At 41.2% G+C, this 239,993-nt stretch overlaps 1 protein-coding gene across 1 annotated transcript; it reads left to right on the top strand.

Annotated features, from left to right (window-relative positions):
• The first annotated feature begins 15,384 nt into the window (after positions 1 to 15,384).
• LOC132824543 (anoctamin-9-like) lies at positions 15,385 to 214,702 on the top strand. Its single transcript, XM_060839176.1, has 20 exons — positions 15,385 to 15,600; positions 33,287 to 33,358; positions 39,054 to 39,167; positions 55,788 to 55,924; positions 105,813 to 105,947; positions 111,841 to 111,937; positions 117,666 to 117,726; positions 118,977 to 119,059; positions 126,590 to 126,694; positions 137,768 to 137,932; positions 151,408 to 151,444; positions 152,316 to 152,427; positions 157,973 to 158,030; positions 167,748 to 167,845; positions 177,929 to 178,065; positions 181,745 to 181,897; positions 183,047 to 183,194; positions 192,693 to 192,809; positions 213,989 to 214,082; positions 214,586 to 214,702. Exons 1-20 carry the CDS (start codon positions 15,385 to 15,387, stop codon positions 214,700 to 214,702), a joined length of 2,256 nt encoding a protein of 751 aa, XP_060695159.1.
• Positions 214,703 to 239,993: the final 25,291 nt, after the last annotated feature.

Below are 239,993 nucleotides of genomic sequence, written 5' to 3' on the forward strand. Positions count from 1 at the left end.
AACTCCTCCTGAAGTTCAATCTACACAGAGTGTACCTTGTTAAACATCTAGAAAACTGCAACTAGCTCTGGTCATAATATATTAGGAAGGATGTGAAAATTCATGAGAGGATGCAGTGGAGCTTTATCAGAATGGTTCTAGGAATGAGGAATTTTAATAAAGAGTAGGTTGGAAAAGCTAATGTTATCCTTTCTGGAGAAAAACGATACTCTGAGATTTGATAGAGGTATACAATATTACAACAGGTTAGATTCAGATATAAAAGATGAGGGCATTTGGAAAATCATTGGGAGCCAACTGTCATCTGTCAAGAGATAACAACTTTCAACTCTCAGAGAAAGCATCATCTAACTACTAAAGGTACCAAGGTACTCTTAACTAATGTTTCAAACACCAGAATTCACAAAGAGAACATTCCTGACACAAGAGTTTGAAGGAGGAGGTGTTTCTCAAAGAAGATCGGGGACAGGATGAGGAGCATTCCGGAAGATGTATTATTGCTGTAATTTTGGGAGACTAATTCTTTTGTTTTTGTGTATAAGTGCGACTTCTAATTTGTTGGAACAGCATAACATTAGGATTTTGTTTTATTAGAGAATAGCTAGTAGATAGAGTGAAGTTGTTCAGTTTGTTAGTGATTCTGTTAATTTGTTCACTGCTGGAATTAGATAAATACATTGTTGCTTGTTGTTATAGATTGAGTGAAAGGATTTCATTTCATTTAACCATTCCTTTATAACAGATTTGACGGGTAAGAGATAGGCTATACCACTTGGCACACTTCTTTTAACAGATTATAAAATGAGGTGAGCCTCTTTGGGTGTTTCAGTTTTGGTTATTAGAAGGGGAAGTCGACCTTCGCTTTATAACAGCAATATTACTTTATCCAATTATACTCTTCCATACCAATACTCCCACAAATATAGTTTGTAATGGGACATATAATGTTTAGAAAAGTAGATTTGATTTGGAATTGTACAGGAAATTCTTAATTTAACGATAGTGAAAATAATATTCATTTTTATTTAGGTACTTCTTAGTTTGATGTTCAAAATTGTTTTAAGAAGCTCACATGATTGTTTTTAAATTTTTAAAAAAGTAAAGTTCATTGTCCACATATTAATAACCAGTTGACTAAGTGGATCCTTACTGTGAAATAAAATGCTTATAAACAGTTACTACATCAGCTGGAAATCTTTGCATTAACTAATATTTCAGATACCCTGGTAATAATCTTAGTTAAGCACTGCTAGCTTGGCATACTGTGGCATGTCTGATTGTCCTAGAATATGAACATTATTACAACAGCCAAATTATAGCCTTTTGAGCAACTGAAAAGAATGATTTGATTGTTTCTAAGTACAGAGTACTAAGCCTAGTCAAATTGTTCCAGGCACAGAAGGAAGTAGAAACAAAAAACTTCAGATGCTGGAATCCAAAGTAGACAAACAGGAGGCTGGAATCTCCTTCTTTACCTCCTTCGATATCCTAGGATAGATCCCATCAGGCCTGGGAAATTATCTACCTTAATGTTTTTCAAGACACCCAACAACATCTCCTTAATACCGACATGCTCCAGAATATCAACATATCCCTCCCTAATCTTACCATTATCCATATAGTTTTTTGGTGAATACCAATGCAAAATACTCATTAAGGACCTTACCCTTTTTCTCTGGCTCCATACATAAATTCCCACCTTTGTCCTTGAGTGCACCTTTACCTAGCTACCCTCTTGCACCCAACAAACATATAAAATGCTTTGGGATTCTCTTTAAACCTGCCAAGGACATTTCATGGCCCCTTCTAGCCCTCCTAATTTCTTGTTTAAGTTCTTTTCTACTTCTTTTATACCCTTCAAGAGCCTCGTTTGAGTTCAATTCCCTAAATTTCACATCTGGTTCCTTTATCTGTTTTACTAATATGTCAATGTCTTTTGTCATCCAAGATTCCTGAATCTTGCTATCCTTTCATATACACAAGAACACACTGGTTCTGAACTCTGATCAACTGGCCTTTAAAAGAGTGATCCTAAGTTCAGATGAAGATTTATCCCTAAGCAAATTCCCCCAATCTAATTTCTCCAGTTCCTGTTTAATATAGTCATAACTAGCTTTCTTTGTTGCAAGGTCCAGTTTTATCCTTATCTGTAACTGTCTTAAATCATATGGAATTATGATCACTATTCTGCAAAATGCTCATCCACTGAAACTTTGATCATCTGACCAGGCTCATTCCACAATACAAGATCTAATATGGCCCCTTACCTGGTTTGACTATCTACTTATTGTTTCAAGAAACTCTCCAAGATGCAACCTAACAAATTCTGCCCCATTTAAGTCCATGGTACTAAGGGAGTCCCAGTCAATATTGGGCAAGTTAAAACACAACAACCCTGATGTTTTTTCACCTTCCCATGATCTGCTTACATATCTGTTCCTCCATCTCCTGCTGGAGTTTGGGAGACCTATATTATAACTCTTCATAATGATAACACCTTTTTTTTTCGTAAGTTCTACCATATGGCCTCGCTGGATGAGCCATCCAAGATACCTTAGAACATTTATGAGGTTCTCCTTAGTCAGTAATGCAACAAAGCACTGCACTTTGGATGCTGCCTGAACTGCTGTACTCTTCCAGCACCACTGATCCAGAGGTTTCCGTTATGTCTACCACATCGTACTGCCCATGTACTAATCCAGCCTCTAAGGTCATCTTACCTGTATTACTTCTTGCATTGTTAGCTATTCTCTATTCAGGTTTCGCAACTAGATCGCCAGATATTGCATTATTCCATTCAACCAGTTGAAGGCCTCCACACAATTTCACTCAGAATGGCCAATTTGACTCAGCTTACTATAATGAATTATCAATAAAAAAGCAATACATTACAGATGCTGGAAATCTGAAACAATAAAATGTGAAAATACATAGTAGATCAAACAGAATCTGTGTTAAATGTTTCAGGTCAAGCTGACCTTACATCAGTGAATTGGTAATCTCTGAAATTGAAAGAATTGACTTTCTCACTTCAGAAATATGTTAGAGAACCCCAACAATTAGTAACAAACCAACTATCTTGAAAGTAGATCTATATGTAGAGATATTTTCCCCTCCCTTCCACTGTTAGCATTCCGTAGAGACTAATTCTTCAATGATATCCTGGCTCACTCCTCCATCATTCCTAACACATCCTCACTTCCCATGCCATCGCAGAAGTTACAATTGCCCATTCACCTTCTCCCTCCTCACTGTCCAGGAGTTAAACACACCTTTCAAGTAAAGCAACATTTTACTTGTACTTTGTTCAATCTAGTCTATTGCATTCGCTGCTCACAGTGCAATCTCCTTTTCATTGGCAAGATCAAACTCAGACTGACTTGTTTGCTAACAACTCCACTCAGTCCGTATGCATGATCCTGACCACACGCCCCCCCCCCCCCCCACCAACCCAGTTGCTTGCCATTTCAATAAACAACCTTGCTCTTAAGCTAATGTTTTTGCCCTGTCTTTGCTCCAATGAAACACAACTCAAGCTTGAGAAACAATACCTCAATTTCTACTCAGGCGCTCTATATCCTCAAGCTTGCAATATTGAATTCTGTAATTTCAGAAACTGACCACATTTTGTCTGTTCTCCATTTTTCTTACATTCTTTCCCCAAACACTTCCAGAGATTTGTTTGTGTCATATTTTACTCTTACTGGAGAGGACCCATTCTCTCTCTTTCACATCATAATTTGTATTCATTTTACATCCTTTTTCTCTTAATGAATCTTTTATCTTTTGCACTGGACTACCGTGCTTCTCTTTTTCCTCTGTCAAAAGTACATATAAAATAAATGCCAGCACCTTTCAGTTTTGTAGAAGTCATACTGGACTCAAAGCTAACTGTTTCTCTCATCTGACAAGATATTGTACTGTCAGACCTGCTGTGTTTCTCCAGCATTGTTTGTGTCTGCTTGATATGTTAAGGTCGTTATTATTGTTTGAATAACCAAGGATTACAGAAACTGGCTGTTTACACTGAAAGCTAGATACTGTTTTGTCATGTCTTATATATAAAGAAAACAATTTAGTCATTTTAAATAATGCCTCATTGGTATAGATTGTTTTTCAGTTTACTCTCCATAACAAAGAAGAATGCATACAGACACACATGCAATATTTAATTGTAAGGTACATAAGTAAAGGGTTCTCTGTTACACTCATTGAATCAAATTATTTCAACTAGGCAGCAAAAAGGCAAACATATAGGGAACAAAAAAGAATGATTATCATCTTGCATATCTGACATATAAACTTGAACATTTTTTATACTTTCTGTACTTGAGCAATCTGGATTGATGGTACATCTTACTGACACTGGGCAACCATGATATTTTTCTTCTAGGTAACTACACCCTTTATAGAGGCTTGGGGAAAGCTCTGGTTAGCAATGAGGTCTGTGCCTGTGCACATAACAGTTACCTCAAGAAAGCTGATAAATGTGGTTACGTCTACCCAAATTGTTGTTTCTAGGAGTCTTTTGTCTCATTAAACAATAGTTTGCACTGTGGTGGACAACTCTGCATTGAACATCGCTTGCAGAGTGGCTCAGGAACTCGAGTGTGACTTTGCAGTCTCCGTTGCACTTGCTGCAGATGAAGACTGTGGGCTAAGAAGGTACGTGGTTTGCTGGACCCTGTTTTCCCTGGACCCTCTTTTAGACAACATATTTCTTCTGATACCACCTGAACAAGAAGCTTCCAGAGATCCTGGCAGTCATCTGCTGTCTGTCAGTTGTCACTGTATTTGTCTGTCAAGTTCACTCAAAGATGCTCTTGTACTAGAGGTAGCAGGTCCAGCAGTTTCTGACCCAGTGACTATTTCACCATTAAGAGATTGTTAAGAATATGGATGTCATCCATCTGATGAATATATGGCTAAGCCATCATAGATGCTGATGGTTCAGGAGCAAATGTATATTGATCAAAATAGCAAACTCTAAAACCTATGAGTTAGCAATATTGTCCTATCAAGAGATCCAAGGAAAGATTTGAAACAGCTATCCAAATTATAAACCTTTTTTATGCCTTGCACATATTGTACAAATCTCAGTACTATACAGGAGTGTATTGAGGACACAGGTTTGGTGAACTCACAGTTTGATGTTTGCCATCAGGTTATTGTTCCAAACTTAGTTGAGGTGGGCATAACAGTGGCAGCTTTTGCAATCTGAATATTCATTACAGCATTGTATGACAGGTTATGGAGCTTGGCTAATGTGATATTATCAATAATCTCCACCATCCCAATATTACTGATTTATGGTGATATGTTCAAATCTTGAATGATGACATTCATCACTTTGATGCCCATGTTCAAATCAAACTGTACAGGTGTGAAAGGTGTTCCTTTTCCTCTGACAGTGACCTTTGGATTTTAGTGCTAACTTCCTCATCAGTATAGAGCAACTCTCAGATAAGGACTTTGTATGCTTTCATCTTGGATCTCAGATGACCAAGGCTCAGCAGGTTTCTGTTGTTTCTGGTATATATTAATAGACAACATTGTAAATAAACTATAGGCAGTAGCAAATAGTGTTGGTACTAGAATGAAACCTAATTTGATTCCACTGTAGACGGCTTCCGATGTTGCCTACCATAACTGATTTAACGCCTCTTTTTTTCGGATGAGGAGATCAGACCTACCAGCCTTGGGAGCCAGCTAATTTTCTTCAGAAACTGAAATTGACTCCGTCTGCTCACATGATTGAGATCAAAGAAGGCAATATATATTTGTCTCCTTCAATCATGATGTTTCACGTACAGTTAACAGGTTGGGAGGATTGAGTCAATTGTGATCTTTCAGTTCTGAAATTCTACAGGAAATCTGAAGTTTGACAAAGGTAAAACTGGCAAATAATCTTCTGTGATGTTCATCCAGGCAATGAAAGTTGTGATTGCTTTGTGTGCTCTTGTTCTATTTTAAAGTCAAACTTTATATCATGCAAATGCAGATGCTGCGTCTAGAGCCTTTCTAAGCTCCTTCACTTTGATTTGATATCTATGTCTCTATGCTATCTGCAGTTTCTGCACTGACTCTATTTTCCCTGGAGTATGATTCAAGATAGATGGCCCACTCATTTATCTGTATATTGTGTAAAGACTGTGTATATTTATTTTAAAATCATTGAACGCAGCGAGAAAGAATTGTTTAAAACCATTGTTTTGCCGGCATCTCCAAATCATTGTTTTGCCAGATTACTGCATGTTTTGAAAAGCAAGTAATGCAACACTCATGGTAAGCATTCTTTCAACAGTAATTGAAGTATGAGTTGCAGATGAACTGGAGCTGAGGAGATTTATTCAGATGGAGCTTTGTTTGGCAACAAGAAGTTGATTAATCTATGGACTAATGACCAGTTAATGACAAAGGTCTTTTGCTTTCCAATGACTGTGTGAATGGATTATCAGGTAATTGATTAGCTCGAGGCTGGGACAAGATACAATGAAGTGATCAGATCAAACCGGCACCTCCAAATCATCATCAGATCTCACCAGTTAGGGAGCTGTCTATGGTTGCTCTGTTTCCGAAAGTCCAATGATAACTTATGTGCAGTTTGAGAGATTTGTCTCTTGTTAATCTGTGGAGAAAGCACATATGATTTCGTTTCAGGACACTTATTGGCATCTTACCAAATTACTAGTCATGATTTTGTGCAGATACAATTGCAAATGTTACATATCATTATTTCTGCAAACTTGAAGGAGCCCATCAATATTCATCTAATTTTTCCCAAGTCCTATTCCCTGATCTCTCCTAGCACCCAAGTGCCTCTCTTTTCTCAGTCCCAACCCTCAGACTCAGTACCACCTTCTTGACCTGCAATCTTTTTCCCGACCTATCCGCCCCCACCCCTTCTCTGGCCTATCATCCGCATCTTAACCTCCTTCCACCTATCGTATTCCCAACGTCCCTCCCCCAAGTCCCTCCTCCCTACCTTTTATCTTAGCCTGCTTGGCACACCCTCCTCATTCCTGATGAAGGGCTTATGCCCAAATCGTCGATTCTCCTGTTCCTTTGATGCTGCCTGACCTGCTGCACTTTTCCAGCAACACATTTTTAAGCTCTGATCTCCAGCATCTGCAGTCCTCAAGTTTTCCCAAGTCCCTCTCTCTCAACTTGGCCTCAAAATTTTCTTGGAGAGAGTCTTCTGTGGATGTATCACAATTGCTTGCTATACTCAGCCTTTTCACTCCGAACTAGCAATTATTTCTAAAATTTCATCTTTTACCCTCTCATGTAATCCTCTCCATATTCAATGGTGACTGTTTTTTGCCTTCTCACAGACCTCCTTCCAAGTCTATTCAAATCAGATTTGTTCAAGTATTTCTAAAATGTTTATCTTAAAATAAATAATTGATACAAGCACATTCAGTTTTGCCTTAGATTATAAAAGTTCATTGCCTACTCACAGGCCTCTCCAAATACTTCACACCTGATCTGTGTGACAGCTAACAAGTCCAAAGTCTCAAGTGTTATACTATCTTATAAATGAGTTATATTTTAATTTTTATTATTCCTTTAATTTGTTTTGACTGCCTGATTATTTTCTTTGTCAATTTCACTTCCCTCCTTCACAATGATATTGCATTTGGATTGTACTAGTTTATATTGTTATTAATTACTCTACTGACTTATTTGAATGGGAATATCTATAGATGGCATTTATATAGGCTGCAAACGTTCTTTAACAACACAAGATTATTACAATAAAATATGAAAAATCAAACAAAGCTATAAATATGTAGAAGACAATTACAAAAGGCCTGAACACAAATATCAAAGTTTCAACTTTGGTCTCAACACTTTCTGTAAGAGACTAAATCTCAGCGATATGAGCCTGGGTTCTCAACAGCCTGATAATCAATTCTGAAGTAAACACGGGAGTTGTGCAGATTTTAGAATACTCATTCATCTAAACAAGGTGTTTCTGAATCTTTTGTTAAAAGCACTTAAGTTAATAAATAACACTTCCTAATATAATTTCAAATAATGTGATTGCATTGTTTAAGTAAAGTTCTTGAGTTTTGTTGTGATTTCTTTTTGCAATGCCCCAGTATTGAGACATCTTAAATTTTGAAACTAATTACACTATAACACCTCACTGAATTAGGAATAAAGAAATGGATGTTTTGTTTTTATTCATTCATGGGATGTGGATATTGCTGGCTGGGCCAACTTTTGTTGCCCATCCCTAATTGCTCTTAAGTAGACAGTGAGCTACGCTTGAACCACTGCAGGTCGGTAGGTAGATCCACAATGCCATTAGGGAAGAACTTCCAGGATTTTGATCCAGCAAATCTAAAGGAATGGCAATATATTTCCAAGTCAAGATGGTAAGCAGCTTGAAGGCGAACTAGAAGGTGGTAGTATCCCTGTGCATCTGCTTCCTTATCTTTCTATATGGAATTGGTCATGTGTTTAGAAAGTACTGTCAAAAAAGCCTTTGAGAATTTTTGCTGTGCTATTGTAGATGGTACAACTGTTGCTACTGAGCATTAGTAGTGGAGCAAGCGAATCAAATAGGATAATTTGCCCTGGATAGTGTCAAGCTTCTTGAGTGTAGCTGGAGCTGCACTCATCCAGTCAAGTGGGGAGTATTCATCACACATTTGACTTGTCTGTTGCAGATAGTTGACATACTGTAGGGTGTCAGGAAGTGAGTTAGTGACTGCAGGATTCCTAGCCTCTGACCTGCTCTTGTAGCCACAGTCCAGTTCAGTTTCTGGTCAATATTAATCCCCAGGATGTTGATAGTGTCAGATTCAAATGGTAAGAATATTCAATGTAAAAGGGCAATGGTTACATTCTTTTTCATTGGAGATGGTTATTGCCTGGCACTTGTGTGGGGCGAATCATACTTGCCCACTTGTCAATCCAAACCTAGATGTTGTCTAGGTCTTGCTGCATTTGGATATGTTTCAGTATGTGAGAAGTCACGAATGATTCTGAACATGTGCGATCATCAGTGAAAGTATCCATTTCTGACCTTAAGATGGAGGAAAGGCCATTATTGAAGCAATTGAAGAGGGTTGGGCCAAGGACACTACCCCAAGAAATCCTGTAGAGATGTCCTGGAGCTGAAATGCCTGACATCCCTCAACCACAACCATCTTCCTTTGTGCCAAATATGTCTTCAACCAGCAAAAGCTTTCCCATGATTCCAGATTTTGTCTACGGCTCTTTCTTGCCATACTTGGTCAAATGCAGTCTTGATGTCAAGAGCTGTCATTCTCACCTCAATTCTGAAATTCAGTTCCTTTTTCCATATTTGGACCAAGACTATAATGAGATCAGGAGCTGAGTGACCCTGGCAGAACCAAACTGAGATAGCATGTCACTGCTAAACAAGTGCTACTTGATAGCACCATTGATGACACCTTCCATCACTCGAGAATAAATTGACAGGGCAGCAATTTCCCAGGTTTGATTTTCCCTGATGTGTGTGTCCAGGACAAAGCTGGGCCATTATTCACAATGCACTGGGGCTCGTCAGGATTGCAGGTTTGTACCTGGACTGGGCTTGAATTGAGAATATACAGCTGGGAGGGACAGAAGTGTATTCTAGGCTCACTTGGAGTGGTGGCATATAGCAAGACTATGCTAAAATTGACTTTTGCATGAGCGCATGGCTGTGGTAAGGTTCTGTAATGAGACAACTGCAGAAGGCTCTCTGTATGACAAGATTGGGAACCCAGCCTGAGACAGTTTAGGCAACACTTTGGGACGCTTCTTTCAGTTTAAGAGGATCCCATGCTGTTTTTTTAAGCACTAGATTGATCAGTCCAAGTCTCCACAGATTTCAAAATCTGGCAGTGTTGAGCACAGTGAGAGAGCAATGGAATCTATATCATTGCAAGATATGCCAAGCTGAGTGTTTGGGACAGGGGCTGGGTAGGTGATGAATAGCAAAGCCTGAGCCTCATGCAGAAATCATTTTTTCCTCTGGAAGGCTTGGAAAAAGTGGTTGTAGAGGACATAAATGAAGATCCCAAAGTTTGTGAAGTGAATTTTACACTATGTATTATTTATTGATTTGTCAATTCAAAGAGAGTGACACGGTTAAACTGGAGGGTGAAGTGTGGAAGCTGGCTAATTCTTCACTGCATCACTGCCTCTGTGCACACCTACTCTGGCGCATGCCTTGACTCCAGCCCTATCCTAGTACCCATGTCCAGTTCAGCTGCACCCCTGGTACCCATTTCCAGCTTCAGCCCAGTCCCAGTACTTCCACTCTAACCTAAGATTGTTAAACATCTCTAGCTCTTCTCTGGGTTTCAGGCATCCTTTTTCTTGCAATTCAGTTTCAGTTCCTTGGCCTCCTAAGAGATACTGACATTTTACAGTTAGAGTCATAGAGATGTGCTGAGTCAAAAAAGGTGGTGCTGGAAAGCACAGGAATTCCTGATAAAGGGCTTATGCTTGAAACGTCAAATCTCCTGTACTTTGGATACTGCCTGACCTGCTGTGCCTTTGCAGTGCCAGCCTTTTCAACTCTGACTTCTCAGCATCTACAGTCCTCACTTTCTCCAGAGTGATGTGCAGCACAGAAACAGACCCTTCGGTCCAACCTATACATGTCAAACAGATATTCTAAACTAATCTAGTCACATTTGCCAGGACTTGGCTCATATCCCTCTCAACCCTTCCTATTCATATATCCATCCAGATGCCTTTTAAATGTTGCAATTGTACCATCCTCCACCACCTCCTCTAGCAGTTCATTCCATATACGCACCACCCTCTGTGTGAAAAGGTGGCCCTTAGGTTCCTTTTATATTATTCCTCTCTCACCCTAAACCTATGCCCTCTAGTTCTGGACTCCCCCACCCCAGGGAAAAGACTTTGTCTATTTATCCTATCCATGCCTCTCATGATTTTATAAACCTCTATAATGTCACTCCTTAGCATTTGATGCTCCACGGAAAAAGCCCCAGCCTATTCAGCCACCCTGTGTAGCTTAAATTCTCCAAGCCTGACAACATTCTTGTAAATCTTTTCTGAATCCTTTCAAGTTTCACAACATCCTTCTGATAGGAAGAGACTAGATTTCCATGCAATATTCCAAAAGTGACCTAACCAACGTTCTGTACAGCCACAACATGACTCCCAACTGCTACACTCAATGCTCTGACCAATAAAGGAAAGCATACAAAATGCCTTCTTCACTGTCCTATCTACTTGCGACTCCACTTTTGAGGAGCTGTGAACCTGCACTCCAAGGTCTCTTTGTTCAGCAACGCACCTTAGGACCTTACTATTAAGTGAATAAGTCAAGCTAAGATTTACCTTCCAAAATGCAGCACCTCGCATTTATCTAAATTAATCTCCATCTGCCACTTCTCAGCCCATTGGCCCATCTGATCAAGATCCTGTTGTTATTTAAGGTAACCTTCTTCACTGCTCACCATACTTTCAATTTTGGTGTCATCTGCAAACTTATTGAGTATACCTCTTAAGTTCATATCCAAATGATTTATATAAATGACGAAAAGTAGTGGTCTCAGCACCAATCCTTGTGGCACTCCACTGGTCACAGGCCTCCAGTCTGAAAAACAGCCCTTCACCACCACCCTCTGTCTTCTACCTTCCAGCTAGTTCTGTATCCAAATGGCTAGTCTCCCACGCGGAACCTTGTCAAATGCCTTACTGAAGTCCATGTAGATCACATCCACCGTTCTGCCCTCATCAATCCTCTTTGTTACTTTTTTAAAAAACTCAATCAAGTTCGTGAGACATGATTTCCGAGCACAAAGCCATGTTGACTATCCCTAATCAGTCCTTGCCTTTTCAAATATGTGTAAATCCTGTCCCTCAGGATTCTCTCCAACAACTTGCCTACCACTGATGCCAGGCTCACCGTTCTTTGGTTCTCTAGCTTGTCCTTACTACTTTTCTTAAATAGTGGCACCACATTAGCCAACCTCCAGTCTTCTGGCACCTCATCTGTGACTATTGATGATACAATTATCTCAGCAAGTGGCCCAGCAATCACCTTCCTAGCTCCCCACAGACCTCCAGGTTACACCTGATCAGGTCCTGGGGACTTATCCATCTTTATGTATTTCAAGACATCCAGCACTTCTTCCTCTGTAATATGGACATTTTTCAAGATGTCACCATCTACTTCCCCTCATTCTATAGCTTTCATGTCCTTCTGCACAGTAAACGCTGATGCAAAATATTCATTTAGTATCTCCCCCATCTCCTACAGCTCCGCACAAAGGTTGCCTTGCTGATCTTCTGAGGGGCCCTATTTGCTCCTTAGTTATCCTTTGGTCCTTAACTTATTTGTAAAAACCCTTTGGATTCTCCTTAACCCTAGTTACCAAAGCTATCTCATGTCTCATTTTTGCCCTCCTGATTTCTCTCTGAAGTATACACCTCCTGCCTTTATACTCTTCTAAGGAAACAAACTTATTGCCAAGGTAGTGCACATCAAAACTATCCTATCTGCTAATGGCTTCCCTGAGCAAATCACCACTTGCTGTATATCTCACAATATCCTGTATATTGTGGAATGGCCGAAGACTCCTTCTTTTATGCTTTTGTAAATTTCCCAGGCATTACGTCAGGTTGCAGTGAAAGGGGAAGTGTCTCAAAATTTTGAGCATCAAGTGAAGCCACTGGTCTCACGTTGGTACTAACAGTAATATGAGTGGCATTCTCCATTACCAGGATGGTGTCATCAAACCAAAAAGGCACACTACTTATCACACAAATACGTAACATGACATTTGAGCTTCAGAACAGGTGTGATGGCAGGCATGTAGAGCTGTACTTCCTAACGACTAGTGGACCATGTCAAACAATGTGTTACTTTGACTATCTGCAGCAGGCAACGTGCCAACCTTATTTGCAAAACTCAGAACATATCAGCTTTGACTATCATATTGAACAACATTTACTAAATAATCCTGACTTAACTAAGAATTACACCATCAATTAATTTAAAATTATAAGTCAAGCTCAGCATATTTGTGTGCCATAAGCTACATTTAATCACACACAGCACCCTCGTGTGGGCAAAAAGAATGGTTACATGTTACATCTTTTTCAAAGGAAAGGAAAATGGAGACAGCCAATCCTTGCTGTTTATTCATGGAAATGCCCTAACCAACTAGAATTAAATAACATAAAACACTCATTCATATGTACTGACTTGATGTCAACAGCAAAGAAATATAATAATGTGCATAACGGTCATTTTACTCATTCTCAGTTTTAATTCACATTCTTAATTTTTCATACAGCCTTCAATTGTCCTATAGGAGGTGGATTCAGTTGGACCACATCCTCTGAAGGTGCAAAATTACAGCACTCAGACAGAAGTGCATCAGTTCCGATGCTCACATCTCAATAGAATCAGTATAGCTTTTCATTGAGAGCCAATAATCAGAAATCAATAAGTATAGTTGGAGGTCACAAGACACTATAATGTAGAGTCTGCATTGGAGACCATAGATTGCTCCACATTCTGCTTATTTGGACACAGATGCTGAACTTTACATGTCAGTAACAAAGAGAACATTTCTAGAAAAAACAGCAGAGAGTGTATAGGCAGGCACAGTGCAAACTTAGAGAAAAATTCAAGTGGTCTACTTAAAGCTTGAGTGATATAATGTTGCAATTATGTCTGCATCCACAACTGAACAGTGGTTGTATGGTATGAATGCCACTTTGGCTAGTTGTAGTCAGCAGTGCAGTCTCAGCACTTGCTGCTCACCTCAAAGAAAGCTGTCTATTCGAATTTAGTAATAACTATGCCACGCACTTCCTCCTTCCTAATGCTAGCTTTAAATGGCACCGAGTCCTCAGATTGTCAGCTGTCTAAATACAGTGAAGTTCTCAAGCAGGGTCAGCAGTAGTTAGGGGTGGGCAAGAATGCTGATGCCTGTGACATACACATCCCACAAATGAATTAAAACAAAATTGTACTGACTCCAGAAGATGCTGTTAGTTCCAGAGAGCTGAAATCTGAACGTTTAGAAATGATTTGTGAATCCTTTGCAACGTATGTGATAAAGAAGTAATGTGGCGCATTACTTTGTCCAAAGAATTACATCAATCCCTCAACATCTTTCGCACTAGACTCACCCTATTAATCTAAGCTGATCTTGGATTATTTTGCTACCTGTTTTTTAAGGCAGAAATTACGTTAGCTTTCTTCCGGTCAATGGGAATCATCCCAGAGCAATGGATGATTAAAAATATAGGCTGAAGCTCCTAAATTTGTCCCTGGTAAGAAGCTACTCTATTTTCAAGTTGCTAATCCAAATTAAAATAATATGTTCATCTAATTTAATATTATTGAATTAATTAGTAACGAGCGCAACCTCTTTAATGGCTTCTATGTGGTGATACTTGTGGGCAGCAGATTTGCTTGGTCAATGGCCTTACTCAAAGAAGCATAAGTTCAAATTGGTTCTGCATGTCTTTAGTTCTCGAGCAAATAAGTCTGACTGTGGCTATATAAAACAGGTGGCTAAATTTAAAAGTATTTTATGCAGACCAATAAATGGAGCCGTTGAATTCAACTGGAAATGTACTTGCAGTCCAATATTTATGTCAGGAGTGGTCGTTGCTTCGATGCCAGTCCATATCCCAAAACAGTGCGAGAAGGTTAATGATCAACGCACAAAAGCTATCTGTACAAAATGGGCGAAGCTGTCTATGTTCGACACCAGTTGAGAAGGAACGCGCGCTCTTCCTCAAGGGAGTGATGACGAACCGAGCCCCAGCCCCTCCGCGTGCAGACCTTTCCTGTTAACGGCCGCATCAGGCCCGCGTCGCCATCACCGCGCGCGTGCCCACACACCGCCGACCCGCAGTTAGCCCAAGGGAAACCATCGAGGGAGAAGAAAGTCAAATCGCGTCAAAAGTCAGGATAAAATACTGCGGAATAACAGGGTCAGCACTTAGGGGAGGGAAAAGTCACACGGTAGAGAGAAGGATTACACTGCGGGAGTGGATCAGACGCCTCGGGGTCACGTTGAAGTGGGGAGTAGGGCGACACAACGGAGGGTAGAGAGGTGTCGCAGCGTCAAACTCTGAGCGGGGGAAAGCAGAGCCTGGCACCTAGGGAACCAGCAACGTTTAATATTTGAGAGCCAAAGAATACAGTCAAGTGTTGAGAACAGCCTAGACTTGAATTGAGAGAAGAGTGCACTTTTAAATCAGAGCAAAACCCACCATTTAAGGGAGAGTGCAGGCCAATTCTGAGAGAGGAGCTGGATGGAGCCAGGCAACAAGAGGTTACTAAAGGCTTTTTGCTTAAAGGAAGTCAAACCTGGCATGTAGGGAGATTATCTGCTGACAACTAAGGGAGCAGACTACATGACTGAAATAGAAGTGGAACCTCACAATGAGGAGAAAACCGAATATGACATTCAAGAGAGACAAAGTGCCAACATTTTGTCCAGCGTTAAAGGAAAAGTCAAATCCCGAATCAGGAAAGGAGCAAAAAAAGCTATTAAATTGCGGAGGCTAAACAAGATAGCAAACTTAAAACAGCAGCCAACTTTAAGAACGGAAATAGAAGATTATTCGATGGTACATGAGCCATTTTTGTCAGTTTAAACAATTTAATTAATTTAGAAAAGACGGTGATTGGGATGACTGGTTGGTACAGATGAGTTGGATGGAAGGGTATGTCTCTGTAGTGGAGTAGCATTGTTGGTAAAGGATGAATAAATGTGATCATAAAAATGATCTTGAGTTGGAAGCTGTAGAATCCATGTGGGTGAAGGTAAGAAATAAAAGGGAAAAAAGATACTGGCAGCAGTAATCTTATCGGCCCCCTAACAGTAACTATCTGGTGGAACAGAGACTTAAAGCAATGCAGTACAGAAACTAACAAAAGACAACCAAAAAAAGATTAAGAAAATAAACATGCAAGCAATATCAAGACAGATGTCCAGAGCATCTTTAAGTATATAAAAAGGAAGAGAAAAGCCAAATTGAAAATGGGTCAGTTAGATAATGAAGCTGGGGAAATAATAATGGGGAAGTAGGAAATGACAGAGGAGTTGAATGAATACTGTGCATCAGTCTTCACAGTAGAAGACTAAATATTCAAGGAGCAAAAAGAGCAGAGAAAATAAATATAATAGCTATCACTAGAGAAAAAAATGCTAGGGAAACCCAATGGGGCTAAAAACCAATAGGTCCCCTGGATTGAATGGGATACAACCTAGGTTGTATAAAGAAGTAGCTACAGAGATACTGATCTTCCAGGGATATTTTGATTCTGGAAAAATCTCAGAGGACTGGAAAACTGCCAATGTAACATTATTATTTCAAAAGAAAAGACAAAAAAAAAGACAACCGTAGGCCAGCTAGCTTAATGTGTGTTATTGGGCAAATATAATAGCAGAGCATTTACAAATACATATAATGATTAAGTAGAGTCAGCATGGCATCATGAAGGAGAAATCATGCCTGTCATATCTACTAGAATTCTTTGAGGAGGTAATGAGTAGGATAGATAAAGGGTGAGCAGTGGATGTAATATATTTGGATTTTTAAAAGACATTTGATAGGATACTACACCTTAAGCTTCTTAATAAGATAGGAGTCTATGGTGTTGAGATGATATATTGGCATGGCTTGGCTAACTAATAGAAGACAGAAAGTTGGGATAAGAGGGACATTATCAGGATGGCAGCCTGTAACTAGTGGTATGGCACAGGGATCGAATTATATAGTGACAATGATTTAGGTGTGTATTAATGAATTGGATGAGGAAAGTAAATGTATTCTTGCTAAGTTTGTGGATGACACAAGAATAGGTGGGAAGGCAAATGGTGAAGATGACTCAAGTAGTCTGCAGTGGGATATAGACATGTTAAGCAGATTTTTTGTTTGTATTCATTCATGGGATATAAGCATTTCTGGCTGGCTGGCCAACATTTATTGCCCATCCCTAGGTGCCCTTGAGAAGGTGGTGTTAAGCTGCCTTCTTGAACTGCTGCATTCTCCATTAACTCACAGTGCCATCAGGGAGGAACTTCCAGGATTTTTATTCAGTGACAGTGAAGGAACAGCAATATATTTCCAAATCAGGATGGTGAATGGCTTGGAGGGCAACTTATAGGTAGTGGTGTTCCTATGTATTTGCTATCCTTTTGGTCATGAGTTTGGAAGGTGTGTCTGAGATTATTTTGAGAATTTCTGCAGTGCATCTTGTACATAACCCACATTGCTGCTATTGAGCATCGATGGTGGAGTTGTGGATATTTGTGGATGTGGTGCCAGTCAAGAGGACGGCTTTCTACTGGCTGGTGTCGAGCTTCTTGTGTTGTTCGAGTCGCACTCATCAGACAAGTGGAGTGTATTCCATCATGCTCCTGATTTGTAGATGATGAACAGGCTTTGGGGAGTCAGGAAGTGAGTTACTTGCTGCAGTATCACTCGCCTCTAACCTGCTGTTGTAGCCACTGTGTTTTTGTGATGAGTTCAGTTGAGTTTCATTCAATAGTAACCCCAAGGACGTTGATAGTGGGGGATTCAGTGTTGGTAACACCATTGAATGATAAGATGCAGTGGTCAGATTGCCTCTTTTTTAGAGATGGTCATTTCCTGGCATTTGTGTGATGCAAATGTAACTTGCCCCTAGTCAGCCCAAGCCTGGATATTGTCCAGATTTTGTTGTGTTTGAGCAAGGACTGCTTCAGTATCTAAGGAGTAATGAATTGTGCTGAACATAGCACAATAATTGTAAACATCCCCACTGCTGACTTTAGAGGATAAATCATCGATGAAGCGGTTGAAGATGGTTGGGCTTAAGTCACTATCCTGAGGAAATCCTGCAGAGATATCATGGAGCTGAGATGACTGACTGCCAATAACCACGACCATCTATGTGCTATTGTACAACTCCAATCAGCAGAGAGTTTGTTCCTCATACCCATTGATTCCAGTTTTGTTCAGGCTCCTTGATGCCATGCTAAGTTGAATGCAGCCTTGATGTCAAAGCTGTCACTCTTGGCTCACCTCTGAAATTCAGCCCTTTTGTCCATATTAGAACCAAGGCAGTAATTAGGTCAGGAGCAGAGTGGCTCTGGCAGAACGCTTACTGGGCATCATTTACTGGGTTATTGTTGAGCAGGTGCTGATTGATAGCACTGTTGATGCTACTTTACATCACTTTACTTATGATCAGGAGTAGACTGTGCGCTGGATTGGTAAAGTAACTAGTTTTTAAAAATATTCTTTATTTTTCTACAGTCTCTTTGGGAATTTAGAACAGTGGGGATGATGTTTAGGACAGTTAAATGTTCTTCCTGCAGAATGTGGGAGGTAAGAGTCATCACTGGTGTCCATGCTGACTTCATCTGTGGGAACTGCACCAACTCCAGCTCCTCAAAAACTGCGTGAGGGAACTGAAGCTGGAGATAGAGCTAGATGAACTTTGCATCATTTGGAAGGCGGAGGGAGTTATTGAGAGGAGTTACAGGGAGGTAGTCACACCTCAGGTACAAGAAAAAGGCAGATGGTTACTGTCTGGGAATGGAAAGGGAACTGGCAAGCAGTGCAGGGATTCCCTGTGGCCATTCCCCTCAATAACCAGTATACAGATTTGGATACTATTATGGGGGACAACTTACCGTGGTAAGCCATGGGGTACAGGTCAATGGCACAGAGTCAGTCCCTGTTGCTCAGAAGGGAAAAAAGGAGATGAGCAGATCATTAGTCATCGGGGACTCCATACTTAGGGAGACAGATAGGAGGTTCTGTGGGAACGAGAGAGACTCATCGGTGTGTTGTCTCCCAGGTGCCAGGGTTCATGATGTCTCGGACTGTGTTTTCGGGATCCTCGAGCGGGAGGGGAAGCAGCCCCAAGTCGTGGTCCACATAAGTACTAGCGACATAGATAGAAAAAGAGATGGGGATTGAAGACAGAAATTCAGGGAGCTAAGATGGAAGCTTAGTGCTAGAACAAACAGAGTTGTAATGTCTGGTTTGTTGCCCATGCCATGTGCTAGTAAGGCAAGGAATAAAGAGAGCGAGAAGTTGAACACGTGGCTACAGGGATGGTGCAGGACGGAGAGTTTCGGATACCTGGATAATTGGGGCTCAAGCTGTGGAGGTGGGACCTCTACAAACAGAATGGTCTACACCTGAACCAGAGGGGTACCAATAAGCTGGGGAGGGAAATTAGCTAATGCTCTTCAGGAGGGTTTAAACTAATTCAGCAGTGGGATGGGGACCTAAATTGTAGTTCCAGTGTCCAGAGTGGTGAGGTCAGAAATATGGTTATAAGATTGCAAGAGTTCACTGGCAATCAGGAAGGTGGTTTGGGGTGTGTCTACTTCAACGCCAGGAGCATCCGGAACAAGGTGGGTGAACTTACAGCATGGGTTGGTACCTGGGACTTCAATGTTGTGGTCATTTCGGAGACATTAATAGAGCAGGGACAGAAATGGTTGTTGTAGATTCCGGGATTTCGATGTTTTAGTAAGAACAGAGAAGATGGTAAAACAGGGTGGAGAGTGTGGTATTGTTAGTTAAGGACAGTATAACAGTAGCAGAAAGGACATTTGAGGACTCATTTACTGAGGTACTGTGGGCTGAGATTAGTAACAGGAAAGGAGATTTCACCCTGTTGGGAGTTTTCTTTCGGTGTCTGAAAAGTTCCAGAGATGTAGAGGAAAGGATAGCAAAAATAATTCTGGATAGGAGCGAGAATAGCAGGATAGTTGTTATGGGGTTTTTAACTTTCCAGATATTGACTGCAAATACTAAAGTTCGAATACTTTGGTTGAGTCAGTTTTTGTCCAACGTGTGCAGGATGGTTTCATGGTACAGTATGTGGACAGGCCAACAAGGGGCGAGGTCAGATTGGATTTGTTACTAGGTAATGAACCTGGCCAGGTGTTAGCTTTGGAGGTATGTAAGCACTTTGTTGATAGTGACCATATTTAGGTTATGTTTACTTTAGCGATGGAAAGGGACCGGTATATAATGCAGTGCAAGAGTTATTGCTGGGGGAAAGGTAATTATGATGTTGTTGGGGAAGATTTAGAATGCTTAGGATGGGGAAGGAAACTACAGGGGATGGGTACAATTGAAATGTGGAGCCTTATCTAAGGAACAGCTACTGCGTGTCTTTGATAAGCATGTACCTGTCAGGCTGGGAAGGAGTGGTTGAGCAAGGAAGCTGTGGTTTACTGAAGAAATTGAATCTCCTGTCCAGAGGAAGAAGCCTTATGTTAGGAGGAAATGTGAAGGCTCAGTGAGGGCGCCTGAAAGTTATAAGTTAGCCAGGAAAGACCTAAAGAGAGAGCTAAGAAGAGCCAGGAGGGGACATGAGAAGTTGTTGGCAGGTAGGATCAAGGAAAACTCTAAGGTTTTCTGTAGGTATATCAGGAATAAAAGAATGACTAGAGTAATATTAGGGCCAATCAAGGATAGTAGTGCAAAGTTCTGTGTGGGGTTCGAGGAGTTACGGGAAACACTAAATGAATATTTTTCACCAGTATTCGCATTGGAAGAAGACAATGTTGTTGAAGAGAATACTGAGATACAGGCTTCTAGACTAGATGGGAATGATGTTCGCAAGGAGGACGTGTTAGCAATTCTGGAAAGTGTGAAAATAGATACGTCTCCTGGGCCAGATGGTATTTATCCTAGGATTCTCTCGGAAGCCAGGGAGGAAATTGCAGAACCTTTGGTTTTGATCTTTACATTGTCATTGTCTACAGGAATAGTACCAGAAGACTGGAGGATAGCGAATGTGGTCTGCTTGTTCACGAAGTGGTATGGAGACAACTCTGGTAATTATAGACCAGTCAGCCTTACTTCGGTTGTGGGTAACATGTTGGAAAATGTAAGAGATAGGATTTATTATCATCTAGAGAGGAACAAGTTGATTAAGGATAGTCAACACAGTTTTGTGAAGAGTAGGTCGTGCCTCACAAACCTTATTGAGTTCTTTGAGATGGTGACCAAACAGGTGGATGAAGGTAAAACAGTTGATGTGGTGTATATGGATTTCAGTAAGGCGTTTGATAAGCTTCCCCACAGTAGGCTATTGCACAAAATATGGAGCCATGGGATTGAGGGTGATTTAGCAGTTTGGATCAGAAATTGGCTAGCTGAAAGAAAACAGGGTGGTGGCTGATAGGAAATGTTCATCCTGGAGTTCAGTTACTAGTGGCATACCACAAGGATTTGTTTTGGGGCAACTGCTGTTTGTCATTTTTATAAATGACCTAGATGATGATGTAAATGGATTTGCGGATGACACTAAGATCAGTGGAGTTGTGGATAGTGATAAAGGATGTTGCAGGTCACAGACGGACATAGATAACCTCAAGAGCTGGGCTGAGAGATGGCAAATGGAGTTTAATGTGGAAAAGTCTGTGGTGATTCACTTTGGAAGGACCGTAAGGAATAAAGAGTACTGGGCTAATGGTAAGATTCTTGGTAGTGTAGATGAGCAGAGGGTTCTTGGTGTCGAGGTGCGTGGATCCCTGAAAGTTGTCACTCAGGTTGATAGGGTTGTTAAGAAGGCATATAGTGTGTTAGCTTTTATTGGTAGAGGGATTGAGTTTCAGAGCCACGAGGTCATGCTGCAGTTGTACAAAACTCTGGTGCAGCTGCACTTGGAGTATTGTATACAGTGCTGTTCACCGCATGAGAGGAAGGCTGTGGAAGCTTTGGAGAGGGTTCAGAGGAGATTTACTAGGATGTTGCCTGGTATGAAGGGGAAGTCTTATGAGGAAAGGCTGAGGAACTTGAGGCTGTTTTTGTTAGAGAGAAGGTTGAGAGGTGACAGTTGAGACATACAAGATATTCAGAGGGCTAGATAGGGTGGACAGTGAGAGCCTTTTTCCTTGGATGGTGATGGCTAGAATGAGGAGATATAGCTTTAGATTGAGGGGTGATAGATATAGGACGAATGTTGTGGTTCTGCTCGCCGAGCTGGAAGTTTTTGCTGCAAACGTTTCGTTCCCTGGCTAGGGAACATCATCAGTGCTGTTGGAGCCTCGTGTGAAGCGCTGCTTTGATGTTTCTTCCGGTATTTATATTGGTTTGTTCTTGCCGCTTCCGGGTGTCAGTTTCAGCTGTAGTGGTTTGTATATGGTGTCCAGGTCAATGTGTCTGTTGATGGAGTTTGGGGATGAATGCCATGCTTCTAGGAATTCTCTGGCTGTTCTCTGTCTGGCTTGTCCTATGATAGTGGTGTTTTCCCAGTCAAATTCATGTTGCTGGTTGTCTGAGTGTATGGCTACTAGAGATAGCTGGTCGTGTCGTTTTGTGGCTAGCTGATGTTCATGGATGCGGATTGTTAGCTGTCTTCCTGTTTGTCCTATATAGTGTTTTGTGCGGTCCTTGCATGGTATTTTGTAAACTACGTTAGTTTGGCTCATGCTGGGTATTGGGTCCTTTGTTCTAGTGAGTTGTTGTCTGTTCACTTCAATTGACAAAACCCTAGCCAGAGAAACAATAGCCAACCTACTGGACATACATAACAGAACACAGGAGGCCGAACCTATCAACAAGGACGGCATACTTAAACTACTGGACCTGTGCCTCACCACACACTTTACATTCAACAATCAGATATACGAACAAATCAACGGAACACCCATGGGATCACCAATCTCGGGACTCATAGCAGAGGCAGTTATGCAAAGGTTAGAACATACAGCCATACCACAAATCCAACCCAAACTCTGGATCAGATATGTTGATGACACCTTTGTAATCATCAAAAACACAGATATAGAAAAAACACACCGAATCATCAACGCCACACTCACAGGAATCCAATTCACACGAGAAGAGGAAAAGGATAGCCAACTCCCATTCCTAGACGTGTTAGTAGAGAGAACACCCAACGGAGAATTCACCACAAGGGTACCCAGGAAACCAACACACACAGACCAAGTCTTAAACTATGAAAGTAACTACCCCAACACACACAAACGAAGCTGCATCAGGACACTATTCAAAAGGGCCACAACACACTGCAGTACACCAGAACTGCGAAAAGAGGAAGAGGAACATCTATACAAGGTATTCGCCAAAAACGGATACCCACGCAACTTTATCACCAGATGCCTAAGAGATAGTCCGAGGAACGAGGACATGCCACAACCAAAAGGACTAGCCACTCTACCATACGTCAGGAGTGTCTCAGAACTGACAGCCAGACTACTGCGACCCTTAGGACTCATAACAGCACACAAGCCAACATCCACGCTCAGACAACAACTCACTAGAACAAAGGACCCAATACCTAGCATGAGCCAAACTAACGTAGTTTACAAAATACCATGCAAGGACCGCACAAAACACTATATAGGACAAACAGGAAGACAGCTAACAATCCGCATCCATGAACATCAGCTAGCCACAAAACGACACGACCAGCTATCTCTAGTAGCCATATACTCAGACAACCAGCAACATGAATTTGACTGGGAAAACACCACTATCATAGGACAAGCCAGACAGAGAACAGCCAGAGAATTCCTAGAAGCATGGCATTCATCCCCAAACTTCATCAACAGACACATTGACCTGGACACCATATACAAACCACTACAGCTGAAACTGACACCCGGAAACGGCAAGAACATCCATCAACAGACACATCGACCTGGACCCCACATACAAATCACTGCAGCTGAAACTGACACCCGGAAGCGGCAAGAACAAACCAATATAAATACCGGAAGAAACATCAAAGCAGCGCTTCACACGAGGCTCCAACAGCACTGATGATGTTCCCTAGCCAGGGAATGAAACGTTTGCAGCAAAAACTTCCAGCTCGGCGAGCAGAACCACAACAACGGATACCCGAGCTACAAATCTTCAATCAGATTTTATATAGGACAAATGTCAGTGGTAGTTTCTTTTCTCAGAGAATAGAAGAGGTGTGGAATATACTGCCTGCAACAGTAGTTGACTCAGCAACTTTAAGGACATTTAAATAGTCATTGGATAGACATATGGATGAAAATGGAATGGTGTAGGATAGATGGGCTTCAGATTGGTTCCACAGATCAGCGCGAAGTTGAGGATCGAAGGGCCTATACTGCGCTGTAATGTTCTATGTTCTATTGATGGGGAAGTAATTGGCCAGGTTAAACTTATCCTGCTTTTATGTATAGGACATACTTGCGAAATTTTCCACATAGTCGGGTAGATGTCAGTGTTAATTGTCCTGGAAGAGCTTGGCTATGGGAGCGACAAATTCTGGAGCATGAGTCTTCAGTACTATTTTTGACATTTTTTTGGGCCCATTGTCTTTGATCAACTGGTGTCTTCAATCATTTCTTGATGTCACATGGATTGAATCAGATTTCCTGAAAACTGGCATCTGTAATGCTGGAGATCACCGGAGGAGGCTGAGATGGATCATCCATCCACTTGCTCTGAATGCTTCAGCTTTATGTCTTGCACTGATATACTGGGCCCCTCCTTCATTGAGAATAAGTGTATTTGTGGAGTCTCCTACTCCAATGAATTCTTTAATTATTCACATAGTCATGACTGCATGTGGCAGGACTTTAGAGCTTTGTTCTGATCTGTTGTTTGTAGGCTGCTTAGCTGTTCGTATCACTTGCTGCTTCTACTGTTTGCTATGCAAGTAGTCCTGTTTGGTATCTTTACCAGGTTCATAGTGTCATAGAGATATACAACATGGAAACAGACACTTTAGTCCAACACGTCCATGCTGACCAGTGATCCTAACTTAATTTAGTTCCATTTGCCAGCACTTGCACATATCCCTCTAAACTCTTCCTATTTATATATCCATCCAGATGCCTTTTAAATGTTGTAATTGTACTAGCCTCCACCACTTCCTCTGGCAATTCATTCTATACATGCACCACCCTTTGCGTGAAAAAGTTGTCCCTTAGTTCCCTTTTAAATCTTTTCCCCTCAACCTAAACCTATACCCTCTAGTTCTCAACTCCCCCACCCTTCACTAGTTGTCCTGTCCATGCCCCTCATAATTTTATAAACCTCTATAAGGTCACTCCTCAGCTCCGACGCTCCAAGGAAAACAGCCCCAGCCTATTCAGCCTCTCCCTGTAACTAAAACTGTCCAACTGTGGCAACACCCTTCTAAATCTTTTCTAAACCTTTCAAGTTTCACAACATCCTTCCAATAGGAAGGAGACCAGAAATGCACGCAATATTCCAAAAATGGCCTATGCCTGGTGCTGCTCCTGGCGTATCCTCCAGCGCTGTCTATTAAACGAGACAGCGTTCCTCCAGGAGCAAGGTGCCATTTGGACAGCACAAACTACACGGTTGTACACAGGACAGTATAAAATGCATAAGAAGTGCAAAATACACAAGACAACACAGTAATTCCTTTCACGTCAAGACAATAGGCACAGTGGTGTACAAATTCAGATGGTGTACAAATACAGTGTTAAGGAGCCTGATGGCTTGAGGGAAGAAACAGTCGCACAGTCTGGCTGTGAGAGATTGAATACTCTGGTATCTCTGCTAGATGGCAAGAGGGAGAAGAGTTTGAGTGAGGGATGTGTGGGGTCTTCCACAATGCTCTTAGCCTTTTGGATGCAGCATGTGGTGTAAATGTCTGTTATGGAGGGAAGAGAGACCCCGATGATCCTCTCGGATGTCCTCACTATCCGATGTAAGGTCTTAAGATCTGAGATGATGCTACTCCCGAACCATGCAGTGATGCAGCAGCTCAGGGTACACTCAATGAACTCTGTAGAATGTGAGGATGGGGTGGGGATCATTGGGAAGTGGGCTTTCCTCAACCTATGCAGAAAGTAGAGAAGCTGCTGGGCTCTCTTAGCTATGGAGCTGGTATTGAGGCACCAGGCTCCATGCCCTCCTAAAGTCAACAGCCATCTCTTTCGTTTTGTCCACATTCAGAGACAGGTTGTTGGCTGTGCACTGGTCCGTTAGCTGCTCTACCTCCTCTCTGTATGCTAACTCATTGTTCCTGCTAATGAGACCCACTGCAGTCATGTCATCAGCGAACTTAATAATATGATTCGAGCTGTGCATTGCTGCACAGTCATGTTTCAGCAGGGTGAACAACAGTGGGTTGAGCACATAGCCCTTGAGGTCCCGTGTTTAGTGTGATGGTATTGGAGATGCTGTTCCCAATCTGGATGAACTGAGGTCTCCAGTCAGGAAGTCCAAGATCCATTTATAAAGGGTATGAGGTTGCAAATTGTGCTGGAGTATAATTCTACTGCTCATAATAGCCCAGTGTCTCATGGATGTCCAGTCTTGAGTTGTTAGATTTGTTTGAATTCACTGGACAATTTTCTATATTGTTGGGTAGATGCCAGTATTATAGCTGTACCAGAATAGTTTGTTTAGGTGTGCACAAAAAGAAGTTGCTGGAAAACTCAGCAGATCTGGCAGTTGTGAAGAGAAATCAAAGTTAACGTTTCAGGACAGGAACAGCGAAGAGGGTTACCTCAGATTCCAACAGGATCTTGACCAGATGGGCCAATGGGCAGAGAAGTGGCAGATGGAGTTTAATTTAGATAAATGCGAGTTGCTGCATTTTAGGAAAGCAAATCTTAGCAGGACTTATACACTTAATGGTAAGGTCCTAGAGAGTGTTGCTGAACAAAGAGAGCTTGGAGTGCAGATTCATAGCTCCTTGAAAGTGGAGTCGCAGGTAGATAGGATAGTGAAGAAAGCGGTTGGTTGGCTTTCTTTTATTGGTCGTAATATTGAGTACAGGAGTTGGGGAGTCATGTTGCGGCTGCACAGGACATTGGTTAGACCACTGTTGGAATATTGCGTGCAATTCTGGTCTCCTTCCTATCGGAAAGATGTTGTGAAACTTGAAAGGGTTCAGAAAAGATTTACAAGGATGTTGCCAGGGTTGGAGGATTTGAACTATAGGGAGAGGCTGAACAGGCTAGGGCTGTTTTCTCTGGAGTGTTGGAGGCTGAGGGGTGACCTTATTTATAGAAGTTTACAAAATTATGAGGGGCATGGATAGGGTAAATAGGCAAAGTGTTTTCCTGGGGTCGAGGAGTCCAGAACTAGAGGGCATATATTTAGGGTGAGAGGGGAAAGATATAAAAGGGACCTAAGGGGCAACCTTTTCACACAGAGTGTGGTACGTGTATAGAATGAGCTGCTAGAGGAAGTGGTGGAGGCTGGTACAATTGCAACATTTAAGAGGCATTTGGATGGGTACATGAATAGGAAGAGTTTGGAAGGATATGGGCCAGGTGCTGGCAGGTGGGACTAGATTAGGTTGGGATATCTGGTCGGCATCGATGGGTTGGACCGAAGGGTCTGTTTCCATGCTGTACATCTCTATGTCTCTATGACAGGTGACCCTGTGATTTCTCTTCACAGGTGCTGCCATACCTGCTGAGATTTTCCTGCAACCTCTATTTTTGTTTCTGATTTACAGCAACCACAGTTCTTTCAGTTTTTGTGTCAAGGTACAGCAACTTCCGGGTCCATTGCCTTTGCAATATCTGGTGCCCAAGCTGTTTCTCTGTCATGTGGATTTAATCAAGTTGGCTGAACACTGGAATCTGATGCTGATGATAGTTTATCCACATGGCACTTCTGGCTGAGGATTCTTACAAATGTTTCAGCTATAACTTTTGTACTGGTCATTGTGGATGGAGATATTTGTGGAGCCTCTTCTTTCTTTGAGTTGTTCAATAGTCCTTTACAGTTCACAATTGGATGTGGCAAGATTGCAAAGTTTGTCTCTGATCTGCTGTGGAATTTTTCAGCAGATTTGCAGCTTATATTGTTTGGCATAAACTAGAAGAAATAACAAGCACAACAAAATGAAGATGAAATGGCAGAAAACCAAATTTCATTTTATTAAAACTGCCAAGCAGTTGCACAATTTGATGAAGGCAGCTGGGATACAAACCTTCAACGCCCTCAGCAAGTGTGAGCTCATGTGGCAAATTGGACCTGCATAAAGCAATGGTCACCTAGATCAGATATACTGTCACAGTGGCATATGTATATTGGCATGGAGAAACTGTTCCTTTGCTGCAAGTGGCCGCACAGGAAGACGTGAACTCACTGTCTGCATAGATCACAGCACACCATCAATGGAAATAGAAATTACAACGAGTGCCCTGGAAACAACATTTCCTGCAAAAAAGGATTAACAATGAATGACGACATATACATACATACCACTAAGAGATTGGCATAATTTGAAAGACTGTATGTGGAACACACACGGACTGGGAGAATAACAAATTGTTAATGCAGCTAGCCATAGTTGTGTGTATAGTGGTAACATGGGTAGCTCACATTATAAATGATAATGCATGCGTATTTTTGAAATGTTTACCATGAAAAGGAGACTACTTGGCTTTGAGATGCACTGCTGCACTTATGTGCCTTTAGGCTTGCAGTAGTCATACGAATTATACTGTGAGGCGCTCACTGCAGGCATCTATCTTATAGCCAATTTAATAAAGAGTAGAAAATAGATTGTGGTCCTGTGAATTCAACTGCTGCTAAGGACTTCATGTGAACTGGGTTGGGACAAAAGCCGTAACAAAATATAACTACACCTCAGAAATAAGATTTTAAAATGAGAGCATTGCAGGAGTAAACTGCATCAATGCTGGGAACCTAATAATAGAAGAATCAGGCAAAAAAAATTAATGGACAAACTAAAGCAAGGAATAAGGATAGTGCAAAGGCAATTTAAATTTTATATTCAATAGAGAGAGGAATGACAAGTAAAGCTATTGATTTTGTGGTTGTGTTGCCATGGTCTTACCAGACCATGAGGGCTGCTCTCAGGTGGTGATTTAACCAGAGGGTATAAAGGAGAAATAAAAGGTAAAAACAATTAAAACTAATGCAGAGCAAAATAAAATGCACAAATTAGAGGCGATATTTGTAGAAGGATCTACATGTTATTGAGATGACTGAAGTATGACAGCAAGGCAGGATTGGCAAGTAAGTTGTTGCAATATTGTGTAATATTATTGTAAGTGGGCTTGGTAGTGTGGCCGAGTGGTCTAAGGCGCTCGACTCAAGTTCCAGTCTCAGTTGAGGTGTGGGTTCGTATCCCACCACTGCCTGTGATCACGTCATCCTGGCGGACCGTCCCTTCGCTTGGGCCAGCACGGAGGCACAGTGGTTAGCACTGCTGCCTCACAGCGCCAGAGACCCGGGTTCAATTCCCATCTCAGGCGACTCTGTGTGGAGCTTGCACATTCTCCCCGTGTCTGCATGGGTTTCCTCCGGGTGCTCCGGTTTCCTCCCACAGTCCAAAACAAAAGATGCAGGTTAGGTGAATTGGCCATGCTAAATTGTCTGTAGTGTTAGGTGAAGGGGTAAATGTAGGGAATGGGTCTGGGTGGGTTGCGCTTCAGCGGGTCAGTGTGGACTTGTTGGGCCGAAGAGCTTGTTTCCACACTGTAAGTAATCTAATCTAAAAACTGTAAGTAATCTAATCTAATATGCGGCATATTTTAGAAGTAAAATAAAGGAAAGGTGGATGGTAGAGTAGCTGTAGTAATTGAAGATAATGTCCCAGATCTTCTGTCTGGAAGACAATTGTTATACCAGTGGAAAGAGAAGCTATTTCTCAGGACCATGCAAAAACCCTAATGCAGCTGTCTGTTCTAGAGCTGCCGAGTTAGTTGAATTTACCCAGTTTTGGGAATCGTCAAGAAAAGTTGCCGACTTTTAGAGTCTGAAATTTTGGATGGTTCTGTCATATTTAATAATTACTCAGAAAATGTTAGAGGAATGAAAATTTATTCAACTCCTTAATTGAGAATTAAACTAATTTCCAACTCTCAACTCACGACTGAATCTCTAACTACCCATTTTGACCCCTACTGGACATTCTCCCCCATCGTGACCCTCATTCACCAGTGTTCCCTCACCTTCAGACTCCTCAGACAATGACATCTCTTTCTTTCCTCCTCCAGTTCTGACGCCAAAAATCCCTGACACTGTTCCTGACACTGACTCAGCCCACAAACCCTCTCCGGTTCAACAGCATTTGCCCGCACTACCCATGCATCAGATTTGATCTGACCACCCTTCCTGCCTGCCATTTACTCACCTACTATCTACCACTACCAGTCTGCCACACTACCTCCTTACATACCTCATCTATTTTACATATCTACCCAACCTATTCTCTAGAAATGATTAATTAATTTTGAGTTCAGATGAATGAGAGGGGATCTCAAAACCTTATAAAATTCTAACAGGACTAGACAGGGTAGATGCATGGAGGATTAGATTAGATTTTTTTAGGTTAGATTAGATTACTTACAGTGTGGAAACAGGCCCTTCGGCCCAACAAGTCCACACTGACCCTCCGAAGAGCAATCCACCCAGCCCCATTCCCCTACATTTACCCTTTCACCTAACACTACAGTCAATTTAGCATGGCCAATTCACCTAACCTGCACATCTTTGTACTGTGGGAGGAAACTGGAGCACTCGAGGAAATCCACGCATACACGGGAAGATTGTGCAAACTCTACACAGACAGTTGCCCGAGGCGGGAATTAAACCCAGGTCTCTGGCGTTGTGAGGCAGTGCGTCCGTACAGGGGTCACAGCCTGAGGCCTTGAGGTGGATTATTTAGGATGGAGATGTGATATTTCTTTACCCAAAGTGTGGTGAGCGTGTGGAATTCATTACTGCAGGAAATAGTTGATGCCAAAACAATGAATGTATTCAAGAGGCAGCTAGATGTAGCACTTGGGGCAAATGGAATCAGAAGTTATGGGGAGAAAACTGTTGAGTTGGATGATTAGCCATGATTGTAATGAATGGCGGAGCAGGCTCGAAGGGCTAAATGGCCTCTTCCCCCCCCATCTTTTGTGTTTCTACGAATATTAAATAAGGAAAATAAATTATGCTTAGAATTAGTAAGAACAATGACATTACATTTTTTAAACAATATAAAAATGATCACACCTACAATTAATAGAAACAGCACAAAACCTTTAAAAGGAATTTTACTGTACTTACCTTTCTATTTTAATCTCTGTACATCATGTTGTTGCCCTTAAAGGGCATTTCTAGGTACTCTGGCATCATGGGGAGGGAGGTTGGTGGTGGCCTTCCATTCCTTGTGTATTGTCAAGGCCTAGGCAAAAGGCCATAGTGGAGGTATCAGGGAACAACCAAGTTGGAAAGTCTCAGAAAGGGTCACTGGGCTCAAAAAGCTAACTCGGCTTTTACTCTATGGTTGCTGAGTTTCTCCAGTAATTTCCTGTCTCTCCAGATCTTCAACAGCTGCAGTTCTTTGTTTTATTTTACAACACTGGTTCTGGTCATTGTTACAAACCAAAGCAGACAGAAGTCAGAAAGCATCTCATACTGATAACAACATTCTAATATTCAAGTCTAAGAACAAGAATGATGTAAGTAGGACAAAGATTAAGATAATTGATTGGAATACAGCAACCTCTGAGGAAATGAGGGTGGAACTAATAAAAATAAACAGAGTAAAATCAAGAAAAATAAGGGGCTGGATTATGCACTAAGGGCGAGCTTTCCACACCAAGTTAAGTTACAAGGATGAGCCCAAAGTGGCAATAGGATATGACCCTTACTTGTGCATTAATTATTAGTTTTAGGACTTTAATTGGACCATAAGTGGGCAGTCCACTCAGAAACTCCCCTGCCACTCATAAAATCAAAAAAATTATGTGGGCAGTCCAGGAGCAGACACATCACCACAATTTATGATCCACCTGCCTGTTTTCGCGGCCACAGATGATCTGTAAAATTCAGTCCATCGAGTTGGAAATCTTTAAAAAGATAGTCAGTAGAGTTTGAGAGAAATGTATTTTTCTAAAACTAGAACATAGAAAGCCAGCTATGGGGAACCAGAGATGAATAAAGAGTTGTAGCTAAATTAATTCTAAATAAAGGATATACACAATATGCTTAGATTCTAAAGAAGAATGGAATGCAAAGAACTTGGGAAAGAAGATTTCAAAAACACATGAAAAGCAATGAAAATTTACAGCATAGGTTATCAAGGAATAAAAAAGAATCTTTTAGGTGCACATAAACAACAGTGGGAAAGTTGAAATAGCATTAGCGCACTAGGAATATGCAGGATAAATCAAGAGGTAATGACAGAAAAATGACAGAAGCATTAAAAATCTACATTACTTCAGTTTTAACTGGAGAAGATAAAATTGTTAATTCACTCAAGCTGAGCAAGAATATTAGTACACTTGTGATACAAAGGAAGAAGTGATTGACAACTAGATGAAATACTGAGTTGGAGTAATATCTTAAGATAGCTATGGAAGTAATAGGAGAAATGGAGGCTAGTTCTCAGGTTGACCTCTTTGTTCTCAACATCCCATAGTGTTCTAGTGAATAGCACATTCCCTTTCAGTTAAGCACTTTACAGGCAGCTGAACTTAACATTGAGTTCCAACAGTTTCGCATTGTCTTCTGTACTCAGTTAAAAATCACACAACACCAAGTTATAGTCTAACAGGTTTAATTGGAAGCACACTAGCTTTCGGAGCGATGCTCCTTCATCAGGTGATTGTGGAGGGCTTGATCGTAACACAGAATTTATAGCAAAAATTTGCAGTGTGATGTAACTGAAATTATACATTGAAAAATTGATTGTCTGTTAAGCCTTTCATCTGTTAGAATACAGTGATAGTTTCACTTCTTTCATGTGCAAATCACAAAACCCTTTTTTTTTAAAGTTGCATTCTCGGGTTAGCTGTTAACAATGGTGATAGATGAACAATATGCTGAGTCCTCCGTACTCAGTTTTGTTCCTCTTACTTTTTAGGTTCAGTATTTTCTTCGACATTTCCCTTTTTTTTGATTGTATATTTTTAAAAAATTTTTACTTAGGTTACTAATTATTCTTTCTAGACACGTTTTCTTTCTATGTTTGTGCCATCATCAATCTCTTTGGCTTTGATCTATCAACAGATTTTTTTTTCTCTCTTTTGATCTCTCCTGTCTTTCCTTTTATCACAGACCTTCACTCTTATTCTTTCCTATGCCCCTTCCTCCATTTCATTTGCTTAAAACACACTACAGTTCTAACATTTTCCAATTCTGATGGAAGGCCATTGCCCAGAAGTGTTAGTTCTATTTTTCTGTCGACAGATGTTATTTCATTTGCTAAGTATTCCCAGCATTTTTATTTTTACGTGAGGTTTTCTGCATTTGAAGTATTTTGCTTTTCTATCTGATTTCTTTGCTACAAGTATGTTAGCATAATGCCATTGAACCATTTGTTTATTTACAGAATGATGAACTAATTTACGCAATAGCCAACTCTGAAAGTGAAATTCTCGTGCCTGAAAATGAAGAATTACTGGTAATCTGAACAAATGAGAAAGTATAGTAATCAATACTTTAACCACACACTGTTGAATAGAGGGTGTATGCTCATTTGCTCTAGCTCCTTTATTAAATACTTCAAGTTATGTTAAAATATAGGTTAGGAGAAGAAAATAGGTTCTCTCACTGCTAATCAAATAACTCCCCTGGAGGATGCAGCTATTGATTGAACAGGTACCAGTGAAAAGGAAGCTGCTGAATATAATATAAAGATTTATTTAATTAAATCATGTACAGCATGGATTAGAATCTGGGTCTTCAAGCCTTTCTGTATGCATTTCCCAAATTATCTTATTATTCTTCAGCTTTTATAGTCATAGACTCATACAGCACAGAAACAGACCATGCCACACATAATCACTAAACTAGTCCCACTTGCCTGCTTCGGGCCAATATCCCTCTAAAACTTTCCTATTCATGTACTTATCCAAATGTGTTTTAAATGTTGTAATTGTACCCACATCTACCACTTCCTTAGGAAATTCATTCCACACATAAACCACATTTTGTAAAAAGAAAATTTGTTCCTCACGTCTTTTTAGAATCTTTTACCTCTCACATTAAAAATGTGCCCACTAGTTCTGAAATCCCCCAATCGAGGGCAAAGACACCTACCATTAATTCTATCTATAGCCCTCATTATTTTATAAACTTACATAAGGTCACTTCTCAACCCCTTACACTCCAGTGATAAGATTATATGAAATTCCCTACAATATGGAAACAGGCCGTTTGGCCCAACATAGAGGCATAGAGATGTACAGCATGGAAACAGACCCTTCAGTCCAACCTGTCCATGCCGACCAGATATCCCAACCCAATCTAGTCCCACCTGCCAGCACCCGGCCCATATCCCTCCAAACCCTTCCTATTCATATACCCATCCAAATGCTTCTTAAATGTTGCAATTGTACCAGCCTCCACCACTTCCTCTGGCAACTCATTCCATACCTGTACCACCCTCTGTGTGAAACGGTTGTCCCTTAGGTCTCTTGTTTATCTTTCCGCTCTCACCCTAAACCAAAATGCAGCACCTTGCATTTATCTGAATGGAACTCCATCTGCCACTTCTCAGCCCATTGGCCCATCTGGTCAAGGTCCTGTTGTAATCTGAGGTAACCCTCTTCACTGTCCACAATACCTCCAATTTTGGTGTCATCTGCAAACTTTCTAACTGTACCTCTTATGCTTGCATCCAAATCATTTATGTAAACGACAAAAAGTAGAGGACCCAGCACTGATCCTTGTGACACTCCACTGGTCACAGACCTCCAGTCTGAAAAACAACCCTCCACCACCACCTTCTGTCTTCTACCTTTGAGTCTAATCGGTCCTCACCTTTCCAAATATATGTACATACTGTCCCTCAGGATTCCCTATAACAACTTGCCCACCACCAAGGTCAGGCTCACCGGTCTGTTGTTCCCTGGCTTGTTCTTACCATCCTTCTTAAACAGTGGCACCACATTTGCTAACCTCCAGTCTTCCGGCACCTCACCTGTGACTATTGATGTTACAAATATCTCAGCAAGAGGCCCAGCAATCACTTCTCTAGCTTCCCACAGAGTTCTTGGATATACCTGATCAGGTCCTGGGGATTTATCCACCTTTACCCGTTTCAAGATATCCAGCACTTCCTTCTCTGTAAACTGGACATTTTGCAAGATGTCATCATCTATTTCCCTACAGTCTATATCTTCCATATCCTTTTCCACAGTAAATACTGATGCGACATACTCATTTAGTGTCTCCCCCATTTTCTGTGGCTCCACACAAAGGCGGCCTTGCTGATTTTTGAGGGCCTCTATTCTCTCCCTAGTTACCCTTTTGTCCTTAATGTATTTGTAAAAACCATTTGGATTCTCCTTTAATTCTATTTGCCAAAGTTATCTCTTGTCCCCTTTTTGCCGTCCTGATTTCCCTCTTAAGTATACTCCTACTTCCTTTATACTCATCTAAGAATTCACTTGATCTATCCTGTCTATACCTGACATATGCTTCCTTCTTTTTTTTAACCAAACCTTCAATTTCTTTAGTCATCCAGCATTTCCTATACCTACCAGCCTTTCCATTAACCCTAACAGGAATAAAGTTTCTCTGGATTCTCATTATCTCATTTCTGAAGGCTTCCTATTTTTCAACCATCCCTTTACCTGCCTCCAATCAGCTTTCAAAAGTTCTTGCCTAATACTGTCAGAATTGGCCTTTCTCCAATTTAGAACTTCAACTTTTAGATCTAGTCTATCCTTTTCCATCACTGTTTTAAAACTAATACAATTATAGTCGCTGGCTCCAAAGTGCTCTCCCACTGACACCTCAGTCACCTGCCCTGCCTTATTTCCCAACAGTAGGTCAGGTTTTGCACCTTCTCTAGTTGGTACATCCACATACTGAATCAGATAATTGTCTTGTACGCACTTAACAAATTCCTCTCCATCTAAACCTTTAACACTATGGCAGTCCCAGTCTACGTTTGGAAAGTTAAAATCCCCTCCCATAACCACCCTATTATTCTTACAGATAGCTGAGATCTCCTTACAAGTTTGTTTCTCAATTTCCCTCTGACTATTGGTGGGGGGGGGTCTATAATACAATCTCAATAAGGTGATCCTCCCTTTCTTATTTCTCAGTTTTACCCAAATAACTTCCCTGGATGTATTTCCAGGAATGTCCTCCCTCAGCACAGCTGTAATGCTATCCCTTATCAAAAATACCACTCCCCCTCGTCTCTTGCCTCCCTTTCTATCCTTCCTGTAGCATTTATATCGTGGAACATTAAGCTGCCAGTCCTACCCATCCCTGAGCCATGTTTCTGTAATTGCTATGATATTCCAGTCCCATGTTCCTAAACATGCCATGAGTTCATCTGCCTTCCCTGTTAGGCCCCTTGCATTGAAAGAAATGCAGTTTAATTTATTAGTTCTACCTTATTAGTTTATTAGGTCTGCCCTGACATTTTGACTTGATTCTGTTCTCAACTGTACCAGTGTCAGATTGATCTCTTTCCTCACGATCTCCCTGGGGCCCAACCCCCCCCAACCTTACTAGTTTAAATCCTCCTGAGCAGTTCTATCAAAGTTCCCTGCTAGTATATTAGTTCCCTTCCAATTTAGGTGCAATCCGTCCTTCTTGTACAGGTCATTTCTACCCCAAAAGAGATTCCAATGATCCAAAAATGTGAATCCTTCTCCCTTACACAAGCTCCTCAGCCATGCATTCATCTGCTCTATCCTCCTATTCCTGCCTTCACTAGCTCGTAGCACTGGGAGTAATCCAGATATTACTACTCTTGAAGACATTTTTAAATTTCTGCCTAACCCTCTGTAATCTCCCTTCAGAATCTCAACCTTTTGCCTTCCTATGTTGGTTCCAATGTGGGCAATGACCTCTTGCTGGCACCTCTCTCCCATGAGAATATTCTGCACCCTCTCTGAGACATACTTGATCCTGGCACCAGGGAAGCAACACACCATTCTGCTTTTTCTCTGCTGGCCACAAAACGTCTGTTTGTACCTCGGACTACAGAATCCCCTAACACAATTGATCTCTCTTCGTTGCATTAGAGCCAGTCTCAAAACCAGAAACTTGGCTGTTCATGCTACATTCCCCTGAGAATCCATCATCCCCTACATTTTCCAAAACCGCATACCTGTTTGAAATGGGTTTATCCACAAAAGACTCCTGCCCTAGGTGTCTAGCTCTCTTACCTTTCCGGGAGTTAACCTATCTATGTGACTGTATCTGAGACTTTCCCCCCTTTCCTATAACTGCCATCCATTACATACTGTTGCTGTTGCAAATTCTTCATCACTTCTAACTGTCTCTCCAACCGATCCATTCGATCTGATAAGATTCACATCCAACAGCATTTATGGCAGATATAATCTGCAGTAACCCTTAAACTCTCTTTAAACTCCCACATCTGACAAGAAGTACATATCACTGTACTAAAAGCCATATTTGCTCCTTCATAATCTACAGACCCAGAAAATAACACCGTCTTATTCCTCTACAAAACACTGCCCCAGGTTAAATGAATAGTTATGGCTTATATTTTAAGTTTAATCAAGAGACATATTTCCAAAAACATATAATCAAGAAAGAACCCACTCTACTCACGCAGCCTTTCTATTGGACACACTTAAAACAACAATGAACTTATTTGATTCTGTTTCGTGAACTTCGCCTAAACAGGTTTCTCCAAGATTAGTTGTGAAATTCACTGTTTGTTAATTTTCCCAGACGCACTCCGATGTCCAGCGATGCATGAATTCAAAACAGCAAAGGCAGTAACTGTGCAGGTTCTTTCTCTCTCTCTCTCTCTCTCTCTCTCTCTCTCTCTCTCTCCTGCATGGTCCTTCACGTCCACACTGACCCTCTGAAGAGTAACCCAACCATACCCATTCCCCTACCCTATTGTCCTATGTTTATCCCTGATGAATGCACCTAATCTACACACCCCTGAAGACTACAGGCAATTTATCATGGTCAATTCAGCTGACCTACACATGTTTGGATTGTGGGATGAAACCCACGCAGACATGGGGAGAATGTGCAAACTCCACACAGACAATTGCCTGAGATGGGTATCAAACGCAGTGAGGCAGCAGTGCTAACCATGAACCACCGTGCTGTCCTGTGGTCTCAGCCTAACCAGCTTTTCTTTATAACTCAAACCTTCCATATCCGATGACGTCCTGGTACAGAGGAACCTCAATTATCTGGCTTTCGATTATCTGAACAAAGTATTCCCCACCCCCAACCCCCACCCACCTCCTACCCATGACGTTCAGTTAATTAAGTTTCCTCTGTAAATCTCTTCTGAACCCTCTCCAGCTTAATAATATCCTTCCTATAACTGGACAACCAGAACTGGACACAGTATTTCAGAAGAGGCCTCACTAATGCCCGGTACCATTTGAACATGACTTCCCAACACCTATACTCAATGGATTGAGCAATGAATGCAAACGTGCCAAATACCTTGTTAATCAACCTATCCTTTGTGATGCAAACTTCAAATAATTATATACCTGCACCTCTAGGTCCCTCTTCTACAACACTACCCAAGGTATTACCATTAATTGTATTTCCTTAACCTTATTGTCAAGTGCCCGGTGGCTTCTTTTGTACATGGCCAGCAGTCAGTGAGTAGTGCTACATTTCCTAATTTTCCACTGCAATTGAACTTTTTCATGAGTAGTTATTTTAGAAGAATGAGAGGAAATCTATTTGAAGTATATAAGATGTGAAAAGGGATTGACAAATAGGATGTAGAGAGGAAAGTTCCTCTTATGGGACAATCTAGGACAAGAAGTCAGAGCTTTTGGATAAGGGGTAGTAAATTTAAAACAGAGATGAGGTGAAGTTGCTTCTCTCAAAGGATCGTGGATCTGTGGAATTCACTATCCCAGAGTGCAGTGGAAGCTGGGAAATTGAATACATTTAAAGTGGAGGTAGACAGATTTTTAATTACTAATGAGTTGAAGGGTGATAGGGAATATGCAGGAAAATGAAGTTGAGGCTGAGCTGAGATCAGCCATGGTTTTTGAGTAAGCCTACTCCTGCCTAATCTTTCTCCTACGTCTTATGTTCCTATATATTGCAGTAACTGCTTGTATATCTATGCATGCATCTTGCATTTTCTGAACCATAATATTTGTATGTTTCAGGCTAAAGTTGACTTTGTCTTAGTCACAAACAAATCATATACTGGCATTGACAAACATGAAATGGAAAGGCTGTGTTATCTGAAAAAGTTGAAAGACATAGGCTTCAATATAATGGTGAGTAGAATAAAGTCAAAGTAGAATCTAAACTAAAATTAAAGCTTGGAACACCAATAAAATGAAAATAAGATGTAACCTTTTTAACATCCACAATAATTTAGTAAATGGTAATTCACTTGATATGCTCAGAATAGAATTGGTAACTTCGGCAGTGACCATCTTGAACAAGAGAACTCACTGATCTTTCAATAGTTTCACCATCCTCATGTCATCCTACCAACAACATTTTGCATGTCATCATTGACCAGAAGCTTAACTGGGTCAGAAAAATAAACTTCATGGCCACAGGAGCATTTCAAGGGCTATTCTGCAATTAGTTACTCAGAATATATTTGAATACTCAATACTTATCTGAATAGTATAGACAGTAGCAATAACAGTCAAATAATAGTCAATACCATCCAGGAGAAGGCAATCCGTTTCTTTGATGCTGCCACTGGACTAAAAGTTAATCTCCTCCACTTCAGATTTACTATAGTTACAATACATATAATCTACAGAATACAGTGAAACAACATTTAAAAATTGCTTTGACACCATCCTGCAATACTCTGACATTTAGCAAGTGGTGAAGTTTAAGAATAAGAAATACCATTTCTTCTAAGTACTCCTCCACGTCACAAAACAATGAGGCCTGGATAAATGTTCCTATTCTTTCATCATCACTCGGGCAAAAACACGTAATTTTCTACCTAAGACCGCTGTCTGAATACCATTACCTCAAGAAGAACAGTAAAGAGGGCCTATCACAACACCTCAGGGCAGATGTGCTTAGATAGCAAATTGGCTTGCAAGCATTGCCCAAAACTCAAACAATAAAGTCAAAGTGTGATGGGTGGGAGGTTTGTTCTAATATTATTCTAATATCTGAAATATCTTATTTAGGAAAAGTGAAGTACTTCAAAAATCATGGTATGTTTTAGGTAGAGCCATTATGGTTTATGAAAGGGAAATGGTTTCTGAAATATTTATTAAAATTTCTGAGAATGCAACTAACAGGGTGATAAGTGGAATCCAATTGGTATAGTATACTTGGATTTCTGGAAGGCAATCAACAAAGTACCATATAAAAAGATTTTATCTGGCTGGGGTAGGCCTGGAGCTCTTTCCCTAATAGCATTGTGGAGGTATCTGGACTGCAGCAGTTCAAGAAGATAGGTGACCACTACTTCCTCAAGGGAAACTAGGATAATAATAAATGCTTGCCCAGCCAATGATGTTACATCCCATGAATTGAATAAAAATAACTCAGGATAAGGAGAATGTCCTTTTAGCCTCCCTAGCCAGTGGAAGTAACTTACCAACATTCATCTTGTTGTGCCTTCTTAAAATTTTGTGAGTTTCAGTGTGGTCACAAAAAAAACCAAAGAACTGTGGATGTTGGAAATCAGAAACAAAATCAGAAATTGCTGGAAAAACTCAGCAAGTCTGGCAATTGCAGTGGAGAGAAAGCAGAGTTAGTGGTCCAGATCCAGTCACCCTTCTTCAGAAAAATGAGGTCATCTTTCATTCTTTGAAACACCAGGAAATCCTATGCAGACCCAATCTCCTCAATCCATTATTTTAAGACCATCCCACCAACCCGGGGATTAACCCAGTGAACCTCCTTTGTACTGCCTCTGTGCCAAATATATCTCGTAGAATCATATAACATGGAAACAGTACCTTTGGTCTAAACCCCTTCAAGCCGACCAGTTATCTTGCACTGATGTAGTCCTATTTGCCTGTGTTTAGCCATTTCCCTCTAAGCTCTTTCCATCCATACACCCATTCAGATGCCTTTTAAATATTGTAATAGTACCTGCCTCTACCACTCCCTCTGGGTGCTCATTCCATAAATGCACCACCCTTTGAAAAAGTTGTCCCTAAGGTCCCTTTTAAATCTTTCCCCCTCACCTTAAGTGTACCTCCTCTAGTTTTGGACTCCCCTAATCTGGGAAAAAAAACACCTTGGCCATTCACTTTATCTATGCCCTTCATGATTTTATAAATCTCTAATAATGTCACCCCTCAGCTTCTGATGCCCAGCCTATTTGGCGTCTCCCTGTAACTCGGCCTGCCCAGTCACAGCAAAATTCTCGTAAATCTTTTCTGCACCCTTTCAAGTTTAATAACATCCTTCCTATACCAGGGAGACTAGAATTGAATGCAGTATTCTAAAAGTGGCCTCACCAATATCCTGTACAACAGCAACATAAATTCCTGACTCCTATACTTAATGCACTGACCAATGAAGGCAAGCGTGCCAAATGCCTTCTTCACTACCATGTCTACCTGTGACTCCACTTTCAAGGAACTGTGCACTTGCACCCTTAGGTCTCTTTGTTTAGCAACATTACCTTGGGGCCTGACCATTAGCCGTGTAAGTCCTGCCCTTGTTTGACTTTCCAAAATTTAATAACTCACATTTTTCTAAATTAAACTCCATCTGCCACTCCTTGACCATTGGCCTATTTGGTCAAGATCCTGTTGTACTCTTTAGAAAACCTTCTTCACTGTGCACTATACCACCTATTTTGGTGTCATCTGCAAACTTACTAACCATGCCTCCTTTATTCACATTCAAATCATTTACAGTATACAGGTAACCACCACTATCCAGAAGTAGAGCGTTCATATGAAACCTTTCATAAGCTGAAATGGCATGAAGCAAAGAAGCATTAATTTATATAGGAAAACTTTTGCCTTTTATCGTAAAAGTGAAAATCCTCTTCGGATTCATGAAAACAGGTACTAATGTAGGTCTTTCATAAAAGCGAAGTGGTGTAAAATGAACTTTCAAAAAGCAGGGGATATCTGTACAAGTGACGAAAAGCAGTGGACCCAACATCAATCCTTGTGGCACACTGCAGGTCACAGGATTCCAGTCAGAAAAACAATCCTTTACCACCATCCTCTACCTCCTACCCTCAACCCAATTTTGTATCCAATTGGCTAGTTCTCCCTGGATTGTCTACAACTCTGCCTTCATTAATCTTCTTTGTTACTTCTTCAAAAATCTCTATCTTTTTTGTCACCTCTTCAAAACTCTCTGAGATAAAGGTATTAAAAATGTACATAATTGTCCAGAGGACTTCTCAGTGAGTATTTAAGCAACTACGGTAAAACATCTTTACTCCTCTGCTCAAATACCCTTATTATGAAAGCCACCATACCATTTGCCTTCCTAATTGATCTCTGCATCTACATGCTGAATCTTAGTGACTCATGATCAAGGACAGCAGGTCCCTTTGTTCATCTCTATTTCCTAACCTCTCACAATTTAAGAAATATTCTGGATTTTTATTTTTTCTAACACAGTGCAGAACTTCACAGTTGTTAACATTATGTTCCATAAGCCATGTTTTAACTCATCACTCGAATCCTCACTGCATCCATTTTACATTGTACATTTCCACACAAATGGAAACATAAGAAATTTGGAAATATTTTTTGCAATTGGTCCCTGTACCCAAATTCTTTCTGTAGATTGTAAACAGCTGTAGACCTAACACTGATTCTTGCAGTTCCCCACCAGTAATAGTCTAGCATCCTGAGAAGGATCCATTTATTTCTACTGTCATGATTCCTGTAGGAGTGGTTTGCTGCAAATCCAGTTCCATTATTCTGAATCTTTACAAATATGATGTGTGACCAGTTTAAATCTCTAAGATTATGACTCCCTATCTAAGATAAAATAAAAAGCTTGCACCAGATTTAATCAATGAACAAGAAAAAAAACTTATTCATTTTGACAATCTTATCCTTTAACATGTGGCAAAAACATTACTTAATACAAATCAAACATAAACTACACCCCTTTTAAATCTAAACATATGTTTATTCATGCATATGATGACAGACAGATAGATGGATAAAACAGTCTTTTTAGAAATAAAGTGTGTAGAAAATATGGACAAAAAATGCACAAAATCAAAGTACATGGCAAAAGGGGATTTAGGAACATTGGAATTAGGAGTGGGAGTAGGCAGTTCAGCTCCTAGATTCTAGATTAGAATGGTGCTGGAAAAGCACAGCAGATCAGACAGCCTCCAAGGAGCAGGTAAATTGACGTTTTGAGCAAAAGCCCTTCATCAGGAATATAGGCAGAGTACCTGAAGAGTGGAAATTTAAATGAAAGGCGGGGGGGGGGGGGGGGGGGTGCAGTGGGATGGGGAGAAAGTAGCAGAGTACAATAGGTGATTGGAGGTGGGGATGAAGGTGATAGGTGGGGAAGGAGGGTGGGGGAAGGTAGCAAAGAGTACGATGGGTGGATGGGGGTGGGGATGAAGGTGATAGGTCAGAGAGGAGGGTGGAGTGGATAGGTGAAAAGGAAGATAGACAGGTAGGACAAGTCATGGGGAGAGTGCTGAGCTGGAGGTTTGGAGCTAGGGTGAGGTGGGGGGAGGGGAAATGAGGAAACTGGTGAAGTCCACATTGATGCACTGGGGTTGAAGTGTTGTGAGGTGGAAGATGAGCGTTCTTCCTCCAGGCGTCGGATGGTGAGGGAGCGACCGAGAAGGAGGTCAAGGGCCTCCATGTTCTCGGCAGAGTGGGAGGGGGAGTTGAAATGTTGGGCCACAGGGCGGTGTGGTTGATTAGTGCGGGTGTCCCAGAGATGTTCCCTAAAGCGCTCTGCTGGTTGGCGTCCAATCTCCCCAATGTAGAGGAGACAGCATGGGAGCAACGGATACAATAAATGACATTGGTGGATGTGCAGGTAAAACTTTGATGGATGTTGAAGGCTCCTTTAGGGCCTTGGATGGAGGTGAGGGAGGAGGTGTGGCCGCAGGTTTTGCAATTCCTGCTGTGGTAGGAGAAGGTGCCAGGATTGGACGGTGGGCTGTTGGGGGGTGTGGACCTGACCAGGCAGTCACAGAGGGAACTGTCTTTGCGGAAGGCGGAAAGGGGTGGGGAGGGAAATATATCCTTGGTGGTAGGGTCCGTTTGGAGGTGATGGAAATGTCGGCGGATGATTGGTTTATGCAAAGGTTGGTAGGGTGGAAGGTGAGCACCAGGCGGGTTCTGTCCTTGTTACGTTTGGAGGGGTGGGGTCTGAGGGCGGAGGTGTGGGATGTGGACGAGATGCGTTGGAGAGCACCTTTAACCACGTGGGAAGGGAAATTGCAGTCTCGAAAGAAGGAGTCCATCTGGTGTGTTCTGTGGTGGAACTGGTCCTCCTGAAAGCAGGTACGGCAGAGGCGGAGGAATTGGGAATACAGGATGGCATTTTTGCAGGAGGTATGGTGGGAAGAGGTGTAATCCAGGTAGCTGTGGGAGTTGGTGGGTTTGTAAAAAATGTCAGTGTCAAGTCGGTCGTCATTAATGGAAATGGAGAGGTCCAGGTAGGGGAGGGAGGTGTCAGAGATGGTCCAGGTAAATTTAAGGTCAGGGTGGCATGTGTTGATGAAGTCGATGAATTGCTCAACCTCCTCGTGGGAGCAAGAGGTGATGCCAATGCAGTCATCAATGTAGCGGAGGAAGAGGTGGGGAGTGTTGCCGGTGTAATTACAGAAGATGGACTGTTCTATGTAGCCAACAAAGAGACAGGCATAGCCGGGGCCCATACGGGTGCGCATGGCTACCTCTTTGGTCTGAAGGAAGTGGGAGGATTCGAAGGAGAAATTGTTAAGGGTGAGGACCAGTTCAGCCAAACGAGTGAGAGTGTCGGTGGAAGGGTACTGTTGGGGACGTTGGGAGAGGAGGAAACGGAGGGCTTGGAGGCCCTGGTCATGGCAGATGGAGGTGTAGAGGGACTGGATATCCATGGTGAAGATGAGGTGTTGGGGGCTGGGGAAACTGAAGTCTTGGAGGAAGTGGAGGGTATGGTGGTGTCTGGAACGTATGTGGGGAGTTCCTGAACTAGGGAGGATAGGACAGTGTCGTGGAAGGTAGAGATGAGTTCAGTGGGACAGGAGCATGCTGAGACAATGGGTTGGCCAGGGTGGTCAGGCTTGTGGATCTTGGGAAGGAGGTAGAACCGGGCAGTGCGGAGTTCCCAGACTATGAGGTTGGAAGCTGTGGGTGGAAATCTCCTGAGGTGATGAGGTTCTGTATGGTCTGGGGGATCATGGTTTGGTGATGGGGGGTGGGGTCATGGTCGAGGGGGCGGTAGGAGGAGGTGTCCTCGAGTTGGCGTCTGGCTTCAGTGGTGTAGAGGTCAGTGCGTCAGACTACCACTGCACTCCCTTTATCTGCTGGCTTGATGGTGAGGTCAGGATTGGAGCAGAGGGAGTGGAGGGCAGCGCGTTGTGAGGGTGAGAGGTTGGAATGGGGGAGGGGGGTAGACAGGTTGAGGCGGTTAATGTCCCGGTGGCAGTTGGAAATGAAGAGGTCGAGGGTGGGTAATAGGCCAGCATGGTGTGTCCAGGTGGATGCAGTGTGTTGGAGGCGGGCAAAGAGGTCCTTGGACGTTGGGCGGGAGTCCTGATTGTGAAAGTAAGCTCGGAGGTGGAGGTGGCAGAAGACATGTTCGATGTCACAGCTTAAATTCATTGATGCGTGGGCGGGGTGTAGGGGGGGTGCGGTGGGGTGGCGCGGAGATGAAGGTGAGTCCATTGCTGAGGACTGATCGTTCTTCCTCAGGGAGGGGGAGGTCTGGAGGGATGGTGAAAACACGGCAAGGCTGGGAGCTGGGATCTGGTGTGGGTGTGAAGCTGTGAGTGGGGCAGAGCCTGTAACTGGAGTGGGTGTGGTGGGGGGAGTGGGGGTGGAGTCATGAGCAGGGGTGGTGTTCCCCTCAGGGTTCTGGGGGGCGGGATTGGTGACAGTGAGATCTGTGGGGGGCATGTCAGCAGAATGCAGGTGAGTGGCATGGGTGGGGGATGGAAGTGGTGGCAAGTCACTGAGCGTGTGACATCTGCGATAATGTGAGGGGTGGAAGTGATGTCATGTGTGGTGCATGAGAAATCTTAAATGGCTGGTTTTATCCTGGTCTCAACTTCACTTTCATATCTGTTCTCCATAGGCCTTTATCCTGCTTTTCCTCAAAAACATACCTATTTCTTTCTTGAATTTGTTGATTGAGTCTGCCTCCACTCTACTGTGGGCAGTGAGTTCTACTGATTCACAACCCTCTGAGAGAAGTAGTTTCTCCTCATCTAAGTTTTGAACCTACTTCCTCTCACTCAATATCCATGACTTCTTGTTCAAGACTGTCCCACAAGGGGGAACATCTGTTCAACGTCCACCCTATCAATCCCTTTAGCATTTTATGTACATCAATCAGCTCCCCCGTTATTCTTCTGAACTCCAGCAAGTATAACCCCAAGCTATTCAACTGCTCCTCAAATGAAAGCCCTTTCATCCCTGAAATCAATCTGGTGAACCTCCTCTGAATTTCCTCCAGTTCCACCATATCCTTCCAATTTCTCTTCCTCTCAGGAACATTCTTTAATTGAGAGGTATTTATTATTTCCCTCCCAACTGTTCTTCAACTGTCCTGGCCTTTAATATTTTTGCTCAGTCCACTCGGGCCAACTCCTTCCTTAGGCCTGTATATTTATCTTTGCCCAATACTAAAACTTGCCTAAGTGACTCTATCTTCACTTTTTCAGTCCAAATTTGGAACTCTAGCATGTTTGGTCACTCCGTCCAAAAGGAACATTAACTACTAGACCATTTATCAATCCTTACTCATTACATAATACCAAATATAAAGCAGCCAGTTCTTTCGTTGGCTCCATGATTTGTTGCTTTATGAAACAATACCTCATACATTCTATGAATCCTTCTTCGAGGCTGCCTTGTAAATTGATATATCCAGTCAGTACACATGTTCAAATCACTGATAATAACTATTGTGCCCTTCTCACAATTACTGTGGATGCTGGAATCTGAAACCAAAAGAGAAAATGCTGGAAAATCTCAGCAGCTCTGGCAGCATCTATAAGGAGAGAAAAGAGCTGACGTTTCGAGTCTAACTGACCCTTTGTCAAAGCTTTGACAAAGGGTCAGTTAGACTTGAAACATCAGCTCTTTTCTCTCCTTACAGATGCTGCCAGAGCTGCTGAGATTTTCCAGCATTTTCTCTTTTGGTTTCACATGTCCCCACATTTCCACTTCCCTCTAAGAGCAGCTGGTTCATTCTCTGAAACAAATCAGTCCAAGCCAAATAAAATATCTGTAGTCCTGACAGTATTTACTGGCTTCTATCTATTAACCAATTCTCAATTCATAGAAATGTGTTTCCCCCAAAACCATGTGCTCTAATTTTATTTGTTAACCTCCTGTGTGGGTCCTAATCAAAAGGAAACTCTGAAAATGCAAATACACCGCATTCACTAGTTCACCTATTAATACTACATTCAATATCCTAAAAAAAGACTCAAACCAAGTTTGTCAAACATAATTTCTCATTCATAAATTCATATTGACCCTGCCAAATGTTACCATTCTTTTCCAAATATCTATTTATCACATTCTTTATCATAGATTTTAAAATTTTCTTTATTACTAATGCAAAACAAACAGACTTGTTATTCTCCATTCTGTCTCATCTTCCCTTCCTACCTTATTAGGGTAATTTTCATTGTTACACAGGATTCTCACAAAAATAAGCTGCAAAATCTCTTATAATTAGTTACAGAGGAACCTCAATTATCTGAGGGACACGGGCGGGGAGTATTTCATTTGGTTAATCGAACTCCGGATAACTGAATGCCGGATAACATAGTTTAGCCAAGCATCGGGACCTTGCGATCTTGCAGGGTAATCCGATATTCGGGTAATTGAATGTCGGATAATTGAGGTCCTTCTGTGGATGGTTGTTCTTCAAGACAGAATTTGAAAGTAACATGTACGTGAGCATGTTATTCAGTTTAGTGCCTCACTTATCTGGCCTTTCCTGACCATCTCACCTCGAATTCTCTATTCCTGAGATGCTGCCTGGCCTGCTGTGCTTTGACCAGCAACACATTTGCAGCTCATCTCACCTGATGGTTGGGCTCTGACCTCCTCCAGCCATTAGTCTTGTTGTTAGTATAGAGTTCCACCGCATTGCCAAAATTTGTGAAAAATTATTTCAACTCCATCTGATCAATATCATGAGGCAGGTTCATGATAAATAACAGATGAAGATCTTTCTATCAAATTATGCATAATATTCCCATAAATTAATTTTCATTGTGACCTTGCTGGAGCTCTGTTGTAACACACAGTGCTGTTCCTAATTTGCTGATCACAAAACTGGGGATAGTATCTGTATTTATGGTTTTCCTTTGGCCAGGGCTATGGGTTGGGTCAGTGTGAGAGGAATTCCAGTGGTGAAGATAATGCCACTAGTGATCTTTCTTATTTGTTCCTGAAGCCTTGAGATGGAAGGGATGAAGATTTTTTAATGAGGATTTCAGCAACTTCTTCCACGAACACAGGATCGTTTTTTTCACCTTGGCTGGCCGAGTCCAGATTCTGAATGTACTCTTCAAAGGGTTCTGTCTTCCTATATCCCCTTCCAACCTTAGTTCTTCATTGTTGATATGTGAGAGAATGAGTACAATAGAGACTGAAGGAAAAGTGTGAGAGAACTGATTGTGTGTAAATCTGTGTGAGAAAGTGACTAAGTAAAAGAGATGATTTGGAAGAATCGATGTTGGACTGGGGTGGACAAAGTTAAAATCACACAACACCAGGGTATAGTCCAACAGGTTTATTTGGATGCACTAGCTTTCGAAGTGCTGCTGCTTCATCAGGTGGTTGTGAAGTAGAATAATAAGACACAGAGTTTATAGCGAAAGATTACAGTGACATGCAGCTGAAATGATATATTATACAAACCTAGGTTAAGTCTTTCATCTTTTAGAATGGGAGTAAAAGAGAGTAAGTGATTAAGAGAATGAAAATGAGAGAGAAAACAGAGTGAGTAGTGAGAGACAGTTGTATATGTTTTCTTTGTAACTCCTTAACTTTTTTTTGAAAGTTCATTGTTCATGTTGTAGCCAATCAGATCTCAGGCAGCTGGTGCTGGGTTTTTTTGTTGGAAGGGAATGAAAGGCTTACAAGAAGTCTGGTTTATTTTTAGAGTGGTAGCGAACTTTTGCTTAAATAGAAACAATGTGTGTTGGGGTGCTCAGCACATCTGGCGGCATCTGTGCATGGAGAAACAGAGGTGAGTGACCCTTTGTGAGAACTAGTACAGATTTAGAGGACCTGAAGCATTAATCCTCTCTCTCTCTTTCCACCCCCCCCCCCCCCCCCCCCCCCCCCCCCCCTCTAGATGCTGCTTTGTTTGTTGAGTATTTCAAGCATTTGCCTTGCTGTACTCACCTATTATATGCTCCATTTTGGGAATTGCAAATTGTAATTAATTTAAATTTAAAATTTGAAACTATGGGCGGGGGAGGGGGCGTACAGCGGAGTTAATGGTCTAATGATAAGGTCACCAGCTGGTAATCCAGAGAGCTAGACAAGTATTTTGGGGACACACATTCAAATTCTACATATCAGGAATGGAACATATGGAAAAGGCCACACAGAACCCCAAGCCTGTTACACCATTCAGTACGATCATGCATGATCTGATTACTCCATATTCCTGCCTAACCCTGATAAGATTTCAACCCCTTGCTTTCCAAGAATCTGCCCACCTCTGCCTTTGGAAGATTCAAAGATTGCTTCTACTGTCTTTCAAAGAAGTGAATTCCAAAGACTCTCAGCTGTCTGTAAGGTAACATTCTTTAAATTCTGTCCTAAACAGGTGACCCCAGATCTAAAATCTCCCATGGAAGGAAACGTTATTTTATGTACTCTTCAAATCTCCTCAGGACCTTTTATGTTCCTTACAAGTCACTTCTTACTCTTCTGATTTTCAGCTGATACAAGCCTAGCCTGCCCAGCCTTTCCTCATAAGACAACATACCCATTCCTGGTATTATGCTGGTAAACCTTCTCTGAATTATTTCAATATGTTTCTATCCTTCCTTACGTAAAGAGATCAATGTTTTACATTGTATTTTATCTGTGGTCTCACCAACATCCCAAAGAGCTCAAGTTTAACTGTCTCACTTCTGTATTCAATTCTGTTTACAATAAGCAATAATCCAACTTTACTGGGTTTCCTAATTTCTTGCTGTACCTGTATAGTAACCTGCAATTCATGTAATGGAACACCCAGATCTGTCTAGATGTCACATCTCTGCATGTTATCCTTCAGTACCTTATTGACAAGGACACCCAAGTCCCTTTGCAGTTCTACACTTTTCACTTTGTTAGCTTTAAAAAAATACTCTGCACATCTGTTCTTCCTACCAAAGTAGATAGCCTCGCACTTGTTCACATTCTATTCTATCTGCCATATTTTTACCCATCATTCAGCATGTTATTACACAAAATAATCAATTATTTCTCTGCTATTCCTTAATTCCTTATTAAAAAAGTTCTCTTGACTCTGCTTTTAATGTACCTACATTCATCTTAGCTAAAGCTTTCCTTTTAATGTACCTGTAAAAGTTTATGCAGTCCATTTTTTTTTGATAGATTGTATTTGTAGAGTGTTCTTATTTTTTTTTGTCTTCCATTGCTGAATTCTAAAAACTCACCAATCTTCATATTTAGTACAATTTCCAACTACTTTAAAGCCTTTTTAAAAAAATCTTATACAAATCTTAACTTTTTTTGTCTGGCAAAGTTGACTGGTCTCTTTTGAGTTTTTGCACTTTGAAGGAATATAGAGTTTCTGTAAACTGTGTAATAGATCTTTGAGGACTATCAATGATCTATATATAGTCATGGTTTTTAATGCATTTTCCCAATCCAGCTGAACTAACGTATGGCTTGTGCTTTCATGCTTTCCCTTATTCACATTTTAGATCCTTGTCTCAGATCGAATTACCTCACTTTCAAACATAACGTAGGAAAGTGTTACTGTTCTCTGCAGCAAAGACAAGAGTCCTGAAGGCCAACTTGGTGCCAAGATTCAGGACATCAATTTTAGCTGAAGAGGAACTTGAGATGGAAAGGGAAAGATCCGATTATCAGAGTCCATGTAGGTTCCAACCACATAGGTAGGAATTAGAAAGGACTTCTGCCGAGGTATTACACGCAGCTCTGGGCTAAATTAATAAAAACAGAACCGCAAAGATAATAATTTCTGGAGTACTACCTGAGCCACATGCAAATTGGGTATATTAGACAGGCAAATGTACGGCTCAAAGACAGATTTGGGAAGATAAGTTCAGAATCGTGCAGCAGTGAAAGAGGGAGAAAGAGGAATCTTTTCTGTTGGGAGAAGTGTCATTTCAACCAGTGACCTGGTGGATTGTATAATTGGGTTGTAGATGGGGCTTTAAACTAAACTATGTGGGGAGGGTTCAGTTGAAGAGAAGTTTTAAAAAATCACAAAGAAACAAGAGAGGGTAGAGGGTATGAAGAAGTAAACAACAGTCAAAGTGATACAGGAAAATGTAGAAACTAAATTTAGAAGAGTATTGAGGAAAAATAAATTAGAACCAGAATAAGTAATAATTGTAAAAATTATTAAAAAGTTTGTAATAATTAAGACACTTTATCTGACTAAACATAGCATTTGTAATGAGATAGATGAGTTCACAGCACAAACAAATGAATATGACTTGATAGCAATTACAGAGAGGTAGTTACAATGTGACCAAGACTGGGAACTCAGTATTCAACAGTCAAAAGGAAAAGGAGGTGGAATAACTTTTTTAATAAAGGAAATTATTGGTGCAGTAGTGAATAGTGAGGCAGTTGCAACAGATCCTAGTGTTGAATCAGTTTGAGTAGAAATAAGGAATGGCAAAAAGAAAGAAGTCACTAGTGAGAGTCTTACCTCACTATAGGAAAATATATGTCAGGAAATAATGGAGGCATATAAGAAAGATGCTACAATTGTAGTGGGTGATTTTAATCTGCAAATTAACTGGACAAATCAGATAGGCAAGAGTGACAAGCAGATGAATTTCTATCGTTATCAGGGATTGCTTTTTATAGTATGTTGCAGAAACAAATAGGGAACAGACTATTTTAGAAATAGTAATGAGGCAATATTAAAAAGAGATCTCATAGTTAAGAATCCTATAGAGGATTAGCAATCGTAATGTAGTAGAATTTAAAATTCAGTTTGAGGGAGAGATACCAGTGACCTTAACTTAAATAAGGGCAATTACATAGGTATGAAGAAAGAGTTCTGGATTAATGGTGCTGGAAGACCACAGCAGTTCAGGCAGCATCCAACGAGCAGCGAAATCGACGTTTCGGGCAAAAGCCCTTCATCAGGAATAAAGGCAGAGAGCATGAAGCGTGGAGAGATAAGCTAGAGGAGAGTGGGGGAGGGGATGAAGGTGATAGGTCAGGGAGGAGAGGGTGGAGTGGATAGGTGGAAAAGGAGATAGGCAGGTAGGACAAGTCCGGACAAGTCATGGGGACAGTGCTGAGCTGGAAGTTTGGATCTAAGGTAAGGTGGGGAAGGGGAAATGAGGAAACTGTTGAAGTCCACATTGATGCTCTGTGGTTGAAGTGTTCCGAGGCAGAAGATGAGGCGTTCTTCCTCCAGGCATGTGGTGGTGAGGGAGTGGCGGTGAAGGAGGTCCAGGACCTCCATGTCCTCGGCAGATTGGGAGGGGGAGTTGAAATGTTGGGCCACGGAGCGGTGTGGTTGATTGGTGGATGTCCCGGAGATGTTCCCTAAAGCGTTCTGTTAGGAGGCGTCCAGTCTCCCCAATGTAGAGGAGACCGGATCGGGAGCAAAGGATGCAATAAATGATATTAGTGGATGTGCAGGTAAAACTTTGATGGATGTGGAAGGCTCCTTTAGAGCCTTCGATAGAGGTGAGGGAGGAGGTGTGGGCACAGGTTTTACAGTTCCTATGGTGGCAGGGGAAGGTGCCAGGATGGGAGGGTGGGTTGTAGGGGGGGGCGTGGACCTGACCAGGTAGTCACGGAGGGAACGGTCTTTGCGGAAGGCGGAAAGGGGTGGGGAGGGAAATATATCCCTGGTATTGGGATCTTTTTGGAGATGGCGGAAATGTCGGCGGATGATTTGATTTATGCGAAGGTTGGTAGGGTGGAAGGTGAGCACCGGGGCGTTCTGTCCTTGTTATGGTTGGAGGGGCGGGTTCTGAGGACGGAGGTGCGGGATGTGGACGAGATGTGATGGAGGGCATCTTTAACCATTGCAGTCTCGAAAGAAGGAGTCCATCTGGTGTGTTCTGTGGTGGAACCGGTCCTCCTGGGAGCAGATACGGCGGAGGCGGAGGAATTGGGAATATGGGATGGCATTTTTGCAGAAGGTAGGGTGGGATGAGGTGTAATCCAGGTAGCTGTGGGAGTGGGTGTGTTTGTAAAAAATGTCAGTGTCAAGTCGGTCGTCATTAATGGAAATGGAGAGGTCCAAGAAGGGGAGGGAGGTGTCAGAGATGGTCAAGGTAAATCTAAGGTCAGGGTGGAATGTGTTGGTGAAGTTGATGAATTGCTCAACCTCCTTGCGGGAGCACGAGGTGACGCCAATGCAGTCATCAATGTAGCGGAGGAAGAAGTGGTGAGTGGTGCGGGTGTAATTACGGAAGATCAACTGTTCTACATAGCCAACAAAGAGATATATTTCCAACCCCACCCCTTTCCCCCTTCTGCAAAGACCGTTCCCTCCATGACTACCTGGTCAGGTCCACGCCCTCCTACAACCCACCCTCTCATCCTGGCACCTTCCCCTGCCACCGCTGGAACTGTAAAACCTGCGCCAACACCTCCTCCCTCACCTCTATTGAAGGCCCTAAAGGAGCCTTCCACATCCATCAAAGTTTTACCTGCACATCCACTAATATCATTTATTGTATCCGTTGCTCCTGATGCGGTCTCTTCTACTTTGGGGAGACTGAATGCCTCCTAGCAGAGCGCTTTAGGGAACATCTCTGGGACACCCGCACCAATCAACCACACCGCCCCATGGCCCAACATTTCAACTCCCCCTCCCACTCTGCCGAGGACATGGAGGTCCTGGGCCTCCTTCACCGCTGCTCCCTCACCACCACACGCCTGGAGGAAAAACGCCTCATCTTCCTCCTCGGAACACTTCAACCTCAGGGCATCAATGTGGACTTCAACAGTTTCCTCATTTCCCCTTCCCTCACCTCACCCTAGTTCCAAACTTCCAGCTCAGCACTGTCCCCATGACTTGTCCGGACTTGTCCTACCTGCCTATCTCCTTTTCCACCTATCCACTCCACCCTCTCCTCCCTGACCTATCACCTTCATCCCCTCCCCTACTCTCCTCTAGCTTATCTCTCCATGCTTCAGGCTCTCTGCCTTTATTCCTGATGAAGGGCTTTTGCCCGAAACGTCGATTTCACTGCTCCTTGGATGCTGCCTGAACTGTGTGCTCTTCCAGCACCACTAATCCAGAATCTGGTTTCCAGCATCTGCCGTCATTGTTTTTACCACCATGAAGAAAGAGTTGTCTAAAGCAGACTGGAAAAATAACACAAGGAGGAAGTCATTGAATGAGCAATTGTCTTCAGAATAGTTTCCTTTAAGTGGATATTTCATATCCTCATTAAACATGTTTTTTTGTGAGAAAGAAGAATTCAATGAGAAGGATCAACCACTGGTAATTAACAAAAGCAATCAACAAGAGTGTCTAGTCAAAAACTAAAACATACAAAACATGAAAACTAGTTGTAGACCAGATAATTTGTAACTTTTTTTAACAAGCAGCAAATTACTAAAAAGCTAACAAAAAAGGAGAAACTTGATTATGAAAGTAAATTAGCAAGAAATATAAAATCAACAGCAAACACCTCCACGGGGATATAAAAAAGGAGAGTTACTAAATTAAGTATGATACCTCTGGAGAGTGCAAATGGGGAATTGATAACAGGCAATAGGGAAATGTTAGATGATCTAAACCAATGTTTTGCCTTAGTTTTTATTGTGGAGGATACTATAAGGATGGTGTAAAAGTCTCTATTGTAAGTAACAAAATATTTGACAACTAATGAGACTAAAGGCTAACAGACCTAGTGGCCTGAATCCAGATGATTTCAAGGAAATGGCTGCAGGGAGAGCAGAGGCATTTATTAACATATTTCAAAACTATATTCTGGGAGGTTTCTAGCAGATGTGACATCCCTGTTCAAGAAGAAAAGAAGGCATCTTAGGCCAATTATCCTGACATTTTTTAGGAAAATGCTAGAGTTCATGATAAAGGAATGACTTGGGGAAGAGGGCAATTGTAATATATCAAATTTTCTGATATTCAAAAATAGGGGAGAGAATATGTTGTGATGTGGACATAAGGAAACTTCAAGGGGATAATGATAAGTTGAGTAGGTGTGCAAAAACATAACAGATTGAGTTTAATATGAGAAAATATGAGATAATGCACCTGGTTTGAAGAATAAAAAGATAGACTTATTTATATTTAGAGAGACTCCAAAATGAGCAGCACAGAGGAATCTGCATATGCTTTTTCATGAAGCACAATAGCATGCAGGTGCAGCAACTACTACAAGATCCTACATTATTACAATGTCCTGAAGATAATCATTTGACTGTAGAAATAAAAGCTAAGGTGATGTAGGGAGTATATTGGCATAATGATTGTGAATAAAGAAAGGTTAATGATTCCAAAATATATAAATATATTAATTTCACACTAAAAAAAGTGTCAAGATTGTTTTCTCTTTCCAGAAAAAAGAAAATGATTTAAATCAGTTCTTTGGAATCCAAGCTCCTGACAAGATATTTGAAAAATACATTCAGCTTCTGAATATTGCTGAGCGAACTTGTAGCTCTACTGGACTGGAAACAATCTCAAAGTCAACCAGGTATTATTGATCAAGTGTGGTAGATTTAATATAATTATATATTTGTTGAGTTATCATCGATCTCTGTCCAACCAGTTCACATGGAATAACAAAGTTCACTCTGCCATATTGATTTAATTCAAATTGGAAGTAAATGATGAATGAATGTGAAATTATGTAATTGTGAACAGTAATTTTAGATTCCAGTCTCTGGTAATAGTACATAGAAATATTCTCTTGAATTCAACCCATCAACAAATTGAACAGAATTGCTGGACTTCATCTGTTAGTTGTGACCACGAAGCTTGCCAAAAAACTAGGGCTGGTTTTTACCAACTGGGTAGATGACCTGTCTGGGAGATATTCAGGCTGCATGGGTGATGGGACAATGAATTTCTGAGAAGAAACTAATTAAAAACTGGCAGCTAGAAAATAGTCTACCAATTATAAGTGACAGGTAGTCATTGTACTGGCAGCTTGCTGATTAATGCCATTAAGGATGTGGAGGCATTGGAAAGGATGTGGAGGCATTGGAACGAGTGCAGAGGAGGTTTACCAGGATGTTGCCTGGAATGGTAGGAAAATCTTATGAGGAAAGGCTGAGGCACTTGGGGCTGTTCTCATTGGAGAAGAGAAGGTTTAGGGGAGATTTGATAGAGGTGTATAAGATGATTAGGGGTTTAGATAGGGTCGACACTGAGAACCTTTTACCGCTAATGGAGTCAGGTGTTACTAGGGGACACAGCTTTAAATTAAGGGGTGGTAGGTATAGGACAGATGTTAGGGGTAGATTCTTTACACAGCGGGTTGTGAGTTCATGGAATGCCCTGCCAGTAGCAGTGGTGAACTCTCCTTCTTTATGGTCATTTAAGCGGGCATTGGATAGGCATTTGGAAGTTATTGGGCTAGTGTAGGTTAGGTAGGATTCGGTCGGCGCAACATCGAGGGCCGAAGGGCCTGTACTGCGCTGTATCTTTCTATGTTCTATGTTCTATTTTTAAAGATACATTTACAATATTCAGGTAGGCTACAAAGGAAGAGCTTCAGATCAGTGGAAACTGTGGAGAACTGAGCTATCATAATGTTCTCAAGAAAAGTCTGTGACAATACTATGGCTTTAAGAGGTTCATTTGCTCCTGTTTTGTTTTGAAGAAAGGTTGAGCTGACCAGTCTGCTTCAAAGCCTATAAAATAAACAGCCTGCGAGGCCTTGGGTTTTTTCCTAAATCTGGAACAATAGAAGCAGTCTGAATGTGTGGGGTCAAGCTACTACAGGACCAGGACTTTCAACTTTTTAGTAGCTGTTGTTGGGGTCATGAAGCTCAGTTTGAAAGCTGCAGTACATCTCTCTCCATGCTACTCTCTCTCTGAGTTTTCTCTTGAGTTTTTTTCTTCCTGGACTAGAGAATTACCTGTGAGATCATCTGTTTTACTGAATTTGACTTTTTCAATGTTGTGTTTATGGAATGTTATTGTATTGGAACAATTGCTGTTTAATACTTAAATAATCTATCATTTTGTTACGTTTTCTAATAGAGTTAAGCTATTTCAATGTTTTTCTTCCTTTTGTTGTATTTTAACTATTGTGTATGAATAAAGTGTATTTTGGTAGTTTGACCAATCGAATTGCACCCAGAATACAACGTTTGACACTTGCCATTAAAATAAGAAAAAGTTAGGGTCCAGGCTATCTCCTTAATATATTTTGATGGAGTACAGTTTGGTCCATTACAAACTTGAAATGTTAAAGTGATTTCTGTCACCACAGATCCTGCCAGACCTGCTGAGCTTCTCCAGCATTCTGTTTGTTTCAGATTTTCAGCATCCGTACTATTTTGCTTTACTTATTATCACAATGAAGAATTGTTTCAAGATTCAGCAAGGTTTCTGTGGAGTTGCTCCTGCATGCGACAACACAAAGAAGAGATGTATTTCCTGCAGATGAGAACCAGTATACATAACAAATCAGGCATGGCTAAAGTAGAATGTGGACCATGTGACACTAATGGAGAAGCAATTTTCACCCACTGAACAATTTGGGCATAGAAGACAGAAACAAACAACCATGCACAGTAAACACTTGTCTAGCAAGACATACTTCTTTGAAGTTAGAGCAGTTAGAGAACTATAAAAACTGCACATTGGGCAGACAGTGTGACTAGGAAATCTAAATTCAAATACTTTGATTCCAGCAATGGTTTTGAAAATATACAACCAACCCAGATCATACAAAGTTGTCAAAGCTGCCACAATATTTACTTTGCAAAATAGGTATATAATCACCAGTGAGGATGAGTTGTCACACCTCCAAAGCATTACATTGAACTATGTAATGTTAGTCTTGTAAATTCTGTTGTATCTATTTGCATAGTTACTGAAGTGATATCATGTCCATGTATGCAACAACATATAATAATTTGGATTTTTTAAAACTGTAGCAGAAGAAGCATGTTGTTTTATGTCTCAGAGTTAGTATGTCAGTATACCTTTAAGTTACATGCTCATAGAGTCAGTCTGTAGATGTACAGCATGGAAACAGACCCTTCAGTCCAACCTGTCCATGCCGACCAGGTATCCCAACCTAATCTAGTCCCACCTGCCAACACCCGGCCCATATCCCTCCAAACTCTTCCTATTCATATACTCATCCAAATGCCTCTTAAATGTTGCAATTGTACCAGCCTCCAACACATCCTCTAGCAGCTCATTCCATACAAGTACCACACCATCTGCATGAAAAAGTTGCCTCTTAGGTCTCTTTTATATCTTTCCCCTCTCACCCTAAACCTATGCCCGCTAGTTCTGGACTCCCCAACTCCAGGGAAAAGACTTTGTCTATTTATCCTATCCTTGCCTCTCATAATTTTGTAAACCTCTATAAAGTCACCCCTCAGCCTCCGACAGTCCAGGGAAAACAGCCCCAGCCTGTTCAGCCTCTCCCTATAGCTCAAATCCTCCAACCCTGGCAATATCCTTGTAAATCATTTTGGAACCTTTTCATGTTTCACAACATCTTTCCGATAGGACGGAGACCAGAATTGCACGCAATATTCCAACAGTGGCCTAACCAATGTCCTGTACAGCCGCAACATGACCTCCCAACTCCTGTACTCAATACTCTGACCAATAAAGTAAAGCATACCAAACGCCTTCTTCACTATCTTATCTATCTGCGACTCCACTTTCAAGGAGCTATGAACCTGCACTCCAAGGTCTCTTGTTCAGCAACACTCCCTAGGACCTTACCATTAAGTTTGTGAGACATGATTTCCCACACACAAAGTCATGTTGACTATCCCTAATCAGTCCTTGCCTTTCCAAATACATGTACATTACTGTACCTTAAGAGTGACCTGAGGGTATACTTTATTTTAACTGGGATCAGATCAAGCATGGTACAGTACTGAAAACATGTTTCTCTATTGTAATGTATCAGCTTAATGTTAGCACAGATACATGTGACTATGAATGCAATATTTGTACATTATAGGCTGCTGTAATAATATATGTTGGATTTTTCTGTACCACGATATTCAATCCCAAAGTGTCCATTGGGAATAAATTTCTGCCTGTATGCCCCATGAAAACGCAGCCATCTAACCTCTGTTATACATTACAGCTCATGTCCTCGCAGATTTACCTTTCTGAGAATGTGACAACTGCTTTGCTTTGTCTTCCATCAATACAAACATACAGAACAGGAGCAGGAGTAGGCCATTTGGTTCCTCGGGCCTGCTGCATCATTTAATAAACACATAGCTAAACTACTTATATTTTGAATTCTGCATTCCAATCAACTCCATTAACCTTTGATTCTCCACCAATTGTCATTAAGAACATCAGGTTCAACTTTTAAGTTTCTTGTTACAATAAGAACTTGGTGAGTTTACATCACATGGTGAAAACCAGGGCACAATATAATGTCATGATTATTCAAGACCATAATTTGTTATCTGCATTCTTCGACAATTACTGACCTCTTGATGAAGTGAGAATTAAAAATAGATGGGAGCCTTCCTTCATCAGTGAAGGCATGATTACTGCAATTACCAGTTATAGTGCTTAAAAAGTAATATTGCAAAAGCAATTACCCTTTTTCCTACTTTGCATTGGGTGCAAACTATTTTGTGAATTTATTTCACAGTTGACCTTTGCTCTAATATGATGATTTTCCAACTTTGTGTCCGAATGAGTAATTTGCAGGCTCCACCTGTGAGCCATGCATTTCCCTATATCCTTGACATTTCCTTTTTTATGTTGCTGCTCCTGTATCTCAATGACCAATCAACTTTTCCTTATTTAGGTTAAGCCCTTTGGCATTACTATTATTGTGTCCGTTGCTGGCTCTGCATCCTCCCTATTTATAGGGGGAAGTAAGCATAACCTGCTTGAACCTGCCCTTTTTGAGAGCACCCACTCTCCTCCAATTAACTATCAGGTTTCACTTTACAATCAATAACTGCTTTCCCTCAGTCACCATTCCCTCAGTCCCATACAGTGAGATTCTTCAGACCTAAGCTGCATGCTTTTCCCAGGTTGTCTCGGACTTCCTTCTGATAAGTCTTCTATCCATTAGTAATGTGAACCTCCGTGGCTGACTGTGCCCATCCCCTGGACTGAATGGCAGGGCAGCCCCGTCTGACCATAGCTCACCTCCGAGACTGAACTCTAAACGGCCCTGACTGATTTATATATAATCCTTGGACTGCTTGCACTTACCCTTGAAGTCTGACCATTTCCCCACCTTGGACTGCAAGGGAATGGATCCCTAGACATGCACAGGACTAAGTGCTTAACTGACCAGGGCCAATTGAAATATATTTCAATTGTTTGGGAATTTTTGGGGATTATGTATTCCCAAACTGAGAATTGCTCCAGCCCCTTGATTTGGAGGTATCACCTGAGTGAATAAAGTCAACTATCAAGCCAGTAAACATTTGTCTCCTTTGACTTTCACACATTGTGATCTTCTTTCAGCTTGTTTCAATTTCTTTGTCATAAACTGCTGGCACATGCTGCAACTCTGACATTGATGCAGCACTGTGCCATACAGTGATGTGTAATCCATCTCTGACTGAAATGTTTGCTTTTCATTGCTCCCATTGTCACAAGTGGCCTTTCTCTTCTCCTGTGCTAAAAAACAAGTTAACATACAGAATATTCCTGTTAATAAATCAGCATTATAGACTTTGTACACGAGAGAAAAAAATAAAGAATTAAGAATCTCATGTTGACCTGAAACAACTATTGACTATCAGAAAATCCCATATGTTTCACTAATGTCCTTTAGGGTAGGAAACTGCTGTCCTTAGTTGGTCTGGCCTACATGTGACTCCAGACTCACAGCAACATGGTTGACTCTTAATGCCTCGAGGTAATTAGGGATGGGCAATAAATGCTGGCCTGGCCAGCAGTGCCAACATTGAAATGAATAGTAAAAAAGAAAATAGGTTAAGACACAGAGGCTGCTGGATTCTAATACAATGCTAAGACTTAGATACCTGCTTCTAAGTAGACTGGAGGTTGGCTAACATGGTGCCACTGTTTAAGAAGGGTGGTAAGGACAGGCCAGGGAACTATAGACCAGTCCATGGTGGGCAAGTTGTTGGAGGGAATCCTGAGGGACAGGATGTACATGTATTTGGAAAGACAAGGATTGATTAGGGATAGTCAACATGGCTTTGTGTGTGGGAAATCATGTCTCACAAACTTAATTGAGTTTTTTGAGGAAGTAACAAGAAGGATTGATCAGGGCAGAGCAGTAGATGTGATCTATATGGACTTTAGTAAGGCATTCGTCAAGGTTCCCAAGGGAGACTGATTAGCATGGTTAGATCTCACGAAATACAGGGAGGACTAGCTATTTGGATACAGAACTGGCTCAAAGGTAGAAGACAGAGGATGGTGGTGGAGGGTTCTTTTTCAGACTGGAGGCCTGTGACCAGTGGAGTGCCACAAGGATCGGTGCTGTGTCCTCTACTTTTTGTCATTTACATAAATGATTTGGATGCGAGCATAAGAGGTAGAGTTAGTAAGTTTGCAGATGACACCAAAATTGGAGGTGTAGTGGACAGCGAAGAGGATTACCTCAGCTTACAACGGGATCTTGACCAGATGGGCCAGTGGGCTGAGAAGTGGCAGATGGAGTTTTATTCAGATAAATGCGAGGTGCTGCATTTTGGGAAAGCAAATCTTAGCAGGACTTATACACTTAATGGTAAGGTCCTAGAGAGTGTTGCTGAACAAGAGACCTTGGAGTGCAGGTTCATAGCTCCTTGATAGTGGAGTTGCAAGTAGATAGGATAGTGAAAGAGGTGTTTGGTACGTTTTCCTTTATTGGTCAGAGTATTGAGTACAGGAGTTGGGGAGGTCATGTTGCGGCTGTACAGGATATTGGTTAGGCCACTGTTGGAATATTGCATGCAATTCTGGTCTCCTTCCTATCGGAAAGATGTTTTGAAACATGAAAGGGTTCAGAAAAGATTTACAAGGATGTTGCTAGCGTTGGAGGATTTCAGCTATAGAGAGAGGCTGAACAGGCTGGAGCTGTTTTCCCTGGAGCGTCTGAGGCTGAGGGGTGACCTTATAGAAGTTTAAAAACTTATGAGGGGCATGGATAGGGTAAATAGGCAAAGTCTTTTCCCTGGAGTCGGGGAGTCCAGAACTAGAGGGCATAGATTTAGGGTGAGAGGGGAAAGATATAAAAGGGACCTAAGGGTCTTTTTACACAGAGGGTGGTACGGGTATGGAATGAGCAGCCAGAGGAAGTGGTGGAGGCTGGTAAAATTGCAACATCTAAGAGGCATTTGGATGGGTATATGAATAGGAAGGGTTTGGAGGGATATGGGCCATGTGCTGGCAGGTGGGACTAGATTGGTTGGGATATCTGTTCGGAATGGACGGGTTGGACCGAAAGGTTTGTTTCCATGCAGTACATCTCTATGACTCTATGACTCTAACTTGATTTTAAAGTGCAGCAATTCCTCCCGTAGTCCTTGGTTTTACAACAGTGCTTTTTCCCATTAAAATCCACAGTCACAAATAGAAAAAAAAATACTGTCTTAACAAAAGACTGATAGATTATTGAAATATCAGGAGGTTGAGAACTATTATGAGCTGGCATGAAATAGGAGTTGAGGTCTGGGACAGCTCAGCCATGATCTTGTTGAATGTCAGAGCAGACTTGTGGAGTGAAATGGCCTTCTCTTACACCTATTTATTATGTTGTTACCATAGAATCATCTGTCACAATCTAACTGCTGATTAATTACAAAACATTACTTGCTTCCTTTTGTCTTGTGTATCTCCTTGATTCAATGTGCTTTTTTTTAACAACCTGTCCTTACAACATTTAAAAGTTTTATTTCTTGTTTCTTAGTACAAAACTTTATTCTTTTTCTTTAAAAAGATAGTCTGGTTTTAATTTATCTTCTTATGAAAGAACTTCTTGCTCCACTTTTCTTCTGTGCTGATATGTTTAGTCAATAATTGTAATCATATTGTAGAATTTACCCTTTTTTCATTATTTGTCGATGGTCAATTCATAGAATCCTTACACTGTGGAAACAGGCCCTTCGGCCTAAAACGTCCACACTGATCCTCCAAGAATAACCCAGCCAGACCATTCCCTACCCTTTTACTCTACATTTGTCTCTGACTAATGCACCCTACACATCCCTGAACACTATGGACAATTTAGCATGGCTAATTCACCTAACCTGCACATATTTAAACTATGTGAGAAAATGGTCGTTGCCATTTTCTTCTCAGTTTATCTGTGCTACTTCTCTTTTTACATATAAGATACCTGCTTTTAGACACGAAAATGTGTTGCTGGTTAAAGCACAGCAGGTCAGGCAGCATCCAAGGAACAGGAAATTCGACGTTTCAGGCCAGAGCCCTTCATCAGGAATGATGAAGGGCTCTGGCCCGAAACGTTGAATTTCCTGTTCCTTGGAATGCTGCCTGACCTGCTGTGCTTTAACCAGCAACACATTTTCAGCTCTGATCTCCAGCATCTGCAGACCTCACTTTTTACTACCTGCTTTTAGACAGTTTTCCTAGCCTCTTACTTTTCAGAAAACATACTTTTATTTTGGTTATTCAGCCTTCCTCTAATATACTGTTGTATATCACACATGTAAAATATTTTCCTTCCAGAAATATGTCTCGAAGTAGTTAACATCAGGAACAAAAACAGAAATTGGTGGAGAAACTCAGCGGATCTGGCAGCATTTATGGGGAAAAACATTTCAGGTTCAGTAACCCTAATGTCAGATCCAGCCTCTAACATTTGTTTAAACTGAATGCTGAGTTGTTCTTATGCAACAATGATTCATAGAATCCCTAGTGTGGAAACAGGCCTTTCGGCCCAGCCAGTCCATACCAACCCTCTGAAGAGTATCCCACCCAAACCCATTCCCCATTACTCTACATTTAACCCTGATTAATGCACCTAACCTACACACCCCTGAACACTATGGGCAATTTAGCATGGCCAATTCATCTAACCTGCACATCTTTGTGATGAAGAGAAGAAAACCAGAGTACCTGGTGAAACCCACGCAGACACAGATAGAATGTGCAAATTCCACACAGACAGTCGTCTGAGGTTGGAGTTGAACCCAGGTCCCTGGTGCTAACTACTGAGCACCTTGTTGCCTACAGTTATTGCACTTAATATGCATTATCTATATGACAGGCATTTCCCCACTGGTTTAGTGTCAGATAAACTGGGTTGCTTGCACGCAGTATACCCAGTGCACAAAGCAGCATCTCATTGGACCATAATGAAAAGAGTTAAATCAGATTCTTTCAGTTTAAACCACACAAACTGTATGTAATGCACAGTCAAAGAAAAGAACAACCCGTGTAGCTGAAGATAATGTTTTAATGTTATGTTTATTTCAGAATTCGAGTTATAAATTTTATTCTTCGGAGGACAACTGTGCCAAACTGTGGTAAGAATTATAATTCAATGGAAAATGGAGACAATCTATGTGGCAAACGTAACAATGTTTAACATAAATAGATTTTTAATGTAATACAAAAATAAAATGTGCTGTAGAAACTCAGTGGGTCTATCAGCTTTTGCAGATAGAAAAACAGACAACATTTCCAGACCAATGACATTTCTGAGGTACATTTTGTGTAGCTCACAAGACACTGCACAGATAGCATTCGTTATGTATAGTTAATTGAAATTACCCAAATGCTCCAGCAAAGGCTAGGACTCAGAGAAACTGTACTTTTTAAAATTTAATGCTCACCCTATTCTTTATTGGCCAATACAGTTTTCAGCATGCCTGTTCCATGACTGATGATCTTCCTACCTCCAATGTGTATATCTTAAACTCTGCACTTGAAGACTTTAATGATATATTTTTCATCATCTTGGATATCTACTAAAGCTTTTAATCAGCTTGATTTATGTTCAGAACTGTTAAACTTCTGGCAAGGGATATCCCATGCCTAATCCACTAACCTACACATCCGTGGACACTATGGGCAACTTAGAGTGTCCAGTCTTTGGACTGTGGGAGGAAACCCACACAGACACAGGGAGAACGTGCAAACTCCACACAGACCGTCACCTGACAGTGGAAGTAAACCCAGGTCCCTGGCGCTGTGAGGCAGCAGTGCTAACTACTCAGCCGCCATGCTGCCCATGCCATGCTAAAGTTAGTAATGCTCCGTTTACAATTAACTTATGGATATCCCAAACTTTTTTTTTAACTTGTTCTGTGTTCCTTTTCCAATGCTAATAATTGCTATCAGTAATCCCACAGCTGGGCTATTAATTATTTGTTGGATCCACTCCTCAATTCCAATCTTCAACTTAATTTAAATCATAAGCCCCAGTGTGCTCAACCTTCATTCTTCTTAATATGCAATCATTCAGTAATTTGAAGACAAAAGTTTATTTGGGTTTTTCATATATCTAATTAGAAATTTCATTTTTTTATTCTTGGTAATCCCAGCCTTAACCTATTGATATTAAAGTCATAGACTCATGCAGCCTTTTGCATATCAAGTCTGCATTGACCTATCTACAGTAATTTTAAGCGTTTAGCCAATTGTCTTGAATGTTATGACATTTAAAGTATTTATCCATGTACCTTTTAAAGGCGGTGAGGTTTCCCACATCCATCACAGTCCCAGGCAGTACATTCCAGATTCCCAACACCACCTGCATGAAAAATATTTTCCTCAAATCCTTCTGTCCTTCACCTTAAAATAATGGCCCTTTGTTATTAATTCTTCAACCAAGGGGAACAGTTGTTTCCTATCACCATGTCCATGCCCCTTTATACCTCTATCATGTCCCCAATCAGCCTTTCTGCTCAAAAGAAAGCAACCTGTGCCTCCAGCTTATCTTTGTGATAAAGTGTTCCATCTTAAGCAACATCGATATTGAATCTCCTCTGCACCCACTGCAGTGTAATCACATCCTTCTTATTCTGAGGTCACCAGAAATACACACAATACTTGAGCTATAGCCTAACCAAAGTTTTGATTAGTTGTAACTTAAGCCCCCTGCTCTTACTATCTAAGCTATGATTGATAAAGGCAGGTGTTCCATATGCCTTCTTAACTTCTCTATTAACTTGTCCTGTCACCTTCAGCGATCATTGGACAAGCATCTCAAGATCCATCTGTTCCTCAGTGTTCTGCTCCTTATGTCCTGGCATTCATTGAGTACTCATTTTTCTTGTTAATCCATCTAAAGTGCATCACTTCATACTCATCAGGTCTAAACTCCATCTGCCACTGATTGGCCCATCTGACAAATCCATCTATTTCCTCCTGTAACCAAAGACCTTCCTCACTATTAATCACCCTGCTAAACTTCATGTTATCTGCAAACTTAGTTATCATACCACCACATTCTGTCTACATCATTTATACGTGATGTATATAATATCAGCGCCTATCTTTACATCACCAGCTCTGCCCTAGTGAGAGCAACATGGATGAGACACTTGTATTCTCCTAGTGTTTTCCATGTTACAATTGGAAAAAGTCAGATCCCAGAATTAAAACTGGCTTGACAGATTCTATTTTAAAATTTTAATGTGGTGGCCATTTACTGAAACATAAGCACACAAGGCTGTAGATTTTCTTTGCCAATAAATCACAATTTATTACTTAAAAGCAAAATGATAAAATAAAACAAACTAAGCTTATCTAATTATACAGTTTGAAATATCTTAAAACACACAGAAAAGCCAGGTTTATATCTGTTTCCCAAAAACATCACATTATAATTTCAAATTCTGTTTCAGCTTTTTACCTTTGGTTCAACTGATTCCTCAAAATTATTTCCTGTGAACTGTGGTGTCTTCTTACAGGAATACTTAAAACTGAGAGCTTAGACTTTCTCAGTCTTTTAACAAAGTGCTGATTTCTAACTAAAGTTACTCAAATAAACTTTCTACTAATGTAACTTATTTCCTGATGTATTCTACACTCCTTTCTAAGAGAGAAAGTGTATTGTACCTCTCTTTCCAGTTATGTCTGAAACTGCTCAAAAACTTCCAATCTCTGAGTTTCCTAAGCCAAACTTACTCCTTAGTTATCCTAAAGCAAAAGCAAATGAATGTCTCTTGATGTTTATACTCCATATCATAAATCCAGCACAGGACAAACTATCTTTCATTAACACTTGAGAGGTTCCCTGTTGTTTGAAATGTCATGCATTACATCATGGATTCAGAAAGACATTTTTTTTAAACCCTTCACAAAAGAAACCAACTTCCATCTACCATCATTTTGAAAACAAACTCTAATATATGCATACATACGTATACATATAAAAACCAGGCATTTCTTATCACAATTGATTTTGGCCATTTTATGAATTAACACAATGAAACTACAAGAAAATTCACTGATTGATTTTTCAATACTTTCAGTCATCTGTTTCACTTCCTGCTTTCATTATCTCATATTTTCAATTACAGACATGACCCCTAATCTATCACAGTCTGGGAAGAGATAGTAGATCTTGATTGACTACAAGATAATAAGATATAGAACATAGAACATTAAGGCACAGTAAAGGCCCTTTGGCCCTTGATAATGTGCCGACCTGTGAAATCAATCTGAAGCCTATTTATCCAACATTATTGTATTTTCATCCAATTATCTGAATATCCAATGACCATTTAAATGCCCTTAAAGTTGGTGAGTCTACAACAGTTCCACACCCCTTCTGCTTTCTGAGTAAAGAGATTACCTTTGATATCTGTCCTATATCTATCACCCCTCAATTTAAAGCTATGTCTCCTCGTGCTAGCCATCTTCATCTGAGGAAAAAAGGCTGTCACTGACCACCCAATCTAACCCACTGGCTATCTTAGATGTCTCAATTTAGTCACTTCTCAATCTTCTTCTCTCTAATAAAGCCTCAGGTCCCTTAGCCTTTCCTCGTAAGACCTTCTCACCATACCATGCAACATCACCTCTGAACCCTTTACAAAGCTTCCCCATCCTTCCTATAATTCAATGATCAGAACTGTATGCAATACTCCAAGTGTGGCTGCACCAGAACTTTGTACAGATGCAACATGACCTCGTGGCTTTCCTGTAATGCACTGATCAGAACTGTATGCAATAGTCGAAGTGCGGTAGCACCAGAGCTTTATACAGCTGCAACATGACCTCTTGGCTCAGAAACTTAATCCCCCTACAATTAAAAGTTAACACACAGTATACCTTTTTAAAATCCTATCAACCTGGGTGGCAACTTTCAGAGATCTATGTCCATGGACATATAGGAATAGAAATTGTCTGTTAGGCCCATCAAATCCACTCCACCATTTGATTAGATTCCTTACAGTGTGGAAATAGGCCATTTGGCCCCATAAGTGCACACTAGCCCTCCAAAGAATAACCCACCCAGAACCATTTCCCTCTGACGAATGGACTGTGAGCAATTTTGCATGGCCAGTTCACTTAATCTGTACGTCTTTGGAGTGTGGGACAAAACCGGAGCACCCGGAGAAAACCCATGCAGACATGGGGAGAATGTGCAAGCTCCACACAGACAGTCACCCAGGGCTGGAATCAAACCCGAGCCTCTGATGCTGTGAGGCAGCTTGCTAACCACTGAGCCACCATGATCTTAGCTGACAAGACATACTTAAAAGTAAAAAGCATTTTAAGTCTGGTTTGAGTGGTGTGACCCACAAAAACAGACAGGTTTTCTTAGAAGTTTGAAAAGGAATAAATGTTCCTTTTTTATCACCTGAATGTAGTTGCAATGGGAATCATTCCCACATACACTCGCTGTAAGCAATGGAAAACCAATTTAAAAAGTTCACTTCAGGACTATGCTCGAGCCTGCTGGATTGAATCCATAATGGCTGCAAGAAATCCTGACACCTTCCCCAGCATATTGCCAGATCGACTGCCTTCCGACCATCTGAGAAGATTCAGCCAATTGTATTTAAATAGAAATTCAAAAATGCAATGTCCTTTTTCAAGTTACTATTGTTGTGGACCTAAAATTGTGAGACTTTATACTTTCTTGTTTTCCTTATCTCATACTAGCAACAAACTATTAAAATTTATTGCACCACTCTTTATTTTACCCAACTTCTTATGCCCTACAATAAGTAAAGGCACTCTAGCCATGATTTTCAGTGATAAAATACCAATCTGTGGGTAAGATGAGTACGGAAGTCTTTCAAGGTAAACATGATTTATGGACTGAAAGTGGTTACGTGGTCAAAACGGCTAGTCATTGCATGATTGGAGCTGATTCCTTTTGCATTGCTTGGACTTAAATCTATTATCTTTCTTGAAAACAGGAGGTCTTCGTGAATTTCTAAACAATAAAACATTTGAAACAGTCTTCCCGCTTCATGAGGTAAATACTGATACTTATCTTGGTAAAACAAATTGTCATAGGTTGTTTTTGTTAAACTTCCTAAAGAATTAATTAAATTACTTAGCACTTTAAGAAACATGCCTTTTATTTGATAGAAGTTTCACGGTAGTTTATTAGCTTAGAACCCAGGAAAATAATGATGCCATTCTGTACTGCTGCCAGAAATTCACTGTTTGTAGTTCCAGCTTAATAAAGTCAATCAGAAACTGAATACCATGTTGAAAAAATATGCAATGCCACTGTTACATAGTTTGAAGATTTGTAATGAAGATTTTAACCAGAAATACCACAAATGATTTGTTAGGAGATTTGTTAGAACGAAGGAAGTTATCAGTATGATGCATCTTGGAGTTCATGTGCTATGGAGATATGTTACTAGTACTTCTTATTTTATTCCAGTAATGGTACTTGAAAAAAGAGGAAATGTACATTGAAAATAGTGGTTGGAAAATAGCAGATGGACTTAAATCAAATAAGGTGGCAAAATGGTCTTACTAAATATAAAACAATTGAAATCATCAGCAATAATTATCAAGAAGGAACTAGAGATGAGATGAGCCCCATTGCTGGGCAATGGCTATATAATTAAGGTATGCTATTTCTGGCAGTTATGTTGAACTGGAAATTTGAGTCCATCATGCTATAGATACCAGAGGCTCAGTCAGTGGCATGTACTAGACTCCTATCACAACCTTCATGATGCTAAGAGCATAATACATATGAGTTGTGCAGTGCTAAGGGCACTAGCATGTATGACTTGTGCCTGCATTAGAAGCATCATTACTAGCTGGATCATTATTATAGAACACAGTTCCATTTGATCAGATGTATATTGCTGAAATTTGGATTGTGCTGATCTACTGAATGTACGTGCCATCTACTCTAAAAATATTATGTGTTCAGGAAAAGGCACACCAGATGAATGCTATTTAAAGGGCTAGATACCCAATTTGCAGAAAAAGGTGATCTTTATAACTGCTGCTATTACCAAGTTTGTCAAAGTCACTTTGGAAGCATTGTGCTGAGTTGCTGAATTTGGCAAGGAGTATTGCAACATTCTCCCAGAAAGGGCAGAACATTTGGTGATCTGTTGACAGATTGTCTGCTGAAGATATTGGTATCTCTGGATCATATGACGTGAAGATAGAGCAGTCGCTCCATAGACAAAAGTATTTTGCGGAGGGAAGAAGAAACAGGAAGGTGGCATCTGGGATCCCTTAGGTTCTGAAGATGTATCCTTGGGCACCTGCTCAGACTCCTGTTCACTTAGGTCAGTATTTCTTCATCATACAACACCTTCATATTACCCTGTAATGTTCTACCATAGTTTGCTTTTGGCCAAAATGCTACGACAAAAGACACAAACAAGTTGTTTGATAATAATTTTATCAAACAACAGGCAGACTATGAGTCCAAGCAAAGTACTACAAAAGTGCTCAAGATCCAAAATAAAAACAAAGTGCAGGAAAAACCTAACAGTATCTGAGGAGACAGATGAGCTAATGTTTCGAGAACACTGACTCCATTTCTGAACAGAATCATTGGACATGAAATGTTAACTCTGTTTCTGTCTCCACAGAATCTGCCAGACTTGAAGAGATTTCACAGTAATTTATGCTTCTGTTGCAGAACATGTGAGGGCTTTCAGCACTGAGGTTTCCAATATGATAACAGCTGTCAGAGCCTATGGCATCAGACATGAATCTTCTGACCTCTGTCTGAGCATTCCCTGCAGCACTGAAGTTGACTTGATGGTTTCTGACTGTTGCAATAGAAGCTAAGATTTCAGCCACCAAATGTTACATCTTTAGTGGGTCCATAAGTTTCTATCATGGAAATGGCTACCATCTTTATACAAGAAAGAATGAGCTTGAGTTCTGCATGATGCCTTGAGCTATTTTGAAATGGACTTTATCATGCCCCTTGACAGCACCAAGTGCTTCATTTCCAACCCGTCACTGCACTAAGCAGCGAGTATTGCATGCCTATCAGCTTTCTGTATATGCTAGGTAGACAAGCAGGAAGTTGGAAGAACACAGGACTGAAGGACACTTCAGGACTGAAGAAGGGTTACACCCTAAACATCGACTTCTCCTCCTCCTAATGCTGCCTGTCTTGCTGTGTTCTTCCAGCCTCTAACTTGTCTACCTTGGATTCTAGTGCCTGCAGTTTTTTTCTCAATGTGCTAGCCTATCAAAGTCCTTGTCCAAATCTCCTGCAGAGGAACTCATTTCCAATTTCTACTTCTATTGAGCTGATACAGAAGCTGACCCTTTCCCTTTCTTGCTGAAGTCCATGGAAATGAGCCATGAGTAGATCCCAATTCTGTATTGTCCTCTGAAATTCATGCAGTGCCTGTATCAGAAAAATCAGACCAAGTGACAGTGCTTCTTCCTTCGAGGAATGTAGTTACTGAGGTTGCTGTGGCTGACTTGGAATTGTATCACAGTCCCTTCACAATTACTGGACCAAAAATCTGGAACTGCCTTCACAGCGCATTTACTTTTCCTGCATGACATGGACTGCAGCTGCTTCAGAAGGCACCTCACCTTTATCTTCTCAAAATCAGTAAGGATATGTAAGTATCATTTCAAACAAGGGCTGTTGTAATAGAAACAAAGAGATGACAGACTATTAAATTTATAGTTTGCTTCTGTCTTCGTAAAGCACAACACATTAATTCCTAAAAATGTTGGGGAACACTGGTCTAGTAGGGAGAAACCAAAGGAACTCAGTATTAATATGGAAATGGTTTGATGGATTTAAAGTGTTAAATTTCCAGGGCCCAATAATCTGCGTCCCAGAGTACTTAAGGAAGTAGTACAAGATATAATGGATACATTGGCGGTCATCTTTCATAATTTTTAGACTGTGTAACAGTTCCAATGGATTGGAGGGTAGCTAATGGACCTCCACTTGGATTGGAGGGTAGCTAATGGACCTCCACTATTTAAAAAATGAGATAGGGAGAAAACAGACTGTGACATCAGTATTGTGGAAAATGCTAGAGAGTCCATTATAAAAGACAATAGCAGAGCATTGGGAAAACAGTGACAGGATCAGACAGATTCAGCATGGGTTTATGAAAGAAAAAGTATGCTTGTCAAATAATCTGGAAATTTTTGAGAATGTAACTAGTAAAGTTGATGAGAGGGAGTCAATGACTATGATTTAATTCTCCTTTCAGAAGGCTTTGGATAAAGTCCCATAAAAAAGATTAGCATGAAAAATTAAAGCGCATAGGATTGAGGGAGGTGTATTGATATGGATAGGCAACTGGTTGGCAGTCAGGAAACAAAATAACAGGAATAGTTGGGTCATTTTTCGGGTGACAGCTTGCGACTAAAGGGATATTGCAGGGATCGGTATTTGCACCCTAGGTATTCACAATATATATTGTTGATGAGGAAACTAAATGTAATATCTCCAAAGTTTGTAATGACCCAAGGCTGAGTGGGAGTTGAGCTGTGAGGACGATGTAAAGTTGTTTCCGTGTGATTTAGAAAAGTTGAGTGGGGAAATGCCTGCCAGATAAAGTATATTATGGATAAATGTGAGATCCTCTTTAGTAGCAGAAACAGGGAGGCATTTATTATCTGAAAGGCAGTAGATTGGGAATGAGGCACAATGAGATCTAGTTGTCCTTGTACACCAGTCACTGAAAGTAAGCATGCCAGGGCAGCGATGAAGCAAGCAAATGGTATGTTGGAAACAGAAGCTTTGCTGCAACTGCTCAGGGTCTTGGTGTGAACACACCTCGATTATTGTGTACAGTTTTGTTTCCTTATCTGAGGAAAGATGTTCTGGCAATGGAGGGAGTGCAATGAAGGTTTGCCAAACTGATTCCTGGGATGGCAGGACTGACGTATGAAGAGAGACTGGATTGGCTAGGTTAGAAGAATGAGGGGTGATCTTGTAGAAACTTATGAAATTCTAACCAGACTAAACACGTAAACACCAGAAGGATTTTCCCAATGCCCAGGGACTTTAGAACCAGGAATCACAGTCCAAGGATACTACATAAGCCATTTAGAACTAGGATGAGAAGAAATTTCTTCACCCAGAGAGTGGTGAGCCTGTAAAATTGTCTGCCTCAGAAAGTGGTTGAGGCCAAAGAATTTTTTCAAGGAAGAGTTAAATATAATTCTTAGGGCTAAAGGATTAAAAGGTATTGTGAGAAAGGGGTACTGAATTGAACGAACAGCCATGATCATATTGAATAATGGAGCAGGCTTGAAGGGGCAAATGGCTGCCCTCGCTCCTAATCTCTATATTTATATGATAATAAATGCTGTTCTGGCCAGAGATATTCACATCATGATTAAAAAGGATAGTGCAGACTGTATTACAAGCCTTTAGGAGAAATATTAAAGTAAAAATTACTGAAATCCCTGACACATTAAAACAAAGTTGGTTAAGAAGTTAGTTACATTGTTTTTCAGTTTGGTCAAGAAATTTTATTTCTGTGGGCTGATTGCAATGGGTGACTGGATTAGTATGAGACACCTCAACTGGATGTCTGCTGGAAAAGTAAAGGTCAGTTCCACATATTCTTATGATCAAGGTTTGCGTTAAGAATTGTAGGTCGGGTGTCAGTTACCATAGTTGTGGGCATGTTCACCGAGCTGGGAAGTTGATGTGCAGACGTTTTGTTCCCTGTCTAGGTGATGTCTTCAGTGCTTTGGAGACTTTTGTGAAGCACTGCTGTACTGCCTACTGGAATTTTTTTGGTTCTGTTTCAGCTGCATCCGGTTGCCGGTTCCAGTTGTTTCTTGTAGTGACCGGCATATTGGGTCTAGATCTATGTGTTTGTTGATGAAGTCCTTGGATGAGTACCATGCTCTAGAAATTCTCTGGCTGTCCTCTGTTTAGCTTGTCCTCTGATTGCTGTTTTGTCGTCCTTGTCATTTGTGTGTATGGCTACAAGTGACAGCTTGTGGTAACATTTAGTGGCTAGTTGGTGTTCGTGGATGTGGACTGCTAGTTGTCTGCCTGTTTGTCCTATATAGTATTTCATGCAGTCGTTGCATGGAAACTTATAAATTACTTTAATCTAGCACATGATGGGTATTAGGTCTGTTCTGGTGAGATGTCTGTGCGTGTTAGTTTATGTGCTGTCACGAATCCAAGTAATCAGAGAAGTCTGACTGTTAGTTGCAAGACACTTTTTAATGTAAGGTAGCGTGGCTAGTGTGTTGGGTCATGGCATATCCTTGTCACGTTGTTTGCCTGGCAGACATCATCGGATGAATTTGCGGGGATGTCTGTTCTTCATGAAGGCTTTGTAGGGGGGCTTTTCTTCTTTTCACAGGTCAGGAGTACTGCAGTGTGTTGTAGCCCTTTTGAACAGGGTCCTAAAGCAGCTTCTCTTGTGTGTATTTGGGTGCCAGCAGTTGTAGTTCAGGATTTGGCCTATGTGTGTGGCTTTTTTGTACACTTTTGTTGTGCATTCACTGCTCTGTGTTCTTTCTGCCATCACATCCAGGAATGGGAATTGGTTGTTGGTTTCCTCCTCTCTCGTGAATTTGATCCCTGTGAGCATGGTGTTGATAATCCGATGTGTGTTCTCAATTTCTATTCTCTTAGTAGTTGTAATGAAGTTGAAGGCATGTACTGTTACTTTAAGAGACAGTAAAAACGTGTCTGAACTGAGAGCTTAAAGGCACCTGTGTATATGACTAGATGGCAGTACCAGAGTGTGCTGGAAAATTGAAAATATGTACATTTGGCTGTGAAAAGGAAGCTTGAATTTTGGTTGCTGTTTTGACAACAATTCAAATTTAACTAATCTGTTTAAATTATGCCCCAGGATACTAAAACCTAATCGAGTTTGAATTTATTGCTTTGTCAACATCGAATCAATGAGATGATTGATGTTGGGCCTATAAAAATATGAGGAGAAAGTGAGCACTGCAGAAGGGCTCATGCCCGAAATGTCGATTCTCCTGTTCTTTGGATGCTGCCTGACCTGCTGTGCTTTTCCAGCAACACATTTTCACCTATAAACATATGGATCTTTCCCCCCCTACTTCCCTCCAAGGCCCCAAGGGATCTTTCCATATTCGCCACAAATTCACCTGCACCTCCACACACATCATTTACTGCATCCGCTGCACCCGATGTGGCCTCTTCTATACTGGGGAGACAGGCCACCTGCTTGCGGAACGTTTCAGAGAGCACCTCTGGGACACCCTTATTAGATTAGATTAGATTACTTACAGTGTGGAAACAGGCCCTTCAGCCCAACAAGTCCACACCGACCCACCGAAGCGCAACTGACTCATACCCCTACATTTACCCCTTATCTCACACTACGGGCAACCTAGCATGGCCAATTCACCTAACCTGCACATCTTTAGACTGTGGGAGGAAACCGGAGCACCCGGAGGAAACCCACGCAGACATGGGGAGAATGTGCAAACTCCACACAGTCAGTCGCCTTAGGCGGGAATTGAACCAGGGTCTCTGGCGCTGTGAGGCAGCAGTGCTAACCACTGTGCCACCGTGCCGCCCTAACCACCCGGACCAACTAATCCAACCACCCCGTGGCTCAACACTTCAACTCCCCCTCCCACTCCACCAAGGACTTGCAGGTCCTTGGACTCCTCCATCGCCAGACCATAGCAACATGACGGCTGGAGGAAGAGCACCTCATCTTCCGCCTAGGAACCCTCCTGCTTCTTGGATGCTACCTGACCTGCTGAGCTTTTCCAGCAACACATTTTCAGCTCAATGTTAGTCTCTCAAGAAACATGGATGTGTATTCTATCAGAAAGCATGAAAGTGGCACAAGAGCATTTAGAAACATCACAAGCAAAGATGAAACAATGGGCAGATAAACATGGTGCAACTGGAACTTTTCAAACTGGAGTTGAAATACTCGCATTTTTACCTTTACAAAATGAACCTCTGAATTTGATATTCAGTGGTCTACACAAGGTAGTTAGGAGAGTTAGTGAAGTCTCTTGATGAGTAAATAACTCAATCACAGGAGGAAAAAATAGTTATACCACGTAAAGAAACATGAAAGCAATTTAATCATAGCGAGGACAATAGGAAATAACAAATATGTCATTGGTAAGAGTACTGGAGGATAACAGAGACAGAGTAAGGTAGGAAAGATAGATGGTTCACTAAGCAAACTTCTACAATTCAAAGTTAAAAATCACACAACACCAGGTTATAGTCCAATAGGTTTAATTGGAAGCACACTAGCTTTCGGAGTGCTGTTCCTTCATCAGGTGGTTGTGGAGGACACAATTGTAAGACACAGAATTTATAGCAAAAGGTTACAGTGTGATGTAACTGAAATTATACATTGAAAAATACCTTGATTGTTTGTGGAGTCTTCCATCTGTTTGAATACCATGATAGTTTCACTTCTTTCATGTGTAAATCACAAAACTTTTTTTTAAAAGTTGCATTCTCAGGTTAACTGTAACAATTGGTGTTAGCCAGATAATGTTGAAGGTGTTAGCCTCCTGTGTTCTCTGTCTGTGCCATAATGTTTAGACTGATTCTAATCTAAAAAGTGAGATAATAGAGTCTTACATAAATTCATGCAGTTTTTGAGCAAAGTACAATGTAACTCTGCAAGTACAAATTCACCCCACAAACGTATTTGTAAATGATTAGATTAGATTCCCTACAGTGTATATGTGTGCATGTGGGTCTTTATGCGTGTGTCTGTTTGGATTGGGGGGTTGTGAGTGTGAGAGAGAGTGTATATATGTCTGAATGTTAGTGTAGAGTGTCTTAAATCTGCGAGTGGGTGCATGTGTGTGTGTATATATATATATATATATATATAATATATATGTGTTTGTAGTGCAATGGTGGTCACCCGTAGTGTGACATGAACCCAAGGTCCCGGTTGAGGCCCTCCCTATGGGTACAGAACTTAGCTATCAGCCTCATCATGGCCACTTTTTTCTGTTGCCTGTCCTGAAGTCCACCTTGGAGGATGGTCACCCGAAGGAGCGAGGTCGATTGTCCTGGACCGCTGAAAGAACACATTTTTAACTTTGTACACTGGCATCTCCAAATCATTTCTACAATTCAACTAGCCAATACAGATTAGTGGGATAATTAGCCACTATATTTTTGTACTCAGATGAAAAACAATGGGAAGATTCAGTAAGGTTACTTAGGAATTGAAGGAAATCTGTAAAGATATACCTGGACTTGCAATGTTATCCATGCATCTTGTGGATGTTCAAAAATCAGTACCAACAAAATAGCTTCATTTTTGCTTTGGCCAGATAAACATGCTCAGGTAGAAATAGAGATCAAGTAAATGCTAGAACTTACTGAGCCTAATCAAAGCAGTTGGAGTTTCCTAGTGGTGTTAGTATCATTTTGACCGATGCAATATTTTTTGAAGCAATGAGGAGGAAAATGAGACTTAGAGGCACCAAGAGTTTTGTTTTGAATTAAGAAATGACTGCCTAATGACAATCTTCTGATTGATTGAACTAATCAGTGTTAAAACCAGGACGTGCTAGGGCTGCGGAGAAAGCCTGCAGATGGAAAATATCACTGCACACTGAAAAATATAGAAAACCAAAAATGCTTAAAACAAAAAGAATTCTGACAAGCAAAGACTAGAGCCAGAGAGTCATTCAGTCACTTCAACCCACCATGTCTATGCCGACCAACAAACACTAAACTACTTTACCCCATTACCTGTACTTGATTCATAGCCTTTAATGTTCTGCATCTTAAATGTTGCGAGAGCATCTACCTCCACCATCCTTCTCAGACAGCATGTTCCATATTTCAACCATCCTCTGAGTGAAAACATTTTTTCTCGTATCTCCACATGTTCTTCACCTTACACTATGCCCTCTGCTCTTAGACACTTCTGCCATGGGTTATGGATTCTCATAATCTGCTCTTTCTATACCTCTCATAATTGTGAATACCTCAATCAGATTGCCTGTCAGCTTCCTCTGCTCAAAGAAAACAAATCCAGCCTACCCAATCTATCCAGTTTCTACTCAAACATGAGACATTTCAACACAGGCAATATCCTCTGTACCCCCTCCAGTGCAATTACATCTTTCTGATAGTGGACACAGTATTCCATCTGTACCCTACATACCATTTCCCTTCTTTACCACCTGGTACCTGCATGCTTCAGTGACTGACAAACAGGACACATAGGTCTCATTACACATACCCCTATCTTATGGCCAATCAGATAATAATCTGCCTTCCTATTTTTGCTACTATAGTGGATACCCTTACATTTATTCACTTCATAACTGCATTTGCCAACTCATTCAGCTTGTCCAAGTTGCACTGAAACATCTCTGCATCCTCCTCACAGTTTATCCTCCCACCCAGCTTTGTGCCATCTGCAAATTTGAAGACATTACATTTAGGTCCTTCATCTAAATCGTTAATACATATCATGAATAGCTGGAGACCTTGCACTGATCTGTGCAGTACACCACTCCCTACCATCAGAAAATGACTGCTATGTTCCTACTCTTTGATTCTTGTCTGGCATCCAGTTTTCTATCCATTTCAATACACTACTCTCAATCCCATGCAATTTAATTTTACATAATAATCTCTTACATGGGTCTTTGACAGAAGTCTTCTGAAAGTCCAGTTAAACCACATCCAGTCTATTAGTTAATAGAAGATTAAATCTTCAAATAATTCCAGTATTTTTGTCAAGCGCAAGTCTATCGGATTCTGTCTCTGTTTTCTAAATGCTCAGCTATTAATTCTTTTATAACGGACGCTCCCTTTTTTCCCAGACTGACTGGTCTACAATTCCAGTTTTCTCTCCGCTTTCATTCTTAAATTGAGGGGTGACATTCATTAGCCTCCAATTGTAGGAACAGTTCCAGAGTCTCTGGAATTTTAGAAGATGACCACAAAAGTAACGCTATTTCTAGGGCCACATCCATAAGTAGTCTGAGATGCAGATTATCAGGACCTGGATTTATATTGGGTTTCAATCCCAGCAACCTTACCTTATTTCCTTACTGATACAGATTTTCTTCAGTTCCTTCCTCTCATTACATCCTGTATTCCTCAACATTTCTGCTGTGTTATGTGTGTCTTCCTTGATGAATATAGAACTAAGGTATGTATTTAGTTGGCCAGCCATTCTTTGTTCCCATTATAAATGCCACTGTGTCTGACTATAAGGGACACTTGTCTTCACCGATTTTTTTCTGTTCACATACCTATAGAAACTTTTCCACTCAGTTTTTATGTTCCCTGCAAACTTATTCCCATACTCTATTTTCCCTTTCTTAATCCTTTGACTTCCTTTACTGAATTCTAAACTACTTCCACTGCTCAGGTCTGGTCAGTTTGTATGTCTCTTCCTTCGATCTAATACTATCTCTAATTTCCTTAGTAAGCTATGGTTTGGTCGCCTCTCCTATATATCATACAATCCCTACAGTGTGGAAACAGACAATTTTGTGTAAGAAGTCCATGCCGACACTCCGAAGAGTAACTCACCCAGACCCATTCTTGTACCAGTGACTGATGCACAGTAACTACACATCCCTGAACACTATAGGCAATTAAGCATGGCCGATTCACCTAATCTACACATCTTTAAAAAAAATCAAGGTGTTTTAAAATAGAGTTTTGAAAGTCTCTACTTAAATTTATTGTGTCGATTCCAGTGGTTATAATATAAGTTATTCATGTATTTATTTAATCTCAGTGGATGGGTTAATTGTATACTGCAATCAGTAATTCACAGCAAAGCGCAGCTCTACTTTCAAACCAGTTCCTTATGTAATTAAGTACAAAATATTTAAGGAACAGCAACAACTGATTCTACCGATTTCTTTTCATTCTAGAAAACAATTTGGAAGCAAGTACATCCATTTCAGCATGACTGGGCGAATTGGAAATGTTTGTTAAGTGGACAACCAATCAATGAGATAAGGTGTTGTTCTAACAAATCATATAATTATATTAATATCTGCATTGGGAGTGGGGGAGGAGGCAGGTAACACACAACAATCACAGTAGATGTTAATTATTAGCTGGAATCCAGAGGATAAGGGGATATTAAATATTCACAAAGTAAATTGAATGATATAATGTTGGAATGTGACTGTGAGGGACACATGAGGTGATCGAAAAAGGTGAGAGTTGGCATTTATTAGTAACAGGGGGATATCAGAGCCAACAAAGGTCAATAGGAAAAAAAAGAGGTAATGTATTAATTGATATTAATTTCTATTTTGACAAAAGTTAAAAGTGCCAGACAGGAAAATAAATTTTAAAATCAGTTAGATAGGAAAGACTACATGTGCAGAAATATCAAGTGAAGCATCATGGATTAGTAGTGTTGAATATTCAGTTGAGATGAATTGAGCACAAAACCTGTAAGATTACAAGGACAAAGGTGAGAGTTTCACAGGGAAAGGAATTAAAAACAAACTTTATAAAAGAGAAATATAATAAAACCGTTTCTTAAAAAGATGAATCAGAAAAATTGTAAACCATTTTGGAAGGCATTGAAAAGATTAGAAGGAATCAAATTGAATTATTCAGGTAATATAAAGAGCAAAACATTTTATAACCTAATTGAAAATAAAAGAGTAAATTAAGTGAAAGTAAGACTATTCAGAAAAAGGGAGAATCTATGGAGGATGAAAGTATAGTGGAAATAACAAAGAAATTTACTTGGGTATTTAAAAATCACATTACATGCAAGAAACTGGGGGAGTGTGCAAACAGTACAGTTATTTGTTTCATTGTTACACTATAAAGGGAAGTCAGAAAGGAGCTGCTTATTGAACATATTATATATTGGGACCAAAGGATAACCAATAAAATAATTGTCAAATAACTGAGAAAATAGATCTGGGGACTCTTACTTCAACACAATATCAGTTGTCACAAAGTCTACGGAGCATTTAGCATGACAGGCAAAGACAGCTGCTATTAACCAGGTCAGACCCTCTCAAAACATTTCAAGAAAGTAGCCTGGACCTTAACTTTGCTCGTTGTTTTAAGCAGGTGTATTCCAGGAGTGATGCAGTTGGCCCAACCAGTTAATTTTAAATAAAACAGATTTTATTCAAAGTTTACTGAATGACACACAAACAAAAGAGAACAGAATATAGAATAATTTAAGCAATCGGAAAACCCAACAGACTATCCCAAATTAATGATGTTCCAAATACTTGCAGCATTCCCCATAAACACCCCTTGACAAAAAAGGTAAAATCAAACATAGGATATTACAGGAGAGAAAGAGATGCCAGAGGAATTCAGAATGATGCACCTTCTTCCATGTAGTTGTTTCTTGGAGCCTCAAAACTGACTGAATGCTTTCAGTGAACAGTCAGACTGCAAGAAAAACTAAACTAAACCAAACCAAACCAAAGAAATGCTGACATGGGAGAACTGGCCATTTCCCTTTCATTATACAAGTGTTTTTTTTAAACCTGAAAGCCTTTTCCTGAGGCAGTATCTCTTAGCTATGATCAAATTGGCTGTAAAACCATTCAAATGTAGACATTTTGAAATGGCTGCTTTTACAACTTCTCTGAGAAAAAAGCAAAGGACAGCATAACCTTGTTAAAGGAGCAGCACTGTCACAGCTCCCCCTTAAAAAAAGAACTATTAATATCCACAGATGGCTTCATTTAAAACCCCTTAATCTTAAATTGTTAGTGCACTTCAACACACATATACGTTACATTAACAATAATCATGCAAACATGCACTACTACATTTTGTTTCAGTCTGTTTTACTCTTGTCACTGAAAGCCTCCATTTCTCATACAAGTCCCAACAATGAATCGGCAGTCACATTTTCTTGTCCTGCCACATGCACAATTTTCAAATTGAAGAAGGCGTTTGGTATGATTTCCTTTATTGGTCAGAGTATTGAGTACAAGAGTTGGGAGGTCATGTTGCGGCTGTACAGGACATTGGTTAGGCCACTGTTGGAATATTGTGTGCAATTCCGGTCTCCTTCCTATTGGAAAGATGTTGTGAATCTTGAAAGGCTTCAGAAAAGATTTACAAGGATGTTGCCAGGGTTGGAGGATCTGAGCTACAGGGAGAGACTGAATAGGCTAGGGCTGTTTTCCCTGGAGCGTCGGAGGCTGAGGGGTCACCTTATAGAGGGGCATTATGAGGGGCATGGATAGCATAAATAGGCAGAGTCTTTTCCCTGGGATCGGGGAGTCCAGAACTAGAGGGCATAGGTTTAGGGTGAGAGAGGAAAGATATAAAAGAGACCTAAGGGGCAACTTTTTCACGCAGATGGTGTGGTACATGTATGGAATGAGCTGCCAGAGGATGTGGTGGAGGCTGGTACAAATACAACATTTAAGAGGCATTTGAATGGGTATGTGAATAGGAAGGGTTTGAAGGGATATGGGCCGTGTGCTGGAAGGTTGAGTTGGGACATCTGGTCGGCATGGACAGGTTGGACCGAAGTTCTGTTTCCATGCTGTACATCTCTATGACTCTATGACCCTATGAATGGCAGCAATAATAAGCTCCATCTAAACAGTCAGATATTTTTGTCCTTAAATTTCTTCACATGATCAGTATATATGATTGTCTGAGATCAGTGTATATGATTGTCTCAGATACATTACTGGTAACATAAACAATGAAATGTTGTAACATCAACACCAAGCTCAAAGTCTCTTTCTCAATTGTCGAATATTTCTGCTTATGAATATTCTATTTCCTTGAGGAATATCAGATAGGTTCTATTTTCTTGTTGTCTTCCTGTAAGAGCACAGCACCTACACCCACATTACTTGCATCGATATCCACCGTGAATGGCTCTGCGTAATTAGGTGTGGTGTTATGACACAGGGTAAATCACCCCACTAATTTAAACTAGCAACACAGAAAGGATTTAACCTATGCAGTAATTGGTTAAAATTTGAGAGGCCAAGGCGGCATGGTGGCTCAGTGGTTAGCACTCCTGCCTCACAGCACCAGGGAACCGGGTTCGATTCCAGCCTTGGGCGACTGTCTGTGTGGAGTTTGCACATTCTCCCCGTGTCTGCATGGGTTTCCTCCGGGTGCTCCGGTTTCCTTCCACAGTCCAAAGATGTGCAGGTCAGGTGAATTGGCCATTCTAAATTGTCCATAGTATTGTCAGAGAGAAATAGGTTTGGGTGGGTTACTCTTCAGAGGGTCGGTGTGGACTTGTTGGGCCGAAGGGCCTGTTTCCACACTGTAAGGAATCTAATCTAAAAACTATGCTGAAGGTCACTATTTAAAGGAAAAATTAACAACTTTCTTTTAAAGTCTAACAGAGAATAATTAACTAACAACTATTTACAACTCCTTTCTCTAACCTATCTTTTACTTTCCCTTCTATAATACTGGTCCAATAAAACCCCCAACTAAGACTTATCAAAAAATTCAAGTTTCAAAATCAGCAGCTGTCGAATCTTCTCTTTGCGTCTTCTTTTAACCTCTTTTCTTCTTCTTAGGGTTTCTGTTTCACAGGTCATTGATAGATAAAGGTAGTCAGCAAATGTTAGTGGCTTGACAGTTCTCCTCCAACTGTTCAATTTGTTTAATATTTATACCCCAAAGCATCCGACCATTTTACTGATTTTAATATTGTCAAAATACTAAATTCAAACTTGATTGGAGTCTAGTGTCTTGGGGCATAATTTAAACTGAATCGCCAAATTTGAATTTGATTTTGTCTCATAGCAACCCAGGTACAGCTAGCTGCTGGACCAAATGTTACACTGTAAATATTCCAGTACTGTGTGTGCCTCTCTAAGCCCTTCCTCACTTTCAACTCTCTTAAATGTACAGTACCCCTTACACCTTCATAACAGTGGCTACTACTGGAGCGGTGGTTAACACAGCTTTCAGGCTATCAAATGCCTTCTGCCAGTCTGCTGCCCACTGAAATCTCTTGCCTTTCTTTAGCAATTCAGTGACTGGAGCAGCCACACTGCTAAAATTTGGGACGAATTTTTGACAAAATCCACTCAATCCCAGGAATATATTACTGTTTTTTTTGTCGATGGTATGAGAAACCCCCCAATTAACTTTGTTTTTGCATTACGTGAGGCCATTTGTCCATGTCCAATAACATGATCCAGGAAGGTGACTTGGGCTTTGGCAAATTCATTTTTAGTCAAGTTTACCACCAAGTCTGCCTTCTGAACGAACAAGTCTGATATATGTTGCAAATGTTTCTTCCATGTGTGACTAAGAATCACCAGGTCATCAATATATACGACACAATTCAGTAATCAAGCAATGACCTTATTGATTAGTCTCTGAGATGTGGCTGTGGTTTTTCATACCACATAGCATTTGGTGTTATGAAAGCTGAAATTGCCTTCGCTGTTTTGGACAAAGGTACCTGCCAGTATCCTCTGAGCAAATCCAACTTAGAAATATAAGTTGTTTGTCCCATCTTTTCAACACAGTCTTGCAGAATCGGATATGCATCAGTATTTGTAATTGCATTGGCGTGGGGGTGGAGTAGGGGCCAGCACTGGCAGGCCTTAATTCTATCTCAAGGCCCGTAGTACTCATAGTGAGTCTGCTGTTCGGTAAGATTTTATAAAATTTCACCATCAAACTGTCACATATTCTGAAATTTGAAAAATTCCAAATTCTGAAAACCAGCTGGTTCTGAGCGTTTCAGATAAAGGATTGTGTACCTGTACTTCCCAGCTTATTCCTACATATCTTCCCATGTGATAAGAATAATTCTTTCAGGTCATTTCGATTTTCCTCTGCAATTTTTGACAACTTCCTGATTGTCCAGTTTAATTTGAGGAATGTCCAATTCAGAATCCTCTGAACTTGGTTCTTCTCTGTGTTGTAATCAATAACATAGTCTCCTTTGGCTTTCCTTCTCTGTCAAAATACCTTTTGAGCATATTCACTTGAGACACTCTGTGAGACTTCTTTCTGTCTGGAGTCCTTATCAAATAATTCACCTCATTCAATCCTTTCAACTTGATAAGCCCATTAAACCTTGCTTTAAAGGTTTATCTATCACTGGAAATAACACTAACACTTTATCTCTGATAGCAAAATTGCGAGTTTTTGATTAATTGGATGCTTCCTGTTTCATTGTATGCTGTGATACTTTCAAATGCTGTCTAGCCAATTCCCCAGCTCTACTTAATCATTCTCTAAAATTTGATCCATAGTCCAAATTTGTGATTTCTGAATGATAACTTACTAATTTATCCTTAGTCAATTTTAGCAGTCCTCTCACTTCATGCCCAAAAACTAACTCAAATGGACTGAATTTGGTCAGTTCATTTGGTGTATCTTTGATTTCAAAAAGTACAACTGGAATTCCCTTATCCCAATCATCTGGATAGTCTTGACTATATGCACTCAATATGGTCTTTAATGTCTGCTACCACCTTTCTAGCACTCCCTGCAACTCTGGATTATATATTTAAATTGTTTGATTCCTAAGCTGTCCATCACTTCCTTAAATAATTTTGATGTAAAGTTTGACCTTTGATTTGATTGTATCTCTGTGGGTAGTCCATATCTAGCGAAACATTTGAGTAATTCCTGTACAATCCTTTTAGCTGTGATATTGCCTAATGGAATTGTCTCTGGAAATACAGTGGACACTTCCATTATTGGTAACAAATATTGATTCCCACTTTTTCTTTGAAATAGGGGTCCTATGCAATCAATTAAGACTCTTGAAAAAGGTTCCTCAAAAGCAGGAATAGGTATTAAAGGTGTGGGTTTTATTACTGCCTGTGGTTTTTCACTTACCTGACATGTATAACATATTAGATTACATTAGATTACTTACAGTGTGGAAACAGGCCCTTCGGCCCAACAAGTCCACACCGACCCACCGAAGCGCAACCCACCCATACCCCTACATTTACCCCTTACCTAACACTACGGGCAATTTAGCATGGCCAATTCACCTGACCTGCACATCTTTGGACTGTGGGAGGAAACCGGAGCACCCGGAGGAAACCCACGTAGACAAGGGGAGAATGTGCAAACTCCCACAGTCAGTCGCCTGAGTCAGGAATTGAACCCGGGTCTCAGGCGCTGTGAGACAGCAGTGCTAACCACTGTGCCACCGTGCCGCCCACATCTGGCAAAATTCAACTACATCCTTATGCAATCCAGGCCAGTAAAAATGTTTTTGTATTTTAGCTTGTGTTTTTCTCATTCCTAAATGACCCCCTAATGGTAGCTTATGCACTACCCGCAGCACCTCTTTTCTATCTCCTACTGGTAATGCGACTTGATGAACTTCTGCCCATTTCTCATCTGCCTGGCTATGTGATAGTCTCCATTTCCTCATTCAGATATGATTTTTAAGATAATAGCAGTCAGGGATACATTCAGATTCTTTTTTCCATGTACGCCTTTTGATTCAATTGATTTAAATTTTCATCTTTCTGCTGTAACTCAGTTAATTTATTTCAGCTAACGATATCAGCTGTGACATCCATCTGCTCCTGGTTTGTATCAATCATTCGATCAAGCAGGGTCTCTGCTAATTCCACTTTAACTTTCTTATCTGAGGTCTTTGATCTCTCCTGTTTCAACTGGTGACTTTGTGACCTAGTTACCACACAGTCGGAAAAAATCCCAGCATATTTGTCCTGCAATAGTTCAATTGCCTGGATTTCTACTGGCTTTCAAATCACACTAGGCAGCACTCTTACCTGTGGACCAGCTACAGAGGAACCTCGATTATCCGAATATCAATTTTCCGAATATCGGATTATCCGAAGGAGATCTCGAGGTCCCGATAGGAACATTACATCAAAGAGCTGTTTCAACCTTGATCGCGTCTTTTATTTACAGTGATTAAAAATGATCTCGGCTCACTGAAATGCTGCCGAAAACAGACCTGGACACAGGTGGGAGCCCAGGTACTGTCTCCAAATGACTGACTTCCTGCCCTCTGTCCACACTTTCCCTGGAGTTCTACACAGGGATGAACCCTAAAACCCCCTTCCCCAGATATTCTCTCTAACATTGTCCTGTACAGGGCAGAGATAGAACTTGTCAAAAAGTTGCAGTAAAAAGGGGGGTGTGTGTGTTTGTGTGTGTGTGTGTGTGTGTGTGTGTCTCTTTTTTTTTCAGAGGCTTACCCCACAAAGGCAGCAGCAGTCTTACTGTTGTGTCCACTCCAGCAGTCTGAGGATGGGGGGGCGGGGTTTGTTGGGAGCATGGCTGCATGGGGTTGTGGGGGCGGGGCAGCTGGGGGTGTGGGGTGGGGTTGGGGGTGGAAGGCGTTGGGTGGCGGTGTTGGGGCTGGGTATAGGGCGGGTGGGGAGTGATGTTGGGAGTTGGGCGGGGGCACAGTGTTGGTGGTCGGGCGGAGGTGGGTGGGGATGATGTCGGGGCTTGGGTGGGAGCGCAGTGTTGGGGATGGCGGGGGGGGGCAGTGTTGGGGGAGGTGTTGGACAGGGGCTCGCATGCACTGTGCTGCTGCCTCACTTCCTGAACAGTGAGCAGACTTAACAGAAAGCTCTGAGCCCAGAGGAAAGGCATTGAGTTGATGAACCAAAGAATCAATTATCCAAATAAAATAGTGCCCACCCCTCCCATTTGGATAATTGAGGTTCCTCTGTACATCATTAGCAAGGATAAATTGAATTCACGGAGCTGAGAGTTTGTCCAGTACTCCTACCACCGACTTCTTCATTGGATACTCTAACCCCACTCTACACAGCATTGAGCGCTTCTTGTCTCACTATGAATTCCCGTTACTAGCACATTTTCTGGCAATAGTCTTTCAGAGGTACATGTCTCCTCATCTTTCAACTCACAGATTGAGAGGATCCTGTATCTCATAATATTGTAACTTCTTTATCTGCTGCTTCTGGCTTATGCAAGTAAACTCGACTTTCGCAGGTATATAGTTTAAAAAGGTCTCGCACTTCCTCTTTAACCAGCCTCCAACCAGGTTGTACACTCTGGTACAGCTTTCTAGCCTCCACTGTGCTTTCCGTTACCACTCTAACAAAATTCACTGGCTTCTCCTGTTTTCCTACATCTGGCTTCCCAGTGCTTTTTCTAACCCACCAACACTGTGATTTCATATGGCCTACATTATTGCAGTGAAAACATCGGTGCTTTTTAACTTCTCTTTCCCCTTCAAGATTTTCCTTTTTACTCCTTGGTAAGTTATACTTATGATCTTCGCCAAGATCTACCTTTCCCTTCCCATGTCAGGATTTCTCCTTTCCGCAATTTCTATTGCTCACGGGTTGAAACTGATGTTGGAAGCCAAACTTTGATTTGTGGATCAATTCATAATCATCAGCCATTTCAGCTACTAACCTTGCTGTTTTTAACTCTGTGCTCTTCCAAATGAGTTCTCACTACTTCAGGAAGTGAATCTTTGAACTCCTCCAAAGTTTTAAGCTGACCTCCCGGTCTAAGTGCCAGTTTCTGAAGTTCAAACTCCTGTTGTTTCTTTCTTTCTATTTTCTCCTTTTCTATCTCTTCTCTCTCTTTCATCTGTGTTTAACTGTAATTCATTCCTTTGCCTTTTCTTTGTCTTTTGCCTCTAACTCAAGCTGCTTCATCTTCAATTGATTTCTAGCCGTCTCTAAAGATTCTGATGGCTGAAATGTTGAGCTATTGCTGTAATTATCTGTCCTTTTTTCATGGAAGGAAGTAGCTCCAACTCCAGCTTGTCTGCTAATTCCAGCAGCTTGGCCTTAATCACCTTTTGTAAAAACCCCAAAGTCACTTCTTCCACCCCCAGAAAACTCTTGGTGACTGAAAGAGCTATTGCTATCCCAAGCACTGTTTAAACCAACCAAAATCAACAACAAGAACAAAAGACACCAACACCTACCACTTGCTGCATTCAAGCACAGCAACCCTAATCCCAAAATGGAACTATAGATCAAATCAAGGAAAGAGCCTCCATTCTGTTATAGACGAAGCCAGACCCCCTCAAAATGTTTCAAGAAAGTAGCCTGGATCCTAAGTTTGCGAATTGTTTTAAGCAGGTGTAGAGTGGTTATTCCAGGAGTGATGCAGTTGGCCCAACCATTTAGTTTTAAACAAAATAGAATTTATTTGCAAGTTTACCGAAGTTGACAGTCAAACAAAAGAGAACAGAATATAGAACAACTTAACCTATCAGAAAATTCAACAGGCTATTCCAACTTAATGATGCTGTTCCAAATACTTGCAACATTCTCCATAAACTCTCCTTGCAAAAAAAAGGGTAAAATCAAACACAGGGTCTTACAGGAGAGAGAGAGAGAGAGAGAGTGATGGCACAGGGATTCATCATGGAACACCTTCTTCCATGTAGTTGTTTCTTGGACCAAGAGCCTCAAAACTGATTGCCTGCTTTCAGTGAACAGTCAAACTGCTAAAACAAAAACAAACTAAACTAAACCAAAGAAATGCTGAGCTGGGAGAACTCGCCACTCTCCTTTCATTGTACAAGTGTTTTTTTTAATCCTGAAAGCCTTTTGCCTGAAACAGCATCTGTTAGATACAATTAAACTGACCCTAAAACCCTTCATACCTAGACTTTTTTGAAATCACTGCTTTATGTCCTCTCTGAGAAAAAAAGCCAAGTACAGCATAACCTCGTTAAAGGAGCACATCACACAGCCCAAAGTTCACTCTATTAGATTAGATTCCCTATAGTGTGGAAACAGGCCCTTCGGCTCAACCAATCACACCGACCCTCTGAAGAGCTACACACCCAGACTCATTTCCCCCTAACTAATGCAGCGAACACTATGGGCAATTTAGCGTGGCCAATTCACCTGACCTGCACATCTTTCGACTGTGGGAGGAAACCGGAGCAAACCTACGCAGACACAAAGAGAATGTGCAAACTCCACACAGTCAGTCACCCGAGGCTGGAATCGAAGCTGGGGCCCTGGTGCTATGAGGCAGCAGTGCTGACCACTGAGCCACCAGGCCACCCATTCAATTCAAGTATGTCTGTATCTGACAATATACATAGCATTTTTAAAAAAAACTGACTTGGAAGGTTGAGAACTCGAGCAGTTTACACCCGTAACTTGGGCAGTACATTACCAATATAAAAAACACATGCTCATTACAAAACATACAGTGACAGTGATAATAATTAAGGTGATTCTGCTATCAGAATTCAAGCTCAGAGCTTCAAAATAGTAGAATAATTTACAATAAGTCCTAGCTTAATATTGAGTTAGTTAGCACTGTTTTGCTTCAACATAGTTCACAAAGTATTATTGATTTTAACATTGCCGGCTTCACTTTCATATTGCTCACCACAGAGGTCCTGTTCTGTAGCCTGTTCTTACATATGACCAATCACACACTTCTACTCTTCACCTTTGTGGCTCTGCTACTCCCAATTATTGTCCTTGCTTCTCTTCAGGATTTGAACCTTTCTCTGGACCTCAATTGCCCCCAGAGGTTTACTCACTTCTTCCTCATCCCCACAAGCCTTGCCTTCCAATCTAACCTTTTACTTTAGGTCTTGGAGTCTGTTCTTCGTCACACAACACTCCTTTCCCCATTAATAAGTTGCAGTGAAGTCATGGGCTAAATCTAATGGTAGGGGTTGGTCAGTATTTATAGGCTTGGGGCTGCTACCTCTGCCAATGAACTTCTGATTCCAGATAGACTATTGTCCATCTCAGAATACAATCATATCTGTGTTTTGTGTATGGGCAGCCCCTTGGAACAGGGATAACATATTCTCATGGCAAGAACCAGTGCCTGGAGTCTTCTAGCACAGAGAAGTTGTTATGCTGCAACTACCACATGGTTCTGGCTAACCAGGAAGCCCTCCCACTCTTATGACCTGTCATTATCACTTTAGACACATTTACGAAGAGTTAACCTCTGTTTGAAAAGTTGTCATGTTGGACTCAAACATCAACTATTTCCTTCTATACAGATGCTCCCAGATCCGCTGGATTTCTTGAGCATTTTGTTTTTATTTCAGATCTCCAGCACCCACAGGCTTACTAGCCTGTATGGCCTTGTTTTAGCACTTTAAGTGATCATCAAGATATCATTTTTTTTAATGGCATGTGAGCATCACTGGCAATGCCAGCAATTGTTGTCCTTCCCTAATATCCTTGAACTGAGTGGCTTGCTAGGTTATTTCCGTGGGCATTTGAAAGTCAGATAAATTGCTGTTGGTCTGGAGAATATGTAGGCTAGACCAGGTAGACTTACTTCTGACTCTTGAAGTTCTGGTATGTTATTAGTGTCTTTCTCCATGAAGTCTGATGCAAAGTACCTCTTCAATTCCCCTGCCATTTTTTTGTTCCCTAATACTACTTCTCCAGCTTCATCTTCCAGCAGTTCAATGTAGACTCTTGTTCTCCCTCTTACATTTTTATATATCTAAAACATACTCTTGAAATTGTCTTTTATTTTACTGGCTAACTTACTCTCATATTTTGTCTTCTCTCCCTTACTGATTTTTTTAGTTGTCTTCTGGTTTTTAAAGGCTTCCCAATTTTCTGGCTTCCCACTAAACTTCATCTGTGTGTTTTTAAACCATTGTCAAAATACGATGAGTCGAATTGCTAATTTATGATAATTTGGAGATGCTGGTGTTGAGAATGTAACTTGTAAAAGTTACGTTACATTTTACATATGAAAGAATTGAAACCAATATGGTCATTCTAAAAGATGGGAGACTTAACAAAGAATCTGGGTTTTTTTTCAGTATAATTTTAGTTACATCATACTGTAAACTTTTGCTATAAATTCTATGTCTTACAATCTTATTCTCCACAATCACTTGATGAAAAGCAGCACTCCCAAAGCTAGTGCTTCCAAATAAACCTGTTGGACTATAACCTGGCGTGTGATTTTTAATTTATTATATAACTTGAACTCCACATATTCACTCTGTCTTTCTCTCTCTCTCTCTCACACACACACAAAATATTGAAAGAGAAAAGGCACAAATATTGTGGATGGGAAACAAAAATAATAGCGAAGCACAATTCTTACCAACTCTGGATCACAGATATCAATGAGTTGTTTTCCTTTGGTTTTCTTTTGACTCCTTCTGATTCTTTGCTAATGATGTATGGTTGTGGAAGCACCAATTTTCAGTCTTTCAGTGTCTCAAAGTGTTTTTCCATTACAGGTAAAGGTGAAGGAGCTAGCTAGTAGGAAATCTCTTACTTGTCCATACAGAAGGGAGAGTGAGCTTTCTCTTCATGGGCTGAGTGTTTCTGCTGTGTTGCCCTACAAAGCTGCATCCCCCATCCAGGAACCAATCTACATTGTTAATATGCCACGTTCTCCTAAGCCCACAACAACAATCCATTCACGGAAAATTTAATGTTGCGCTGAATGTACATATGTGATGCTATTCTATTTGGGCTACTCTGTCACAGCTTGAATAAGGCAACATTGTAGAGACAACTAACAATGTGTTCCAGCAACTTCTTATAAAACTACATACATCATCTTACATAGTAGTTGATGATCCAAAAAGACAACAAAAGTAGGCTTTACATGATTCCAACCTATGGAGACATGAAACACCATTTAAAAAGTGCATTTAATCACGAGGTTTTTGACATATGGAGTACACAATTTGAGACTTACATTCATTCATACCCATTCAGCCATTGTACATATCTTATTCATTTTTTAAAAATCATCTTAAATTCTTAACTTATTCCATCAAATATTAACTTACTTTATCATTTTAACATTCTGGATAATGTGCCCCTATAACACCATCTTTCCAGCAATATGAACAATCTTTACATTACATAGCCAAATCAGTAAACTCCATCTGAACAACTCAAATTTTCAACTTTCCAGCAAATGTTTTTGTCTCCGACATAGGAAATTATATTATGCTAGTCTCTCACTCCAAATAAAAATGACATTAATATAAACACTCAATCCAAATCTTCCAAATTAACTTCATTTTGCCAGCACAGTGAAATCCTTTGTATCAATGTGCAAAAATATATTGAGTAAATCTGGCTCCAAAGTCAATGTTTTTAAATTAGAGTTATTGGATTCTTCTTATGATTCTAACACAAATAAAAATTTCCTAGCATTCATGTTTCAATAAAGTCATCTGTAACATTTGATCTAGAACCATGTTCCCACACATTTGCCTGAAAGTCTGTTTCCCTACTTTCAAATACAATTGCTTGCATAGACATAGTTGCTTCACCAATGCCCACTTGCACCTAACATCTGATCTATATTCTTGTTAAGCAACTGTACTTCACATCTATTGTTTTTGAACTCCCACTCTCTAATTGGTGTTCTGAGCTATAAAAGCTCATTGTGTCTGAAGCAACAAGCATTTAAAATTCATGATCTTTCATATTATCTAAATCTGTGAAATCATGTTATTGATCATACTGAATAACACTACAGCAATCAGTGTAGGTAGTTTAAATCTCATTTGCTTCAGGATCAAGATCCAAGTTTGTTGATTCTGATTGAAAAATAATTTTCTGCGTCACTAATACTTTCTAACTTTCTCTATCTAAATATAACCTGTTATTCCTCTTCATCAGAGTGATTAGGGAATTTCTTCACATCAAAGCCTACATCGAACAGTAATAAATGTTGATACTTCATGATTAAAATTTAACAGATCTACACTGGATCCTAAAGGAAAATTTGTTGGTGGAAGCTGTACAGTCAATTTACATTCTTTTACTGATACAAAGGATGTCTGCATATCCTTAGTTTCCCCTTTACTGGACAAAATACTGCCATTATCACAGTACAATGGGCAACTTAGATATGATGCTGCTGTGGAGATTGTTCATGGATGTTCTATAATATTCATTTTATTGCACTGAACTTACCTGCATTCCCATATTTTCCAAAACATTGGGCAAAATGCCTACTTCTTGAACATTGCAATCAAAATTTAAACCCAATAGAATAATTGAATCTGCATAGATACTGACCATTATGCTATGCAAGTCTCTCACTCCAAATAAAAATGAGATTGCACTAAAGGAAATTTACTTCCAGAGATCATTACTGATCATTACTAATTTTGTATTACACATTTGTTCAAGGCAAATTGTAATTTTTAAAAAATCACTTGTGGGAATATAGGCATTGCTAATTGGGGGAGTATTTTTTTGCCCATCCCTAATTATCCTTGAGAAGGTGGTGATCAATTGCCTTCTGGAACTGCTGCAATCCACCTGCTGAGAGTTGACCCACAGTGCCATTAGGGAGGGATTTCCAGTGTTTTGACCCAGTGACACTGAAGGAATGGTGATACATTTCCAAGTTAGGATGGTAAATGGCCTGGAAGGGAACTTGCTGGTGATGGTGTTCCATGTCCTTTTGTCCTCAAAGCAATAGCCTCTGGAAATTGGATTGTCATATCTATAAATGTGAAGATATACTGGTGTTATGCTTTAGTTTTGGCTAATAGCTCTGTACAATCTACCAACATTGGACCGAACAGTTCTTAAGAAACTGCTACAGGTATTAAGGGTGCTAGTTTAACTATGTGTTGAGATTTTCCTACAACCCGATACATATGGCATTGTTTTATAGCACTGCACTATACACTTATGAAGTCTTGATCGGGTTAAATGCAATTTTATGATCGTTTGGTTTCTTATTCCTACATACCATGTTAAAGGAATTTCGTGTGCTGATTGCAGTATTTTCTTATGATATCTATACAGTATCACTATCTGATGAACAACCATCAATCCTCATTATAGGCCTGTGAGGGTGTCTCCTCTTCTTCATCAGAACTCTGATTCTTATCATAATACTCCAGAACGCCTTCAGTCTCAGGTTCAGCATGAATTGCCTGTGCTAATATATTTAATTCCACATTTGCTGTCTGAGCCTGAATTAATGAAGATATACCTCATTTGAAATATCCCTCTTGTGAAGAAATGTTTTGGTTACTCTTGTGGTAATACCTTGACTTCAGGTGATGTAATTAAACCTCCAACAGCAGATGGTAATGAGAGATGGTGACGAGCATGTGCAGCTGAGCCAAGACCTTCATCAGGAGTTGGTGACAGTGAGGGAGGGCAGCTGGAGTGTTCAGATGGACTCTCTGAAAAATGGATGCCTTTGGGAAACAGACACCTCACTGGAAAAAGGAGCAAACAGACAAAGGATTGCTCAACCCAATATAAGTCTCAGGCTTGATGCCATGTTAACCTTAATTTCCATTTGTAATGATCTTTTGCCAATGAAATCCCTGCTTCACTATCTTGGTTATTTTTCTGCTTTCAAATCTGATATCACATTTCTGACATAGCTGGCAAGGTACCACGGGCCAGGCATCAAGTCATGGTGGATGTTTTTGAAAGCCACCTGGCCAAACTGAAATTAAGTGGTGAGGAGTTGAAACTAGTAATGTTCAAAAGGGAGACTGGATCTGCTCTACAATCATTGGAGGCTTATGTATTAGCATTCGAAACTGATTCTTTAGACCAAACACAGGTAGAGACTTCCCATGAGCATTTCCATTTTGCTATGGAGGATGAAGAATGTTGTGAAACTTGAAATGGTTCAGAAAGGATTTATAAGGATTTTGCCAGAGTTGGAGAATTTGAGCTATAGGGAGGGGCTGAATAGGCTGGGACTGTTTTTCTTGGAGCGTTTGAGACTGATGGGTGAACTTTTAGAAGTTAATAAAATCATGAGGGGCTAGGATATGATAAATAGACAAGGTCTTTCCTTGGGGTGGAGGAGTCCAGAACTAGAGAGCAGATGGTTAGGGTGAGAGGGGAAAGATAGAAAAGGGACCTAAAAGGCAATTTTTTCACACACAGGGTGGGTGCCTGTATGGAATAAGCTGCCAGAGGAAGTGGTGGAGGCTAGTACAATTACAGCATTTAAAATGCATTGGGATGGGTATATGAATAGTAAGAGTTTAGAGAGATATGGGCCAAATGCTGTCAAATAGGACTAGATTAGGTTAGGATAAATGGTTGGCATGGACGAATTGGACCAAAGGGTCTGTTCCCGTGCTGTACATCTTAGTGCCTCTAAGAAAACAGTCTTCCTTATCAGATCTTTTACTTGCTGGATGAGTAGGAAGCTTGACAGATAAGGGGGAAAAATACCCAATGTTCTAGCAATCAACCCAGACTTGAGAATGCCTGACTGGTTATGGTATACAGGTGCTTGAACACAATTAAGCAGGTAGCAATTATGATGGAACATCTGTGCAGTAAAGCCTGTGGGAAATACTGGGAAAAGGTACTGATATGCAATGAAGGCTACAGCAAACATTTGAGGCATTGATAAGGACTTCTGGGGACAGCATTTATCTGTGTGATGTATGATTTTTTTCCACATATTTACAAATAAATAATTTGTTTGGGCTTTTAGATTTCAATCTAGTGCCATGTTGGTTTTTAAAGTTTAATAATTGATTTGCCAGTATTTGTGAAGCTATGATTTTAAACTAATATGTGGTAGAGATCACATGACTAGGGCCCTTCTGCAGTTGTTTCTATTGTGAGAACTTTCGAATCTGAAAGAACAAATATTGAAAAACATTTTCTTGCTTTTGGGTTAGAAGAACCAAGAAGTGATCTTTGCTTTGGAAAATCCCATAGATTGGGAAACGTTTGGTGGCAGTTCACAGACACCTGCTGGAGTTAGACATGCTGTAAGAAAAGCTTTTCCAGGAGTGTTTGGTTAGAGCCCCAATGGGGTTATTTGGAGAAAATAAAATTTAGGCTCAGTTGTGAGAAAATTCACAGAAGAAGGCATTGTGCTCTCAAGACTGTAAATTGAAAATAGTTACATCAAACCAGTTGTTGGATAGTGAAGGAAACTCTCTCTGGAAAGTGGTATGGATTGAGGATTGGCTGTCTGACAGAAGGCAGAGAGTTGGGATAAAAGGTTCTTTTTCGGAATGGCAGCCGGTGTCAAGCGGTGTCCCGCAGGGTTCAGTGTTGGGGCTGCAGCTGTTCACATTATATATTAATCATCTGGATGAAGGGACTGGGGGCATTCTAGCGAAGTTTGCCGATGATACGAAGTTAGGTGGATAGGCAGGTAGTACTGAGGAAATGGGAAGGCTGCAGAAGGATCTAGACAGTTTGGGAGAGTTTCCAGGAAATGGCTGATGGAATTCAACGTGAGCAAATGCGAGATCTTGCACTTTGGAAAAAAGAATAAAAGTGTAGACTACTTTCTAAACTGTGAGAAAATGGGAGTGCTAGTCGAGGATTCTCTAAAAGTAAACGTGCAGGTTGAGTCCGTGATTAAGAAAGCGAATGCAATGTTGTCATTTATCTCAAGAGTGTTGGAATATAAAAGCACCGTTGTGCTTCTGAGACTTTATAAAGCTCTGGTTTGGCCCATTTGGAGTACTGTGTCCAGTTTTGGTCCCCACACCTCAGGAAGGATATACTGGCACTGGAACATGTCCAGCGGAGATTCACACGGATGATCCCTGGAATGGTAGGTCTAACATACGAGGAACGGCTGAGGATCCTGGGATTGTATTCATTGGAGTTTAGAAGATTAAGGGGAGATTTAATAGAAACTTACAAGTTAATACATGGCTTGGAAAGGGTGGACGCTAGGAAATTGTTTCCGTTAGGCGAGGAGACTAGGACCCGTGGACACAGCCTTAGAATTAGAGGGGGTCAATTCAGAACAGAAATGCAGAGACATTTCTTCAGCCAGAGAGTGGTGGGCCTGAGGAATTCATTGCCGCAGAGTGCAGTGGAGGCCGGGATGCTAAATGTATTCAAGGCAGAGATTGATAAATTCTTGGTGTCACAAGGAATTAAGGGCTACGGGGAGAACGCTGGTAAGTGGAGTTGAAATGCCCATCAGCCATGATTGAATGGCAGAGTGGACTCAATGGGCCGAATGGCCTTACTTCCATTCCTATGTCTTATGGTCTTATGGTGGTGTTGGGTTAGGTAGGATTGTTTTTATTTTGCTGTGTATTTTTAAATCTTTATATTGTAAGGAAGTAGCTTGGTTTGTTCGATTTGATCTTCGTTTCTTTTGTGTAATAAGTTTGTATTGTTAATACGAAATCTATAGTATATTGTCTGCTTTTGTTTCAGTGAAAGACCGCCACATTTAAAAAAAAGCAACTACCAAGCCAGATTTCTTCCTGAGATCTGACTTGGCAAATAGTAATATCAGCTAGGATCTTAATATCCAACACAAGGTTGCAAAAGTTAGCAAGTAGAAAGGAAGGTCCTGGTTTCTGTATCCTTAGAACTAGTAAAATTGTTCAATCACATCATCATTCTTCAAATTGACCATAGCCAAGCTACCAAAGGACCATCTAGCAGAAGCAGAGGTGGGAATATCCAAATAAATTGGAGGGGGCTTAATAATGACAAACCTCAGTTAATCTTTTCTTGAACCATAGGATCACATTAAGAAGATCATGAGAAACAATCAGGAAAGAGACTAACAACCAAGGGGCTTGATTGTATGCAAAGTGTAAATATAACAAGATAGACGTGCTGTGCCTAAATGACATAGGAACAGGGGTGTGAACTATTGCCCATCAGTTTTTCTGTAAGTGTCTTGATTGATATCTTCTGTACTCTGGATCTCTGCATCTTCACAAAGGCCTACATCTCCTTTAATGACTACAACGTACTCTTCGTGTCTGTCCTCAAATCATACTTTTCATGTTCTGGATTTATTTGTTTTCATTTGGGTTCCAAGTAATTATCTGGTGGAACGAAGATGTGAACACCTGTGCTTTTTGCATTAAATGGACAATTTTAGAAAACATGTCAGGGATTATCATGAATCGCACATTATGGGGCAACAGTTGGGGCATCAAAATGCATCAGCTGATTCAGGACCCTAGGACTGCTCTTGAGCACTCAAGCTGACTTGTCCAACTGGTCAACATCTAGCCTCGCTAGGGTATCACATGACTCAAGTGGCCAACCTCCAACTTGGTGCTACTGTTGAAGTCGCCTTTGTCATTGTGGGAGAATAGAATGTTGTACCTATGCAGTTTGCCAGTTTTAGTGACAAAGATGTTTACCTCCAGCCAAGAACCTCCATAGGTGTCCTTAAACTTGACTAACTGAAGGTGTCATCTCAAATCTCACTTCGGAGTTTGACATTGGCAAGTTGGAGGAGTCCTAAAGGAAACAGCTTGTTTCTACTTTCATAGGTTCAGGGCAAGTTTTAAAATAGATCATGACATTGGTACTGTGACTTGGTAAGCACAGGATTGTAGCTAAAAATGCCCATTCATTAAAGATTCTTTACTGCCATATCCCACTATTGGGAAAAAAATTCCAACTACTTTCAGAAATCCTGAAGTGAGGTATCCTCTGAGAATTGTCAAGTCTATATGCCTCCCCCATAGTTTGTGAGGAATAAACACAGCAAACTGAGGACTGGTGTGAATTACCAGGCAATCAACACGAACACATATAAGGATGCTTAGCCTCCAGCTAGGATTGAGGACTTTCTCAAAGGTGCAAACTATTTCTTCAATTTTCATTTGGCCCAGTTACAACCAGCCATCCAGTGCTGAACAAGATATTAAAACTTTGGCATTCTGAACAGGCAAAGGGTCTTTCTGAATACTTGTGGATGATGTTCGGACTTTGTAATGGCTCTGGCATCTTGATGCATGTGATGGATACAGCTTTTGGCAAAGTCAATTTCCAGTCCCTTCTTGGTTATCTGGATGACATACACTCTTTCAGCTTGACATTCTAGAAGACCATTGCAAATCTAGACACTGTATTATCCCATTTGTTGTAGTTTAATGTAAAACCCAAACTTAGAGGAACAATAACTTTTTTGGACAAATGTTCCTTTGGCACGTCATTGCCAAGAAAGCAATAATGAGGAAATTCAAGTGGTCAAAGAGTGGACCTAGCCTAAGACTGGATGGGAACAGCAGGGTTCCGCTTGGGTTAACTGATTACTATAGGAGATTTGTGCAAGGCTAGGTCCATGGCTGGCTGCCCCATTCCATAATTTGCTGAGGAAATCAGAATGCTGAAGTTGGGAAAGAATGCAAGAGACACATCACAGAGCATCACAGGTGGTTGGAACCCAGCTTGTGATGAATTTTTTTGCACCCTCAAGCAGACGTTTGTTTCATCACTTGTCCTTGACTATCCAGATTTCCAATTCCTTTGCCTACTGGATTCCAACAATTTCCTTGTCTCAGAAGCAATGCTGTCACAGGTTCAAGGATAGAAAAGTGTTTATTGCTAAACTCTGTTGGTATCAAATGAATGAAAGGAAAAAGCAGAATTATTCCAATATAAAACTCAAACTGCCAGCTTTGAGGTGGTCTTTTTCCCAGAAGTTCAGAGACATCCTGATTGATGTAGACTTTGAAATATTTACAGACTCCAATTCAAACATCCACCAAGCTTGCAGCAATAGACCCAATGCACTGCTAGGCCAACACAACTTTGATTCCTGATCTGGTAGAGGTTATGCATAAGTACTCCATGTGCTAACACCCTGGGGAGAATGGCTATCCCTGCCATGATGATATCCCAAATCAGAGACAGCATTCTGACTTGATTCCCCATAACAATGAGTTTATGCTTCTGCTGAGTGTTACCCATGCACTTCTGAGCCAGATCCAATCCAGGTCCATCTACATGTGGCTCCACCTTTGCCATTTCTCATGAAAGAGGGCCTAAGACAGCTTCAGTTATTGTTGTTGACATTGGTAACCTGTATCATAACTGGAAGTCCCAATACTCACCAACCCAGCACTGCTGCTGCAAGAGTCCAAACAGGCACAGAAGCTATTGAGGTGCTAGAAGAGGATCAGTGAGGAGAATGAAGTCCTTATTTGGATGGTTCATGACAAGATGTGAGCTGAAGTAACACATCCTCCCTGACAATGCCAAATATAAAGTTTTGTTAACAGTTCATAATCATGTAGGACTCCAACTTCAGAAAAGACAAATACTCTGACTTGAGAGTGGTGTTACCTGCCTGGGGCATGAATACTGTTGAAATTGAGAAAGTTGTACTTCGGCAAAGCAGCGAAGCAACTTCACCAAATAATGGGACACTTATGGAAGTTCTTGCAATGAATATTATAGTCCTTGACCCCTGCATTGAAAGGACCAAGTGTGTTCTTGTCACTGGTATCTTTACAGGACATCCCCATTTATGACCAAAAAGCGCCAACTATAGCCAGACTATTAGTGAGATGCCTTTCATGTTCCATGTCAGATTTAAGGCACAATTTCAAGTGCAAGAGCAAAGACCTTTGCAAGGTCTATAACATTGTCAAGAGCTACATCATTATTGTCCAGAGCTACATCATTATTGTCCAGAGAGTATTGGACAGTGCGAACAATTAAACAATACTTTGCATGATAATTTGTGTATCTTGTCTTCTGACTGAACAAAAGTGACTGAGCAGCTTTTGGGACGGGTTTATGATTATACTAGTACTCCACACTCATCCACAGTCTACTCTGACAGATAAACATTGTACAAGGCTAAGCCAGGCATTCAAGAAGGTGGTCGAAAAGGAATGAGAAAAGCACCAAGGAGATAACCATTGAACAACTGCAAGGTTGACAGGACTGACTTTTTGATATCCCAGCAAAATCAGAATGCCAGAGGTTGGAATAAGATACAGGATGGGATTCTGAACTTCAGATTCATCAAGCAGCTGGATATAGATACCCGCACCCTTGTTGTTGAACCAGTCATTGGAGTGTAATCTCAGAAACAGTTCAGAAGGGAATTGCTAGTGGCCAGGAGACTAGTCGATGGAGGAATGCAGCTCACAGCTGTGTTGCAGAACCAAATGCACTGGAGCATGATGGGTAATGTGAAGTAGAGCCAGATAGTGATGTAGAATTCTGGAGTGGCCTGTATATTCTGAATCCAGGAGTTGTATGCAGTGTTTGGAGGCTGACACCTGCCCTGGAAAGTGATGCAGGGAGGACCTGCCAGAAATTGAAGCAACAGTTGTCAATTATACAACTCCTGGAGCCCAAATTGATCGAGGCCCCAACAAGGGTCATACACCCCAATCCATTGGAAGGCAGCAGTAGACAGGAGGCTAAGAGTCTTCAATACAGTGCTGAATTTCATCTCAACCCTTCCCATTTGCACAGCATCAGAGCAAGGATATGTACGATGGAACTTCAGGCAGCAGGTGATGGAAAGAGTGGCTGCTGGGCAGGGAATCTCAAACAGATCTACGCCAGTAGTTAAAGTGAAGTGAAGTGAAGGAAGGTAACTGGAGCAGTTCAATAGATAAAAGGGTGTGTTTGGGAAATGGAGGCCTGATGGAAAGAAAGACAAAAAGGTATTTCTAAATCCAGTGTAAACCACAGGCTTCATTATGTGTAAATATTCTTTGTTAAATTTTCATTTCCCTTCATGTTTATAATAATCTTATGTCAATAGAATTAAGAATCCCTGCTTTGTGATTTTTGGGCCTTCTGTGTATTCAAATATGTTAATTTATTTGCCGTTTCTCTAGTTACGCCATGTGATAAAACATTTGTTCTGTCTCTTTAACTTGATTCGTGATTATGGATTTGCTTTATGATAACCAAATTATTTCTGCAGGAAAAAATCAACTCTATTCAAAGATAATTTCTCAACAATGCTTAATATCACTATTCCAGAGAACAAATTACCCTCCAACTGCACTTGTATGATAGAACTCAGATACACTTCATCTAATTTATGAGCACTTCAGCTTTCAAAGTACATCTAAGGGAAGCGATGTCCTATCCCAACCAAAAAAAGTCTTTGAGTAACTCTCCTGTATCCTTTAACATAGTTATGAGCTTAGGCACATTGTTTGAATAAAAATGTCAGCCAGCTTTCCTTTTGACAAAAACTCTTTACATCTGTTCATCTACTTTATTCACTTTCCTGCGGTCAGCAGTGTTTATCTCCAGTTAAAGCTTCAATTTTCTGTTTTCTTTCCCTTTCAGACTCTTAGACACTAAGTAGTTCTGTGAGTTTCCCATGCAACATGCCGCATTCTTAGTTATTACAATGGAAACACTTAGTATTTCAATTTTAATCTTTCTTTCTGCTCTGACGGATCATGGACATTCCCACTTGCCCTTTCATTTCTGTTCACTTTGCCTGCCTTTTAACCTCCTTTTCTCTATCCTTCTTGAAGTTATGAGGGTGTTGGAGAAAAGACTTATTTTGTAGATCAGTTTTAATCTGCCATTACTGCTGCCTGTCTAGCAGTTGCTACCTTCCGGTCTTCAAAAAAGTTCTTATTGCAAAAAGAGCAGAAAAACCTTCAAAGACATCCAAAAGCATTATCTCAATTGTATACACAGTTTCAACTCCTTATGTTCAAAATTATTTTGCTTAAAACTTTAAAATTCAATGTAAGTTTATTCAGGTGGTTTCCACAACTTTATTGTCATTTATTTTGGTTATTAAGCTTCCATTTTATTGTTAAAACGAATTCTATAGTATTGCATGCTGCTGCTTCAGAGAGAGACCACTTTATTAAAACAAAGTATGAGACCTCAAGCCAGATTTCAATCACGCATCAGAATTGTCCCAAAGTCACTGGAGTCAGGACCATAATATACTCACTTTTCCATCCCTGACTATCTCCTTTGAACTCCTGTTCAGTAACTCCCAAAAGAGGTTTCCAGTAAGCGCCTCCCCTATTGCTGGACAGAATTGATCATGCCATCTAGTAACTTTTCAAAGAGAATTTACAGTATGGTACCTTTTCAGAAAACACACTAGCCCGCTACAGAAAAAAAAAGTTGACTGAACTATAAGTGTTATACCTTGCAGATGAATATTACAAATATAGTTATAAGTTAACAATCATATTTTAAGCCTGTTCTTATACCTCTTTGGAATCCAATAACTATCAATGCACTGCTATTTTAAAAAGCACTTTTATCTTATTGTGATTGACAGTTTGAAAGGAAATGTATAAAATTATGAAAGCATTTCTAAAGGTGATGATGCACTTCACTCTACAATATCCACACAGATCCCTAGCCATCCTCAAGTGTACCGATGAATATTGCATTCTTCCTTTCCAGGAATAAATAAGCATTTGACTATTTGTATTTATGAGACCTTAAGGGAGTGCCCAGTTAATGCCCACCACCTGCAATTAAACACAAGAAATATTCAATTAACATCCCTGTTTGGCAATAATTTAGATTTAAAATTCTCAGGCTTGTCTTCAAACCCTTTTGGGTTTTGTCTCTCCTGTACCTTCATTCAGCTTTACAGGTCTTGAGGTCTTTGCACTCCTTCAATTGTAGATTCTTGTGTGTGCCCAATTTTAATTACTTCACTATTGGCAGCTCTGCCTTCAGCTACCTGAACTTAAAGGTGAGTTTTAGGTTCAAGTTGCACTTGCTCCAGAGGTTGTAACATGTCTGAACAGAATGATTGAAAATATCAAAAATTTTAACTCTATTTCTCTCTTCATGGATGCAACCAGGCAGTTGCTTTTATTTCAGATCTTCAATATATGCAGTGTTTGCCTCTCTACCTTCCTCTTTTTCAATAAGATGCACTTTATATCATACTGTACATACTCAAGTAATACTCAATATCAAGTAAATGTTGACCCCCTATTTTTGGCCAAAAAGTCTGGAATTTTCCTTATATCTCATATAAAAGCTGACCTTAGTTCTTCACAGATAGCAGGTCAATATTTATGAGTCAGTGTGCCAACTGTCCCACAGTAGTCACGCTCTGCACTAGTTTTTCAGAATTATCTTAATTTGTTATTTTTTTCTTTATTCATTTAGAGATCTGTTGAGCCTCTGTTCATGATACGATATGAATTTTGACAGGCATGAATTTCAGCCATTCAAAAGTAGTATCCATGTAATTGTCAACCCCATAAATTTAACCTTAAAAAGTAGTCAAAAAAAATTCTAACTCAAGTATATACAATACCTGTTTGTCCAAGGTGTTTTTATCACATTGACATAACCCATTATCATTTAAAGGCAGAATGTAGATGCAATGTTCTTTACTCTACATAGCTAGAAATATACAATAAAGAAAATCATGTTTAAAATATCATACATTTTGTTGATTTGCATTGTATTTCTATTTGTAGGTTGTATTTTGGAGAGCGTCTTGCCTTGTATTTTGCCTGGCTTGGTTGGTACACTATCATGCTGATTCCTGCAGCTGTATGTGGATTCATCATCTTTATATATGGATTAATCTATTTTGGAGATAGCCAAGTGAGGTACTGTATAATTGGTGCTTCTGTCGCAAACATAACAAATAATATAAGAGATAGAAATTATTTTATTGGAGAAAAATCTACTTTGCTAATGCTTTATAACATTGGACAACAGAAAGGTGGAAGAGTAGATAGACCCAGGTTTGGTAACATCCTACACTTGAAAGGGCTGTTTATTGGAAGCATAATGTATGGAACATCATCTCGGCTAACGATCACAGAGGAAAGAGAAGGAGGCTGCAACCTCACTTCAATGACTCATGAAGCTTTGAATTCATTTCCATATGAAGTACTTGAGGCTAAAATGTATATAAGTTGTGAGGAGGCAGTGGCATAGTGGAATTGTAACTGGGCTAGTAATCCAGAGATGTAGGCAAAAGTTCTGAGGATACATGTTCAAATCCTACCATGGTAGATGGTGGAATTTGATTTCAATTGATAAATTTGGAATTGAAAGTTTGACTAATCATGAAACCATCAGTGATGTAAAAACATCTGGTTCACAAATATTCTTTGGGAGAAGGAGGATCTACCATGTGGTCTGGTTCATGTGTGGCTCCAAACCCACAACAATATGGTTGACTCTTAATTGTCTGGAAATCTACTCTGTTGTATCAAAGTACTACAAAGTCTGATAAAAAGAGTAAAACTGGATGGACCTTCTGTCATCAACCAACTCAGTGGAAAACATAAAGACATTCACAGCCCTCTCAACCCTGCACAGTACTTTTATGCAAACACCTAAGGGCTGATGCCAAAATTGGGAGAGGTGTGCCACAGATTAGTCAATTAACAGCCTATAATAAGAATCATATAAGAATCATACCTTATAATGTCTCAGATATCTTATCAGCACCCCTGCTGGGAAATTGGGCTCTTTCTCAGGGATTCAACATCACCTTTATTCAATTTGAAAACCATAACCAGCCCAGAGGTGGCTGCACAATGATATGCACTTAGGAAGTAAATGCCCTGAGAGTCCTTAACATAGATACTAGATACCAAAAAGTCTCATTGCAATCTTACTGTAATCCTACAAGGTACTGGTAAGGCTACAGTTAACCGCTGAGAGTAGTTTTGGTCTTCTTATTTAAAGAAAGATATAATTTCATTGCAGGTAGTTCAGAGAAGGTTCACTAGGATAATCCCCAGAATGGAAGGATTGTCTTCTGAGCAAAGGTTAAACTGTACTCTACTCAAAGGAATTTAGAAGAATGAGAGGTGATTTCATTGAAACATATCAAATTCTTAAGGGGCTTGACAGGGTAGGTGCTGAGAGGATGTTTTTCCCTCTTGGGAGAGTTTAGGACCAGAGGGCATAGTCTCAGAATAAATGGGCACCAATTTAATACTGAGATTAGGAGAAGTGTCTTCTATCAGAGGGTGGTAAGTTTTTGGAATTCCTTGTTGCAAAGAGCTGTGGAGAAGAATCCTTGTGTAGATTTTGGGCTGAAATAGATCAATTCTTAATCAGTAGGGGAATAAAGGGTTATGGCAAAAGGACAGGAAAGCGGACATGAGGAATGTCAGATTAGAAATGGTCCTATAGAATGGTGGAGCAGGCTCAAGGGGCCTCGTCTTCCAATTCTTAAGGTCTTATCAGATGAAATATTGACGGAAATGCTCTGGTAATTACCAGCTACCGTGCCACCCCAACTCTTTCAGGTGGTGAATCAGTTCTTTTCCATGTTGAACACCATTTGGATGATGTACTAAGGTGGCAAGGACACAGAATATACCCTGGAGGATTTCAGTGCCAATCCCAAGACTAGTTCAGCAGTACTGCTGGTTGAGCTGTTGAGTCCTAAAGAGCTTAGCTGCTAGTCTGAGTCTGTGAAAGGTGGTGAGTGAACCAAGCTGAAAATGTGTTGCTGGTTAAAGCACAGCAGGTTAGACAGCATCCAAGGAACAGGAAATTCGATGTTTCGGGCCAGAGCCCTTCATCAGGAATGAGGAGAGGGTGCCAGGCAGGCTAAGATAAAAGGTAGGGAGGAGGGACTGGGGGGGGGCGCGATGGAGATGTGATAGGTGGAAAGAGGTCAAGGTGAGGGTGATAGGCCGGTGTGGGGTGGGGGCGGAGAGGTCAGGAAGAGGATTGCAGGTTAGGAGGGCGGTGCTGAGTTCAAGGGAATCGACTGAGACAAGGTGGGGGGAGGGGAAATGAGGAAACTGGAGAAATCCGAGTTCATCCCTTGTGGCTGGATGGTTCCCAGGCGGAAGATGAGGTGCTCTTCCTCCAACCGTCGTGTTGTTATGTTCTGGCGATGGAGGAGTCCAAGGACCTGCATGTCTTCGGTGGAGTGGGAGGGAGTTAAAGTGTTGAGCTACGGGGTGGTTGGGTTGGTTGGTTCGGGCATCCCAGAGGTACGCCCTCTGGGACGCCCGAACCAACCAACCCAACCACCCCGTGGCTCAACACTTTAACTCTCCCTCCCACTCCACCGAAGTCATGCAGGTCCTTGGACTCCTCCATCGCCAGAACATAACAACATGACGGTTGGAGGAAGAGCGCCTCATCTTCCGCCTGGGAACCCTCCAGTCACAAGGGATGAACTCGGATTTCTCCAGTTTCCTCATTTCCCCTCCCCCCACCTTGTCTCAGTCGATTCCCTTGAACTCAGCACCGCCCTCCTAACCTGCAATCCTCTTCCTGACCTCTCCGCCCCCACCCCACTCCGGCCTATCACCCTCACCTTGACCTCCTTCCACCTATCACATCTCCATCGCCCCTCCCCCAAGTCCCTCCTCCCTACTTTTTATCTTAGCCTGCCTGGCACCCTCTCCTCATTCCTGATGAAGGGCTCTGGCCCGAAACGTCAAATTTCCTGTTCCTTGGATGCTGCCTAACCTGTTGTGCTTTAACCAGCAACACATTTTCAGCTCTGATCTCCAGCATCTGCAGACCTCACTTTTTACTCGGTGAGTGAACCAAGAAGAGGATACAATGTACCTGACCTTATCCTCACCAAAATACCATAATAACATAGGTATAAGTGACCACATCTTGCGGAGATGATGGCCCACCATTATATTAACAAAGCAATTGGGACAGCACAGTGGCTCACTGGTTAGCACTGTTGCCTTGCTGTGCCAGAGACTCGGGTTTGACTCCAGCCTCAGGCAACTGTGTATGTAGAGTTTGCACATTCTGCCTGTGTCTGCATTATTTTCCTCCGGGGCAATGGTTTCCTCCCACAGTCCAAAGATATATCGGTTAGGTGGATTGGCCATGCTGAAATTGTCTATACTGTTCAAGGATATGTATGCCATGTAGATTAGCCATTATAAATGTGGTCTTATGGGATGTGGTAGAAGTCTGGGTCTGGGTCTGGTGGGATGATCTTCAGCAGCTCAGTAGACTGAACAGCCTCCTTCTGCACTCTATGGCTCCATGACCATTAACACTCCACCCCATGGCATTGTGTGGAATTATGACTGTTATAAATGGGATATATTTTGAACAAATCAAGCAACTCAAGACTGAAAGCCCTTGTGATGCTGTGGGCAATTAGCAGCCACAGAATTGCAACCAGACTTAATTTGTGACCTCATGGCTTGGCATACTAACCCTGATTTAATGAAGAAAGCCAAGAGGAACATCAACATACCCCTAAAAAGGTATAGATACAGCCAGAGCTACTTGTATACTTATATGTATTAGCAGCATGCAATGGACTGAGCTAAGCCAACCAACAGATCATATTTAAGCTCTGAATCCAGTCATGAATAGTAGTGGACATTTAAACAATTCACTGCAAGAGGAGGCTGTAAGAACATCTCCATCCTCGATAATGGGTGAACCAATAATATCAGTGCAAAAGGCAAAGTTGAGGTATTTGCATCCGTCTTCAGCCAGAACTGCTAAGTGGTCTCCTCTTGAGATCATAGGCAGCATAGATGCTAGCTTTCATGCAATTTGGTCACTCTACTTGATATGTAGAAGCAGGTGAAGTCACTGGATGCTACAAAGGTCAAGGGGCCTGTCAACATTCCAGTGTGGTATTGAAAACTTACGTTCCACAATTAACTGCATGTTTGGCCAATCTGTACAAATATGTTATTATGCTGGCCTCTACCCAGCAATTTGGAAAGTTGTGCAGGTATGTCCCTCCACAAAAGGCAGGCACAACTGGTCCACTCTCAATCATCAGCGAAGTAATGGAAGATGCTGTCAATAGTGCTATCAAGTGAATCTTACTGAACAATTACCTGCACGCTGATGCTCAGTTTGGATTCTGCTATGTCAGTGGGGTCCTGACTTTATTACAGCCTTTGTGCAAACATGGACAAAAGAGCTGAACCAAGATGGAAAGTGAGGGGGACTGCTCTTGACATCAAAGTAATATTTCAAGAGTGTGGCATCAAGCACCCCATTTAAAATGTAGCCAAAAGGCATCAGTGAGAAAGTTCTCCACTAATTGGTGTTATAAATTGCACAAAGAAATATGGCTGGATATCAATCATTTCAACCACAGGACAACTCTGCAGGAACTCCTGATTGTACTGTCCCCAGTCCAATCATCTTCAGCTGCTTCATCAATGAACTCACCTCCATCATAAGGTTAGAAGTGAGAATGTGTGCTAATGATTGCACATTATTCAGAATTATTTGCTGCTCCTCAACATCTGAACAACATCCAGGCTTGGATTGTTAAGTGACAAGCAATATTCATGTTATACAAGTGTCAGCAAATTACCATTTTCAACAAGAAAGAATCTGCCCATATCCCCTTGATTTTCAATGGCATTACCATTGCTAAATTGCCCGCTATCAAAACAGTGGGAGTTATCACTGGCCAGAAACTAAGCTGGACTAAAGACGCAAATACAGTAGCTACAAGAACATGTTAGAGACTGGGAGTTTTGTGGCAAATAATTTATTTCCTAACTTCTCAAAGCCTGTCGATGGTCTACAAGACACAAGTCAGGAGTGTGATGCAATACTCTCTCCACTTGCTAGGATGAATACTGCTCCAAAAGCATTCATGAACCTCAACAACATGCAAGACAAAGCAGCCCAATTCATTGACACTCTATCTAATACCTTGAATATTAATTCCCTTCACCTTCGATATATGGTGTCACCAATATATATCTTCAATGTTCCTTGGTCAGCACCTACCAAAGCTGTGAGCTCAACGAACAAGAAGGATAAGATCAGCAGAGTCATGGAAATGCCACCACCTGTAAATTTCGTTAAGGCAATACACCCAACTTGGAATACATCCCCATATCTCACTGTCGCTGGGTCAAAATCCTGGAACTCCCCCTGCACTAACAGCACACAAGCTTCAGTGATTCCAAAAGGCAGTTTTATATCTTCTTCTCAAGAAGTCAATACTGCACTAACAGCACTGTTGGTGCACCTACATCACACAAACTTCTGTGGTTCCAAAAGGCAACTTTGTATCTTCTTCTCAAGAACAATTAATACCAGCTTAGCCATTAGAGTCCATATTTTGTGAATGATTGAAAAGGAACCTAAAAGGGAAATGAAATAAGTATTTGAAAAGGAATAGAACACGATAATAACGTAAGTAGAGTGTAAGTAAACTAGTATGCAGCATAAGCACTGTAAAATCACTTGAGCCTGTCTGTTCTGTCTGTTTTATTCTATAAGTTCTTTGGAACAAGCACCAGTGGTCTCTGCAATTCAGTGCTGCAGGATGACTTAATCTTTTGTCTGAGTTATCTTCAATACCTGATCACTCCCACATTTTGCAAAATAGTTCCTTGGAAGATTAGAGCTGGAGAGCAAGACAGGTGTAGATTTAGAGCAAGACGGTACAAAAATTCTTTTGGTGCAGACTCAATGGCTGAAGGACCTTTCTATACTGTATGTTTCTATGATAAATGCAATTCTTTAACCATGTTTTTCTCCCCCACATACCTTTAGTAAGGAAGTCTGCAATGCCCACACAATAATCATGTGTCCGAGATGCGATCAGACGTGTCCATTGTGGAGGCTTTCTGATACATGCTTCTATGCAAAGGTACGGTAAAATATTAAGGAAAAAGAATGCATCTAACAAAACAAAAAAAGTCTGTAATAACATCCACAGGAAAGATAATTCAGTTGTTTTTATATCCATCCTATTTCTTGTTCCTGAGTGTTAAGACGATAGGTGCTTGAAAATTGAATGAAATGAGAATGCAAGGTTTTAAAGCTGACATAGTATGAATACGATACATGCTACCCAGATTATTGAGAAAGAAAATGTGAGAAATTCTTTTCAAACATCATAGTAAAAAAAACTCTTAAACACTCTGTAATGATTCCTTTTCTGGAAAATCAACCTTACAAAATTTGGGTATAATACACAATAATCTGCTGTGATACTGAAGGTTTGCATGCTTAGCAATTGCTGAACTATTGAGACTGAAAATTATGTAATAACCTGATAGTTCATTACACATTCACAGTAGCTGAGCAGTGCTACATATACTAAACACCCAATTAATATAGGTGCTTTATGATCTTTCATCATTGTTATATTTAGATTTGTTTTAATTCTTCAAGGAGGTATGTGTCGCTGGTTAGGCACAGCATTTATTGTTCCCATTTGGGATGTTTGCTGAAGGAATTGTAATAATGGATTGAATTTTCGTGTTTTTAGACTGTTATTTTTGGGCAGTTTCATGGCAGATATCCTATCATGGCTGACAGCAAAGTGTCTTATGCAATTTCTACTGCTCACTTCATGATGCATTTAGGCTCTATAGTGCATATCTTGTTTAATCATGGCAGCGGAGGCAGAGATGATCGCCCCTGCTCGAATCTTTTGGCATTCAGGCCATTGGCACTACATTTAAATCCATGCTGCAAAGCAGGAACTGGCTTTCACACTTTGGCATTCGATCATTATTGGAAAGGATATGCTTGGAAAGGAAAGCTGGCACAATGTTTTGGCAACAGAAACCTGGAGGCTGGTGATAGGACTGGCTGAGAGGTTTATCTTCTTTCTTGCGGATGGGCCAAAAAGGCCAGACTGCCACTCAAGTGGATTCAGATCGTGACGGGATCAGTTCCCATTCATGGACTAAAAGGAATGAATAGCAGTGGTGAAAGAGGGTCAATGGTTTTCTGCTAAAACAAAGAATTGTGGATGCTGAAGATCTCAAACAAAAACAAATTGCTGGAGAAACTCAGCAGATCTGTGAAAAGAAAAACAAAGTTAATATTTAAAATCTAGTGACTCTTCATCAACAGGTTGTCCAGGTGAATTTTTTTCAGCACTTTTTGTGTTTGTTGTAAGGGTTTTCTACACTCACAAGAAATTGCCACCATCCTCTCTCTGCTATCTCACATTCAATCCAACACTGCCACTGCACAGAAACATCACCAAGGCTAATAGTTTACAACTCTCACCATTTTATGCAGCACTTGCACTCAGTAACTCTCATCTTATCATTTTCCTAGCCCTTCCTGCTTTCTGTGCTTCCTACTCACTCACTGGGGACTGTCACCATACCTCCTATTATGCACCACAAGTAACAGCTTTTCAATGCTCTTAAATCTCAATCAGTCTCTCCTTTTTCTCATTACAGAAGAAATGTTTCATAGTCAGGCAGTGAGCACCAAGACAGGTAGCAGTGGGGCCACCACTTGACCTGTCACCCCCTATGAGGAGAAAATCTTTAGGGTGGTTGCTGAAACTTCCATGTCAAGGCAAACCAGTAAGCTTCATTTTGCTGTACTGCACTGTTCTGCCATTACCAACAGAGTTAGTTAGCTTATTCTCAAGCTCCTGCCTCTACCACATAACCAATGATCTTACCTCTCTGATGCAAACACTAGTGGTATTCAGAAAATCTCTGTCCTGAAGAGGCAGCCTCTCATGCCATCAGTTCTTCCTCCACTCTGAGCCACAGATTTCTCAAAGGATGCATTGGCACGGCTTTCTTCTATACCCTCCACCTGCTCAGAAACTTTCACCTTAATGGGTACTCTATCTAGATTAGACTTGAAATCAGTTCTACTGAGCCAATTACCAGCAAGTCTCTGCAGCTGGCTGACAAAGGAAGCGTCCAGGTCATTGGCCTTCAGAAGACTACCAGTGGTCAGAAGAAGTGATATTGATTGGAGTTCAGTTCGTGTGCAGCATGCTGAGAGAAGCCACTCAACTAATCCTCTTTCACCTGTTTTTAGCATTTTCTATGATTCCAGCATGACTGCTGAAAAAAGCTTTTGCAGCTCTCCCTCTGAGGAGTTTCTAAAATAACTCCATTAACCAATCTCCAAAATGAATTGCTCATCTGAAAGTTCCCTGTAATAACTGCATATATTTAATGATAACTATCTGTGGAGAAAGTGAGGACTGCAGATGCTGGAGATCAGAGCTGAAAAATGTGTTGCTGGAAAAGCGCAGCAGGTCAGGCAGCATCCAAGGAGCAGGAGATAAGGCATAAGCCCTTCCTCAGGAATGAGGAAGGTGTGCCAAGCAGGCTAAGATAAAAGGTAGGGAGGAGGGACTTGGGGGAGTGGCGTTGGGAATGCGATAGGTGGAAGGAGGTTAAGGTGAGGGTGATAGGCCAGAGAGGGGGTGGGGGCGGAGAGGTCGGGAAGAAGATTGCAGGTCAAGAAGGCAGTGCTGAGTCCGAGGTTTGGGACTGAGATAAGGTGGAGGGAGGGGAAATGAGGAAACTGGAGAAATCTGCATTCATTCCTTGTGGTTGGAGGGTTCCTAGGTGGAAGATGAGGCACTCTTCCTCCAGGCATTGTGTTGCCATGGTCTGGCGATGGAGAAGGCCAAGGGCCTGCATGTCCTTGGCTGAGTGGGAGGAGGAGTTAAAGTGTTCAGCCACGGGGTGGTTGGGTTGGTTGGTGCGGGTGTCCCAGAGGTGTTCTCTGAAACTTTCCGCAAGTAGGCGGCCTGTCTCCCCAATATAGTGGAGGCCACATCGGGTGCAGCGGATACAGTAAATGAAGTCTGTGGAGGTGCAGGTGAATTTGTGACAGATGTGGAAGGATCCCTTGGGCCTTGGAGGGAAGTGAGGGGGGGAGGGGTGGGCGCAAGTTTTGCATTTCTTGCGGTTGCAGAGGAAGGTGCCGGGAGTGGAGGTTGGGTTGGTGGGGGATGTGGACCTGACGAGGGAGTTGCGGAGGGAGTGGTCTTTCCGGAACGCTGATAGGGGAGGGGAGGGAAATATATCTCTGGAGGTGGCAGAAATGACAAAGGATGATACGATGTATCTGGAGGTTGATGGGGTGGTAGGTGAGGACCTGTGGGTTTCTGTCCTGGTGGGGATTGGAGGGGCGGGGTTCAAGGGCAGAGGAGCGGGAAGTGGAGGAGATGCAGTGGAGAACATAGTCAACCACGTTAGAACCTCACTGGTCCTCACCTACCACCCCACCAACCTCCAGATACATCGTATCATCCTTCGTCATTTCCGCCACCTCCAAACAGACCCCACCACCAAGGATATATTACCCTCACATCCCCTATCAGCATTTGGAAAGACCACTCCCATCGCGACTCCCTCGTCAGGTCCACACCCCCCACCAACCCAACCTCCACTCCCGGCACCTTCCCCTGCAACCGCAAGAAATGCAAAATAGTGCCCACACCTCCCCCCTCACTTCCCTCCAAGGTCCCAAGGGATCCTTCCATATCCGCCACAAATTCACCTGCACCTCCACACACATCATTTATTGCATCTGCTGCACCCGGTGGCCTCCACTACATTGGGGAGACAGGCTGCCTACTTGCGGAAAGTTTCAGAGGACACCTCTGGGACACCCGCACCAACCAACCCAACCGCCCCATGGCTGAACACTTTAACTCCCTCTCCCACTCTGCCAAGGACATGCAGGTCCTTGGCCTCCTCCATCGCCCACCATGGCAACACGACGACTGGAGGAAGAGCGCCTCATCTTCTGCCAGAAACCCTCCAAATACAAGGAATGAATGCAGATTTCTCCAGCTTCCTCATTTCCCCTCCCCGTACCTTATCTGAGTACCAACCATTGGACTCAGCACTGCCTTCTTGACCTGCAATCTTCCTCCCGACCTCTCCGCCACCACCCCCTCTCTGGCCTATCACCCTCACCTTAACCTCCTTCCACTTATCGCATTCCCAACGCCCTTCCCCCATGTCCCTCCTCCCTATCTTTTATCTTAGCCTGCTTGGCACACCTTCCTCATTCCTGAGGAAGGGCTTATGCCCAAAACATCGATTCTCCTGCTCCTTGGATGCTTCCTGACCTGCTGCGCTTTTTCAGCTCTGATAACTATCTGTGCTTAGTTACATCTGTCTACATGTATGAGGATGCAGAACCAAAAACCATATGGAATATTTCCGATCTTTTTTTCATGAATCAACAATTATTTGATGAAAGAAGTCTTTTATTATAGTTGACCTTTGCAGAGAAATATTCTTTCTTAACTGTTGTGTGTGTGTGTTGCAAAGGATATATATTCAAACTGCTATATTTCAATTTGTATTAATAAACTTTATATCTCTTTTGAATAAGCCTGGTTTTATAATAAGTCAGAACTTTCATTGTTTATTAAAGGAGCATCGTTAGTGGGTTTGTATCCTGAAACAAAGAGATTGGCATGTGTAATTGACCATATCAATAACTGGGTAAAATTTTTTTTTAACATATATTGTGTCTGTTAGAGTAGTGGAACTTCAGTGACAGTGCATTTCTCCCAGCTTGATTTGAAACAGTTTGCAGACTCCTTATGTCTGCTTCACAATTTATTTTCTGGCATTTCTTTGAATTGTCAGCAAATTTAGCAACAATATATTGGATCCAAGTAATTTATATAGATTCTAAATCATTGAAGCTCCATCGTTGATCGCCATGTCATACCACTTGACACATCCTGCCAACCCAAATATTACCCATTTATATTTATTTTCTGCTTTGTATCAGCTAAACAATCTTCTATCCAATGTTGTATTATAATACATTACTCACTATTTGTATTTTTCATAGTAGCCTGTAATGTGGCATATTGTAAATGTTTTCTGGATTACAGTGTATCAACTAGTTCCTCTTCATCTACATTGCTTTTTACTTCCTCAAAGATTTCAATAAAGTTGTCAGACATGATTTCCTATGTTGTCTCTGCATGACTGTACTAAGAATTTGGAAATCCTGTTTTTTTCAATTACCTTAATAACAATTTACAACACTTTCTCTACTAAGACATCTAAAGTCCACCATCTGAAATGTTGCAGTAGCTGTTAACTTATATTTAAAAGTATATCAATAGCAAGAACTGAGTAAACACTGTAAGTCTTGTTAAAAATTACTGGAAATTTGCACAAAAATTAACACAAAAATGGTGCATGGGTCTTGAAATATATTAAAATACAAATTTCTTTTTTATTCAGTGCAATAACTGAATAAGTTGAAAATAATGAGGAATGTCTAGGTCACAATAAACTGATAATTTGGAGGATGCCTGGATCCAATCATCAGAGATTTAGAGTTGAGGATTCAGTTAACCAAGTGAATACTATGCTTACATTATTGGAACTGTTCAAAGATGAAGGGATTGACAGAAGAGCAAGTGGAGGAATCCTCAAAGTGCCTATGATGCTGAAATGGCAGTATGCTTGGTTGGCACAAAATAAATTTACACTTATTGATTCAGTATTGCTGAGGGAAAATTTACAATTAGAGAGTCAGAGTACAAGACACAATATATGCTGTTGCAAGTGTCCACTGCTGCCGGTGATCAAACATTTTTTATTCTATCCATGCAGATTACACAGCTATTTGATCAAGAAATAACAGTTTTCTTTGCTATGTTCATGGGAATCTGGGGTAGGTACTCTCCTTATGCAACATTACCTTTGAATTTTATACTTATATGTAAAATTAAAGCCTGGTGCTGAGTTTAAATGGGATACATGATTAATAAGATTATAATCAAAGGAGACTATGTATAACACACAAGATTAAACTTTATACGGGTTATTACGCACAGAACATTCTGAAATATCTTGACAGCAACATTATGTAAACTTTTTCTGGGTTCATCTTGACAGAATCCTCTGCTGCCTATTGCTGTATTTATTCCTTGTAAATACATGTGGATGATGAGAGATAACTGTTAATTCAGTGCTTTTTAAACTCTCAATAATGGGCATTATTCGCAACTTTGACAGTTATTGCTCATCCCTAATTGCTGTTTTTCTTGAACTGTTGTGGTCCAATGTGATGGAAGTATTTCCACAATGGTGTTAAATAGAAACATCTAGGATTTTGACCCAGTGACAATGAATAACTGTGATATATGTCCAAGTTGAACTTTGGTTTTATGAGGAACTCAAAGTGATTTTGTTCATATGTGCCTGTTTCCTTGTCCATCTATGTAGTGGAGGAACTATTGAAAAAACCTGGAATTACTATGAGCCTGACTCAGTTCTTATCTAGTTATCAAATATTTTACTGTTCGTAGGAGAGGGAAAAATATGGTATCAGTGAATAAAATCATTGTTGATTTCCTTCCTCCCCTTTCAAATTAGCTGTAGAATTCCAAACCAGGTGAATAGCAAGGGTCTTTTCCCTAGAGTTTTTTTGAGGTTAGAGGAGAAAGATTTAAAAAGGACACGAGGGGCATCTTTTTGAGGTAGGTACTCTCCTTATGCAAAAGGAAGTGGTGGATGTGGGTACATTAACATTTAAAAGATATAAGTACATGAATAGGAAAGGTTTGGAGGGATATGGGCCAAATGCAGGCAAATGGGACTAGTTTGGTTTGGGAACATGGTTGATGTGGATTATTTGGACAGACTGGTCTGTTTCCATGCTGTATGACTTTATGACTCTACTACTGTATTTAAGATCATCTAACTTACCACAGACTGGAACTATTTTGGTCTGTACAGCTTGTTATAACATTAAATTTCCAATGTATTCAGTTTGAGAATTTGACCAACAAAACTTTAGAAAAATACAAAATTAAGCCCACTCTTATATAATTGCACTTATTTGTTTACATTATAATATTCTTTATATTTAAAGAATGAAATATTGGCATTCTCAGCAAATATCTCTCTATTAAACTGTAGCCACTGTGTTTTTGGAGTTGTGGAAACGAGCCCGAGCAAAAGTTGTCAGCGAGTGGGATTTGTACCACTGGGATGAGGATGAGGTAATCACCTTAACTGATTTGCCCACTGATGGATATGTGCAATAACATTAAATCACAGTTTGAAAAATAATGTGATATCTTATGATTATGAAGCTGATATTAACTTGAAGTATTTTGGGTGGAAAATGATACATTTGATAATATGTTGCAAAACCTAAAATAAACTTCTTTGTCAGTGATATTTAACATAAAGAGGTCATTATCCTTTTACTTATGGAATTTAAATTGATTGTGTGGAAATGAGTATGGTGAGGACACATACGAGTTAATTTCAATTAAATTATCGGTAGGGCCAATTAAAAAATTCCATAAGCCCACATTCTAAATCTATGAATGGTAGGGGACAGATTGAAAAGCAAAGGTGATACAAGAAAAGAAATTCCACTAGCAGGAGTTTGGTTTTGAAGGGAAAAGAAAACAAAGTGCAACAATGGATTCGGAGTGCTTGAAGACTTATGCCCATGTCATCCTGCATTGATGTACTGCTGGGGTCTGTGAGAAGCTGAATAGAGATAATTTCCCCAACAATGGAAATCTACCTAGTGACTGAAAGAGGCTAGGAGATTAGGAACAGGACAATTGTTCCATTGTTTCAGGAGTCAGTGTTTTAATGGCTTAAGCAGGTCAGGAAAGTGCAATTCAGTTCAATGTTCACCTATAGGCTATCTGTATGCAACAATCTCACACCTATCTCCAGTCATTCTTACATGTCAAACACACTCTATCACATCACCACACACGCTCAATTACTCTGCAGACTCACCCATCATTCTTCCACATAATTTTTCATAGTTCTAACTGTGCATGCATCACTGTCACTCATCCCCATTCTTCTCTAATTTTCTGCTTCTACCAATAGACATCTACCAAATGCACCACATTTATTGTCTGAACAAATGGCTTTAGAATATGCCATAAATTTTCTCTTTCTGTCTTTCAAAATGAGAGTCCAGTACATGACTGAAAGAGAGAGGTGGGGAGGAAGGCCTCCACAGACTTTGAGCTAATAACTAGAAGAGAATAGCTTGACATCAGAAAATATTTGGCAACCCTAGCCATTGGAGATAAGGAAATGGCATCTTTCCAGGTACTAGTGACACATTTAAATATCAAAAATCCATAGTCATTCAACACAATCATGGTGATTTCATTATAGTTCAAAGATAAATATGACCACAGTCATAATAAAACTATTATTATAACTATAACAATTCAAGCTTACAATAAAACAACTTAGATGCTTGTACTTGGATGGGGGGCCTAGTTAGGCAACTTCATGGCACACCACTCAATAGTGTGCAAAGCTATCAAGCTCTGCTCAGTTGACAAGGAAAAGGAGATTAGAGTGGTGCTCTATGTTTGAAGGGCATATGTCTGAAGCATCAATTTTCCTGCTCCTCGGATGCTGCCTGACCTGCTGTGCTTTTCCAGCACCACTCTAGTTTTGACTCTGATCTCCAGCATCTGCAGTACTCACTTTCGCCCAGTGAAAAGGAGATTGAAGAGTAGCAGAAACTATTTGATGCATCCAGAGGTCATATAAACACATCGATCATGATTACAGAGAAAATAGGGCAGTTTGACTCAAGCATGAGTGTAGTGATGCTGCAAAGAAGGCTTATTGCACTATTGAATCATGGACGCCATGGAATTTCAAGAATCACAAATAAATGATCCCTGGTGAGTCAACTACACATGATTAGTGTCTGCACTAAGCCCATTACTAGTTAAGCCAAAGCCATTATCTTTGCTGTCATTGCTGGCTTCCCTCAGATAGGAGGAGCCATCAACTGCACATACATCAAACTCAGAGTTTCATGGTATTTTCGAGCCTGCTTCCCAAACAGGAAGGGATTTCACTGCCTCAACATCTACTATGTTTTTGACCACAGGCAAAACTTCTTGGATGTGAGCAGTCACTATCCAGGAAGCTGCCATAGTTCCTACATTCTGGACAGTTCCAAGGCTCAAGCCTGTTAGGACTTACCCGTACAGATGCAGTGCAACTTCCTTGGCCTGAGCTTGTGAATGCTTATAGGTTCCTGTTAGAGGGGAAATGGAGTAGCAGGGCTTTTCTGGAGTGTCCTGAGAGGAGACTTCCTGAGTGCCTGTCTGTTGCTCCACTGTATGGGTGTGCAGTGGCACCTGCCTCACTCTTTGAGAAGCTGGGACATTTGGAGTTAGATTAACATCCCTCTGCCAATCTATACAATGAATATCTCCATTCTTTTGATGATGAAGTGAAGGTCCAAGTGCACTCTGGCAGAAGCTAACTGTTTGAGTACACATGGAGAAAGTGAGAACTGCAGATGCCGGAGATCAGAGTCAAAGAGTGTGGCACTGGAAAAGAGCTTATCCTCGAAACATTGACTCTCCTGCTCCTCAGATGCTGCCTGACCAGCTGCGCTTTTCCAGTGCATTACATTTTGACTATGTTCTACTATATTTGACTCTCAGTGACAACCACCGCTCAATACATGGAGACAGCCATGCAGTCACACACTGGCTTGTTGAAGTCACAATATCAGATAGAGCATGGGCAGATTCCTTTGTCCTTTGATCTGCTCTTGTATGATTTTTGTCAGCTCTTCCAAATGTTCCCCAGCTTGCTGTTCCTGCTCTCTTAGCTGGTAATGGTTTAGTGCAGAGACTAATCATGTGTAGTTGTCTCAACAGGGATCTACTCTTCAGCAGTGCCCTTGATCTTAACCCTTTTGTCTTGCTGTAGCTGCAAACCCATATGATGCTGTGTTCATCAGTTTATGGCCCAAGCGCTAATTGGGGTAGCAGTCTTATCAGTGCTATCTCTGAAGTTCTTGGCTGCTGCTTCTCAGAGATATGCTGTCTAGGTGTAGGAGAGAGGGCACTGGGGAAGGTGCTCTTCCCTGGATTTGTGTTTGTGAAACAGGATGCAGAGAGAAACGTAAAGGTGTGTTTTCGTCATGAGGTGCCACTCCTAGCAAAGATTGTATTGAAGTTTTGGTACCTATTGTGTAAATGTGAGAAGCTTTATGGAAGTTTTCTCACCAGGAGATTTGATACATCCAATCTCAGCTTTCACAGAGACCTGCTCCCCTGCCAGCTTGTTAGCCTGCTCCTCAAATATAGTGAGTTAAGCCGCGCTGCCCACTGGCTTGGCATGCTGTCATGAATTGTGAAGGTTCTTGTCCTGGAGAAGCATAGGACATGCACTCATAGGTGTCATTATTGTAATGAGTTCAGCCAGGATGACCTCAGAATATTAGTTTTCGGATTGATGCTGTTAAACTGGTACAATCAGGGAGCTCTGGCTGACCATGCTTCCCCTGGTTTGGGGAAGTTATGGTTGAGAGGATCTTGGATGAAATGTGACTGTGTGTAGTGGAAGATCTGAAACTTATAGATTTCAATAAAGCTTCATTTAAGGTGTTGATTGCCACGTCATTATTTGTGATGGTGTCCTTGTCCCATTCTAGCGTTTGGTGAATAACCATGAGATATGTAGATTCTCCTAGCTGTGACGAAAGATGTGCTGGTGATATGCTAAGTGCTGTAAATGCTCTTTTGTTTGAAATATGGCACGAAGAATAGAAAACATTATATTGTTTAAATGAAGAGGAATTACAGAATACCATGATTACATGGAGAAGCAGATTGGGAGGCAGAGTTTGGAAAGGTGAAGAAGTAACAGATTGTTGTCATGAGTGACTTCAACTTCCCTAATATTGATTGGGACCTCCTTAGTGGAAATAGTTTGGACGAAGCAAAGTTTGTGAGGTGTGTCCAGGAAGGATTCCTGACTCAAAATGTAGATTCATCGACCAGAGGAGAGGCCATATTGGATTTGCTGCTTGGCAACGAACCAGATCAGGTGTCAGAGCTCTTGGTGGGAGAGTATTTCGGTGATAGTGATCGCACTCCTTGACCTTTACTATTGTCATGGTATGGGAAAGTATTTAGTTGGGGGAGGGGGAATTATAATACTATTAGGCAGGAACTGTGGAGCATAAATTGGGAACAGTTATTCTCAGGCAAATTCACGACAGAAATGAAGCGGTTGTTTAGGGAGCACTTACTTTGAATGCTAGATAGATTTGTCCAACTGAGGCAAGGCAGGAACAGTAGGCTGAAGGAGCCTTGGATATCAAGAAATGTGGAACATCTCGTCAAGAGGAAGAAGGAAGCTTAATCAAAGTTGAGGAAGCAAGGATCAGATGGCTCTAGAAGGTTACAAGATAGCCAGGAAGGACTTGAGGAATGGAATTAGAAGAGCAAGCAGGGGGCATGAAAATCCTTGTCAGATAGGATTAAGTAAAACCTCAAGGCATTCTACACTTACGTGAGGAACAAAAGGATGGCCAGAGTGAGGGTAAGGCCAATCAGGGATAGTGGAGAGAACTTGTGCCTGGAGTCAGAGGTAGGGGAGGTTCTTAATGAATACTTTACTTCAGTATTCACAATTGAGAGGGACCTTGTCTTGTGAGGACTGTGAGAAGCAGGCTGATATGCTTCAACAGGTTGATGTTAACATGGAGAATGCGTTGGAAATTTTGAAAAACATGAGGATATATATGTTCCCTTGGGCTGGACAGGATATACCCAAGATTATTGTGGAAAGTGAGGGAAGAGATTGCTGCGCCTTTGACAATGATCTTTGCATCCTCCCTGTTCACTAGAGTAGTACCAAATGATTGGAAGGTGAAAAATGTTATTCCCTTATTCAAGAAAGGGCATAGGGATAACCTGGGAATTACAGGCCCGTCAGTCTTACATCGGAGGCGGGCAAATTATTAGAAAGGATTCTGAGAGACAGGACTTAAGATTATTTGGAAAAGCGTAGATTGATTAGAGATAGTCAACATGACTTTGTGAGGAGACAGGTCATGCCTCACAAGCCTTATTGAATTATTTGAGGATATGACAAAACACATTGGTGAAGGTAGAGCAGTAAATGTGTATATGGATTTGAGCAAGATGTTCCCCATGGTAGACTCATTCAGAAAGTAAGGAAACATAGGATACAGGGAAATTTAGCTGTCTGTATACATGCCTATAGAAGACAGAGGGTAATAGTAGATGGAAAGTATTCAGCCTGGAGTTTGATGACCAGTGGTGATTTTTATGAATGACTTGGATGAGGAAGTGGAAGGGTGGGTCAGTACATTTGCCGATGACACGAAGGTGGAATTGTGGATATTATGAAGGGCTGGTGTAGGTTGCAACAGGGCATTGACAGGATGCAGAGCTGGGCTGAGAAGTGGCAGATGGAGTTCAACCTAGAAAGTGTGAAGTGATTCATTTTTGAAGGTTGAATTTGAATGCAGATTACAATGTTAAAGGCAGGATTCTTGATAGTGTGGAGGTACAGAGGGATCTTGGGGTCCATGTCCATAGATCCCTCAAAGTTGTCACCTGCGTTAATAGGGTTATTCAAAAGGCATGTGGTGTGATGGCTTTCATTAGCAGGGGGATTGAGTTCAAGAGCAGCTGCAGCCCTTCAAAGCCCTGGTTAGACCACATTTGGAATACATTGTTCAGTTTTGGTCACCTCATAGGAAGAATGTGGAAGGTTTAGAGAGGGTGCAGAGGAGATTTACCAGGCTGCTGCCTGGACTAGAGGTATGTCTCATGAAGAAAGGTTGAGGCACCTCAGATTTTTTTCATTGGAGTGAAGAAGGATGAGAGGAAGCATGGATGGAATGGATAGCCAGAGACATTTTCCCAGTGTGGAAATGGCTATCACAAGGGGTAATTGGTGATTGGAAGAAGGCTTAGGGGAGATGTCACAGGTAGGTTATTTACACAGCGAGTAGTGAGTGTAAAGGAATGCATTGCTAGCAGTGGTAATAGAATAAGATACATTAGGGTAATTTAAGCACTTTTGGATAGACACATGGATGCTAGTAAAATGAAGAGTATGTAGGTTAGTTTGATCTTAGAGTAGGATAAAAGTTTGGCACAACATCGAGGACCTAAGGGCCTGTACTGTGCTGTACTCTGAAGTACAAGCAGTCAGGGTGTCTTTGTACATAAATCATAGAATTGTCATTGTTTTTTGGTAGAGTAGGAAATAGAAAAGCAAGTGAAATGTTGATTTTTGCATGGAGAATGAAATATAAAAATATGGATGTTTTGCTTTAGCTACATAAAGAAATGGTGAAAGAATATGAATAATGTGGTGTGTGTGTGTGTGTTTAGGTGTTCCTAGGTGATCTCACTTCAGCAAAGGTGCACTTGACTGATAACCCGGATGAAGTGTTATTATATGAGGAAAAGTTGGAAAAACTAGGCTGTATCCATTGGAGTTCAGAAGAATGAGAGGTTATCTTACTGGAACATATAAAATCCTGAGGGGACTCAACAAGGTTCAAGCTAAAATAATTGTTACCCTTGTGGGAGACACTAGAAGTAGGGAACATATTTTAAATATGGTTGTCTCCCAGAGGTTCTCCCATTTATGATGGAGAGGGGGTAGTTTTGTAAATGAACATATATCTTCTTATTCTGTGTGAAGAAAAAGTGGAAGGTATTGAACTGCTTGGACACTTTCTCGTATAAAAAAGGTTTATCGTTCTAAAATTTTGGAACACCTAAATTTGGAAGAGACCACAGGGCCTCTGTGCTAATGTGCTGTGCTAAATGCAATCTTGGATGCACTTGGCTTGTACTTCAAACACCTAGGTGTCAGGAAGAAAATATCTTAATAAAGAGCAATAAGTCTGCAAAATTTCTCTAAAAGATTCCAAAAATTGAACCAGGAGAAACAAAGTTCACATATCAGTATTTTGACGACCTTGCAAACTCCAAAGCCATGGAGTTTGCAAAATCTTCCACCATATGGTTGTCTCATAGCTGTCAGCAATTTGATTTGTCAGCATGAAGCTTGGTAGCGAGTGAGAATTCACCAATTTTTATCCTTTGTTTTATAATCATTGGTTAATAAATGTGTTTCATTCTTTTGACTTTTTAAAAATATCTCTGCAGAGCCATTGTTGACTTGTGCAAGTGTGATTGCTTGGGATTAAAAGGGATTTTGTTTTAATTCTGGATTATAGTTTTTGCTACATGAATTTTGAATAAATTTTGTGTTATAATGAACAGATTATTTTGAGTTTATTGAAGAAACATGGGAGAGTCTCTTTTATTCTGGATAGTGGTAACAAATGGCTATTTTGGTGATTTAACTTACACATTTACATTAATGGTACAATTTGTGAGGGAGCTTCTTCACCAGTGCATTCTTCCTGCCGCAGTTGTAACAATAGATTCTTGACTATCAAGAGATCTGAAGGTTATCAGCGGTAGGTGGGAATGTGGAGTTGAGCCTATAATCCAATCAGTCATAATCTTGGGAAATGATAGAAAAGACTAGAGGGACTGAATGACCAATTCCTGTTGCTAATTCATGTATTAGTATGTTCACTTAAAAATCGACTGTCAAAATGAGTAAAGATTTCATATTCACTTAACAGTGCAAGACTAAAATTAATGGAACTTCAACATTAGTTGGCCAAGAGAAAAATCTACTCAAAATATTTATCTTATATATAGGAGGAACTTGCTCTTGGGCTAATATATGACCCTGATGTGCCACCGACAAAATATCAGCATTCGTACCTGCGAGCCACAATAGTCCTCATACTAGGATTTCTTCTGGTAAGAATATCTTCAGAAACTATGATAGGTGTGTTAGGTTGCACCCTTTTGTTATGTGTGAATTTGCCCTACAGTGGGCTGGGCAGAATATCATTCACCATGTACAACTCTGTTTGTGTTATGTATCTGTCATAGCTGAGTCACTGGAGGCATGTGGAACATGCAAGAGATGGGGGGTTACTACATAAGAAAGAGGAGCAGGAGTAGGCCATCTGGCCCTTCAAACATTCTCTGCCATTCAGTAAGATAATGGCGGATCTTTTTGGGACTCAGCTCCATTTACAGTCCCTCACCACAACCCTTAATTCCTTTACTGTTAAGAAATTCATCTACCTTTGAAACACAGACACACACACTGTATTTGCCGGCAGTCAATGAAGGCAGCTGCTGAAAATGTGTTGCTGGTTAAAGCACAGCAGGTTAGGCAGCATCCAAGGAACAGGAAATTCGACGTTTCGGGCCAGAGCCCTTCATCATCCTGATGAAGGGCTCTGGCCCGAAACGTCGAATTTCCTGTTCCTTGGATGCTGCCTAACCTGCTGTGCTTTAACCAGCAACACATTTTCAGTTCTGATCTCCAGCATCTGCAGATCTCCCTTTTTACTCAGTCAATGAAGGCAGTCAATCCATGTGACATTTTATAATTCCTACTTTGGAAATAGAACCAGTCTGATTCGAGGTTGGAATCCAGACAGACTCTAACCTCACACCTTTAATGCATTGTCTGAGCTGAGACATCACTTTTTTTTAAATAAAACCTTAAGTTATCTCAAGAATGTGACTTGAAAGAAGTTCTGAGATTTGCATATTAATGAATCAAAACTTGCAAACCATTCTAAAAGATGAAAGACTTAACAGCAATCTCAATATATCATATCAGTTGCATGACACTACAATCTTGTGCGATTAATTCTGTCTTATGATTCTGCCCCACTCGCTGCCTGAAGAAGGAGCAGTGCTCTGAAAGCTAGCACTTTCAAATAAACCTGTTGAACTATGTGTTGTATGATTTTTTTACTTTTTCCACCCCAGTCCAACACCAGCATCTCCTCTTCAACACATTCAGTGAGGTCACCTCAATTGCTTCACTGAGCAGGGAATTCCACAGATTCACAATCCTTTGGATGAAGAATTTCCTCCTCAACTCAGATCCTAAATCTCCTCCTCCTTATTTTGAGACTATGCCCCCTAGTTCTAGTTTCACCAGCCAGTGGAAACAATCTCCTGCTTCTATCTTATCTGTTTCCTTCATAATTTTATGTTTCTATAAGATCCCCTCATTCTTCTAAATTCCAGTGAGTATAGTCCCAGTCTACTCCATCTCATTTGTGTTTTATGCTACCATCATTAGAAGACGTGTGTGTAGGTGACATGTAGTTTGTGAATGTTAGGCACAAGTCCACAGTGCTCCTGAATGCTGCTGGGTAAGATAGCGTAGTGTTTACGTTAGTAGTCTAATAATCCAGAAGCTTTGAATAACAATCCAATTTAAATTCAGACAAGAAATCAACTTGTAACAAAACAATAGTACCACTGACACTGACCATGTAACTACTGGATCATTAGAAAAATCAATCTGGTCACTAATGACCTTGCGAGAAGAATGCCTTCTTACCTTGTCCGACTTACTTGTTACTCCTGATTGTCATTTCTCACCTGCTGTCTGAAATGGCCAAGTAAATGACTATGTTGTATCAAACAAGATAGTTGATTACCATCTTCTAAAGGGCAATTAGGAATGGCCATTTAGTACTGGTCTTGCCACTGATGCCCACAGCCTGTGAATGAATAAAATAGAAGATGCACAAGAGGCTGGTGCTCCATTTGATGACATCTGATGTGACAGTGCATTCACTGACCTTGGCCATATTCAATTTTCTTCAGTATTTAGAGACAGCTTTTGGGCATTGGCCTCCCTTATTACATACTCTACTTATTATTGATGGGTTTGCCTTGAGGGTCTCCTAGTTTCTTGCAGAAAATTAGCTTTTCTTTTTCTGTCCAATTTAATGACTAATACCTCCAGTATTGTTCTGAGAACCTCAAAACCTTCTACTTGGTGTGGTGTGGCCTTTTTACTTATTTAGATTTTATCAGCAGCTTTTGCTAATTCAGTGAATTCCCCTTAAGAGTTGAAGGCAAGCTAAGCACATGTTTCTCATTTATTTACTTTTAGGCCCCTTCTTGAAAGTGAAGTCATCCAGCAGCATGAGTCATATGAGGTTATATACTTCCACATCAATGATAATGATATCTGAAGTCATGAATTATGACCCCAACACACCGAGAAATTGAGCAAATTAATTTCTAGTCACTTGTCTTTTCACCAGTGTGGATTTGTGCTTCTTTGTTTAAATGTTTTAGATTATTTTGAATGTTGTGTACAAAAGGGAAAGAGTAAATAATCCTCAATTCATCCTGTGTAAGTTTATTTTCACAGTTATTCACTGTAACATTTGACAAGGCTGTCACTTTAACAAGGTTATTTTGTCCTTGGGTACTTTTAAAGAGAGGTCGTAAGGGCCGAGGGATCTGGGAAGAGTCAACTTTAACAATGGGAGGGGAGTGGCCAGTTCTCCCTGTTCAGGTTTTTTCATTTGTTTTTTAGCTGTAGTAGTCAGAAGCTTCAGCAGATGATTCCTAACTGACTTTTCTCTCTGAAATCTCTTTGGAAGTTGTTCCCTCCTATCTGTAAGAATCTGTGTTTGAATTTACTTTTTGCCAAGGGGTGTGTTTGTGGGATGTTATGGGATTGGAACAACTCCTTAGTTAAGTTTTCTAATTGTTAAATTATTCTAAATTCCATTTTCTTTTGTTTGTGTTTCAACTGTAGTGTTTAAGTAAATTCTGTTTTACTTAAAGCTGAGTGGCTTGAACACCTGTATCACACCTGGAATATCCACATCACATCCACCTTTAGAATAAGAAAAATTAGGGTCGAGGCTACCTTCTTAAAATATCTTGAGGGGGTCTGGCTTGGTCCATGACAACATTCAGATAAATCATTATTGGTGGAGAAAAAATTGTATGTTATATCAAATTTAAAGAGAAGATATTAATTACATAGAATATACAACACAGAAACAGATCATTCACCTCTATTAGTCCATCTTGTCTTAAATGTAGTACTTAGGTAATCACTAATGCTTTGTCATCTGTCTCTTTCAGCATAATACAAGAATCTTCAATTGTCATTTTTAAAATATCCTTAACTAGCTTTCCCTTCAATACAGCATTTACCACAACAACTTCTGTGGTAGGGAGTTCCACATGTCCACCTCTCTTTGGTAAGGATTTTCATCTGAAGTCCCTGATTTCTTATTGACCACCTCTTGCAGACTCTTGTTTTGCTCTTCCAAAAGTAGAAATATTCTCCCTGTAAATGTTTGTCTTAAATTACAGAGAAGAGTTGACATAAGAGCAGTTGTCAATCAGAATGTTTCAGGTGAGAGATGTATTTCTTTTGGGAGGTTGGGCATAGGTCTATCAATGCTCTCTCTGTCTGATTATAAAAGCACTCTCAATCATTCCTGCCAGATAAACCTCACCCTATCCGATTGTCCCCAGTAGTTTATTGACACTGTCACTTTAGTTGTGCAGATGTGCCTATGTGTGCAGTGGTCTTTGTCTTAACTGCTTCAACAGAAAGCATGCTATGCTCCCACAAATGTTTTGGAAAGATACTTCTCTTAATAATAATTAATAATTCGCAACTTATTAACCACAGAAAATATTCTTTCCCTATTTCTTCTATTCAATTTCCTAAGATTTTGAAAAGCTTTTTTTTTCTCTTGCTCTCTCATCAAGCATTTCGATTTCTTGAAATAACTCTTCTGTCTTCTATCTTCATAGTTTCTCATCATTGTTATCACATTGATAAATCACTGTTAATTTTACTATCATTTCCATAATGGAGTATTGAATGTTGCATACTGTGGGTGGAATTACATTTCCTCTGGAAGCAGACTGGTAGGTGGGGTAAAGGGACAATTAATTGATTACAAAATGAGAGGAGGAGAACCTGTCATCTTCCTGATTACTATTTGAATCCTATTGGGATTCCTTGAAATGACTGCAATGAGATTTGATTGCCATTGATTCTTGGTTAGTGTTCCATTTTTAGCTTAATCAATGTTTCTTGTTTCTTATAAATATATGGGTTGTAGGGGTATGGTCGTGAACATGAAACAGTAACTCTTTTCCCTTTCCACAGATGCTGCAGAGTATTTCCAACATTTTCTGGTTTTATTACATTTCTACACTTATTCTTTATATCTTTAATTACAAAACCTAAAATTATATTGATATTTTATACGGCCTTATTTACCTATACTTGGATTTTAAGCGAATAATATAGTTGAGTCCCTAGATCTCTTATAATCCTAGTTGACGATCATATGGACAAGTCAGAACCCAGTGTAAAATAGGCTGATAGACTAGTTTTGTTTTGTTTATTTTTAATTTATTGTTACTTGAACTAGAGGAGTACAAATATCCTGGGTGGGAAATTTGCTGGTGCTATTCGGGTGGGTTTAAACTAGCTCAGCAGGGGCATGGGAACCTGAAGTGTAGTTGCAGTGCACAGGAGGACATGGACAGCATTTCATGATCACAGGAATGTGCTGGCAGACAGCAAACTGGTTTGAAGTGTGTCTACTTCAACGCCAGAAGTATCCGAAATAAGGTAGGTGAGCTTGCAGCATGGATAGGTACCTAGGACTTCGATGTTATAGCCATTTCAGAGACATGGATAGAGCAGAGTCAGAAATGGATGTTGCAGGTTCCAGGGTTCAGATCATTCATTAAGAACAGGCAAGGGGTTGGGGGAGGGGGAGGGGAGGGGGAGGTGTGGCTTTGTTGGTCAAGGATAGTCTAACAGTGGCTGAAAGAAATTCTGACGAGGACTCGTCTACTGAGGTAGCATGGGCTGAGGTTAGAAACAGGAGAGGAGTTTTTTATAGGCCTCCACAGAGTTCCAGGGATAGGAGGAGAGAATTGGCAAAATGATTCTGGGTAGGAGTGAAAGAAACAGGGTGGTTATTAGGGGTCTTCAACTTCCCCAACATTGACTGGAAATGCTATAGCTATACATCGGATGGATCAGTTTTTGTCCAATGTGTGCAAGAGGGTTTCCTGACACAGTATGTCAAAGGGCTGACAAGAGGGCAGGCCACACTGCATCTGGTGCTTGGTAAGGTCACCAGGTCAGGTGTTTGATTTAGTTGTAGGTGAGCACTTTGGAGAGAAACATAACTCAGCTATGTTTAGTTTAGCAATGGAAAGGGATAGGTACATGCCACAGGTCAAAAGTTATCCATGGGGCAAGGGCAATTATAATGCGATTAGGCAAGAATTAGGATACATAGAATGGGGTAACAAAATTCAGGGGATGCAAACAATGGAAATGTGAAGCTAGTTCAAGGAAAAGACATTGCATGTCCCTGATAGGTATGTCCCTGTCAGGCAGGGAGGAAGTGATAAGGTAAGGGAACTGTGGTTCCTCTTGTTAAGCGGAAGAAGGAGGCATATGTGCTGATGAGACAAGATAGTTCAGATGAGGCGATGGAGAGTAACAAACTAGCTAGGAAGGGTTTAAAGAGAGAGTTAAGAAGAACAAAAAGAGGACATGAGCAGTTTTTAGCAGGTAAAATAAAGGAGAACCCTAAAGCTTTCTATAGGTATGTGAGAAAGAAAAAGATGACGAGGGTAGGAATAGGGCCAGTCAAAGACAGAAGTGGAAAGTTGAGTGTGGACCCTGTGGAGATTGGAGAGGTGCTGAATGAACACTTCTCATTGGCTTTTAATCAGGAAAAGGAGAATATTGTAGAGGAGAAGAATGAGATATGATATATTAGACGAGAAAGGATCAAGGTTAGTTACAAAGAGGTGTTATCAATTCGAGAAAGAGTGAAAGTAGACAAGTCCCCTGGGCTGGATGGGATTTATCCGAGGATTCTCTGGGAAGCTAGGGAGGAGGTAGCATAGCCGTTGGCTTTGATATTTGAATCGTCATTGTCTACAGGTTTAGTACTGCTGGACTGGAGGATTGCAAATGTTGTGCCCTTGTTCAAGAAGGACAGAAGAGATGACTCAGGTAATTATAGACCAGTGAGCCTTAATTCTGTTGTAGGAAAGGTTTTGGAAAGGATTATAAGAGATAGGATTTATAATCATCCAGCAAGCAACAATTTGATTTCAGATAGTCAACATGGTTTCGTCAAGGGCAGGCCATGTCTCACAGACCTCACTGAGTTTTTTGAGAATTTGACCAAGCATGTAGATAAGGGTAGGGCAGTTGACATGATGTACATGGACTTCAGTGAAGCCTTTGATAAGATTTCACATGGTAGGTTGCTGGAGAAAATGCAGAGTCATGGGATTGAAGGTGATTTAGCAGTTTGGATTAGAAACTGGCTTTCTGAAAGAAAGCATCGAGTGATGGTTGATGGAAAATATTCAGCATGGAGTCCGGTTACTAGTGGTGTGCCACAAGAATCTGTTTTGGGACCACTACTGTTTGTCATTTTTATAAATGACTTAGACGCAGGCATAGGTGGATGGGTTAGTAAGTTTGCAGATGACAGTAAAGTCAGTGGAGTAGTGGGCAGTGTGGAAGAATGTTGCAGGTTGCTGGGGGACTTGGATAAACTGCAGAATTGGGCTGAGAGGTGGCAAATAGAGTTCAAATCAGCTAAATGTGATGTGATTCACTTTGGGAAAAATAACAGGAAGGCAGAGTACTGGGTCAGTGGAAAGATTCTTAGTAGTGTGGATGTGCAGAGGGATCTTGGAGTCCATGTACATAGATCCCTGTAAGTTGCCACCCAGGTTGATAGTGCTGTTAAGAAGGCATACAATGTGTTAGGTTTCATAGGTAGAGGGATTGAGTTCCAGAGCCGCAATGTCATGCTGCAACTATACAAAATGCTAATGCAGCCACACTTGGAATATTGTGTACAGTTCTGGTCGACCCATTACAGGAAGGATGTGGAAGCATTGGAAAAGGTGCAGAGCAGATTTACCAGGATGTTGCCTGGTCTGGAGGGAAGTTCTTATGAGGAAAGGCTGAGAGACATGGGTCTGTTCTCATTGGAAAGAAGAAGGTTAAGAGGGAATTTGATAGAGACATACAAGATGATCAGAGGATAAGATAGGGTGGACAGTGAAAGTCTTTTTCCCAGGATGATGATGTCAGCTTGTATGAGGGGGCATAACTACAAATTGTGGGGTGATAGATTGAAGACAGATAGCACAGGTAGCTTCTTCACTCAGAGAGTGAAAAGGGCATGGAATGCCCTCCCTGCCAATGTCGTTAACTCAGTCACATTAGGTAGATTTAAACAATCTTTGAGTAAGCATGTGGATGATGATGGGATAGTGTAGGGGATGAGCTTAGAATAGTTCACAGGTCGGCGCAACATCGAGGGCCAAAGAGCCTGTTCTGCACTGTATTGATCTATGTTCTATGAAGTCACCCCATATTCAAGCATTTTGCTCAGCTGGCATGGCAGTAATCAGTTTCCTTTTGGAAATTTTTAAAGCATTGAGTAGATTCTATTTTCTTTATTTAATGTCTGTCCCTATAATTCTTAAAATAAGTTGGTAACTCATTAACAAGGGTTCCATAAATATCTTCTCACTGACACCCCCAGAGCTTTCTGCTTCCAGAACTTTCTTCTCATTGACTTCTGAGGACCTCAGTACGTTTCTGTAGTCTTTGCTGATTGGATACTGATAATAACAACGCCTCTGCTGTTATGGATCTCTTCCCTCTGTGTTAACCTGCTTCTGACTCCTCTCGTTATGGCTGTAAAACTCAAGACAGCAAACACCTTAGTGGTTGCTGGCCACTCAACTGAAATGGTATGACATTTTGTAAATGCTGTTTATGATCTTTAAAAAAACCAGGTCAGATCTCTGCAGAACTGAAAAACTAAAATCCATTTTTCTTCACCTTTGAACCTAAGTTCTCACATAATAACAAAATATTCAGAATCTAACATCATCTACATGTTTCAGTTTCCTTACACTGAGAGTATTCCAACTTTTTCTCCCAAAAGATACACATCTACATTTTATCTACTGTCCAACCAGTTAGTGGCTTGTGTCTTCTTAAAGGTTTTTTCTAGTCTTCTTTACTACTTTCTAAACTTCCCACTTTTGTATCATCAGCAATTTTTATCAGCATGATTTTTTTCATGCTCTTCAGTATGCTCAAATAAAGAAATAAAATTCTTGCTTTGTCTCAACTAGAGTATTGAGTCCATTTCTGACACTATCCTTTGAAAAGAATATGAAGGCTGTATCAGGTTTGTTGTATAGAGAGACATGAAATAATTGTAAAAGCATAGCATTCCTAATCTAGAGGCCCAAATTGACTGGTAGTGGGGTAAAGGGACAATTAATTGATTACAAAATGAGTGGAGGAGAACCTGTCATCTTCCTGATTATTGAAACCTATTGAGATTCCTTGAAATGATTGCAATGGGGTTTGATCGCCATTGACTCTTGGTCTTTAAACTGTCATATTTAGATAGCTTAATTTAATTTATTCCGCTTTTTGTTTTATGTAATAAACTCGTTTTATTGTTAAAACTAAATCTTCAACCTTATGAGCTTATGGTTGAAGGTCACAATGTCTAATTTTCAAAGAACTAAATGTGATCTATTGAACCAGATTTTATTTGAGTTTTACAACCATAACAGAGAGGAGTCAGAAGCAGATTTACCTGACCAGTAGTAATATCAGCTAGGATATTAACAAATTGAAACTCTTTGCAAACTCAAAGAATAGCTTGTCTTTTGGTTACGCATCGTTCAGTCTTCAGGACGGAATACCGAGTTAAACAATTTTGACACCATAACCAGGTTTTGGTATTAACTTATTTTTCACTTGTTTTGGTTTCAGAATGCAACTGTTCACTATTTTTCTATTCACTCCTGCTTTTAAGCAATTTGTACCATTACCACTCCATTTGGCCTTGCTTAACAGACTTTTTTCTCATTTAAACTGTCCGTTATTCACCCTATCTCATACTTTCATTCCTTCTTCCACCCACTCTCATTTCACTTGCTCATTGAACTAAAATGATGGTTTTATTTCTCTCTCTAATGGTACTACCTTTCAGCTATTTTCTGCACTTTTTGTTTTTATTTCAGACTTTCAGCCTTGCAGCATTTTATTTTTATAATCATTTTATTGTATTTTACCAGGAATACTAAAAGGGAAAGTTGAGATCAGTTCAATGTTTTCATGAACATTGTTAAGTGTGTGGCCTGAACAACACTTGCTGTGAAGGAAATTACTGGCAGTGACTTCTGGATTTCTGAATTTAACTGCATATATGAGGACATCTGAAGTTTCTGTCAGTTTCAATATTGTATTAGCAATGAATATTGACAGTTTCACAGTTAACATGTACAAGATCTGGGCCACTATAATTCTTTTAGTCTCTCCTTGCACCTCTAGCTACTGTAACCTCACAACTCAAAATATTCTGCCCTCTTGCTTATTTTTACTTTCCTATAATCACTGCACCAGCACTTCTTTGCACCTTTTAGTCCTCAACTTCATGCACTTTTGCAACACTCACTTCCACACAACTCACATGTGCCTATACTATATAGGAGTTATTCAACCATGATATGCACATTCTCTTATTATTTGTCATTCTCACCAAAACATTGCCTTCTGGTAGGATAAAGTTGACTACAACTCTAGTCAGGAGACTCCCAGTGAAAAAGACAGAGCTTTTCATCTTTCACCCCAGCTGTGGAAGATATGAACAGAGCTCTGACATTTGAAGAAGAGACCACTTCCTGATGATGCAGTGTCACTTAAAGTAACCTTGACAAGCATGTTTCAGATACTAACACCACAGAATGAATTTTATGGGCCCCTACAGGTGACCACTCCACTATCTTCCTTCTTCCCAAAGCTGACCCTCATATTACAGATTGCAGGTCAGATGCCAGGCAGCTATCCACTAATGTCATTGTTATTGAGGTACTTAAGTTGGCTGGGGGAAGCAATAAGAGGGCATGCAGCCTACAACCTTTACACCTCAACCTAAAACAAGGGATGGATTGGGGTTAGCACCTTTGTGATGTTGGATTGCACTTATCCATTGGGGTACAATCCCCACTCTTCCCCAAGTTGGTAACCCCTTTATGTCTAGACATCAATTTGAGGCAGCTGGACAGAGTGATAGGATGCTATGGATACCAGCGTGCTAATGACTGAGAAAATGCACCAACTCTGCTGCAGTTGAATACAAGTGCACAAGAATTCAAGGCACTTTAAAATATACTAGGAAATGGTAGGTATATTAGGTATTGTAAGGGCTGATCCTTCATGATCATGAATCTGGAGTATGCATAACTGCTGGATATCCATTCAAAGCAATACTTGTAATTTCTCTGCGACAGGCAGCAAGAGCATTGTTGAGGATGTTTTTGGTTCATGCTTTAAAATGTTGGATAAGTTTAGCAATTAGGCTAGTTCATACTAAAATCACCATCATGCAGGATGCTTATTCACAAGTTCATTTTCTCATGTGATGTGTACTCCAGGCACCTGTGGAGCAGCCTGATTTAATAATAAGTGACAGATTAACACTTTGAAATGAATGTATTAGCTACCCATCGCACTGGAGTTTTATGCATCAATTTAGCACCTGAAACAAAGGACAACCTGTTTGTATTTCGAAGCCTACATATCCCCCTGATGTTTCTATTTCATGCATTATGACAACGTTACATATCCTTGTCCATCTTTATTTTGTGAAACTGTTAACTAATGTTTGTACACTATTTATTTATTCATTTTCCATTATTTCTCTGCCTGTGGTAGTTGTATGAATGTTGTGGGTTCCACCTTTATCCAACCAAGACTGATCACATCAGTGTGGATCTCTTTGTTGTGATCCTCATATAGTATTTTTGTAATTCCTTGGTGCCCCTATCTCTGTACATTATGCTAGTATTGTGGATCTTTCACAATGACTTTTGCTTGCTGTTCCTGACCTTTCTTTGACAATGTTAAAGGTATTTTTTTCTTCTGTTATTTTACAGATTGCTGTTATAATCGGTATCGCATTAGGTATTGTGATATTCCGAATTGTGGTAAATGTCATACTAACAAAATCATCAGTGGATTTTGTGCATGATCATGCCAATTCGCTAGCAGTTATAATTAGTGCTATGCTGCACTTGTTGACGATTATTATCATGACTAAGGTATGATTGAGGCAAGTTACTTGTCTTACTTATGAAAACTTCATTTCTAACATGGAGCATACAGGTGCAACCATTTTAATGCATTCAGATCACAGGTTTTAATTTTTCAGTTGGCAACTGAAGACTTTTATCAGCGCAGACCTATTTTTAAATTTGGATAAACACCAGATGAAGCATTTTATGTACAAGTTACATAGACAACTGAAATGGGAAATATCTGTGTTATAGATATTTTAACTTCACAGGAATTCAGTGGATTAATAGTGACCTGTTTGATATTAAGAGTAGAATGGCTGAGAGGATTTCTAGATTTTTAAACAAATATTTCCTCACATGATATGTTATGAAAGTAACGAAAGAACATAATAAGAGCAAAATTGTTGGAAATGTTAAAGCAGCATCTATGAAGGGGAACAGAATTAACAAGAAGATAGTTCAAAAGTAGCCGGTGGCTATTTCTCTATGAAATGGATATTCCATTTTTGGAACTGTTGAACAGGATAGTCTTTCTGAGGAAAGTGGAAGAGGCAGTCAGTTATTGGACATTTCGAATTCTTATGTTAGACAGCTTTGGACAAAATTTAATAAAATGATTGTTATAGGGTACTCCGCTGTCAGGGGGGTAGATAGGAGATTCTGTGGTAGTGATCTTAAATTTAGGGTGGCTTGTTGCTTCTCTGGTGCTAGGATTTCTAAACATTTCAAACATATTGTTAAAGGTGAGATTGAAAAGCCACATCAGTAGAAAATACACTTTTAGGGAAGTGATTAAAGCAGTACAGAGTGAATCTAAGAGGTTAGGTAGAAGATTAAAAAATACAACCTTAAAAGAACTAATCTCTGGTTGACTCCCAATGCCAAACTCAAGGGTCAAATATATATTTGGAGGGAAGGAACAATGACGTTTCTGTGGCCAGCAGAGAAAAAGCAGAATGGTGTGTTGTTTCCCTGGTGCCAGGATCAAGGATGTCTCAGAGAGGGTGCAGAATGTTCTCACAGGGGAGAGGGGCCAGCAGGAGGTCATTGTCCACATTGGAACCCATGATATAGGAAGAGAAAAGGTTGACATTCTGAAGGGAGATTACAGAGAGTTAGGCAGGGATTTTAAAAAGGAGGTCCTCAAGGGTAGTAATATCGGGATTATTCCCAGTGCTACAAGCTAGTGAGGGCAGGAATAGGAGGATAGAGCAGATGAGGAGCTGGTGTGTGGGAGAAGGATTCACATTTTTGGATCATTGAAATCTCTTTTGGGGTAGAAGTGACCTGTACAAGGAGGACGGATTGCACCTAAATTGGAAGGGGACTAATATACTGGCAGGGAAATTTGCTAGAACTGCTTGAGAGGATTTAAACTAGTAAGATGGGGGGTGGGACCCAGGGAGATAGTGAGGAAAGAGATCAATCCGAGATGGGTACAGCTGAGAACAGAAGTGAGTCAAACAGTCAGGGCAGGCAGGGACAAGGTAGGACTAATAAATTAAACTGCATTTATATCAATGCAAGGGGCCTAACAGGAAAGGCGGATGAACTCAGGGCATGGTAGCAACATGGGACTGGGATGTCATAGCAATTATGGAAACATGGCTAAGGGATGGGCAGACTGGCAGCTTAATGTTCCAGGATACAAATGCTACAGGAAGGAGAGAAAGGGAGGCAAGAGAGGGGGGAGAGTGGCATTTTTGATAAGGAATAGCATTACAGCTGTGCTGAGGGAAGATATTCGCGGAAATATATCCAAGGAAGTTATTTGGGTGAAACTAAGAAATAAGAAAGGGATGATCATCTTATTGGGATTGTATTATAGACCCCCCCAATAGACAGAGGGAAATTGAGAAACAAACTTGTCAGGAGATCTCAGCTATCTGTAAGAATAATAGGGTAGTTATGGTAGGGGATTTTAACTTTCCAAACATTGACTGGGACTGCCATAGTGTTAAAGGTTTAGATGGAGAGGAATTTCTTAAGTGTGTACAAGACAATTTTCAGGTTCAATATGTGGATGGACCTACTAGAGAAGGTGCAAAACCTGACCTACTGTTGGGAAATAAGGCAGGGCAGGTGACTGAGGTGTCAGTGAGGGAGCACTTTGGGGCCAGCAACCATAATTCTACTCGTTTTAAAATAGTAATGGAAAAGGATGGACCAGATCTAAAAGTTGAAATTCTAAATTGGAGAAAGGCCAATTTTGACGGTATTAGGCAAGAACTTTTGAAAGCTGACTTGAGGCAGACGTTCGTAGGTAAAGGGATGGTTGGAAAATGGGAAGCCTTCAGAAATAAGATAACAAGAATCCAGAGAAAGTATATTACTGTCAGGCTGAAAGGGAAGGCTGATAGGTATAGGGAATGCTGGATAACTAAAGAAATTGAGGGTTTGGTTAAGAAAACGAAGGAAGCATATGTCAGGTATAGACAGGATAGATCGAGTGAATCCTTAGAAGAATATAAAGAAAGTAGGAGTATACTTAAGAGGGAAATCAGGAGGGCAAAATGGGGACATGAGATAGCTTTGGCAAATAGAATTAAGGAGAATCCAAAGGGTTTTTACAAATATATTAAGGACAAAAGGGTAACTAGGGAGAGAATAGGGTCCCTCAAAGATCAGCAAGGTCGGCTTTGTGTGGAGCCGCAGAAAATGGGCAAGATACTAAATGAGTATGTTGCATCAGTCTTTACTGTGGAAAAGGATATAGAAGATATAGACTGTAGGGAAATAGATGGTGACATCTTGCAAAATGTCCAGATTACAGAGGAGGTAGTGTGTCTTGAAATGGTTATAAGTGGATAAATCCTCAGGACCTGATCAGGTGTACCCGAGAACTCTGTGGGAAGCTAGAGAAGTGATTGCTGGGCCTCTTGCTGAGATATTTGTATCATAGATAGTCACAGGTGAGATACCGGAAGACTGGAAGTTGGCAAACGTGGTGCTACTGTTTAAGAAGGGCGGTATGACAAGCCAAGGAATTATAGACCGGTGAGCCTGATCTCAGTGGTGGGCAAGTTGTTGGAGGGAATCCTGAGGGACATGTATTTGGAAAGGCAAGGGATAGTCAACATGGCTTTGTGCGTGGGAAATCATACCTCACAAACTTGATTGAGATTTTTGAAGAAGTAACAAAGAAGATTGATGAGGGCAGAGCAGTAGATGTGATCTATATGGACTACAGTAAGGCGTTCAACAAGGTTCCCCAGGGGAGACTGATTAGCAAGGTTATATCTCATGGAATACAGGGAGAACTAGTCATTTGGATACAGAACTGGCTCAAAGATGATGGTGGAGGGTTCTTTTTCAGACTGGAGACCTGTGACCAGTGGAGTGCCACAAGGATCGTGCTGGACCCTCTACATTTTGTCATTAAATGAATCATTTGGATCCGAGCATATGAGGTACAGTTTAGAAAGTTTGCAGATGACATCAAGATTGGAGGTATAGTGGACAGCGAAGAGGGTTACCTCAGATTACAACAGGATCTTGACCAGATGGGCCAATGGGCTGAGAAGTGGCAGGTGGAGTTTAATTCAGATAAATGCGAGGTGCTGCATTTTGGGAAAGCAAATCTTAGCAGGACTTATGCAATTAATGGTAAGGTTGTAGGGAGTGTTGCTGAACAAAGAGACCTTGGAGTGCAGGTTCATAGCTCCTTGAAAGTGGAGTTGCAGGTAGATAGGATAGTGAAGAAGGCTTTCCTTTATTGGTCAGAGTATTGAGTACAGGAGTTGCCCTGCTCCTTGGATGCTGCCTGACCTGCTGCACTTTTCCAGTAACACATTTTCAGCTCTGATCTCTAGCATCTGCAGTCCTCACTTTCTCCTACAGGAGTTGGGAGGTCATGTTGCGGCTGTACAGGACATTGGTTAGGCCACTGTTGGAATATTGTGTGCAGTTCTGGTTCCTTCCTATCGGAAAGATGTTGTGAAACTTGAAAGGGTTCAGAAAAGATTCACAAGGATATTGTCAGGGTTGGAGAATCTGAGCTACAGGGAGAGACTGAACAGGCTGGGGCTGTTTTCCGTAGACCGTCGGAGGCTGAGGGATGACCTTATAGAGGTTTACAAAATTATGAGGGGCATGGATAGGATAAATAGGCAAAGTCTTTTCCCTGGGGTCGGGGAGTCCAGAACTAGAGAGCATAGGCTTAGGGTGAGAGGGGAAAGATATAAAAGAGACCTAAGGGGCAATGTTTTCATGCAGAGGGTGGTACGTATATGGAATGAGCTGCCAGAGGAAGTGGTGGAGGCTGGTACAATTGCAACATTTAAGAGGCATTTGGATGGGTATATGAATAGGCAGGGTTTGGAGGGATATGGGCTGGGTGCTGGCAGGCAGGACTAGATTGGGTTGGGATATCTGGTCGGCATGGACAGGTTGGACCAAAGGGCCTGTTTCCATGCTGTACATCTCTATGACTCTATAAGGATAATGGAGATAAATCAATGGCTGAAGACCTGGTGTGTCGTTCAAGGATTCATATTTTTGAACAATTTGAATGACTTTTGGGATAGAAAAGACTTTTTCAAAAAAGGGTGGGTTTAAACTGAACTGAAAAGGGGCCAATATCTTAGCAGGGAGATTTGCTGATTGCATTAAGGGAAGCTTTATACTGATAGAGAGGGGGAGTGGAGGAATTCTAAGTGGCAGTGTAAATAGAACGATTGGTGGGAAAGGTTCTGAATGTGAAGAGACCACGTTAATTAGAAAAGAAAGCTAGGAGAGAGTCAGAGTATGCGTAACTCTGAAGAACTAATTTGCATTTATTTCAATGAAAGGGGTCTTACAGGTCAGGCTGATGAATTCAAGGCATGCTAAAGAACGTGGGATTGGGATGTCATAACTATTACAGAAACTTGGCTGAGAGAGGGACAAGACTGGCAGCTCATTGTTCTGAGTTTTAGATGTTGTAGGAAGATTAAGAAAGGAGGCAAGAAAGGAGGGGTGGGGGTGGCATTTTTGATTAAAGAATACATTACTACTGTAACTAGGGAAGATATTTCTGAAAAATCATCCAGTGAAAATATACAGGTAGAAATTAGAAATAAGAAAGGAAAGATCACCTTGATGGGATTCTCCTATACGCCCCCCAATAGTAAGAGGGAAATTGAGAATCAAATATGTAGGGAGATCTCTGATATATGTAAGCATAATAAGTTTGTAATAATGGGGGTTTTAATTTTCCAAATATTGACTGGGGCTATCATCCAAGGTTTGGATGGTGAAGAATTTGTCAAACGTATTCAATAACAATTTGCTTTATCGATATGTGGATGCTTCCATTAAAGAAGGAGCAAAACTCGACCTTCTTTTGCACAATAATTCAGGGCAGGTAGCTGAAATAAAAGTGGGGAAACACTCTGGGTCTAGCAATCATAATTCTATTAGTTTCAAAATAGTTATGGAAGAGGATAAGCAATACAAATTAAAGTTGATAATTGGAGTAAGGCAAATGTTAATGATATGAAACAAGAACTTACAAAAGTTAATTGGAGTACACAGGTAAATGGACAGGTAAGTGGGAAGCTTTTAAGAGTCTGATAATGAGAGTTAGAGGCATTATGTTCCTGTTAGAGTGAAGGGTAAGGCTGGTAAGATTAAGGAATAATGGATGAATAAAGACATTGAGGTTCTAGTCAAGAATAAAAGACAATCTTATTTTAGATATAGACAACTTGATTCGATTGAGTCTCTTAATCAATATAAAGATTGTAGGGGCATTCTCAAGAGTGAAATCAGAAGGCAAAGAGGGGATGTGACATATCACAGACAGATAAGATTAAGGATAATCCAAAGATATTCTACAACTACATTAAGAGCAAGAGGGTATCTAGAGAGAGGATCATAGGATTACTACAGTGTGGAAACGGGCCCTTTGACCCAACAAGTCTACTCCGACCCTCCAAAGAGTAATCTACCCAAACCTAGACATTGTTTATTTGTATTTTAGTAAACCATTTGACAAGGTTCTGCATGGTAGACTAATTAGTAAAGTTAGGTCACATGGCATTCATGGTGAGCTTGCCAATTGGATACCTAATTGGCTTAAAGGCAGGATACAGAAAGTGATGGTGGAGGATTGCTTTTCAGACTGGAGGTCTGTCATCAGCGGTGTTCCATAGTGTTTGGTTCTGGATCCTCTTTTGTTTGTAAATGATTTGGATGAAAATGTAGAAGGCATGATTAGTAGGTTTGTGGATAACACCAAAATTGGTGACAAAGATTTACCATGAAGAAGGTCTACTATGACCTTCTTGAGGGATCTTGATCAAATGGGTCAGTGAGCTGAAAAATGGTAGATGGAGTTCAATCTGGTTAAATATGAGGTATTGCATTTTGGTACAACAAACAAGGGGTAGGGCATATATGATTAATAGTAGGACCTTGGGTCATGTTGTAGGACAGAAGGACTTAGGGATGCAGGTACATTATTCTTTGCAGTTTGCATCACGTATAGACAGGAAGATTAGAAAGGCATTTGGCATGGTTGCCTTCATTACTCAATCATTTGATGAGACGAGTTGGGAAGTCATGTTGGTGAGGCCTCTTCTGGAATACAGTGTCTAATTCTAGTCGCCCAGTTGTAGAAAAGATATTATTAAGCTGCAGAAGGTTCAGAAGAGATTTACCAGGATGTTGCCAGGTATGGAAGGTTTGAGTTATAAAGAAAGGCTGAACAGGATGGGATGTTTTTCACTGGAGTGTATGAGGTTGAGAGGCAACCTGATGGAAGTTTATAAAATAATAGGCAATAGACAATAGGTGCAGGAGTGGGCCATTCTGCCCTTCGAGCCTGCACCACCATTCAATATGATCATGGCTGATCATCCTTAATCAGTAGGAGGAAGTGAGGACTGCAGATGCTGGAGATCAGAGCTGAAAAATGTATTGCTGAAAAAGCGCAGCAGGTCAGGCAGCATCAAAGGAGCAGGAGAATTGACATTTTGGGCAAAAGCCCTTCTTCCTGAGCTCTTTCTTAAATGAATCCAGAGATAGGGCCTCCACTGCCCTCTGGGGCAGAGCATTCCACACAGCCACCACTCTCTGGGTGAAGAAGTTTCTCCTCATTTCTGTTCTAAATAGTCTACCCTGTATTTTTAAGCTGTGTCCTCTGATTCTGCACTCACCCATCAGTGGAAACATGCTTCCTGCCTCCAGAGTGTCCAACCCTTTAATAATCTTATATGTCTCAATCAGATCCCCTCTCAGTTTTCTAAACTCAAGGGTATACAAGCCCAATCACCTCAGTCTTTCAGCGTAAGGTAGTCCCACCATTCCAGGAGGTATAAATATGGTTAATGGTAGTTGTATTTTCCTTAGGATGTGGGATTTCAAGAGTAGGGTGCATATTTTTAAGGTGAGAGGAGAGAGATTTAAAAAAGAGATGAGGGCAAGTATTTTTACGCAGAGGGTGGTTTGCATGTGAATTGAACATCCTGAGGAAATAGTGGATGTGGGTGCAATTACAATCTTTAAAAGACTTGGATAAGTACATCAGTAGGAAATGTTTGTAAGGATATGGGCCATGAGTAGGCAAGTGGGATTAATTTAGTTTGGGATTATGTCCAGCATGGACTGGTTGGATCGAAGGGTCTGTTTCTGTGCTGTATGACTGAATGACTATGTATTATCTTTCACCAGAACTGAGGAAAATTCAAGTTTTGAAAAATTCACTCATGCAATGTTGGTGTTCCTGGCAGGCCAACATCTACTTACTTATGCAACTCACTTGTACACCGCTGACATACACCAACCCCCCCCCCCACCCCTGCCATAGATCCCACTGTCACCACCCTGCCCCCCCCCCCCCAAAATCCCAGGGTGAGCATCACTAATGCTAATGACATCACCCCGCTACCCCCACTACCATGCCCACTCCAATTACAGTCTCCACCCCCAGCTCCAGCCCTATACCAGGTCCTAGCTCCCAGCCCTAACGAACTTTCACCATCCTGCCAGACCTCCCCCTCACTGAGAATGAACGATCAGTCCTCAACAAAGGCCTTACCTTCATCCCCCTCCATTCACACATCAACGAGTTCAATACACATTGTGACGTCGAACACTTCTTCCACTGTCTCCAACTCCGAGCTCACTTTTTCAATCAACACTCATGCCCACCTTCCGAGGACCTCTTCACCTGCCTCCAACACACCCCATCCACCTGACGCCCTGTGCTGGACTGTTACCCACCCTCAACCGCTTCATTTCCAACTGCCGCCGAGACTGTAACTGCCTCAACTTTTTCACCCTCCCTTCCCCACCCCAACCTCTCACCCTCACAATGCTCAGCCTTCCACTCTCTCTGCTCCAACCCTAACCTCACCATCAAACCAGCGGACAAAGAAGGAATACAGTTGTTGTTTGGCACACTGACCTCTACACCGCTGAAGCCAGGCGCCAACTTGAAGAACCTCCTCCTACCGCCCCCTTGACCACGACTTCATCTCCCATCACCAAAGCCCATCATCGCCCAGAACGTACACAAACTCATCACCTCACGGGATCTCCCACACACAGCTTCCAACCTCATAGTTCAGGAACCCGCACCGCCCGATTCTACTCCTACCCAAAATCCACAAACCTGACTACCCCAGCCGACCTATCGTCTCAGCCTGCTCCTGCCCCACCAAATTCATCTCCCCATATCTCGATACTGTCCTATCTGCCCTTGTCCAAGAACTCCCCACATTCGTTTGAGACACCACCCACCTCCTCCAAGACTTCGGTTTCCACAGTCCCCAATGCCTCATCTTCACCATGGATATCCAGTCCCTATACACCTCCATCTGCCATGACCAGGGCCTCTAAGCCCTCCATTTCTTTCTTTCCCAATGTCCCCACCAATACCCTTCCACTGACACTTATTTATTTGCCTGAACTGGTCCTCACCCATTCCTCTGCATGGGCCCCAGCCAAGTCAGTCTCTTTGTGCAACAGTCTATCTTCTGCAGTTACACTGGCACCACTCCCCACATTTTCCTCCACTACATTGATGACTGCATCAGTGCCTCCTCGTACTCCCATGAGGAGGTTGAACGGTTCATTAACTTCACCGACACATTCAACCCCAACCTTAAATTCACGTGGACCATCTCTGACACCTCTCTCCCCTTCCTGGACCTCTCCAACTCCATCAACAGTGACCAATTCAGCACTGACATTTTCTACAAACCCATCGATTTCCATAGCTACCTGGATTACACCTCCTCCTACCCTGCCTCCTGCAAAAATGCTATCCCTTATTCCAAATTCCTCCACCTCCGCCACATCTGTTCCCAGGAGGACAAGTTCCACCACAGAAAACATCAGATGGCCTCCTTCTTTAAAGACCAATATTTCCCCTCCCATGTGGTTGATGATGCCCTCCAATGCATCTCATCCACATCCCACACCTCCGACCTTGAACACGACCCCTCCAACCGCAGCAAGGACAGAATCCACCCCCCACCAAAACCTTCCACCCACCAACCTCCGTATACATTGCATCATCCTCTGCCATTTCTGCCACCTACAAATGGACCCCACCACCAGAGATATATTTCCCTCCCCACCCCTATCCGCTTTCCGTAAAGACCGTTCCCTCCATGACTAGCAAGACAGGTCCACGCCCCCTAACAACCCACCCTCCTCTCCCGGCACCTTCCCTTATCACCACAGGAATTGCAAAACCTGCACCCAGACCTCCCCCCTCACCTCTGCCAAAGGCCCCAAAGGAGCCTTCCACATCCATCAAAGTTTCACCTGCACTTCCACACACGTCATTTACTGTATCCGCTTCTCCCGATGCAATCTCCCCTACACTGGGGAGACAGGGTGGCTACTTGCAGAACACTGCAGAAAACTTCTCCAGATACCTGCACCAATCAACCCCACCACCCTGTGGCCGAACACTTTAACTTCCCCTCCCACTGTACCGAAGACATGCAGGTCCTGAGCCTCGTCCATCGACACTCCCTTACCAGCCAACACCTGGAGGAAGAACACCTCATCTTCCTCCTCAGGATCCTCTAACCACATGGCATCAATGTGGATTTCACCAGTTTCCTTATTTCCCATTCTCTACCTTACCCCAGTTCCAGCCTTCCAGCTCAGCACTGTACTCATGACCAGTCCCATCTGTCCATCTTCCTTCCCACCGTCCACTCTACCCTCCCCTCCGACCTATCATCTTTACCCCCACCTCCATCCACCTATTGCACTCTCAGCTACCTTCCCGCCAGCCCTACACCCCCCCCCCCGCCCATTTATCTCTCCACACCCAAGACTCCAAACCTCATTCCTGATGAAGGGCTTTTGCCCAAAACGTAGATTTTCCTGCTCCTTGGATGCTGCCTGACCTTCTGTGCTTTTCCAGCACCACACTCCCGACTCTAATATCCGGCATCTGTGGTACTCACTCTCGCCTAGGCTAACATCTATCCCTAGGCAAAAGTGAGGACTGCAGATGCTGGAGATCAGAATCAAGATTAGAGTGGTGCTGGAAAAGCACAGCAGGTCAGGCATCATCTAAGGAACAGGAAAATCGATGTTTTGGGCAAAAGCCCTTGATCAGGCTTCACTAGACGAAAGGGGTAACCTAGGCACCCACATGGGCCTGAGCTATGCCTGTCTCTTTGTTGGCTACGTAGAACAGTCCATCTTCCGTAGCTAGACCGACACCATTCCCCACCTCTTCCTCCTTTTCATTGATGACTGCATCGGCACCACCTCATGCTCCCGCGAGGCGGTTGAGCAGTTCATCAACTTCACCAACACATTCCACCCCAACCTTAAATTTACCTGGACCATCTCTGACACCTCTCTCCCCTTCCTGGACTTCTCCACCTCCATCAATGACGATTTCCTGATGAAGGGCTTGTGGTGATAGGTCGGTGGGAATGTGGAGCGGACAGGTGGGAAGGAAGATGGACAGGTAGCTCAGTCAAGAGGGAGGAGCTGAGTCGGAATGTTGGATCTGGGATGGGGTGGGGAAGGGGAAATTTAGAAACTAGTGAATTCAGTATTCATGCCGTGTGGTTGTAGGTTCCCAAGGTGAAAGATGAGGTATTCCTCAAGTTTGTGGGTGGCCTTGTGTAGGCGGTGGAGGAGGCCCAGAATGGACATGTCCTCAGGTGAGAGGGGGAATTGAAGTGGATGGCCACCGGAAGGTGGGATTGGTTGGTGCGTACAGACCTGAGGTGTTCCCTGAACTATTCCGTGAATTTGCACTTGGTCTTTCTGTTGTAGAGGAGACCACATGGAAAGCACCGGATGCAGTAAATGAGATTGGAGGATATTCAAGTAAAGCTCTGCTGAATTTGGAATGATCTTTTGGGGCCTTGGACTGAGGTGAGTGGGGGTGGTATGGACACAGGTTTTGTACCTCTAATTGGCAGGGGAAGGTGCCGGGTGTGGAGAGGGGATTGGTGGGGAGCGTGGACCTAAGATGGAGGGAACAGCCCCTACAGAATACAGATAAGGGTGGGAAGTGGGAGTCTGTGGGTTTGAAGTAGATGTCAGTGTTGAGTTGGTCACCCAAGATCGAGATGGGAAGGTCCAGGAAGGGGAGGGAGGTGTTGGAAATGGACCAGGTGAATTTGAGGTCGGGATGGAAGCGTTGATGTGGTGAATGAGCTGTTCAAGCTCCTTGTGAGAGCATGAGGCAGCACCGATAAAGTCATTGACGTAAGGGAGGAAAAGGGGGGGATGATGCCAGTGTAGCTGTGGAAAAGACAATATTCCATGTATCCTATGAAGAGGCACACAGGTACTCATAGCCACCTCTCTAGTTTGTAGCAAATGGGAGGATTGAAAAGAGAAGTGGTTAAGGGTAAGGACCAGTTCTGCCAATCGAATAAGAGTGTTGGTGGAGGGAGACTGGAGGGGGAGGGTGGGGAGTTGGGGTCAGTGGGAAAGGAAGAAACAGAGTGCTTTAGGCTTTCCTCATAGAGGACGCAGGTGCAGAGGGACTGAATTTCCATGGGAAGATAAAGTGTTGAGGGCCCGGGAATCGGAAGTCATGGAGGATTGCAGGGCGAGGGTGGTATCTCAAATGTATGTGGGAGGTTCCTGGACCAAGGGGGGCAGGATGGAATTGATATAAGCAGAGATTAGTTCAGTAGCGCAGGAGCAGGTGGAAACAATCAGTCAACCGGGATAATTGAGCATATCGTGAATACTCCTTAACAGTGCAGCCCGGTTCATTAATGCTAGTCAAAAATGGGTAACATGTTCGTTCAATAATCTGACTATAAAAATGGATCATGAACAGGGCAAAAACAGAAGTCATGGACACCAGTGTTGCTCATGGTCTAGGTGCACTTTGGCCTCACCCTGATTGAAGCTCACTCAAAGAGCTGGACCCTGAATATTGGGTAGATGGACCCCAGTCCTGGCCCTGAGCATGAACTTGGCTAGGTAGACTTCTTCCTCCAAAATCTGTTGAGTACAAACATCGTCTGCTACTTGGTTCCTTTGAAACCAAGCTATTTATTTTTGCAAACATTTGGGCCATAAGAGGTGAAACCTTTCAAAGTTGATTAGCTCATGATGAAAAGTCTCAGTCATATGCAGTACAGCTTGATGTTGATAAAGCCTAGGCCTGAATCTTGAGTTTTTTTGGCTAAGTCCAAGTTACATCAGGCTTTGGAAGATTTTTCACCATGAAGCCCTGCAGGTTCTCTCGCTGTGTTTTACCAAACTTTCTGCCTTCTTACCTTCTCCATTGTTATGGCATCTTTCAAATTCAATTCTGGCCATATCTTACCATGCTCCATTCCCAGAATAATTTGCCACTTAGCAGATATCTCAGAATTCATTGGTATGCCTTGTGCCTGTGCCATCTTTAAAAACCCATCTGCACCTGAACAAGCAATATCAATCTGGAGTTGTCCTGCATAATTCCTGACAATTGCCCCGGACATGGCAGACAGGAAGAAACTGAGCTTTTGTCTTCCATTCAGTTGGGTTCCCCCATCTGCCCTTCTAAAATCTCCAGCTGCCAAGGAGAATTCTCTTTCTCCTGGCCTCCACTTGTCTCACCACTGCTTTTGGGTTGATGTCACTGAGATAAAGTGCCTTTGTTTGACATTGTGTGACATCACACATATCCTGACTCATCCAAAGTGATTGTCCAGGAGCCTTCAGCACTTTAATTTTACAGGAACTGTGTGTTCTAATCTGTTCTTCCATGGATGCTTTTAAAAGGTGAAGACTCCTTGTAGAATGAGGTTTGCTCACAACACTAGTTGACCTGAAGTGCATGGAAGTCTGCACGCTGTAGAGAGATATGTGATATGGATTCATTGGAGTCTCTGATGTGATCAAAAATGGGATGGCTACATCAATTTGACATGTGTCCATGTGAGATTTTCTGGCTGTAGGTCACTAAATTAAACAGCCATACCTAAAAAATAGGGCACATCAATTTTAGGCTTAATTGTCTGGAAGTTTGTTTTCCTATAATAAGCAAATAAAAAAATAATTGTCATCGTTTTATATTCCAGGTCAATTATTTAGTTGCAAGGAAGCTGTCTGAGCTGGGTATGTAAGTTTATAATTTTGCAATAGAATGTAATTCTTATTTAATCAATGGTTCCCAAAATCCACAGGTCAGCATGGACAGACCCTTGGCAAAAATCTTCCCCATCTAACAGGACAATCCAGTTTCTGCTATTGATTTGGGAAAATGTGCAGGCTGCCACCAAAACCTCAGCACATCCCTTTCAACTCTGTGGTGTGTTAATTGAAAATATATTTTAACTTGAATTTGCCACTGCGGCCCACCCAGGCACATTTAGAAATCAAGAGTCTTTAGCTCCATGTATGGAAAATCCTAAACCATAATTGCACCTTGAGGCACCTTTGTTGCATCATTCGACTCATAAGGGGAAAACATAGATTTTACCACTTGCAAAGCCAACAATGATAGTGATCCTGCACATCCAAGCCCTTGCTGTTTTCCAGCAGGTTGCATTGGAATGCAACTGAATATGACAAGAGAGTCAATTGAAACTGAAGTATTATAGAGGTTGTGTACATGAGAGTAATTATAGGAATGTTTCAAAATGCAGAACAGTTTAGTTGAGCCAAGGATGTCAGTGTTACTGAGTTCTTCAAGGGGTTAGATGCTGCTCTTCCAACCTTTACATCTGAATTTAAGTGCTGCCCTGATAGGTCAGATAGATGTTGCAATGTGGTCAACAGGAGCAGTCTTAATTCAATTTTTAAACAATCAGAAACCAAAGCACAACATGTAATATCAATAAGCAAATCCCAAGAAAGCTACTGGTGGATGGGAGATACAGCAGAGTTGGGGAAGTTGGACTTGAGTCACAATGTGAGAGAATAAAACTGTTTTGATTATACAGGGAATACAAAACGTCACTTATCACAATGTATTGGTGTTTTTCAGAAAGGATGCGTACTGTGTTAGCCCGAGAAAACAGCTTCACTGTAAAAATGTTCACATTCCAGTTCTTCACAATGTTTACTTCTATTGTTTACATCGCTTTTTTTCTGGGAAGGTGGGTACCATTAAACACTCCAATTTGTATAAATCAGCAAATCTTATAATTCATTGTGAATAATAGTATGGGAGATTTAGAAGTGTGGTAAAATAACCTATGCAGAATTTTAACTCACAAGTGGCAGGTGTGAGTTTGGTTGCAAACTGGGGGTAGTAGGAGATTGGTTGCAGGTGGTTTGGTGAGACAGGTGGTGGTGTAAAGACCCAGAAAGCGGTGCTGGATCAGGAACTCATTCTGTTCCTGCCCATATCTGAGGTTAACCTTGGTGAGTTTGCAGATGAACAGGAAAACCATGGAAGCTGTCAACTGTCATTAAAATATTTAAGTCCCTGACTATTTTAGGATTTAACCCAGAATTCCAACTTTTAACAGCTAGTGCTTGTGTTTCCTAAAATGTGTTGAACTCAAATCAACCATGTGAAAGCGGGGACAGGGGCATGCTTGGAATCCATCAAAGTGTAGCTAAACAGCTTTTGCCCTGCCTGTGTGAGAGACAGATAAGCACAGCACTTCTTTACAGCTTGATTCATGACCTCCAGCTGTTCGAAAGTTAGATTACCTGTATTGTACTTCACTCACCTTGATCTATAATTCCTTGTTGTCAGTCTTTCACTACAGCATAGGAAGAGCTTATGCAGCTCTAACTTGATGATGGACAAGAGTAGTAACACCAGCAATACTAATGGCGGTAGGAGCAACACCAGTACCAATGCCAACTGTCTTCTCCTCAGCTGTATACCACAGAAATGAGATTCAGCTTGAAGGAGGTAGACTCCCAACACAGGATCAACAGAACAGAGGATCAGGTCTCTCAACACGTGTGCACCAGTGTCACAGGAGGCTGAGGCATTCATAGCCAATCATTGCTGATATATTTAACATCATAGAACAAGACCTCCTTCCAGTAGACCAGATACGCATGCATTTTTAATGGCCATCAAGTGGCTATTACAAAGGACATACTCCATCACTCCCTGTTCTCTCCATCTCCTTGGTACATTCATATATATAATTATTTGAATTAGGAGCAGGATTGGATCAAATAGCCACTTGAGCCTACTTCACCTTTTGAAGACACCATGCCTGATCGTAATAACCTACGAGTCTGTTTTTAAATTAAGAATCTAATTCAATCTTAAATTTATTCAATGACTCTGTCTTCATTATTCTCTTGGGAAGATAATTCTATGATCTAATGACCCATTGAGATAAAATCATTTCTCCTCATCTTCATTTTAAATGTGTGTTCCTTTATTTTAAATGGTGCTAGCAGAAACTACCTCTCAACATCTACCTAACAAATCTTCTTATAATGTTATATGTTCCAGTAAGGTGACCCCTCATTGTTCTAAACTCCAATGGATATAGGCTCAAACTCTCCAATCTTTCCTCTTAGAATAGCTACCTCATTTCAAGAAACAGTCAAGTGAACCTTCTTCAAACTTCTTGTGCAATTTTATATTTTCCTAAGTAAAGACAATAAAACTATATTCAGTATATTTCCAGATATGGTCTCACCATTACCCTATATAACTGTGACAAAACTTCCCTATTTTCATTCTCTTTGACCTTTGCAAAATATGCAGTTTCAATTATCTTTCTAATCAGTTGCAGTACCTACATGCCAATGTTTTGTGATTCATACACCAGGGCATCAGATTCCTCTCTACTGCAGAGTTATGTAAATTTTCATCATTTAAATTATATACTACTTTTCCATCCTTCATATCATCCATTATTAGCTTACACAGTTTAGCTCACTCATTTAACATAGTTAAACCCTTTTGCAGACTCCTTATGTTCCCTTCACAATCCACTCTCCTACCCTTGCTTCATCAGCAAACCTATCGAGCTTTACAATCAGTACGGCCGCTGCCGCCCGTTACACAAACTGTACTAGTTTGATGATTCCTTCGCTTTTCATCCTGATTTCTGGTTCTCCTTTCACGCGTAAGGCAAATAGCACTCTACAGGCCTTGCAGAATCATGGAATTGCTTCCTAGTCAACGTGCAAGATGGCCTAGGTTCCTCTGATAATCCCTAGACCTTCCTGAAAAACGTCCAGGTATGTGATTAGGACTTCAATCAGGCAACCAATTTTGCCCCTTCAAGCTTGGGCCCTTGCTTTTTACTACAATCAATGGTAACCAGCTGCTTCTCGTACGAGATCAGAACTGCAGTTAAACATTTAATCTGTAAAGATTCCATGGTATGGGTTCTCAGTCTAGTTGAGATCTTACACAATCTTAAAAATTGGAATCCACATCGAACTTTGTTGAAGGCTGCTTCTACAATAACTGATATAGCTGCACTGGTATCAACCTTCATTAGAATTGGGTGACCATTTAACCAGATATTTATTTTGATTGGTTCCAATTTGGATGTTGATGAACAACTTAACTCTTCCAAGCCAGATATAGCTGGGCTTTCCTGGGTGTGCACTCTCTTGGATACCGGCCTATGAGTCCTCTTACTAAATTCAAGCTAGATAGATTCTTTTGCTGTCCTGAGTCTGCATACTGGCAGCAACTACAATGGCTTGCTGGCCCAGATCCTGAAAAAAGCCTTTGGTCAAGGCTTGGCTTTATTTTGGGGTTTTGCTGTAGGTTTACCTGGAGTTCAGGAAATGACCTGAGTGAGGCTATTCAATTATCTTTGCTCAAGTGGTGTTCTCCAAGCTCAATCAGCCTGGCAAGGGTGTCCACTTCCATTGGCATACTCTTGAACTCATAAGCTCCATTTGCAGCATTTTCTCATGACAAAGTCAATTGTAGTGTCTGTTTGAAGGCCAGGTGGGCTTCAGCTAGTAGGTGCTTTTGCATGGTGGCATCATTAATTCCATATACCAAACAGTCTCTCAGCATCTCATTAAGGGCTAAACCATGACCCTGCCAGTTATCTTCATCAAAATTCCCAACACGGATTCTCTTCGTTCTCAAACTGGCCGAGTAAAAGCATAGCATCTCAGAATTAGAGGAGACATTATATTCCTTAACTAAATCTATTAATTCTTTTAGTATTTGGTGCTTCAGGAAAAGTTAGGCTGCTAATAACCAAAAAAAGCTGCGGATCCACAAGTGGTCAGGAAAATGACCCATTGCTTTTCATCTGCCCCACTGTCATTTGTCCAGAAAAAAAAAACATATTCTTTCCACATGGTGGGTTCAGTCTTCAATGGCAGGATTCAAGCCTCCCAAATAATGGTATCATATCAAGAAATATGTAGCCCAACTCAAAGACGACTGTTGCAAGCAAATTTCTTCAGGAGCACTTTTTTTGTTTCATCAGCACAGAAATAACTCCACAGAGACCAGTACCCAATCACAAAGTCACCCTTCATTTACATGTGCACAGTAATTGACACTGATCTGGTTTCCTCAGAACCAGCTCTCAGCGTGAACAGAATCTTGGACGCTCCTGTTAATTTTTTTTCTTAACTCATTTGTTAATATTTTTTCTCGTTTTTTTTGTTACCCCCACACTACCGCCTAGCTGTAGAAGTGCTTATTTATTCCCCCGCACCCATGTTGTGTGTGTGTAGGTGTGAGACACAGGAAAGACACAAGGTGCACAAATCTTTATTCAGTTTCCACCACCAGGAAGAAAGGAAACACCCGAGTGGCCAGTGATAAGCAGTGCCCTTCACATCAAAAGGAACACACTTGTTAATTCTTTTTTGATGGCAGGATCAAATGAGTCAAGCTTCTCAAATAACAGTATGATACCAGAAAGGCAACTGTTATGAACAAATTTCTTCAGGAACGTGCTTTTCTCTTGTTGCCACTGAAATAACTCACAGAGGCCAGTATGCCGTCCCCAAATCTCCCCTTAATTGCACATAGAGTACTTGACACTGATCCAGCACCCTCAGAGTCAGCTCTCAGAGTGAGCAGGATGTCTGACACTCCTTTTTTTTTGGTTTTTTAATTATTATTTACCCCCATCTACCGCCTAACTGTGGTAGTGCTTATTTATCACCCGCACCCATGTTGTGTGTGTGCAGGTGTGAAACACAGTGAAAGACACAAGGTGCACAAATCTTTATTCAGTTTATACCACCAGGAAGAAAGGAAATACCCAAATGGCCAATGACAAGCAGTGCCCTTCACATCAAAGGCAACACACTTGTTACTTTTTTTTTCTTTTTCTAAATACACTTGTTAATTTTTTTCTCTTTTTTTTCTTTTCCTTCCCTTCACTCCACTCTGATCCAGCTCCCTCAGAGGCAGCTCTCAGAGTGAACAGAACCTCTGACACTCACGTTTTTAAAAAATTTTTTTGACATTCCTGATTTTTTTCTTTTCCATTTCTACCCCCACACTACTGCCTAACTGCTTATTTTTTCTCCAGTACCCATGTTGTGTGTGTGCAGGTGTGAGACACAGTGAAAAACACAAGGTGCACGAATCTTTATTTAGTTTCCACCACCAGGAAGCGAAGAATTACCCGAGTGGCCAGTGACAAGCAGAGCCCTTCACATCAAAGGGAACACACTTGGTTAATGTTTTTTTCTTTTTCTAAACACACTTGTTAATATCTGTCAGGCAGGACTAGCTGACTGGACACCAATCAGGGAACTAATATCCTATGAGGTCCTCCTGGCTGACCTTGTTGCAATCACTATATTGGGGTAAGTTGAGACATGAGGCAGAATCAGATGAGAAGTCTGGCAAGGAGAAAGTGAGGACTGCAGATGTTGGAGATCAGAGTCAAGAGGGTGGTGCTAGAAAAGCACAGCAGGTCAGGTAGCAACCGAGGAGCAGGAGAATCGGCATTTCGGGCATAAGCCCTTCATCAGGAAATCTGGCAATACCTATCTTGATGAAGGGAGCATCTTGCTACATTTTTTATGCTTTCGCCAAGCAGAGTGGCATGTTTCTCGCTAGGCAACAGTGACTTGCCAATTAAAGGGAATTATAACTTAGTAAATGCTTTTTTAACACCACAACTTGACTCACTAATATCCATCTTGCCAATTTACCAAACATACCAACTGAGCTAGACTTCAAGAATTCTCAACATAGATCTGTTTACTGGAAACCTGAGCTCATTGCTGTCTGTGAAGTCTCAATGTTGGACACTGGGTGCCAGCATCATAGGGTACCCTTCATGGGCATTGACAATGCTCTGCCATGTCCAGAGCAATTGTCAGGAACCAAACTTATGCAATGGGCTTTTAAAGATTGTGTGGACATAAGCAATGCTGGTCCTTTGAGGGAAATATCAATGAGTGTCAGGTTGTATATAGTAAGATGGGGATAGAATTGGACATGAAGAATGCCGTGGGGTGGGCTAGAGAGATAGTAAGATGCATTTGGAAAGATATGATGGAAAATCTCACTGGGTCTTTTGGCGAGAATCCCTTCCAAAAACTCTCATCGAGCCAAAAAAAATCCAGCAAAGTTCAACCCATTGATTTTGTCTCCGTTCACATTTTTATCATGAATACGAAGTACAATTCCATGTGGTATTTCACTTGCAGTGCATGTGTAGTATTAGTATCCTGTAATTAACTTTCGTAATTAACTTATTTCTCTGTTAGGATCAATGGGCATCCAGGTAATTATGTGAGAGTAGCTAACAAGTGGCGATTAGAAGAGGTGAGCAAACAATTCCTGATTCTTTACATTCCCTTTCGAGAAACATAAATACATACATTATATGTTACCGTGAATGTAATTATCAATACAGGTTAATGAATTGTTTATTATATAGAAAACCTAGGGCAAATAATTCCGACTAGTATATTGAACACCTTTTATCTAGTTTCTTTTTAATATATTGTCTAAATTGCCGATCTGTTTATACAATCAAATTTCAGGGATAGCTCTTTTTCACATCCTTTCTGAGGAAGAATAGTTAAATGTTCTGAGTATAAAAAAGATTTTCAAGCTTCACAGATTATTTTCTTACTGTTATGTGGCACTATCACTACGCTAAATTGGATAGACTTTGAACAGATCTAGCAACTCAAGATTGGGCATCCATGCAGCACTGTAGGCCAATAACAGCAGCAGAACTGAACTCCAGCACAATCTGCAACCTCATGGTCTGGCATGTCCCCCACTCAGCCATTGCCATCAAGCCAGGGAATCAACCCTGGTTCAAAGGAGAGTGCAAGAGGGCATACCAGAGGCAGCACCAAGCATACCTGAAAATGAGGTGTCAACCTGATGAAGCTACCAAATAGGACTACTTGCATGCCAAACAGCATAAGTAGCAAGTGATAGAGCTAAGCAATCCTGCAGCCAGTGGATTACAACTAAGCTTTGCAGTCCTGCCATTCAGTTGTGAATGCTGGTGGACAATTAAATAACTCACTACAAGAGGAGTCTCCACAAATATCCCCATCTTCAATGATGGAAGAGCCAGGCACATCAGTGCAAAAGATAAGGCTAAGGCATCTGCAATAACCATCAGCTAGAAGTGCAATGTGGATGATTAATCTTGGCCTCTTCCAGTGGTCTCCAGCATTACATATACCTGTCTTCAGCCAATTTGATTCGTTCTGCGTGATATCAAGGAGACACTGGATTGTGCAAAGACAGTGGGTCCTGACAACATTCTGGCAATAGGACCAAAGACTTTGGCTCCAGAACTTGCTGCTCCCCTAGCCAAGCTCTTCCAGTACAGTTACAGTGCTGGCATCTATCTAACAATATAGAGGATTTACCAGGAAGGTTATGTCCTATACACAGAAAGCAGGACATATCCAACCCAACCAATTACTGCCCCATCAGTCTTCTCTTGATCATCTGTAAAGTGATGGAAAGTATCATGAACAGTTCTATCAAGCAGCACTGCACAGCAATAACCTGCTCAGTGACGCCAACTCTGGGTTCTACCAGGGCCACTTAGCTCTTGATTTAATTACAGCCTTAGTTGAAATATGGGCAAAAGAGCTGAATTCCAGAGGTGAGGTGAGAGTGACAGCCTTAGACATCAAGGCGGCATTTGACCCACTGTGACATCAAGGAGCTCTAGAAAAATGGAAATGAATGGGTATCGGGGCAAACTCTCCACTGGTTGGAATTATACTGGCACACAGAAAGAAAGTCATGGTTGTTGGAGGTCAGTCATCTCAGCTGCAGGACATCTCTGCAGTAATTCCTCAGGAAAATGCCTGAGGTCCAACCATCTTCAGCTGCTTCACCACTGACCTTGCCTCCATTGTTGCTGATGATTGCACAATGCTTAGCCTCATTCATAACTCCTCAGACATTGAAGCATGTCCTTTTCAAATGCAACCAGATCTGGACAATATTCAGGCTTCGGCTGACAAGTGGCAAGTAACATCTGTGCTACACAAATGCCAGGTTACGTTCAGTACCAACAAGAGATAATCTCACCACTGCCCGTTGAAATTCAAATGGAGTCACCATCACTAAATCCTCCACTATCAACATTCTGGGGGTTACCATTGACCAAAAACTCAACTGGACTCACCACATAAACACAGTGGCTGCAAAAGCAGGTCAGAGACTAGTCACCCACCTCCCAATTCCCCAAATCCTGCTCATCATCTACAAGACACAAGTCAGGAGTGTGTTGAAATTTTTGATTTGATTTGGTTTATCATTGTTACATGTACCTCAGTACAGTAAAAAGTTTTGCTTTGCGTGCAGAACAGACAGGTCAAACCATACACAGTGCATAGGGATAATAGAACAGAGCGAGAAGTACAACATTATGGCTGCAGAGAAGATGCACAAAGAGCGAGGTTAACATTAAATTGAAAAATTGAGAGTTCCATTCAGAAGTCTAATAACAGCAGGAAAGAAGTAGTTCTTGAGTCTGTTGATATGTATGTTTAAGCTTTTGTATCTTCTGCCCAAAGGAAGAGGTTGGAAGATATTATAATCAGGGTGAGGGGTCTTTGATTATGTTAGCACCCTTTCCAAGGCAGCAGGAAGTTTAAATGGAGTCAATGGATTGAGGGTAGGCCTGCGTGATGGACTGAGCTGTGTTCACAACTCTCTTTAGTTTCTTATGATCCTGGGCAGAATAGATTTAATACCAAGTTGTGGTGCATCTGGATAAAATGCTTTCTATGGTACATCTATAAAAATTGATTTGGAGATGCTGGTGTTGGACTGGGGTGTACAAAGTTAAAAATCATACAACTCCAGATTATAGTCCAACAGGTTTAATTGGAAGCACAATAGCTTTCGGAGCGCCGCTCCTTCATCAGGTGGTTGTGGAGGACACAATTGTAAGACACAGAATTTATAGCAAAAGTTTACAGTGTGATGTAACTGAAATTATACATTGAAAAATATCTTGATTGTTTGTTGAGTCTTTCATCTGTTCGAATACCACGATAGTGTCACTTCTTTCATATGTAAATCACAAAACCTTTTTTTAAAAGTTACAGTCTCAGGTTAATTGTAACAATTGGTGTTAGCCAAATAATGATGAAGGTGTTAGCCCCCTGTGTTCTCTGTCTGTGCTATAATGTTTAGACTGATTCTAAGCTAAAAATGAGTTAACAGAGTCTTACATGAATTCATGCAGTTTTTGAGCAAAGTACAATGTAACTCTGCAAGTACAAATTCACCTCACAAACGTATATGTATATGTGTGCATGTGTGTGCGTATCTGTCTGTCTGTCTGGGGTAGGGAGTGTGAGTGTGAGAGAGTGTATATGTGTGTGTATGTGAATGTAGAATGTCTAAGTCTGTGAGGGGGTGCATGTGTGAGTGTGGGAGTGTGTCTGTAGGAGTGTGTGTGTGTCTGTGTGTCTGGGGTGGGGTGGTTGTGAGTGTCTGTGAGAGAGAGTGTATATGTGTGTGTGAGTGTAGAATGATCTAAGTCTGTGAGAGAATGCATGTATGAGTGTGGCAGTGTGTGCATCTGTAGGGGTGTGTGTGAGTGTGTCCGTGTCTGTGTATACGTGTGTCTGTGTGTGTCCGTGTCCGTGTCCGTGTGTGTGTGTGTATAGGAGTTGCGCGTGTGTGTGTGTGTATAGGAGTGTCTGTGTGTGTGTGTGTGTGTGTATAGTGCGATGTGGTCACCTGTTGTGTGACATGAACCCAAGGTCCCGGTTGAGGCCCTCTCCATGGGCTGTTTGCCTCTGCTCGGCCATTTTTCACTGTTGCCTGTCCCGAAGTCCGCCTTGGAGGATGGTCACCCGAAAGTCCGAGGTCAAATGTCCTGGACTACTGAAGTGTTCCCCACCTGGGAGGGAACACTCCTGTCTGTTGATTGTTGTGCGGTGCCCATTCATCTGTTGCCGTAGCCTTTGCCCAGTTTCCCCAATGTACCATGCCTCAAGGCATCCTTGTCTGCAACATATAAGATAGACAATATTGGCTGAGTCACATGAGTACCTGCCACATATATGGTAGGAGGTGTCCACACTCTGACATGTCTTGCAGCGCCTACTGTGATTGGGTTGTAAGGAGTTGTCTAGAAAGCTGGGCAGCTTGCTACGAACAATGATCTATTTGAGGTTTGGCGGTTGTTTAAAGAGGAGCAGTGGAGTTGTGGGGAAGGTCTTGGCGAGGTGCTCACCCTCATTGATAATGTGTTGCTGGTCACGAAGAACATGGCGTAGTTTTTCAGCTCCTGGGAAGTACTGGACAATGAAGGGTACCCTGTTAGTTGCAATACGTGTCTGTCTCCTGAGGAGGTCATTACAATTCCTTGCTGTGGCACGTCAAAACTGGTGGTAGATGAGTTGAGCATCATACCCTGTTCTTATGAGGGCATCCCTGAGTACTTCAGATGCCCGTCACGTTCCTCCTCATCTGAACAGATCCGGTGTATGCAAAGGGTGTGGTCTGATAAGTAGATAGTAGACTTCCCCGCAGGGATAATGTTATCCACTGTAGTGCCAGGGTAGGCTTTGCTACTACTGGTGAGAATGCCAAGTTTTTCCAGTTTTTTGTTCTTGGTGTGCATGTAAGTGGTGTAGTTTTGTCACCTTGTCTGTTTGGCAATGTCGTGTAATTGTACTGCTGTATCCTGAGCGCAGGATGAGAGTGTGGACTCCATCTGAATTTCAATATTGTGGCGCCTGCTGTAGTGTTGGTATACAAGATGATTGAGGAGTTTGCGAGAGGTGCGGTGGCAAAGTTTCTCTGCGTAGTCTGTGTTGTATGTTGACTTGAGTGGGTTCGTGATCCGTATTCTTTTTGGAATCTTTCATGCTTGCCTGCATTTCTGTAGAAACCTGATGCCTGTGTTGATATGTACGATCCTCTTGGCGATCCTCTCCACTTTAAGCCGGCAATTAGTGGTGTTGATAGTAGTCATGATTTGGAGATGCTGGTGTTGGACTGGGATGTACAAACTCTATAAAAATTAAAGAGTCTTTACGTTCATGCCAAATTTCCTTAGCCTTCTGAGGAAGTAGAAGTGTTGTTGTGTCTTTTTGACCATTGCAATAATGTGGGTGGACCAGGAAAGATTGTTAGTGATTGTCACTCGTGGAAACTTGAAACGCTCGCCAACCTCTACCTCAGCTACATTGATGTAGAGAGGGGCGTGCCCTCAAGCTTGCTTCCTGAAGTCAATGAGTCCTGAAGAAGGGTTACACCAGAAACGTTAACTTCTCCACCTCTTGATGCTGCCTGGCTTGCTGTGTTCTTCTAGCCTCCTGCTTATCTATCTTGGATTGGATCCAAGCCCCCAAATTCTTATGACACGGGGTAAACTCTCCAGCTTAATGTAAACCAGCAACACAGAAAAGATTTATCCTGTGCAGTAATCTGTGAAAGTTCGAGAGGCCAAGGACTATTTAAAGTAAAAATTAGCAACTTTATTTCTTAAAGTATAACAGAGAATAATTAACAACTATTGACAATTCCCACACCTCCTCCCTTAGCTCCAACCAAGGCTCTAAAGGAGCCTTCCACATCTATCAAAGTTTTACCTGCACATCCACCAATATCATTTATTGTATCTGTTCCTCCCAATGCGGTCTCCTCTACATTGGGGAGACTGGACACCTCCTAGCAGAGCGCTTTAGGGAACATCTCCGGGACACCTGCATCAATCAACCACACCGCCCTGTGGCCCAACATTCCAACTCCCCCTCCCACTCTGCCGAGGACATGGAGGTCCTAGGCCTCCTTCATCGCCGCTCCCTCACCACCTGACGCTTGGAGGAAGAACGCCTCATCTTCCGCCTCGGAACACTTCAACCCCAGGGCCTCAATGTGGACTTCAGCAGTTTCCTCATTTCCCCTTCCCCCACCTCACCCTAGTTCCAAACTTCCAGCTCAGCACTGACCCCATGACTTGTCCTACCTGCCTATCTTCTTTTCCACCTATCCACTCCACCCTCCTCCCTGACCTCTCACCTTCATCCCCTCCCCCGCTCATCTATTGTACTCTATGCTACTTTCTCCCCACCCCAACCCCCCTCTAGCTTATCTCTCCACCCTTCAGGCTCTCTGCTTTTATTCCTGATGTAGGGCTTCTGCCTGAAATGTCGATTTTACTGCTCCTTGGATGCTGCCTGAACTGCTGTGCTCTTCCAGCACCACTAATCCAGAATCTGGTTTCCAGCATCTGCAGTCATTGTTTCTACCTAGCTTTTGTTCTTGTCTGTATTTCAGTCTTCCTTTCTTCTCCTTGGGGATACTGCTTCACAGGCTATTGGCCGATAAAGGTACCTTTTAAGAGAGCTATTTTTTCTGGGCAGTGTGCAGATATCATTGGCTTGGCAGTTCTTCTCTCAACTGTTCAGTTTTCCCTGGTCTTATCCCCCCAAAGCATTAGATTGTGTCATTGGTTTTTTAAGATTGTCAATATACTAAACTCAAACTGGATTGGAGTTTGGTATTTTTTGGGATATAATTTAAACTGTTTGGCCTAATTCAAATCTGTTTTGTCGTTTTTGGATAACCAGCTAATTTAGCTTTCAACCAAGTATTTTATTTAGAACACTTGGTGCTGTCAGGTAGCTCTACCAGCTTCTAACTCCCCTAAAGGTGCAGTACACCCATATCTTCAGAACAATCTATAAAAATTGATAAGAGTCTTTACGTTCATGTTAAATTTCCTTAGCTTCCTGAGGAAGTAGAAGTGTTGTTGTGTCCTCTTGACTGTTGCAACAGTGTGGGTGGACCAGGAAAAATTGTTGGTGATTGTCATTTGTGGAAACTTAAACTCCATTATGTAGATAGGAGCGTGGTCTCAAGCTTGCAAACTGAAGTCAGTGATTCCTGAAGAATCTAGCCACAAAAAGACATGACCCACTCTCACTAGTATCCTCACATACAGATGAGAAAGGACACCACTTCGACTGGGACAATACATTCATCCTAGGACAAGCCAAACAAAGACACGCACGAGAACTCCTAGAAGCATAGAGTTCCGTTGGAATGCTATCAACAAACACATCGAGTTAGACCCCATCTACCACCCCCTGAGAAAAGGAACAGGGAGTGACTTCACCACAGGAAATAACATCACCACAGGAAATGACATCAGAAATCCAAAGAAACCCAAACATATAAATAGAAAGCAGGAATTTTCAGCATTGCTTCGCATGAGGTCCACTGAAGATGTTACCTAGTAAGATAACAAAACATCTGGAAATGAACCTTTCAGCTCAGCGAGCAAACCTACATCCCAAACCTCAACCTGAGCTACAAATCTTCTCAAAACTTGCTAATTCCTGAAGGGTTACATTGACTCCACCTCTTGATGCTGCCTGGCTCCCCATGTTCTTCCAGCCTCCTGCTTACCTACCTTGGATTCCAGCATCTGCAGTTTTGTTGTCTCTTCCCAAAGTCAATAACAGCTCTTTAGGTTTGCTGACATTGAGGAGAGATTGTTATCTTTACAACACAACACCAAGTACTCTATCTCTTTCCTGTGTTCTGCCTAACCATTGTTTAAGATCCAACCAACAATGGTGTTTTAGATTAGATTACTTACAGAATGGAAATAGGCCCTTCAGCCCAACAAGTCCACACTGACCTGCCGAAGCGTAACCCACCCAGACCCATTCCCCTACATTTACCCCCTCACCTAACACTACAGGCAATTTAACATGGCCAATTCACCTAACCTGCACATTTTTTGGATTGTGGGAGGAAACTGGAGCACCTGGAGGAAACCCATGCATATACGGGGAGAATGTGCAAACTCCACACAAAGAGTCACCTGAGGTAGGAATTGAACCCAAGTCTCTGGCGCTGTGAGGCAACAGTGCTAACCACTGTACCACCATGCTGCTGTGTTGTCGTCAAAGAACTTGTAGATGGAGTTAGGATGAAATTTGACCACACAGCCGTGAATGCATGGGGATATAGTAAGGGGCTGAATGTGCAGCCTTGCGGAGCACCAGTGTTGAGGATTGTCATGGAGGAGGTGTTATTTCCCATTCTCACTGATTTCAGTCTGTGGGTCAGGAAATTGAGAATCCAGTTGCAAAGAGCAGAGCAGAGATCCAGGTCTCAGATATTTGAGAGTAGATTGATTGGAAATATATTGCTGAAGGTGGAGCTGTAGTCAATGAACAGAAACCTGATATAGTTAAGGGACATATTCCACATTTGCCTGAATGGTGCAGCTCTAACAACACTCAAGAAGCTTGACAGCATCAAGGACAAAGCAGATGCTTGATTGGCACTATATCTACAAACATCCACTCCCTCCACCACCGATGCTCAGTAGCAGCAAAGTGTACTATCTATAAGATGTACTGCAGCAATTCATCAACATCCTTAGATATAATGTTCCAAACACACGGCCACTTCCATCGAAAAGGATAAGGGCAGCAGATACATAGGAACTTCACCAACTACAAGATCTTCTCTAAGCCACTCATCATTCCTGACTTGAAAATATATCATGGTCACTGGGTCAAAATTCTGGAATTCCCACCCTAATGGTATTTTGAGTCAACCCACAGCAGTGGACTATAGTGGTTCAAAAAGGCAGCTCACCACCATCTTCTCAAAGGCAACTATGGATGAGCAATAAATGCTGGCCAGCCAGCAACGCCCACATCCCACAAATGAATGCGAAGAAAATTTTCCTGTAAAGCTGTTAAATGTCCAAGTATTGCCCACATATTTGCATGTTTACTTTCTGGATTTTTTAGCATTTTGTTGAAGTATATTTGCTTGTTTGTTATATTTTTAATTGATGTTTCCTGCATTTCTTCACCCTTTGGCTTTTTTTTCTCATGATCCAAATTGAAGAGCTTACAAGTAATTTTAAGTTGCCTGAAGCGCTACATGGGCATTATGTCAGGAATTCTACTTTGAGCAGATTGGAGATCAGAAGATTCCATTTTTTATGAAGTAAACTGCACACCCTTCTGTTGTATTGGCACTATTTCAGTCCATGCATCTTCCCTAAGTTTCTTGGACATATCAAAGAGAAGAAGTCTTTGCCACCTATATTTCACCCTTATTTTGGTGATGTCTTTCTGTAGCACTGGCCTTGATCTTGTAGTACAACTTATTGTTTTAGCATAAAGGTAATCATGAATGTTTGGAATTATATATGCAGTGATGCATATATACCTAATCTGCATACTAACTTAGATGAGGTAATTTAAGGTCTTGTTATATGACCACACAAAAACATACAGTGTAAAAGCATGATTTGGGCAATAATAAATTCCAAAACAGTTAACATAAGCTAATCCTGGACATTATAGCTGCTATATGAAGTTGTTGGTCAATATAATGTTGGGGTGGCACAGTGGTTAGCACTGCTGCCTCACAGCGCCAGGGACCTGGGTTCAATTCCCGCCTCAGGCGACTGACTGTGTGGAGTTTGCACATTCTCCCCGTGTCTGCGTGGGTTTCCTCCGGGTGCTCCGGTTTCCTCCCACAGTCCAAAGATGTGCAGGTCAGGTGAATTGGCCATGCTAAATTGCCCGTAGTGTTAGGTAAGGGGTATATGTAGGGGTATGGGTGGGTTGCGCTTCGGCGGGTCGGTGTGGGCTTGTTGGGCCGAAGGGCCTGTTTCCACACTGTAAGTAATCTAATCTAAAAAAAATAATGCCATATGTCTTAAGGTGCATTATCTTCTGCTTCTGTTTTCAGGTCTTGCAGCTATTGGCTGGAGACCACCTGTTGAAGGATATACTGCACTCTCTAATGCAAGGGTCTTAAGTAATGAAAGAGAAAAGCTTGCATTTTACTCACTTAATGCAGAACGTAAAGGCTGGGTGCTGTACTACCCTATTACATGCCCACAAATACTGTTTCATTTCCATACTCTCAGGTTCCTTTCAGACAGAGTGCCAAGCTTTTTCAAAACGTGCAGGGTAAAAATCATCCCAATTGACTCTATAAACAAACATATGAAAGAGCTATGGTTGACACCCATGTTCTCTTTTTTAGTGCCATCCAAGTGGCTGCATGGCGGATCTTTTAATTCAAATGTCTATGATTATGGTGTTGAAACAATTGCTGAACACCACTATGGAGTATACTATTCCGTAAGTTTAACTTCAACAGCAGTAAACTTGTTTGTATCACACAAGTCAAAATGTATGACATACAAGATAACACTTTGCTCAGATTGAATCTGTTAAGTCATAGAGTCTTAGAGATACACAGCATAGAAACAAACCTCATCCATGCCGACCACATATCCTAAACTAATCTAGTCCCATCTGCCAGCACTTGGCCCGTATCCCTCTAAATCCTTCCTATTCATGTACCCATTCAGATGCCTTTTAAAGTTGTAAATTTGCCAGCCTCCACCACTTCATCTGGCAGCTCATTCCAAACATGCACCACCCTCTGTGTGTAAAAGTTGCCCCTTAGGTCCCTTTTAAATTCTTCCCCTCTCACCCTAAACCTTTACCGTCTAGTTCTGGACTCCCCCACCCTAGGGAAAAGACTATGTTTGTTCACCCTATTCATGCCACTCATATTTTATAAACCTCTATAAGGTCACCCCTCAGCCTCTGATGCTCCAGGGAAACTAGCACCAGCCTATTTAGCCTCTCCCTATAGCTCAAACCCTCCAACTTTGGCAACATCTTTGTAAATCTCTTTTGTACCCTTTCAAGTTTCACAACATCCTTCCTATAGCAGCCCTGGCATAATATATTACTAAGGACACCATTTTACAGCTATTAAACTTAGAGTCATAGAGATGTACAGCATGGAAACAGACCCTTCGGTCCTCCTGTCCAACCCAACCAGATATCCCAGCCCAATCTAGTCCTACCTGCCAGCACCCAGCCCATATCCCTCCAAACCCTTCCTATTCATATACCCATCCAAATGCCTCTTAAATGCTGCAATTCTACCAGCCTCCACCAGATCCTCTGGCAGCTCATTCCATACACATACCTCCCTCTGCGTGAAAAAGTTGACCCTTAGGTCTCTTTTATATCTTTCCCCTCTCACCCTAAACCTATGCCCTCTAGTTCTGGAGTCCCCAACCCCAGGGAAAAGACTTTGTCTATTTATCCTATCCATGCTCCTCATAATTTTGTAAACCTCTATAAGGTCACCCCTCAGCCTCCGACACTCCAGGGAAAACAGCCCTAGCCTGTTCAGCCTCTCTCTATAGCTCAAGCCCTCCAACCCTGGCAACATCCTTGTAAATCTTTTCTGAACCCTTTCAAGTTTCACAACATCTTTCCGATAGGAAGGAGACCAGAATTGCATGCAATATTCCAACATTGGCCCAACCAATTTCCTGTACAGCCGCAACATGACCTCCCAACTCCTTTACTCAATAGTCTGACCAATAAAGGAAAGCATACCAAACGCCTTCTTAACTCTTTGGTACCATTTAGACACAAGATCATTTAATGGCACCCTTAGCCACCAAAGGTTCACTAATTTGTTAGGTTGTATTATGCTATATACAATCAACAGCATTCTGTATTTAGTTTAAACTATAAATGCTTCCCCCTGATTTGAATAACTTCTGCAAATTTCAACCAAAAATTTAAGGTAGTGAAAAAAATTTGTAGCCTCTTACAAAGAGGAAAAAATGAGAAGACATGGGTGAGCAGCAGAATTAGTAAGCCACTTTGAATAGAAAGATTAGCATGAAGGTTTTATGGTGCAGACCATAACATTCATAGTACCTTTTTTTTTAAGCTTAACAGATACCATTTTGCTTCCAAACTAGTATCTATGATATAGACATGTACTTCTGGTGTATGTAAATATATGTAAACATTTATTGAAGTCACGGAGATGGTACAGATACAGCAGATCATGATAACAAGCAGCATGTAATGCTAATTTGACATCAGTAATGCCATTCTAGAGTTTCATATTTTACCTACTGCCCTTTAGATATTTTCCTAATTAACCTGTTCAGAAATACTATTGCTCTCCTCTGGAGCAGGTAGAACTTGAACTGAAGCCTTCCAGCGCAGAGGTAAGGATATTACCACTGCACCGTTAGGTACCCTAGATATTTTCTAATCACTGTTCAGAGCGGTACACGGTGGCACAGTGGTTAGCACTGCTGCCTCACAGCGCCTGTAGACCCGGGTTCAATTCCCGACTCAGGCGACTGACTGTGTGGAGTTTGCACGTTCTCCCCGTGTCTGCGTGGGTTTCCTCCGGGTGCTCCGGTTTCCTCCCACAGTCCAAAGATGTGCGGGTCAGGTGAATTGGCCATGCTAAATTGCCCGTAGTGTTAGGTAAGGGGTAAAATGTAGGGGTATGGGTGGGTTGCGCTTCGGCGGGTCGGTGTGGACTTGTTGGGCCGAAGGGCCTGTTTCCACACTGTAAGTCTAATCTAAAAAAAAACCTCTGGAGCAGGTGGATCTTGAACCTGGGCCTCCTAGACCAGGCATTGGCACATTATCTATTCTACCTCTCTATGTTAACCTTACATAGCTGAACATCTTTTTAGCAGCAGGAAAGACCCCTTGTGTAAGGGAATCATCAATTACATTTAGGCTAGTTGTTTAATTTTATTAGTTAAATCTGTATTTGTAGCAATATTTGGTTGTTTGCAGAGTTGTTTAAAATTACTAGTCTACATGGAGTATTGGGGTAAGTGCTGAAGTGACAAGTAATTAAATGGGTGATTGGGTTAATTGACTAATTCATTGGTTGGGTAGATACAAAAACAGCAGTGGAGCTGTCTTGTGGCACAGTAGTAGTGTCCCAGCTTCAAGTTCCATCTATTCCAGAGGTGTGTAGTGACATCTCTGAACAGATTGATTAGAAAAATACGTTAAATAAAATATCTATAAAAATTTTAAATGGAGCACTTTATTTTAATATAATCTCTTCCCTCTCTTCCTACTTCCTCCTAGTAATGTCCTTGTTACACTGTCCTGTTAGGTAATGCTTATACATTGTTAATTTAATGAGATTTGATGGCACTTTAATAGTAAAAAGTTAATAAAAGAGGAGAAGGTGGGACTTATTTGTGAAATGAGTTATAAGACTGAGCAAGGAGCCCTCTTGTGGTGCACTGCTAACATCCCTACCCCTGGAGACCTGGGTTAAAATTCCACCTACTCCAAAAGTATGTAATAACATTTCTGAATAGATTGATTAGAAAAATAGGTTTTAAAAATTATAGCACTGAGCAGTTAATAAACTCAATCCACAAAAAAGTATCTTGAGGCAGAATCTTTTTGGCTAAATTTGAGTTCAGTTAATTTTTTTTAGAGAGTTTCATACTGCGAGACCCAGTGAGTTCTCTTGCCATATTTTACCAAATTCACCTCATTAACTGCCTCCCTTTCGCTTATAGTGTCTCTCTCGTCCGACTTCTGCTCCATCTTATTATGACATTCTTCCTACAACAATTCACCACTCAGTGTATATCTGCCAAAAGAGTGGTATCCCTTGCAGCCGTGCCATCTTTTAAAGGTCACCTTGCAGCTGGACAAGTGTTGAAATCTAGCATTGCCTTTCACCAGCAACGTCATTGCACAGCAGCCACACTACCAATTGCATATAGGCAACATGGTTGACAGTCCCTCACATGTACAATTCATTCTCTCACCCTAGATGCTGTTTAACCATCGTGCCATACAATTTTCCTTTCCTTAGCTACAGTCCGTCTGTTACCTTCTAAATCAGTGTGACCCTGTCCCCATTAATCCTGTATCTTGCCATTGGCTAGAATGGAAATATCAATTACAGGCATGAAATCAGCCAAATATAAACACAAACACTTGTGTGGGAATTGAACCCATGCTGTCAGCATCACACATCAACTGAGCTAAACTGACCCCCACAATAAATAATAAAGAGAAAAGAGTAATGGTGGAAAAGATAATGAACAATTTGATAGGAACTGGATGAAGGAAATGCATAATTTCCAACTGACATTGAAGGGGTTCTATGGCAATGATGAATTTGAGGATTCTAGTGACAATATGAATATTGTATAATGGATATGGCAGCAGAAATCCCTTGAGTGAGAGACTATGGGAAAGAAATTACATTGTAAGAGGTGAGATGCTTCATGGACCAACAAAGTGAAAAGTAACATCTGACTGGCACATGCAGTCAATGCAAATTATTAGAGGCTATAATCTAAGTAAATTTTTCTTTCTCCAAACATTTTTTCAGTAATGAGTGATCAACCCTGGCTTCAGAAGGGATTACAATTAGCTTCATTTTTTGTGAAAACTTGAATGCCTTGCATGCAGGACAGAAGAGCATTCATTAAGGTTAAATTTTCAGAGAAACTTTGATGAGCTTTATGGCGCAATATAAAGCTATCGTAAATAAATTTTAAACCTAGACTCATGATATCTCACAAAAATCAGAAAGAATGGAAATGTCCAGGTAATATTATAGATAGTGATGTAAAAACAGTAATTTTATAGCAACCAAAGTGACAGTATGAATTCCCAAAATTAATTGTCACTGATAGTACACTCAAGAAACTGAACAAGTCACTCAAGATGATGAGTTAGCATACACTTTGCATATGCATATGTTGGACAGTCTTGAGGACCAAATAAACGCATATGAAGAGTTGACTAAATATGAACAAAGTGACACAGAGCACTTGTTTTTTCTATTTGCCCCAGAAGTCAATAACCAAAAATTGTTACCAATATAATGTACATGCAAGAAGTGAATGGAGGAATATAACCATTAGGGATAGTAGGGAAAAGTATCAGCACATAGAAACATTAGCTAAATGTGCAAAATGAGTGAAGTGACATAAAATCCATGGATGGGCAAAATGAGATAGAGATGCGGAAGGCCTAAAAAATTCAGTCAGAATTCTAAACTGGATGTTAAAGTGAGTGCAGCCCTAGGAAAACATCTCAAACTTGTAAAAATAATTTTGATTATTGGAGCAGGAGCTATTCTAGTAGTGGCCCAGAATAAAGTAGGAGGGTAATTAAGAACATAGAACATAAGAACCAGGAGCAGGAGTAGGCCATCTGGCCCTTTGAGCCTACTCCGTCATTCAGTAAGGTCATGGTTGATCTTTTTGTGGACTCAGCTCTACTTACCTGCCTTCTCATCGTATACCTTAATTACTTTATTATTGAAAAAAAATCTATCTTAGCTTTAAAATTATATACTGAAGTAGCTTCAACTACTTCACTGGGCAGGGAATTCCATAGATTTACAACTCTCTGGATGAAGACATTCCTTCTCAATTCAGTCTTAAATCTGCTCCTTCTAATTTTGAGGTTATGCCTCTTGTCCCGGTTTCACCTGCCAGTGGAAACATCCTCTCTACTTCTATCATATCTATTCCCTTCATAATTTTATACGTTTCTATAAGATTCCCCCTCTCATTCTTCTAAATTCTATAATCCCAGTCTATTCAGTCTCTCCTCATAAGCCAACCCCCCCATAACTCTGGAATCAGCCTAGTGAACCTCCTCTGCACCCCCTCTAGTGCCGATGTATCCTTTCTCAAGGAGACCAAAACTGCATGCAGTAATCCAGGTGTGACCTCACCAGCACCCTGTACAGCTGCAATATTGCCTCCCTGCTTTTAAACTCATTCCCTTTAGCAATGAAGGATAAAATTCTGTTTGCCTTCCTAATTACTTGTTGTATCTGCAGACCAACCCTCTGTGATTCATGCACAAGGACATCCAAGTCCCTTTGCATAGTGGCATGCTGCAACTTTTCACCATTCAAGTAATAATCCCTTTTACTGTTACTCCTACCAAAATGGCAGATTTCACATTTATTAACATTATATTCCATCTGCCAGATCTTTGCCCACTCAGTTAAAGTATCTATGTTCCTCTTCAAGGCTTTACAGTCCTCTACACACTTTGCTCTGCCACTCATCTTAGTGTCATCTGCAAACTTTGACACACTACACATGGTCCCCAACTCTAAATCATCTATATAAGTTGCGAATAATTGCGGTCCCAACTGATCCCCGAGACACATCACACTTTTTTTTAGATTAGATTACTTACAGTGTGGAAACAGGCCAACAAGACCACACTGGCCCGCCGAAGCACAACCCACCCATACCTTTACCCCTTCACCTAACACTAGGGGCAATTTAGCATAGCCAATTCACCTAACCTGCACATTTTTGGACTGTGGGAGGAAACCGGAGCACCCGGAGGAAACCCACACAGACAAAGGGAGAATGTGCAAACTCCACACAGTCAGTCGCCTGAGTCGGGAATTGAACCCGGGTCTCTGGAACTGTGAGGCAGCAGTGTTAACCACTATGCTATCGTGCCACCCACATCACTAGTTACTGATTGCCAACCAGAATAGCACACATTTATCCCCACTGTTTGCTTCCTGTTAGTCAACCAATCCTCTATCCATGCTAAAACATTACCCTTAACACCATGCAACTTTATCTTATGCAGCAGCCTCTGTGCAGCACCTTGTCGAAGGCCTTTTGGAAATCTAAGTACACCACATGCACTAGGTCCCGGTTGTCCACCTTGCTCATAATGTCTTCGTAGAATTCCAAAAGATTAGTTAAGCATGACCTACCCTTCATGAACTCAAACTGCCTTTGCCCAACAAGACAATTTCTATCTCGATGCCTTGCTATTTCTTCCTTGATAATAGACTCAAGTATCTTCCCCACTCCAGAAGTTAAGCTAACAAGTCTATAATTCCACATCTTTTGTCTATCTCCCTTTTTAAACAGTGGTGTCACATTTGCTGTTTTCCAATCTGCTAGAACCGCCCCAAGTCCAGTGAATTTTGGAAAATTATCACAAGTGCACTTACTATTTCTCCCTCCATCTCTTTTAGTACCCTGGGATGCATTCCATCAGGGCCAGGAGACTTGTTTATCCTTAACTCCATTAGCTTGCCCAACACTACCCCTTCTGTAATAATGATTGTTTCCGGGTCCTCGCATACCTTCATCTCTTTGTCAATTACTGGCATGTTATTAGTGTCCTCCACCATGAAGACCAACACAAAACACCTGTTCAATGCCTCAGCCATTTCATCATATCCCATAACTAAATGCCCCTTCTCATTCTGTAAAGGACCAACATTTACGTTAGCCTATCTTTCTCATTTTTAATTATTAAAGGAAGTTTTGCTATCTGTTTTTATATTCTGTGCCAGTATTTTCTCATGTTCTATCTTACATTTCTTTATAGCTCTTTTCATGGATTTCTGTTGACCTTTAAAGATTTTCCAATCTTCAAGTTTCCTGCTGTTTTTGGCCACTTTGTATACCTTCCCTTTCAATTTGATACCCTCCTTTTTTCATTAGACACCCATGGCAGATTACCCCTTTTCTGACAGTCCTTCCTTTTCATTGGAATATGCTTTTGTTGAGCACTTTGAAAAATTGCTTTGTAAGTTCTCCACTGCTCGTCAACTGTCCCACCATAAAATCTTGGTTCCAGTCTACTTTAGCGAAGTCCTCCCTCGTCCTATTGTGGTCTCCCTTGTTTAAGTGGAGGACCCCGGTATTGAATTTTAATTTCACACTCTCCATATTTATTCTTAATTCAACCATACTGTGATCACTGCTTCCAAGAGGATCCCTAACTATGAGGTCAATTAATTATAAGGTTGCAGATTAATAGGAACAAGAATAATGGAATAAGCTGAGAATAGTATAAGAAGTATAAGTGCTTGTGATCAAAATATTTTAGTGGCTACAACAAAATAGAAGATGAATTGATAAATAATGCAGATCAAAAAGAGTTGGAGAGCTGAAATTTGATGCATTTACGTACCAGATACAGCCAACCTTTACGTAAGAAGTGCTTCCTGTTAGGATATGTAAGCCCAAAGCCAAACTAGTGACTAAGAGTTTCAAAGACAAACTTGGTTGTAAAGCTGATAAAATGGATTCCATTGCTGCAGGATGCTATAGTATTTTTCAGTTAGGTTTACCTTGCCTAACATAGGCTGTTTTCAAACAGAAGTAGACCCACTAATGTCCAAATTGTATCACAAAGAGAAACTTTATGATGCAATTTCAAGGGATAGTTCTGTGGAACTTGAAGCATGTGTGATGAATAAAGGGACTTCATGATTGGAGGTTATCTAGAGTTAGGCAATAAGCAGTATAGATCAGGAATGACTTTTTATTGTTAGTCTTACTTGGAAAGTTTTAATTTCATCCTGATAAATTGGTTCAGGTCTTCGCAGATAGATGACTTCATAGCCAGGGAGCAAACTCAATTTAAGATGCTTGATAAAACAGTTGAATTGTTTGGGTACTGAAAAGCTGAACTTGCATTGTAATGTTTTGTTATTCAAGAGCATTGAGTATAGGAGTTGGGAGGTCATGTTACAGCTATACAGGACATTGGTTAGGCCACTTTTGGAATATTGCATGCAGTTCTGGTCTCCTTCCTATCGGAAGGATGTTGTGAAACTTGAAAGGATTCAGAAAAGATTTACAAGGATATTGCCAGGGTTAGAGGATTTGAGCTATAGGGAAAGGCTGAATAGGCTGGGGCTGTTTTCCCTGGAGCGTTGGAGGCTGAGGGGTGACCTCTTAGAGATTTATAAAATCATGAGGGGCATGGATGGGATAAATACACAAAGTCTATTCCCTGGGGTGGGAGTGTCCAGAATTAGAGGACGTAGGTTTAGAGTGAGAGGGGATCAATATAAAAGGGATCTATGAGGCAACTTTCTCATGCAGAGGGTGGTGTATGTATGGAATGAGCTGCCAGAGGAAGTGGTGGAGGCTGAAATATTACAGGATTTAAAAGGCATCTGGATGGGTATATGAATAGGAAAGGTTTAGAGGTATATGGGCCAAGTGTTGGCGAATGGAACTAGATTAGTTTGGGATATCCAATCGGCATGGATGAGCTGGACTGAAGGATCTGTTTCTGTGGTGTACATCTTTATGACTCTATGCACTAGATACATATCCCTTTGCATTTCAGATCACTGCAGCTCTCAAAAGTGAGATAAAATGCTTATTTTTATTCTTCCTGCCAAAATCAACAATTTCCTATTTTCCTACATTGTTCAAGTCTTTACCTATTCACTTAACAATGTATATCCTGAATAATGCTGATAAAACATTTTAATGATGCTTTTTGTCTTGCACATATCAGGACATTTTACAAGAGTACCAATTCAAGGGGAAATCAACATTTATACTGCACAAGGGATGCTGATTATTGGCTTAAGACAATTTGGAGCTGGTCATTTCATGCTCTACAAAATTTTCTGGGAGTTGCCCTGTTTCCCTAGCATTTCCTGGTGTATGCCTGTGTGCTACCTTCAGTAGGCAGAACCCTCTAAATTTATATTTATGTCAGAATTAGCATGCAGTTTCACTCTATTGCAAAGTGGCATGTTTGATACTCTCTTTCCTGTGCACTGATAGCTGGTGAGTCATTATGCAAATATCTTCTAACTCTCACTGAGAGTCTGTGAGCATAAAGTGATTGAGGTAAGTGCACTATACTGCATAACTAGAGGAATGAATGGGAGTGTTGTGAAGACTACCGGTGTTATAATTAATGTGGCTCTAAGTAGCTACAATAAGGACATACTTTCAACTGTCTTTATCTGAGCTCTTTTAGAAAATAATATATTTTCTCTATCATTGCAGCCGAGTCCTTGGTATACTGCTTTTGACATTGACACACCTGTTAAGCTTTTCCAAATACCTCCTAAATGTATATTCAGGAAGGATTTCTGTTCCATGGAAACAAATTGATGTCTCCTTTCTCCTCTGTTGCCTACACCAAGGTCTCCAGTGCAGCATCAGATAATTTTGCTGTCAGCTCATTTCCTTCTTCAGCCAGTTGTCTTGGATTTTCAGCCAGAGTATATCTTTTTAAGAGGTGCTGGCTGTTTTTAAGTAGAACTACGTTTGCCTAATATTGCTAACAATCTCAATACGTATGCAGCCAATGAATAATGTGGGAAAAATCAGCAGTATATTTGTCTGATTAAAATTTTTAGGTAGCATGAACATTACATGCTGGCTACTTTAATCTTACCCTTAAACAAAAACAATGTGTGCTCGATCCATTACACAAAAATATCTGAATGAAATCTGATTTCTAGGCAATACTACTGTATGATATACATGTACTGTACTTAGAATTCATATTTTGATGTTATATGTTAAGTCCATCCTTATTTAACTTAATTATCCTTGGTGTACATTACAGAATCTTGAAGTTTAAGTGGAGGAAGAAATCAATGCTCTCAACAAAGAAAGTTGAGAGCGTAACTAAACACTGGATCAAAAATTACAGTTTAAATGAATTCAACTCTTACTCATTTTTCAATGAATTTTTAGAAATGGGTAAGTCCCATTTCTCAAACCTAATCCCTCTTTCACTGTACTATACGCCCAACCTAAATGCTTATCATATTGTACTGTAACGTTAACTCTAACGATTTGGAGATGTCGGTGTTGGACTGGGGTGTACAAAGTTAAAAAGCCTCCAGTTAAACCTGTTGGACTATAACCTGGTGTTGTGTTATTTTTAACTTTGTTAACTCTAACACTTGTTTCCTCAAGAGTTTAAAACTTGTTTTTAATATTTGCCTTCTTGAAGGAAAGATGACAGCTTTTCAGTAGCACTTTTTAGATGTTGCAAGTCTCCTGAACTTCTTTGTGCTTATTATTTTGAATTGTTAGGAAATTTTATATAGTCCAAGAACAGGGAACTGGATAAGCAAAATGACTTAATTTGGTGGAAAAGTGAAATTTCCATTTCCCATCAGTAGATTGAGGTAGAACAATAAAGTTATCAATGTGTTTTTGGTGTGTTGAACAATACGCCAAGCTGTGAATGCTAATGATTTCACGTACTATAAATGCTTATTCACAGAAAAATGACTTTTTAATTATGTCCTACCTTCAAGATAAAGTCAGTGGAGCATGAGGATCCCATGGCATGTTGTTCAGAATTATTTACAAGTAGTATGCATCTGCCAGCTTTCTGCAGTTATGTGTATTACCTATAGTTTTCCTTAGTTAACACCATTTGGTACAAGGGAGGACCACAGGCAAATGAAACTTTACATAAAAACCCAGATCAACAAGGGCGAATTGATGGTGAGATGATTTTGGATTAGGTCGGGGAATGGAGGTATGGAAGTGGGATCCAGTAAATGACAAAGGGTCGGATGAGGAATGAGGAGGAGCAAAGTGGGGTGGGCCTGGTGCACTGGGTGTGGTGGAGACAATCAGTCAAGATAAAAATGAGAAAATTACATGGATTAGTCAGTACTGTCCAAATATGTCTTCATCTCAGGATGGTCAGATAGAAAATTTACAGAGGTTGAATTTCACCAATGTCATTTCACTTACTCCCCATGAATGATGATAGGTAATATCCTTTAAAATAGAAGGAAGGAACAGTTGTGGCTGCGGGTTCAGCCATATTTCATAGGGTGATAAGGACAATACTGAACCCTAACATGAACATTTAATAAAGACTGAACAAAAAAGACAACAGATGGAATCTTCCCAGTCCCTGCATGACAAGGGCAGTAGTGAGAAAGTTGAGAAAATAACATAGATAACCAGTGAGGATTTTCTCAATGTTGAATGAAACATTTTCCAACCAAGTGTTGAGTGACAATATGAGATTCTTGCTAGTGAGCAGGGAAAGGCCTATTTGTGTGTATTCAAGTCCAAGATGGCTCCAAAAGAGTAGGGCTGCATCTGAGCTCCTGGCCTGAGGCTCGTGGTCTTTCATCTGCTTTCTTTACTTTTTTCTTTTTACTTTTGCTCTCTTTTTTCCTCTCTTTGGAGGTCTTTTCTGCTTCCTCGGTAGGGTGAGAGTGGGCTTCCCAAGCATGTACAGTAGCGGCAGCAGGAGTTGGCTCTTCAGGAAGTGCGAACCCAGCATGGAGGAAAAGAGTGAGCTCTCAGAGAGTTTGTGACAGCAGAAAGTTGGGCCCAGCAACGAGAGAAGGTGTCGGAGCATGGCAACTTCAACATTGGTGGGCCCAGTGGATGACTTGAGACAGTAGCAATGGCACCAATTTTCAAGATGGCAACAATAGCAACTTGGCCTCTGTGGTCAGCAGAGAAGGCAGCAGGGTGGCTTCTGCAGCTGATGTCAGTCAGCTGTGGCAATGCGGTGAGCCCAAATTAGTACTCCTGATAAATTGATGGGAGCACCAGTTGCATTGGCAGCTTGGTAGGCCCAGTATGATGCTCCTGGTGATGAAGCGATGGTGGTCCCAAAGTCAGACTTCTGGAACGGACTGTGATGTGGGGGAGTTGGTGGACAAGGAATCTCCTGATGTTGAGTGGAGCAAGGGAGGAGGAACTCTGTTTTTAGCTGTATCTTAGTATCCTCTGCAACTTAAAATAGGCTGGTGTGTGCCAACACATTACATTTTTCACTATTTATTTGTTAAATACAAGTGGCAATAAATCATTCAATTCAATTAACATCTCATTATTATTTAATCTCACCTCATTATAATACCATTTCCCTATGCATCCTGCAGATACAAACTAGCTGTGGACAATTTCTGACATGTAAGTCAGGACAGTTACCTGGTAACTAGATTGCTGCTTGTTCCTACAGACCTCTCTGTTGGAGATCTAGCTCTGACATCTCAGGGCATGCTTGAAGGGCAACAGCCAAAAACACACCAGGCCAATGGGTGTTAGCATCTCACATGTGCCAACATTAAGACACTTCATGACACATCTCTCGTTCATTTTCAGTATGTCGTAGAAGCATAGAGTTCTGCAGCACAAAAAAGCCCTTTGGCGCATCGAGTCTGCACTGGTTAAAGAAATCTACCTAATTGCTCTATTCCTATTTTCCAGCATTTGAAGCTTTTGTACTTCAGTACTGCATTGGCAGCTATCATTGTAACAAGAACACTGTACACTTAGGGACTGGGAAGCAGTTCATGGAACTAACAAGGCTGCATATCTGGCTAATTGCATGCTGTCATAGCACTCACTGACTCTGAGCTATACTGTCTTGCCTTTATGTACTTTGCCCCTTCAATCAGAGACACCAGGATCATATTACTGCTGTATTGCTGTACCGTATAGTGCCACCACAAAGCTAGGAAGCTTGTCATTGTTGTCAGCACTATCACTCAGGGGTCCCAACACAGTAAATCAAAAGCAAAATCCAATACAGAATTTAAACATTGTCAGTTAGCCTCTCAGTTGATCAGCATCCATATGCTGTCCATATAAAGGATGAAGAACTGAATGTCTGGCACCCCACCAACTGTCACCACTTTTCTGCTCTACTATGTGCTGTCTTCCTCCTGGATGAGTCACATGCCCTGTGTAAATGAGTCGACAGTGCAGAGGCATGTAAAGTTAATGATGTTGCGATTGGGGGTGGGTGACAGTATTTAAGGGAAGATATTGCGTGCAACAGTGAGATTAATAGAGCATGAGCCTTGCTGGGAGCTGGGTACAGTAGCAGAGATAGTGAGTGTTAACTACCAGAGAGAAAATGGTTCAACTTGTTCTGGCAAAATAGAGAAACTTATTGACCTTCCTACAGTGCTGTGTGTTCTTCAGGTGGCTGAGAGTGCACTGACCTGGGTGACAATCTTGGATATGGTTGACATAGTCTGCTGTTGTGACCTCACCTGTTGGTGTTGAGGGGAGATAATGTCCCACTTGTGCATCACCCCATCCTGCGGGCAGTGGGGCATCAAATTTCCCTTGTCTGTCATGTCCAGGACAAATGTCAGGAAATATGCAGGGCAGCTCTGTGCTCACATTTTTTTTTGTCAGGGTGCATGATAGTCTGTTAAAGATGGCACTGACACATGTGATTTCAGACTCATAGCAATGTGGTTGACCCTTAATGGCCCTCTGAGCAATTAGGGATTAAGAGTAAGTTCTGGGATAGCCAATGATGCCACAACCTGTGAATTAATACAAGCAGAAAGCCTCCAACAGTGATCATCAGCGTTGTCATTATTTGTCTTGATACATAGCTGTGATAATTCTGTAATCAATCTCTTTTCCTTTTCAGCAATTCAGTATGGTTTTACCACAATATTTGTTGCAGCGTTCCCCTTGGCTCCATTACTTGCATTTTTAAATAACCTATTTGAAATTCGATTGGATGCCAAAAAGATGATTTGGCTTCTCAGGCGACCGATACCACGAAAAGCAAAAGATATTGGTAAGATATAACCAATGCAATTTATTTGGCTGTGTGGTACTCACTGTATATGTTACATGTAATTTTGACAAAGCAGAGTTTGATCTGTATTAGGTGAGATCACAGAAAAATTCTATATGCTACCTTACAAACTATTAATGCACAATTTGCTCGATTGTTGGCGCTCGATAGTACATGCTACTCAACTCCCATTATTTAAGCAGCTTCACTTAGCTGGCCACAAGTACACCCATCTGAAATTGATTGGCAGATGCTGGAGATTAGAGTCAAGACTGTGGTGCTGAAAAAGCACAGCAGGTTAGGCAGCATCCGAGAAGCAGGGAAATTAACATTCCGGGCAAAAGCCCTTCATCGAGACTGAGGGGCTTTTGCCTGAAACATTGATTTTCCTGCTCCTCGGATGCTGTCTGACCTGCTGTGCTTTTCTAGCACCACATTCTCGACTGTTTTTCAAATATGCAGATCAGTGGTTAATGGATTAAAATAATACCACAGATGATTTGGTGATGGTTAAAAAAAACATCAGTTGTGTGTCAGAGCACTTCTGGATATACAGAAAAGAGAAAAAAAATGCAGATCAGTGTATGGTAATGATGTGAAGGTCATGTGAAGAAAATCCAGGGCCAGTAGAAGTGCAAATTGGGAAAATACAGACAGTAGAAATCTGCTAAGTGTTCAAAACTTTTCTGTTTTATTTTTTGAGGAAGTCAAGACGGGTAGATTTTCTTTAAGTTAATAGTCAAGTAACTTGTCAACACTTTAAATGACCTTTTTGAAACTATGCTTCCAACATAAACTTCACCAGTCATAAGTACATATCTGGAATTGAATGATGTGTGGATTTGGATGGAAAAGCATGGAGCTGGAGGCTGGAATTCTCAAAATATCAAAATGCTCTCTCAATGAGTATGAGTGCATGCTGGGAACATGTTTTATCACATTATTCCTTTGGGGTTCCAGCACCAACACACATGATCACTTGAACAAGTTACTGCAGGCATGTGAAATCAATGGAACAATAACTTAAATGAAGGAGACAGGAAAAATTAAGGAAGCAAACCTAGAAAAAGTTACTCAAACATTTTGAATTTTCATATTATGGCAATTAGAAAATTATGGATGACAGATATCTCTGTGTCTGTGTTCCAGGTATATGGTTGGACATTCTAGAAGTAATTGGTGTTCTTGCTATTATTGGAAATGGCTTGGTAATTTCCATCACATCAGATTTCATCCCTCGACAAGTGTACAAGTACGGTTATGGTTATTGTGCACATCAAAAAAAAAACAACAGTGAGTGAGTACATTATGTGGATTAAAACAGTACAAAATACACAGTAAAATCTTTTTAGTGTTGTGGTGCAATTTGACAAACAACCAGGAGATTATGATTGTTTATTTACCCATATACACGAGAATCCAACCTTGAGCATTCTAAGACAGTACTCTTAAAGGCCGCAAGTGTTCATTCCTATTACATACATTAAGTCACATGTACATATATTTACTCAACTCTAATTTTATCAACTTAAAAGCACATGTTAAGTGAATGCCCCAGTATAAAATAATTAGTTCCTACGGTACATTCATCAATTATTGTTACTATCATCAAAGATTTCTCATTACTCGTAGATGTCTAGGCTGCCTCCTTATTTCTATCACCAATTCCTGGTCTGACACTTCGCCCTAGTCTCATTTCTTACTCTGTCTAGAGAAAATCTGCTTATTTTCTGTTCTGCTCACCTCTGCTTATATCTTGGTATTCGTAAAATCTCAATTTTACCTAGCTTTTTAGAACCATATTAATAAAGGGTGCAGACCGTGTTCCTGAAATAAGCAAGAATTATTATTTATTGAACAGTCAAATCCTTGAAAGACAAGCCTTTAGTCAAATCATTGATACGCTGAGACATTTGACTTTATGCCCCACTAAATGTGTGGAAGAGGTGGTAGATGATGGTAGTGTTGGTACAGCTAAGTGTAACACTTTCCTGTTTCCCTTCCTAGCACTGGCAAGTTTCATAAGGAAAGGGTAGAATCAGCACTGAGAAACTGCCTAATTCCCAATCAGAGGATCATGTTGAGATTTTGGTGAAGTGCTTAGCTGCATGCTGGATCACAGACAGACTAGGTGCATGAAAGTGGCAAAACAACAGGGAGGTATTCATGGCCCCCACAAGGCACTCAGTGCGTACGTAAAAGGGAGAACAGTTTACTTATGTGCTTAGCTATTAGCACACAGGTGGTATTAGATATGTACAAATTATAAGTATTGTGCTCCATATTGCTCATACAATGCAAGAAGTCATCACCCGTCTAGCATCGCAGAAATAAAGCTTCCAGACATAATTGGAAGGCATGGGCTTGAATTTACTTTGAGCTGCATTGAAAGCACTTCCATTGAAGATGCAACCTAGAGCAGATTCAATCTTACTGCCAATGAAGGATGCATAAATGTCCTAAGGTTTCACTGTCCCTGTGCAATGATCCTTATTTCCCTTAATAACTTTATTTTTCTTTTTCTTGTTTCTTTCTTTTGGGAGCTTTCCATCTCATACTGCTTTTCCTTTTTTGGTCAACTCCAGATTAAACATTGTAACTGGTGTCTCCTATGTTGTGTTAATAATTTGCTGCAAAACTGGAATATCCACTCCAGTATGCATGCTTGATCAAAATTTATAGACACACTGCCATATCCAAACACCAGGGCTTCCTCCTCAATCTCTTCAGTTGGATCCAAAGAAATGTAATTGATTCAAAAGTTGTCTGGAAAAGTAACGTAATTAGATATCAGTTCACTTTTGGGCTCTATTTGAGATATTTTATCAGGACTTACTCTCTTAGATTTCCAGTCTCCAAAGTATTCCAAAAACAATGAAGCTGCCACTTAAAAATTGAGAGCTTATACAGCTGGAGTTGTCAGTACTTACAGTTGAAAATGTGTTGCTGGTTAAAGCACAGCAGGTCAGGCAGCATCCAAGGAATAGGAAATTCGACGTTTCAGGCATAAGCCCTTCATCAGGAATGAGAAGAGGGTGCCAGGCAGGCTAAGATAAAAGGTAGGGAGAGGGACTTGGGGGAGGGGCGATGGAGATGTGATAGGTGGAAGGAGGTCAAGGTGAGGGTGATAGGCCGGAGTGGGGTGGGGGCGGAGAGGTTAGGAAGAAGATTGCAGGTTAGGAGGGCGGTGCTGAATTGAGAGAACCGACTGAGACAAGCCTTTAGTCAAATCATTGATACGCTGAGGGGAGGGGAAATGAGGAAACTGGAGAAATCTGAGTTCATCCCTTGTGGTTGGAGGGTTCCCAGGCAGAAAATGAGGCGCTCTTCCTCCAACCGTCGTGTTGTTATGTTTTGCCGGTGGAGGAGTCCAAGGACCTGCATGTCCTCGGTGGAGTGGGAGGGAGAGTTAAAGTGTTGAGCCACGGGGTGGTTGGGTTGGTTGGTCCGGGCGTCCCTGAGGTGTTCTCTGAAGCATTCCGCAAGTAAGCGGCCCGTCTCCCCAATGTAGAGGAGGCCACATCGGGTGCAGCGGATGCAATAGATGATGTGTGTGGAGGTACAGGTGAACTTGTGGCGGATATGGAAGGATCCCTTGGGGCCTTGGAGGGAAGTGAGGGAGGAGGTATGGGCGCAAGTTTTGCATTTCCTGCGGTTGCAGGGGAAGGTGCCGGGAGTGGAGGTTGGGTTGGTGGGGGGTGTGGACCCGACGAGGGAGTCACGAAGGGAGTGGTCTTTGCGGAACGCTGATAGGGGAGGGGAGGGAAATATATCCCTGGTGGTGGGGTCCGTTTGGAGGTGGTCTTTGCGGAACGCTGATAGGGGAGGGGAGGGAAATATATCCCTGGTGGTGGGGTCCGTTTGGAGGTGGTCTTTGCGGAACGCTGATCGGGGAGGGGAGGGAAATATATCCCTGGTGGTGGGGTCCGTTTGTAGGTGGTCTTTGCGGAACGCTGATAGGGGAGGGGAGGGAAATTCTTTGCGGAACGCTGATAGGGGAGGGGATCTTTGCGGAACGCTGATAGGGAAGGGGAACACTCAGTACTTACATTGAGTGTAAAGTTAGAATACGTGCACGGTTGGAGATGAAACAATTACCAGTGACTTACTCTGTTCAGCCTATGTGATGCTTCTATGTTATGCTTCTTTTGTGGCCTTGTAAGTCACCTACTTACTTATTTCTGCTTGCAGATGAGAAGAAGGTGGCAGTCATTCTTAAAAATGAAGGTGCCAAGTAAACATCTCTATTATTAGATCCTACTTCACAGTCCCTCAGACAAGCCCAACTGACTAATAATGCCTTTTTAGAGTGGCACCTCATTCATTTTTTATCTGGCTATCTCGGTGTTTGGTTGGTGCTCTGGATGGCCGTTGGGGAGTCAAAGTTGGAGCACAACTGGATTCTGCTCCAAATATTTCTTGCTATCAGTGCCGCTCACTAAGGCTACATAATGCGGCCTGCCTTCTGTAAACATCAATGTCTAGTTCCTGCATGTATTCTGAGCGCTGCTGCATATGTTTGTGTCCTGTTTAGCAATCCTCTCAATGAAGGAATTCTCTTCTCAAAGCCCTTAGTAATGTTAGTGTGTACAAGTTGAATGGAATCCTCCATTCTCAGCCTGCATTGTCTCAGGGCAATAAGTCATGTGGGTACACATCAGTTACTAGGTAAAAATAATGACTGCAGATGCTGGAAACCAGATTCTGGATTAGTGGTGTTCGAAGAACACAGCAGTTCAGGCAGCATCCGAGAGCAGTAAAATAGACGTTTTGGGCAAAAGCAAGTAAATCCTCTTTTCATGCAAGTCCTACAACTCAGTTGAGCTCAGCTCTGAGATCTGAGACCACAGCTGCCACTATCACCTCCTTCTTACTGAATGCTAGTCTATCTGTAGGCTTGCAAGATAATCTAGTAAAAGATGCACTTGTAAGGTGTGTTGTTTGTTCTGAGGTGTGTACAGGACACTGGTGAGACCACAACTAAAGTACTGCACACATTTGGGATTGAAAGAGTGATATTCTTGCATTAGAAGCACTTCATTGCAGAATCACTAAGCAATGCTGAGATGTTTTAATGCAGCACAGTTTTTAGACTGCACTTGGATAGATAGGAGTGAAGGCACCCTCTTAATTCTACAAATTGCAGTTTCTTCTCCATCAGGGATACTCCCCTTTAATGCCCAAAATAATATCAAAAACAAAAATAGAAATTTTTATTACATACAGCTTCCTTCAGTCTCAGGTGATGCTAGGAGCTCATATCTTTCCAGCAGGTTGGGTTGGGTTGAGCTTTCAAGGAGCAGGAGAGTTGACGTTTCGGGTATGAGCCCTTCTTCAGGAATCCTGAAGAAGGGCTCATGCCCGAAACGTCGACTCTCCTGCTCCTTGGATGCTGCCTGACCTACTGCGCTTTTCCAGCAACACATTTTCAGCTCTCCTTGAGTTGAGCTTTCACTGGTTCTGAGTACCTCTTTGCCTCAATGCAATGAACATACTTGTGGAAGATGATTCCATGTCAGAGATGATGTGTGCTATGGTAACCATTCCTCACTTTCACTGATATTATGTACCAGTTTCTCAAGCTGTGGCAAAAGAGAAAAAAGATGTAAGAAGTTTTATGTGTCAGTTCTGGCAGGTCCACTTCAATGCAGTATGTTTTTTATATATATAGTTGGGGGTGTTGCCCCTTTAACAGAGCTGCTCAGGTGACCTGGATTGGCGGAGCTTTGGTCCACTGTGGGCGGCACGGTGGCACAGTGGTTAGCACTGCTGCCTCACAGCGCCAGAGACCCGGGTTCAATTCCCAACTCAGGCGACTGACTGTGTGGAGTTTGCACATTCTCCCCGTGTCTGCGTGGGTTTCCTCCGGGTGCTCCGGTTTCCTCCCACAATCACAAAGATATGCAGGTCAGGTGAATTGGCCATGCTAAATTGCCCATAGTGTTAGGTAAGGGGTAAATGTAGGGGTATGGGTGTGTTTCGGCGGGTCGGTGTGGACTTGTTGGGCCGAAGGGCCTGTTTCCACACTGTAAGTAATCTAATCTAATCTAATCACTCAGCTGTGGAGATGTGAACATCGTTAATAAAGTGTTCCTGATCATATTAACCATTTGGTTACCTTGTGTATAATTCCTGGTTCCAAAGGTAGTACCAACATAACAGTGAACCCTGCTGAGAGATCAGTAATTCACACATTTCTCTCATATTCAGGAGCAACATATGCCCTCAGGCACCTCTGATTTAGCATCTAAGAGACTGCCATTAAGAAATCTATCAGTGATGTAAAGGGTTAGGGGGATAATGTGGGAAAAGGCATTGAAATGGATGATCGTTTTGAATGGTATAACACACTCAATTGGCTGAATGGCTTATTCCTGCTCTTATGTTCCCATATTTCTGAAGAAAGAATGCCTAGAGACTGTCATGAAGGTCTAACATTTACTCACCTTGCAAGAGCAAAGGAGGTAACTGAACCTTTTTGATGCACTGCACCCAGTCCCTCATAATTATACTCTGGTGTCAACTATCTTTGCAGGCCTATATGATTGCGAACTTCTCCTTTAGAAAAAGAACCTCCCTGCCCATCACTGCCTCAAGGCAGACCTCCAGGTCTTCATTTGTAAAGTGAGGGATTGTCCTACATTGGGTCTCAGCTCTTTCTGGTCCATGAAGAATATAGGAAACTAATCAGTAAATGAGAGCTAATGCAATTTACTTAAACTAGGCCTGTACATTTTCAGTTCTGGCTTTATTTGTGACCTCATAGCTGCTAATTGGCCCCACAGCCTCCCCAGTAGACAGTTTGCAGGTTGTTACATGAAAATGTAGGCCTGTCAGTACTTTTCTCCAGTGGTAGGATCAGAGACCAGAAAGAACCTCAATGTTCAATTCCTGCCCCAGAAGAAAAATCATTTATGATCTGCTTGTGTCTGGAAATAAGGGGCAGAGTTTTGTTGAGTGAAAAGTGGGTCCTTAATCCAAACTGTGTCAAGAACAAATACTCTAACAGTAATTTTGTCAGAATTGAACAATTATTGGGGGGAGGAGTGCCATACGAGGAGTTCAGTTTTCACCATATAGTTGGTTAGTTAACTTTAATACTTCCAATTTAATTTAGACCAATATCTTATTATCTTTAACACAATGGAGAATAGAAGTTATAACAAATAGCCCATTATGTAGTAAATTATATCATCCTTCCTTTTCATTCTTCAGGCACAGATTCAAATGGTTATAGTTGAAGAAGTGGCTAGCTTTCTAGTTTAAAAAAATCTTTAACATCCTTAGATAAGAAGGAAAAGGGGGCATAGCCTTAAACAGTGGCATCAAAATATTCAACAGCTTCTTAAAATCATGATATCCCAATGCTGTAGATCCTATCATGACATGGGTTGCTTTCAGCACAGGGTAAAAACAATGACTGCAGATGCTGGAAACCAGATTCTGGATCAGTGGTGCTGGAAGAGCACAGCAGTTCAGGCAGCATCCAACAAGCAGCGAAATCGACGCTTCGGGCAAAAGCCCTTCATCAAGGGCTTTTGCCCGAAACGTCGATTTCGCTGCTCGTTGGATGCGGCCTGAACTGCTGTGCTCTTCCAGCACCACTGATCCAGAATTTGCTTTCAGCACAGCCAATCCACTTTCACCATTCATGGTCCCCATTATGACTTATCTCGCCTACCTTCGTCCCTGGCTTTCTATCAAGAATCCCTTTGCCTAACATTTTTTTCTCTCTCACTCTGGGCTCCTTCTCCACCACTCACCTTCACTCACTCCTTCACCATTCCCCACCCTACTCCATAACCTCTATCTCCTATCATCATGACAAATACCACCTTTTCTCAGCTGCTTTTAGATCTGAAGAAGGGTCACTGGACTCAAAATGTTAATTCTGTTTTCTCTCCACAGACGCTGTCAGATGTGCTGAATTTCTCCAGCAATTTGTTTTTGTGTGCTTCAGGACTTTTTCCTTTCTCCATCTATAATTAGACAAGTTATAGTGTAAAACCAGTTTTCAGTTTCTGATATTTACTACATAATCTCATTTTGGAGAAATGGCCAATAATAATTAAGATGTACTCGACACTTTCTGAAATTTTCTGAACTTCCATAGATGTCATTTACTGTATCTGTTGCTCCTGATGTGGTCTCCTCTACATTGGGGAGACAGGATGCCTACTTGCAGAAGGCTTCATTGAACATCTCCAGGGCACACAATGAAGTAACCCCATCATCCCATTACCAAACACTTTAACTCCCCCTCCCACTCCGCCAAGGACATGCAGGTGCTAGGCCACCTCCATCACCAAACCCTAACCACCAGAGAAAAAATGCCTTATCTTCCGCCTTGGGGCCCTACAATCACAAAGATTAATGTGGATTTCACCATTTCCTCTTCCCCCACCTTATCTCAGATCCAACCTTCCTACTCAGCACCACCCTCGTGACCTGTCCTTCCTATCCATCTTCCTTCCCACCTCTCCACCCTCCTCTCCAACCTATCACCATTACCCCCACCTTCATCTACCTATAGCACTCCCAGCTATCTTCCCCCAGCCCCATCCCCCTTCCATTTATCTCTCTACACTCTAGGCTCACAACTTCATTCCTGATGAAGAGCTTATGTCCAAAACATTAATTCTCCTGCTCCTCAGATACTGCCTGACCTGCTGTACTTTTCTAGCACCACACTCTCGACTCTGGATCCAATTATTCACTTCAGACCCATCAGACATGAATCTAAGTCTGTTGTTCACAGTTATTCAAACAAGTAACAAAGAGGATTGATGAGGGAAGAGTGGTGGACATGATGTATATGGATTTCAGTAAGGCATTCGACAAAGTTTCTCATGGTAGACTTGTTAGCAAGGTTACATCACACGGAATATAGGAAGAATTAGCCATTTGGATACAAAACTGGCTCGAAGGTAGAAGACAGAAGGTGGTGGTGGAGGGTTGCCTTTCAGACTGGAGGCCTTTGACCAATGTTGTGCCACAAGAATCGGGCTGGGTCCACTGCTTTTCATCATTTATATAAATGATTTGGATAAACATAGGAGTTATAGTTAGTAAGTTTGCAGATGCCACCAAAATTGGAGATGTTGTGGACTGTGAAAAAAGTTACTTCAGAGTGCAATGGGATCTTGACCAGATGGGCCAATGGGCTTAGGAATGGCAGGTGGAGTTTAATTTAGATGAGGTGCTGCATTTTGGAAAGGCAAAGCAGGGCAGGGCTTATACACGTAATGGTAAGGTCCTGGTGAGTGTTGCTAAACAAAGAGACCTTGGAGTGGAGGTTCATAGTCCATTGTAAGTGGAATTGCAGGAAATAGGATAGTGAAGAAGGCATTTGGTATGCTTTCCTTTATTGGCCAGAGCATTGAGTATAGGAGTTGGGAGGTGATATTGCAGCTGTACAGAACATTTGGCCACTTTTGGAATATTGTGTGCAATTCTGGTCTCTCTCCTATAGAAAGGATGTTCTGAAACTTGAAAGGATTCAGAAAAGATTTATGAGGATGTTGCTAGGGTTGGAGGTTTTGAGCTATAGGGACAGGTGGAAGAGGCTAGGGCTGTTTTCCCTGAAGCATCAGAAGCTGAGGGTGATCTTCTTGAGATTTATAAAATCATAATGGGCATGGATAGGGTAAGATGACAAGGTCTTTTCTCTGGAGTGGGAACTGCAGAACTAGAGGTCATAGGTTTAGAGTGAGAAGTGAAATATTTAAAAGGGACCTAAGAGCAACTTTTTTCACACAGAGAATGGTGTATGTATAAGAATGAGCTGTCAGATGGAGTAGTAGAGGCTACTACAATTACAACATTTAAAAGTTGGGTACATGAACAGGAAGGGTTTAGAGGGATATGGGCCAAATGCTGGCAAATGGAACTAGATTAGGATATCTGATCAGCATTGACAAGTTGGACTGAAGGGTCTGTTTCCATGCTGTACATCTCTATGACTCTATCTTATTCCTGGCATGCTCAAACTCAGCTAAGTGGTTGCTATTAGTAGTAGTAGGTCCAAATGTCCTATTTTTCTTTGGTTCTCTTCCTTAACTGGCTAGTTGATCACTGGTCTTCTGATACTATCCGTACAAAATACATTAGGAAAAATAAAAATTAACTATCATCAACATCCTGCTATCAGTGGTTGCTACTTTGTAATGCTCTTTGGGATTTAATTTCCAAAGACTGTGATTCAATCTCTTTTTTCAGTACAAACAATGAAGAGGACACTGAGGCATTTATATTCTCCACTATGACCTTGGTGGAAGGTGTAACTACACATATCCCTTGCCTGTAGTTTCTAGTTTGAATCCTCGGTGCCTCTTGAGTTCTTCCCAAAGTTTTATACATCAAACCTATTGTGGGTCCCTCTATTTTATATCTTTCGATAACTGTAGCAAACCTGATCTGATCAGCTTCTGAACACTTCACTTCCTCTTTTTCTTCTTCCATCATAGGACTCTGACACACACAGAATCTTAGGGTATCATATGCACAAAGCTTCTGCACACTCAGCTTTTGTGTCATGGTTCAATCTCTTAACTCTTGAACTGTTATCTAAAGTAATCAATATAATGTTTCTGTAGACATGAAGATCCTGATAGCTTTAATCCTTACACAGGCATTAATTTTCTTTAAAGCTCACATCAACATTATTCTTACTGTTAGCTATATTTAACACTTGCATCTAACACTCCAAAGTATCTTGGCATATATTCAAATATTTGAAATACTATCAAAATGCAAATTGCTGTTACACACTGACCTGCCTACATTTCCTTTGCAGCTGCCTAACTGGGTATGTTAATAACAGCCTCTCTGTATTCCACCTGAAAGATTTTGAGAATAAAATTCCTTTGGATCATGAATTAGGGTTTCTGGAACTTTCAATGAACCACTGCAGGTAAGATATTAATCCTATTCTTGACTTCCATACATGAGGTTTACCAACAGGTGTCTCTGGATAATAAAAATAAATGGATATTTTAATAGATTTCCAATCTCCTTAATCCAGGACAATGAAGCCAATTGAAGTGTCCCATTTGTCATCCTAATTCAACACAGACTAGAAGAATTTGGGACATTCCAGGTCTGTAAGGTTCAGTTCCACAATTGGCAGGGATTTTGCAACTGAGTCATTTGGGAAGGGCTCATTTCTTACTTCCAAATTCATGAGTATCCTAACATCATCAAATCCTTTAATCCAGTACCCAACTTACCTCATCTGATGCAAGAGGTAAAAAAAGATCACTAAAGAAAGACCGTGGGTCAAACATTATCAGGAAATCAGTAGTTCTATAGAGAAGGTGAAGTCCTGAGAGTTAAGAATGACAGAGGGTAGGTTGAGGATAATGAGAAGTGAGGTAGCAGGGATCTCTTCCAGTGTACCAGCAAGAGGGGGTTTTGACAGAAGAGAGAGGGTGGGTTGACGGTTAGCAACAGCTGATCTGAGGTAATGGGCCATGGTCAAAGATTACTGACAGCAGAGTAAGGTTCATCGAATGGAGCTCAAGTGATGTAAAGAATGTCAAAGGTGATTGAGGGAGGATGATGAATTTTGGCTTCCAATTTAAGGGTTATAGTACAAGTGTTCACAGACATGGATGCATCCATAAGAACAAATTCTCTTTAGTGAACTTTGAGGGTAGATTTGATCACAGATGGAGTGAATGGTTAATCATAAGTATCACACTCCTGATTGGTCCAAAGTATTCAGGACATTTTGGGGTTCAAAGTCCATACTGACCAGATCTCCATTTGGGTTTTGCTCATAGTTCTCCTCAGATAGAGGAGATGGGTCAAGTGCATGTAATTCTTCTACTAATGCTGTTGCAGCTGCAGAGGAACCAGCAACACAGGGCCATGTCGAGCAATGCCTTGAACTCCAATATGAAGCCCCAACAAATGGCAGCTTATGATGCTCGCGACCAGGACCAGGGTCATATCAACGACTTGCACATAACTAAATATACTACACCTACCTGCTTTCCTCTATCATAGGTGACTGAAGATTTCACAAGCTTGCATCACCCCAAGAAGACCTCGGCCCTCATGGATTGGATTAGAATTCAACGCCTGTAGCTACAAAGATCACTGTGGCCTTGAATTTCTACACTGCCAGATCTTTTCATGGCTGTCTGATGGATATTTGTGGCATCTCACAGTCAAACTCTCAAATGCATTAGAGAAGTCTCTAATTCCCTTCATATTCCATATCCAAGGTTAAATGCATTTGGGATATTCAACACAAACCATGAGAGCCAGATAGCCAGGTTTGAAGGTTTCACTGGCATCATCACATTCCAGTGACACAATTGATTGTACATGTGGACAGAATGATCTCTGGGAATAGCCCAGAGCATTCATAACCTGAATGTGTTGCAATGCGCAGTTAGTTTATGATCACCGTAAATACTTCTTATATATGTATGGTTGCTTTCCACAGAATTCTCATGACTCTTAAACCCTCATTCATGCTTAGGAATCAAGTCACATTTGACTGAGTGACACAGACCCTAAATGCTGGCAATGTCTTGCCAAGAACTTTGGGTGATATTTTCCCTTCTCTGAGGTAGCTCAAATGAATCAATGTAAAGTAAATAACTTAACTGAGTGACAGCCCAAGAATTAGATTTTCAACATCAAGAAAAGATTACCAGATTAAATCTTCAAGCCTTAGATGGTGAGTTCAGAATCTTGCTGTCAGGGTGGGAAGATTACCATGCATTTGCATCTCATTAATCACCCAACTCACTATGTCCACTCTGCAATTAAAAAACTTGATGATGATAAATTCCAACCAGTAAAACACTACAGGTTCCTGGCAACCTATCTCATCAATGTCCATTGCAGCTCATGGGATTGACAACCGTCTAGCTTTGCTTTACATGAAATTGCTCCCTCTGCACATGTTGCCTCCATGGTCAATGACCACTCTTTCTGTACCCAACATCCACACAGCCTAATATTGACAAAGCGTCAGCCTTACAACATCATCTCAGCCCAACCTAATCATGACTTCAGCATCCAAGCTTGCACTAATGAGGTTAGGGACAGCCGGGCTATGCCTGCTCATGGTACATGGGTTGTACTGTACCTATGCAGAATTTTAAGCACTGAAACAGAGCCAGGTATCTTCTGGATCATAGCCTGCTTTTTAGCATAGGTTTCAGTGCTGCTTTAGAGTCTATCTTTCTTGGAGGCAGACACTGTGACTTAGCCTGCTATTAAGCATACAATAACTTTAGTACTGAGTTTAAGACTGGCACCTTGTTAGAGCCTGCTTTTCCAGAACAGAGAAGAGGTAGGCAGTTCATGGCAATGCGGAGCACTGACGAATAAATGATTCAGAGAAGATGTGGACATGTTACTGTATGGCATGAAGCTATATCAGCATCAGAACTGCAGCTTGCTTTTCATGATAGTGTACTGTCAGAAGTCTATTCCCAATGGAGCATACACACTTTATTTGTCCATTATGCATTTGGTGGGGTTGCAATCTCCCATTTTCTTATCAAGGCATGACAATGACCTCCTTGGGAAGTCTCCATGCCTTACTGTAAGAAGTAAAATATTCGGCTTGATTGTTAAAGATCTGAGGGCTCAGGTATCCCTTCAGTAACACAGGTGATCCCAATGATGTTCCCCACAGATTATGTGCTGAATAAACCGAAATGCCTGCTGCCAAGCCGACCCTACATGTGGCCATGCTCCTAATAATAAGGAACCAGACAAGGGGCAATGGATATAAGGGCTTCTGCAAGGTCAGCGAGAGCATCAAACTCTATCAGATGACGCACATCTCGAAAATGACTGTCAAACCACTCAGACCTCTTGGCAGCATGGCACTCTAACCGGAACTCTATTCACAAACACGTTGACTTGGATCCCATTTACCACCCCCTGAGAAAAAGAACAGGAAATGGTATCACCACAGGAAATGACATCACCAACCCAAGGAAACCTAAACACATAAATAAAAAGGCAGGCCAGACCACCAGTGCTTCACCAGAGGCTCACTGATAATGTTACCTTGTATGATGATGAAATGTCTGAAAATGAATCTTTCAGTTCAGCAAGCAAACTTACATCCAGAACCTCAACCTGAGCTATAAGTCTTCTCAAAACTCATTGATGACATACAGCCTCTAAAAGGAGAAGCTGCAAGATGAGATCCATCAAAGAGATGCAGAGGAATACTGAGAGCCAAGTTTTATAGTTTCCCTGCACTTTAAATGTCAAATGACAATGCAGCAGAAGATAATCCTACCCCATCAACTCTGAGCTATGTCAGTTGCTGGAGGAATACTTGCAGCCACAAGGACTGGGTGGCATTACCAGCCTCGAGGCTGTTGAGGTTGCAGCTACCCTTAACTTCTATGTTAGCAGTTCAATTCAAGGAGGAACTGGGGCCCTCTGACATTTTTCAATCCACAAGGTGAATCTGAGATGTAACTGGTAGCATTTTGGTTGCTGTTGTCCACCTCTTCATTACTTTCAACTTTGAAGAAGTGAGTCAGTCAGCTGGAACAAAAGGATTCTTCACTATTGTTGTTTCACCAGTTGCAAGATTCTATTGCTTGCCACCGATATTGCTATAGATTTTTTGAGTCTGGCTTATCACCAACCTGCAGCATTTATGAAAAGGAAAGGATTCGATTCCCATAATGTTGAACTGAATTTTGACCATCAAAGCCATTTTTTGGTGGTCTGTGCCAGATATCCTGGGAGTTGCCATAGGTCATACATATTGAAGCACCACAGATGATTGTTGATTTCCAACGTCCTCAACCCATATAGGGACAGCTTCCAGAAAATGAGAGGCAACCCTCCAAAGTTAGCTCATGACACCAATAAGAAATTCATAGGCAGATGCAGAACAAGGATACAACATAGCTCATGTTTTAACCAGATCCATACTAGAACAGACCACTGGCCTCCTAAAGATGAAGATTCAATGTCTGGACTCCTCCAGTGATGTTGACTTGCAAAATAGCCCACACATGGTATCCTGTATCAGTATAGACAGAAATGGAAGATGTTCTAGATGCAGTGCAAGAGTAATCCTCAGAAAATGAGGCTGAAAATCGGGAGGTTGACCAGGAGGGATGTCCACGAGAGGAGGACAGAGCAATATTTCAGAATCTTGGAGAACAGAGTCAACTATATCACCACCCTCCCCTGAAATGACTGAGCTGGGGATAGAGTTTGTTTGGTTGATTTTCCACATCTAAGTTGATCAATTGGAAGTTAGCTTCCTGTTTATTGTAAAGGACTTGTCTAATTGTTCTGAAGAAGAGTCGTAATGGACTTGAAACAATAATTGTGTCTTTCCCCACAAATGCTGCAAGACCACTAAGATTCTCCAGCATTTTCTGTTTGTTTAGATTTCCAGCATCTGTAGATTTTTTTGCTTTTATTTGTTTAACTTGTTGGTTTGTTGTTCTTTCTATTTTTGTCTTGTAAATTAAAATGTATGTTATCCAAGGTAATGTGCACATGATATATTCAGTTCAATTAATGCTAATGTAGCAACACATAATCTGTTCCACATTACCATTAGGGTAAAAGTAGTAGTGAGACAGACACTCATGTTAGTTGGCATTAAAGTTATGTGTATCTTTGAAGATATGATATGAGTCATGTGTAGTCCACTCTTCATGAAAGCCACCAGATTCACATGAAACTTGAAGACATTTGTGAGTGTCCTGAGAAGGAAGCATCTGGACTGCCTGTGTGTTGTATATCTTCCCTCTGTGTGCCTGCTAGCATCACGCTATTTCCCTGAGAAGAAAGGAACAACTGGATTGAGATCAATATGCCTCATTGCCCTCTCGTCCTGCCATTGATAGTGTCTTAGAGGTTTACTGGACAGAAAAAGGCCCTTCAGCCATCTCCATCATGCCGGTCAAAACAACCACTTAATCATTCTAGTCCCATTTTCCAGTGTTTGATCTATAGCTTTGTACACCTTGGCATTGTCAGGTGTACATCTAAATACGTTTTGAATGTTATGAGGGTTTTAGCCTATATTGCCCTTCCAAGCAAGGAGTTCCAGATTCTCACCACCCTGTGGGTAAAAATGTTTTTCCTAACATCTCCTCTAAACCTTCTGCCCGATACCTTAAATCTGTGTCCCCCAGTCATTGACCCCTCCATCAAGGAAGAAGGTTTCTTCCTGTTTACCTTATCTATGCCCCTGATTATTTTATACATCTCAATCATGTTCCCTCTCAGTCTCTTCTGCTCTAAGGAAAACAACCTCAGCTTATCCAATCTCTCTTCGTAACCGAAACTTGCCAGCCCAGGCAACATCATGGTAAATCTCCTCTGCATCCTCTCCAGACAATTAAATCCTGCCTATAACATAAATTTCAGAACTGCATGCAATACTGTAATTGTGGTTTAACCAACATCTTATACAGTTCCAGCATGACCTCCCTGCTCTTAAAAGTTACATCTCAACTAATAAAAGTAATATACCATATGCCTTCGTAACCACTATCTATCGTCTTGATTAAGGGATTCATGTACATGCACACCAAAGTCCCTCTCATCCTTAATGCTTTCTAGACATACCAATCATCGTGTGTTCCTTCGCCTTGTTTGTCCTGCCTAACATCACCTCACATTTATTTGGATTGAATTCCATTTGCCATTAATCAGTCTATCTGACCAGCCTACTGTAATCCTCTTGTATACAAAGGCTATCCTCCTCAGTATTTACCACCCTGCCAATTTTTGTACCATCTGCAAACTTATTGAGCAACCCTCCCACATTCAAATCTAAATTTATACCTAAGCTACAAGCAGCCTGCAAGACCACTCAGAGCCTCCTCTATGTCTATTCTAACTTCTTTAGCAGTATCACAGACCTTCTCCCTGATTTCTATACCCATATGGAACCTCTCACGAGTGAACACTGACCTAAAGTATTCATTTAGAATCCAACCTACATCTTCTGACTTCATAAACAAATTACCTCTGTGATCCTGAATGGGCCCTATTCTTTTCCTTTTTATCCTTTTACTTGCCAATAACCTTCCGTATCCTCTTTCTGCTCTCCTCATCTTCTTTTTAAATGCCCATGTACATATTGTATACTCTTCTGTGGCTTCTGCTTTTGTGAACCCTTGGTATCCACCATAAGCCTCGTTTTTTTCTCTCTGAATCCAGTGCTGCACATCCCTTGAAATCCAGGATTCACAGGACTTGGTTGTCCCATTTAATTTCTTTGTTGGAATTTATTGGCCCTGTACTCTTCCATATTTCCTTCTTGAATGCATCCCACTGTTTTGAGACAGATTTACCTGAAGGTATCTGCTCCATGCCCATTCTTGTCCTTTCCATAATAATGTTGAATCTAAGGAACTTATAATTGCTGTCTGAAAAATGCTTCCTGACTGATGCTTCAACCACAACCCAGCTTATTTCCTAAAATTAAGACCAGGGACCGATCTCTGTCTTGGAGGGCTTTCTATGCACCTCCTGAGTGCCAGAAATGTTGCCATTTCCCTTCAACCAGCTGCAGAGTCATAGTCATTCAGCATGGAAAAAGACCTTTCGCTTTAATTTGTCCATGTTGATTAGGTATCCTGAACTGAACTAGTCCCTTTTGCCTGCCCTTATCCCTCTAAACCTTTCCTAAATGTTCTTTACATGTTATAATTGTACCTGGCTCCATCACATCCTCTGGCAGCTTGTTCCATACATGCACCACCCTTTGCGTGAAAGATGTTGCCCCTCAAGCCCCTTCTGACTCTTTCCCTTCTCACCCTAAAAGTATGTCATCTAGTTTTGAACTCTCTGACCCTAGGAAAAGACCATGGCTATTCACCCTATTTGTGCCTTTAATGATTTTATAAACCACTATAAGGTCACCTCTCAGCCTCCAACACTCCAGAGGAAAAAGGTCCCAGCCTCTCCTTATAACTCAAAACCTCCAGTCCCAGTAACATTCTTGTAATTTTTTTCTGCACTCTTTCCAGTTTAACAACATTTGTCCTATAGCTGAATGGCTAGAATTGTACGCAGTATTCTAAAATTAGCCCACCAATCCATTGTACAGCCGCAACATGATGTCCCAATTCCTCTAATTAGTACCCTTACTATTGAAGAGAAACATGCTAAACGTCTTCTTCACTACCCTGTCTACCCTGTGACACCACTTTCAGGTAACTATGTACCTGCACCCATGGGTCTCTCTGTTCAACAATACTCCGTAGGGCCCTACCATTAACTGTGTAAGTCCTGCCCTGGTTTGTGTTACCAAACTGCAACACCTCACATTTATCTAAATTGAACTCCATCTGTCACACCTTGGCCCATTGGCCCAAGTGATCAAGATCTTATTTAACTCATAGAAAACCTCCTTCACTAACCACTATAACACCAATTTTGGTGTCATCCGCAAAGATACTAGCCGTGCCTCCTATATTCACATCCAAATCATATACATAAATGATGAACAACACTTGTGGCACACTGCTGGTCACAGGCCTCGAGTCCGAAAAACAACCGTCTACCACCACCCTCTGTCTCCTGCTGGAGACTTACCCACCATGGAAGTCAGACTCACTGGTCTTTAGTTCCCTGAATTTTCATTGTAGACTTTCTTAAATAATGACACAACACTAACCACCCTCCAGTCGTCTGGCACATTACCCATAGCTGTCTTTGATACAAGAATCTCTGCAAGGGGCCACACAATCTCTTCCTTAGCTTCCCACCATGTTCTGGGATACACTTGATCAGGTCCTATGGGTAGAATTGTGACTTGATGGTTAGCATTGCTGCCTCACAGTGCAGGGACCCAAGTTTGATTCCAACCTCGAGCAACTGTTTGTGTGGAGTTTGCACAGTCTCCCCATGTCAGCGTGAGTTTTCTCTGGGTGCTCAGGTTTCCTTCTACGATCCAAAGATGTGTAGATTAGGTGAATTGGCTATGCTAAATTGTCCATAGTGTTCAGGGATGTGTAGGTTAGATGCATTAGTCAGTTGTAAATATAGGATAATAAATTAGGGAAATAGATCTAGGAGAGCCACTCTTCGGAGGGTCGGCATGGACTTGTTGGGCATGGTTTCACACATAAAAGGCTTTTTTTCACAACTGGTTTAAAACTGATAGAATTATGATCACTGGTCCCCAAGTATTCCCCGACTAATATTTCAGTCACTTCCCCTGCCTGGTTTCCCAAGAGAAGGTCGAGTTTTCCTTCTTCTGTAGTAGGAACATCTACATATTGAAAATGAAAATTTCTTGAACACCCTTAACAAATTCCTCTCCATCCAAGCCCCTAACACTATGACTGTCCCAGTCTTTGTTTGGAAAGATAAAATCCCAGAACATTACTACCCTATTATTCTTCCAGATATCTTAGATCTTCCACATATTTGCACCTCAATTTTGCACTGAGTATTGGGAGTCTACAGCACAATCCCATTAAGGTGACCATCATCTTTTCATTTCTCAGTTCTACCCATATAGCTTCATTGGACAATCCTCCATGAATATCCTCTCTAACTGCAGCTGTAATATTGTCGCTATTCAAAAACGCCATTCTCCCACCTCTTGACTCCCTTTCTATCCTTTTTATACCATCTATACCCTGGAACATTAAACTGCCAGTTTTGTGCCTCTCTCAGACATGTTTCTATAATAGCTATGATATTCCAGTCCCATGTTCCCATCCATACCATAAGTTCACCTGCCTCATCTATCAGGTAAGTAAAAACAATGACTGCAGATGCTGAAAACCAGATTCTGGATTAGTGGTGCTGGAAGAGCACAGCAGTTCAGGCAGCATCCAAGGAGCAGCAAAATCGATGCTTCGGGCAAAAGCCCTTCTCAGGAATAAAGCTTTTCTATGGTAGAGATGAGTTCAGTGGGGCAGGAGCATGCGGGGACAATGGGTCGGCTAGGGTGGTCAGGCTTGTGGATCTTGGGAAGGAGGTAGAACCGGGCAGTCCGGGGTTCCCGGACTATGAGGTTGGAAGCTGTGGGTGGGAGATCTCCTGAGGTGATGAAGTTCTGTATGGTCTGGGAGATGATGGTTTGGTGATGGGGGGTGGGGTCAATGTCGAGGGGGCAGTAGGAAGAGGTGTCCTTGAGTTGGCGCTTGGCTTCAGCGGTGTAGAGGTCAGTGCGCCAGACTACCACTGCGCCCCCTTTTCCGCTGGCTTGATGGTGAGGTTGGGATTGGAGTAGAGGGATTGGAGGGCTGCACATTGTGAGGGTGAGAGGTTGGAGTAGACAGGTAGAGGGAGATAGACAGGTTGAAGAGGTTAATGTCCCAGTGGCAGTTGGAAATGAAGAGGTCAAGGGCAGGTAATAGGCCAGCACGGGGTGTCCAGGTTGATGCAGTGTGTTGGAGGTGGGCGAAGGGGTCCTCGGAAGGTGGACGGGAATCCTGATTGTGAAAGTAAGCTCGGAGGTGGAGGTGACGGAAGAATTGTTCGACGTCACGGCCTGTATTAAATTCATAGATGCGTGGATGGAGGGAGATGAAGGTGAGTCCTTTGCCGAGGACTGATCATTCGTCCTCAGTGAGGGAGAGGTCTGGGGGGATGGTGAAAACTTGGCAGGGCTGGGAGCTGGGATCTGGTGTGGGTGTGGAGCTGGGAGTGGGGGGCGGAACCTGTAACTGGAGTGGGTGTGGTGGTGGGGTAATGGGGGTGGAGTCATGAGCAGGGGTAGTGTTTCCTTCGGGGTTCTGGGGGGTGGGGATAGTGACAGTGGAGTCTGTGGGGGGGGGGCGTGAGCAGAATGCAGGTGAGTGGCGCTGGTGGGGGCGGAAGTGGTGGTGACCACGGCAATAGGGGTGGCGGAAGTCACTGAGCGTGTGGCATCAGCGATGATGTGAGGGGCGGAAGTGATGTCACGTGTGATGCATGAGGAATTGTGAGGGGTGGAAGTGGTTGTGGGAGTGGCCATGATGGGGGCGGAAGTGACATCATCAATCAACGTGGGGGTGGCAGCCGCATGGCTAATGGCATCTGGGTAGTTTCCAAGGCCAGGGGAATCTTCTGGAATGTTTGAGGGGAATCTTCAGGAATGCTTTATTCCTGACGAAGAGCTTTTGCCCGAAACGTCGATTTCGCTACTCCTTGGATGCTGCCTGAACTGCTGTGCTCCTCCAGCACCACTAATCCAGAATGCCTCATCTATCAGGCATCTTCATTAAAATAAATGCAGTTTAATTCATCAATCTTATCTCATTCTCTGTTATGTTCTTGCCTTCCTTGTCAATTTCACTTGCTCCCCTTAACTACTGTACCAGCCTCAATCTTCTCTCGTCTCCCAACTGCTTACAGTTGCCCACCTCTCCCCAAAGTCCCGAGTAAGACTAGCAAATCTCCTCACTAGGATATCGGTCCCCCTCCAATTCAGGTGCACCCTGTCTCTCTTCTATAGGTCTCTTCTGCCCCAGAAAAGATCCCAATGATCCAAAAATGTGAATCCCTGCACCAAACCCTCAGCCACACATTAATCTGAACTATTCTCACTAGCATGAGGCACCAGGAGTAATCCAGAGATTACTACTCTTAAGGTTCAGCTTTTTAACTTCCTGCCTAATTTCCTGTATTTGTTTTGCAAAACCTCATTTCTTTCTCTACCTATGTCATTTGTAACAATGAGTACAGCAAATTCTGGCTATTCTCCCCTTTGAGAATTTACCCCAACTGCTCCAAGATATCCTTGAATCTGGCACCAGGTAAGCCTGAAGTCTGGTTTAGGTCCCTGATTAAAGAGTTCCCTATCACAATCAATCACTTGGACCTTAACATAACTCTGTAAACAGCAGAGCCAGTCATGGTGCTAAAGACCTGCTGTCAGTGCTATTTGCCTATGAGTGGCCATCTCCCAGTATTCAAAATGATATATTTATTTGAGAGGGGTTAGCCACAAGGTACTCCTGCACTACCTGCTTACTTTTCCTGACAGTCTCTCATCTATATGACTGTATTTGCAGTGTGACCACCTCCCTGAAGCTACTATCTTTCACACCCTCTGGTTCTTGTAGACACCTCAGTGCCCCCAACTGCAGCTTTAAACATCCATGTGGTCTGATAGAAGCGACAGCCAAGCATACTTCCTGCAGTGTTGCCAGGGACAATCAACTGTTCCCTGACTTAATCTAGTATCCTTTCAGCCCCATTAGTTTCTCTAGTACCAGAGAAGTATGCCAGAAGTATAAGAAATAAGGTAGGTGAACTTGCAGCGTGGGTTGGTACCTGGGACTTCGACGTTGTGGCCATTACAGAGACGTGGGTAGAACAGGGGCAAGAATGGCTGTTGCAGGTTCCAGGGTTTAAATGTTTTAGTAGGGTCAGACATGGGGGTAAAAGAGGGGGAGGTGTGGCATTACTTGTCAAGGATAGTATTACAGCGGTGGAAAGGACGATGGAGGAAGACTTGCCATCTGAGGTAGTTTGGGCTGAGGTTAGAAATAGGAAAGGTGAGGTCACCCTGTTAGGTGTTTTCTACAGGCCTCCTAATAGTCCGAGAGAAGTAGAGGATAGTATTGTGAGGATGATTCAGGAGAAGAGTGAAAGTAGCAGGGTGGTTGTTATGGGGGACTTTAACTTCCCAGATATTGACTGGGAAAGCTATAGCTCGAGGTCGTTAGATGGGTTGGTGTTTGTCCAATGTGTGCAGGAGGGTTTCCTGACACAATATGTAGACAGGCCAACAAGAGGTGAGGCTATACTGGATTTGGTTCTAGGTAATGAACCAGGCCAGGTGTTAGACTTGGAGGTAGGTGAGCACTTCGGGGACAGTGACCACAACTCGGTGACTTTTACTTTAGCGATGGAGAGGGATAAGTGTGCACTGCAGGGCAAGAGTTATAGCTGGGGGCAGGGAAATTATGATGCGGTGAGGCATGACTTAGGATGTGTGGATTGGAAAAGCAAGCTTCAAGAGAAGAATACTAATGGTATGTGGAGATTGTTCAAGGAACAGCTACTGAGTGTCCTTGATAAGTATGTACCAGTCAGGCATGGAGTTAAGGGTCTTGTGAGGGAGCCGTGGTTTAATAAGGAATTGGAATCCCTTGTGAAAGGGAAGAAGGCGGCTTATGTAAAGATGAGGCGTGAAGGTTCAGTTGGGGCGATTGAGAGTTATAAGGTAGCCAGGAAGGATCTAAAGAGAGAGCTAAGAGCAGCGAGAAGGGGACATGAAAAGTCCTTAGCTGGTAGGATTAGGGAAAATCCAAAGGCTTTCTATAGGTATGTCAGGAACAAAAGGATGACTAGGGTAGGTATCGGTCCAGTCAAGGATAGTAGTGGGAAGTTGTGCGTGGAGGCGGAGGAGATTGGAGAGACACTAAATCAATACTTTTCGTCAGTATTCACTCAGGAACAGGACACTGTTGAGTCACAAGTGATTAGAATGGATGTCATTGAAGTATGTAGGGAAGAGGTTTTGGGAATACTGGAAAGGATGAAAATAGATAAGTCTCCTGGGCCTGATGGCATTTATCCTAGGATCCTCTGGGAAGCTAGGGAGGAGATAGCAGAGCCGTTGGCCTGGATTTTTATGTTGTCATTGTCAACGGGAATAGTACCAGAAGACTGGAGGATGGCGAATGTGGTCCCCTTGTTCAAGAAGGGGAGTAGGGATAGCCCGAGTAACTATAGGCCAGTGAGTCTGACTTCTGTGGTGGGCAAAGTCTTAGAGAGAATTGTAAGGGATAAGATTTATGAACATCTGGATAGGAATAACGTGATCAAGGATAGTCAGCATGGTTTTGTGAAGGGCAGGTCGTGCCTCACAAATCTTATTGGGTTCTTTGAGCAGGTGACTAAGGAAGTGGACGAGGGTAAAGCAGTAGTTGTTGTGTATATAGATTTTAGTAAGGCGTTCGATAAGGTACCCCATGGTAGGCTAATGCAAAAACTATGGAGGTATGGCATTGAGGGTGCATTAGAGGTTTGGATTAGAAATTGGCTGGCTGGAAGGAGACAGAGGGTAGTAGTTGATGGTATAGGTTCATCTTGGAGTGCAGTTACTAGCGGTGTACCTCAAGGATCTGTTTTGGGACCATTGCTTTTTGTTATCTTTATAAATGATCTAGAGGAGGGGCTTGAAAGCTGGGTGAGTAAATTTGCGGATGACACAAAAGTCGGTGGAGTTGTGGATAGTGAGGAAGGATGTGGCAAGTTACAGCGGGATATAGACAAGTTGCAAAGCTGGGCAGAAAGGTGGCAAATGGAATTCAATGTAGCTAAGTGTGAAGTCATTCACTTTGGTAGGAGTAACAAGAAGATGGATTACTGGGCTAATGGTAGGCTACTTGGTAGTGTGGATGAGCAGAGGGATCTTGGTGTCCATGTACACAGATCTCTGAAAGTTGCCACCCAGGTAAATAGTGCTGTGAGGAAGGCATATGGTGTACTGGGCTTTATTGGCAGAGGAATTGAGTTCCGGAGTCCTGAGGTCATGTTGCAGTTGTATAAGAGTCTGGTGCGGCCTCATCTGGAGTATTGTGTGCAGTTTTGGTCGCCATACTATAGGAAGGATGTGGAGGCATTGGAACGAGTGCAGAGGAGGTTTACCAGGATGTTGCCTGGTATGGTAGGAAAATCGTATGAGGAAAGACTGAGGCACTTGGGGTTGTTCTCATTGGAGAAAAGAAGGTTTAGGGGAGATTTGATAGAGGTGTACAAGATGATTAGGGGTTTAGATAGGGTAGACACTGAGAACCTTTTACCGCTAATGGAGTCAGCTGTTACAAGGGGACACAGCTTTAAATTAAGGGGTGGAAGGTATAGGACAGATGTTAGGGGTAGATTCTTTACACAGCGGGTTGTGAGTTCATGGAATGCCCTGCCAGTAGCAGTGGTGAACTCTCCCTCTTTATGGTCATTTAAGCGGGCATTGGATAGGCATTTGGAAGTTATTGAGCTAGTGTAGGTTAGGTAGGATTCGGTCGGCGCAACATTGAGGGCCGAAGGGCCTGTACTGCGCTGTATTTTTCTATGTTCTATGTTCTATGTAGTACAGTGTTCTTCCTGATGCTAATTTCCTTCAACTCCTCATTTTCCCTAACCACTCAGATCTCCAAATCTGGAGATATCTGGTATCTTGATCGGTGAAACAAATGACGCAAAGTAATCATTTAGCTTCCCTGCTTTTTCCCTATTTCCCATTATGGATTCACCTGACTCTGCATGCAATGAACTTGCATTCATTTTAGTTAAACATTTCTTTTTTACCTACCTCTAGAAACTTTTACAATCTGATTTTGTTTTTGATAGATTGTATTGATATTCTCGTCTCTTTCCTTACCAGTTTCTTGGTCATCCTTTGCCATATTATACAAACTCAGAATTAATCATCTTCAGATACTGATATTCTGGGAAATTTATATGCCTTTTATTTTAATCTTATATAATCTTGATCTTCTTTCATGGTCTACTGATCTTTTTTGAGTTTTGCACCTTGAAAGAATATGTAGTTGCTGTCAGTCATGTAATAGTTCTTTAATGTATTTTTCCCATCAACCTTCGGCCAATTCATACCTCGTGCCTTCATTATCTCCCTTGTTCAAATTTAGCATCCCTCATTCAGAATGAACATATCTCACTTTTAAACTTAATGTAAAAAAAGTTTTTTTTAACAAGGTTGTTAATTATTCTTTATCATCACATAATACTAGCTCTAAAATAGCATGCTGAGTAACCTATTTGGCTCTTCAACATACTGCAATAGAAAGTCATCCTCAGCACATTTCAGAAACTTGTTTTTCACAGCTTTAGTGCTCACTTGGTTTACCCAGTCTGTATGCAAATTAAAGTCACCCATGATAACTCTACAGCCCATGCTGTATGCTTTTCTCATCTCCTGATTAATTACATTCTGCATGCTATCACTACTATTTGGTGGCCAATAAATAATTCCAACCAATAACTGCTGACCCTTAATGTTTCTTAGTTCAACTCAAACAAATTCTACATATTGTTCTTCCGATCTGAGATCCTCCCATACTAATGTGTTGATCACATCTTGTATTATCAGCGTGATTTCACTTTCTTTTCCTTCTTGTCTGCCCTGCCTAAATGTTGAATATCTTTCAATGTTTGGTTTCCAGTCCTGGTTACCATGTAGCCATGATTCTGTAACGGAAATTAGATCATCCTCATGTATCTCTATTTCTGCCTTTAGATCTCCTACCTTGTTGCAAATTATGTCTTCATCAGTAGAGTGCCCTTTGTCTTTTTGACATCATTTTGCTTTCAGAACAAAATGCACGCATAACTTTGTTGCTTCTGTCTTCTAAACTATTTAGCATTTTTTCAATGTCATGTCACCAACTTTACTTCCTTCCAATTTGGTGTACCCCTCAGGTTCCATTTCCCTGATAAACTGGTTTAAACCCACCCCATCAGCGCTGGCATACATTCCTGTGAAGATATCCCTCCCAGTCCTGTTAAGACATAATCTGGCCAGCTTGTAAGGGTCCAACCTACTCCAAAACAGATCCCAATTCTTCAGAAATATGATGCACTCTCCTATATCAATCCTCCAGCCACATGTTCAAATGACCACTCCTCCTAATCTTATGCTCACCAACATATGGCACTGGGTGTAATCCTAAAATTTTTGAGGTCATGCTTTTCAATTTCTTTCTGAACTCCCTGAAATCTGCCTTCAGGATCTCATCCCTCTCTTTATCTACGCCATGGAGACCCATGAATCTGGCTGATCCCCAACCCAGATGAATCCTGCAGTTGCTCTGTGACGTCCTTGACCCTGGCACCAAGGAGGTAATACACCATTCTGGAGTCATATTTACTGCTACAGAAATGCCTGGCTAATCCTATGACTATTCAATACACTGGCACAATCCTCTATAACTACTGTTCTTCCACTCTTCCTCCTTTTTATAGCTGAGTTGCTTGCGGTGCCAATGATCTGGCTGTGGTTAGACTTTCCTGAAGAACCATCACCCTTACCAAAGTGGAATACAAATTAGTAAGCACAATAGACTCCTGCAATTATGGTCTGGTTTTCTTAGACAGTCTGGTAGTCATTGATTCCCTTTTTGCCTGTACACTTCTAGTTTATGGTGTGACCAGCTCCCTGTACATGCAATTCACATCGTCCTCTGTCTCACGGATACACAGTAGTCACTCGAACCACTCCTAAAATTCCAAAACCTGGAGCTCATGCTGATGCTGTCAGTGACACTTCTTGCAGATACTTGTCTAGAACTCATGGATTCTCCAATGACTTCACATCTGATGCAGGGTGTACACTCCATTTGGCCTTTCTGACCTGTAATTTCATCACTCTGTATACTATTTGTCACCTTTAGAATAAGTGTGGATTAAATATGAAAATCAAAAAAGCTGTTTCTCAGAAAAGGAGAGAAGAAAAATAAATCTATTGACTTAAGCTAAATTGCCAGTCTTTACTTTAAAGATTGGAAATACTGATCAAACCTATTCACCAATTAACTGTTTTCTCTACACTCCTGACATTATGCCATCATACAGGTAGGCCTTCTAATTCACAACTTATTTCCTCTCCTTCTCATAACTGACTCTGGAGACTTTATTTCTTTCAGTAAACTCTCTTTAATTTAATGCACTCTGCCCTGAAAGTCCACGTTGACTCAAATTTCCAGTTACACTGTCTCAGTCTCACTCTAGTGAAGCCTCCCTCATTCTGATCGTGCAGATTCCTCTGATTAATTGTCCACCAGAGACATAGCTAGATGTGGCAAGACTATATTGTTATGACAGGGAGCAAACCCCTCTGCTAACTTAAACCAAACAGAAAAGCTCACCTCGCATTATAATATGTTAGAGTATGAGTGACAGAGAACTACCCAAATTCCACCATTTAAAGAAAAAGTAAACAATTTATTCTTTAACTCCAAAAGAGAGCATTAAACAACAACTATCTATAACTGTAAGCCTCCTTTGTCTTAGCAATTTATCTACTTCCCATTCTGTAACAATATACTGATCCAATAATGCTCCCATAAAATTTACAGCAAATCCGTTTTCAAAATCAGTTGTCATCTTCGTGTGTCAAGCTTCCTCTGTCTGTAGATTTCCCCTGCGTCATCTTCTGTTTTCTGCTGCAAAGATGTTTCATATTGAAAGGTAACTTTTAGAGAGAGGGTCTGTAGACAGCCCATCAATGGCAGTACATGCTTTTTTTCTCTGGCTAACCGTTCAAAATGCCTGCTTTTTATACCCCAAAACATAAGATCATCTCAGTGGTTTGATGTTGTCAAAATAGTAAAATTCAAGTTAGATTAGGTTTTAGTATCTTGGTGCATAATTTAAACTGATTGGTTGATTTCGAATGGTTCTGAAAACAATTCATTATCTGAGTTACAACTCAAGTGTTACACCTTCAAGTCAGTCACATGACAAATTCTTGCCAGCTTTTCAAAATTCACTCTTTCTTAAAAGTACAGTACATGCCTTCAACTCCACAACACCCCCCCCCCCTCCAGAAAAGAATGAACCAATAATGAAAATATGACTTCATGTTTTTTTTTCTTAATCACATTACCATGACATACTTAGGACATTAATCTAAGTTCATATTAACTTCTGCACACACACAAATATAATATTGGTATCTATTCAGTCTCATCTATACTTTATCCGTTAAATCTGCATCTGTTGTTACATTCTTATGACCTGCAACGTGTATGATTTTAAATTAGAGGTCTGTAACATAAGACTCCAACAAGATAGTCTCATATTTTTGTCTTCAAAGTGTTCCAAGAATGTAAAAGCATTGTGATCTGTCTACACAACCACCTCCGACACATTGTTTGTGACATAAACATTAAAATGTTGTAAGGCCAGTACCAAACTCAGTAATTCTTTTTTGTTCGTGGAATATTTTCTCTGGTGGGTGTGAAGTTTCTTTGAAAAGTAACCAACTGGCAGTTCAATTCCATCAATATCAATCCTGTAGCAGTACAGCTCCAATTCCTATGTCACTAGCATTGATTACAACTTTGAAGGGTTTCAAAAGGTTCAGTGTATTTAAAACTGGTGCTGTGGTTAATACTGGTTTTAAATTGTAAAATGCCTCCTGGCATTGTTCTGCCCACCAAAAGTTTGTGTTCTTCTTCAGCAAATCTGTTAATGGTGCCACTACACTGCTAAAGTTTGGAACAAACTTCCTGCAGAATCTACTCAGTCCCTAAAATCAAAGCCCTTCTTTCTTCGAGGTCGGTCATGGAAGTTCCTCGATGGCCTTCATCTTTGCGCTCCTTGGGATCAACCTTCCATGACCGATGTTATGGCCCAAGAATGTCACCTCTATTTTCACAAATTCATTTTTGTTTAAGTTTATTACCAATTTTGCTTCTCTTAATCGTTCAAAGAGCTCTCCAACTGTACCATGTGATCCTTCCAGGACTCACTAAAGATTACTACATCATCCATTGCACAGTTTGTTAACCCAGCTGCTACTCTGTTCATGAGTCTTTAGAATGTGGCAGGTGCATTCTTCATTCTAAAGGGCATCACTTTAAATTGATATAGCCCATTTGGGGTATAAACGGAGAAATTTCTTTCACTGTTTCTGATAAAGGTACCTGCCAATAACCATGCAGTGGTAAAACTGGCTTGTTTAACTTTCTCTATACAGTCCTCCAATGTCAGTATTGGGAATGAGTCTGATCTTGTAATGGTGTTGACCTTCTGATAATCTACACAAAATCATTGAATCCTGTTAGGTTTGGGAACTAATACAATTGGCGAACTCCACGCGCTCTGACTCAGTTCAATATCTTTGTTGAGCATCACCTCCACTTCCTTCTGGACCTGTCTGACTTTGAAAGAATTAAGCCTATAGGAGTGGTGTTTTATCGGAACAGCATTCCCTACATCTACCTCATGCACCATAGCATTAGTCCTCTCCATCTTAAACAAATTAAGACTTTGCTTAATTCTTTCGAACTTAGCATCAGTTTGGCCTGGTTCCTTCTTTATGTTTCTGAATCGCTGTCTATACGCTTCTGGTACCAATTCATGAGCACTTAAAATAGCCTGTTCGACCTCTTTATAATCTCTTGATCCCTTAGCTGACCGTGTTGCAAACACCTCACTAGTTCTGCCTACCAGTTTAGTCTGAACTAGCATGACTCACAGTCCTCTGACCACTCCATCTGCCTAGCCAATCTTTTCAAATGAAATAAATAAGGCTTTGACGTCTTTTTTTAATTAAAATGTGGCAATGTTTTAACATATTTGTAAATATCACTTCTTTCTCTTTTAATCTTCATCCTGTTAACTTGACTTTACTAAGTCACAACTTCTGAAGTTCAAATTCTCTGTTTTCTCTCTCCCTTCTCTCGCTCTTTCTTTATCTTCTAACTTCATTTTCCTTAATGAGGAGATTGAACAGTTCACCAACTTCACGAACACTTTTCACCCCGACCTCAAATTCACCTGGATCATCTTGGGTACCTCCCTCCCCTTCCTGGACCTCTCCATCTCCATCTCATGTAACCGATTAACCATGGACATCTACTACAAACACACCGATTCCACAGCTACCTGGACTATACGTCCTCCCACCCTGCTCCTGTAAAAATGCCATCCCTTATTCCCAATTCCTCTGCCTCCGCCGCATCTGTTCCCACCATAAAACATCCCAGATGGCCTCCTTCTTCAAACACACAATTTCCCCTCCCGTATGGTCAATGATGCCCTCCAGCACATCTCTTCCACTTCCCACACCTCCGCCCTGAACTCCACCCCTCCCAATGTAACAAGGACAAACCCCCCCCCCGGTCCTCACCTTTCACCCACCAATTCTGTATACATTTCATCACCTCCGCCACTTCAGTCACCTACAAACGGACCCACCACTAGGGATGTATTTCCCTCCCAACCCCGATCAACATTTTGGAGAGACCATTCCCTCTGCGACTTTCTTCAAATCCATACCCACCACCAACCCACACCACACTCCCAGCACCTTCCCCTGCCACCACAAGAAGTGCAAATTCTGTGCCCACACCTCCCCCTTCACCTCCGTCCAATTTCCCAAAGGATCCTTCCACATCTGACAGACATTTACCTGCACTTCCACAAATGTCTTCTACTGTATCCATTGCAGCCAGTGTGGTCTGCTCTACAGAGGGGAGACAGAACGCCAACTTGCAGATCATTTCAGAGAAAATCTCTGGGACACCCACACCAACCAACCCCACCGCCCATGCTGAACACTTTAATTCCCCCTCCCACTCCACCAAGGACATGCAGGTCCTGGGCCTCCTCCATCGCCAAACCCTAACCACTTGATGCCTGGAGGAAGAACGCTTCATCTTCCGTCTTGGGACCCTGCAACCATACAGGACTTATGTGGATTTCATCAGTTTCCTTATTTCCCCTCCTTGCACCTTATGCCAGTCCCACGTCTCCCAACTCGGCACCACCTTTGACCTGTCCATTATCCTTCCCATCGATCCGCTCCATCCTCCTCACCGACCTATCACTTTCTCGCCCACCTTCATCTACCTATTGCATTCTTAGCTACCCACCCTCTACCCCTCCCCTCCCCACCCCACCACCACCCCATGCCCATTTATCACTCCCCCCCCCGCAGGCACCTTTCCTAATGAAGGGCTTATGCTCAAAATGTTGATTCTCCTGCTCCTCAGATGCTACCTGATCTGCTGTGCTTTTCCAGCACCACACTCTTGGTTTTGCTAATGTGATAGGACATATCAATGGATGCTGATGTGTGAAATGTTGTGAGTAAGGTATGATTCTCTATGATTGTCAGGCTATTACTTTACTAGTCTATGGGACACCTTCAAGTTTTCACAAAGTCTGTTGGTGTTAGTAAAGACAACTTTGCAGGATTGATGGGGCTAGTTTAATCATTTCTGGTGCCATTTTAGCCAACCTGGATTTTTACAATAATGGCCACTTTTAATTCCAGAATTTCTGCTGAATTCAAATTTCACCATCTTCTATGGTGAATATTGAATCTATGTTCCCAGATCATTAGCCAGTATTTCTGGTTTACTCATCAAGTGACATTACCACTGTGCCATGTGAGTTAACCCATTTCATTTGTTGCATCCCCAGGTATCGTGACTACAGAAACGATTACAACTATGAGCATACTGTCCAATTCTGGCACATTTTCGCTGCTCGTTTAGCCTTTCTCCTATTATTTGAGGTAAATTCTAGCTCTCTTTTGTACCAGGCCCTAGGATTCCTTGTCACATTTAGCATTTCTGAAACCTAAAGAGAAAGTAATTCTAGTAACTGATCTGTAGTTTAGGGACAAAAGTAATTTCTTCCATGTCCACATAACAGAATTTCTGATCTTCCCAGCAGTGTTAAAGTCATTAGGAGATGTAGTACTCTTTCAAACTAGGCTTTCACGGCAAATAGGAACTCTGAACAAAATGCAGAAAATGTGGGTAGGTCCCCGACTGCTAACCAACCTGAGACAAACAATTAGTTTTTTATGCTTCTCTGTGTGGTTCTTTATATGGTTCAGATCATCTTCTGTGTAGTATAACTTTTATTAAACACTAACAAATATCTCTATTCATCCCAATCACGGGTTTGTATTTTATCAGAATTACCTATGTAATTTTTAACATGGTAGGGTACTTAGTGGTTCACACATAATAAGAGTATCTTATCAAACAATTGTCTCCGTTTCTGCTTTAGAATATTGCTATTTGCATCAAGTTCCTTGCAGCTTGGTTTATCCCTGAAGTGCCAGTATCAGTCCGAAATCAAAATCTGACAGACACATATGACCGATTAAAGGAGGAGCTCAGGTAAATTTTGTTGGGCTGACACTAAGATGCTATAAAATCCAGGGCTCTAAAACTCTGAATGCCTCCCAAGTAACAAAGCAAGGCGAAAAAATGAAGTGATCACAGCAGTAATATTGTGGTGTATGATGCCTGTGTGTTGTAAACACAACTCTGTACAATACCACCGTGAATGCAATGCAATCACAGCATGGTAATAGGGCCTTATTGGTGCTGTATAAGTGCAGTCCTGATCTGGTGCCCTTGTGAGCCAGTATGAACACAGCCTTGGTGTGGTGTTGGCAATATAAACTTACGCAGGTTGATGCCTGAATCCTGACAGTGTAAAAATAAATTACTATGCTACATTGGATTTCTTAAAATTCTGAAGTACGTCACATTCAGAATCCTTTGAATTGCACTGATGTTATGTACACAAATAAAACAGCCATTTTTGCATGTATCAAGATAATAATGAGATGAATGTTTACAAAAGTAGAACATTGTAGATGCTGGACATTTAAATAAAATCAGTAAACACTAACAATACTCTCTATATAAACAGAAACATGGTTAATTCAGATTGTTCAAATCACTGGACACAGAAATACGAGCAAGCGTAGGCCTTTTAGCCCCAAGTCTGCTTTAGATCATGGCTGATCTGTCTTCCATCATGTCATTTTCCTGCATTATCCCCATGTCCCTTTACATGTTTAATATCTAAAAATCCATTGATCTCTGCTTATGAGAAGGGCACAACAGTAATTTAGGGTGATTTGACATACATATCGACTGGATTAATCAACTTCACAAGGGTAGCCTTGAAGAAAGGTTCATAGAGGGTATGAGGGATTTTTTTTAGAACAACACGTCATGGAGCCAACTAGCAGATTAGCTACTTTAGATTTGGTATGATGTAACAAAGAAGAATTGATAAATGGTTTTGTAGTTAAGGATCCTCAGGGAAGGAGGGATCACCACATACCAGAGTTTCAAATTCAGATTGTAAAATTGAAGCCTGAGTTGCATATGAGAGTTATAGCGTTGGGCAAAGGTAATTATATAGGCCTGGGGAAAGAGTTGATCCAAGTGGACTAAACAAAAATATTGAAGGGCAGGATTGTTGAAGAATAATGGCAAATGCTTAGGAAGATACTAAATACCTCTCAATTAAAGTATATTTCTAAGAGGAAAAGAAATCATAAGAAGGTGAAAAATCATCTACGGCTTAACAAGGGTGTCAAAGATAACATAAAGGCAAAAACTAGGGCATATCATACTGCAAAGGTTAGTCACACTTTGGAGGATTCGGAGAATTTTAAACACTAGCAAGATGAAAATAGTGAGGTAATAATGAGAAACACAGAAATGGCAGAGGCACTAAACCAATATTTTGTCACTGTTTTTACAGTGGAAGATCATTTCTTCCATAAAATGGTAGTTACTACAGAGGAACTTGGTAAAATTACAATAACTAGGGAGAAGGTATAAAGTAAACTGATAGGCTTAAAGGCACCTAAGTCCCCGTGGCCTGATAACCTGCACTCTAGGATTTAAAAGAAGTGGCAGCAGAAATAATAGATGCATTACCGTATATACTCGAGTAATAGTTACTCTCATGTAAAAGTTCACACCATATTTTTGACCAAAATATCTGGAATTTTTCATTTATCTTATGTGAAAGTCGACCCTAATTCTTCAGAGATAACAGATCAACATTTATGAGTCAGTTTGCCAGTCATCCCATGCCTCCCTGGGTATTCCAGTCCGCCGGCCGCCTACTCCGTTCCGCGTTTTCAGAATTACCATAATTTGTTTTCTTTGTTCAGAGATCATTTGGGCTTCTGTTAATGATACGTTTAAATTTTGCCAGGCACAAATTTCAGCCACTCAAAAGTAGCAGCCACATAATAGTCAACCCCATAAATTTAACCTTAAAAGTAATCAAAAAATTTCTCTATTACTTGAGTATATACAGTAATTATGATTTACCAAAATTCTCTGGATTGTGGAAAGATACCAGTGGATTGGAAACATGTTAATGTTACACCCTTGTTCAAAAAAGGAGATAGGCAAAAGATGGGAAACTGTAGACCAGTTAGTGTCACCTCTGCAGTAGGGAGTTTGCTGGAGTCAATCATAAAGGAGTAGATTAGATTAGATTACTTACAGTGTGGAAACAGGCCCTTTGGCCCAACAAGTCCACACCGACCCGCCGAAGCGCAACCCACCCATACCCCTACAATTACCCCTTACCTAACACTACGGGCAATTTAGCATGGCCAATTCACCTAACCCGCACATCTTTGGACTATGGGAGGAAACCGGAGCACCCGGAGGAAACCCACGCAGACACGGGGAAAACGTGCAAACTCCACACAGTCAGTCGCCTGAGTCGGGAATTGAACCGGGTCTCAGGCGCTGTGAGGTAGCAGTGCTAACCACTGTGCCACGGTGCCGCCCACAAAGATAACTGAACACTTAGAGTCATAGAGACGTACATGTCAACCAGGCATCCCAACCCAATCTAGTCCCACCTGCCAGCACCTGGCCCATATCCCTTCAAACCCCTCCTATTCATATGCCCATCCGGATGCCTTTTAAATGTTGGAATTGTACCAGCCTCCACCACTTTCTCTGACAGCTCATTCCATACCCATACCACGCTCTGCATGACAATGTTGCCCCTTAGGTCTCTTTTATATCTTTCCCCTCTCACCCTAAACCTATGCCCTCTAGTTCTGGACTACCCTACCCCAGGGAAAAGGCTTTGTCTATTTATCGTATCCATGCCCCTCATGATTTTGTAAACCTCTATATGGTTACCCCTCAGCCTTCAATGCTCCAGGGAAAACAGCCCTAGCCTATTCAACCTCTCCCTATAGCTCAAATCCTCCAATCCTGGCAACATCCTTATAAATCTTTTCTGAACCCTTTCAAGTTTCACAACACTCTTCCGATAGGAAGGAGACCAGAATTGCACACAATATTCCAACAGTGTCCTAACCAATGTCCTGTACAGCCAACTCCTGTATTCAATACTCTGATCACTATCCTATCTACCTGCAACTCCACTTTCAAGGAGCTTTGAACCTGCACTCTGAGGTCTCTTTGCTCAGCAACACTCCCAAGGACCTTACTTGCTAAAATTTGCTTTCCCAAAATACAGCACCTCACATTTATCTAAATTAAACTCCATCTGCCACTTCTCAGCCCATTGGCCCATCTGATCAAGATCCCACTGTAATCTGAGATAACTCTCTTCGCTGTCCACTACACCTCCAATTTTGGTGTCATCTGCAAACTTACTAACTATACCTCTTAAGCTCACAACCAAATCATTTGTATAAGTGATGAAAAGTAGTGTACCCGGCACCGATTCTTGTGGCACTCCACTGGTCACAGGCCTCCAGTCTTAAAAACCCTCCACCACCACGCTCTGTCTTCTACCATTGAGCCAGTTGTATCCAAATGACTAGTTCTCCCTGTATTCTATGAGATCTAACCTTGCTGACCAGTCTCCTATGGGGAACCTTGTCAAATGCCTTACTGAAGTCCATATAGATCACATCTGCCCTCATCAATCCTCTTTGTTACTTCTTCAAAAAACTCAATCAAGTTTGTGAGACATGATTTCTCATGCACAAGCCATGTTGACTATCCCTAATCAGTCCTTGCCTTTCCAAATACTTGTACATCATGTCCCTCAGGATTCCCTCCAACAACTTGCCCACCACCGATGTCAGTCTCACTGGTCTATAGTTCCCTGGCTTGTCTTACCACCTTTCTTAAAGAGTGGCACACCACTAACCAACCTCAAGTCTACTGGCACCTCACCTGTGACTATCAATGGTACAAATTACTCAGTAAGAGGCCCAGCAGTCACTTCCCTAGCTTCCCACAGAGTTCTAGGACACCCCATATCAGGTCCTACGGATATATCCACTTTTATATGTTTCAACATATCCTCCTTTGTAATACAGACATTTTTCAAGATGTCACCATCTATTTCCCTACAATCTATATCTTCCATGTCCTTTTCATCAGTAAATACTGATGCAACATACTTGTTTAGTATCTTCCCCCATCTCCTGCAGCTCCACATGAAGGCCACCTTGCTGATCTTTAAGAGGCCCTATTCTCTCCCTAGTTATCCTTTTGTCCTTAATGTATTTGTAAAAACCCTCTAAATTCTCCTTAACTCTATTTGCCAAAGCTATCACATGTCCCCTTTTTGTCCTCCTGATTTCCCTCTTAAGTATACCCCTACTGCCTTTATACTCTTCTAAGGATTCAACCAATCTATCCTGTCTATACCTAACATTTGCTTCCTTCCTTTTCTTAACCAAACCCTCAATTTCTTTAGTCATCCAACATTCCCTATACCTACCAGCCTTTCCTTTCACCCTAACAGGAATATACTTTCTCTAGACTCTCGTTATCTAATTTCTGAAGACTTCCCATTTTCCAGCCTTCCCTTTACCTGCGAACATCTACGCCCAATCACCTTTTGAAAGTTCTTGCCTAATACCATCAAAATTGGCCTTTCTCTAATTTAGAACTTTACCTTTTAGATCTGGTCTATCCTTTTCCATCACTGTTTTAAAACTAATAGAATTATGGTCGCTGGCCCCAAAGTGATCTCCCACTGACACCTCAGTCATCTGCCCTGCCTTATTTCCCAAAAGTAAGTCAAGTTTTGCACCTTCTCTAATATGTACATCCACATACTGAATTAGAAAATTTTCTTGTACACACTTAACAAATTCCTCTCCATCTAAACCCTTAACACTATGGCAGTCCCTGTCTATGTTTGGAAAGTTAAAATCCCCTACCATAACCAGCCTATTATTCTTACAAATAACTGAGATTTCCTTCCAAATTTGTGTCTCAATTTTCCTCTGACTATTAGGGGGTCTATAATACGATCCCAATAAGGGGATCATCCCTTTCTTATTTCTCAGTTCCAACTTCCCTGGATGTATTTCTGGAATATCCTCCCTCAGTACAGCTGTAATGCTATCCCTTATCAAAAACACCACTCCCCCTCCTCTCTTGCCTCCCTTTCTATCCTTCCTGTAGCATTTGTATCCTGGAACATTAAGCTGCTAGTCCTGTCCATGAATGAGCCATGTTTCTGTAATTGCCAGGATATCCCAGTCCCATGTTTCTAACCATGCCCTGAGTACATCTGCCTGCCCTATTAGGCCTCTTAAATTAAACTATATTTAATTTCAATGCATCAGTCCTATCTTGTTCTCTGCTTTGTCCCTACCTTTGTCCCTGACTGTTTGACTTGCCTTTGTTCTCAACTGTACCAGTTTCAGATTGAAATCTTTTCTCACTATCTCTAATTTAAGTACAATCTGTCCTTCTTCTACAGGACACTTCTAACCCAAAACAGTTTCCAGTGATCCAAAAATGTGAATCCTTCTCCCATACACCAGCTCCTCAGCCATGCATTCATCTGCTCTATCCTCCTATTCATGCCCTCAGTAGTTCATAGCACCAGGAGTAATTCAGGTATTACTACTCTTGAGGACCTCATTTTTAAATTACTGCCTGTCTGTAATCACCCTTCAGAATCTCAACCTTTTCCCCTCCTATGTTGTTAGTTCCAATATTGACAATGACCTCCTGCTGTCCCCTCTCCCCTGTGAGAACATTCTGCACCTTCTCTGTGACATCCTTGACCCTGGCACCAGGGAAGCAACACACCATTCTGATTTTTCACTTGGAGAAACAAAACTCAATTTACCAGTGGCAACACAATTTCATGAAGGTCAAGTTGTGCTTCACAAACTTGGTGGAGTCCTTTGAGGATTTAACCAGCAAAGTGAATAATGGGGATCCAGTGGAAGTGTATATCTAGATTCTACATTCTGAAGACATTTGACAAGGTATCACGTAAATACCATCCAGAAAGTTAGATCCCAGGGGGTTAACGGTAGCGTATTGGCTTAGAAAGAGGCCAACTGACAGAAAGCAGAGGATTGGGATAAATGGGTTCTTCTCTGCACAGCAAACTGTAAATGGTGGGGTGTGGCAGAATTCAGTTCTCGGACCTCAACTATTTACAATCTAAATAAAAGGTCTGCAAGGAACAGAGTGTAACATAGCAAAATTCACAGATGATAATAAAATAGATGGGAAATCAGGTTGTGATGAGGATATGTCGAGTTTACAGTTGGACTGATTGGCTAGGAGATTGGGCCAAAACCTAGCAGATGGAGTTCATTGTGGATAAGTATGAGGTTGCCAATTTTGGCTGGTAAAATAAAAGGACAAATTATTATTTAGATGAGAACCAGATTCAAAGTTAATTAGTGCAGAAGGATCTGGGAGTCTTTGTGCATGAATCACAGAAAGTAGGTATGCAAGTGCAGCATATAACAAGAAAGGCAAATAGAATTCTGGCATTTATTGCATTTATTGTGACTGAATTCTAAAAGTGTTTTTACAATTATATAAGGTGTTGGTGAGACCACATCTGGAGTACTGTGTCCAGTTTTGGTCTCCTTGCTTGAGAATGTGACAGCACTGGAGGCAGTTCAGAGGAGGTTCACCAGGTTGATTCCAGGAATGAAAGGGCTGCTATACGAAGAATAGTTGAATAACTCATGTTTAAACATGCTGGAGTTCAGATGAATGACGGGGGATTTGATTGAGGTATATAATATGCTAAAGGAGATTGAAAAGATGAACACTGAATAGATGTTACCCTTGAGGAACAGTCTTGACCAAGAGCTGATAGATACAGAGTGCGAGGAGATAGGTTCAAAACTGAAAAGAGGAGAAACTACTTCCCTCAGAGGGTTGTGAATCTGTGGAACTCACTGCCCCAGAGTGTAGTGGAGGCAGAATTAGTCAACAGATTAAGAAAAAAGATATGTTTCTGATTTTAAAAAAAAGCAAGATAAAGGGCTATGAAGAGCAGGCAGAAAAGTGGAGTTGAGACCAGGATACGATTAGTCACATTAAATGGCCAAGCTGACTCAAAGGTCTGAATTGCCTCCTCCCGCTCCTAATTCCTATGTTGAATATACAGGTTTGAGAAAATAAAGGGGAAGGGGAGGAAAGACAAAAATGGAAATCTTGGGAGTATAATGTAGGACTGATTAAACAACCAATGTAATGATGATGTAATGGGACAGGTAAAGAAACAACAGTGGGAAGAGAGGAGATAAAATTGCAGGTGTTGCATCTCTTGGCATTATATTGTGGGACGTATATTGGGTGGGTTGAAGAGTGGACCAGAGTGACACAGAGCACTGGACAAGTGGAAGATGTGTTTGGCAATGGAATCACGATGAGGTAGTAGGGAATGGGGAGGACTATTCAATGAATGTCTAAACCAGTTGCTGGAAGGTAAGGACAAGAGGCACTCTTTGAGTCTACGGAAGTAATAGGAAGGGGGAAGGGCAACACTGCACGAAATAGACTGATTCAAAAGCCCTGTCAACATGGTTGAAGGGAATCCTTGATTAAGAGAAAAGGAAAAATATGTCAGAATCACTGGTATGGAAGGTGGTATCACTGGGCGAGAACATTATTAATAGAATAGAATCCAGACTGAGAAGAATTGTAGTTTAATTAGTTCAGGGGACAATTGGTATATAACGGATATGGATGATCTGTCCCTATGGGGTCAGCATTGGTCGAATATCCCCAATTTTATCAGGGTTGGAATGGAGCCCATGCATGGAGTAAATGGACCCAAAGAAGTTTATCTGGCTGCTGTTGACTTGGTGGTACTTGGTGCTTTTAAGTACTAATCCTTCTTGGACTGCTCTCTTTAGTAGATTACATTTGTAGTCATGCACTGCCTTTGTTTTACCTATGACCACAATACTGTAAACTATGTAAAGATAGTCAGGTACAGTCACAATAAACAAATCTGTACTATTGGAATATATCCTGGCTAACTGAGAGCATCAAAGGTAACCATCAGAAAAGTACTATTCAAATGTCATGAGCTTTTGTGATTTTTCTGCTTAATGGACAGACTAGCATTCACGCTTCACATTTAGCTTCGAAAAGAATCTGCTTCTGGAAGATATAGGTTTTATTTTTCCAGCATCAGTTATTTTGTGTAGAGACCTTTTATGTGAAAGATTGAGATGCTTTGGGTCTAGACATACTTTTGTGGTGACTTCTCTCTTTAAATCACGCATTGTGGAGCTACATCAATCTGTATGGTGGGTGAACTTCAATCTCGGTCCATCTTGTTTAATTGTGCTCTAAGCTTATCCTGAATATACACACAACACGTTCTTGAAGGATCAATGATTTAGGTTACATCATGCTGAATTTGGTAATTGTGTTAAATTCATCTGGGTTTTTTTGAGACTGTCGACTGGTTCAGATATAATACATGTCTATTTTACTTTAATAGGTATGGTTTGAATCTCATGAATTGTGGCCATACTGTGATCTGTGCAAACCAGAAGGCTTGGCACTGCTGGACCACTGGTATCTACTAGATAGAAAATTTTGAAATATCAGGTTGAGCTTGTACATTCACACTGCAGTGTGATTCTGCCAATGCAAGGAATTGGAGATTTGTTATAAGTTGTGAGACAATCTCTCATAGACTGTACCATAGCAAGCCACTTCCTAAGGTTCATGTCTTTCAGGACACACAGTGGTAATATATTGGCATTAAGTTTTATCAAGTTTTAATTTTTGGTGTGTGTTGTCCTGCCTTTTTAAAATATATGGCATCAATTGTTGTATAAGTTTTTGATCACCTTATTCCATTGGCACAGAATGTGAGATTAACAGTATGGAAAGCCTAGTAATCTTCTGAAATTTGCCTTTTGTATGGTAGACTCTGAATCTCACTGTATTTGCATTTATGCATCTTTTTAAAGACTTTCCTTGCTGCTAGTACTGTGTTATACTGTCTAGTCGGTCACCATGTTTTGTTTTAAGGTCTGGCTTAGCCTTTGGAACCAGATATCCTACACATGTATGCCCAATGCCCTGGTACCACATGCTATATAGATACCAATAGAAACTGAACAACTTTTGGAAGGTGCAACAATCTATATCTGTTTCAGATTTTGGTGCAATTTGCTGATTGTAGCAAAAATGTTTGCAGCTATTACAGCATATAAGTATGGCTGGTCTCCCACTATACTTGCATCCATCTACAAGTAATGTGTCAATGCTATAGTATTTTTTCTTTATGTCCAAAGATTCTTCCTAAAATCTTTAATTGATGTAGTGGCAATTACAAATGTAATGAACCTATCTGACTGTTCCCTTCTGTCACATTTGTGCCCATTGTTGTGACATCTTCTGAAAAACTATTCAGAAGGTGGATAAATCACCTGGACAAAATGGACTACACCCCAGAGTTCTAAGGGAGATAGTTGAAGAGATAACGGAGGTGTTAGTGGTGATCTTTCAGGCATCGGTCCCAGAGAATTGGAAAATCGCTAACGTGACACTCATGTTTAAAAAATGAAGTAAGGCAAAAGACAGGAAATTACAGACTGATTAGCCTCGGTCATGGGCAAGATCCTGGAATCCGTTGTGAAGAATGAGATTTCTGAATTCTTAGAAGTGTATGGTGAAATAGGGCAAAGTCAGCATGGTTTCATCAAGGAGAGGTCATGCCTGACAAATCTGCCAGAATTCTTTGAGGAAGTAATCAGCAGGTTACACCAAGGAGAGTCAATGGATGTTATCTATCTGGATTTCAAGAAGGCCTTTAACAAGGTGTCACACAGGAGGCTACTGAGTAAGTAAAGGATCTATGGTGTCAGAGGCAAGGTGTGAGCATGGACAGAAGCTTGGCTGTCTGGCAGAAAATAGAAAGTGAGGATAAAAGGGTCCTTCTCAGGATGACAGCCATTGACAAGTGGTGTTTTGCAAGGCTCAGAATTGAGACAACCTTTCACTTTAAATGCTAACATTTGAGATAAAGGAACTGAGGGCATTCTGGGGAAGTTCGCAGATGATACAAAGATAGGTAGAGGGACAGGTAATATTGAGAAGGCAGGGAGGCTGCAGAAGGATTTGTACAGGCTGGGAGAGTGGGCAAAGAAATGGCAGATGGCGTACAATGTGGGAAGGTGTGGGTCATGCACTGTGGTAGGAAGATTAGAGACATGGACTATTTTCTAAATGGGGAGAAAATTCACAGACTTGGGAATTCTATTCCAGGATTCTCTCAAGGTAAACTTACAGTTTAAGTCAGTAGTTAGGAAGACAAATGCAATTATGGCATTTATTTTGAGAAGATTTGAATATAAAAGCAGAGATGCACTTCTGAGGTTCTATAAGTCAGACCACATTTGGAGTATTGTGTGCAGTTTTGGGCCCTAATTGCAGGAAGGATGTACCGGCTCTGGAGTGTATTCAGAGGAGGTTCATGAAAATGGTCTCAGGAATGAAAAGCTTAACATATCAGGAACATTTGAGGACTCTGGGTTTCTACTCAATCGAGTTTAGAAGGATGAGAGTGAATTTAATTGAAACATACAGAATATTGAATGGCCTGGACAGAGTAGATGTTGTGAAGATGTTTCCTTGGTAGGAGAGATTAGGACTTGAGAGTAAAGGGAATATTTTTTAGAATGAAGATAAGGAGAAACGTCTTCAGTCAGAGAGTGGTGAATCTATGGAATTCGTTGCCGCAGAAGGCTGTGGAGGCCAGGTCATTGAGTGTATTTAAACCTGATAGGTTCTTGACTGTCAAAGGGATCAAAGCGGGAGAATGGGATTGAGAACCTTTTAGCCATGATTGAATGGCAGAGCAGACTTGAAGAGCTAAGTGGCCTAATTTCTGCTCCAATGTTTTATGGTTGTATCTTATGGTCTTAAGACTCTTGCGGTTGCTATCTGTTTAACAAGTTAGAGCATTTTTACCATTAATTCTTACCTTGAGTTCATCTTCACAAATTTTCCACATCTGTTCTAAATCTTCTGTTTATCCATGAAAAGATGGGATTTGATAATGCAAATCCTGTCCTTACTAATAACGAGCAGAGTCTCCAGAGCTCTTTTATTAGCATCATCTATCGTTCCAACTGTAAAATAGAATCGTATACATTATTTGAACGATTGAAATTCTGTAAAGTTGTCATTGTGCACCAATCCTTACAAAATTTCTGTTATCCACGATTTCATCTTAAAAATATTAGATTGTTCATCCTAATCAGTGACCCCCTGACTGTTTCAGCTTGCATGAAAAACTGATTATTTTCTTAAGAGCACAGACTTTGCAGCTGCTGTTCTGCTAAACTGTTTATTGTGTAACAACTGCCAGTAGCAAAGCATTCCAGTCTTCAGCTTCTTCTGTACTGGACTTGGTGTTATAGCCTTTTTGTTTTCTTTAAGTCCTTTTCTCTTGACATAACTTACATTGCAATCAAAATTTGTTGCTTTCTTGGTGGTAATGTAGCTTTCATTGGGAAGGAAATAAAAGCAAGCGAGGAAGGATTGAATGAATATCTGAAAAAGTGGGGGAAGGAAATTGGTTATGAAAATTCGAAGACATTTCTTCTCCTAGAGGTAGTGAATGTCTGCAATTTCCTACTCAGAGAATTGCAAAGGGCAGATTACTAGAAATAATTAAAGAGAAGGTAAAAATGTTTTTGAAATATCAAGGAGTTGAAGGCTAACAGCTAGCATAAGAGTAAACACAATGACTGCAGATGCTGGAAACCAGATTCCGGATCAGTGGTGCTGGAAGAGCACAGCAGTTCAGGCAGCATCCGAGGAGCAGTAAAATCGACATTTCAGCGAAATCGACGTTTCAGGCAAAAGCTAGCATAAGAGGCCTGGTGCAGATCAGCCATGATCTTATTGACTAGCAGGGCAGTCTTGAGGGGCTGAATAGTCTATATCTGCTCATATTTCTTATATCTGCCCCATTTTAGACAATCACCCAATCTCAAAAACTAACCTCAAAATCTATAGAAGTAATATTATTACATTGTGAAGGGAAAGTGTGGGAAAATCAAAAATTATTAAAAAAGTATTGCTTTAACCTTGTGAAGTTATTCTAATTTTCTTTTCCCTTTAGGATATTAGCATCAAGAAGTATAGCGGCTTCACAAAATACCATGTGGCATCAACAGTTAACTTCATGAAAAATATGAATATAATATAAACATGTTTATTGGAAAAGGATGACTAACAACTTAGCTGATAACGTAGTGCCTTTTATATTACTATACAATTCAACCAAAATATGTGAAGCAAGCCACGTTTGAAAAATATATTGCCGAATCCTGTCAGTAAAGCATGTACCACTCAGTCATTGAACCAGACTGCAGCCAAGAAAAGGAAGGTGACTTTATTCAGTTTGGTGCCAATCAAGCTGATCATTATCGATGTTTCTTCATGGCCATGGTTAAACGTTTTCCTAAGTTCTAATTTTGATACACATTAGACTTATAATAAGAAACTTTTACTGAACCTTAATTTTTAACTTGATTTGAATAAATCTGAGAGAATATGAATTCACTGTGCATTTTATCCTTGGATCTGTCAGACCCCTGCCTGGGTAAAAATGTCTGATACATCACAGTTCAGAGCACACCTGCTCCAATATCCTACAATCAGCTAGAAAATCTGGAAAGGTTGTAGCTCCCAATCTGGAAAACCCCAGAGCCTGTTTGCACCAACCAAAAAAAAACCTGGTAAATTCAGGAGATCACAATTTGAAGAATCCTATAGAGCTCCCAATCCCTGAAATTATTTGGACCTGTGATAAGCCAAAGTGCTAATAGTTCTAAACCTAAATTGTTTGTAGCACAATCAGCGGTTAAGTGCACGCTTTCACCTCTGATTACAATGAGAAATCAAAACAGGGACTCAACTTATGGATAACAAATGCTGCTATCCCAGTTCAGGAAGCTTTTTTTTGTCATTTTATTGATATACAGGCTGTATATATGGTGTGCAGTATTATTGCAGCCAAAACAAGATACTATCCTTTCTTCTGCATACCTGCTTCGTACAAGCCATGTTGTTTCAACAGAACAATGAGAATATTGTATAACTGATTAAATATTAAATCTAACTATTTATTCTTGAAAGGTGGACAGCACTGACAAGGCAGAATTTATTGTCGACCAAAGTTGTCCCCAGAGCCATTACAGGTCAACTACATTACGTCAAACTGTGGTTAGCTGTAAACCATCCTGGATAGGTAGTGTAAGCTAACTCCACTAAAGTTTATTAATGACCCTGATAAATATTTATGAAAATATAGCAAATTTCCTGTGACATTTTCATCATTGAAATAGAAAATAATTTTGAGATAGTCATCAAACTCATCCAAACAAATGCAGACCAATCGCATACAGGTAGAATCAAGATTATTGTTAGCCTAGGACAGTACCTAGGCAGAAGTGGGTATTTCAGATGCTGGAGATTAGAGGCAAGATTAGAGTGGTGCTGGAAAAGCACAGCAGGTCAGGCAGCCTCCGAGGAGCAGGAAAATCCATGGACGTTTTGGGCAAAAGCCCTTCATCAAGGCTTCCTGATGAAGGGCTTTTGCTCCAAAAGTCCATTGATTTTCCTGCTTCTCGAATGCTGCCTGACCTGCTGTGCTTTTCCAGCACCACTCTAAACTAGGACAGTACCTAAGCTCCTGAAGGAGACTGTTTCCATTACAGTGTGTGCAGATCAGTATTTGGGTGTAATTTTAACTTGGTTTTGCCCTCCATTGAAAGCACTGTCTGGTGAATTGTTTCATACATAGAAACAGCATCTTTGCCAAATCAATTGAGCTTCTTATTATAACATAGGAACAGGAATGCCTGCAGAGAATTCAATCGTGGGATTTGTTACATCCAAGTCCAATTCTGCCTTCACACAGAGATCATAAATCCAACCTCTGACCTGCCCTTATGGTTACAGTATTTAAGTGGCCAGTTAAGTTTCTGATTAATGGTGACTGCAAGTAGTACACAGTGGATTCTGCAATGGTAACATTGTTGAACATCAAAGTGAAATGGTCATTGACTGATATCTGTGTCAATGTTACTAGATATTTATCAGTCCAAATTTTCACTTTCCAGTCATATTCACAAGGTTGCAGTCAATATCAAAAACCTTGGGCACAAAGACCATTTGTGCTGTCAACTTATAATCTGGTTGAGATCAGCTAACGTGGGACAACCTGGATATTATACTCTGGACATCCTAGTTTGTATGGCTTAGTGCTTTAATGAAGTTTTTCTTACTTTTTGATCATGGGAGCCAAAGGTGGGGCGGGGGGTCAAAAGTTTGAAATTTTACCATTTAAGTGCATGACAATGCAGTGGCACTGTGCATTGAAGAAATATTGTTAATTAATTTTGGTTCTGGCGGCAGATCATATGCTGGATTTCTAATGTTTCACCATAAATCTTGACTAAAAATATCAGAATTAGGATTTATCGTGTTGATGTCATCCCTAAGAGCTAGGTCTTTCTTTTCAAAACTGCATTTTTGTGCAATGCTTAAAATCAAATGCTGAGTTACCTGAGGTAGAACAATAAAGGCTCCAACAGGCTAGTCCAAGTAGGGAACAACTGTAACAGACATGGTTCCTAGTCCTGATTGCTATGTAGTGGTCCTTTACTGGAAAATGAAAATGTAGGGGTAGATAAAGTGGGCTTATTTGGGAATCCTTTCACAGTTAAGTAAACTATCAGCACTGAATTTTAAAGGAAATCATGTGGGCAGGCCTAGATCTGATCTCCTGCAGCAAAGGAAGCTACATTTCTCAATGAAAACAGACTGCACTGTTTTATATTCTAGTGCAGCAACTAAAATCACCATGATAGCAGTGGAGTTAGATCAGTGGTGTAAGGCTGATACTAAAAATCATTCACTTCACAAAGGACTCCGGCAACTCAAATTTTGAGGGCATTAGCCAAGTTCTGGGCTTACATTTAAAAAAATGTCTATAGTCTTTTGAAAAGATGCATCTGCTCCCTTTAAATGACCTCCCTCTCTCACAGTTTGTGCTGCAGTAAGACCCCACATATTCGTCCCTAAAGGCTATGTAATAAGTTTCCCACTAGGGATTTGTGTCACATTATTGACTCGTAGCTGATGAAAATGATACCCATCAAGTTGGTGGACAGACTCTCCTTTACCTTTATTTGGCAGGAGGAAGAAAATCCAAATGTTATACTCTGCTTACACTAAGATAGATGGATCATACTAGTTGTGAAGAAAATTGTGAAATAAAATATACTTTATTGTAAATAACCATCCTTGGACCAAACATGACTTTAAATTGACAAATCATACTTGATTGGACATGGTGATTTAGCTTTTAAATATTGCTGCAGTTAGGATGTTAATATCCTGTGCATTTCTGCTGTTGTGTAGGACAGCTGATTGTTGTGTTTTCTACCATGTCAATTTTCTTGGCTTATGATTTGTAGCTACAGTCTCATATCTCAGTCTTTTTCTCATTTACTTATTTATTGCTATAATTGTTATTATAGAAAATACAAATATGATGTAAAGTACAAGTACAACTAATGTTAAAATAATATAAATACATGCCTGTTATATTTTTGGCTCTCCTATTATTTTGATTCTTGTACATTCAATTACTGTCGTATAAAATTGAAATTTTCCATCCACACTATCAAATATATATTTCCTTGCCCTAAAGTTTAAATAACCTTTGGATTTAGGTTTGCTTGCTGAGCTGGAAGTTTCATTTACAGACTTTTCGTCACCATATTAGGTAACATCATCAGTGAGCCTCTGGATGAAGCACTGGTGGCATGGCTCGCATTCTATTTATTTGTTTAGGTTTCCTTGGGGTGGTGATGTCATTTTGTGTGGTGATGTCATTTCCTGTGTGATATCATTTCATGTCCTTTTTCACAGGGGGTGGTATATGGGGTCCAAGTCAATCTGTTTGTTGATAGAATTCTGGATGGAATGCCATGCATCTAGGAATTCTCGTGCATGTCTCTATTTGGTTTGTCCTAGGATGGATGTGTTGTCCCAGTTGAAGTTGTGTCCTTCCTTATCTGTATGTAAGGGTACTAGTGAGAGAGGGTCATGTCATTTTGTGGGTAGTTGATGTTCATGTATCCTGGTGGCTAGTTTTCTTTCTGTTTGTCCAATGTAGTGTTTGTTACAGTTCTTGCATGGTATTTTGTAAATGACATCAGTTTTGCTTGTTGTCTGTAAAGGGTCTTTCAAGTTCATTAGCTGATGTTTTGTTGGTGGGTTTGTGGGCTATCATGATGCCAAGGGGTCTGAGTAGTGTGGCATTTCAGAAACCCTAGCAGTCTCTCCTACATCAAAGACAACTCGGAAATGACTGCCAGACTACTCAGCCCACAAGCCCATCAACAAAACATCAGCTCATGAATTTGAAAGACCCTATACAGAGAACAAGCAAAACAAACATCATTTACAAAATACGATGGCATTCCAACCGGAACTCTATCAACAAACACATTGACTTGGACCCCATTTACCACCCCCTGAGAAAAAGAACAGGAAATGACATAACCATAGGAAATGGCATCACCAACCCAAGGAAACCCAAACTTATAAATAGAAAGCAGGAAACACCAGCAGTGCTTTGTCCGGAGGCTCACTGAAGATGTTACCTAAATGACTAAACGCCTGAAAATGAACCTTCCAGCTCAACGAGTAAACCTACATCCAGAATCTCAATCTGAGCTACAAATCTTCTCAAAACTTGCTTTACATAACTTTCAATACTATGTCCAGCAAAATAGCAACAAACTATGTAGCTACTCAGCTAAGCTTTCAAAATGCAAATGATAGAGGACCATGTAAAATTCCATTTCATGTTTAAAATCTGAGCAATTTTATTTTAGAAAATAATCATCTTAAAATTGATGTTCTTCTATAGCATTGCATGAGGATTCAAGAGTGCAATTTTTAATCTTCGCATTAGAAGGCTCAAAATAATTGGAAAACGTGGCTGAGCTAAGATTGATATGGTAGAATGGTTGGAGGGGAAAAGTATAGTAAGTTGGGACAATCTAGAGGTTGACAGGATGTGCAGGTAGGGAAGGACAAAAATATTAATGGTAGAGTATAGAGATATGTGGAGGAAGAATGGGTGAGAGTAAAGGAAGAAAGAATTCAAGATTGCTAGAGGGCGTCACAGGCGTTCTGTTGAAGCCAAACGCATGAATGTGCAAATAAAAGGCAAATAGAAAGATGAGGAGAGAGACCGGGAGGGCATATAGGTGTATGATATGGGAAAAGGGAAAGGGGAGTCCTTGAGGGAGGGGTCACAACTGGAAAATGCAATACAAAGGATGGGTAGATAGAGAAATTGGGATGAAGTTAGTGACAGAACAGAAAAGTTTGGAGATACGGTAAAAACGTTAAACCTTAAATAGGAGTAGGCCAGTCAGCCCTGCCATTCTGTGAGATCATGTCTCAGGCTTCAATCCCACTTAACACCAACTCCTCAAAGATTTTTGAATATCCGGGAATATGATTAAATACTTTTAGATTAGATTAGATTAGATTAGATTACTTACAGTGTGGAAACAGGCCCTTCGGCCCAACAAGTCCACACCGACCCGTCAAAGCGCAACCCACCCATACCCCTACATTTACCCCTTACCTAACACTACGGGCAATTTAGCATGGCCAATTCACCTGACCCGCACATCTTTGGACTGTGGGAGGAAACCGGAGCACCCGGAGGAAACCCACGCAGACACGGGGAGAACGTGCAAACTCCACACAGTCAGTCGCCTGAGTCGGGAATTGAACCCGGGTCTCAGGCGCTGTGAGACAGCAGTGCTAACCACTGTGCCACCCATAGTGATCTAGACTTCACAACTCTTTGGGGAAGAGAATTCCAGACATTCATTCTCATCTCAGATTCAAGTGAATGTCCCCTTATTTTGTAAGTATATGCCCCAGGTTTTGATTTTCCACCATTGGAAGTTTCCTCAGAATCTTGTATATTTCAACAAGATCATCTCTTCATTCTGCTAACCTCGAATGAATAAACAATTCTTGATAAGTCAGCCTCATCATCCCACAAATCAACCTGGTGAATTTGTTTTGAACTGGCTCCAATGCTAGTAGTATGTTCTTTCTTAAATACAGGGACTGAAACACTACACAGTACTCCAGGTGCAACCTCATAAATATGCTGTACAGTTAAAATAAGACTTCCTTGTTTTTAAATTCTAAACAGTGAGTAATAAAAGGCATGATTTCATTTAATTATTTGCTGCACCTGCATCCTATTTTTGGTGTTTCATACATCTGTGTTATATTTCTCTCTATTTCAATTGTAATCTGCCTTTTAATTCTTCTTACCAATTCTTCCTACTTCTCACTCAACTACATTAAATCAATCTGTGAAGGTTAATCTATCTACATTCCCTTGTAGATTCCCTGTGTCTTCATCAAAAAATGTCCTCCCATCTATTTTTGTATGAACAAGAAAATTTGGATAAATTGCACTCTGCCCACTCACCAAGTCACTTAACATAAATTGTAAATAATTGAGGCATTAGGATTAAGCCTTATGGCACCCTGCTAATTATGTCTTTGCAATCTGAAAAAGACACTTTAACCCAGACTCGCTGTCTTTTGTGTATTAACAAATCCTCAATCCGTTCTGGTGTATGATACATAATACCATGAGTGCTTATCATGTGCAATAAGCTTTTGTGTGGCACTTTATCAACTGCCTTATGGAAACCCAAATATATTACATCTTCCAGATCCCCTTTATCAACTTTGCTTGTTACATCCTCAAAGAACTGTTAAGAAATTTGTCACAAAGTTTCCCTTTCACAAAATCATGTTGACTCTGTTTAGTTATATTTAAGCTTTTCTAAATTATCTTGTTATTTCTTCCTTAATAATGGGCTCTAGCATTTTTATAATAACAAGTGTTAGGCTAATTGACCTGTAGTTTCCTGCTTTCTGTCTCCCTCCACCCCCCCCCCCCCCCACCCCCCTCCATAAACAGGGGCATCATGTTGGCAGTTTTTCAATTGGCTGGAGCCCTCTAGAAATCTGGTGTGTTCTGGAATATTTGGACTAATGCTTTCACTGTCTTCACCGCAAAAACTCTTGGATACTGGCCATCAGTGCTGGCAATTTGCTTGCTTTCCATCTCATTAATCTGTCAAATACTTTATTCCCATGATAAAGAAAGTGTAAGGTCTTTATTCCCATTTGCTTATTCGATGTACTTGGGATGTTTAGAGGGTTCTTCAAGATGAAGACAGATGCAAAATAGTTGATTGAATTATCTGCCATTTCCAAGTACTCCGTTATCAATTCTCCTGTCACATCCTCCAAGGGTCCCACACACACTTTAGCTAATCGCTTATATATCCAGAGACACACTTACTACTTGCTTTTTTTTTCTCGCCAATTTACTTCAATTATCAATTTCTTTTCCATTTAGTCTTCAACTACGTTTTCTAAACAAATTCCCGATCAGCTAGCCTACCATGTGTTGCCATTTTGTACACTTTTTTTTTAACTGGATACCCTCCTATTCTGTTAACCATGGGTTATTCATCCTTCTCATCAAGTCCTTCTTTTTGACTGGATGCATTTTTGCTGAGCATTATAGCTGCTTAAACATCTGCCACTGGTTATCTATTAACCTTCCCTTAGCTTATATACCTAGCCTGCTTTAAATAATTCTTTCTTTATACCACTGTAATTGCCCTTATTTAGTTTGAGAGCACTAGTTTAAGACCCGGGTTGTTCTCCCTCAAACTGACTTTGAAATTCTCTCATGTTGTGATTGCTACCCTTAGAGGATCCTCAACTATCAGATTTCTTATTAATCCTACTTCATTACATATTACTGGATCTAACATAACCTATTCATAAGGTGGAGCTGCAAAAAACTTGTGAGGCCTTGCAGAGTGAAACATTCCATGAAATGGAATGAAACTGACATTTAGCTAAAAAAAAGTAAGATTCAGCCTATGTGTCTGAATGCTTACAGTTTTTATAATAAAATGGCTGAATTGATAGCACAAAGAAATAAATATGTATAGCCATTTCAGAGATATGGTTACAAGGTGAAGAATGGTGAGACCTAAATATTCAAGAATACTAGAACAGTTCAGGAGGACAGGAAGCTATGAAGTGGTGTTGAGGTGTCTGCTAATAGAGAATAATATTAACACAGTGGCCATGATGTGGAGGTGCCGGTGTTGGACTGGGGTGGACAAAGTTAAAAATCACACAACACCAGGTCATGGTCCGACAGGTTTATTTGAAAGTACTAGCATTCAGAGCACTGCTCCTTCATCAAGTAACTGTGGAGCAGGATTGTAAGACATTATAACAAAATTTATAGCAGAATTTATAGCAAAAGATTATAGTATCATGCAACTGAAATGATATATTGAACAAACCTAGATTGGTGTTAAGTCTTTCATCTTTTAGAATAGGTTGCAAGTTTTGGTTCATTAATATGTAAATCTTACAACTTCTTTTAAATCATATTCTTGAGATAACTTAAGGTTTTATTTAAAAAAGGTGACATCTTAGCTCAGACGATGCATTAAAGGTGTGAAGTTAGAGTCCGTATGCATCCCAATCTTGAGTCAGACTGGTTCTATTTTTCAAAGTAGGAATTTATAAAATGCTACATGGATTGACTGCTTGCATTTACTACTTGCAGATTGTTTGCTTTTTGAGCAAAATAGAATGTGTCGGCAAATACAATTCTGCAAATGCAACTTCACCCTGTCGTGCAAGAGAGAGAGAGAGAGAGAGAGAGAGAGAGTGCATGTGAGTGTGTGCATGTGAGAGAGTGTGTATTTATGTGTGTGTATGCTTGGTAGAGTGTGGACGTGAGTGTGATGGAGTATACGTCTCACGCTCTCACATGGGGTTTTTTATAAAACCTTAAGTTACCTCGAGAATGTGACTTAAAAGAAGTTCTGAGATTTACATATTAATGAACCAAAACCTGCAACCTATTCTAAAAGATGAAAGACTTAACAGCAATCTAGGTTTGTTCAATATTTCATTTCAGCTGCATGACACTGTAATCTTTTGCTATAAATTCTGTGTCTTATGATCCTGCTCCACAGCTACCTGATGAAGGAGCAGCATTCCAAAAGCTTATTCTTCCAAATAAACCTGTTGGACTTTCACGTGGTATGGTATGATTTCTAAATTAATACAGTAGTGAAAGATGATCTTAGGTTGGAAGATCAATGTGTAAAATAAGTTTGCATAGAGTTGAGAAATAACAACAGTAAGAAGTCACTTGTGAGAGTAGTTTATAGGTCCCCTAACTGTAGCCACACTGTAGGATTAGAGTATACAGGAAGAAATAATAGAGGTTTGCAAAAAGGATAATTTTCATGGATCATTTCATATAGATTGGACAAAATTAAATTGGTAGGCATGGTATATGAATACAAAGAATTAATTCAGAATAATTTCATAATGCCAGGGAGTTGGTAATTGGACAAAGGATGCATGGATTGCCTAGTCTTTCCCCAAGACAGTTCCGAGGCAGGAGTATTGGTGACAAAACAGCCAGCTGAGTACTAATAAAGGTTTACCAGTATACAAGCCTGCCATCAGGATCCATTGAAGCCTGCACAGTGAGCCAAATGATGTCTTTCCATTCTATTCTAATTCTATGATCAGAAAAGCAGAGCCTGCAAAGAAATGGCAAGGGAGGGACTGAAGAAAAGAGGAAATAAAGGCAAAGACAGAGGATGTGTTCCATCAGGAGAATTTGCCTAAAGTTGTGGCGAATCCTGATGGGACTTTCCTCGCCTTCAGGATTGTGGGGCAGGAGGGACAGCAGTGACTTTTCTTCCAAAAGCAATAGGCATTCCCCTATATTAGGGATTAGAGTACTGGAAAAGCACAGCAGTTCAGGCAGCATCCGAAGAGCAAGAAAATCGATGTTTGGGGCAAAATCCCTTCATCAGGAATAGAGGCAGAGTGCCTGCAGGGTGGAGAGATAAATGAGAGGAGGGTGGGGCTGGGGAGAAAGTAGCATAGAGTACCTGGGAGTTGCAGTGGGAGAGGGACTCCCTGAGATTCTTGTAGAGAGAGGAGGAAAACTTCTTCAAGGCAGGCATCCTTGCAAGAGGATTCGCAGTAGGGTTAAAATCAACGAGGTAAAAACAATGACTGTAGATGCTGGAAACCAGATAGTTTGTTTTGTGATGTGATTAGAATTTGGAGGAAAATTATTGTATTCAATAATTTCTCACCAATTTAAACCCAACTTTTTTTTTCTATTCTTCCTACAAGTGTGAATCACATTTCACCACATTATGTTTCATCTGCCAATGTTTTCAATGTCATTTGTATGATATAAGTAGCAAAGCAAAATAAGTTCATGATGGCTCCATGAATGGAGTAGAAACCAGTTATTGTCTATGCATATGTATATAGGTATGATGTGGAGGTGCTGGTATTGGAGATGGGTGGACAGAGTTTAAAAAATCACACATCAGGTTATAGTCCAACAGGTTTATTCGTAAGTACAAGATTTTGAAGTGCTATTCTTTCATCAGTGGGACAGGATCATAGGACACGGAATTTATAGTAAAGATCAAAATGTAATAAAACTGATGCAATGTATTCAACACACCTAGATTGCTGTTAGGTTTTAATCACTTAGAATGCATTGCTGGTTTTGATTCCTTAGTGCGTAAATCCCAGAATTTCTTTCAAGTAAAGTTCTGGGATTTACATATTAATGAATCAAAGCCTGCAACTCATTCTAAGTGATTAAGATTTAACAGCAATCTAGGTTTGTTCAATACATTGTATCAGTATACTTTGATTTTTTAATTATAAATTCTGTATCTTATGATCCTACCCCACTAGCTATCTGATGATGAAGCTTGTACTTACAAATAAACTTGTTGGACTATAACCTGGGTGTTGTGTGATTTTTATAATGGAAACATAGAAAATAGGAGTAGGAAGTGGTGGATGTGGGCGTAATTACAACGTTTAAAAAGACATTTGGATAAGTATGTGAATTGGAAAGATTTGGAGGGATATGGACCAGGAGCAGACAGGACTAGTTTAGTTTGGGATTGTGTTCAGCATGGACTGGTTGGACTAAAGAGTCTGTTTCCATGTTGTATGACTCTATGATGATGGTAGAGTGACTACTGAAAACAGTAAACAGCACACACGTATGTCTGCTACAATCACATGACTGGACTCAGTAATGATCTTCCAGAGCCCTCTTTGAAGTCAATGTCAGTCAAACAATCAATGACCATTATATTTCTTGGTTGTTCTCCTCAATAGTTACTAGTTTAATTAACTTTTTATCTTTTCTAATTCTATCCCACCATGTTATTGTACTTGTGTTGTAAAGCATTCTACTCAACCCCTACATCAATGAGTGCCTGAAATAAACCTTATTTTGTTTTTTACCTTCACAGCATTGTTGTAATCCTAAAAAAAATCAGTAAGTACAAATAGAACAATGGCGTAAATATGTCATTCACATACTTTCCAAATAAAGGGGAGAAATCGAATCACAATCTTTTGTGTACAGGCGGTGAGAGTAGGGAGATTTCAAAAAGTTATTTCAGAACTTGCAATCTGTCTTTGAAAATTTGTTCTAATCATCCTACTCTATTCCAAGGCTACCTTAATAATATATAACTAACATTTTCCCAACAACTGATGTTAAGATAATTTCATGAAAAGTAGTAGCACATTTGCCAACTTGCAATCTGATGCAACCATTCCCCGTCCAGTGTTTTCTCCTCCCAATTGTTTGTGATACTCCATGGCATTGACTCGCTATTTTCTTGTGATCTTCCAAGTACTCCCTCTCCAATGTTCCAGTGCTTCTCTCAAGTTCTCCCCTTGCAATGTTCCAGTGCTTCTCTCAAGTTCTCCCCTTGCAATGTTCCAGTTCTTCTCTCAAGTTCTCCCCTTGCAATGTTCCAGTGCCATACCCCAGTGATTCTTCAACAACGATCCCTTCCCATTATTCTAGTAATCCTCTCCTGTCCTGTCCTTTCACATTGTTCCAGTAATGCTTTCTCCCTGTCCCTTCCCATTCATCCAATTACTCTCCTCCTGTCCATTATTTTATTCGCTAATAAGACATGGGCATCACTGGCTAGCTAGCAGTGGAGAAGGAACAGTGAGATTGGTTCAAATCAGTAGAGTGAGTAGTTTTGAGGGGAACTGGCAGGCAGTCCAATGTTTCTGCTGCCCTTGGCCTTCTAGATGGAAATGGTTGTGGGTTTGGAGGGTGTTTTCTCAGGATCTTTGGTGAATTTCTGCAGTGAATCTTGTAGATAATTTACTATGCTGCTTCCGAGCATCAGGTGCCGATTCTTGTGGATGTAGTGCCAATCAAACAGGCTGTTTTGGCCTGGCTAGTGTCAAGCTTCTTGACAGGCAAATGGGAAGTATTCCATCGCATTCCTGATTTGTGCCTTTTCAATGGTGGACAGGTTTTGGGGAGTCAGCAGATGAGTTACACATTGCAGTATTGCTAGCCTCTAACCTGCTCTTGTAGCCATTTTTTATTTGGTAAGTCCAATTGCATTTCTGGTCAGTGGTAACCCTCAGGATGTTGATACTGGGAGATTCAGAGATGCTAACACCATTGAATGTCACACAGACAGTGTTCAGGTAGTCTCTTATTGGAGACAGTCAATGCCTGGCACTTGGTGGTGTGAATATTACTTACCGTTGTTGTGGTTCTGTTCGCCGAGCTGGAAGTTTTTGCTACAAACGTTTCATTCCCTGGCTAGGGAACATCATCAGTGCTATTGGAGCCTCCTGTGAAGCGCTGCTTTGATGTTTCTTCCGGTATTTATAGTGGTTTGTTCTTGCCGCTTCCGGGTGTCAGTTTCAGCTGTAGTAGTTTGTATGTGGGGTCCAGGTCGATGTGTCTGTTGATGGATGTTCTTGCCGCTTCCGGGTGTCAGTTTCAGCTGTAGTGTTTTGTATATGGGGTCCAGGTCCATGTGTCTGTTAATGGAGTTTGTGGATGAATGCCATGCCTCTAGGACATGCCTCCTAGAGGCATGGCATTCATCCACAAACTCCATTAACAGACACATGGACCTGGACCCCATATACAAACCACTACAGCTGAAACTGACACCCGGAAGCAGCAAGAACAAACCACTATAAATACCGGAAGAAACATCAAAGCAGCGCTTCACAGGAGGCTCCAATAGCACTGATGATGTTCCCTAGGCAGGGAACGAAACGTTTGCAGCAAAAACTTCCAGCTCGGCGAACAGAACCACAACAACGGACACCCGAGCTACAAATTTTCAATCAGACTTTAAATATTACTTACCATTTGCCTGCCAAGCCTGGATTTT

The sequence above is a fragment of the Hemiscyllium ocellatum genome, chromosome 18 (assembly GCF_020745735.1).
Source record: "Hemiscyllium ocellatum isolate sHemOce1 chromosome 18, sHemOce1.pat.X.cur, whole genome shotgun sequence".
NCBI classification, from domain to species: Eukaryota; Metazoa; Chordata; class Chondrichthyes; order Orectolobiformes; family Hemiscylliidae; genus Hemiscyllium; species Hemiscyllium ocellatum.

Bases quoted from the DNA above. Each gene is read 5' to 3' on its own strand.
- LOC132824543 (XM_060839176.1), top strand. From the start codon at position 15,385: ATGACTGAAATAGAAGTGGAACCTCACAATGAGGAGAAAACCGAATAT. The intron at 151,445-152,315 runs GTATGTAAGTTT...GGTGTTTTTCAG, and splicing joins AAGGAAGCTGTCTGAGCTGG to AAAGGATGCGTACTGTGTTA. The intron at 167,846-177,928 runs GTAAGTTTAACT...TGTACATTACAG, and splicing joins ACTATGGAGTATACTATTCC to AATCTTGAAGTTTAAGTGGA.